This window comes from Rhinolophus hipposideros (assembly GCF_964194185.1).
Source record: "Rhinolophus hipposideros genome assembly, chromosome: 9".
In the NCBI taxonomy this organism is placed as follows: domain Eukaryota; kingdom Metazoa; phylum Chordata; class Mammalia; order Chiroptera; family Rhinolophidae; genus Rhinolophus; species Rhinolophus hipposideros.
Window position 1 is genome coordinate 56,089,196 of NC_138055.1, and position 285,500 is coordinate 56,374,695.

The window sequence follows — 285,500 nt, forward strand, 5'->3', positions numbered from 1 at the left end:
GCACAACATGAATATGCTTAACACTACTGAACTGTACACTCTGAAAAGGTTAAAATGATAAATTTTATGTTACATATTGTTGTTGTTTACCACAATTAAAAAACTAAACTACAAAAAGGAAGTAAATTTTTTTTATGTACAAGAGTTTTGTTTGTTTTTTAGAATGAAAAATAAAAAAATTTTCAGATTGAGTGGACTCAGAGTATACCAGAAAATAGATGAGGGCCAGCCCGGTGGCTCAGGCGGTTAGAGCTCCATGCTTTTAACTCCAAAGGTTGCCGGTTTGATTCCCACATGGGCCAGTGGGCTCTCAACCACAAAGTTTCCAGTTCAATTCCTCGAGTCCCTCAAGGGATGGTGGGCTGTGTCCCCTGCAACTATGATTGAACACAGCACCTTGAGCTGAGCTGACTCCCGGATGGCTCAGTTGGTTGGAGTGCATCCTCTCAAACATAAGGTTGCCGGTTCGACTCCCACAAGGGATGGTGGGCTGCACCCCCTGCAACTAGCAAGGGCAACTGGACCTGGAGCTGAGCTGCGCCCTCCACAACTAAGATTGAAAGGACAACTAGTTGACTTGGAAAAGTCCTGGAAGTACACACTGTTCCCCAATAAAGTCCTGTTCCCTTTCCCCAATAAAAAAATCTTAAAAAAAATAGATGAAAAACCACCCCCATATTTAATGTATTAGTCTGCCAGAGTTGTCGTAACAAAATACCACAGAATGGGTCATTTAAGCAACAGGAATTTTTCTCAGTCAGGAGACCAGAAGTCCAAAATCAAGATGTTGTTGGCACGTTTGGTTAGTTCTGAGACCTCTCTCCTCGCCTTGCAGACGGCTGCCTTCTCGCTATACCCTCACTTGGCCTTCCTCTGTGCACATGCACTCCTAGGGGCTCTTCCACTTCTTGTAGGACCAGTTCCATTAGGGTCCCACTTTTATGACCTTATTTAACCTTAATTACCTCCTTAAAGGCCCTCTCTCCAAATACAGTCACAGTGGGGGTTAGGGCTTCAACCTATGAATTTTGAGGGGTACACAATTCATTCCATAACACCTAGTGACATTATCATGTAATACCACGAATAAAACCGATGAATAATAATTTAAAATATGGAAAGAAAAAATTCAGTTCCTCGGTCACACCATCCACATTTCAAGCGCTCAGTAGACACATTGGGCGAATGTCCACAATATTGGACAGCATGGATATAGAACATTTCTATCATTTCCCATCAAGTAAAGTGATCTAGAAATTGTGGAAGAAGTTATAAAACCCCTAAGATAGTAATTGACTTCTTTTTAATATACCCCCAGGTCCCTCTTCCCTACCTTAATCAGAGGATCATCCTCATTCCAACCACCTGGAATTTCAACAAGGACTGGTAAGATTTTTGTCACCTCTGGTTTTCAATGTGTGGATTAGCACATCTATGAAAGACCTGCTGGACTGTGCAGTATTCTCACTTTAGAGCCACTGAATCTTTGTTTGAGAAATCTAAACTTATTGTAGTATCCAGAGCCTAATAGAATAAAGCAAGCCTATATGCGATTTAAGGAGTCACATGATTTTATTATGAAGGGGAAACATTTTTTTTGAGGTGAGAGGATTTTCTTCACCATCATGGATCAATGACACGCTGACATAATCATAGCTGAATATTCCATTTCATATTTGAGGATTAGGACAAGGGAGTTGGTGATAATTTTTATTTGTTCAGTTTTTAAATACTGTCTATCTTACGGATATTGGAGTAGATGTTTAGTTGGATTTTGAATGCCACAGGTTTGTCAAGAATTCGTGCATATTTGTGTATAACCCCTTTATATAAAGCACAAGCCTTCTGGGAACAGCATCTAAGTCATGGACCTTGAATAAAGCCCACAATGCCGAGGGAGCAGAGTTCATTTCTTCAGAAGTCTTGCCCTGAGAACATGGTTGTTTGTCACTCCTGGATGATTCACATCCATGGTGCCTCCCGAGCTGCCTGCCTGATCTCTGACAGGAGTATTTGCCTCTTTCTCATGGTCATACTGGATCAGCTGCTAACCCCCAGCCTTCACTACAGGTTCAAGCACAGTGCTCACGAGTAGCCCATGGGTCCCCCTGAGAACCTCAGCATGATCATCAGAATGCCTGCGTCCATGGCACCGATTCTGCCTCATTCCTTGGGTTTACTGGAGTAGTTCTGAGCAGCAGAGTACACAGCTATGCCTGAGTGGCAACAGATGGACCACATTGTACACGTGCTGCTCTTGCTTACACCAATAGTCTAGGGTAGAGAAGGCACGTCTTGCTCTCCCTTCATCAAGCTAAACCCTGCCTAATAGCTGCAGAACAGAGACCGGAATCTCCCGGGGGGAAGCCCCTCCCTGTGCTACTGTCTGGGTGTCTAAGAAAGTCGAAGAAAACCAGCATGGCTATTCACATCCCCCAACTTATAAAGATGAAGCTGCAGGGCCTAGGAAGCAGGCTGGTGGTCAACTTGCTCCAGGGAAATCCTCAGTGCTGAGTCTATCAGGATCCTTGGACCAAGTCCTCTACCAAGGCAAGGACTTTGGGAGCAGGGTCTGGCAGAACCAAGAGCCTGAAGAGGGTGGCTGGATCACCAGAGATGAGGCAAAAGGCACCAAGGTCTTTTTCTGGGCTCCACATGAAATGACAACCATCGGGTGAAAGGGGAGGCAGTAAAGGAGCGTGATGGCTCTCAGGTGATGCCTAGTTCAATCAGATGATACTAGAATGGAAGATAATACTCAAACTGTTTCCCTTGGGCTGTGGTCTGAAGGAACTTAGGGCTCAGTTACAGGACATCTCACCCATCAACTCCCAGCCTCTGTTCCTTTTAAGTTTGGGACCAGGGAATGGAGAATGGGACTCGATTGCTCTTCTTGGTTTCCCCATTCCAGGTCACCAGGGACTTCCTCTACTTCACTATCACGCAGTTATGAGGCCCTCAATTACCACATAATCCAGTCAGTACAAAGGGAGACTGCTCTGGAAGAAGCAGACCCATTGTCCAGTTCTGTCCCATGAGGAGGGGAGATGGTTGCTTTCCCTGATGATCAATAAGGAACCTCTGCAAATGTCTGGTCATTTGTACTGATTGCTCAAACCTTGTCCCCTTGTCACACACTCAGCCTCAAAAGACACTGGCATTTCCTGTATGTCCCTACCACATTCCATCTCTAGCTCACAAAAGCCACAGAGACCCAGAGTTAAGAGATCAGATAAATGTGACTCTGATATAAAAGCAACTTTTTTTTTGCTTAAAAATTAAAATCAGAAAGCTACAGCATTCAGTTGAGAATTAGAAAGTAAAGAGTAGATGAATGGGAAGATTAAAATACCCTTCATATCTGGTACATAATTAATCCACAATATTTGACAACGAAAATTGGGAGAATAGGGGCTAGACCTGCTAAGAGAGGGGACCAAGCTGACTCCGGTCACATGCCTTTTAGCACTGGGATTAGATGAATAGCATTCATCTGCCCTAAACTGTCCCCAACACTTTTAACTACCCATTGTGCCTAGCTCCACACATAGTCCGATCAGATATTTTAGAAAAGAAACATGGTACCTACAAAGTTCTTCCTTATTTTAAATGTCTGAAGTGTTTCTCTATCAAGCCCAGTACACTGTGTATCAGAATGGTTGTAGAATGCCTGACAAAGTATAACTGATCTTTCCAAGACATTTCAGGGTTTTTCATCAGCTGTTTGCCTATTGCTTCTAAATGCTTCCAAGACTCATCCATGCACTTCTGGGTGACATTGATGGCATCTGTTACCAGCTCAGTGGAGGGAAGCTTCTCAGTATATTCAACCGTCAGCTCTCCCATTTCGTAGAGCACCCACGTATGTTCATGCCTACATGCCTCAGGAAGAGTAACTGAGCACTGGACCCATCAAAGACCCCTGCAGGTCCCCCCAGGCCCCTCAGAATGACCTTAATATTGCCAATCCCTTCCTCCTCATTGTGCTTTTTACTCTCACGAATGAGCGTTTCAGTGGTGTCCTTTCCTCCCATTCTAACAAAGCTGACGCTGCAGGATGTGAGCCTCAGTTGGGCAGCAACCCTTCTCCAGGGCCACCTCCAGAGCTAAGTTGGATAGGTACTGAGGCCGAGGGGCTAAGGAGGGGGCTGTGTGCAAGAGATCCCAGGTCTTGGGATCTGGGAGAGGATTCTGGTTGAAGAGTGTGTTTGGAAGATGCCCAGTTTCTGTGCAAGATGGTTGGGAGGCCAGGGCTCCTTTCTGGGCATTTCCTGGAAAGGCAGCCACTGGGGACAGCAAGATACAGCAAAGGAGCAACACAGCCTGGATCATGCCACCATGTTTCAGCAGAAACAGTCCTGCTGTAAAAAAGCAGTGCTCAGGTTGGGAAGTGGGGACAGAAGAGACACCAGGAATGGTCAGAGCTAGGAAGTGTCTTAGCCCTTGGAACCTTCAATTACCCTGGACATGGCTTCATCCCCACCCTCACAGGCTCCGGGTGATCCTTACCTGCTCCAGAAAGAAACAAACCAGAGGAATGATTGTCCAAACACGGCCTTTACCTTGATGCTTCCCTCATCAGAATGACTGCTTTCTAGATCTCACCTTCTTTTACCCCAGCCAAAAATGCTGACCCTTCTGAAAACAGTGAGGACACAACATTGACAAATATTTATCTGTCTCTTCCAGGCTCAGGCTTTGTCCTCCTCACCTTTGGCCCATGCTGACAAGCAGGTCTTCCCCTTTGTAGCTACTGCTTTTCTTGTCCCTTATCTCTGTCACCCTAGGGATTTCTCTAGATCTAAACTTAGACCGGGAAAAATTCCTGTATCTTCTGGGGAAGCAGAAGTGAAAGGCAGAAACACCAATGATTTCTGGGTAGGAGACCAAGTTTTTTTTTCAATGAACTCATCAGCTAGAGGAATGGTGTCGCATCAAGCGCAACACAGGCAGTGAGGGTGCGAGAAGGGGCGGCTTGGGTTAAGTTTTAAAGAAAGAAACAGAGACTTAACGCAGTTAAATCTCAGAAGGCTAGGGACCTCTCATCATGAAAGACTGGAGCCCAGAATTAAGCCAACTGGTGTTTTTTATTGATAAGCATACAAGGGAGTGTTTCTGGCCTGGTCTGTGAGACTCATTTATCTCGTTATAGAAACAACTCAAACCAATTGGCCTCCAAACAGCCGAAGCAGAAAGTCCTTGAGGTGAGGTATGCCTTAAGGGACGTATATCACATGTCGAAATTGTTTTAGAGTTGAGCAGAGAAAGCTTTATCTTATCGCTCTAAAGACTTTTCTGCCAATTAGGTGAGAGGAGAAAGCCAGAGCCAGCAGCGGTTTTTCCCAGGCAGGGGGAAGGAGAGACAAGGCCCCTTCCCAGATCTTTCTAAGGCAGATCATGGGGTTCTCTGCGGGGTTCCACCTGGCTTGAGTTGTCCCCCCCCCATGGGGAATCTTACTCGTCATTGGCTGCAAACCCTCTTTTGGAGACTAAATAGAGAGAAATATACAGACCCAGAGATGCACCATCTCAGACTCCTCTTTCCTTAAGGAAAGACACGGGGGGTACAGTCTGCTAGGCTGTTGTGACAACAGAATGGGAAAATAGAACCCACTGGCAAGTCAGACCAAATCAGAGCAATTTTCCCGTTTTTACCTTAATTCTCGTGCAAGACTCTAATGAAACACATTTATTACCGTGATAGTACCTCTTTCTAAGCCCACATCAAAACCATAGGAATTGGGTTCCATTTCTCATCTAGGGGTCTAAATGAGAAACTGCAGTCTGGAAAATAGAGAACGATGGCATATGGTGCCTAAAACTGGTACAAAAGTCTATAAATCATTGTGCCATAAAGGTTCCTTTCTGGTGTTGTAAACTACTTCTGGCAGACAGCCAAGGGGCCCTTGGTTCCTCTCCCTATCTTATTCCTCTCAGTCCCAAGAGGGGCCCTGAACAAGAAATCAGGGGGGGAAAAAGTTTCTAGAACAAGAGACTAAATCCTTGGAGCTACACTCCAAAAACTAGGAGAACTGGACATAGACACATCCAGCACTGTTGCCTGAAATCCCTGGATCCTAAATCCGGGGAACCTCAAGACTATTGCTTCTGTACAGCCCAGGAAAGCTTTCAGATCCTTCGGATTCTCCCATTTCTGACTTGCGTTCACCACCCATAGCTGGGCTTATCTCCTCCACCTCCAGTTTGTTAGTTGGTGTCATCAACCTCAAGATGAAAATGCCTGTTTGTTGAAATTCCTTGAATTTCCAACTCTAGTTCCTTGGGAATCACAGGGCAGAATGTGCAAATATGGTAGAGGAGAAGGGAAGTGTTGGGGAAGTTTGTCTCCAAAAGTGAGGAATGACGGAGGGATGAAGAGAAGGCATGTCCCCCAAGCCAGACTTCTTACCTTTGCTTCGGCCCACATCTTCCGCCTGTTCCCATCAGTTGTCACTTCTTGGGTGCTGGGTTTTTGGGGGTTTTATTTTAATTAATCGAGTTTATTTTTTAGAGTAGTTTTAGGTTTATAGAAAAATTGACCAAAGTATAGATAGTTCCCAAATATTCCTTTTCCGCCAACCCTTCAGTTTTCCCTATTACTAACATCCTATCACGGTGGTACATTTGTTACAATTATTTTAAAATTTTATTATTTTTATTATTATGTATTATTATTTACCTAAGTCCATAGTTTATATTAGGGTTTAACTCTTTGAATCACATAGTTCTATGGGTTTTACAAAACGCACATGATGTACCCACCTTTACAGTACTGTACGGAATACTTTCACTGCCCTAAAATTTTGGGTGCTACTTTTAAGTGCTATTCCCCATCAGCTTGGTCTCCCACCGAAATAAGAGCCATAAAAGTAACTTCATTAGTACCCTAGGCCAACGTACCACATGGCAGTCTTCCTCCCTGTGCTGCTGCCATTCCTGACTCCTTGCAACTGATGGGTGGGATGTGGCTGTCCCAAATCCCACCCAGCCTACAGAGCTGAAGCTGCAGAGCCAGGTGTCAATTTGGTAGTCAGCTTCCTCCGGGGCTCCCCTCAATGTCATGCCTATTAGATCCTGGGTAGACAGGCCATGTGGATGAAGCCAGGCAGAAACTTCAGGAGCCAGGTTTGTAAGAACCAGGGGTCTGCAGAGGGTGGCTGGGACCCCAATGATGAGAGAAAGAACATCAGGGTTTTCACTGGGTTCCAACTGAAGTGGTAGCCATGGCGTGTAACATGTAGCAAGAAAGGATCAGAGCGCTGCTGGAGTGGAGTTAGAAAACAGACTGCTTCATTCATCCATCACCTCCAGGCTTTTGCAATTTTTAGGTTAGGATCCATGAAATGAGGGGGAGATGGAACCCAATTGATACTACTTGGCCTCTCCCATTCCCAACTTATCAGGAACTTCCTCTGCTCCACTTTCTACTTAAATATGAGAACCCCAGATTGCCACTTAGTGAGATGTGAGCCTTCCTAGTAGGTTGTTCCACTCCCAGTGCTGTCTCATGGGAGGGAAACAAAGGGAATGGCTTCTTGCCTCTATGATCAGTGAGGGACCCGATTGTGGCCAACATTTTCACATTTGTACTGTGTTCCGCTCAGATGTTCCTTCAAGAGAACGTATAATGAGGAGCCTATTCAGCTGACAGCCTTAGGCTTCTACTCCTTAGGATCTTCTGCCGAGTTCACACCAATGTCACTCTCTCCAGATTGCTCTGAGCCAATGACTGGTAGAAGGTACTAGGGCCAGCCCACGCCTGTCAGATGAGACTCCTCAATCAAGTAATCTTTGCTTGGGGCTAACTACCAGCCTGGCTAAGATTTTGAGAGCAGCACTGAAATTTTTCCCTTTCTTCTTTCATAGGTGTCTGTCATCCTGTATGTCTATACCCTCCAAATCCATGCCTGTTCTATCTTCCCTTTATCCTTGAAAGGCATTTCCTCCAATAAATATCTTACATTTCTAATTCCACCTAGGCGTCTTGTTCCTAGACGTGAACTGACACATGTACAGACTGATCAGAGTTGTCCAGTTATCAGACACAACAGCACAAGTTTTCTTTTGACAGTATCTACCTCTCCCTCCTACACTGTCGTTCTAGTTGCAAGATAGAGACCCAGGGAGACACAGAGCGAGGAGAAATCAGATGGCTGTGATACAAGTATATATGAATAGCTTTTTATTCCTCTTATTTAAATATTTGAAAAGTACTTGGTAAATAAATGGAAAAGGATAGCGATACTTCTTGTGCCTAATCACAGTAAATGGTCTATACTTAAAGAGAAAGTAGAAGAAATTGGGGCTGGAAGTTTCAAAGAGGGCTGGAAGGTCAGCCCTTTGGGGGCATTTTTTTTTTTTTTTTGAAAGGCAGCCACTGGGGACAGCAAGACACAGCAAAGGAGCAACACAGCCTGGATCATGGTGGTTCAGCAGGAACAGCCCTGCTGGAAAAAAGCAATGCTCAGGTTGGGAAGCGGGGGAAGAAGAGACACCAAGACTGGTCAGAGCTAGGAAGTGTCTTAGGCCTTGAAACCTTCAATTACCTTAGACAGGGCTTCACATGTTTAATTCAATACCAAGCACAAACCAAACACGCTCATTCTAGGTTATGGAAGGTAAAACAAGATATCAAAGTAACGCACCCTTTACCTGATCTGAATGGCTATTCTGAATCTCACCTTTACTGTACCTCAGCTGGAAACACAAGAGCCATAAAACTGATGGTGTCCAAGTACAGGGAAGTACATGACAATTGTAACATTTACCCATCTCCTTTTTGCCTAGCCTTTGTCCTCTCTGCCTCATGCTGACAAATTGGCTTTGTCTCCCTTTGCGGCTCCTGTTTCTTTCTGTTCTATACTGTTGCCACCCTAAAGATTTATCCTAGACAAAGGATCTTGAGGAGAGAATATTTTTCTGTGTCTTCTTTAGGGAAAGCAGGAGAAAAGGGAAGGCTGATGATCTCTTTTAACTCTAACAGTTAAAGTTCTTCTTCCAAGAACATAGCAGGTGGAGGGCTGGGATACTTAGATTGGCAAGTCAGATCAAATTGGCAACTTCTAATTTTACACGTTTAATCCAATACCAAACACGTATCATCTGTAGAGCACTGCACCCCAACCCCACCTCAAATGCAGGAATCGGGCTCAATCTGGTGTCTAGTGGGTGAACACAGGAAAGAAAATGAGGATGGGAGCATCTGGTGCAACTTTTAAAAATAGAGTCACATCACAAAGTTCCCCAACTGGTGCTGTGACCCACCTCCAGTAGAAAGCCAAAAGGAACAGACCAATAAGAGGGTTCTAAGGGGCCTTCTGTATTTCACTCACTCCTCTCATTTGCTAAGGGGCACTAGTAACCCAAATAAATGGTTCCTAGAAGAAGTGGAGTAAGTCTCCTGAGAGCTACTGAGGCATACTGATAAAATGGGAGAAGGCAGAAGTGACTGCAGAGGGGTCCAACTCTGTTGCCTGAATTTCCTGGACCCTAAATCCATGAAGAATCCTAGTACTCTACTGCTTTTGTCCAGTAAGAGGAGTTCCTGGGTCCTGTATGACTCTCCCAACTCACCACCTAAAAATAGGTCGTTCTCTACCACTAGGCTTCCGGCTCTTCAGTCATTCTCATCTTCATCCTCAATCTGAAACCGTTTCTTCTTTTGGATTCCTGGAGCTCCCAGCTCTGGTGCTGTGGGAATGACAGGGGTGAGGAGACAAAGACTGTCTATCTATGTTAAAGGGGAAGGAGGAGGTAGCATCTAGCCCCAGGATTGAAGAGAAGGGTGCCAGAGGTTAGAAGGTAGGTCAGATTCCCTACCTTTGCTCCTCCCCTCATCGTCCTCCTGTTCCTCATCACTGTCCAGCAGTTGTCGCTTCCTGGGTGCCACTTTCAGCTGCTCTTTCCCACCTTCCTCTGCAATGACCATGAGACACAAAATTAGGGAACTGGGCCCTCATATTCTCAAACTACTCCATCAGCCTCTAGATCGACACGGAGCACATGGCAGGTACTCAATAGCTAAGAGGCCCTTCCATTACCCTCTGGGGACACCAGGCCCGCTTTCTTCTCTCGGGCCAATGAGAGGGCCGCCAGGGCTTGCGCTCGGTGTTCTTTTTGGTGCTCCTCCTCGGGGCCTTCCTCTCCAGGGCCTTCAGGGTCTGGCTCTGGCTGAAGCTCTTCCTCATCTTCTGGTTGACGCAAAGAAGCTGCTAATCTCCGGAGCTGGATGGGACTCAGCTGGGCTGGAATTCGCCAGAAGGTTTCCTACAGGGGCAGAGAAGGTGAACATGAGAGCAATGGAAAAGGACCAGCCTCTAGGTCACCAAATTTTGTTATTATTCAGTGAATAAATATGCCCCTGCATTGGTGAGGATCCATATAGGGCTGTGACCTCTACTTACTACTTATTTATCCAATACATGCCCAATGCCCAGCATGCTGACTACTACATTCAGAGGTCCCCGGTGAATATAGTTGCTAACTGAATAAATGAATGAATCCTGGGCATCTAAAAAGGTAAATCAGATATAATCCCTGCTCCCAAGGAACTCACAATCTAATGGGAGGAAGAATCAATGTAGTCTAACACCATAGGATTGGGACGATGCCAAGGGAATGAACAAATTAAAGCTGCCAAAGTGATTATTTTTGCTTTCAGGCGTTGAAAGTGATAGGGACTGCTTCTCTGAGGAGGTGACAACTGAAACGACTCTTAAAGGCTGGCTGGAGGATATCAGGAAGACGGGTGATGTGTGTGTGTGTATGTGTGGTTGGAGCCTTCCAATAGAGGGACTGACATGATTGACCACTTAGAGGCATGAAAAAGCCTGATATGGGAGGATAGAAAGTCATCCAGGATGACGACGGTGTAAAGTAGGTGTGTGGGTGATGTGGCCGTGAGGCTGCAAAGACTGGCCAAGGTCAGGCACACCACGCAGAGGCTCTGGACTCTGTCCTACAAACAGTGGGCAACCATCAAGTGCTCTGGACAGGGCAGTGATATAATCAAAACTATATTTTAGAGGGGCAGCTGGACGGCCCAGTGGTTAGAGCACGAGCTCTGAACAATAGGGTTGCTGGTTCGATTCCCGTATGGGCCAGTGAGCTGCGCCCTCCACAACTACATTGAAGACAACGAGCTGCCGGTGGAGCAGCCACATGGCTCAGTTGGTTAGAGCACGAGCTCTGAACAACAAGGTTGCCAGTTCAATTCTCGCATGGGATGGTGGGCTGCACGCTCTGCAACTAAGATTGAAAACTGTGACTGAATTTGGAACTGAGCTGCGCCCTCTACAACTGGATTGAATGACGACGACTGATGGGTCCTGGAAAAACACACTGTTCCCCAATATTCCCCCCCAAAAAAAATTTTTAAAAAGATACAAAAAAATGCTATCTTTTAGAAAGATAACTCAGGGGACAGCATGGGTGGACTCAGCAGAAGGGGAGATTGCAGACAGGAAAAATAGCATGACAGCTGCTGCAGGAGTCTTGGTCGGCAATTACAGGAAATGAGGAGAGAAATGGCAATTGCAATGAAGAGGAGATATATTTTGAAATGGCACCAACATACAATTGGTGTATTTACCTGCTCTGAGGCAGGAGGCCGAACCCCGAGCTTGTGCAACAGCTGCTGAAATTGTTTACTTTCCATTGCTTCTTCATTCTCTTCTGTCAGTGGCACCAATGGAATTGCCTGGGAGCAGCCTAGAACAGGGTCAAAAGTCATACGGTGAAGATGTGAGGAAAGAGCTGGTTATCTATCCCATAACCAGATTTCCAACAGCTTCCAGTGCCCCAGTCTTCCAGAAACCGTCATTTACCCACTCACCATCCTCTTCCCGATCACCTGCTGCTCGAATCAGGCAGTTCTGGAGCCATAGAAGCTGAGCAGAAAAGCCTAAGGGAAGGAGGAAAATTTATAATTGGCCCGTACACCCAACTCCTCATCTACCTGAGACACCTCTCCAAGCCCAAGTCCTCACCTTCCTGATGCAGGCATTGCCCAAGCTTTTCAGTTGAAAGAATTGAGCTACCCTGGGGGGCTTGTTCTGCTTCTGAGCCCTCCTCTTTCTCTTCGTCCTTTTCACTCTCTTCCTCTGGCAGGTTCTCTTCTTCTTCCATGCCTTCCTGGCAAAAATCTTTCAGGGACTCCTTTTTATTAGGCTAAAATTCAGTGAGGTAGAAAATGAAAAAAGGAGACAAGATGAGGAACTTAGTGGCGCCCTCTGGTTCCTGACCACCCCACTGTGGGGACCTAGTCAGAACAGCCTGAGGCAGGAAGAATCTGGGTGGGCTACTTCTAAGGAGCACTTCAGGGAGAATGGGCCCATGCCAGCAGAACGAGAGCAAGACTTTTACCAAGCTCGAGGGTGCCAACTTCTTCCGACGTTTCTTGTATAGTTCCCGCCGCTCAGCCACCAGCCCCAGAGCCAGCAGTTTATCCACTATTCTGGCCCGTGAGCGTTTGGCTGTGATATTCTTCATGATATGACCCAGAACATCTATAAAGAGGGAAAGTATGAATACCCAGGAGCAGTAGGGGAAAGGGAAGTAAAGGAAATCAGAGCAGTAATGGAAATCTCTGGAAAGAGGCTAGCTTGAGTCACTCAAAACTGATACCACAAATATACTAAGTGGATGGAAGGGATGGGATATCCTTACCTGGGAACAGGAGGCAGGGGAAAGAAATGGATAGCCTGGCTCTCATCGCAGAGGTTCCCTGAACTTCTACCTCACTTACCATCTGAGTCCTGGAACTCCTCAAAAAGGCGCTGCAGCTCCAGCTCCTGATCTTCTGTCCATAGTACAATCTGGGTTCCTTTCCTGTTTAGGGCGGTATCAGTGCAAGAGTGGGCCGAGACAATGAACAGAGGACTCCCCATCTCAGTTCCCTCCAGAGCATGTGCCTCTCTCTACCTCTGGAAGTCCTTGACACTGTCAGCCAGTCCCAGCCGTACCAGATGGTGGATGACCTGCTTGCGTGTCCGAGGAACCGTATTCAGGTGTGCCAAGATGGTGTCCACCACATCCTGACCTGAGGTGGAAGAGGAGTGAGGCAGTAAAGAGGGGTCCTGGAGCTCAGGCTGCCCTCCTCATAAACTCTTCAGCTTTCAAGGCCTCATACCTTCCACATCCTTGTGGGCAAGGTACAGTTCCTGAAGCTGGGCCTCCTCCTCCGGGCTCCACATAGGGGGTTTGCGACTAGAAGATCTAAATGGGGAAGGGGAAGAAGAGCGTAGAGGTTGTTGACCCAAAGAGGAGACCAAAGGCCCTCTCTGGTCAGTTCTAAAAGGGATAAGAAAGATGACCCAGGAGCCTCACAGAAGCCAGCCAGCACAGGCCTAAGGTGTGCCAACTTCCCCTCACTCTCCTCCCTTTTAAGAACCCAAAAGTCAAACTTAGAGATTTTCCAGGTTGGATCTATGGAACCTGACACTGCAGGGACTGAGACCATTACGGGAAAAAGAGAGAAGTGTGAAAGGAGAAAAGCTGAGATACTAAGAGAAAGAGGCCAAATATTCTGATGGTCCTTATGGTTCTCCAGCACATTCCAGGACAGGGCACATATAGACTCTCCCTGAGGGGGGCCACCCTACTCCCAATTGACTCCCCATGAAGGCTGGAGAAGGAAACTAGAGCAGACCAGGAGACTTAGGAGACTTAGGCTCCATTCCCACTCCTCTCCTGGATGACCTTAGGTAAAGCATTTAGCCTTCGGGCTTATTTTCTCACCTATGAAAGGAAAAGAAAGGTTACACTAACTAACCTGCAAGCTCTTCCAGCGTTGACACTCTGACCATGTCACCCACCCCTACTGCCCATCTGTCCCCATCCCTGAGCTCACCCGCCATCCACAGAGCCATAGCCCTCAGTCATCTCTCGAACCACAGCTGTGTTCTTCCAGAACAGCAGCTCCACAAAGGCTTTTTGGTTGACTGCAGCCAATGCGAAGAACTTGCCCAGGATGTATTTGGCAAAAGTCACTAGCTCCTGTGGAGAGGGAGGCTGCTGTGAGGCCTCTGGCCTAAATGTCTCGCAAACCTGGTCCTCTAAGTACTTTGCCTACACTGGTTCCCAGATGCGCCCTGCTCACGCAGCCTCTCTCTTCTGTCCTCCCCCAGGCAGCTCCCTCAGCCTGCCTGCCTGCCTACTTCCTCACCGTTCTCTCATCTCTCAGCCCTTGACACCACTCAGTGCCCTTTATCCTCTATGCCTCCAGACCCCCACTTCTTAGTATCCCCTCACTTTGTAGGCCCCAGCGGCAGAGTCACTAAGCAGACGATTGAAGAGGCAGAAGAGTGAGAGCTGGAAAAGTAGGGCTTCCATTTTGAGGTCATGGGACAGCCGGTGCAGCATCTTGACAATGCAGTGGTTAGTATGGGCACTATTCTGCTGGTAGCTCCGCAGCAGCAGCACGTAGGCTCGAATGACGGCTGAGCTGGCAAAGCTGCACCAAGACAGGGAGGGAGAGGGTGTCAGCGTAAGACCCTGCACATCCTCACAGCTCCACGATCTCCACGGTGGGACAACGTCAGTCCTCCTGGCCTGTACCGTTTCAGGTAGTCCAGAAAGTTAAATTCTTTCTCTGACACCTGGACCACCTGCAATTCTTCCTCCTCCTCCTCCTCCTCGTCTTCCTCCTCTACTTCTGGCTCCTCTGTCCCTTGCTGCCCTACAGAAAGAGTGCGGATTACTGAGTCTCTGATGTTAGACAAGACTTAGGAGAGAGATGTGAAGGACGTGGAGACTCACGGGGAAGCGGGGCATGGAGAATTTGTTTCAGCAGCTGGATCTCTTCCACTGGGGAAATGTCTTGAGAGCCAAATACATCTCCTTCTGGCCACACCTCCCTGGAACACAAAGAGAAAAAAGGCTTTAACCATAAGGAATGTGAGTTATAATTTGAAGTGGGAGAAGGAATTTTAGACTTGTCAGTCGGAAAGAGAATGTAAACTGTTACCTCAAAGGTGAAGCAAAGGGAAATTTTCCCTCATAAGTCACACTGCAATGAACATCACATAAGAACAAAATGCAAACAATCTCAACATTTGACATGTGGTTGAACAAACGTGCAGATTCACAAAATGGTTTAACAATCACAGAAATATCTATGATGAGAAATGATGCCCCTGATGTATCGAGAAATGAAAAAATACTATAAATGAGTCTGTGCAATATTTCATGTTTGTAAAAGAAAGGTGTATATATGTCTATATATAACACAGAGAAAAAAAATCTAGATGATAACTCATTGAAATGTTAATGATTGCTATCTTTGGCTCATAGAATTATCTCCCCCCCCCCCACCGATTAACTGTGCTGTTTTTGTTTTGTCAAACAACAAACTCCCTGATAGACCATAACTCCCCAGGACGCAGGACTCGGTATAGAGTCTCAGCGCTTCTGATGGGACTTCTGTCTTTTGAAGACTGAGAACCCTGTACCACAGTAAAAGCCTTCCCTTGCCCGCCAAGCCCAGGAGCTGGATCCAGGATGACGGGTGGGCAGGGTGCTTACCGGGCAGACCTAAGGAGGGTCAGGGCCTGTGGGGCCTGGCCAGCCAGCAGACAGTCTTGGATCCGCACCATGGCTTCTGTCTGCTGCTCTTCCACTGGCACCTCTGAGGCCGCATCAAAGGGAACCATGGAGTCTAAAGTGAGCCCAGGATCCTAGAGAGGGATTAAGGCTGTGGGAGCAGAAGAAGGAAACCCAGACAGCCACCCCAGAGCACTACCCTCAAGAAAAACCGAGTTTCTGCAACTATGTACCTGGACACAGCACTGTAGCTGCCCGGCCAGGGCTGGCCACATAGCCTCCAGTTCCCCTGGACCATATGGGGTATTACCAGCAGCAGCGGGCTGATCTGGGGCCTTCTTTTTCTTCTTTCTCTTCTTTCGTTTGTTCTACGGAGAAAGAACTATGTTAGGATACAGGAGAGCTAAGGAGGCCTTTTCCCCATCAATGTCTTCTCAATTAATTAGATGTCTGAATTAGACATTCACAGAGTGACCACCACTCTGTTACTCAAAGGCAACGGGGAAGCAAATCCTTGCCCTTGAGGAGCTTAAAGTCTTGTGGGGGAGACAGGTAAGTAGACAGGTAAATTATATTTCAGTGTGGATAAGACCTAGAATGTGGCTGAGCATAAAATGCCATGGCAAGACACAGGACAGTACTTGACTCATTTCTTGGGGGTCAGAGATTACCCAAAAGCAGTGATATCTTAAGCAGAAATCTACAGAATGAACAGATTTGCTATAAGGATAAGAAATTCTACAAAAAAAGGCTTTGTAAAATGCAAAGCACTACGTAAATACAGCCTACAAATTTTTCTCCTGAAAAGCAGGAGAGTGAGAGTCAGTACCCCTGCCCTGCTCCCCCAAGTCATAGGCTTTGGGGGGCAAATAGGATGAACTATGAAGCCCTGAAGGTTCAGACTCTATTCAAGGAAATTATAATTAAGCACACCACAGGTTAGGGGTGTGAGCTTTGGACTCCAGCTGATCTGGATTTAAGTTCTGGATACCAGCCAATTCCTGGTAAACCTTGGACAAGTTGTTAACCACTCTATGTCCTAGTACTATTGTGAGGATTACAAGAAAACCCTAACATATCGCCTGACACATAGTCAACATGATACAATAGAGCCCTGAGTGTAAAAATACCTCTCAGGAAAGTCTCACTGATATTACTTGTCCCTTTTAAGATCAAATTTTAAGCTGTGACAAATAGAATCATAGGAAAATTTTTACAAAGCAGAGTCCCTGTGTCTCCAGGATACAAATTCCTTGAGTTTTTCTTCTCGTGTCAGACTTTTCACTTATTATTTCATTTCAGGCTCATGGAGAGATATTATAATCAACTTTAGGAATCTGGAGACCAACATGAACAGTTTGAGTTATTCTGACAGTAACTAATATAGGACGAAATCCCAGACCTTCTGACTTTCAGTTTAAGGCTCTTTCCATGTCACTACAGTGTTTCAGAAGCATAACCAGGAAACATCACAACACATTTACTGAATTCTAAAATTATGAGCCCTCATACTCTATGTGCTTAGCAGGTAGTAGGTATTCGTGTAATAACTGTTTCCTCAATGAATTAAGATATTTATGACCTATCAGGGATTAATCTAAGGAAAGAAGGAAACTATAGTAGACTCACATCGGCAACACCAACAAACTTCTTGTCCTCTTAGTTCCGAGTAGTTCTAACAGATCAGTTTAAGCTACAGAAAATGTGAGAAGGAGCGCTGGTGCTCCACCCTGCCCTCCCAGCTCTTTCCACATCCTGGGGCTGCCCAGTACCTGCACCACCAGGTTCCCACGGCTCCGACAGAACCGCTCCAACATCTTGAGGAAGAGGTGGGTGGTTTCCACCAAATCACGAAGGAAAGAGCGGGGCTGGAACCTTTCATCAAACTTTCGAAATAGTGCCAGGAATAGTTCTCGATACTCCATCACATAGAAAATGTTGTCTAGAAATGGGGAAGAGAAAGGATTGGAAGACCAGTCTGGAAAGTTTGGGAAAAGGAGTTGGGTGAAGCTGGGACTGGAAAACATGAGAAGTTGGTCAAGAGATGCGGAAGGCTGGGATCAGAGAGCAAGCCAAGGCCTCACTCTTAATGATGCGGCTACTCTCCCTCACAGCCTCGTCCGGGGACATGTCCATCTCATTCACTGTGGCCAGCAGCTCCTGATAGGCCTTCAGAGCCAGGTGCATCCTGCGAGATGAGGGAAAGAGGAGGCTAATTCGGATACAGCCTCATGGAAACAGTACCACCCCTCTGCGTCCCCTCTCACCCCAAAAAAGTAGTGCCATCAAAAACAGAATGACCCAGCTGTGCACCTGAAATTAATATAACATTGACTGTTAACTGTAATTGAAAAATTAAAAAGCGGGGAGGAGGTGAAGGGGAACGAGAGGTTCAAATTTCCAGGTATAAAACAAGTCTGGGGGATGTAATATACAGCATGGGGAATGTAGTCGATAATATTTTGATAGCGTGGTATGGTGTCAGATGGTTGCTAGACTTATCGTGGTGATCACTTCCTTAAGTGTATAAATGTTGAACAACTATGGTGGACACCTGACACTGATACAATGTTGTATGTTAGCCATATTTTTAAATAAAAATCTTAAAACAAAACAGAATGACCCAGCCAGTTCTCGCTCCCCAGCCTGAGCACCTTAACCCTGAAACCAAAAAGAAAGTGCCGTCCAGAATTCAGGCATTCAAATTCCTAGCCTGGCCAAGACGCCCACTGTGACTCTACTTCTCAGCCCACTTACCGGCGTGCCCAGGAGGCAGCTTCTTTGCGATCAGTCAGCATCATCTCGTAGTAGTTGGTGAGGTTCTGTTCAATGAAGTGGAAGGTACGGACACTGAGGGTCTCAGAGACCAGGCCTGGCCGGAAGGAGGCCGCTCGGTTGAAGGCCATGAAGAAAGCTAAGGCCCACATGTAGTAGGTCTCATCATGCTGTTGAGCTTTCTCCTGAAGCAGGTTATCCTAACATCCAGGGGAAAAAAAGACCATTCCGTGACCTCGGGCTTCTCATTTCCTCCTGCCCTACGATGACAGGGTGGACCCTGAACACTAGCGTAACAATGTTCGAGGATCCACAATTTCTAGACCTTTCTGGTTCTCCCCAGGTCTCTCCACATTTCTGTCCCCTTCCTCTGGGGTGATTCTCTCAAGACTTTTTTGGTCATGCCAACAACCCACGCCCCTCCTGACATGCTTACCATCTCTTAGGGGCACCCTACACCGTTCCCATCTGCTAGTCCACACTCCAGGCTCAGCCTCCCATAGGCTCCTCCCCAGGTCGCTTTTTTTACCCAGCACTGGCCCCATCACCTCTCTATTCCATCCTTAGGCTCTCACCTTCACCAAGCCCATAAGCTGGTTATAACAGTTCTCCAGGAACTCCGAGCAGAAATCTCTGAGGAAGAGTCTCACGTTGAGGGCAGAGCGGCGCTGAATGGACAGCTCCTGGGCAGCCTGGCGATGTTTAGGCACCCTTCGGGGCTGCTTTCCCAAATCTGAACTGTAGTTTTGGAGCTAGGGGTGTGGGCTGGGATTAGAATTACTCCTAACCACCACCCTCCCCTTGCAGCTCTTTCCACATCCCTGGTTCTGTAGTTTTCTCAAGACTCTTAGAAGTTCTCTCCCTCTGGTAATAAGCAAAGATAGAGATAAAGACAGCAATGCCAGAGGCTCTATTTCTCCTACTGTCCCTAACTCTGTAAGCCCCCAAAGAGAGAAGCTTTACCTCCAGAGACGCTTACCCTTCTTAGGCACCCCCAACTCCACAATGCAGTGTCCCCAGCCCAGATGGGAGCATACTCACATTGTGGAGACCTTTGTGAAAGATGAGGTCCCTCTCTCCAATGGATTTCAATCCCTGGACAATGTAGGAGCCGCCGAATCGAGAATGCCTGCAGGAAAAAAAAACCATCCAGGATTATTCTTCATTTCTCTAGAAGCTTTACCCCCATTGTCTTTCATCAGCACATCAGAGAGTTACAACAGGAAATGCTATCGGTCACCACTGTCTTAAAAGTTGGCCCAAACCCTCAGTATTCGATACTTAAGGAATGGGAATGTGGCTGGAGCAGCTCCCTGCAACGCACCTGTTGCCGCGCTGAAGGGCTCGAGTCTTCCTCTCCGCCATCTCTCGCTGGCGCAACACCTCCAGTTCTGCCACATCTGTGTTCCGCTCCTGAGCTACGCGTCCCTGTCCGACTCCTGCCAGCTGCTCAGGGTTCTAGATTTGGAACAAGGAGGGAATAGTCAGAGGGACGGGCATTCCTTATCCTGAGTTCACTCCCGCTGGGGACAGAAAGAGTGACTGAAATAGGATTGGTGATGGAACCCCATACTCAAGACATGGTTACTCTGTTACCCACCTTTCCCCCAGAGAATTCAGCCATTATTATAAGAGCAATTCTGGCTGCACAGCGGAAAAGTACATGGGTGAACAGACTGGAGCAAGAGGCCAAGGTCACACCTGGTCACGAAACATAAGGGAGATGATTTCTAGCACATGCAGGCTCCACTGCTGCTCAGCGGACGAGCTGGCCAGGAAGAGGAGCAAGTCGTCCAGGCCACTGAGGTGAATCGCCCAGAGAAGCTGGTCGTGGACACTGGCGTTGTCATCGATCCTCTGAGCAGTGAATGGTGAGGGGAGAAGGGAGGTGAGTCAGTTCCGCGGCCTGCCTGGAGGTTCTCCACCTCATTCCTTGACCAAGGTTTCCGCCCCCAGGATTGTCAGAGGATAGAAAAGCGAAAAGGGGCAGCGCAACCTAACCTAGCAGGAGAACTCAGACAGCCCAAGACCCTCTCACCTTCTCCTGATCAACGTTGGCTGGGACGTGCAGAATATTTCTGACCAGCAGCAAGATCCGCTCAATCAGCAAGTTGTCTTCCTCCTGCCTTTCCTCCCAGTCCTAGTCAGAAAAAAAAGAGTTAGAAGAGACTCCGTGTAGAAGGCAGGCGGCATCTACCCTGGCTGGAGGACCAAGGTACAGTGGAGAATCAGGATTAAAAAGAAAAAAAAGAAAGACTTTAAGCAGCCCTGAGGCAGCCAGACAATGGATTGGACTACAATCCCAAGGCCTGGGGCCATATGTCCACACTCCGCCTGGCCGACAATGCCCAGCCCGGGGCTCTGCCCAGATGAGCAGCAAGGTGCTAACTGTCCTTGCATCCTGGAAAGTGGAGAGCCCCTCACCAGCTGCAGCAGCTCATACAAGGTTTCACTGAGGACTCCAAAAGCCTTCTCACTGGCAAAGGCCTGCAAAACAGGGGAATGGACCTTAAGTAACACATTCGGATTCTTTCTCCTTCCTTATTGGCCCCAAATTCTGCCTCAGGGATTATGAAGAAAAACCTCACCTCTTTGTAGGACTGCAAGTAAGCAAGCACCTGCAGAAAATGGTGCCGGAAGCTAGGCTCCTTAGGCACACTGCCAAAACAGAGCAAGGCTGGTTGTGTCAAGTTCACCATCAGCCTGTGGAGACCACAAAGGAAGGAGAAGTTAAGTTTCCTCAGGACACACAAACACTGAAACCTATCAGCTCAAACCCCAAAGGCTGGCACCCGGTAGAAGTTAAAAGGCTGAGGAACCAACCTGATGACAGTGTCAAAGAGAGGCTTGTCCTGGCTGTGGTGGGTAAGGATGGGTAGAAGGTCACTCTGCAGGATCTGGGCTGCCCCCAGCTGCTGGCGTACATCTCGCGTCTCATCCTCGTGCCTCAAGTAGCGGATCAAATCCTTCACACTCTCTTCAGGGACAGAATAAATACTTACACAGAACCCTGGAAGAATGCCACCCAGACCCATATGCTTTTCATACCCATGGTTTGAGAAATGCAACTCAAGCACATTTTTTACGTCTTTCCTCAAAAAGGTACTCACCTAAACAATCTGGCTCCTTGTGGTAAGTGTCGCCTTCCAAGTACCCAAGGGAATTACATGTGGCTAGAACTTCACAATTCATCATGATCAAGTCCATACATCAGTGGACCAGGCAATGGAGAGGTAAGGCAGTTGGAGACATGACAAGCCCTGCAGAGACAGGGAAAAGTAACAAATGTAGGGGCCTCCACCTAAAGAGAGAGGAGGAAAGAACAGGGCCCTAATGCTCAGATTATTCTGAACAAGATCCTCAAAGGCTTCACTTGCGTCAGAACCGAAAGTGCTGTTTCCAATCCCTGGGAAAGCTTTAAGTGATGGCTTCTACCTGATCAAAACCAAAGAGGCTCCAAGCCTAAGAATGAAGCACCTGCCCCACGCTCTAACCTGGGTCTGACCCTGTAGAAATAGTCTGTTTCAGAAAGGCATCCACTCTGACACTTTTCCCCTCAGAGAGCTCTGCAGCCTTTTGGAGGAAGCGCGTTGTGAAGAAGCTTCCCTCTCCCTTACAATTGCCGGCCAGCGCCCCTCCACCTTCCACAGCCTGTGCACATGACTGCTGCAGCTCTGATAGACCTCAAGGATTAAGACAACTTTCACCATACAGTGATTCCACTTAGAATCTGATCTATCCTAGGCGCCCAGAGGCTCTGAGACACTGGGGAGGTAGAGAGAAGGCTCCTTCACTCTCCTCCAAGTCACTCTTACGTGTTGGCAATCTTCGTAGAAGCCAGCATCTAATAGAACGTGTAGGGAAAAACATAAATAGGAACTGCTTAAATTCCTTGTCACTCTTCCCAGAAGAACCATCTTCCTTTTCTGAAGTATGCTACCTTTTTAAGATCCCTAAACGCTCATCAGATAATCAAGAACAGAGCCAGAACCCTGGAGGTTTCAGAACCTGATACTATAATGCAGACACACACAAACACATTACATTCGCTACCCTGCTCCTTGGGAAATTGGGAATAGTAACCAATCTTATCTCCTTGTCACAGTCAGCCATACTGTTCTTAGCTGTGACAGCTTCTTCTAGAAAGACCTTTTGCGTACCTACCTCTAGCTCCTGACTCCAAGGAGGTACCCCCTACAGGAAATGGGAAGTGCCCAAAGGACTAAGGTTTAATGTCTGATGTTATCTCCTGGCTTTTATGTAACTAGTCTACTTCTCCAGGCTCTGCTATCCCTCTACCCCCACCCAGTGCTAACCTACTTTCTGACTGCTCAGCCCAGGAAGGGTGAGCCAGTAAAAAGCTCACTGAAAGACCACGACGATGGAAGGGAGACTTTCCTTCACTGCCCATTCTCATGGGACCAGCAGACCCTGAGATCTGGGTAATCTCTGACTCTCCTCAAAGATACATCCAGCTTTTGAAGACAGACCACTGGTGTATACACATATGCGTGCGCACACGCACACACACGCACGCACGCTCATACCCACCCAGACTGAAGGATTTCCTTGTCCGTACTCTCCAAGTGGCAGCCTAGGAAGCTGACAGAAACAGACAGCAGAGCTGCATATAAAGATACTGGGTCAGCACATCCTCCTCAAAATAAGACACAGAATCACACTCTGGCACTAAAAGGGGTGAAATGATAAAGTCTTCTAACAGCAGACAGTCCCGTCTGGAAGGCTCCCTGACATCCTCCCACATTCCCTCCATTGTAGACCAATTCTAAGTAAAGATTAAATCTATCTGTAAAATTGGCCCCCGCAGAGCACGCAACCTCTACCTACTGCACACCACTTTACCTGAAAGGCAAAAATAACACAAGTGGTAACGGCTACCTGTTACCAGGCGGGGAAGCACATAAGGAGCCATCCTTGCAGATGTGAGAAGGGAAGAGGTTCTGTAATAGACCCAGGTTCTAATCCCCTGCAGTTTGGACAAAACCAGAGCAACAGAAAAGTAGAGGAAGAAATGGTCAGATGACGTATTGTAAAGCTCCCAGGCCAGGGGTCACGAAACAAGCTGGCAGTCTTGGGCCTGTTCATTAGAACTGGAATAAAAGCACTTTCAACAGGCGTTTCAGCCCTCCCTGGTGGACTCACTATTAAAACATCAGCCAGGGACAGAAAACTTAAACAGTTCACTCTCTTTTCATGTAGTTAACTAGAAGCTACTCACCTAGTCTATCTGGCCTCACCTTTCTCTCCTAAACGACTTATAATCTGATATAAGTATCTGCATCACACATACCCATCCAACCTGCTACTTCTTAGATGCATGCCTTGCTTGCCTCCTCTGCCTCTCCCCTCCATCCCGCCCCCACCCTCCAGGAACATAAACGTTCATGTTCTAAGACACAGAGCCATCTCAAGTTCTCCAAACCTTTGCTCAGTTTATTCCCTCCTTCTATAAGGTCCGCCCTCCCTTAACTCCAAAAATTCTAAGCCTATCCGACCTTCAAGACCCAGCTTAAACGCCACTCCTCCGTGAAGCTTTCCCTGATGGCCTACACAGCAGGACAGGATCTGATGGCACAAAACACTCTATATGTACTTCCTACTCCAGCGCTGAACTACTGTTTTTACATTTTAATTACCCAGAATGCATCTTTTCTCCTCTATTAAATATTGTCTTAGGCATTTCTGAACGCACTAAATTTTTCACGAGACATTCAGTAAAAACTCTTAACTGCAACTTGGTGTAATAGAAGAACAGTACAATGGTCAGAAGGTGGGGTCCGAGTCCTGATTTCATGTGCGTACCTGTCTATTCTTCACCAAGTCAGTCTCGGCTTCCTCATTTGAAAAACAGGGGAAAGGATACTGCAGTAGCCAGGGCGGGAGGTGCCCACTCAGATTTCTCTTCAAGAAAGAGCTTGCCATTCAGCTGCAAAGAATGCGGCGAGCGGACAGCATCTCCGTGATTCACCTCAGCTAAGTCTTGCTAAGGACGAAGCGCAGGGGCAGGGTCTAGCCATTTCTGTCCAACAAGGACTCCTCTACCGGACAGTCCTTGCATCAGTTTCCCACTGGGTCGGCTGACACTGTCAGACCTGCCTTGTGGTCTGAGGCTCTCCCTGCCCCCAATTCTGTTCCCCCTAATCACAGGCACACTCAATAAACCTCTTGCACCCCCAACTCCACCTCAGTGTCTGTGCCCTGAGGACCTGAATGGACAGATACCTACTCTACCTCCCTTATATGGTTACGGTATTTTGAGAATTCAATTAAGTTACATAAAAGCACACTGTAAGTTGTGATGGATAATACCAAGTTAAATTAAAAATCAGTGGTTCCCATGCTTTGTAATTTCATGTTCAAGTATATATCCGCCCAAACTGGGGAAACCATCTTATCTTGACTGATAATAGGGATATTAAAAATACAAACACTTTTTAAAAACCCCACTAACATTTATTAACACCACTGTTTCATCAAAGAAACAGTTGAATATTTTTTAAAAAGTACATATAATCTCATCTATGTCTTTTCCTTTAAGGTGCATAAATAAGCCTTTATGAAAAAAACTCCCTACTTTTCTCATTTCACTTCAGAGTGAAAGAAATGCTATTATAGACTAGTATTGCTGCTCTGACTGGTCCTTAGGAACCACTGATGTGTATGTTTATATACTATTTATATACTAAAAGCCATAAACCAGCCCAACAAAAGGAAGGCTCCGTGAGGACAAGGTTTCATTGTATTTTTATTGCTGTATTCCTCCATGCCTAGAGTAGAGCTGGGCATACAGACAGCATGTAATACATATTTTCTGAATGAATGAATTTTGAATCAACGGATTATTCCAAGTTGATTCAGTGAACCCATTTTAGAGACTTTAATAAACCAAAAAAATAACCCCCAAAACATAGGAAATCATTTGTACAAAAACGAAAATAATACCTCTTCCTAGTGCTCTCTAGTTTATAAAATGCTTTCATAACATTATTGTACTTTGAACCTCACAACAGTTCTAAGTGATAGATGCAATTACCTCCATTTTACAGATGAAGAAACAGACTCAAAGAAAGAACAAACACCCCAATAAGATATTTCTAGATAACTTATCTCTAATGGTAACGACCTGGAGACAATCCAACTATTCCAAACCTGGGGAGCAGCTAGGAAAACTTTGGAATATTAATAAACAATATAACATAGAAATTATGCAAACTAAAATTCAAAAGTCTATACTCAAAAAGGGGCACATAAAATAGAATGTTTACGACAACAACCATGTAAAAATGTGAATGATCTGAAGATGAGAGATCTCGGAAATTACTAGTAAAGATACATGTTGTATTTAAAAATAAAGGCAGTCTGTCACCCCAATAAATAAATTTAAATAAAAAAAAAGAAAAATAAATAAAATAAAAATAAAGGCAGTCGCTGTTTTTTATTCTTTTGGCAAAATGGTCATTTTCAGTAAAAACAGCAAAGGTAGCCACTGCTGTACTCCAGGTTTTCCCTTCCATCCCCTTTCCTAGCCCCACAGGTCTCCTTTCCAGCTCTTCTTCAGAAATAATGAAGCAGGTGGACTGGCACCCTCAGTGTTGTTCACTGCTTCTATCTGGAGATGCAGAAACCTCTTCTCTCAAAGCCTACAGTCTACTTTGGTCTCCTTCCCTAGGCCTTCATCTTTGTTTTTTCATCTCCTACGGTAAATGAGTTTTGAAAAAGCCCAAACTCTAGTATTTCTGTGAACTGATGGGCCCTGGAGAAACACACTGTTCCTTAACATTCCCCAATAAAAAAAAAAAAGAAGAAAAGTTAAATACAGAGTTATCCTATGACCCACAATTCCACTCTTAGGTATATATCAGAGAGAACTGAAAAGTACATCCACACAAAAACTTGTACACGAATATTCAGAGTAGCACTATAATAGTAAAAATGCAGAAAAAACTCAAATGTCTATCACCTAATGAATAAACCAAAAGTGGTATATTTATACAATGGAATATTATTTGACAATAAAAATGGAGTAGTGATACATGCTACAACATGGATAACACTTGAAACGATTATGTTCACTGGAAGAAGATAGACACAGAAGATCACATATTTTATTACTCCATTTATATAACATGTCCAGGAGAGGCAAATGCATAGAGACAGAAAGTAGATTAATGGTTGCCAGAGGCTGGGGAAAGGAGAGGATGGGGAGTTCACTGCTAGTAGGTATGTATGGGGTTTCTTTTGGGAAAGATGAAAATATTCTAATATTAGATAGTGGGTAATGGTTGCAAAACTCTGTGAATTGTATACTTTAAAAGGTGAATTTTACGGTATGGGAATCACACCTCGATATAGCTGTTATGAAAAACAACCCACACAATTGCTATATATTCTATTTTCACTATTTAAACACCCAAAAAATTAAGGACAAAAATATTAGGATAAACTGATAAGTCTGATTTTAAGGAAAAAAACTAATTACATTGTATTTTCACATTTCACCAGAGACAGATGAGAACTTTGTCAAACATCTTAGACGCAGCAGATCTGGACCCTTAAAAAGGGATGTTATTTTTCCCACTCAGCGAAGTACCAAATAGTTCAGATGAAGCAATATTCATCTGAAATCAATACTCATAGGCCTCAAAATGCAAGAACCAAAGGAAAACAAAGGATAAAATATTAAATACACTTGCAATTCAAATAGAAAATTAACTCACTTCTTGAAAACAAAATGTAACCAAACAAAAGCTGCCCAAACCAATCCTGTTTGAAGAACCAGCTTTGAGAATCACTAGTATGAAATCACTAGTCTGAACAGAATGACATTTGGCATTTGAATTCCAGTTCTGTCCAGTACTAAGTTGGTGATTTTGAGCATGTGGCTTAATCTGAATCTCAGTTTCTTTTTTTCTTTCTTTCTTTTTTCTTTTTTTTAAAGATTTTATTGGGGAAAGGGAACAGGACTTTACTGGGGAACAGTGTGTACTTCCAGGACTTTTCCAAGTCAAGTTGTTGTCCTTCCAATCTTGGTTGTGGATGGCGCAGCTCAGCTCCAGGTCCAGATGCCGTTGATAGTTGCAGGGGGCGCAGCCCACCATCCCTTGTGGGAGTTGAACCGGCAACTTTGTGGTTGAGAGGACGTGCTCCAACCAACTGAGCCATCTGGCCACCCGGGAGCTGAGCAGCAGCTCATTGACTTCATTCTAGTTGCAGAGGGCGCAGTTCGCTGGCCCATGTGGAACCCGCAGCTCTCTAACCAACTGAGCAACCGCCGGCCCCTAAATCTCAGTTTCTTTATCAGTACATTGAGAAAATAAATGGGGAGGTTTAAATGAGATCATGGCAAGCAGTGCTTCTCAAAGTATGGTCTTGGGACCTCTGCTGGTCTGCAAGCATCCAAATAAGTACAGAAAAAAAGGATAAGCTTTTAGAATATCGCACAGCAATTTAATGGTTAGTGTTTGTGAATCTAATAACAAAGCCTATAATCTCTATGGTTTTCTCATACAGAAAACTAGTGAAGTTATTTTTCTAGTAATTTAATTTTTCTAGTAACGTGCAGGTGCAGTGGTGGTACTAAAACAAAATTTAGTCACAGAAATAAAACCCACATAATATAGAAGAAACAATGTAAAAAACAGTACCTGCTCTAAGTGATATGGAAAAAAAATTCTGAAAAACTAGGGCTCTTTTCAGGATATAGTGGCCAAGGAGGTTTTGTAGGAGGAAGTGTGATTAGAACTGGACCTTCTGAAGGCTACAGGATTCAGGCAGCTGCGGGGAGGGGCATTTAGCAGAGACCTGCCAGAGCAAAAGCAGAGAGCCACTACAAATAAATGAGTCTAACAGGAAAGCAACAGAAAGCAGAGTCTGAACTTTTATAGGAAAGGTTTTATAGGTTTTATAGGCGGCTTTATAGGAAAACCTTGTCTATGTCTATCAATTCAAGGGTTTAGAACATAAACCAGGGAGCCACTGGAGATTTCTCAGTTGAAGAACAAAAGGATCAAACTGGGGGCCCCACAAAGCAAGATCACATTTACTACTGTAGCACTACATATCAATATCTGTGTGGTCTCAATCTTTTCTCTTTTCACTGCACTCACCCTGCAAGATCCCAACTTCAGACCAATGCAACCATCTGCATTCTAGACTCTGGGACTTAAATCCTGACTCAGACGTGTGGGAGAGGCCCAAACAATCCTACATAGCGATACACAACTAATGTGTAGTTTTCATGCTGAGCAGGGCCCTCAGCCTGGCCCAGCAAATCTTTTTACTGTTCCTCCCTTCCCTCTTTTTCCCAAAGAACAGCTGTTTCTAACTTTTCACAGTTATCCTCAAGCCCCTTTACTCCACTACTTCCCACACCTCACCTGGATTCTCTGCCCGCTTCCTCTTAGAAACAACTGAAGTCATCAGACATGACCTCTCTCAACTCTCGCCACCCACGCCTAAAAACATACATATTTCAAATGCCCACCCTGACTTCTTTTTTTTTAACCTTTATTGGGGAATATTGGGGGACAGTGTGTTTCTCCAAGGCCCAAGAGCTCCAAGCCATTGTCTCTCGATCTAGTTGTGGACGGCACAGCTCAGCTCCAAGTCCAGTTGCCATTTTCAATCTTCAGTTGCAGGGGGCACAGCCCACCATCCCAATTGAACTGGCAACCTTGTTGAGAGCCTGGCCCATGTGGGAGCCCCACCCCGCCTTCTTTGCTTCTAATCTAAGTCTTCCATTTGTGACTGATTGATCACTTTCTGTGCGTTAGTAGGTTGTTCCTCATCTCTCATTTGCTTCCAGTCTTCTTTTATGCTGGCCCCATTCCCATATGAGTTGCTCAAAGCTCTTCCATCTTAGGGAAGAAAACCTAACATAGAACAAAACCCTTCCTTGATCCCATAGTGGCTGCTGCTTCTCTCCTCCTAAGTGCTGACGTCCCAGAGGCCTGCGCCTTTAGTTCTTCTCCTCTCACTCTACACAGCCTCCTTGGGCAACTCATCCACTCCCACATCTTCAACTACCATCTGGAGCCATTAGCCAGCAAATCTGTTCTCTTGTCCCTCTGATCTCGCATGGTGCCAATCTCGTGTTACACTAATGAATAGCACATGTCTCATAGAATACCTTTGTCTCATAGATATCTCACACTCAACATGTCCAAAACTGAACAACTTCCCTCCCAAGTTTGTCTCCATTTCTGTTTTGGACCTCTCAAGGACGGACACTATCTACTCAGTTACTCGCAGAAGAAACCAATGAGTCATCCTAGATAACCTGCGGTCACTGACCCAGGCTAATTCTACTTCCTCAAGCTCGCCTATCCAGCTCCTCCATTCCCATTGCTCCTGCCTTAGTTTTCAGGTCCTGAGTATCTCTTACTTAGATTATGGCAACTGCTCCCTAATCTCTTTCCCTGCCTCTAGCCTTGTTCTCTTAAATCTACCCACAATACGGTTACCAGATTTGGCGCTATAACCACCCTGCCTAAATCCCTTCAATGGATACATAAGAAACTTCATAATGATTGTCTCTAGAGAGAACTAGGGAGGGTCTAGTGTAGGAGAATATTTATCTTCCACTCTAGTACTATTTGAATTGTTTATCATTAGCATGCACTATTATACAAAACTGAAGTTTCAGTGGCCCCCAATGCCTACAATACAAAGTCCTTTATGATCTGCCTACTTTACGCTTCTATTTCAAGATAGCCTTCTGTCTGGAATGCCCTTCTTTCATCGATCTTGAGTCTATCCACTCATCTTTTCACTCTGCCCAAACGGCACTTCCTCCTGATGTCTCCATACACAAGTGATCACTTTCCCCGGTGTGTCTTTGTGCAGTAAACAGATTTCCATCATGGCATTTGCAGCTCATGTTGCACCTAACACTTAAACAGATTGTTTAACATGTCTGTCTCCCTCCATTAGCTTTAGACTCGGAGGGCAGGAACTGTTTCTTATTCACCTTTGGATTTTCAGTCTAGTTACTGAATCAAAATTTACAGGGTGTGGGTGATAAGAGTGTTTTGAAAATGCGCATCAGGTGATTCTAACTCAATCCCCAATTGAACGGCACTAAAATATGATATAAACTCCTCGAAATCAGGAATCCTTCAGTTCAGCAACGTGAGTTCCTTTAGGGCAGGAACTCTGTCCCATTTATTTCTGTCCACTTAGCGCTGAGCACAGTTCCCAGTACATGTTAGGAGCTCAGGAACCTTTTACGGCGTTGTACCAGTGCCACTGATAATGAAGGTACCGTGTTTTAAGAACACAAAGAAGTGACCACTTCGGCCTAGGAGGGCTGGAAATAAGTTTTCAGAGGGACAGCTGAGGTCAGTCTGAATGAGTTCATTTGGCAGAGAAGTGGCCGGAACTTCAAGTAGAAGAAATGGCAGGAGCCATAGGTACCCAGGCATGAAAGAGGGCATTGCAGATACACCCTTTCCATGGGTCTGGGAGTTAAGTGTATGAGATAGGAAAAACGTTAGCGAGCTTTAAACATGAGTCTTCCTTTAGAAAAGGAAGAGAGCCAGGGCCAGACTGTGAAAGGCCATCGATGCCCACCTACGGAGCTCAGCCTGATTGTGGATGGCCCAGAGGGAGGTTTAAATTTAATCTGAAATGATCAGATTGACTTTTCATGAAAGAAACTCGGGACAGCATGAAGAGCAAAGTAAAGAACTGAGAGACTGAAGGGGAGGAGCTGAATTAGTGGCTGATGGTCCAGCTGACAGACCCACGCAGAAGCTGTGTCTTCCTTAAGTCTTATACCCAAGGAAAAGGAATGAGAAATCCATCCCATAAAAACCCAAGACGTAAGCCGCACGACCCGTGAATCCCGACTCCCGCTGACCACCGAGCTGCACACCTGTTTTTTTCGGGTAAGAACTGGATGGGACGTTCCGCAGTGAAAACGCCTTGTTTTACCTCAGGGGTCCCCAGCCCCTTCCCATCACGGCCCCGCCCCCGCGCGATGACTAAGATGTGCAGAGCGACGCGGGGTGAATGCGGAGGCGTCCCGGGCGAGCGTGGGACGCCGTGGCCTCCAGCGCGGGCGCGGGGCAGGGAAGCGCGCGTGCGCTCCTAAAGCGGGCGCCCCGCCCCCCGCCTTTAAACGCGTGGCGGGAAACGGGACTCAGCACGTCCCAAGTGTGCCCCGCAGCTTCCCAGGGACGCAGTCCGCCAACACCCCTCTCATCCACGCACTCACTCACCCACGCCCAGCCGGTCCTCAGGATCCCCGGGAGCCAGCGGCCCTCGAGCTCGCGGCCGCAGCCCTTCCCGCCGCCCGGCTCGGAGCGAACAGTCGCCGCCCGCGTGCGCAGTGGGGCGGGGCGAGCCGGGCTGGTCCATCTGACCTCGTGCGGGCAGGGGGGTTTGGTGATAAAATAAGGAAAAGGGAAGCGGGTACAATTACTGTTTTATCTGAGTCGATCCCCTACATTGAGTCAAAAATCGTAACGCAATGAATTTTCTTCTGGCTTAAGGTAATAGGACTCAAAGTCCTATTAAAAGTGAATTTACAAACATTCTTTCCCTTCTCCTACTCAAGTGGATTATTTCCAAGTCTTAACAGGGTTGTTTAGAAAAGCTGGGCTTTATTTGGGAAGTGCAGAATTGAGCTACCGGGAGGAATGGTCTTTTGCGGGGCGGGTGTAAAGGTTTAAAGCTTGCAAAGTATGCAGGAGGCTCGTAAAAGAGAAGAGATCAACAATAAAATACTCATTTGTCATCTCAGCCTCTGCTGAGATGAGTATATTTTGCCAACAACAAAAGAAGATAGGGCTCAATCGAATAATTATCTCCTGAATTATTAAGCATTTGAATAGAAGGAATCGATTTCTGGGATGTGAGAAGAGTTACAAGAGATTTGCTGAAGATGAAAGGGCAGTTGAGAGAAAAGTGAAGACACAAGAAAAGGAAAATAAAGACTATAAAACTAGTGATAAAAGCAGAAAGATGCCATTTGAAGAGTGCTTTGATCTGCTCTAACTAAAAACAGTCAAAGCCTTTACCTCCTACAGCTCCCCAGACCCCTCCTCCTTTGCTCCAGGCATCAGATTTCCTGTTTTTGCCGTGGAGCTCCCCAGGGGCTTAAGTACCATTTGCCTAGAAACCCCCCTGGGGTTGTCAGGCAGAACAGTTAAGCTACTTAATTTTTCTAGATTCTAGGTTCACCCTCCCCTTGTTTAGGTTGGAAGCTCATTGTGGCCCAAGGCCTCCAAGGAGATTCATCAAGCCAGAATGAACACAAAACCCAGCCAGTAGATGTAGACTGGTTTATGTGGCTTTACATGGCTTTACGGAACCGTTCAAACCCCAGTGCTCACTTTTCTGAGAGCTACTTCCTCACCCAAGTCCCTGGGGCAAGCATCCTGAGATAAGTGAGCTACACTCTCCCATTCCCCAAACTTTTTGGTACAATTGCATCCTGAACTGGGGCTAATAACTCTGTTTCCTTTCTCCCTGCCCCCAACCCTTGGAATGCTTTGTCTCATCCAGTTGTCTCCATCTGCCTCCTGTGAAAACTCCCTGCTTCCCTGCCCACTCAGAAACCCAGAACCATACACTGGACTGGCATGAAGGTAAAGGCAGACACTTAAGGTCTTGGTACCCGGTGCTAACCACATTGGGTTAGGAGAGAAATGTATAGGATGATACCTCTTTTCTCTTCCCCACCTCTCCTGCCATGCTCCAAAACTCAGACACAGTCACATTTACTCACACTCATACTCACAATCATATACACATAGCAATGAAGAGAGGAGGGATAGGGAGGAAGGGAAATTTGCACCAACCAGCTCATGAATGCAACTTGAAAGATTTCACACGGCAAAAGGCAAAAGGCAAAAAAAACCCACAAAACAAACAAACAAACAAGCAAAAAAAACCGAACACAAAAAAACCCACACACATATAAATTAAAAAATAAAGAAATACATGCCCCTCCCCACAGTCTCTTTCTTCATCCAGTGACTGGCTTAGCGCCTCCACAAAACCCAGAAGCTTCCTACTCCCTCTATTCAACTGAAGCTTTTACAGGCCCTGGGTCTTCAGTTCAACAGGCTCTCCTGTGCCTTCTGGTTGTCCTTTGGAGTCACTGGGCCTGGTACCCTTGAGAATAGACAGTCTTTCAGAAACAGTCTTGAGTCGGGGGAAGAGGAGAAAGTCATAGAGGAGACTGCCCAGGCCTCCTCCAAGGATTGGGCCCACCCAATATACCTGTAGGAAGAGGAAAGGAATAATCAGGCTTGTAAAAGGGACCAAGAGCAAGACAGGTCTCTTCCATCAGTAGAAACAGACATCCTGCACTTGGCATATACAATTGGACACTATTTAAGCAGAAATCAATGTTTGTTTATTTTAAATCTCTAGCATGTTCCAGTGCCTGGACCTCAAAATTCATTATTTCTTTTCTGACTCATCAAATTATTCCTTTATCCCATGCCTTCTTAGGTATATTCTATTTGTTGTTATCAGTTTGCACTAGTTTATATATTGCTTTGAAAAAAATGTATTCGTTGTGATAAAGTACACATAACATAAAATTTACCATATTAACCATTTCTAAGTGTGCAGTTCAATAGTGTCAAATATACCAGTATTTGCATTGTTGTGCAACAAATTTCCAGGACTTTTTCGTCTTACAAAACTGAAATTCCATACCCATTAGACAACAACTCCCAATTTTCCTCTCTCCCAAGCCCCTGTCAACTACCATTTTGCTTTATTTCAATGAATTTGACTACTCTAGATACTGCATCTGAGTGGAATTATACAGTATTTGTCTTTTTGTGACTGGCTTATTTTATTAAGCATAATGTCCTCAAGGTTCATCCATGTTGCAGCACATCAGAATTTCCTTCTTTTTAAAGCTGAACATTATTTCATTGTATGTATATACTTAATTTTGTTTATTCATTCCTCTGTGAAGAACACTTGGGTTGCTTCCACCTTTTGGCTACTGTGAATAATGCGGCCATGAAAGTGTGTATACAGTTCTGAAAATGGTTTTGAATTATTTTTATGCTTGTCTGACATATGGCCAAACAACACAGCCGATTTATTATTGTTTTTTTTGTTTTTTAAGGAGGGTGCCACTCACAGTGGCCTATGTGGGGATTGAACCAGCAACCTTGATGTTATCAGTACCATGCTCCAACTAACTGAACTATCCAGCCACCCCAACACAGCCAGTTTTTATTGAGGACTTATTCCACACCCAATTCTGTGCTAAATATTTCACACATACAACTTTGACACTTCTCATAACACCTTATTTTATAGTAAGGAACCTGAGGCTCAGCATGATTGAGTTCTTTGCCATGGTCACACATGAGGCTAGTAAAGTGCTAGAATTGGGATAAGACCCAGGCCCTTTGTGCTCATACAAATCCTGACCTCTGAGAGTAGAAATTTTTGTCTTCCTGTTCACTTGTCTGTCCTTACAGTGCTAGTTTTGAAATCCAGTGGATATTTAGTAAAATTCCCTGACTAACAAGCAAAGGAACAATATAAGCTAGAGCTTCTCTTTATAGCAAAATAATTAATCCTGCTCACACAAGCACGCCAAACTCTGTGACAGCCCACTTAACTGAGTGCTGATAGAGCAGTCAACACACGCAGATGGAAAGCAGGAACCAAACCTGGAACCTGCATCCACACCCATCCAGGAGGGCTTCAGGATCTTGCCCCTCTCCCCTAACTTACCCAGTGGTTGGTGAAGTTTCTGGTGAGAATGGCAGGAGCAAAGGAGCGGGCAGGGTTCATGCCTGCACCAGTATAATACATCTGCAAAAGACACAGTTGTAACGGAGACACTCTACCCCAGCTTGTCTCCCCACAATCCACATGCCCCTTAAGGCTGGCACCTTGCCTCCAGCCAGCAGCAAGTAGGGAAGGACACCGTAGGGGGGGGGTCCCACAATGGAGGGAAGGCAGTGATGCCCCATTGGGGACAGACTACGGATCCACAGGCAAAACCCACATCTACCCATAATGCATGCATTTCCACCTTGGGTTCAAGAAGGACTAGATACAGCGGTCATAAAAGAGAGGAATAAGCAGGGTTGATTCCTCTGTGCTGACTGATACAGAGGGAGGTGGGTAATGTTCGCGTTTGACAGTCAGGTGGGCAAGAATAGCCCTTGAAAGTCAGAAAAGGTTTGGGGGCCCTGGAATCTTTAAATGAGAAGTTGCTCCTCTCCCCTGCTTACCCCAAAGAGGTGCCCCAGGGTGAGGGAGAAGCCAACGGCCAGGGCCACGGAGCCCAGGCGGCCATTCCGCCTCTCGTCGTATGTGGCAAAGATGCAGAGCACGAACTGGAGTGTCAGGAAGGTCTCCACTGTGGTGGCCTGGCTCACACTCACCCCAGGGTGCAACTGGGCAAAGGAAGAAGAAGGGAGGCAGCTCATTAGGAAACCTCAAGTCTCCCGAGGCAGGATCCCGCCTTTATAGCATCAATTCCCTAGAGAGGAAGAATAATACAACCCCCTTCACAGTAACTGTATTTGTTTCTTAATTTCTCCAAATAGTATTCCTTCATGTTGGAAATAATTGCACCCACTTATGTGGATGTGGAAACTGAGGCCCCGTAAGGTAAAATAAGTTTCCTAAAACCTGCAAGGAGTTGGAAGGAAAGCTGGGACTGGAACTCAGTTTTCCTGATTCTCAGTCTGGTGGTTTGGAGGCCTTCCCCATCCCTCCAAACAACCTGTTGCTCATCCTCACCCTGAAACACACACACACACACACACACACACACTCTGTCCCAGACCCCTGGGGTATTGATCCACCTGTACCAGGCAGGGAATCAGGGAACCAGGCCCCCTCAGCCCGACTCAGCCAACGATTACCGTGTTAAGTGCTAGGTTTCCTCGGACAGCAGGCGGGGTAACACTATACAGCATGGCAGCCCCAGCCACAGCTCCCAGGAGTTGGGCTGCCATATAGCAGAAGGCACGGAGCAGGGACATCTGGGAGCCCACCAGGAAGGCAAACGTGACTGCAGGGTTGACATGGGCTCCACTGATATGGCCCACAGCCTGCACTAGCGTAGCCAGGGCCAGGCCAAAGGCCAGAGCCACCTGCAGGACATGCAGGGATCCAGGGGTCCAATGCAGTGAGGCCCCCAGTCCAAAGAAGACATAGAAGAGGGTGGCAAAGAACTCCGCAAGTATGGCTCTCCAGAAGGAGGCTGACCGCAGTTCCCACATGGCAGGGGGGTGGGCACAATGCCTGGGTCCCTGAAACTGCCCTGGCCTGATCTGGGTAGACAGTCCCCTTTATAGAGGACACTTAATCTCTGGGAGGGGCAGGCTGAGGTGGCTGGCCCAGCCTCTTAACCCCTTCACGGCTGCAGAGGGCTGGGTCCTCTGCATCTGATAAAGCTGCAGGATTTCCCCTTTCCTCCTCAACTGGGAGATGAGTAGAGCCATGGGTGTAAAGGTGGGGGTAGTGTCAGGGCTGGAGAGACTCTGAAAGGAAGGGACCAGGAACAGGGGGAGTTGTCTGGAAAAATTGCCTTTCTTTTCACGTCAAACTTGAAGTTCATGGTCCTGATTGACATTTATATAAGAACATTCTACAACACTGCTTGGAAGGTCAATCAAGCTGAGTTTACTTCATGGAGTATGAGAGTGTGCTCCTGGGGGCCTCCAGGCTCCTCTGAGCCAGCCAGGGGTAAGGGTGGCGGTGGGGGTCAGGAGTGGGGTCCAGCAGGGATGTTGGATAACTGAAGAGAATTCTTTAGTTCTCTGGGATTAGAGGGCCTTCTCCCATTGGCTGGTTTGGGCTGGAATCTGTGGACCCTGCAGCTCTGGGACAAGAATAGTTGTGCTGTGTCTGGCTTTCTCTGACCTGGGTTCCCTACCCCCAACCCATGCCAGTGCCTCCCTTTCCAAACTCTTAGCCTTGCCTTTTAATCCACAGAGACAGATGGAGGAAAGAAGCTATCTTCTATGGACAGGCTGGGGTGGGGTTGGAGGGCTGGGGAGAGAAAAGGGGTCAGTAGTTAAATCTCTGGACCAGCTTGTACTTCATCTTCTCTGACTCACAAGGTCCTAGCAAGATGTACTGAAAGAAAGGAAACTAAGTTATGGCTATGAAGCAATGGGAGGGTCTAATCCCTCCTAATATGGCTGTGCTCAGGACACTGAAGTCCTAAACCTTGATCCCTAGGGAAAGGTCAGGGTCGGGGTATCTATGGAAGCAGGCTGGTCAAGGAGAGAGAAAAGGACAAGATGGGGAAGGAAAGCTTGGGAACAGAGGGTCAGCTGTGCTCAGGCTTGGCGAGAGACTTAGAACTTAGAGGTGGGGGCTGTGTGGTGATGGGCTGTGCGGCGATGGGCTGTGCAGCGATGGGCTGTGCGGCGATGGGCTGTGCGGTGATGGGACACACTAGTAGGCTGCACTATCGCCATATCAGGGCAAATTATAAAGGCCACAAGCTTTTCCTGTAAAGCACAGGATGAGAACAAAAATTTGAAGGATAGGCCTGCAATATTGGTGCTCAGCATCGGTTCCACCCTGTACACCTGTGGGGAGAGAGGAAGAACACAGATCAGAGCCTATGCTTCTCTCCTCTTCCAATATCCAGTTTGGGGATGGATAAGAAGTTACAGTGAAGGTGGAGGGCCCGTCTAACTCATCCACATGTAGGAAGAGTTGCTGAGAACAGGTCAGAGGGCACCCAAAGGGACTATCGCTCCCAATTGCATGGAAGTAGAACAGTCCATCAGAAGTCCTTGGAAACTCTTGCATTCTAGGAGCCCCACCAATCTCCTGACTTTAGGCACCGTAACCCTTGCTGCATCTCACCCAGTGATGCTTATAGGTCCCAGTCACCACTGCACCAGGGAGTGTGCAGGTTCATACTGCTTCCAGAAAAGGACCTCTGGACAAGAGAGAAGGTACATCATGGAGTTAAGAGCAGAGGCTTTGGTAATAGATACTTTGGTTCAGATGTGGATGAGGATACAAAGGGATAAAACTAGTTATGACTGACGACTGGTGGGAATATATATTGGGATAGTCACTTTGGAACACAGCATAGCACCATCTTATAAAGATAAACACATACTTTCTGACCAAGGAATTTCACTCCTCACTTATATACCCAAGAGAAAGGTCTCTATTCTTCCACTAGGAGACATGAACAGGGATGTTTAAAGCAACATTGTTCACAATAGCAAAAACTTGAAGCAACCCAAATGCCCACCGATGGGAAAATGGATGAATAAAAACAATGGTATGTTCACACAATAGAAAATTATTCAGCTGTCAAAATGAGTGCACCATCACAATGACATTTAATAATAGGGATGAATCTTAGCAATAAAATAGCAAGGGGGGAAAAATCCCGGAAGACTATACATGGCATGATAACCTTTTTATTAGGTTAAAAAAAATCTACAATGAAAATATGCTTTTCAAAATATTATAGATGAGATGAAATTACATAAAAAAGAAAACACAGAATGATGAACACAGGATTCAGGATGGTGTTTACCTTGGGTTAGGGGAGACAAGGGGGTGGAGTGGAATATTTATGTATGTTTGTTTAGACTTCTGTAAGTGATTGTTAAGGTTCTAGTTTTTCTCTTGGGTGGATGGTTAATCATTACTATCTAAAAAAAAGACCCAAGTAAGAGGATACACACACAGGCAAACAAGAAGGGAATGTCATGAACAAAGTATTATTCTGTGCATTCGAGAGCTATAAAGAACAGCAGCAACAGAAGTGCTGTCTTTACCACTTTCTAGGTGGGGAAGTTATCCTCACTAGATATAAACTCCAGGAAGGCAGGAATATGTCTGATTTGTTCACCACGGCAAACCCCATGCTTGACACTCAGTAGGCAGTAAATAAATATTTGTTGAATAAATTAATGTAAGCTGTCTAAGTCTGTTTCCTCAGGATCAAATAAGATAATGTAGGTAAAGGCCTTGTAGAGTACCTGGCACAGAATAAAACACTTAATAAACAGCCATTCGATGAGGGTTTTTTCAAGGAAGGGATTATCCCTAACCACCAACCCTACCGCCTCTTATAATAAGGGACAGAGGGCCAACAGCAGATAATTTGGTGCTCGTGTAGACACCAAATAAAAGGGTTAGATTTCCTTATTTGAAGCTACCAACCTCTTCCCTTTCTTACTCATTAACTTTGAAAAGACCCCTTGGAGAACTGAACCCCAGCCCACTTCCTTTCACACCAGCCTCTCTACTTAGGAGAATGCCAAACTTTCAAACTAGAAATGAGCTCTCTAGGGCAGGCCCGGTGGCTCAGGTGGTTGGAGCGCCCTGTTCCTAACACCAAGGTTGCCAGTTCGATTCCCACTGCCATGAGCCACCAACTAGACTGAGGTGGGGCTTGCCCCAGAGTTGGGAGGGCAGGCGGAAGAAGGGGGGGAAAAAGAGCTTTCAAAACCTCACTAGAGTTTTTGCATTTATTTATATGTAGTTAGCATACTTAATGTTTTCTATTAGCCTAGACTTTTTAAAGAAAACACTCACAAAACGCTGTGTTTCTCTTGAGGAGTAGAACCCAGCCTTCCCCAAGCTCCCTACTTGGTATACATGGGGTTCTTACCGATGCCAGTGTTCCAGAAGTCACTGAAAGACCCACCACCAGGCTGCCTGGCCTACCGGCCTCCCGTCGCTGCTGGTGAGCCACAGTAAACATGGTGAGTACAGTACCAGCTGGAGAGTGGAGAAAAACTCCATTCCTGGCTTAGGTGACTCCTTTTGCTCACCTAGAGGAGACCGGAGATGCTAGGAGAAGCGGTGGGAGAACATATACCTTCCTCTCCGGCTTCCAGGTCCCACAATCTATCCACCAAAGATGCTTTGAGGAAAGGGTCTGCACCAAGTCAGCCAATTTCCTGAGTGGTTAAGCCTAACTCATTGGTCTACTTGCAACACATTGAAAGTGGCTTAATGAGAGGATGTGTAGAGCAGAGGTGCCCGCTCTGTGGGTCCTTCCTTAAAGTCGTCTCAGCCATCCACCCTCATTACCTACCTAGTGTCACCTACTCAGGGAGGGGAGCTGCTGCTAACCTGATTGACCAGCTAGGCTGCAGCCGTCTGGGGCAGTGCCAGGAGGAAAAGGACTGAGGCCGGATGGCTGCTGTGCTCTGGGCCAAGACATAGGACACCCCCCCCCCCGGAAAGGTTCAAGCCATTGGGCACAGAACAGTGCTAGAGTCAGGGCTGGATTTGTCTGGGTCCCACTGACTTCATCCAAAACCTGTGCCAGCCTCACCACCACCAGCTCTCCAGATAAGAGGTGAAGGACTATGCTTGGCATGGAGCTACCACTGGGCATGAGGCCCCAAGGACTCTTCCTACAAAGATCAATGTACCCAGGCCTTCAGCCAGCACCTCTCTCCAAAACCACCATCTCTGCAGGTCCTAGGGGAAAGGGGAAGGGAAGGCAAAATCAGCTTGTCTGTCTGGGCTGGCAGTGTCTGCTCCACTCTTCTTCTCACCGGTCTCCTATCTCTCTCCTCCTTATCCCTTCTCTGTTCCCTTCCCTCGTGAGGAACTTTCCCAACCAGGCCTCTGCCTCTTCATTCTACAAGCCCCTGATACGAGAGGAAGGAAGGACTAAAGGACAGAATAAGGGAGTGGTCACAGAGTAAGCCCTCATTTGGCTGGACCGGGATTACACAGGGGAGAAGAGGAAAGGTCTTGGTTCAACAGAAGAAATTTAAGAGTCTATGGAAAAAGATGGTGGTTTCTCCTCTTTGCTGGAATCTCATCTCCCAGATCACCATTTTGTCAGCCTGGTCCAGAGCCTCTTGGGTGTCCTGCTCCAATCTAGAGATTGCTTTTCGAGGTCTAGGTGAGTGGAGTTGGGAGATGAGGTGCCTTCCCAGAAGAAAGAGGCAGCCAGACAGATGAGCACTCCACTCCTGTGAGCAGGGAACAAACACAATGTCTCCTTTCTTCTGCCAGTAGAGACGTACCTCATCTCCCAGCCTGCCACCTTTATACCCCGTCAGTGCCATCCCCAAGGGAGCACATGTGTACTCTCACCATTCCCACATCTACGCATCCACTCTCCCCCTCAGCCTTGGCCCTTCTCTCTCCTACCAAACTCTTATTTCCTCTTTAGCCTCTTACTTCCTCTTTAGCCTTACTTCCTTTTTAGCTCAGATTCACTGACTGAGGGGCAGGAGCTTCCCCTGGCTTTGGTCAATCCGAGGCACTCACAGTGAAGGTAGGGTTCATCCTTCCACTCCCTAATCATCTTTATGAACTTGGGTTTCAGGAGCCAGAGAGGTAAAGAGGAAAGCTCAAGGGAGGGTCTGAAAGACAAGAATTCCAGGGAAGGCAAGATAAGGACATCCTCATCCCTCATCAGAAACAGAGTAAACCAATGAGAAGGTACCAATGCTGAACTGGCAACTGGGCCATTAAAATCTACAAAGAAAAGTGCCTTTGAGGAATTGTCAGGGGATTCTTGGGGTCAGTATTCCTGGGATCAACCAGAACATACCCCAATTCATCTTGGTCTCCCCTCTGGTTAGCTTGTCCCCACTCCCTTTTTTTTTTTTTTTTTTTTTGGTATTACTCTACTCCATTCTTGTATTTGGGGTTCTTTTCAGGGTTTGCAAAAAAATGTTTCTCTCTAAATTCTCCACTTTTCTCTCTCTGGCCTTAAGCAAGTATATCAACATTTTAAAAGTTTTTCCAGTAGGAACTATGAAAATGGAGAAAATGGATTTGTAAAATAATAAACTTGGAGTAGTTACAAAGTTAATTTAAGCCTTATGGCTTATAGTAATAATCATCCTGGAGCCTCATCTATCTCTACCCTGACTGAGGTATCTCTTAATCACTAATGATCAGCCTTTCGTTTACATTCCTTGGGACAGGGATCCTAAGTTGACTGCCCCCTTCAATAAAGAAGGGCCCATTTCTTAGTCTCAGAGAGGTGCCGTAGGGAGCATGATCCGTTCTACTAGGGAGAAGTGAGTCTATAAAGCTCAGGGAATCTTCAGGCAGAGCGATTTGTCTTGCTTCATTTCTCCACAGTGGGTCCCCGGTGATTACTCTCACCACCTCTGAGGTTGTCCAGGGCTGACTCCCCACCTTTCTGAAGCAATTTCCTAGCTAGCCCTCATCATCAGGACTTAAAGAATAACCCAGGAGGTTTGAGTTCCATAAAAATATCTACCTTGCCGAGTTTACAGGATTGTATGAAGATCAAATAAGACATGCCCAAGCAATATATACATTTTAACTTAGCTGCCCTAAATCAAAATATAAATGAACTGATTCATGAATTAATCAGATAGAAACATAATTTATGATGATCAAGTATTGAACATCCTCTCAAGCAGTTACAATATGGTTGAGTAGAGGTATGATCCGGAGCGGCTGGGTGACCGTCTATCTCTGCTTCTACCACGTGAAATCTCTATCCCAGCCCCAGACTCAGAAAGCCAGGTCAGCATAGAACCCAGTTCCATTGTGTAGACAGTTTCAGTAGGACAAAGGCCCCAGCATAGCACAAGCCAGCCTGGCAACCCCTTTGGCTAGCTCCTGAGGGCCCCCCTTCTCTCTCTTTCTCTGGTTATGCTTTGCTGACTGCTGACTCCTGGCAAAGTCCAGAACAATCACCAAGCTCTGAGTGCATCATCCTTCTCGCATCCATAGCTAAAGGCTCCAATTAGCACTTGGATCAGGCCAGGGCCCCCACAATGTTAGACATGGGGGAATCCAAGGCACAGAGTAAAAACAGACTGGCCCATCCTGTTCTTGCCACCTTCTCCCCTTCCTTTCCTGTGGAGTCAGATACAACCCCAAGCCAGGCAGACCAATGCCCACTGTGGGTCAGGTCCTATCCTGAGCACTTTATATCTAAGGTACTGGTATTCCCTAGGATTGTAGTTCCAGTTTACTCCCACTAACTCTAGTTTACACTCTCTTCTTGAATGACTTCACCTATGTCCACCTCTCCCTTGAAATTTATATCCATGTATCTACATAACATTTTCACCTGGGTGTCCAATAGACACCTCAAATTCAACCTGCTCCAAACTGAACTATATAATTATCTTCCCCCATCCAAACTCGCTTTTCCTTCTGTATCCCCTAAGTCAGAAACCTATGAATCAGCTTTTCTTCCCCCATCCTCACTCCCATCTAACCAGTCACTAAAGCTCCACCAATTCTACCTGTTAGATAGCTGAGCCCAACACCATGTCTCATCTGAGAACTCTAGGGGCCTTGGATCCTGTTTGACCCTGTTTCTAGTCTCATCTCTTTCAGTTCATTCTCCATGCTGTTGCCAGCTTTATCTTCAAAAAAATACCATAATTTGTCATTTCCGTGTCACCCCTCCAACAGCTCCTGAATGCCTGATTTCTTATCATGGCATACACAACTCCTCATAATCCAGCCTCAACATTTCCATCGGCTCTCCTTATCTCCCCAGCATGAGACTCTGGCAATATTGTGCTTCTTGTGGTTCTTCAAGCACCCCACTCCGTTTCATAATCCAGTGCTTTAGCCTAAGCTGCCCCCTATACCTTGAATGTCTTTCCCCTTTTTGTCTGTCAAGTAAAATTCTCTATCACTTCCTATTATTACGCATGGAAATATTAAGAATTTAATTACTTGTTCATTAGCAATGAGTCAGATAAATCATCTGAATGATGAATTTATCAGATGGATGGATAGTCAGTCTGTAAAAGTGAAATAATGCAAGAGATGACAGGCAAGAAACCATTTGCTTCACAACCAGGAAGCAAATATCCTGGTTCCTGCTCACAAATATCCTGGTTCCTGCTCCAGGATGGAACCAAAGGAGAAATACTACAGAAACACAATCCTGGAACTTTCCTCTCATTACAAAATGCAAAGTACTGACGGGGCAGGACTTTTCTGAAGGAAATCTCTCCTTCATCCCTTTGCTCCTAAGGCTTAAAAGGAATAGAAATCTCTCTTCTCCCGTATTAAGCCCCATAAAAAGGCTGGGTCAGGCTGACCCCTGGTGGAAGGAATGAGCCACAGCACGCCAAGAATGTAGGCACAAAACTCTTTATACTCATTCATTTCTTCATTCAAAAACAATGAACAGGGTGGGTCTGGTGGCTCAGGCGGTTAGAGCTCCATGCTCCTAACTCGGAAGGCTGCTGGTTCGATTCCCACATGGGCCAGTGGGCTGTCAACCTGGTTCGATTCCCACATGGGCCAGTGGGCTCTCAACCACAAGGTTGCCGGTTCAACTCCCGCAAGGGATGGTGGGCTGCGCCCCCTGCAACTAGCAACAGCAACTGGACCTGGAGCTGAGCTGCGCCCTCCACAACTAAGACTGAAAGGACAAAAATTTGAAGCTGAATGGCACCCTCCGCAACTAAGATTGAAAGGACAACTTGACTTGGAAAACAGTCCTGGAAGAAGTACACACTGTTCCCCAATAAAAAGTCCTGTTCCCCTTAAAGTGAGGTGGAAACAAATTCCTTTAAAAAAAAAAAGATGCGGTATGATGTGGTAACTTGTCATAGAACATAAAAACAAACAAACAAAAATGAACATTTACTCTGTACTAATGGGAATACTGAGCTCCTGAGGTACAGAGAACTTAATCCCCATTCTTAAGAATTCACAATCTAATGGATGAGACAGGTAGTTACTGCCTCTTTAAATGTTCCCTTGGCAACACTAGGGAGGAAACCACATAGAAGGCCAATGCAGTACTCCACGGTAGAAATAATATGTTAGGGATTCACAATCAGATATGTGAGATGAGGGAGACAAAGAAATCAAGGATTTCCAGATTTCTGGCCTGGCCAACTGGCTGGTAATGGGTTGTAGTTCACCAAGTCAGGGAATCTAGGAAGAGGAAGTTTGTGTAGGAAGACAGTTAGCTTTAGACACATTAAGTTTGGGATGACTGGGGGACATCCAGGTAGAAATACCCAACAGGCTGTTGGACACACAGATCTGGAACTCAAGAAAGAAGGAAGTATGGGGTAGAGATTTTGAGATTCCTTCTTCAGTAGGTGATAGGAGACTCCAGCATAGACAAGATACTCGAGAATGTATGTATATTGAGGGAGAAGACTTTAGCTGAGATCTTGAGCAAGCTGGGGTTCCTTAACCACTTTTGCTTTTCAAGCCACAGCTATGGCTTCCGGGAATTCTCTTCCTAACTACTAAATCTCTCCTCATATATTACTAAATCAGAGGCGTCTCCTTTGCTTACTGAACATCCTGTAATCATTTCACTTAGTGCATCCTATTGCAGCTGCCAATATTTTCGTCTACGCGTATCTCCCCACTAGACTGTGGATCTTTGAGAGGGATTGTGTTTTGTGAGAAAAAGAAAGAAGGTAGGCAGCAGTCATAGGTCAAGCCTCACGACCATCCCTTAGAATTTGATGTAGGCACATTCAGAAATTTAAGTAGGGGTGTGGCTGGTTGTCTCAGTTGGGTAGAGCATGGTGCTAGTAGTGCCAGGGTTGCTGGTTCGATCCCCGCATGGGGCACTGGCACTGTGAGCTGTGCTCTCCTTAAAGAAAAAAAAAAAGAAAAAAGAAATTTAAGTAGCGGAGTGGCATGATCAGATTTGTGATTTAGAAATATCACTCTAACTGTAATGTGACATTAGATTAAAGCAGAGATAGAAGGCCGGGAGACCAGCTTAGAAACTGCCCCATTAAAAAGAGAAAGCCCCAGTTGAGGTCAAGGATGACAGTGGCCTGAACTAGCGCCATCCATCTCCACGGGAATGGTGGTTGGAACTCTGGGTTTGGGGGAGATTTTTTGGTTAATCTATTAGACTCTTAAGGACCTAAAATTGCCTTTTTTTGAGGGACAAGAGCATAGAGAAGTGATGTTGATGTTGGGCTGACCAGCAGAGCCTTAAGTACACAGATTGAAAAATTTAGAAAGCAGGGATATTGCCTGATGTAAAAATGTTAAATGTAGGCCCTCCATAATCAAATACCTCATACCTGTTCCACTCTGAACCAAAACAGGGGAAACCGAATATTGGGTTAAATCCTCCATTCCCAGCACTGAAAATACAAAACCAACATTTACAGTATTTATGTATTTAATATTTATTAAAACACTACCACTTACCCACTGATTGCTATTTGTCAAGCTGTATTCTAGGCTATTCTCTCATTTAATTTTTACTATGGTCTGACGGCTATGTATTTTTCTGTTTTACGAATGAAAACACTAAAGCTCAGAGAAGTTAAGTGATTTGTCCAAAGCCACACAGCGAGGCCGGGTTCGAATCCAATTACTTCTTAATTCTAAAATCACTTCTAACCATCTTGCTACCCACCTCTCTAAAGGTCCTATATAGTTAAAATGTGACGAGCATTCCTCCCCGCAGAAAAACTGAACAGCCTGGCCCGGCCGCGGGCACAACCAGAACAGAGCTCACTAAAATGGCGGCTCCCTGCTGGGCGCTGGCTCCCTTACGTCATCACACTGCGCGACCGCCTCTCGCGCCCCACGTGCGAGTAGAGCCGACTGGCGGATGGTGGCGTGTCAGGCCGGAGGACGTGCCCTGTTCTTCCGCGGCGCAAGATGGCGCTGCCTTTTGCACGTTCGCTTTGTCTTTGCCGCGGCGGGGCCACACGATTGGGGCTTGCTGCCGCGGAAGCCCGCAGAGGTAGGATTACTTCCTTCTACTCTTTTACCTCCAGAACGGTTTCCGTCTGTTATTCCCCTGCGGTCATTTCCCCTTCCCCATCTGCTTTGGTCTTGGGATTCCAGCCCGGGACGGTATCTGGTGTCTTTAAAATCCAGGGCTTCTCCATGCCCGGCTTTCCGGCTCCGTGGGCTGCCCATCGTGAAGCGCCCCCACTCCCTGGCCCGCTTGATGCTCTTCCTCCTCCCTGTTTCGTCGTGATCGCTCTGACCGCGCGCTTCACATCGGAACGTGTGTGTGTCACTAGTTCGAGGGTTCTAGCCCCTGTCCTCATCTCGTCTCTTTGCTCTGCCTGCAGGCGTCAGTTTCAGACTGGAAGAAAAAACCGCCCACAGCAGCCTGGCACTCTTCAAAGGTGACACAGGTGTCAAATATGGCATGGTGGGATTGGAGCCCACCATGCTGGCCCCGAACGTGGAGCGCTTCCGGGAGTGGGCCGTGGTGCTGGCCGACACAGTGGTCACCAGTGGCAGGCACTACTGGGAGGTGACAGTGAAGCGCTCCCAGCAGTTCCGGATAGGAGTGGCAGATGTGGACATCTCTCGGGATAGCTGCATCGGTGTTGACGATCGTTCCTGGGTGTTCGCCTACGCCCAGCGCAAGTGGCACACCATGTTGGCCAACGAGAAAGCCCCCATTGAGGGCATCGGGCATCCAGAGAAGGTGGGGCTGCTGCTGGAGTATGAGGCGCAGAGGTTGAGCCTGGTGGATGTGAGCCGGATCGCTGTGGTCCACACGCTACAGACAGATTTCCGGGGTCCAGTGGTGCCTGCCTTTGCCCTTTGGGATGGAGAACTGCTGACCCACTCAGGGCTTGAGGTGCCTGAGGGCCTCTAGTATGTCCATCACTGGAGTCCCTAATCACACTCTTGGCCAGCCTCCTGCTCAAAATGTCTGAAACCTTTTAACTTTGCCTCAATCTCTAGCTCCCACAATTCAGTGTCGGGTCCTCTGTGCAATATCTTAGTCATCTTCCTCTCCCCTACCCTGTGAAAGCTAGACATACAGCCTCCCTCTCCCTTCCCCCAAACTACTGCCAAATTTTCTAGGCTACCATGAATGTCCTTTCCCTGACTTGTTTACTTTAGTCCCTTTGCCTCCCTGTGCCCAGGCCTTTCTCAGACTATTCAGTCCCGGGGTCTCACCTTCCAGCTTTGTTTGAATTTATTCATCACTGTGATACCGTTCCCTCCCTTTGATCACTGTAACTTCTGTGTGTCTTTGGGGCTCTATCAATCTCTCCAGAGTAAATCTACCTCTGGCTGGAGGAGTGGTGCAGTCAATGACTTGGCCCTTTCTCTACAGCACATAGAATCTGGGCGCTGGCTCCCTTAGGAAGTGCTTTGCTGTGTCAGAGTGAGACCAGCGCCCTCCTTCCCCAGGACTCTGAGCTGTAGCTATCCTCATTCTGAGTCCGTCCACCGAAATGTGCACACCTCTGACATCTGGTCAACCCATTATAATCATTGGGCCAGTTATAACCGTGACCAAAGAGGAAGAGGCACTCGGAGGATATCAGGGGATTAGTGCCAGACACTTTATTCTTCAGAAGTTCCATCTTCATTTCTGCTACGTTTGGAACTTCCAGAGGGAGGAAGGAGACCTAAGCTCTCCCACAATACATTTTTGGGCCTGCTCAGACCTAAGCCCTTACCCCCACCCCCATCTTGGTAGCAGAATATACTTAACCTAAAGCAGTATTAGAGGCTGAGGAAAACCTGGTGGGGTGAGTATGTATGTGAAATATGTATTGTTTGGGCTGTCTGACCCTGTGGTTCCATCTTATTCTACCTTTATGAAGGTGATACAACTGAATGCTCCTAGGGGATAAAGAAAAGGACTGGGTTTAGCAAAAATAATCATTTGTGTAATTAAAGTTTATTTGAGCACAAAATACTTTCTCTGTCTATAAAATTTCTGTTTCCTGGCCAAGGGGGGCAGATCACTCCAGACAACTAAAGCCAGGTGCATAGCTCGTCCTCCTTCCTCTGTGGCTATATAATGTGCATGGTGGCTAGAGCCCCTTTATCAAAGTATCTCTCTCTCATGATGGTTCAGGGAGAGGAAGAGGGGACCTGGGTGAAGACCTGGGAAGGTTTTGAGTGGGCCAGGCAATTAGGCTATACCTTGAAGAAGCCCACGATCTCCATGGATAGCTCTACTGCAGGTATCCACTGAGGCACTTCTCTATACTCTTTGCCAAGGGATTGGGGTATTTTGAGTCTCACAGAAAGCAATGGCCTAAGTCTTGGTCCCCACTGAAGCAGTGCAGCTCTCTGTAGCATGTTTGGTGGTTATGGGTTAAATGTGCGGCCAGCTCTTGCTTTGTCTTGAGCAGGGACCGTGCGTGCTCCATGCTCACACCATGCTCTCTAAGTTCTCTTTGGACAGAGCCTCATCTGCTGCTTCAGCCTGAGTGTCAAATGGTGTATAGGAGACCTGGTAATCTTGAAGCAGTTTCACTACCTCCAGATGATTGAATTGCACAGCATCATCCAGGGGAATGTTGCCCCACCTGAGAGGAACAAAGAGCATGATCAGGCAAAGAAGATACGGAGAGTGCCCGGGTTCTATACATAACTGGTGGCTGAAGGGCAGTCATGGAAAAGCTGCTGCCCAGCTCCTAACCTCGCTTTTAGCTTAATCCTCACCTGTCCTTGACAAAAGGATTCACTTTGCAAGCCTCAAGCAGGAATTTAACAACTTCGGTGTGTCCTAGGAATATGGGCAGAAAGAAAAGGAGAAGTTATAGATCCTGAACCTTTTGGTATTAACATTGGTAGAGACCCTTGGCAGCTGGAGTTCTGAACAATGGAGGGGATAAAGCCTCTTCCCGTGTTGCTCCCTGTAACACCCAATACTAGTCAGCCTGCAAACTGAAGGGCATCTGGACAAACTAGTGGCCGTCCCTGTAACCTTGAGGGCATACCCAGTGGGCGGTACTCTTGGTAGAAAAGGGAGGGTCTTACAATCTGCTTCCCCTCTTATTTAAACTTCAGATACCTTCAGCTGCAGCAACATGCAGGGCGGTGCGGGAGTCATAGTCTTTCTGTTCCATGTCCATGGCTGACAAGGCAAACCTGAGGGTAGCGGAAAGCAGCTAGAGTAACCCAAATCAGCCTAGAATCACTCATGTCCTTTCTGAAGTGAGGTCAGACTGGAAGGTTCCAGAGCTTGTGCCAAGATCTGTAGACCTCGCACAATCTATGCTCTCTACCCAGATGAGACTATTACTCCTACATCAATGTGATGGTTCCAGAAACATCACTGCTTACCTGTGGTAGGTGTCCAGTACACATTTGCTGATGTTGGTAATCCGTTTGAGGTAGGGTCCTTACCTACCTCCTACGACTGCTATTAACACCCAGGTTAATCGTAACAGTAGCTACCATTAATTAAAATCTTATCACACGGCAGGCACTGGACTTAAAAAAAAATAAAATCTCATTGAAATGCAGTATGCACCCACTTTATCTGACTAAAGCTGAAGCACTTAACTATTTTGTTATGTTGACTCCTCATGGGATTTCTGACCAGGAGTATTTTATTGTGTTTATTTGGACAGCAGAAGTACCTTCGAAGAGCTGAGACATCTCCACTATAAGCAGCAAATAACAGGTTCACCACAGTCTTGTTCTGGAAAACAAATCATACCCACCTGAGATTAACTGTGACTTTGAACCCACCCATGCCCAGCTCTGCCCCATGACCCTCCTCCATGGATGCGTAGCCAAGGGTATTGCTGAAGTGTTATGGAATGTGCTATTCTAAATATTCTTACAAGCTACTTGAGGTTTTTCTTACCCTAACTTCTCCCCCTTCACGCCGTGGGTCTAACTTCCGAGCACAGTGTCTCAGGTTGTCATAGTTGTGGAAATTGAAGAGAGACACCAGCTTCTAGAATTGTAAGCCAAAGAAATTATTTACTTACTCCTTGCACTTAGTAGGAGCTAAAAATTGCTTTATTTACTCATTAAAAAATATTTAGTATTATATGCAAAGTAACTCACCTGGCAGAAGCTGATGCCCCTATAGCTGTTCCCGAGCTTGTCCAGTGGAGGTGACAGACACATCATTCCCATGACATTAGGTACCACCAGGAGGATGGCTCCTGACACAGCTGACTTAGCTGGCAGGCCCACCTTGGGGACAGAGTTGAAAATGAGGATGAGCTAGAGGTGTCCCAAGTCTGCGTTAACAAGTTAGGCTCCCTCAAGTGACCACATGGGCAAGGCCACAGCCATCCCAACCTTTTGGCTTGTTAGCTAGCTTCTTTTCTTCTGTCCTCCCCTACCCTCCTGAAACTCATGGCTCCAGTAAGGAAATATTTACTGAGTATTTCCTCTATCTGCCTGATACTAGGACAAAGCCTCTTATTTCACTTACATTCTGGTGGTAGGAGATAGACAATATGCAGGTAAACAAACAAAAATAATCATGGATTATGATAACAGAAGAAAAGAGGTAGAGTGCTATGATAGAGAATGAAGTGGGAGGGGGCCCACTTGAGATAGGGTAGTCAGAAAAGCCTCTCTTTGGAAGTGATATCTAAACTAAAACCTAGAGAAGAGGGTGCCAACCATGTGAAGGGCGGCAGAAAAGCAAGCGGTTCGGAGCTGCAACCTTGTGTGCTTGTGTTTGAGGGACCTGATATATTTGGCAAACTCCCCTAAGGATTCTCAGCCTAATAGCCTGGAAGTTAGTGAATTGCCTGGAAGTTAGTGAATGAGAGGCAGGAACAAGCTTCCACCTCTCCACCTTCAGAGACTGGCCTCTCTGCTTTGCTCTGGGCTTGTGGGAAGTGAATGGCGCTGCGGAACTCACATGGAAGGCAAACTGGCCTGAGAAGTCGTACATGCCGCAGGAATGCATGAGGCTGAGGGTGTTGCGTACTGCTTCAGCGCTCAGCACGCTCTCGCCTGTGATGGGGCAGATCCCACCATTGGCCAGGGTGGCTGCTATGACACTGCCTGATTCACAGGTCACCTCCACGGAGCACAGCTATGGAGACACGGCAGAGGTGAGAGGGAGGGGTAGACCTGAACACTGCTCTTGGGTGTGGAGCAATGTTGGTGTCCAGATCTTTCAACAAGTTCCCCCGGTGTTTCTGAAGGACACCAGAACCACGGGAAAGGAGAAACCCTCTGAGTCAGAGCAAGGAGTGCAGTCTGTCCTTGTTCCCTTGGCCCCAGCTCAACAGCAGTGTTTGCTTACCTGGAAGTAAAGATCAAGGGCAGCCATCATGTCCACCCCCTTAGGAAAGCACTACAAAGAACAACAGGGGAGAACATTTCTCTTCAGGCCATCAGCAGTCCCCCTTCACCCTACCAGGGGCTCAGCCAATGTCCCCAATTCCGACTGCCCTTCTCCCAGCCGCAGAATTCCCAGGGACTTTCTGTACCAGCCCCTCCCAGTTACCTTCTTTTCCTTTAGATAATAGCCGATGGCATAATTCCGATCCCCTGTTTCCTTCTCTGACTGGAATCTGAAGCAAATACTCAATTTAGTACTTGACGTTTGAGGGGTGGGTGTGAGAAGGGGAAAAAAATACCTTCCCTGAGAGACAGAACTAGATCACACATGTTAAACTAAATCAGCCCCTTTATAAATTCTCAGTAATACTGGAGGAAACTTCTGAACCTGAGCAAGCATTAGGAAGAGCTTTATTATAAAGCACGAAACAAAGCAACACCCCAAATCGTCTAGTCATCTAGTCTAGGAAAATGATTTTCGGCTTTGAGAGGCTTGGCAAGAAACCCTCACACCGCCTTGATCATTAAGTGCTAAATAGAAATGAAGTAAATTCTTTTACAAAGTAAATGTCACTGAAGGGGCTCAGAGGAAGCTGGGAGGCCAAAGTTCCCCTGGGATTTCTTCCTCCTAAAATTCTACCATCCCCCTCCTCCATCACACACACACACACACACACACACACACACACACCCCCCACAATACATTTGGCCAGTCCTGTGTCCAGGTCCTTACGTGGCATTGCTGAAACCCATGTATTCATTCCCAGCCATTTTGTTCAGATACTGCAACACCTAGAAGAGAAAAGGGGGCATGGAAGACACCATGTGAGTGAGGACCCCTGATAAACACATATGAGGTTGTTCAACTCTAATGAACTCCTCAGTTTTTATCCCAGCAGGGACTTCAAGAGGCTTTCCTGTCTGAGGCCAACATATTCCCATACCTCTGGAAATAAGGCTTCTAGTATGGGCTGGTGCAATATCAAAGTGGGGATAGAGCCAGGCATTGGGGTGGCAGCACAAGATAACTAACATGCCATGGAGAAAAGCAGCCAGCGGCTGATAGCAAGGAAACTTACAAAATCAAACTTCTCTGCTTTGTTACAGTCCATCTACAAAGAGAAAAAGAAAGAGACCAGTATTCTAAGCCGGGGAGGATGACAGGGATAGGTGGAGGATGACAGGGGAGGGTCAGAAGAACCTAGTAGTTAAGTATTAGACTGGTTCCTACTAGGAATATGTTACAACTGAGACTTTTTGTATCCCTGCATATCAAGTGACCTTAAAAACCAAACCATTTCGATTTTATCAAGTAATGAATACACATAACCTCACCCCATCTATGAGCATCACTCATGCCTGAGTTTCAGCCCCATTTCCATTCTTAATCCCAACCCTCATCCCCGACTCCCACTTTCATTTTCCTGATTCTAATCCTGTCCCCAACTCCCACCCCTATTCCTGATCCCCATTTCCATTCCTTATACTCCAGGTCGGAGCCTTAATCTATCCTTTTCCCGACTCCCATGGCTCTATCTCCAAGACTGGAGTGTGTGACAGGAACGGGATGAGGATGTGCGTTGCATATATTGTAATATTCAATTATATTGATAACTGAAATAAAGCTAAGAGTCAAGTCCAACAGGGCCTGTGAGCCTGTGTAGATGGGAATGGGATGAGGCAGGTTGTAGACAGAGCTATCCCAGAGCAAGGGGAGGGCCTGAACCTGGTCACCCCCCACCCCCATTACTTTTTTTTTTTAATTTTTTTTTATTTGGGGGAGGGGAACAGGACTTTATTGAGGAACGGTGTGTACTTCCAGGACTTTTTCCAAGTCAAGCTTTTGTCCTGTCAATCTTAGTTGTGGAGGGTGCACCTCAGCTCCAGGTCCAGTTGCCGTTGTTAGTTGCAGGGGGTGCAGCCAAACATCCCTTGCGGGAGTCGAACAGGCAACCTTGTGGTTGAGAGCCCATGCTCCAATCAAGTCATCTGGCACTGGCCCATGTGGGAATCGAACCGGCAGCCTTCAGCATTAGGAGCACGGAGCTCCAACCGCCTGAGCCACCAGCCCGCCTCCCATTACTTCTTGTATTTGTCAACTATAGTGTCAACACTACAGGAACTCTGACACCTAAGTCCCTGGGGGGAGGGCTCCTAACACCACCTTCCTCAGGAGGGGCTGTGATTGGCTTCAGAGTACTGCTGCCCACATTACTCTTAGGTTCTTGCTCAAGCCCTGGGAGACCTACAGCTGACAAGTCAGCCTGACACCCTTGCTCAAGGCCAACTCACAGTTCCAGGTGACGTGAATAGCTGCCCTGGCCTGGCCATTCACCCTTCCTTCCGTGTGTCCCTTACCCAGCAGTGGCCAATCAGCACCTAATAGCGCTGTCCTCCCCTTGTGTCTGGCATTTGGCCCTTGGTCCTAGGAAGGGGTCAGGACCTACTCACTTCTCTATGGACGAGGAAGCTCTGGGCTCCAGACTCATGGGTGGGGGCAAGGGCACAGTTCCTTTTACTGACATCCTTAGTATAATATGTGTCCTCACTGCCTCCTTGGGGACCCTCGAAGGAATTAAGTCCCCTCCAGTCTCCCTGGAGAACTGGTAAGATATGAGGGATATAGGAACAAGGAGGTTTAGAGAGGGCTAGGGTGACACTGACCTTGATCAGGCTGCTCACAACAATGGCACCAGCATTGACCATGGGGTTATGGGGGATTCCTGGGGAAATACAAACCCCCCAGAGTCTTATCAGCCACTGAGCAAAACCTCATTTACAGCCTGCCCACTCTGCAAGCTAGTCTAGAAAGATTTCTTTACTGGGAGGATGGAATGACAGAGCTCATCAGGAAGGGCAAAGAATAAACAAACAAAAATGGCTGGGGGGGGCAGTGCGTGGGGATAAGAAGGGAGCACCTACGAGTCTGGTCTGAGTCCTTAGTGCTCACCTTCCTCATTGAGGGAGAGCTTGTTGTAGCGCAGACCACTGGGCTCCTTGCCCACGAACTTGTGCACGTAGTCAGTACCCAGGGTGCTTACAGAGATGGCATAGGTGAGGGGCTTCACACAGGACTGCAGGCAGAAGGGGATCTTGGTGTGGCCCACGGAGTGCCTGGAGGCAGACAAGGTGCCATGAGAGGTTGTCCTACGTTCTGCACCTGCACCCTGCCGCCCCTTCTTCTTGCTCACCGCTGACCATCCACAGTGCACAGGGAGACGCCCCACAGGTCTGGATTTGACTTGGCCAGCTGAGGGATGTAGGCTGCCACCTGGTCATGAGTGGGTAGAGAAAACAGAGACAGAATGGAGATATGGATGTGGAGAAGGGGAACAGAGCTGAGGTTCCAGGTCAGGAGAATATTTTAGATAAAAGCTAAAAATTTGTTTTTCTGCAGGGCAGAAAACAGTTCCCTCCTGCCTGTTGTTCCCAGAGACACCCAGGCCTTAAATACTAGAAGGCCTTATCTTTCTGTAGCTCCGTTCCTATAGAGATAGCAATAAAGCCCACAGAAGGTAAAAAGAAAATTTGGGGGTCAGCTTCCCTTTTTGCTTCTTAGGCTCAATTACTCTACAGGTCTTTTTCAAAGTTCTATTGAGTCCTTATGACAAATGTCCCCATAAAAACCTTGGATTCCCTCACCTGCTCTAGAAATCACACGTATAGAAATACATAAAGCCCTTGTCCCCATTTTTAGAGGTTCTGCTTCTCATCTCTTGTCCATTGGATTCCCAGCCCCGGGAAATCTCCAAGAAGCAAGGTGTATCTGGCCCAGAACCCTTGCCCCTCCCTTGGCCCCCTGGCCCTCACTTTGCCTCCAGAGAGCTCTTTGGCATCTTCAAAGATGCGATCCACATGGTCCGTGAAGTCCTCAAAATCAGGAATGACAAACTTCTTTCGGAATGCCTGGGTCAGGAGCACAATGTTGCGGCTCACACACCTGGATCCCAGACATGATTGGGTTAGGGAGCTGGAGAGATGCAGCTGGGACTCACTCTAGAGCCATGGAATTGGGGAATAAAGAAGGTGTTAGCGGTCATCGAGTTTGGGACCAACAGCTGTCCTGCCAAACCTTTGGAACGTCACTTTATCTTTCTGGGTCTTAAGTTTCTTTGCCTCTAACATAAGGGGTTGTAATAATGTGGAATGATATCCCAAGAAAAAGAAACACCCGAATAATATGTATAGTAGGTCATTTATATATTAAAAATCCTAAATCATATATTTACCTAGATTCCTATATATGTAAATGCACAGGACATTGTCTAAAAGATGCCCAGTAATCTGTTAACTATGTTTACTTCTGGGAAAAGGGACTGGGATTGTGGAGAGAGGGAAAGCAGAACATGTATTTCTATATTGTTTGAAGTTTTATAATACGTATATGCGTATTCATGTGTTTCTTGTGTAATAAGTCATAACATTAAAAGAGGGGTTGAACTATCCAACCCCCAAGATCCCTCCCTGCTGTTATAGTTTATGTCCAAGAACAGTTTTGAGATCGGTGCCCTTGTTCCTGGGGCCCTCACTTTTGGAAGAGATCTCGGTCCAAGAGACCACCACTGCTGGACTCTCGCACCATGCGGCGCATCTGGCTCATGCAGTCCCGGAGCCGGGGATCTGATGTCTGCAGTCCAGTGGCCTTCAGTGCCTTCAGGGGAAAGAAGACGCTGGTAAGGTCAGCCGCAAGGACAGTAATCCAATCCTAATAACCTTTCCCAATGGTTAACAATGAGCTCAACCCCAACTATTACAATAGATGGAACAAATGGATTTGCAGACTGAAAAAGGAGGGGATAGAGCAGCTTTGAGGATAACACAGGGTTTCCTACCCTTTTTCATCAAGGCAGCTGGTTTCTGAACCGCTTGGTCAAAGTCTCAAATCAAGAAAATGGGTTGAGTCAGAATGTTTAATTTTCCCACCCCGGGGCAGGGATGGGATTGTCTCATCAGCCACGGAATCTACTATTTTTCATCCGCTTAAAGCAGTCCCTTAGCTGCCATGCACTTGTCCTACCCTTCTTTTCCCACTTTCCAGAGATCCTAAGGGATTAGCGTTTTGAGCAGGTAGAGAGGAACTTACAGTAGTGAACTTGTGGAGAGGTATTCGTTCCTGTCCCTCAGCAATAGTGTAGAAGAGCAGATCACCCAAGCGGGACAGCATGCCACTCTCTGACGAATCACTGTTTCAGGGCAGAGATGGGGGAGGACAGGAACTTGAGAACTGTTCCTTGCTCTTCCTTCTGGAACATGGGCTTATAAGTAGGTAGGTGTCCTCATTCTCGGCCTCCTCCCTGAACTGTCTGATCTATCCCTAAAATTCCAACTTTCACATCTGTCCTGAAAAGGCTTAAAATGTACTCTCTAGCTTTCTTTTGTTCCTGACCTTTATTTCTAGCTGCCTTCTAGACATTTCCAACTCTAGATGTCCCAAAGATACCACAAACTCAACATGTCCAAACCTGAGGTCATCTCACCTCCTCAGTGCCTCCTTTTGTGTTTCCCATCTGGGTTAATAGTTTTACCACTCATCGAGGTGTCAAGTTGGAAACATGGAACCATTTGGATAATTCCCACAGCTTACATCTATCATTAGTTGATAACCAACGCTGGATGAATCTGTCTCCATAATGTCTCTCAAATCCACTCTCTTTTCTTCTCCTCTACGCCAGCATGGTATAGAAAAAACCCACAGTTTGCCCATTAATAGCTGTGTGATCTTAATATGGATAATAATGTTATTTAATACTGCTGAACCTGCTTTCTCATCTGTAAAATAAGGGTAGTAATGTCTGCTTCACATAGGTGACGTGAGGCTTCATTAAAATAATATTCCATGAAAAACTGTCTTTCACAAAGTAAATCTCAGTAAATCATGGTTCCTTATCATCAGCTCCTTATTGTCTGTTGCCTAACTGTACCACTCTCTTGAGATGGGGTTCCAGCCCATCTTCCACAATGAGCCAGTTATCTTTCTAAAACTCAAATATCATTTCTCTACTCAAAAACCTTTGATAATTCCCTAAGTGCTTACAAAATAAGTTCTTATTTCTTAGTGTGGCATTCAAGGCTCTTTAGAACCTGCCAACACTCCACCATGTGCCTACACCACAGTTATGCCAGGTAATAGGTGGCTCCCAGAATGGGCCAGGCACGGTCCGGCTTCCTGGTGGTGCTTATGCTGCAACTTCTGCAAGGAATCACCTTTTTCTCCTTCACCTGTCACCGTCCTGCTCATCCTTCAAGGTCCAGATCAAACATTTCTAACTAACTCTGTAAAGTCTTCCTCAAACCTCCAGATTTTGCTTATGCTGCTGGTATGAAACAACACCATTTTACAGACAGAGGATCTCCTTTGCCCCAATGTTACGTCTTTCTGTTTTATGTATCTTTGTCTTCCTAGCATTGAGCAAAGTCCCTAGCACACAGTGGATCTTCAATAAAGAATTACAAAGTTACATTTCTAGGAAGTTCGCTGCTTCCCAAATTCTCCCTTGTGCTGGCTTACAGCACCTAAAATTCCAGTTAATTAAGACTTCTTGGTCTTCAAGAGTTCTCCTGTTAATATGTTATCAGATTTAGAGGAATTGTTTTATCAGATCATTCCAAATATGACAGCTATTTGAAATTAAGACCCTTGAAAACCCTCTGACCCAACAATTTGCCTTCCAGGTATTTATCCTATAGGTGTACTCACATACCTATGAAGTAACATATTCACTGCATTGTTAGTAAGACTGGAAACTACCTAAAGGTGCATCAACAGGGAATTGGTTAGGTAAATTATAGTATTAATATATTCATATAATGGAATTATTATGCAATGTAAAAATAAGAAATGAGCATTGATATTGAATGATCTTTAAAAATGTAATATTAACTAAAAGCAACAAGCTATAGAACACTGTTTATAATATGGTACTATTTATGTTATATATATTTGCTTTTTCAGACACAAAATATTTCTGGAAGACTGATTTATCTCCTAGGGAGATGAAACAGGTGCTGAGCAAAAGGACTGGGAGGCACTATTTCCCACTATATATCTTTTTGTGTATTTTGAATTTTGAACCATATGAATATGCATATATTATCTATTGAATATATTAGGTTGGTACAAAAGTAATTGCAGTTTAAAAGATTAAAAATAATTGCAAAAACCGCAACTGCTTTTGCACCAACCTAATATATAAATATGAATATATTATCTGTTGAAAGAATGCATTAAAAAATAAAATGCCACTCTGGGTGGTGAACACACAATGGGATTTATAGACGATGTAATACAGAATTGTACACCTGAAATCTATGTAAATTTACTAACAATTGTCACCCCAATAAAATTAATTATAAAAAAATAAAAAATAAAAAAATAAAATGCCTCTTAAGAAGTTTGGCACAGGTTAGGGGTGTGTGTGTGTGTGTGTGTGTGTGTGTGTGTGTGTGTGTGTGTGTTTTGGTCTAAGGAGGAATACCAGGGGAGGGGGCAGTCTTCCTGTTTCTGAGAAAATCCAATTGTCACAATGAGCTTCATGCCTATAGGGAAGTGAGGATCCATGCGATAACAGAAGGGAGGAAAAAGATATCTGAGGAATAACTCAAGAAGAAAATTATTTAGGAACACTTTGAGGGCAGATCTTTCTGCCCAGAAACTGAAGGAAGACAGGAAATAATACCATACCGCTAAAGGTATTGCAAGCCTTAAAAAATTTGCATACTGTTTGACCCAGATATGGATTGATCTACAAAATGTTGAGGGGAAAAAAGCAAAGCGCAGAACAATATGTATAATATGATACCATTTATATTAAAAAAGGGAAAATAATGTCAACACATATTTACTGATATAGGCAAAAAATATCTCTAGAAGGTTATATAAAACATGAGGTATGATGAAAAAAATACAGTGAATATTTAAATTTAAAAAATTATTACAGTAAAAGACATATTGCCATTAATCGTCCTCAAAATACCCGCCCCCCCCAGCTTCGAACACACTTATCCCATTGTTCTTGCCGCTGTCTGAAGCAGTTCTGGAAGTCCTCTTTCGTGAGCGTCTTTAGTGGCTGCCTCCATGTCCTAAATCGATTCAAAATGTTTTCCTTTCATGGTCATTTTGACTTTGGGGAAGAGCCAGAAATCACACAGAGCTAGATCCGTGAATGAGGTCACACCATGATGTTTTTATTTGACAGACATTGCCGTATATCAGAAGCGATGTGTGACATGGGAGTGTTTTCATGATGGAGGATGATTTATTGCACACTTTAAAACACACCTTTTCTCAACCGTAGCTCACACCCAACTGACTGCACTGAACAAGTTGAAACTTGTCACACACTGTTACTAAGGTTTGATGTGCCGCTTCCCGTATTGAAGATCCCTGCCTTTCTGTTGGATGGTACTCGGCAGCAGCATTCACTGTATTTTGTGATCACAGTGGGAAGGCTCTGTGTCATCGCTTCTGGTACAGCAATTTCTGTCAAATAAAAACATTACAGTGTATCTTCATCCACCTATTTACTGGATCTGGCACTGTGCGACTTCTGACTCTTCCCCAAAGTCGAAATGACCATGAAAGGAAAACATTTTGAATCGATTTAAAACATGGAGGCAACCACTAAAGACACTCATGAAAGAGGACTTCCAGAACTGCTTCAGACAGTGGCAAGAACGATGGGATAAGTGTGTTCAAAGCGAGGGGGAGTATTTTGAGGGGGACTAATGGCAATGTGTCTTTTACTGTAATAAACTTTTTAAAATTTAAACATTCACTGTATTGTCTGATCACGCCTCGTTTCGGTGACACATGTCTCTGAAGAGCAAAATTCCTAGTAATTTGCTCTAAGAAATAATTGAACAAGTGCACAAAATATGTAGTAACTAAATTGAAGATTGGTTAATTAAGTTATGATACCTCACACAATGTAATCTTAAAATGGCAAAACAGCAGCCATTAAAATGACAATATTATACATACACATTCAATATTCAAAGCTGTTGATAAATGGAAAAGATAGGTTACCAAAGAATATGAATGCTATGATCCTATTTTTGTTAAATTTTGTATACTGGGGTGCCAAAAAAAGTACACATCTATGCATTACTTTTCGAAGTTGAATTGAATTATGGTAGCACTGTGTAGTGTGACATTCGCTCAAAAGATGGCGTTAATCAAATGAGTGCTAGCGGCATTGATTGTATTACAATTTTACTACAGTTTTTTTCTTTCTTAAAATGTGTATACTTTTTTTGGCACCCTCTGTATACATATACAGAATACATATGGATATATGTCACAAAATTATATAACAAATATATGGATATATATCACAAAATTATATAACAAATTTTGTTAACCAGGTAACGAAATTAACTAGTTACCTCTAGTGCTGAGATCTTTATTTTCTTCTTGATACTCTATCTTATTTTTCTTTTGTAATCAGAAATATAATAAAGCTAAATGTTAAAAACAAACAATCACCTGAATAATAGGGCATTTTCTCTTTGCTGCTCTTCTCCCCCATAACCCCAAATACAAGAACCCCTCTCCTACATGGTGTCATGCTCCTAGAGCCCATCTCTTTCCAGTGCTCTCAACTCCTTCTGCCCAAGGGAGCATCAATCCAAGGCCATGAGCATGAAGTACCTGGGAGCACAGGCAGCCATAGACAGGAAGATCAAGCTTCCTAAAAACACTACCATCACCTGACTCCACTGGATAAAGAAAGGGGGCAGGAGACTAGGGACACTTCCCATTGCCCATCCCAATCACCCAAAATGTGAGTGTGAGGGAGGTTAAGCCTTTGTTCTATCCCACCACCATTTCTTCCGTGGGAATTATTTGGGGAAAATTGGGGGAGAGAGTAGAACAGGAGAGAGAGGGCTTATTCTTTACAGTTTAAATGTTTCATGTCTCATTGAGAAGAGGCTCATGGAAAAGTACAGCATAATAATTACACATAAATAAATAAATAATACCTTATTGATCTGTTACCTGTCAGGACAGGGGCTCCCGTGGTGGTGAGGTAGTGTTGTGTCTGTCTGGCTACTTTAATTATGGTGTGCATGTTTTTCTGAATGCCATCAGATGTCAGTGACAGGGGAGATGGTCCATTTCCTGTTCCTGCTATGATAGAGCGGGGCTACCTGGACAGTGTCTACGTTGGCTTTTGGGAAGGCAAAATTTCCTGCTCAGCTCTGTGTCGGAGAAAATAGGCTCAGCCACCAAGTGTTCCTGGGTGGCGGGGGAGAGAGGTGCAGCCTCTAGGGCGGAATAAGAGCCCCAGGGAAAAGAACCCTTTAAATCAGGAAGCCTGAGCAGCACAAATAAGGGATCTGATTGGCTCTGGTTTGGGAAATCTGTGTCTTATGATTTCCCCCATTATCAAGATTTTCCTCATTCAACAACCAATTGGAAAACCACCCTATTGACAGATTAGGGAGCCCTAATAACGCACACACTCAACACATACGCACACAACACACGCACGTATCTGCGCACCAATAACATCCGTGCATCACACGCCGAGGACACGCCGCAACACAGACACACCATACTGACAGACCCAAACACAGCAGGACTCGAGGTGGGAGGCTGCTGCATACCCACGCATCCCCTAAAATACACTCGAGGACTGGGAAGGAGAGGGAGGGTGAGGACAGGTGGTGCGCACAATCCCTGCACTCAGACACGTGCACCGAGAAACACTCCGCGCCCATATGCGTTCCCTGTTAGGTACGCACCTTGGACAGCCACCATCCGGAGGACCGACCTGCCCAAACGCCCTCCCAGGCGGACCGCACATTACCGCCCGAGCACGGCGGACCCAAATCCCCAAATCTAAAGGAAAAGGCATCGCAGGCTAGTGAGCGAGGAAGAGAAGAGAGATGAGATGCGCTCCAGAGGGAATGGGACTCGGGAGCCAGCGAGTGGGAATCTGTCCCCTGCCCCTGTCCCGCAAGCCTTACTGATCCTGCTGCTGCGGCTGGTGACTGTGCGGCGTCTGCCTGCCCTGCGCCGCGGCCTCATTGAGGTGGTGCCGGATGCCCCCGCCAAGGAGGGGGCTCCGGCTCAGGTGACCCCAGCCTCCCCTCCGGCAATGACCGCCGGCCCTGTTCAGCGCATTCTGCAGAGCCCTCATGGAGCGCATCCCCCCAGCACGTCGCCCGCTCCGCCAGAGCGCCCAGGGCGTCTGAACGGTCTTTGGAAAGAGGGGCGGAGGAATCGTCGCGGAGGCCAGGTGGGGGCGAGCTCTGTGATGGGGAGCGGAGCCTGAGAGGTGGAGAACAGGGGCCTGGTGGGCGGGGTTGGTGCAGGAGGAACACAAGTGGCCCGAGCATAAGGTTCGGGCCACTCACTATCAGGTGTACCCGAGAGCCCCTGGGCTAGGGACCGGTGAAGAGTGTACGGGTAAGGGAGGAAAACGGGCCGGAGAGCATCAAGTGCGTGGTGGGGAAAAGGGCGGTGCCTGGTGTTGGGATGGACAATGCCGAAGTCCAATCATTGAGGAAGGAAAAATTTGGGGGCAGAGAAAAGTTGAGGCTATCCAATAAGAGCAAGGCGGTGGGCCGTCCTCAAATGCCTGCGGATTCCTCCGCGCTGCGGGGCGGGGTGGGGGAGGGGCGGGGCGGGGAGGGGCGGGGCCCTGCAGCCGGCCGTCGCGCGGACGCTGAGGGCGGGAAAAGGGAGACTGGGTGGTTGCAACGCGGGGCGAGCTTTCCGAGAACACGACGGGTTTAAAACCATGGAATTCTCGGAAAGAATGGAGAGCGGTGCTTCTCTACGCTCGGATAAGAGTGAGACCTTTTCAAGAGGCCACTTAGTGACCTTCTACATTTGAAGGTCAAAACCGTCCCTCAGTGACCCACTGAGCAATGCAGCCTTTGGCCAAACGAACGCCTAGTCTGTGGCACGTGGTATTGGTGAACGAGGTGTCAAATGGCCAGAAAATTTGCCGACAAGAAACAGCCCCCCGGGGAATTTAGTGAGGTCACGAGGCTGTAAAAAGGTCAACCAGGTTGTTGCTGGGATGCCTGAGTTCTCCTTTATATCTCTACCAATTATTTGGTGGCTGTTTAGGAGTTGGGTGTTTTTTAACTTTGAGCCCTTAAACATTTTATAAACTGTTAAAATTTTAGCTATTTTAAATGCTTGCCTTGTGTTCCTTTTGGGCAGAAAAGAAGTGACGCACACAGAATTTTGAAAACTCAGCATATTCAGAAATTTTGTCATTTGCAACCAGGAGAACATTAACCTGTTCACATCGCCTAATATAGCATCTATATTTTGTACGAACTCATGTAAATAATAGTTATTATTTAGTGCTTACATTGTGCTTTATATAGTCTATCCTTTGTATATGTAGTCTATCCCCACTTTATGTAGTCTATCCCTCTTACCAGAGACCTTCAAAGTAGTTATTAGTCCTATTTTAAAGAGAAAAACTAAGACTCAAAAATTAGGACTTCTTTGAATAAGATAATCCAGCTAATAAGTAGTAGGGCCAGGAATCAGACCCAAGTTTCTGACTAGAAGGATGCAGATCTTCCCAAAATTAAGTGTTGAATTGAATTATCCCAAGAAATGACCGTATCTCTAAAGGAAGCATTTTATGTGGAAGCATTATGATACAGTACTGAGTTGTCCAGAGGCTGGCTTTTCATTTTTAGGTTAAAATGAGCATCAAGGGTAACCATGGGAAAATAATATCAAAATCATACTCTGGTGTGTTCTGTGGAAAGGCAATTCTCCTTTGCTTTGGTTAGGGTTGGACTGTTTATTTAGTTTGAAACTAGATGGAGTGAGCTTTCTTTCGTTTTTCTTTGTCTGTCCCTTCTCTAGTCATTCCGTAGCTGTCCTATCTGTTCTCCTATGGGTAGGACTCTCTAATTCAGGGACTCCAGCTTGTTCTGGACTGCCTCAGGCAGCCCAGAACTCATGGGTTTTCCCCATGAGTTCTTTAAGAAAGTTCTGAGTTTTAATACCTTGTATAAACCTAAGCCAGCATTAGTTTTTTCCAAGTGTAACAGGCTAATCTTATCCTTGTTTCGTAGCTTTCTGAACTGTCAAGAGAAAGATACCATATGTTAGGGGATTTCTAAACATTACTCAGTTATTTGCTTCCTTTTAATTCCTACTCCTGTTTTTTTGAATTAGCCTTAATTATAAGCAGTAATGAGTTCCTCACTCTCTTTCTCCCCAGTTCTCTTGGACAATAGGAATTGGTTGGCAGTGAAGAAAATCTACCTGTAAAAGGGGAGCTTGTTTGCCTAGAGAACTAGCCCCCAGCTGCACTTTGACCTTTGGACCCATGCTTCCTTTACTACAATATTGCTGCCTTTGCATGAGGATGGAGCATGAACCGGTTATTTGGGAGGCCCAGAGCATTGTATAAAGTATAAGATATTCAAGAAGAACAAATTTTTCATCCCACATGGTTAAAGCTTGGCAGTGTCAGGTCCTTTTTTTTTGCTTCTGATTTGAAAAAGACCCATCTAGTTAAATCTAGTACTAGCCAACTGTGACATGACCAGCTAGAAATGAGGCTTTTCATAAGTGAAAGAAAACTCTTTCATGTATCTAATAGGTTTTTAGGTCAGTCCTTGGTTGTGCCAGAATTTTGTGGTATAGCGGGGAGAATTGCTCTTAATTAGTTTTAATCTTTAAATCAGAAGAGCCAAATTCTCTGGGGTACAAAAATTGGAAACTTGATGTTTGTGTTTGGAGAATGTTTACTTGTTATGATTTAGAGACTCTCATTTTTTCAACTTTTTAGACTGTAGCTCGGATGTTAATTAGTTCAAGTGAAAGATTATTTCACATAAGTTATTTTTTTCATTAATCTTTGTTCTGCTAATGTTACTGTTGGTGCACCCTGCTTCCTGCCTTAGTTTCTCCATTTATAAAGATAATCTTATATTTTACTAGGTAAAATGTAAGTACTGGGAGCTCTGACATAATCATCTTCCACTCATTCAACTAATATTAATATTATTCATTGGCCTACAGTGTGCCAGGCCCAGTGCTAGGGAATCCAGAAATTAAAAACCAAAACAATGGTTTCTGACCATTGGAAGAAATGAGAAAGCCAGTGTTTAAAATTCCTGATGAGAAGCTAAACATTAATGAATGCCAACTATAATTTTATATATATAATGTGATGGCTCGGTGTGAGGTCGGAGGGATAGTGGATGGGGGGAGGGGGGTTCACAGTGTGAGGGATATAAATGATGAACGTCTAAGTATTACCTTGTCTTGTACACCTGAAACTAATGAATTAGAATAAAATAAAATAAAATTCCTGATGAAAAGTGCCAATCATATATATGGGGATGGAAGGAGAACTGATTCTGGGTGGTGAACACACAATGGGATTTATGGATGATGTGGTACAGAATTGTACACCTGAAATCTATGTAATTTTACTAACAAATGTCACTAACAAATAAATAAAAAAATAAAAATAAATAAAAAAATTTTTAAAAGTGCCAAGATGAAGAGATACACAGAAGGAAGTATAAAGTAGGGGCACCTAACTAAGCTCATGGTGAATGACAGCTGAGACAATGGCGGGATGCCACAAGGAATGTTGCGTGATGGGAGGAATGTTGGGTGATGGGAGCCAGTTCTTAAAGGACAAGAGATGTTCGAAGGGAGGTTAGTAGAAAGGTGTTCCAGACACAGGGCTGGTCAAGAACAAATAGCATAAAAGGAAGATTTGAGGGACTCGAGATCAGTTTGGTTGGAATGAAAATTTGGTTAGGTGTGAGAACGTGTGGGACCGGTGAAGCTGATGATATAGGTGGGGTCTGCATTATGAAGAGTTTTGAACACTGTGATGAGAATATTCAACTACATCCAGAGGCAGCTCCATAATCAACCTTCTTTCAAAACTCTACTTCACTCAAACTCACCATCCTACTGCTTCACAAAGAAACCCTCAATTTCCTGCCAGTACACTTAATAACTCATATCTATCCCTCCAGATACTATTGAAGAGGAATCCTTCCTCCATTCTCAGGTTAATCTCTCCACTTACTTTGCTCTGTTTTTCAACTTCTTTCTCTCTAATGACTATATCCTTCAGCATTTAAATATGCTTGTCTCTGCCATCTTAAGAAACAATCACTATATTTTGACTCTCTGTGTGTGTGTGTGTGTGTGTGTGTGTGTGTGATTATATTACAATAGATGTCAGTTAAGCAGCTTTATGCAATTCAGATTTTCCATCAATATTGGGGGGCGGGCGGTTAGCTCAGTTGGTTAGAGCGCAGTGCTGTAAACAGCAAGGTTGCCAGTTCGATCCCCACATGGGCCACTGTGAGCTATGCCCTCCACAACTAGATTGAAACAACTACTTGACTTGGAGCTGACAGGTCCTGTAAGAACACACTTTTAAAAAATTGGAAATATATGGTGATGGAAGGAGAACTGACTCTGGGTGGTGAACACACAATGGGATTTATAGATGATGATGTAATACAGAATTGTACACCTGAAATTATGTAATTTTACTAACAATTGTCACCCCAATAAATTTTAAAAAAGAGAAAAATAATTGGGATATAATTGATATATTTAGACTCTTCTCTGTATTCCTTTCACCACCAAGTTGTTTTCTGTTTTTGTTTTGTTTTGTTTTGTTTTGTTTTGTTTTGTTTTGTTTTTAAGGAGGGCACAGTTCACAGTCGTTCATGCAGGGATGGTACCGGCAACATTGCTGTTATCAACATCACACTCCAACCAACTGAGCAAACTGGCCACCTGCTCCCACCACCAATTTTTTTTGTAAGAGTTATTACATTTACCACTTCTTTATCCTCACGTATTCATTTCTCGATAATGGTGAAAATAAGCTGATTCTGCCATTGTGTTCCTTTGGGTGTAGGGATTTAAGGGATTCATTGGAGTTGAAAATTTAAGTGTATTACAAGGCCACCAAATAGAATAAGATATTTAAAAATTGCTAAGACATCATTAGTAAGCACATTTGAGCAGGACTTAGATTCTGGCTAGAGCACTATGGTGCTGGTACACATGCTTTAACTTGACGTTAGACCTTCATGGAGTAAATGAAATTTCATATAAGTTCAGATGTATCTGTGATGTGTTCCAGTGTGCTTTCCTAATTCCTTTTTGGTTTAGCAATTATAAAACCCAAATTTTAGGACTAAAAAAGTATAAACATGAGCATGTAAAAAAATCACAGTACGAGTATATCATCACACTGGTCAGATTTATGATGCTTAATACACATTTTCTCTATCTTGCCAAATAATGTCTGCTGTAATTTGGTTTCTCTAATCACTATAAGAATAGGTTATAGCAAGTTTGAATCATTATAATATGGTAAGAGAATGTAGCTTTTGCCAGAGTCCTTAAAAAAGATTTTTAAAACTCTTTGTAGACTAAAGCTAATTTGAAAGAATTTGAAACAGCAAAAAGAAAAACCTTCAGAGTGTGGTTGATAGCATTTTAACACTTGAGATTTTTTTTAACCTAAAGCATATGAAAGATGTTTTAAGAATCCTATATTACCATATTGTGAACAAAACTGTTCTCTAAAAGACTAGATAAAATTGTTTTTTTTTTAAAGATTTTATTGGGGAAGGGGAACAGGACTTTATTGGGGAACAGTGTGTACTTCCAGGCCTTTTTTCCAAGTCAAGTTGTTGTCCTTTCAATCTTAGTTGTGGAGGGTGCTGTTCAGCTTCAAGTTGTTGTCCTTTCAGTCTTAGTTGTGGAGGGCGCAGCTCAGCTCCAGGTCCAGTTGCCAGTTGCTAGTTGCAGGGGGCACAGCCCACCATCCCTTGTGGGAGTAGAGGAATCGAACCGACAACCTTGTGGTTGAGAGGACTTGCTCCAACCAACTGAGCTATCCGGGAGGCAGCTGAGCTCAAGGTGCCATGTTCAATCTTAGTTGCAGGGGGCAGAGCCCATCATCCCTTGTGGGACTCAAGGAATTGAACTGGCAACCTTCTGGTTGAGAGCCCACTGGCCCATGTGGGAATCGAACTAGCAGCCTTCGGAGTTAGGAGCATGGAGCTCTAACCGCCTGAACCACCCGGGCCAGCCCAATATTAACTTTTAATCACACTTATCTACTTAAACATTCCATAAGCTGAAATTTCTCAAAATTTTATGTAATTTGAAATTTTTTACATCATCCACTTTTGTCTGTCAATTTATTAAAAGCTGTTGTTACAGTTCTCTGATCTTTGGGAAATTTTTAGATAAACCAATTTTAGATTATCAGGTAATTTATATAATAACTACCACTTAGATAAGAGATTTTCAGAGCTAAGTATATTTACTCACATATTTGCATTTATTATTCCAGTCCAGTTTAATTCAATTAGACAAAAAATCACAGTAAAAGGTACAGGTGTCAAATAAATTTATTATGTATGAAAATGATTGCTAATATAATTGCTGTTTTGTGAGAATTATTAAATACAGAAATTAGAAAAAAGTAATGCATATTAAGTTTTCTGTGATAGTTACAATACTGGTACTTGATTTCAAATTTTTCTGAAGTATTATCTTAGTTTTGTTTTGCACAATTCTCATTCCTGTTTTTATAGCAATTTTATAGCAATCTTTTTATAGCAATTAAAATGATTTAAAAATTATTTCAGGAACTCTGTAGGATCACCATGTTTAACAGAATTTTTATTTTTCAGCATATAAGCTCGAGCAGGGGAAAAGCATAGGTCATACAACTTATCAATTAGCCAACTCATTACTAGAACCATTTTTTTTTTACAATTTTATTTATCCATCTGGTTCAAAATTCAAAAGGTACAAAAGGGCATGTAGTGAAATCACCCTGCTGTCTCTGTTTTCTAGCCACCTACCCACTTTTCCTCCCCAGAAGCAAACATTGTTAGTGGTTTTCTATATATCCTTCCAGATATATTTTATTTGTAACTAAGCAATTGTATTTTTTCTCTTTTACACAAATAGTAGCAGCCTATACACACTGTTTTGTATTTTAAAATTTTATTTATTTTTTTGCTATGTTTCTTGGAGAAACTCCCAAATCCCTACTTAATATGTTTCCTTTTATGGTTGTGTAGTATTCCATTGTCAAGATGTATCATTATTTCAAAACTATTCTATTGGTGAGTATTTGTATTGTTTTCCATCTTTTGTTGTTATTAGAGACACCATATTTCCTGGCTTGCTTAGGACAGTCAGCTATGCCAGTTGTCTCAGCTTAAATGTCAGTAATGCCCTCTTTCTCTTACAAAAGTATCCCAATTTGGATAATATGTTTTATCCTAGCTAATGCAATGCTGCTACAGTGAATATGATTATATATCTTGTCGTTTTGCAGGTTTACAAATACAACTGTAGCTAAAATTCCTAGAAGTAGAATTGCTGAGTCAATGGGTATATAGATTTGTAATTTTGATAGATGTTGCCAAATTGCCCTCCATATTGTTCATACCATATTACAGTCTAACCAGCAGTGTTGGAGAGTACTTGTTTTTCCACGCTCACCTCAATTGATTATTGCTTTTTTGTGTGTTTGCCATTCCAGTAGTTGTAAAATGGTATCTCAGTGTTATTTTATTTTGCTTTTTAAAAATTGTTTTATTTTACTTTTAAAAAATGAGGTTGAGCATCTTTTATCTTTTAATTTGTTTAAGAACTATTGTGTTTCTTACTTATGAATAGGCATACATTTTTCCATTTTTTTGTTGGTTATTAGAATTTTGATACTGATTTCTAGGAGCTTTTTATATATTTTAGAAATTAGCCTTTTGTGAAATGAGTTGCATGTATTTCCTTCCCCCTCCTGGTTTATGATGTGACTTTTGGTTTTCCTTTTGTGTCTTTTGCCATGTAGGAAGGTTTTATCATTATATAGTCAAACTTCTTTCTTTTCATTTTTTTTAATTGGGGAATATTGGGGAACAGTGTGTTTCTCCAGGGTGCATCAGCTCCAAGTCATTGTCCTTCAATTTAGTTGTGGAGGGCGCAACTCAGCTCTAAGTCCAGTCGCCGTTTTCAATCTTAGTTGCAGGGGGCACAGCCCACCATCCCATGCAGGAATTGAACCAGCAACCCTGTTGTTAAGAGCTCATGCTCTAACCAAATGAGCCATCCAGCCGGCCTGTAGTCAGATTTCTTAATTTGTATTTGTATTTAATGAATATTATCAAAATTCATTATTCAGCTGGACACACATTTAATCTTTGATTTCCTCATCCTTCACATGCTATAAATAGATCTCAAATCCATTCACTTCTCTCAACTCCCATTTTTACTATCATAGTTAATCTTCTTAATTTAGATCTCTCTCCTATCAGTTTCATTCACTTCCAATCTTTTCTTTACAATGTAGGCACAAGTGATCTTTCAGAAATGCAAATCTGTTTATGTTGTATTTTTATTTAACGTACTAATGATTTCCCAACTCTAACATAACTTAACATACAGTAAAAAATGAATGGGGGGAAAAATGAATGAGAGATGAGGACACTTAGTCAGCAAATGTAGGTTATTCTTAACAATGGAGAAAATTAAAAGAACAAAAAGAAGTATAGAAGAACCTAGAGTTCAGGGGAGGGGCTTTTGTTTATTTTGTATGTATGTGTGTGTTTTTGTTTTGTCTTTTTAAAATAATTATCAATATGCTGAGGAGAGAAGCCAGTAGAGATGGAAAGGTGGAAGGTAGCAGATGAATATTACATGAAGGTAGCAGATGAATATTACATGGGAGAAAGAGTGAGGTAGAAAACTTGAGAATGGTAAATATTTAGTATAGCTATTCTGGGCACTAAGAGAGGGCACGAAGTAGTGTGGGAAAAAACCTTGATGAGATTAGAAGTTTATAGTTTAACAGAAAAAAATACTGATAGTTCTTTGTGGGAGTGCTATGAAACTTTCAAAGACCAGATAATCCCAATCTTGTGTACTTTGTTCCAAGAAATAACTTCACAACTTGTTCTGTTAAGTTGGTATAAACTTGGGTGGCCCGATAGCTCAGTTAATTAGAGCACAGTGCTCTTAACAACAAGATTGCCGGTTCGATCCCCACATGGGCCAGTGTGAGCTGCACCCTCCACAACTAGACTGAAACAACTACTTGACTTGGAGCTGATGGGTCCTAGAAAAACACACTTAAACAAATAAAAGTTAAAAAAAAAAAGTTGGTATAAACTTTAAAACCAAATTAGACAAGGACAGTATAAGAAAAGCAAATTATAAAGACATAAATGTAGAAGTCATAATATATATATTTCATATTTTATGAAAGTGGTATTTATCCCAAGGATGCTAGAATGGATTAGCATTAGAAAATAAGCATAATTTGGGTCAGCCTGGTGGCTCAGGTGGTTAGAGCTAAAATTGAACACGGCACCTTGAGCTGAGCTGCCGCTGAGCTCCCGAATGGCTCAGTTGGTTGGAGCGCATCCTCTCAACCACAAGGTTGCCAGTTTGACTCCCACAAGGGATGGTGGGCTGCGCCCCCTGCAACTAGCAACGGTAACTGGACCTGGAGCTGAGCTGCGCCCTCCACAACTAAGACTGAAAGGACAACTTAAAGCTGAACGGCACCCTCCACAACTAAGATTGAAAGGACAACAACTTGACTAGAAAAAAGGGCCTGGAAGTACACACTGTTCCCCAATAAAGTCCTGTTCCCCTTTCCCAATAAAAAAAAAGAAAAGAAAATAAGCATAATTTACCACATCAACAGATTAAGAGGAAATCTATTTGATTCTCCTGGTCATTGCAGAAAAAAGTTTTGATAAATACTCATTTTCAAAGCTCTTAGCAAACTAGACAAGAAAAGGAACATCCTGATAAATCTGATCAATGGTTTATCAGGGAATAGGCCTGGTATCACAACTTCTGTTAAATATTTTATTGGAGGTTTTATTGTCTAATAAGACAAGAAAAAGAAATAAATGGTATAAGGATTACAAGAAGCAAAATTGTCATTATTCACAAATGATATTTATGAGGAAAATATAAATAAATCTACAAGTAAATTATTGGGGCAAATAAGAGAGTTCAACAAGATTGCTAGATAAAAGATCAGTGACCATAATTCAATAGTGTTCCTAAACTAAAGTAATAATTATGCCTAGTTTTTATAACATTAAAAACTGAGAAGTACATATGAATAAATATAATATAGGATAAATAAGAATTTTATGGAGAAATTATTAAATGGGAAGTTATACAATATATTGCCATCTCTAGGCTAGCTTCCATAATCGCTGCCTCCTGCTATTCATGCCCTTGTGTAATCCCTTCCTCTTCAGTATGAACTAGGCTTGTGATTTGCTTCTGACATATAGAATATGGCAAAGGTGACTCTCCCTTCTTGGCTTTCAAGAAATAAGCTGCCATACTGTGAGCTACCCTAAGTAGAGGGCCACATGGCAAGGAACTGAAGGCAGCCCCCAGCCAACACCCAGCAAGAAACTGAGGTCCTCAGTCCAACATCCTGCAAGGAACTGAACACTGCCCAAACTCATGTCACGGAAGTGGCTCCTTTCTATTTGGAGCCTCAGATGAGAACTCAGTCCTGGCCAATACTTTGAAGCCTGGCTAAGCCATGCCCAGACATTTGACCTATAGAAACTGTGAGATCATAAACATATGTTGTTTTATGCCACTAAGTTTGTAGTAATATTGTTATGAAGCAATAAATAACATACACCATGCTAAGTGGAGGGAAACACTCGGTTTCAAAAAGATGGAAGCTTTCCTCAAAGTGATTTACAAATTTAACACAATTTCATTCAAAATCTCAGCGTTTTGCATAGAATTTGCATGAATCCTAATTTTTTTGTGGAAGACAGAACAGCCAAGAGAAGCCAACAGAATTTTGGCTAAGGATGATGAAGGGGCTAGACTTCCCTACAGGATATCAAAACTTTGTATAAAGCTATATGGTAAAAATGTGATTAACTTTTTAAGAAACTGCCAAACTGTTTCCCGAGGTGGCTATACCATTTTACATTCCCTCCAGCAATGTTATGAGGGTCCTAGTTTCTCTACATCCTCATCAGCACTTATTATTACCAGTGTTTTTTATTATAGTCAGTCTAATGGGTGTATAGTAGTATCTCATTGTAACTTTAATTTGCATTTCTTTAATGCCTAATGATTCTGAGCACCTTTTCATGTGCTTATTAGTCATTTGGATGTCATTAGTGAAATATCTATTCAAATCTCTTGCCCAATTTTAAACTGGGATATTGTCTTATTATTGAGTTATAAGACTTCTTTATATATTCTAGAGCCAAGTCTTCTATCAGCTATGTGATTTGTAATATTCCAGCCATTGGCTTGGTTTTTCATTTTCTTAATGGTATCTTTTGAAAGTCAAAAGTTTTAAGTTTTAATGAAATCTAGTTTATTATATATTTATTTTATGGCTCTTGCATTTGGTGTGCCTAAGATCTCTGCTAGCTGATCATTAGGATTTCCTCCTGTTTTCTTCTAGAATACTATAGTTTTAGCTTTTACATTTCGTTCTCTGATCCATTTTGAAATAATTTTTGTGTATGGTATGAGGTAAAAATCTAAGTTCATTTATTTTTGCATGTGGATATCCTATCATCTTAGCACTGTTTGTGGATAAATCCTTTCCTCGTTGAATTGTGTTGCCACCTTTGTTGAAAACTGACCATTAATATGAGTTTCTTTCTGGTCTCTCAATTCTGTTCCATCGATTTACATTCCTAACTTTACACCAATACCACACTCTTTTGATTAACTTAGCTTTATAGTAAATTTTGAAACCAATTTGTGTAAATCTTTTAAATTTGTTCTTTTTCAAAATTGTTTTCATTTTCCTAGGTCCTTTGCATTTCTGTCAACTTGTCAGCTTCTACAAAGAAACCTGTTAGGATTTGGTAGGAATTATACTGAAACTATGTATTTTGGGAAAATTACCATATTAACAATTACTTCTTTAATTTCTCTAAGCAATGTTTTATGATTTTCAGTGTACAAATCTTAACATTTGTTTTGTTAAATTTATTCCTAAATATTTAATTCCTTTTGGTATTATTATATGGAATTGTTTTCTTAATTTCATTTCAGTTTGTCTATGGCTAGTGTGTGGAAATACAGTCGATTTTTGTATATTGATCTTGTATCCTTGTGACCTCACTGGACTCATTAATTCTAGTAGTTTTATTGTGGATTCTATAGGATTTTCTACATAGACAATAATATTGTTTGTGAATAAAGACAGTTTTACTTCTTTCTTTCTGATCTGGATGCCTTTAAGCTATTTGGTTTTGTTGTTGTTGATTTGTTTGCTTTTTCTTAGTGTGTCATCTAGAACTTCTAGCATGGTTGAATAGAAATGGTAAGAGCAGATACCCTTACTTAGTCCTGGTTTTAGGGGGAATGCATTCAGTCTTTCACCATTAAGTATGATGTTAGCTGTAGGGCTTTCCTATTCTTTATCAAATTGAGGAAATTCCCTTCCATTGTTAGTTAGTTGAAAGATTTTATCGTGAATAGGTATTAGATTCTGTCCAGTGCTTGTTTTCCATCTACTGAGATCATCATGTTGATTTTGTCCTTTATTAATATGCCATATTATATAATTTGACTTTTGGATGTTTAACCAGCCTTGCATTTGTGGAATAAATCATAGTTGGTCATGGTGTATAAAACTTTTTTTAAATATATATTTCTGAATTCAGTTTGCTAATATTTTCTTAAGGTTTTTAACACTATATTCACAAGGGATATTTGTATATAGTTGTTTTCTTTAAACGATACCCAATCAGTCTTTTTTTTTTAATTTATTTTAAGTTTATAAGTTTATTTTAAGTTTAAGTGTTTTTCCAGGATCCACCACTTCAAGTCAAGTAGTTGTTTCAATCAAGTTGTGGAGGGCGCAGCTCACAGTGGCCCATGTGGGGATCGAACCAGCAACCCCGGTGTTACAAGCATTGTGCTCTAACCAACTGAGCTAACCGGCCTCCCCCCAATCAGTTTTTTAACCTAATGGTTTGAGTGACCTTTGATAATCCTTGCCTAGGTCAACTGTTTCACTAGGGATTGCAAAGTGGTGCTTATTTCTTTATTATTTGAACTCTTTTATAAAGAAGGACTTTGCTTTATCAATTACTTGGTTATTCAGAGATACAGTTCATGTACAAAAGGTAGGCTGTGTATTTGATTTGTTTCTTTTTACTTGCTAATGTTAATAATAATAAATTGGGCTGGCCCGGTGGCTCAGGCGGTTAGAGCTCCATGCTCCTAACTCCGAAGGCTTCCGGTTCGATTCCCACATGGGCCAGTGGGCTCTCAACCACAAGTTTGCCGGTTCACTTCCTGGAGTCCCACAAGGGATGGTGGGCAGCGCCTCCCCCCCCCCACACACAACTAAGATTGAACACGGCACCTTGAGCTGCGCTGCCCCTGAGGTCCCGCATGGCTCAGTTGGTTGGAGCGCATCCTCTCAACAACAAGGTTGCCGGTTTCGACTCCCGCAAGGGATGGTGGGCTGCGCTCCCTGCAACTAGCAATGGCAACTGGACCTGGAGCTGAACTGCGCCCTCCACAACTAAGATTGAAAGGACAACAACTTGACTTGGAAAAAAGTCCTGGAAGTACACACTGTTCCCCAATAAAGTCCTGTTCCCCTTCCCCAATAAAAAAATTTAAAAAAAAGAATAATAAATTGGTTCCATAATTATTCTAAAGGTGATCAATCAGTTAGTTTTAAACATTTATTATGAATTTATGAACTTTAATAACTATTATGTGTTTATTCTTTGAATTTGTTATTATTTTTGATGCTCAAATTGTCCTGTCTTTGGACTTGAGTGGAAGTCCCCTCAAGTTGACTCTTGAATCTTTTTGATACAATCCCAGTAGTTTTGTGGGTTGTTTTTTTTTTTTTTTGATGGCTGACAGATTCTTTTATAAACAATCAAAAAACTTCATACTTGTTACAATAGGAAAATAAATGTTTCTTTAATGAGCAATTAAATGAAAACTATCTAGGACCCTATAGGACTTTTAATGTGTTTGGTGCGTATCTTGGAAGAGAGGACATTGGTTTGCTGGAATCATTAGGGTATGACTGAAAATGAGAAACAGTAATTTATAAAACATCTATTTAATAGTGTTCCCAAACAGTAGTTCCTCTGAAATTAAAACAGGAAATAAAATTTATATTTATACTGAGGTTTAGATGTGACTCACAACGCATATCAATCTTAATTTTATGATTTTGATATTATCTTTTTTAAGTACTCAATAAAAATTCAAATCTCATTTTAAGATCATGAATTTGAGGTGTGTGGTAAAACCTCGTAGTTTTTGATAGCTTCCTTGCTTACTGGTATGAATATGCCTTGTACATATTGTTTTTTCTTATTTTTGCCATTGTATCTTTGGAATGTATTCCTAGAAGTAGAACTATTAGGTTGAAGGGTAAAAGCGTATGTAATTTTGCTAGATAGAGTGAAAGGATTTCCACAAACAATATATAAAATATACAATATATAAAATATACCTTTTTAACACAGCCTCTCCAACAGAGAGACTGTGTCAAGCTTTTGGATTTTTGCCAGTCTAGTAGGTGAGAAAAGGTGTCTCTGTATAGATTTAGTTTAGCATATTTTTATGTTCAACAACACATTTTAATAAGTGGGTGATAGTGAGCCTACATTAACATGTAAAAAGAAAAATTTGCCATTAGCCATGTAAAATTGAATGAGTTGGCTCTGACCCTCAGGCTGCAGGCTGTTTGTAGTAAGGACCAAGAGGGATAACATCTCATATTTGTAAAATGTTTTATAATCCACAAAGTACCTTTAACAGTCATTATCTGATCTGACTGTCATGTGTAGAGATTCACAACAGGCTTCCCCAAAGTATGCCACGTTGGCATGTGAATTATTTTGAGTTGAAGGCAATCAAGACCCTGAAGGCTCATGAGAAACTTTTACCTCTCCTTTAAAGAATATAAATTAGAAGCCTTAACCATAATAAGAGTTATCACCAGAAATAACTTTTTATGACCTATTTATAGGGCAGGGCAGACTTCTAATTACTGAACATCTGCCCTTCTTATGGCTGTGCAATGACCCTCCCCGCCTCTGAAGACCCAAGGTGATCTTTAGCTAAGAATGTCAAATATACTTCATTTTCCCTCTCTGTCTTCTAGCCTCTCATATATGTGGGGTCTCTGACTCTCTCATGTATGTGGGGTTCCCATGCATATGTATATATTCAATTTGGTTATTTTCTCTAATTAATCTATTTTATGTCGATTTAATTATTAAGCCAGCCAATAAAAACCTAGGAGGACAGAGGAAGGTTTCTTCCTCTTCCACACATGAAGATCTCTAAGACATAGGACAAATACTGTTGCCCATTTTGTAGAAGGGGAAACTGATGTTTTAGAAGATTGAGATTTTGAAGTTTAACACAGCAAATAGTAGAGCTGCATTTAAATTTCAAACTTCTGATCTACCTATGTACAAATTCTATGCTTTGTTTTCCTATTTGCTAAAGGGTGCACAACCTATATTACCCAGGAGGTGGCAGTGCTCTCTTATTATTCATTGGGAATTCACTTTCCCATTGGAGACACTTTTTTAAAAGGAAGTGAAAATTGTGTTCTTTTAGCTAACGTTCTTGAACATAAATTATGTGTAGGTGTTAAAGATAAAAAGATTAAGAAAGTTGGTGTTTGCTTCCTAGGAACTCATAATCTGGGTGCAAGTGGTGGAACAGAGTTAAAAGCCTACAAAAATTTTGTACAGGAGGCTATGGGAATACGAATTTATAATGGACCTTTTAAGGTGGTGTCTTTTTAATGTGATAATAGCAACATAGTTTTATCTAGTACATAGATGAGAGACACAAGTAAATTCAAGCTCTCTGACTTCCTAATAATACAAAAATAAGCAATAAAAGAAAAATTGTAGGAAAAAGCTCATAGATGTCCTAATGTGCCATTCTATTACTGGCAACACTATTTTCAGTGTTTTTATGAATAACATCTTCCATTCTGGGTATGCACATAATCTAGTCCTTTCTTTCTACATTATGCTAATTTTCTGACCCAGTGATTCTATGTAATTTGATTCCTGTATTTCTTTAGTGTCTGGCATAGGACAAGTATACTTGAAGATTTTGTTAGGATATTCCGTGTAGTTTTTTTTTTAAGATTTTATTGGGGAAGAGGAACAGGACTACATTGGGGAACAATGTGTACTTCTAGGACTTTTTTTCCAAGTCAAGTTGTTGTCCTTTCAATCTTTGTTGTGGAGGGTGCCGTTCAGCTTCAAGTTGTCCTTTCAGTCTTAGTTGTGGAGGGCACAGCTCAGCTCCAGGTCCAATTGTCGTTTTCTAGTTGCAGGGGGCACAGCCCACCATCCCTTGGGGGAGTCGAACCGGCAACCTTGTGGTTGAGAGGACTTGCTCCAAGCAACTGAGCCATCCGGGAGCTCAGCGGCAGCTCAGCTCAAGGTGCCTGTTCAATCTTAGTTGCAGGGGGCGCTGCCCACCATCCCTTGTGGGACTTGAGGAATTGAACTAGCAACCTTGTGGTTGAGAGCCCACTGGCCCATGTGGGAATCCAACCGTCAGCCTTCGGAGTTAGGAGCATGGAGCTCTAACCGCCTGAGCCACCAGGCCGGCCCTTCCCTGTAGTTTTTGACCAAAGTATCTGTTGCTATAGGAGAGGAGAGCATATTATTAGCACTGATATTTAGGGTGTGAGATAAATAATTCCTCAGAGTTGTCTGTCTTTGCCCTATTTTCCAGTGAGTTAAGTCAAGGAGTTGAGAGGCCAAATTTACCCAATTTCTAGGTTTAGACCAATTTTGTCATTCCATCCTATATCAGAAGGGGGCAGGGCTAAGCTTTTGTTGTTTGATACACCTTAAATTTTCTTGCCTAGGGAAGCTGATGTGTTAAATAATACTCTTTTTCCCCCTCTTCTTCCTAAGGCACTACCTCATCACTTTACCATGAAATTAATTCAACTTTTTGGTCTATTTCCATTACTTAGTCTTCTGGGCACACAAATTAATCAATGGGAGGAAAGATAATCCACAGAGAATATTAGCAGCTGGAAAAAAATGTCCCTACTAGGCCCTAATGTACCTTGTTCAGGTCTCCGAACCACATTCAGAGCTTCACTCTAGCAAACTGGCCCTACCTCCCTGCTTTCAGACACAATATGTACCACATGACTCTGGCTCTAGTTGAATGTCAATCTAGGGTCTAGCGTGTCTGCAGGTAATACATTCTTTTGAGTTCTGCACCGTGATGTGGAGGGGCCAATAGTAGCATGCAGACATCTTTCAACGTACAGGTAAGGGTTGATCTAGTCAATAACAACACTTATTTAAAAGTGTTTTTCTGGAGAAATCACAAACCAGTTTATATTGAATTAGAGGTACAAATATCTTTTTCCAAGAAATCCAATAACTCTTATTTTACTTTTTCACGTCAAGGCAACTCTTGGGTGCTGGGCCCATGAGAACTAAGAATTTGAGAGGCATTGACTAAATCTAGAAAAATGTGGGCAACTATAATGGGCAAAGCAGATAGAGGCAGCAAAGTGAACACACTGGAAGAAAGAAGATTCTCCTTCCTCTCGTATATTTCCTGAATATAACCACAGAACTCCATTACCTTCTCTATCACTTCCACAAAATTCCATAACCTCCTATCAAAATATACGTACAAGAATAAAGGATGTAGTTTCGGGTTTGGCACTCTTTGACACAGTTAACTTTTGGCCTCAGTTCACAAATCTGGATTATTTTACTTCTATGGCTCCACAAAACCCTAGGTTTTTATATTAGTTCATGTAAAATAGAATTTATTTCATGAGATGCTTTATCTCCCTTTTATCTGATACAGTCTACTTTTAGAGTATAGGAATGGTGGTAAATCTTAGGATGCGTGAAAATCCTACATTTTTTTCCCCTACATCTATTTCTATTTCTTAAAGCAGTAGGACCCTAGAGAAATGGGTGCTGGGGTGTCTTATACCTAGTGTGCTTTGGTTCTGTATTATTTTGTTTGCCTTTTTTCTAGAGATAATAGATGGTCCACCAATTTCCAGGAGACTAAAAGTTATGAAAAGAATTTCCATATAATCAGATTGTTTGGAAGGTAAAAAAGAGAAGAAATTGGATTGGGTGATGTTGGAAACTTTTTATTCAGTATTTCCAGTTATAAAGTTTAGCCTGCCTAGTCCTAGTATAATCTTTTGAATGTAACTAAGATACTAGTTTTTGGAAATGTTCACCTCAGATCATGAAATGTGGGTTATAGAATACCCAGAGGGAGACAGCAGAGTAATTAACCATCACGGAGCTAACATCTACTGAGTGTTTACTAAGTGCCAGGCACCTTCCTAAGGGCTTTGTATACATCGCCTTATTCCATTTCACTACAATTTTAGGAAGTTGATGATACTATTTCTTTACTCTGTTTTACAGATGAGAAAAGGTTTGGATACGTGAGGTGATTCTCCCAGTGACATTCAGCTTGTGAGTGACAGGACTGAACAAGACTTAGATTTGATTCCAAAGGCTAATACAGTAGGTATTATCTCCATTTTGCCAATGAGTGAATCAGAGATGTTAAGTAACTTGGCCTATAGTCACATAAATTGTGACTCATGGTGACATTAGGATTTGCACTCATGTCTACTTCTCTCTACAACTCATGGCTTTAACTATTTTAAATTCTAAGATGTAAATGAGCATTAAGGAAGACAGTAGGAGAACACAACACATTGAGAATATTAGAATTTTTAAAAAATTAAATTAGCTTGACTACCATTATAAATCCCATTATAAATCAGGCCTTAAAGATTAAGGTTTTTGTACCACATCAACTAAAGGCCTAAATGGCCAGGATAACGTGGTATATAATGAACGAGAATGTCTGAGGGCAGAAGGAAGACTTTAAAAAAATATGGGGGACAGCTGGTTAGCTCAGCTGGTTAGAGTGTGGTGCTCTTAACAACAAGGTTGCCAGTTTGACTCCCACATGGGCCACTGTGAGCTGCGCCCTCCACAACTAGATTGAAACAACTACTTGACTTGGAGCTGATGGGTCCTGGAAAAATACACTTAAAATAAATAAAAGTTAAAAAAAATATATGGTATCACTGAGAGATGACTTTATTAATTTATTTACTGTTGGCTGCTGTGCTTCCAATCTCTGTTGCAATTCCCACATTGAGGCTGTTCCCACCCTTCCTGTGTCCCTTGAGCTGAGCAGGCACTTCCTGTCCTATTGGAAATGAAAGTTAGAGATTGGGGGTGTGGTATGTATGTATTTACTATGCAGAATGTTGGTACTGTCTGTCCTATTATCATAGCAAAAAAGGGAGAGAAAAACTAGACGACAGCCTGGGACTTAATTTAAGAGAGCATTGGGCTTAATGTTTGTTGTGGCAAAGCAGACAGGGTTAATTTATCTCTGAAGAGAATATCCATGATGGCAGCAAAGTGACCTTAAGAAGGTATTTGAAGGCTTTCATTCTACATCCTTTTTCCACTTGGATTGGTAGGAGTTACTGGGTATCATTCTTAAATTTTGGTTTCCTACAGGTTTATTTTCTTTCTCTTTTTTTTTTTGCCGGGTTTGTTTTCTTGTTAAAGCTACTTCTACAAGACATTCCTCCGATACTGTTAGAGGTGAGTGTTATAACTGTGTTAGGTTCTTGACTCTAAGTTTATGTTCTTTTTTCCTAAGAGCTTGGTAATTTTCTTCTTTGTGAAACATAGGCTTGTTAAAATAGTTATTTTATCACCCCAGTAAATCTAATTAATAAAAAAAATAGTTATTTTAGGGGCGGCTGATTGGCTCAGTTGGTTAAAGTATGGTGCTCTTAACAACAAGGTTGCTGGTTTGATCTCCATGTGGGCCACTGTGAGCTGTGCCCTCCACAACTAGATTGAAACAACTACTTGACTTGAAGCTGATGGGTCCTGGAAAAACACACTTAAATAAATAAAGGTTTAACAAAATATATTAAAATAGTTATTTTTTTCTAGAGCTCAGAGACAACCTGAAGCAAACATCTCAACTCTGAACTTCAGTTGGGCATAAATTCCAGGTTTGGTGAGTAACTCTAATTGTTTCGGATTCATGGGACTTGAAGATCAGGAAATAGTGGGATCAAGAGTCAAATAAGATAGCTTATAATTGAAGAAACCAGTAGGCAATTTTGACTAAAACAATTGGGGGTGGGGGAAAAGAAACTACTAGGCACCAAGTTTTATGACATAGTTCAGTTTGATAATTCCTTCCTAAGTATGAAGTCATACCTGGGGGACTCCGAATAGGAGTGAGAAACATCAGCCCATCCTTGTGACTCAAGAGGAATAGAACTGTCCAAGCTGAAACTAGTTATTTCCCATTCTGTTTTATCTCTGTTCTTTGGTGAGCTCGTCTGTGTTCTTTCTTCATGTATTAAGATCAGTGTAAATATGAAGTGGGGGAAAGTCCTGAGCTCACCTTACATATTCTCTCTCAATATGGTTTTCTTCACATGTTCTCCAAGGCAGTGTCCCAGTGGCCCCTGTAAAATCAAACTTGAAATCTTCTAGTTGACATATAAGGGAAATAAATCCTTATTGTCTTTTCACGAGGATCAGAACTTTTTCACAGAGGAAAGGTGATAGAATTGAAAAGGAGAGACATAAGAACTTTTCTTTTTGCTCTAACTACTAAGCCTGTAAAAACTTTTAAAAAATAACATCTTGGGCATTAGGACCCAGTGGAAGTGCCTCATTCAGACTCTGGGTTAACTTCTCTCAGTGACGTCAACAAGCAGCCCTAGCTCATTCTTTACCCCCCCATCTCTCTCCCTCTTGCTCCTTTTCTCCCCCTTTCTCCTCCCCCTCCCTTCTCCTTCCCTCTTCCTCCCTCCCTCTGCCTCCCTCTCTCTTTCTCCCTCTCTCTTTTCCTCTCCCTTTCTTCCTCCCCCTCTCTCTCCCTCTCTCTTCCCCCTCCCTGTCCCTCTCCCTCTTCTTTCTCTCAGCTCCCAATCATTAAAGAGAAAATGCTGCTATCAGTGGCTTCCAGACCTGGGATTTCGACTTTTGGCTATAACAAGAACAACAAGAAGGTAGGGAAAAGTGCTTTTTTGGAATTCAGCTACTTCCTTTTCTGGGGATCCGGAGTGCCCTTGGCTTTAACATTCTCTTAAGACAGGAAAGGGGTTCCTCTCTCATCTTAGCACCTCTCCAGCTCCTTTCCCTTTTCAACCACTTTCGGCATCTTTTCTCACCTGGTTCTGAAGTTCCAGGAATTTACAGTCTTTGTATGTGAGGCCTGAGAAAGCAGGGGAATTAAAAACAAATAAAGCTTGCAAGTTTGTGTCTTTGTGAAAAGAAGTTAGTTTGACCTCCTGCTGATATACCCTATCTCTACAGGGATGATTTGTCATCTCAGACTCTGGCCCCCAGTCCACCCCCTAATCTTTTTGATTAACTGTTTCCATTCTCCCTCACCCCATTTTCTTTCGTATCCCTCTCGTACCCGTTCCACCAGCATTATCAGGTAGCAGAAATACAGTCGGTGAAATCACAACAGTTTCATCCAGAACTGGGTGTACTCTTCTAGATTAGACAGAGACCCTACCACACCCAGCCTGAAGGGAAGGAGTTTTAAGTGAAGACACACCTTGGGATTAAGGCAGAAAGCTCTGTGATTCCTTAGGTTTTGCTGCTGAGCTGGTGCTTGGAAATCTGCAGATAATCAGGATCAGCAGGGATCTTTGGAGTCTTTAGGATTAACCTGAGGCTACCAGAGTTGTGCTATTGCTTGGGCACAGGAGCAGTTTGGGGGAGAGGTGGACAGTCATGCCCACATTTGCCAGGGAATATCCTTGGCAGTTTCTTGGAATTTCAGGGCACACAGTACTGATTAGGAGAAACTTCACACTGGAACAGAAATACCCTTTACCCTCTCTTGGTGTTGTAGCTGTTCTTTGAAGAAAAAGGCACCGTAGACATTCAGGGATTTTTTGATCATCTGAAGGAGTGAGTGTTGGAGGCTTGGAAGGATTCCTGTTGCTTTCTCATATACCTAAAGAGACTTACAGGTAGATTTAAACAAAGTATCTCATCAAGGCAGTAGGTAAACATTTAGACCCCAAAACACTTAGTGTTACTTTATCGGTGTTAGTTTATATGGTATTCATTCTGTTTATATCCTTAAGAAATATGGTCCATATGTATTTGTTGGTTATCCATGACATATAATATACACACACATATATGAATCATATGAATATGATTTTGACAGAGGGATATTTCATCTGTCTTTATTCTTTTCAAATCTTATATAGTACTGTATGAAAGTGTCCTTCCTAATTTTTTCCTTCCAAGTCTTTCAGGTTACTCAGACCCATTAAAATAAAGTGAAATTAATTACAGAAATTAGTTTTTTTCCTATTAGAGATTTCATGTATATAATGCTATCTAAAATCTCTTTCCTTAACTCTCTACCCCCTTTCGCACTTGTAGGATAAAAAACATTTAACTATCTTCTAAATCTAGGATAGTATAGGGGACAAGAGGTATGATTATGGATTTGGATTCAAATCTTATATCTCTTCCTGATACCTTGTAAGGTTTGAGAAAATTCAGGAAACATTGTGGGAGGGTTAGATACATGTTTACTAATGTATTTGTCAAGAATTCTTTGGGTTCTTATGGGTCAATGTTATGATGACATCACTTTGTGGCTATATATATATGACTCCTTGTGGGTATATATAGGTTTGTGCATATTGTGTGTATTTAAACTAAAGCATTACAAATGGCTGTTTGTTTATGTGTTGACATATGGAGCTTAATGTGTTCATTTCTCTTTGTGGGGAGAGTATTTTAGATCTATTTGCTTATGTAATTTGTGTGTTTTTACACTCAAAGTTAAGTTTAAAAAATAACTTTTGTTAGTTTTTAGTAGTAAATGTAAGACATGCCCATTAAAAAAATAAGCATAAGGAGGTATATAAAATTAAAAGTCAAGTCTTTCCTTACCCATATCTCATCCCTCAGGAAAATAACTTTTAGCAGTTTGGTGTATGTATCCTACCAGACTTTTTTCTATGACGAGGTGAAATTTTAATTTTGACATTGGCTTATTTGCCATTTCTATCAAGAACTTAAGTTTCTCAAATAGAACAAGCCTATGTAATAAAGTTCTTGAACCTGTCTAATACATTTTAAAAACTAAACTAAAATAAAGAACAGTCAAACTCTAAACTTCTGAAAAAGTACAAATTATGAATATCTGTTTTAAAGAAAAACACACACGCAGACCAATGGAATAGAATTGAGAGCCCAGAAATAAACCCATACATATATGGGCAACTAATTTATCATAAAGGAGCCAAGAATACACGATGGAGAAAAGAAAATCTCTTCAATGAATGGTGTTGGGAAAACTGGACAGCCACATGCAAAAAAATAAAACTAGATCACTGTCTTATACCACAAATTGACTCAAAATGGACCAAAGACTTGGATGTAAGACCAGAAACAGTAAAATACATGGAAGAAAACATAAGCACTAAACTTCTGGACATTGGTCACAGTGACGTTTTTTGTGAGTTTGACACCAAAAGCAATAAACAAATGGTACCACATTAAACTCAAAAGATTCTCCACAGTAAACTATCAACAAAACAAAAGGGCAACCAACCAAATGGGAGAAAGCATTTGCAAATGATACTTCCAATAAGAGGTTAATATCCAAAATATATAAAGAACTCATACAACTGAACAACAACACAACAAAACTATCTGATTAAAAAACAGGCAGAGGATCCAAATATATATTTTTCCAAGGAAGACATACAGATGGCCAACAGGCATATGAAAAGATGTTCAACACCACTAATTATTAGGGGAATGCAAATCAAAACCACAATGAGTATTATCTCACACCTGTTAGAGTGGCTATTATCAAAAAGAGAAAAAACAATTATGTGTTGGTGAGGATGTGGAGAAGAGAGAACCCTTGTACAGTGTTGCTCAGATTATAAATTGGTGCAGCCACCGTAGAAAACAGTATGGAGTTTTCTTAAAAATTAAGAATAGAACTAACAGGTTATCTAACAGTTCCTCTTCTGGGTATTTATCTGATCTGAAGAACATGAAAACACTAATTGGAAAAGATTTGTTTCCCCCTATGTTCACTGCAGCACTATTTACAATAGCCAAGATGTGGAAACAACCTAAGTGTCCACTGATGGATGAATGGATAAACGAGATGTGGTATATATACACAATGGGATACTATTCAGCCATAAAAAAGATGAAAGATTGTTATTTGAAACAACTTGGATGGCTCTTGAGAGTATTATGCTAAGTGGCATAAGTTAGACGAAAAAGGACAAAAACTGTATGAGTTCACTCATATGTGTAATATGCATCAAAAAATTAACAAATGAACAACAACAACAACAACAACACCAAAACCCAAAAATTCGAAGATACAGATCACAGAATGGTGGATACCAGAGGGGCAGGAGAGTATGGGGAGGGCAGACTGGGTAAAGGGGTCAAATATATGATAACAAAAAGAAACTAGACTTTTGGTGGTGAGCACACAATAGAATATACAGATATTGAATGATAATGTACACCTGAAATTTGTATGTTATTAATCAATGTTACCTCAATAAAGTTAAATTTTTTTAAAATCTGCTTTTGTTGTCCATCATTACGCTATATAGAAATCTAGAAATAATAGATCTGTAAAGATCTGCTACTTTAAGAATTTTTATGTCATAATTTACTGGAGTTATTAGTTCTAGTTTGCGGAATAAAAATAATTGCCAGTATGCTCAGTTTGAAAAGCTATTTGTACACCACTGTTGTTACTTCCTTATTTCAAAGTGTATTAATTTTATTTACTTGATTTTAAAAAGTAGGATTGTTTTATTTTGAAACATATTTGTATACTTCACTTATCAGGGAAGTTGCTTCCTGAGGAGCCCATGACAAGCATAGTTTTCATATTCTTTTTTGGCTGTGGTAAATACAGGAATCGATCAGCAAATGTATAATGCCTAATAAAGGCAGATTCTTTCTCAGGATGGAGGGTTGAATATCCAGTCCTTTTTTTGAAATTAAAATAGTCACAGAAGGGAAAATGTGGATTTCAAAGAGAAATTCTTCAAAGAGAATAATGTACATTTAAAAAATTTTTAGTAGCCTTCAATTATTCTTGATTCATTAAAGAAGACTGAAGTAAAAAGATCAGTGTTCTAAAGTCTCAACAGTTTCTTCAATGTTTCAGAGTTCCCTTAGTGGAGAGATTTGAATATAGGTGAGATTGAAAGAGGAAATGTTTGGAACTAAAGGAATTTCAGACTTGTAAAGGGCCTAACCACGCCTTCGCTGACATCATCTTCCTGGCATGTGTTATTATAATTTAACTCCTCAGAGTATCAACAACCATTTCCTTTGGAAAAAAAAATGGGACTGCAGTTTAACTTGGGATAATTTGCCTTCCCCGGCCTACTTTGCATAAATTTCTATTTTCTCTTAATCTTAACATATTGAAGACCAACGGAGGGTGGGAGACAATGATGAGAGTAAAACTGACTGGTACGCTTAGCCAGATCTTCAGCCTTTTAGAAGCTTGGGTTACCTGAAATTTTCAGAAGTATGTACTCAAGAGAGAAGAAAGTGGGAAGCAATACTATAATTGTTTATAGTTCAAACAGGGACAGAGAACTTTTTTGTATTTACTACATTTTCATTTAGTTTCCATCAAATTCAATTTAGTAAAACTGAGGACTAAGAACTTTAAGGTCTAACATCTCTTGACTGAGGGCAGCAGCTACTAGTTCTGTTATTAGTAATAAAGTTAACTCGGTTAAAGTTTAATGGTAACGTCTTTCCATTGATTCCTCCTTTTCCTTTTTAACCCTACTACACTAATTTACGCTCTCAATACAGATTATCTTTACTTTGATAATAAACATCCCACACAATCTCCTTGATTCTCCGCCTCAACCCCCTTGCCCTAGGTAATTTTATACTGTTGCCAGAACAACCTTCCAACTTTCCAATGCCGAGCATTTCTTGTATAAAAATCTTTAATGACTAAATATTACATGCTACACAAAGTTAAATCCCTAGACCAATACCCACTATTTACCCAGCCTTTCCTTGCCTTCCCTATGTTCCCCTGTTGACAGAAAAAAACTCAGTATCAACTAGGTGTTTCATCACCAAAAAGGACTTATTGGGTGGTGGGGTGGGGGAGAAAGCATTGCAACCCAGTACATGCAGACATGGCAAGCCACACGGCCCTGTGTGCCAAAATGGAGAGATACTTATAGAGAGGAAAAGGAAGTTAAGGAGAGGGGCAGTTACAACCATAGGGCTTCATTTTAAGCATAGAGTTCTTCCTGTAGGGTTCTTTCGATGACATAGAGTACAAGAACTCCTCCCATAAGCCCAACTCCTCCCACATACCCTCTAGACTGATCATGTTTGTTAAAGTCTGTCATAATTTTTATTACCCTCCATGATTCTATTACATTCACTCTGCTATAGCCAGTTGTGTTACCTGCAGTTCTCTAGAAATGCCGTATGATTGTTGGTTTATATTTCTCATTCCATGAGAAAATATGCTATAAAACAGAAAAATATAGAGAAAGAGGACAAGACAAAATATAGATTAGAATTAGAGGTCAGTTGGAATTAAAATGCACGTGTGCAAACCATAGTTTTATTTTGGAAGGTGAGGACTGAAGAATAGTCATTGCTTTTCATCACTGTAGATGTGGTTGGTGACTTGGTCAAGCAATTTCAGAGTGGGGAGCAAAAGCAAGGTTGGTGTGAGTTGGTGAGTGAAACAAGGTTAAGGAAGTATAGGTGGTGTGTATAGACTAATCTTTTAAGAACTTTGGTTAAGATGGAGAGCAGAACCCAATTGAAAAATGGGCTGGGCCGGCCTGGTGGCTCAGGTGGTTGGAGTGCTGTCTCCGGGTCAATTCCCACATGGGCCAGTGAGCTGTGCCCTCCCTTCTACAGCTAAGATTGTGAACAACAGCTCTCCCTGGAGGTGGGCTGCCATGAGCAGCCAGGGGTTGGCAGCCAGAGGTTGGTGTGATCTGCTGCTGGCTGCTGAGTGCTGCCATGGGCTACCGTGTGAACCAGAGTGGGTGAAGAGGTGGAAGAAAGGGGAAAGAAAAAATAAATTGAAACATGAGCTAAAGATCTGAATAGATATTTCTCCAAAGAAGATCTACAAATAGGCATGAAAAGATGCTCAGCATCATTATCCATTGAGAAAATGCAAATCAAAACCACAATGAGATACCACTTCACATCCACTAGGATAGCTGTAATCAAAAAGACAGGTAATTGGCCGGCCCCCGTGGCTCAGGTGGTTGGAGCTCCGGGCTCCTAACACCAAAGGCTGCCGGTTCTATTCTCACATGGGCCAGTGGGCTCTCAACCACAAGTTTGCCGGTTGACTTCCTCAACTCCCGTAAGGGATGGTGGGCTGCGCCCCCTGCAACTAATAACGGCAACTGGACCTGGAGCTGAGCTGCACCCTCCACAACTAAGATTGAAAGGACAACAACCTGACTTGGAAAAAGGGCCTGGAAGTACACACTGTTCCCCAATAAAGTCCTGTTCCCCTTCCCCAATAAAATCTTTAAAAGAAAAAAAAAAGATAGGTCATAATGTAGAATAATTAGACCCTTCATACAACTGGGGGGAATGTAAAATAATGCAGCTTCTTTGGAAAACAGTCTGGCAGTTCCTTAAAAGGTTAAACACATGCCTAGGTATAACCCAAGGAATTAAAACATATATCCACACTAAAACCTGTACACCGATATTCATAGCTGCATTGTGCATAATAGTCCTAAAGTGGAAACAACCCAAATATCCCTCAACTGATGAATGCGTAAATAAAATATTGTAGATACCTGTCGTGCGGGGTGTCCGGCGGGGTCTCTGCTCCCGCTCCCCACATAAGAACGCAGGACATGGTGAGGCCAAACAGGAACACCCATGGAGCCATAGATAGGGGAGTCAAACCAATATATTCTCACCGGCGGCCTCCGCCTCTCTACAATCCGCTCTTGCTAGCCCCCATTCTTTCTGCTAGCGTAGCCACAGCCGTTATATTAGTGGCCAATGGCTTACGGGTTACAGCTGACAGCCAACTAGCCACAGCTGCTGGCCATCTGATCACAGTTGATGACCATTTACTACCCGAGCCAGCACCTTTCTATGTGAGGCCGAGAGCCTGGAAACTGTTTTTTTGGGGGCTTTGTCCCCACAATACCCATACAATGGCATTTTATTCAGTAATGAAAAGGAATAGAGTACTGATACATTCTATAAAGCGGATGAACCTTGAAAACATTATGCTAGGAAAAGAAGTCACTCACAAAAGACCACATATATTATGCTCCCATTAATGTGAAATGTCCAGAATAGGCAAATCCTTAGAGCTAAAAAGCAGATTAGTGGTTGCCTATGGCTGGGGGAAGGGGGATGGTTGGGGGAAAATGGGCAGTGACTAGTAATGAGTATTGGGTTTCTTTTTGGGGTAATTAAAATGTTCTAAAATTGATTGTGGTTAATGGTTGCACAACTGTGTGATTTAAATAGCTTTGCATTTATACTTTAAAGGGGTTAATTACATGGTATGTAAATTATATCTCAATAAAATTGTTATTTAAAAAAGATGGGGAGCAGAGGAATGAGGCAAAGGCTGGAAGAGGATGGGGGTAGTGTTGACAGAATTTTCTTAAAAATAGGAGATATGGGAGCAAAAATATAAAAGGAAATCATGATGAGTTACTTAATACTTGTTTTCCAAATACATATGTTCATATTCCTCTTCCTCCTACTCTGATCCTTTTGTTGTTGTGCCTTATGTATTCAGCCTCTGATCCTTTTTTGTTGTTGTTTTTGCTTCCTTTTGGAATGGCCTTTCTGTTCATTTGTTCACTCATCCTACATTCATTAAACAGCTCCTGCATTCTAGGCCTTGGGGTTAAGGCATGATAGTGGCCCTTGAAGAGCTCAGTCAAAACTGTCTTGCAACTACCCTTTAAGTTCAGCTGGTATATTACCTCTTCTATAAAGCTTCTCCAAATACTTCTACCTCTCAGCCCCAAAGGGGACCTTTTTTCTGAGCCTACATAGTATTTTGTAGTTCATATGTGGTATACATAATTTTGCATTGTATGAGAATCATTGAGGCAACTGTCTTATTTCATTGCTGGAGTGTAAACTCTGTAAAGGTTATTCAATTTATTAGTCTCCAAAACACCTGATACAGCACCTTAAGCCTATCTAGCAGATACTTAAAAAATGTACCCTAATAAATGTAATTCAGGTAATTTTAGGCGTTAAATTAAGGTTAAACAAAAGAAGGCAGCATTGTGTTCTGTACAAATCATGAGATATGGAGTTAGAGAGATCTGAATTTAAATGTGCTTTTGTCACTTACTAGCTGCGTGACCTACTTCCAAGTTTCTTAGGCTCTCTGACCTTGAGTTCTTTATCTTAAAGTACTGATAGACTTTACTGGATTATTTTAAGGATCAGTAATATTTATATTTGTAATCACATGTCAGCATGTAAATAGACTTATTTCTTTTATCAAAAAAAATCGTTTTGATGATACTTCTTACAGCTGTGCCTCGTTTTTCTTCTTCTCTTCACAGTAATATATCTTGAAAGAGTTGTTTATTCAGGAGTGTAAATACTTGGTGTCTTCAGTTTATTTCCTTTCATTATTTTTTCTTTTATTATCTTTAATATATTATTTGATAATACAAAAGATTACGTTATACTTAAAAAGCATAACATTAAGAGGAAGACCTGTAAACCCATTTTCCAACTCAAGAACTAGAATCATTGTCTATAAATTGCGTGTCATTATGAGTTTCTCCCCATCCCATCTCCTACCTCCCCTCTAGAGGTAACACTCTCTTAAATTTTATATTTATCATTCGATTGCTTTTTAAAGAATATAGTTTAAAACCATGCTTAATTTGCTTGTATATATTGTTCTAATATTATAGAACTAATTATTATACTTAATATTATTAGATGAGAAATTTTACAGGAGAGAAAAAATGAGGTACAGAAAGTTTGATAATCACATTGTTAGTGAATGGCCCAGCTGAAGTTTGAACCCAAATAGTCTGGCTCCTCCTAATCTGTCCTTTAACCACTACCATATTGCCTTATACATAGTTGTCTGGGGTTTTTCCCCCACTCAATATTACATTTTCATGATTCATTCATGTTTTATACAGCTGTGGTTTATTCATTTTTCAATGCCATATAATATTTCATTTTGTGACTATACCATAATTTATTTATTTATCCATTCTCCTGCCAATGAGCTTTTGGATTGTTTCTAGGCTCATTAGTTTGTTTTTGCTCTTCCTAATATTGCTGCTCAGAACATTCTCACATGTATGGCAACTTTGTGTAAGAATTTTTCCTGGGTTTTTATCTAGGAGTGGGATTGCTGAGTCATAGGTCTGTGAATGTTAAATTGCTTTCTAAGTGTACCAAACTTGTTTGTCAACAATGTGTAATTTTTACTGTAGATTTACATCTTCCCTACTTGTCGATAATGTCAGATGTCTCTCATTCTTTCTTAAATCCAATCTAATTAGGCTTTTACTCCACCACTCCACCTGCTCTTATAAAGGTCTACAATAACTTTCATATTCTTTTTCTAAATTAAATTTTAGTTTTTATTGGGGAATATTGGGAACACTGTGTTTCTCCAGGGCCCATCAGCTTGAAGTAGTTGTCCTTCAATCTAGCTGCGCAGGGGGCAGCTCAGCTCCAAGTTCAGTTGCCATTTTCAATCTTTAGTTACAAGAGGCGCAGCCCACCATCCCATGGGGGAATTGAACCGGCATTGAGAACCGTTCAACTGAGCCATCCGGCCACCCCTCCGGAAGCTCAGAGGCAGCTATTGTCTTCAATCTAGTTATGGAGGGCGCAGCTCACTGGCCCAGGTAGGAATCGAACTGGCAACCACTGTTGTTCAGAGCTCGTGCTCTAACCAACTGAGACATTCGGCTACCCCAGAACTTTTTTATTTTGATATAGTTCAGTTTATCTATTTTTTCTTTTGTTGTCTATGCTTTTGGTGTCATATCTAAGAAGTTGTCAAATCCAATCTCATGAAACTTTTCCCCTGTGTTTTCTTCCAAGAGTTTTATAGTTTTAATTCTTATGTTTAGGTGTTTCATCCATTTTGAGTTAATTTTTGTATATAGTATAAGGTAAGGGTTCAGCTTCATTCTTTTGCGGGTGGATATCCAGTTTTCCTTATATCACTTGTTGAAAAAACTGTTCTTTCCCCCTTGAATGAGGAAATAAACAATTCATAAGTTTTAAATCGGACATCATTCTGAGTTGTGTGATGAAATCGCACACGCTCCAACTCTGTCCTGCCTGGTACGTGAATCATTGCCTTCGTCCAGCATCTCCACGCTGTTTACGCTACCTGGCCTTTAGTCACTCGGTAGGCCTCTCGGTTATCACATCGACTGTCTCCCTATCACAGTGCTTGTGTTCAAGTAACCCCCTATTTTACTCAATAATGGCCCCAAAGTACACAAGTACTGATGCTTGCTGGCAATTCAGATTAAGGCAAAGAGAAACCGTACAAAGCTTCTTTTAAGTGAAAAAGTGAAAGTTGCTCGATTTAGTAAGAAAAGAAAAAAAATCGGAGGTCGCTAAGATCTATAGTAAGAATGAATCTTCTATCTGTAAAACTGTGAAGAAGGCAAAAGAAGTTTGTGCCAGTCTTGTCGCACCTCAAACTGCAAAAGTGACAGCCACAGTGAGTGTTAAGTGCTTTGTTAAAATGAAAAAAAAAAAAAAAAAGATGGAAAATGCATTAAATTTGTGGGTGGAAGATCTGAACAGAAAACGTGTTCTGATTGATGGCAGCATGTTGTGCCAGAAAGCAGTGAGCCTATACAAAGATTTTAGCAAGGGATCTCCTGCAATGAGTGACACCAAGCCATTTACTGAAAGTAAGGAATGGTTATACAGATTCAGAAATAGGTTTGGACTGCAAAATATAAAAATTACTGGAGAAACAGAGAAAGACCACATTCACATAACTTTATTACAGTATATTGTTATGATTATTCTATTACTAGTTATTGTTATTAACCTCTTACTGTGCCTAATTTATAAATTAAACTTTATAATAGGAATGTATGTATAGGAAAAAACAGTATATATAGGGTTTGGTACTATCCACAGTATCAGGTATCCACTGGGGGTCTTGGAACGTATCTCCTGCAGATAGGGGAGAATTACTATATTTTCTATAGTAATTTTCTATTGTTTAATCTTTTAGTTTTACTTTCTGGGATATTTCTTTTATCTTGTTTTTCTTCTAGCCCTTCTATGGATATTTTTAATATCTGCTATTGTAATTTTAATTCCCAAGAACTTTTTTTTGTCTCTGTATATTCCTTTTTTATTGAATTTTGTTTTTGCTTCATAGATGAAATATTTTTGTTCAAATTTCTTGAGACTCTTAAGTCTTACTAAGTTTTCTTCTGTCTTGTCTCTTTTTCTTTTGAGTTTCTTTTTTGGTTTTCTGTTTGTTTTGATCATTGACTTCAGAGGTTTTCCTTAAATGTCTCGTGATTTTTGGCTGTTTGAGTGGAAGCCTTTAAAAACACAGATGGCAGCCCTGTTGGCATGGGAAAACCTTACTAAATGGTGGACTTCACTATAGGTGATCAGGCTGTTGTATAGGGAGAGAGCTGAATGTCATCGTTTATAAAGCTGTTCTGTTGGGCTGGTCAGTTGCCCCAGGGAAATCCTCCGATCTCTTTGGAGGGTGGGGATGGAGAAATGACTGTGGGTATTACTTCATCCTCATGTTTTCAGTTTAGTACTTGTCCCATTCAGCTGTGCTTAGTGGCTATGAATCCAGAGTCCCTCTGGTGCAATCTACCCAAAGAATAAACTAGTTTTCTTCTGGAGGCGGGGTGGAAGTAGGGCAGTGGTAGCCTGATTGTGTCGTTAACAACCCTGTCTTTTTAGGTACTTGGTGCCTCTAATTTCTGAGCCTTTCTGGGATTTTAGAGGAGAATCACCTTGCTCCTTGTTTTTTTCCTATTAGGTTTTAGCTTGCTTTTCTTTTCTAAGTTGTATATCATTTATCCATCTGATATCCACCTTCTAAAATGTTGGGATGTGTTATCTGTTTTCTTTGTCCTGGGAGGTTTATATCTTTTTTATACCTTTATAATAATTTCAGTGGGATTTGGGAGGCTTTAGAGATAATTACATATGAGGAGTGACAATTCAGTTTGCGAACGCATCCTAGAAAAAGAGCTATAAAAAAAAAAAGAAAGAAAAAGTGCTATATACCTCATTGCTGAATATCACTACGGTCCGGTCACCTTCGAAGTACTCCCCTTGGGAAGCTATGCACAGATGCTGGCACCTAGTCCACCCTTCAAAACAATTTTGGAACTCTTTCTGGAATGGCTATCAGAGCTGTAGTCATATTATACTTGATGTCCTGAATTTCATCAAAACGTCTTCCTTTCAATATTTCCTTTATCTTCCGGTAAAAAAGTCATTGGGGGCCAGATCAGGTGAGTAGGGAGGGTGTTCCAATACAGTTATTGGTTTACTGGCTAAAAACTCCCACACAGACAGTGCCGTGTGAGCTGGTGCATTGTCGTGATGCAAGAGCTCCTTCGGGACCATTTTAGCGTATACCTTTCTCCTGCCAAGATTTTCAGTTAAGATTTTCCCACTGTTTCTCTATCGATGTTTACTTGGTCTGCTATGCTTCTCACAGTCAGCCAATGATTTTGATGCACAATTTGATGAAGTTTTGCAATGTTTTCGTCAGTTCTGCTCGTTACTGGCTGCCCTGACCTCTCTTCATCAGTGACACATTCTCTCCCCTCAGAAAAACGTTTAATCCATTTGTACACTGCCATTTTCTTCATGGCATTATCGCCATAAACTTGGACTAACATGTCCCTGATTTCACTTCCACTCTTGCCAAGTTTAACAAGAAATTTAATGTTTGTTCGTTGCTCTAATTCAAGCTCAGACATTCTCACGATGACACACAAAAACACGCAACAACAATAACGAACGCCACTCGGCAAGATACCACCACATGTCGACATGAGCACAGCTCTGAGACACTGATATACCAAGGTTATGAAACCTTACTGAGCTGTTTGTACAGGGCTGCCCATGTAAGCGCACAGTGGCAAGTTCGTGAACTTAATTGTTGAATAGGAGTTGTCAGAGTGGGAACCCTTGTCTTGTTTGTGACCTTAGAAGAAAAGTTTTCAACCTTTCACCATTACGTATGATAGCGGTGGGCTTGTTATATATGGCTTTTATCATTTTGAGGGGTGTTCCTCCTATACCCTGTTTGTTGAGCATTTTTATCATGAAAGGATGTTGAATTTTGTCGGTTGCTCTTTCTGCATCTATTAAGATGATCATGTGATTTTTTTTGTCTTTGAGTCTATTAATGTGGTGTATCATATTTATTGATTTGTGTATGTTGAACCATCTTTGCATCCCAGGGATGAATTTGACTTGATCATGGTGTATGATCTTTTTAATGTGATGTTGAATTTATTTTGCTAGTGTTTTGTTGAGAATTTTTTCATCTATATTCATCACGGATTTTGGTCTGTTGTTTTTTGTAGTATCCTTATCTGGCTGTGGTATCAGGGCAATGCTGGCCTTATAAAGTGAATTTGGGAGTGTTACCTCCTCTTCAATTTTCTGCAAGAGTTTGAGAAGAATTTGTGTTAATTCTCTTTCAGATCCTTAGTAGAATTCACCCATGAAACTGTCTGGTCCCGGGCTTTTCTTTGTTGGGAAGTGTTTGATTGCTGATTCATTCTTCTTACTTGTTATTAGTCCGTTAAGATTTTCTATTTTTTTTTTCATGATTAAGACTGGATAGGTTGTATCTTGCTAAGAGTTTATGCTTTTATTTTAGATTTTCCAATTTGGTGACATATAATTATCCATAGCAATCTCTTGTGGTTATCTCTGTGGTATCAGTTGTAACGAATGTTTTATCTTTCACTTATAATTTTATTTGGGTCCTCTCTTTTTCTTGGTAAGTCTAGCTAAAGGTTTGTCCATGTTGTTTATCTTTTCAAAAAACCAACACTTAGGTTTTTTTAATCTTTTCTATTGTTTTTCTATCTCTATTTCATTTATTTCTGCTCTGATCTTTATCTCCTTTTTTTCCCTGCTATCTTTGGGCTTAATTTGTTCTTCCTTTTCTAGTTCTTTGAGGTTTATTCGAGATATTTCCCCTCAAGGTAGCCATTTATCACTACAGACTTCCCTCTTAGACCTGCTTTTGCTGCATCCCATAAGTTTTGGTATGTTGTGTTTCTACTTTTGTTTGTTTCAGGACTTTTTTTAAAATTTCATATTTGACCCATAGGTTGTTCAGGAGTGTGTTGTTTAATTTCCACATATCTGAATTTTCCAGTTTTCCTCCTGTTAACTGATTTCTAGTTTTATACCATTTTGGTCAGAAAAGATACTTGGTGTGATTTCAGTATTTTTAAATTTGCTGAGACTTGTTTTGTGACCCAACATAGGCTCTGTCCTGGAGAATGTACCATGTGCACTTAACAAGAATGTGTATTTTATTGCTTTTGGATGCAATATTCTGTTAGGTCCATTTGTTCTAAAGTATAATCAAGTCCAATGTTTACATATTGATTTTCTGGTCTGGGTGATCTATCCATTGTTAAAAGAAGGATATTGAAGTCACCTACTTTACTGTATTGTTGTCTATTTCTCCCTTCAGATCCGCTAGTATTTGCTTAATATATCCAGGAGCTCTGATAATAGGTGTATGTATATGTATAAATGTTATATCCTCTTGATGAATTGACCACTTTATCATTATGTAACAACTTTCTTTGTCTCTTGTTAAAATATTTTTACTTAATGTCTATTTTTTTCCTGATATAAGTATAGTTATCCTTGCTTTCTTTTGGTTTTCATTTATGTGGAATATCGTTTTTCAACCCTTCACTTTGTTCCTATATGTGTCCTTGTAGCTGAAATGCGTCTTTTGTAGGCAGTATATAGTTGGATCTTGTTTTTTATGCGTTCAGCTACTCTGTGCCTTTTTAATCTATTTACATTGAAAATAATTATTACTATGTAAGAACTTATTATTGCCATCTTGGTAATTGTTTTCTGGCTGTCTTGTAATCCCTTTCTTCCTCTCCGCTGTCTTCATTTATGAATTGATGATTTTCCATAGTGGTATACAGGCATACTTTGTATTATTGTGTTTTGCTTTATTGTACTTTGCAGATATTGCATTTTTTTTAACAAATTGAAGGTTTGTGGCAACCATCCATCAAGCAAGTCTATTGGTGCCATTTTTTCCAACAACATTTGCTCACTTCCTGTCTCTGTGTCACACTTTGGTACTTCTTGCAATATTTCAAACCTTTTCATTATTATTATATTTGTTATGGTGATCAGTGATTTTCGATGTTACTATCGTAATTGTTTTGGGGGTGCCACAAACTGTACCCATATAAGACAGCAAACTTAATCAATAAATGTTATATGTGTTCTGACTTCTCCACCCACCAGTCATTCCCCCATCTCTCTCCCTTTCCTCTGGCCTCCCTATTCCCTGAGACACAACAATATTGAAATTAGGCCAATTAATAACTCTACAGTGACCTCCAAGTTCAAGTGAAAGGAAGAGTCACATGTCTCTCTCTTTAAATCAGAAGGTAAAAATAATTAAGCTTAGTGAGGAAGGCATGTCAAAAGTTGAAATAGGCTGAAAGCTAGGCCTCTTGCACCAGTTAGCCGACTTTGAATGCAAATTAAAAGTACTACTTCAGTGAACACATGAATGATAAGAAACGAAACAGCCTGATTGCTGATATGGAGAAAGTTTTAGTGGTCTGGACAGAAGATTAAACCAACCACAACATTCTCTTAAGCCAAAGCCTAATCTAGAGCAGGCCCTAACTCTTCAATTCTGTGAAGGCTGAGAGAGATGAAAAGCTGTAGAATAAAAGTTTGAAGCTAGTAGAGGTTGGTCCATGAGGTTTAAAGAAAGAAGCTGTCTCCGTAACATAAAAGTACAAGGTGCAGCTGTAGGTGCTGATGTAGAAGCTGCAGTGAGTGATCCAGAGGATGTAGCTAAGATAATTAATTAATGAGGTGGATACACTAAACAACAGGTTTTCAATGGAGACAAAACAGCCTTATAGTGGAAGAAGACACCATCTGGGGCTTTTATAGCTAGAGAGAAATTAATGCCTGACTTTAAAGGACAGGCTGACTCTCTTGTTAGGGGTTAATGCAGCTGGTGACTTTAAGTTGAAACAAATGCTCATTTACCATTCCCAAAATTCTAGGGCCCTTAAGAAGATTTATGCTAAATCTACTCTGCCTGTGCTCTATAAATGGAACAACAAAGCCTGATGACAGAATATCTGTTTACAACATGGTTTACTGAATATTTTAAGCCCATTGTTGAGACCTACTGCACAGAAAAAAAGATTTCTTTCAAAATATTACTGCTTATTGACAATGCACCTGGTCACCCAAGAGCTCTGATGGAGATGTACGAGGAGATTAATGTTGGTTTCATGGCTACTAACACAACATCCTTCTGCAGCCCATGGGCCAAGGAGTAATTTTGACTTTCAAGTCTTACTATTTAATAGTAAGAAATACATTTTGTAAGTCTATCGTTGCCATAGTTAGTGATTCCTCTGATGGATCTGGGCAAAGTAAATTGAAAACCTGGAAAGGATTCACCATTCTGTATGCCATTAAGAACATTCGTAATTCATGGGAAGAGTCAAAATATCAACATTAATAGGAGTTTGGAAGAAGTTGAATCCAACCCTCACAGATGACTATGAGATGTTTAAGACTTCAGTGGAGGAAGTAACTGCAGATGTGGAAAAAGCAAGAGAACTAGAATTAGAAGTGGAGCCTGAAGATGTGACTGAATTGCTGCAATCTCATGATAAAACTTTAACGGATGTGAAGTTGGATAAGTTCTTACGAATAAGCAAAGAAAGTGGTTTCTTGATATGGAATCTACTCCTGGTGAAGATGCTGTGAAGATTGTTGAAATGACAAAGGCTTTAGAATATTACATAGGTTTAGTTGATTAAGCAGCAGCAGCAGGGTTTGAGAGGATTGACTCCATTTTGAAAGAAGTTCTATTGTGGATAAAATGCTGTCAAGCAGCATTACATGGTACAGAGAAATCATTCATGAAAGGAAGAGTCAATTGATGCAGCAAACTTCATGTTGTCTTATTTTAAGAAATTGCCATATCCATACCAACTTTCAGCAAGCACCGTCCTGATCAGTCAGCAGCCATCAACATCAAGGGAAGAGCCTCTCCCAGCCAAAATATTATGACACACACTGAAGGCTCACATGATGGTTAGCGTTTTTAGCAATAAAGTAATTAAGTAATTTTTTAATTAACTATGTACAGTAGCTTTTTTAGACATAATGCTATTATTACACACTTAATAGACTACAACATAGTGTGAACATAAGTTTTTATTTTTGTTTTTTGGGGTTTTTTAATTAAGATTTTATTGGGGAAGAGAACAGGACTTTATTGGGGAACAGTGTGTATTTCCAGACCTTTTTACCAAATCAAGTTGTTGTCCTTTCAGTCTTAGTTGTGGAGGGCGCAGCTCAGCTCCAGGTCCAGTTGCCGTTTTCTAGTTGCAGGGGGCACAGCCCACCATCCCTTGCGGGAGTCGAACGAACCAGCAACCTTGTGGTTGAGAGGACGTGCTCCAACCAACTGAGCCATCCGGGAGCTCAGCGGCAGCTTAGCTCAAGGTGCCTTGTTCAATCTTAGTTGCAGGGGGCGGAGCCCACCATCCCTTGAGGGACTCAAGGAGTTGAATCGGCAACCTTGTGGTTGAGAGCCCACTGGCCCATGTGGGAATCGAACCGGCAGCCTTCGGAGTTAGGAGCATGGAGCTCTAACCGCCTGAGCCATCTGGCTGGCCCCTGAAGTTTTATATGCATTTGGGAAAACAAAACGTTTGTGTGACCCACTTTATTGTGATATTAGCTATATGGTGGTGGTCTAGAACTGCACAGGGTGTCTCTGAGGTCAGCCTGTATTGATAAACGTGGGGAAATACCTGCTTCAACATATTTAACCCAAGTAAAGATTTTTATTTTGCAATTTGCTAAAGGTCAGAGACATGAAATATAAGAGGCACATTTCACATTAATTAAGATTCTTTGGAGGGACGATTTCCCCTTTGATAGTCATGGTTCTCTTTTTCTTCTGTTACTAATCCAATCCCTTACCACCATCACCACCAAAAAGAGAGAGAGAGGGGGAAAAAACCTGTAGATGAAAACTAGCATTTTAAAATAATTCCAAATAGATTTATACTATCAAATGTTTTAAGCCAAGGGAGAACTGGAATATTCCTGTGATATAGTAAAATGTACTCTATTATAGGTAATTATGCAAATTTAGAGTATGATGAACCAAATATAAACAAACACTAGAAGCTTGATTAGAGCATAAGGCTATAAAATATGCCATGAATGAATGGATCCATGTTCCAGCCAGCCTGGTGTTTTGTCTCTAACAGAAGTTCCTTAAAAATGTGTAGCAGGGTCTGGTTGCCTGTCCTCGTATCGGTTGTGAAAGATTAGAGATGTTTCACCCCCAATTCTGGGTTTCCTTGACCATAATGTGTCTATTGTTAATTTATTTAAACCTTTAAAACTTGTAAATAACTTATGACTAACCCCCTGTTAGTATTGCAAAAATTTTTATTTTTTACTACCTGACATGGTAATTAGTATTTCATTTTATTTGTCTAAGTTCACAATAATTTTCAGGCTCTTGCAAGTATTTGCAGCTCTCATATTCTACAGTTTGTTACATAATCTATGTTCAACTCACTTATACTTCATGAATTGCTAAATTTTTATTATTTCCTCTTCATAATTTTTGAATGGAACCTAGATTTTATTAGTCTTATCTCATTACACAGTTTACTTAAGAGGCATACGTTGTGTTCTCCAGCATCTGTATGAAAAAAACATTCCACTATAACAGAGTACCTTTTTTTGATACCTTAACAAGCTTATTCTGGCCTCTCATTATTCCTGAAGAATAGGTAGAACAGTTATGTGTTTACATATTCTATGGCAGAGAGGAATTCCTTTAGTGTTTTTTTTAAAACTGTCTATTGAGTTCATTGCTGTTAAAGTTTGGAATCATTCTTTCCAAGAGGTCAGGATCTTCCTTATTCTCCAACATCTAAATATATAATCATTTTGACCTTCTGTTCCTCATGTCTCCCTGCAGCCATATGTGTCATTGTCTCAGCAGATGGCACCACCTAGTCCAAATAACAGTACCCCTAACAGTAACAGTGGGAGCAATGGAAATGACCAGCTGAGCAAAACCAACCTGTACATCCGGGGATTGCAACCAGGCACTACTGACCAGGACCTTGTCAAGTTGTGTCAGTCGTAAGTTGGGGTATGTGTGGGTAGGCTTCCAGAGACAGTACAGATTTGGTGATACTGGCTTTTTGCCAGATACTCTTATCCTGAAATGCAATATTATTTTGCTTCTACCCCATAGACATAAGGTTTTTCAACAACTTCTCTTAAAGAAATTCTACCTGCTACTAATATATGAAAACTTGACGTGTTTCTTTGAGAAAAGCCAGGATAGGGCTGGCCTTTGAAGCTTAGTATATGACTTTGTTTCCAGCAGGTATCTAGAACTGATGGTCTAAGTGGAAAGATTCCTGACCTTACACCTTGAATAGAAATGTTCAGCATCTCCAAAGATACTGATTAGAAAGCAGTGAGAGCCGGTAGTGGGAATAGAAGAGAATGGAACTAGTCAATTGAATTGTATACTTAGGAGAGTTTCTGCTGCTAGAGATATTCCCCGTGAACTAGAGGGGTTCTCAAATTAGTGGACAGAGAGGAAGGTAAGAAAGAGGCTGTCACTCTGCCTCTACCCCCTAAAGATTTTTTGGGTTCTTCAGCCTAGATTTGCGTCATAAGATGGAGATAGCTATTGTGGAATTAGCCCACTAAGGAATGCTGGAAAAATTGCAAAAGTGCAGAAATGTTAGCACCATTCCATTTGGCAGAAAAATGTGTGTTTCAAACAATACAGTTGGGGGGAATGATTAGAGGAAGAAACCTGGGGGTGGAATGGGGACATTAATGGGGAGCAGGGAAATTTAATTTGGGTAAGTGAATGGTAGAAAGAGATAGAAATAGCAACCTTAGACTGTGTAAATTTACCGTGTTTTTAAGCTTTGTTTTGAAGTATAACAAGTGTACACAAAAGTGCAAAAATCGTAAGTGTATGTACAACAGTGAATATTCACAAGGTGAAATAGAACATTACCAGCTCTTCAGAAGGTTACCCCCTCTCAGGTACTATCTCCTCCCCACCCCCAAAGGCATCTACTTGAATATGAACAGTGTTGCTATGAATTCTGACTCATAGGATATACATTTGTTCAGCTTTCGTAGATGCTACTAAACAACTTCTGAAGTGGCTAAACTAATTCCAACTCCCACAACAGTATATGTAAGTTCCAGTATTCCAAATCCTGGAGAGGCAGAATATTTTGCCCCCAAAATGTAGTCGTATAAGGCATCAGATGTCCTCTATAAATCCCTTACTCTTCTGAAGTAGTAAGTAGTTTGTTTGGTCCACGCAAATCATACGGATTTTTGCTAGCACTAGGCCACACAAACTCAATCTCTAAAGGCTAGGTGTATGTACAAAAGTGGTTTCTTTACTTCAGCTTCCTTTATAGAAAGGCATTTAAATGGAACTTAGTCTAGGACTAGTAATGTTTTGGGGGAATGGGAATTGGCAGAAATGTTGCTTTATCAGGAAAAAGTATCATATCAGTCTAGTTCCTTGATTTCTTTCCTTTTTTTTAAGGTTTTTTTTTTTTTTTTTAAGATTTTATTGGGGAAGGGGAACAGGACTTTATTGGGGAACAGTGTGTACTTCCAGGACTTTTTTTTTTCTCCAAGTCAAGTTGTCCTTTCAGTCTTAGTTGTGGAGGGCACAGCTCAGCTCCAGGTCCAGTTGCCATTTTTTTTCTAGTTGCAGAGGGCACAGCCCACCATCCCTTGTGGGAGTCAGAACTGGCAACCTTGTGGTTGAGAGGACGCGCTCCAACCAACTGAGCCATCCGGGAGGCAGCTCAGCTCAAGGTGCCCTGTTCAATCTTAGTTGCAGGGGGCGCTGCCCACCATCCCTTGTGGACTCAAGGAGTTGAACTGGCACCCTTGTGGTTGAGAGCCCACTGGCCCATGTGGGAATCCAACCGGCAGCCTTCGGAGTTAGGAACATGGAGCCCTAACCGCCTGAGTCACTGGGCCGGCCGTAGTTCCTTGATTTCTGCACCTCGTGTTTCTTGTCCTAAATATGTGCTACAAAAACCCTCTCATTTCACAAGACAGAGAAAAAACTCAGTTCTACTTCATTATACTTGTAGACTTTCATTTTGCCCTTTCCAATGGTTGCCTTACCTTCTGCTGTGTCTGAAGGGATGAAAATAGTCAGGGTCAGCATGTAGGATGGAAGTAAGGAGCCCAATACGGGACTATGGAGAAGTAGGAATGAGGCAGGGAAAGAATACGTGCTACATGAGTTATGAGGAAAGGGAGGCTGAGAAGAACAGGTGGGTAGAACCATCTTGGGCTTCGAGCTGGGAGTTAAACATTTCTAGAAAGGGTGTTTCATATGCATACAAGGACTTCTTGCCTTTGTCCCAGTTTTCTCTGTTGGGGAAATAAAAGTTGCTGGATCCTAAGCCCTGATGGGCAGGAAGGAGAGGCATGGAGTCTGGGACTGGAACTCCTGGTTTCTTGGAGGGGCTCCTTCTTCCGAGGAGAAAGCAGCAGCAAACCCAGCTGTTGCCAGCTGCTGTGGAAATTCTGAGCTCAAAGTCTCAGGCTGCTCAGACCACAGCAGGCTCCACCCTGGGGCCTTCGGAGGGATAGCAGCATGTGTGTCCTCTGGCCTAGTCTCATGAATCCCTTCCTTTGCCTAAATTTGGGAAAGAATCCAAGTATGTAGCCCTGAAGGGCTAGGGTCACCACATTCAAGTACATCCCTCCACCCCCCATCCCATTTGAATGTGTTCTTTTCCCAGCCTCTAGGGCATTGCTTAGCTTATTCTCTCTAATTCATTGGGTCACAGAAGCCCCGCTATGTCAGTGAGAGGCCGCCAAGGAGTGAAACAAATACATCAATCACACTATGTTCTCTAGGGATGAGAGGAGAGGTAGAAAAAATTGCTTGTTTGGGGTATTGGTCTCAAATTCAGTCCCTGCCAACTGTTTTCAGTTAAATCTTATACTTCTGACTTTGTTAGTGATTTCTGTTTTGTCTCTTTAATATTTTCACCCTCCTTGAGTGGAATGTAGCGACTTCTTTCTAGTGCAGCACTTCTAATATAATCCCTGACCTGTGATATTCCACTGCTCAACTTTGGGGAACTCTGCTGCTAAAGTATAGTTTTCAAAAAAGTGGAAAAACACGACTCTCATACAAATATAGGTGAGCACATGCCAAAGATTTATTTTACTTATTAATGAAGGAATCAGGAGGATGGTAAAATGTGTTTGAAGAGCATTTGAAGGACTAAGTATTTACAGGTACTGAGAAAATGATGTTGTAATTAGATTGCTAGGTTACATACAAAACTGGTTTATATTCTATAGGAAATAAAAGTTATCTTTTCCATTGTATCGAAATTATATGCATTTCTACTGGTTAAAAATCTACAAGTTAATATGTATCTTCACAAAGTCTGGGCCCTGGTTGGTAGTAAAGAGTAAGTCAAACAAAGAAACATCCTGCTAGATAATGAAATATACCTTAAATGGGCCCATTTGACTATGTTCCAGAATGACATTGAAAGGATATACAGTCCTCATGTTGCCTTATCACCAAGTTTTAGATAATTCCCTTAACACTGCTGTTGTGCTGGTCTTGTGCCCACTCTCCTCCAAACACACTCAAATCTTGACCATGAAAAATAGAAGTCTTAGAATACAGTAAAGCAAGAGAGAAATTTGCAGTAGATTAAAATTGAGGTCCCTTGAATGTAATAACAATAATAGCAGCTCAGAATTTTCCAGTGTTTACCATGTGGTAGATATTAGTGCTTCATATTCATAAATTCATTTCATATTCCCAACAATCCTGTCTCTTACACATTTGATGAGACTGAGGCACAGAAAGGTTGTCCAAGATCCCACATAGCTACAAAGTGGCAGAACCAGGATTGGAACAAAAGCAGTTTGACTCAGGTTGACCTTCAATCAGGGGGGCAGCAGAGGGGTAGGGAATGAAGTGTCTGTAGGTTTGTCATTGGAGGAATGGTATTTGTCCTAAAGTAGATAAGTAATATCAAGGATTATTTTTAGTCCTCAAGGAATTCCAGCATGAGCTCTGCCCTTACACACTGTGCTAGGTGGACATCGCCAAGCTGTTTGCCCCAAAAGACAGTAGTCTCTTTCCAAGTGGTATCTGTTGTAGTTGGAGAAGAAGAGAGATATATGTTGGTATTGTAAGGGCTGCTACAGTTACCTTATTTCTTGTAGGTGCCTTTGGGGAATACGTTTCTATGATAAGTGTGATGTTTAAGTTCAATTCTTCTTTGTCTTTATTAAGGTTTGAGTAGGATCAGTTGTCCTAGTGGGAGTGGAGAAAGGACAGGGATTCATCCAGATGTCTCAGTCTCTGTCCTTTTCTAAATCCCTGCCCTAAGGTCATACCTTTGTTTCCTTCTCCCTTAGATATGGCAAGATTGTCTCCACTAAAGCCATCCTGGATAAGACTACAAACAAATGCAAAGGTGAGAATACCTGCTCTTGCTGATGGAGAGCAGCTGTGAGTGAGGCCATCCCTTGTCTCTGCCCTTTACTGCTGAAAGGCCAGAGAGGAGTCTGTAAGGTTTTCAGGCTGAAAAGCCTAGCAGATAGTTAGATTGTTTAGTGACCAGATAACTAGAGCTGAAAATGCTATTTTGGGGACCCAAAGCTAGAAGCCCGCACAGAGAGTCTTTGAGTCCTTTGGGCTTACTTTAGACCTCACGTTTCCCTGGATTGGATGGATATGGGTAGGTGAGGTTATCTCTCCTTAGGAAAGCATTGTAAATTCTTTTTGGTGGTAGTGGGGGGATGATTTGATAGTATTCTTTTGTGAGGATGAATATTTTGTTGGGGTTTTGAGCAGTTCTAGGAGGGGGTGGAAAGTAGAAGGAGGGGAAAGGTATGTAGGCTGGGGTGGGGAAGGGGCTTCTTCCAGCAGGTGTCTGGTTACCTGCAATGGAAAGGCTGTGCTCCCTACGTGCCTAACATTTCGGGGGCGTGGCTAGAAAAGAGGAAGGGGTTCTTCTAGAATTGGGGGGAGGCTGTGGTTTATGAGAAGAGCCAAGTTCCTGAAACCTCAGATTTCTTAAGGGGGAGGGAGAAAGGCAAGGACACCACAACCACCTCGTTACTCGTGGCATTCTTAGCTGTAAAGGAGACCAAATCTCACAGGGTTTGAGGGGCACATGGGTTACTACCTGAAACTTCTAACTTCTCTTTTCTCCCTACCACTTCTATCGCACGGGTTATAACTCCTCTTCTGTCTCCTGCAAAGCTGGGCCTCCTGCCTCCCTTACACTCCCACTGCCTAGTGATGCTGTTTCCCTGTTCCAGGCTACGGCTTTGTGGACTTTGATAGTCCTTCAGCTGCACAGAAAGCTGTAACAGCCCTGAAAGCCAGTGGTGTACAGGCACAGATGGCAAAGGTAAGGGTACTACCCCTTGTCTATTCCTCCGAGGGGTTGGTCCAGTTCAAGGCCCCCAGAGGGCCTAAGAACCATGAAGTTGATGGGCAAGGGCCATCTGCGGGGCTTGGTGACTATATCTGGTCAAAGACAGTCTGGGCCAGGACCGCAGTGGGCACCCCTTGGGGGCTAGAGGAAGATGGTGTTCAGAATCTGTGGCAAGTAGCTCTGTCAACTCTTTTCTTCTCATCAAGTATCATAAGCAGGCCAGAAGGTCAACGGACTTCTTCCCTTGCCCTGCCGTTTCCTCTTCCCCACCCTGGCCTCTTACTTCCATACCAGACAGCCGGTGGTAGTTTTGCAACATTCTCTGAAGAAGCCAGCTGCGCATCTCAGAAGTTCAGAAGGATGTTCTGCAGCTCCCACCACTGTCCCCTGGGGGTGGGGTGGTTGGGCTGGGGGAGAGGAAGAGGAAAGCCACAGCCAGGAAGGAGACTGTCTTTCCTTCTCAGTTCTGTCTCGAGCTTTCATTTTGATCTAGACAGCTAGGAAACTAGAGGCTTTTCTCTCCCTTCTGGGAATTGTCCCCTTACTTTTCTGAAGTCATTGTGAATACTCTGTGTAGAGCAATGAGGCACGTCTATCAGCCACCTTTTCTTTAACAGTTAAAGAAAATGGAAGCCCTGAAGGGAAAGGCAGAGAGCGATTAAGGTTGCTGGTGACCCACAGTCTAGAGCAGAGTGACTGCTTATAAAATTCTTACAACTACAGCTGTGGGAAGTTTTAGCCATTGTGTACATTCTGCCCACTGGAACGGCTCTCCCACCGCTTCTTTCTGAAGAAAAGCCCTCTGGCAGTAGAGTGGAGGAGTCTTCAGAGTTCCTACGAGACTAGAACTTTCAGGGCTCCATACTGACCCCGTGAGCTATACATGTGTCCCTGAGTGCAGCCCCCAGCACACTGCCTTCCCTTTCCCCTTCTCCCTCTTCCTGCTTTTCCTCCATCAGGGAGTGAACAGGCATTCCTACACAGAGGAGTCTGCTGTGGCCGGAAGAGGGGGGGAGGGAGGATTACTCAAAACAATCCAGCCAGGGAACCAGGCAGTCCAAGAGAATCCAGCCTCTGGGACAGGCTGTTGCAGGGAGGGGGCAGGGCTGCGCTGCCTAGTTCTTAAAGAGACAGGCAAAACTTTACCAATGGTATTGTGGGCTTGTACAGCACGAGTAATAGGAAATCTGCTTTTTTTTTTTTTTTTTTTTTTTTTTTGCCAGGATTCAATATACAACCCATGGTAGTGGGAGTAGGTGTTACAAATAGTTGTTAAGATTCTCTTTGTTTATGTGGCACCCTTCCTACTATATCTATTCTGAAATATCATTTTGTGGATGAGGGCTGAAGGTGGGAGATGGATAACAAATGTGAACTTTATTTTCTCACTTTTATTTCCATAGCAACAGGAGCAGGACCCCACAAATTTATACATATCAAACCTCCCACTATCAATGGATGAGCAAGAACTGGAGGGAATGTTGAAGCCCTTTGGCCAGGTTATCTCCACTCGAATCCTTCGAGACACCAGTGGGACCAGCAGAGGGGTTGGCTTTGCAAGGTGAGTGGTGCCAGGAATAGAAAATGAGGTTAATAAAGAATGTCACTTAGAAAGTCACCAAAAAAATCCATGCCACACCCCCCCCAAGGGACCAAACTATTAGCTGGAAGTACTTGATGGTAAATCAAAAGTTCACTTAATTATAGGTACCAATACTTAACATGTGCCCCCAAATCTTTATTCTTTCCCCACTACTTCCTGCTACTCTAGCCTTTCCTTTGATCCAGACCCAATCAAATAAATAATTCCATATCTTATAGTTTACTGAGTAGTTTCTGATCCTATTATTTGATTTAATCATTACAACAACCCTGTGCAATAAGTATTAATTCTTCATTTGATTGATAAGGAGACAAAATTTCCCAATATGAAGTGTTTTGCCCGAGGTGTCACAGAAGTGGGTGGTAGAGCAGAGCCCTAATCTAATCCTTCTGGCTTCAAGATCAGTTAGGACGAAGTGGAAGTTTTGGTCTACATTTTCAGATCTGTTGAGAAACTTAGATTCTAGCACCAACTTGGCCACTAACTGCCCACGTGGTATCGGACCTTTACGAGCCTGGGTTTACTCTGTGAAGTAGAGATTGATTTAGATGAGTGATTTCCTAGAGCTGCACAGCTCTCTGGGGTGCCCTCTTCCGAGCTTAGGTGTCACTGTAGAGCCGCAGCTGCCTCCAGCCCACTTAAGAAATGTTTCTGCTTTTATTTATCTTAAGATTTTGTTTGAAAGGGGATTCTGTTGCCTTTTTGTAAAGTTTGAAAACTACTAGACTAAATGATCTGAAGATCCCTTTTTGTTTTAAATATCTTGTCTGATCCAAGAACACTCTCTTGGAATGTTTTAGACCTTGGGAAGAGAAAAGGGCTTCTCTAGGCAACTCAATCTTGGTAGCACCACCTGCTGGCAATCCCACGGATAACTAAGGGGAGTTCCTAGGCTTGTGGTCATCGGACTTTTTTTTTCTCCCACACTCTCTTCAAGCAGAGGTTCCTAACCTTTTTCAGATCATGGCACCATAGTTGTCTTGTTAATTTTTTGCCCTAGACTAAACAAAATGCTTAACAGTTCAATTTATTAAGTAATTAAATGGTCTAAACAACTCAAAAAGTGTTCATATCTTTTTTTTTAAGTGTTCATATCTTAACAATTTTGTAGCTATTTGAAAAAATACATTGAAAGAGAAAATATGTTTATTTCATCCTTAAATAACTATACTTACTAATGGATGTGTACCTGTTTGACACTGTACATCTTCTCAAACCTTGGAATCAGATTGGACATTTACACCCTCATTTCCTGTTACACATTGATTTTCTTATGGTACTTGCTTTTGTCGTAAGGGTGATTGGCTGTTGAAATGGTGAACTATTTAGAGTTAGTTGTACACACAGCATGCAGCAGATGTTGCTGTATTTTCTTCAGAAAGTTAAAATGCCCCTTACTGTGCCTCTGTGAGTTCATGGAAGTGGCCCTGGGTGTCTTAGAACCCATTTTGGGAATGGTGACTTTGAAGACTTGAAAAACTATTAAAACCCTTGCATGTTTTCTACGTTAATAACTACAAATTTTCTTCATAAATTTAGATTCTTGCTATGTGTGATTTCCAACAAATTTTAAACATTGATGTTTTATTTATTTTTATTAGTTTCAGGTGCACAAAGCAATGTGATAGTTAGACATTTACACCTGTCACAAAGTGATACCTCCCAATCTGTTACCCCTCTGACATCGTGTATAGCTTAAACATATTTTAAATCAAGCTGTCATATCGTTTTTAAATGTATCCAAATGAAATCTAAATGTCACGGCAGTGTGGTAGAAGAGAGAAAAGGCGATCAAATATGTGGTGATGGAAGGAGAACTGACTCTGGGTGGTGAATACGCAATGCAATATATAGATGATTCATTATAGAAATGTACATTTGAAACCTATATAATTTTACTAACCAATGTCACCCCAATAAATTTAATTTTTTAAAAATCTGTAAAAAAAATCTAAATGTCATAGCAATTTGATACACAAAATCATCCATTTTTAAAATACGTAAGGTGCTTTTTTTAAAATTAGTTTCAGGTGCACAAGACAAAGTAATACGTAGACGTTTATCATTTATATCCCTCACACTGTATGAACCCCCTCCCCCCAAGGCATTTCTTTTCTTTTCTTTTTTTTTTTAAATATGGAACCCTTCACAAATTTGCGTGTCATCCTCGCTCAGGGGCCATGCTAATCTTCTCTGTATCGTTCCAATTTTAGTATATGCACTGCCGAAGCGAGCACGGCATTTCTTTTTTTAATAGTCATAACTCTTACATCTTTTTTATCGTGTTCCTTTTTTCCTTCCTGATCTTGTATTTCCATTCCATTTTCCTACAGAATTATATTCTAGTGTAAAATATTTTTATAGTTGAAAGTCTTTTTATGGATGATTCTGTCATACTTCTCTGCAATAAAAATGTATATGTAAATTAAATATTTTTCCAGTGGCCATGAAAATTCTCTTTATAATTATTAGTTCATAGTTGCCCCAAACAACATAAATATATTAAAATGTTGATACAAAATTATTTTATATAAAGTAAATTTTATTAAATGCTTCTGCTATGGCATGGAAAAGTTTATTTTATTTAGATTTTTCTAATTAGGTCATGTAGCCGTCAGTGAATATTGTGTATTGCTGTAACAAGACAGGGTTTAATATCAGTTCTGTTCCTGTTTTTGTTTTCATGTGGAGAAACCTTGTTCACATAAATAAGTAAATAGGAATGGAAAGAGTTTTGTTAAAATAGGAATTCTTTGAATTCTGTCTGAATCATATGCCAAGAACCAGGGTGATCTTTCTTCAAAACTGAGTGTTTTTATGTGTCAGTTGACAACTTGTGACTCCTCCAGCTTCTGTTGGGAGGAAGAATTGGGAGCATTTGTAACTCAGTCATCACTGCCTCGTGTTGAGTTTTGGGAAGAGTGTGAAGCAAATTGAGAGGAGGGGCTGTCAGAGGGGACTTAGCCTTGGATCACTAGTGGTCGTGAGCGATCCCTCAGGCCGATCATTTTTAGGAAAGAGTTTGTGAAGAAGTCGTGGTTCTGAAAGCAAGTCTCTTAAAACTCTGCATGCCTTCTGAAAGATTAGGGAATAGGAGTAAGCCAACTAAAGACTTCTGATCTAGGACACCTCACGTGTGGTTTTCTCTAAAAGGTTTCATTGGAGTCTTTTGTTTTGTTGGTGAACACGCCTTCACAGGAGTGGCTTATAATTTTAGTGGTTATTGGCATAGAAACTATACTGAGACTTGCTTTGAATAGGGAAAGAGGGGAAGATACGGTACCTTCTATGCTGTAGACCCTTACCATTTTTTAGAACACATTTCTATAGATTATTTCATTCGATTTATACAACCCTGGGTAGTAGGGTAGATGTATAATTTTTCTAAAGCAGAAATGAGGAATGGGGTCCAAAGGGTTTTTGTGCATGTCCTGACTTACAGAGCTTTTGGATGGTGAACAGGCTCTGGAGTCCAAATTTTATGATTCCTTATTCAACCCTCTTTCCCTCACAAGATACTTTAACTCAGTAGTTAGCAACATTGTTTTTTCTATCACTATGGACCATAAAAATGCTGTCTTATTATTGTTTCCACCTACAGACTCATGAAATCTTAATGATGTTATCAGTAGTTAATGAGACCTTGATTAATAATCCAAAAAACAAATATTGGCAAATTCTTAGCTTGTGTAGTTTTATCAAATTGAAGGAACAATGTCCATTAGGAATTTTGTAATAAAAGTAATGATAACAGCCACTATTAATTGTATTCTTATTTATGAACCAGACACAATACTAGGCCCATCTATCAGTATCTCCTTTGGAATACATATTCATAGCTTAAAGGCCTCCATTATTCCTTTCAGGACCCCTACCAGAGCAGTTGAGAAAACCTTCATTAGAAGCTGGGTTTGCCACTTCAGGATACTTTGAATTTGTGTGGAGGAAACACTGTTTCTATAGACACAACTTTTAGAGCATTTGTGGGGCTGGGAAATTAGAGCTGTCTTTTTGAATGTAGGGAGAGCACAGATCCTGGAGAAGCTAGAGCCTAACCCCTCTTGTGCTCCTTAGGATGGAGTCCACAGAGAAGTGTGAAGCCATCATCACCCACTTTAATGGAAAATATATTAAGACACCCCCTGGAGTACCAGGTGAGGCATCTGGGAATCAGGCTGAGAGGGCCACAGGTTGTTACTTCCAGTGAAGATTGTGGAGGAGTTTTGCATGAGTGTGAGTGGGCTAAGTGAGGTGGGACTCAGCTGCCTGTCTGCTTTCTCTCTTGGCAGCCCCATCTGATCCATTGCTTTGCAAATTTGCTGATGGTGGTCCAAAGAAACGACAGAACCAAGGAAAATTTGTGCAAAATGGACGGGCCTGGCCAAGAAATGGAGACATGGTAAGAGGACCTCTAAGGAAACAGGAGTACTGAGGATATTAAATGGAATGGAAATGACCATGGCCTGATTTCTGTGAGCTTAGGTGGCAAGCTTGAGAGCTATAGTTTATAACTGAGAGATGCTGGCTACTTAACATGCTCTTCAGCGTGGGTCTTGAATGGGGTTTTGCAGTGTGAAGAACCAGAAAAACTCTGGAACAGCTTGTCTAGACTTCACTTTAATCAGTTGAACCAAATACATCCTCAACCTTGACATTTCTGGGCTTGTTCCTCTTCTCACCCCATGGCTCACAATATGTACTCTGTGTTCTTTCTTCATAGGGTGGTATGGCCTTGACCTATGACCCAGCCACAGCTCTTCATAATGGGTAAGGGTGTTTATATAATCAGGTCACCTGAAAATGACAACAGCCTGTGTCCAGGCACTTGGATGTTTCTTCTTGATTTTTAAACAGCACTTAGCGGCAAGTGGCTCTGTCTACGTGACTCCTTACTGATGAGGTTCCTTCCTGCAGGTTTTACCCAGCTCCTTATAACATCACTCCCAACAGGATGCTCGCTCAGTCTGCTCTCTCCCCATATCTTCCGTCTCCTGTGTCTTCATATCAGGTATGTTCATGCCCGAAAAAGGGTGTCATTATGTTCTGGGTGAAGGAATATAAGGTTGGAAAGTACTTGGTTTTTTTTTTTTCCTTTATACATATTACACACAAATAATTTTAAGTAAAAGCATAACGTGATCACATTACATATGTATAGACTGTTGTAGTAACAACTTCTTATTCTTTGTCCATCACCTCCACAAGTAAATCCATGTTAATTGCATACTATTTTTCCACTTTTTTCTTCATGTGCATATATATCCATACGTATAGGGTTTTTGGAAGTCATTGTTAATTTTACAAAAATTTGACCATATTAAATATATTTTCATACTTTACTCTTCTCACTTAATAGTATTTTAAACCAGTGATTCTCAAAGTGCAGTCCTTGGGCCGGCAGCTATCAGCACTGGGAACTTTTAGAAACACAAATTCTTGGACTCCATCGCAGATCTGCGATTGAGAAACCTTGGTGATGGGTCCCAGCAATCTGAGTTTTAATGACCTTCCGGGGATTCTTATACAGCTAATGTTGAGATCCTCTGTTTAATTATTTCCTTATTTTAATAGTTACATTATATTTCATGCAGCAAACACACCAGAATTCTTCAGTTGTACCCCAATGAAGGGCATTCACTTGGATTTCAGTGTTTTTCTCGTACAAATAATGTTTCAGTAAACGCTCTGGTGATTCTTTCCTTATATGTGAGTGCTTTTATTTCTGGGGAGCTGGAGTCCGAGGAGTGGGCTGGCTATGTTGAATAATTTGTGGACTTTCAGGTTTTGTTTTTTCTAAAGTTTATTGGGGTGACAGTTGTTAGCACAGTTACATAGATTTCAGGTGTACAATTCTGTATTACATCATCTATAAATCCTATTATGTGTTCACCACCCAGAGTCAGTTCTCCTTCCATCACCATATATTTGAGACTTTCAGTTTTATAGATGTTACCAGATGGCTTTTCACAAAGGAGGTGTCCAGCCTGAGAACACCCATTTCCCTCTAGCCATAGGTGATGCTGCTCTTTTTACATTTTTCCTATTAAATAGTTGTAAAGTGCATTATGACTTTAATTTGCACTTCCCTGACTGCGGCGTAAGTTTAAGCATTTTTTAATGTTTGTATATTTTGATTTGGTATTCTCTGATTGCTCTTTGTATGCTTGGCCCACTTTTCTGTTTGGTTATTTGTTCTTTTCCCATCAACTTATAAAAAAATATTTGTATGTTAGAAGTGTTAATCCTCTGAATGTTATCTTTGATGCAAATATTTTTTTCCAAATTTAGTTTTTGTCCGTTGCCTTTGTGGCCCCCAGACTTTAGCTGTACATCAGAATCACTTGGAGAGCTTATTAAACCCAGGTTACTGGGCACCACACCAAGACCTTCTGATTCAGTAAGTCTAGGGTGGGAAGCAAGAATTTGTATTTTTCACAATTGCCCAGATGCTGCTGCTGCTACTGCTGCTGGTCATAGGACCATACTTTGGGAATTACCACTTTTTGTCATACACAAATTTAAAATTTGTATATAGTTAAATACATCTGCTTTTTCATGTATGGATTTTTAATTTCTTGCCTTAATTCAAGAGGTTTTCCCCTTATGTTGTACACGTGGTCTCCAAGACTTATTTCATTTTTTTACATGTAAATGTGTAATCATCAGGAATTTATTTTTGTATATGGTAGAAAATGGGTACTATTGTATTTTCTTTTTTTTCTTTTTTCTTTTATTGGGGAATATTGGGGAACAATGTGTTTTTCCACAACCCATCAGCTCAATGTCAGGTCGTCATTTTCAATCTAGTTGTGGTGGGTGCAGCTAAGCTCCAAGTGAAGTCGTTATTTTCAATCTCATTGTGGAGGGCGCAGCTCACTGGTCCCTGTGGGAATTGAACTGGCGACCTTGGTGTTACTATGAACACTGTGCTCTAACCACCATGAGCAATCCGGCCGCCCATGTATTTTCTTTCAAAATGTTAACCAGTTGCCCTAGCACTAAATTATTAAGTAATCCATTCTTTTCCCACTGAATTGAAATGCCACCTTTGTCACATAATAAATACTGGAAATTTTTTTTGGTATTCATTCTCTCCCTATGATCATTGTTTCTGTTCCTATTCCAATAATATATTGATTTGACTACAGTTGCTTTCATAATATGTTCTAATATTTGATAAGACAAAACCCTCCTCTCCACTCTTTTTCATCCTTTTTTTGCTATCTTTTGACAGATATTCTTCTCTATAAAGTTGATGGTGATTTTATATAATTTTAAAAAATCTGTGAGGATTTTAATTGGAATTACATTAAAGCTATATACTAGTTTAAGAGAATTGACATTTTTAAAAGTACCAACCTTTTCACCTAAGATATGGTATTTCTTTTTTATTTTTTCCCCGCCTCCCCGCCTGAACCGGTATTTCTTTTCATGTTTTTAAATCTGTTTTTATGTCCTTCAATAAGACTGTGTTCCCCCGAAAATAAGACCTAGCCAGACAATCAGCTCTAATGTGTCTTTTGGAACAAAAATTAATATAAGCCCTGGTCTTATTTTACTATAAGACCAGGTCTTTATAATATAATATAATTAATATAATATAATATAATATAATATAATATAATATAATATAATACAATATAATATAATATAACATAACATAATATTAGTAATATAAGTAATATAATATAATACTGGGTCTTATATTAATTTTTGCTCCAAAAGACGCATTAGAGCTGATTGTCTGGCTAGGTCTTATTTTCGGGGAAACACGAGATTTTAGTTTTGTTTATGTAGGTTCTTATGCTTTTCTTGTTAAATACCAGGGATGCCAAAAAAATGTATACACATGACTTGTATTCATCTTTTGTTATCGGTATATATTGAGTGTTACAATTTTAATACACTTTTTTCCTTTCTTAAAATGTGTATACATTTTTTGGCACCCTCTCTGTATTCCTAAGTGTTCTATAATTTTTATAAACATTTCTAGATACACTCATTGATACATTGAAAAAAAGCTACTGATTTATGTTTATCTATTTAGTGTGCAGCTGACTTACCAAATCCTCTTTTTACTTTTTTTTTTTTTACGTGAGTCTCTTAGGTTTTCTAGGTATACAATGATATTATCAGTGCAAATAATAGTTTCTCTTCCTTTCCAATTTTATGCCAATTGTATTCTTATTTAATTGTATTTATTTGGCCTTGCTATAAAATAGGTTACTATAATTGCGATCGTTTTAATATTTCTCTAGGTTAATGTGGCAAGTTTTTGGTGATAGCATTTAATATATGTACATAGTTTCTTTCTAGTTCCTATTTTACTTTGTGATTTTTAAAAAAATTAATGGCTGCTGAATTTTATCAAATGTCTTTTTTAGCATCTAGTGTTACACTATGGCTTTTTTCTTCAATTTTGACTCGTGTATAGAGTTTCTGATCTTGAACAATCTTTATATTTATGGAATAAACCCTACTTGTTTATTGTGATGCATTTCTATCTTCTCATTGCTAATTTTGTTCATTTTACAAATGAAAATGAGATACAATTCACATACCATGAAATTCACCTTCTTAAAGCGTACAAGTTAGTAGTTTTTAGTATATTTACAAAACTGTACAACTATCACTATTATCTAATTCCAGAACATTTTCATCATCTCAGAAAGAAACTCTACAGCCATTAGAAGTCATTCCCCATCCTTCCTTACCCCAAGCACTTGGCAACCACTAATACACTTTTTATGTCTATAGATTTGCCTATTCTAGACATTTCATATAAATTAAAGCGTACAATGTATGTCTTGTGTCTGGCTTCTTTCAGTTAACATGCTTTAAAGGTTTATCCATGTTATAACATGTATCAGTACTTCCTTTTTATGACTGAATCATATTCCATTGTGTGGATATACCACAAATTTTGTTATTCAGTTGATGGCCATTTGAGTTGTTTCCACCTTTGGCTATTATGAATAATCTTGCCATTTGTGTATAATTTTTGTGTGGACATATGTTTTCATTTCTCTTGGGTATATACCTTGGAATGGAATTGCTGGCTTACGCAGTAACTGTAATTTTTTGAGGAACAGCCAAACTGTTTTCCAAAACTGTTGAACCATTTTACATTCCCATTCGCAGTGTGTAACAATTGTTATTCTGTCCTTTTAATTATGGCCATCCTAGTGGGTATGAAGTGGTATCTCATTGTGTTTTTGATTTATATTTCCCTAGTGGCTATTGATTTTGAGCCTCTTTCATGTGCTTATTGGCCATTTGTATATCTTCTTACACAAATATCTATTTAAATCCTTTGCCCACTTTTAAATTGGGTTATTTCTTGAGGTGTAAGAGTTGCTAAAAAATACATATCTATAGATATATAGATGGTATAGATATACATAGATATAGATATAAATATCTATCTATCTATCTATCTATCTATCTATCTATGTATATATCTATATCTATATCTATTTTTTTTTTAAAGGAAGGCGCAGCTCACAGTGGCCCATGCAGGGATCGAACCGGCAACCTTGGTGTTATCAGCACCACGCTCTAACCAACTGAGCTAACCAGCCACCCTAATATTTTTTAAACAGTTTATTCTTCATGTTTCTATTTTCTGAGGGGGCACTCCAACTTTTGGAGGGTTTTGCTGAATATTGTCAGATCACTGGACGAAACAATAGTTTCTGGGCAATTAACATTTTTGTTTATTTTTGCTTGCATTAGAGAGTAACTCAGACATCTCCTCTACAAGTACCTAACCCATCTTGGATGCACCAGCAGTCATACCTCATGCAGCCTTCAGTGAGTGTTCAGATGTGGGCAAAAGTCAAAGAGGCAATTTGATGTAATGAAAAACTGGGATTTGATGACAGACAGGAGGTGTGGGTATGAGTTCTGGCTCAGGCCTTATGCAACCCAGGTGTATGACCTTAAATTCTGTGAGTTTGTTCTTCTTACACGGGGATCCCTCTAGACTCATGGGCAGAGTACCCATTCCTGTTGCATAACTGGGTTGCTGCCCACCTATCATTTCTCAGGATTTTAAAATGTCTGTCTTCAACGGTCCTGGTAGCCATGAATCACTGCTGCAGGCAGCCTCACAGGAGGCTGCCACCTAACCCTGTCCTTTGTTGCTGCCTCTAGGGTTCAGTTCTGACACCAGGCATGGATCACCCCATTTCTCTCCAGCCTGCCTCCATGATGGGACCTCTTACCCAGCAATTGGGCCACCTGTCCCTCAGCACCACGGGCACGGTAAAGCAGGATGTTTCTGATTATAACTCCTACTGAGCAAGAAATACCTATGCAATGCTCTTCAGGTTAAATACTTATGAATGGTAATGAAATCACTTCAGCGTCATTGAGGGCGTACTCAGAATGGGGCCTAAACTCAAAAGCTGATAATCCTTGAGCTGGGAATACAGCCAGTCTGCTCCCCAGCCACTCCTTTTAACTGATTCCTACTTGTGAAACTAAACAAATAATGTTTCTAGCTACATAACTAGTTTATCTAGGAGTTCATTCACATTTTTTAGAAATCTTTATCAAAACAGTAACAAGAAGAATGGATGAAGCTCATTAGCTGCCTTATAGGTCTGCTGCATTCTGATTTGCACAGGAGGGCTTAAAGGCAGTGCATCAAGGAAAAGCAGAAGACAGGAAAGAGGAGGAACGGAAGTCATGTAGGTAGAAGTCTCTGTAAGCCAGTGTACTTTAGAACTACCTGAAGGGCTTTTAAAAAGCACAATTAAGTTAGACTCTCTGGGGAGGGAGCACAGGCATCAGTAGTTTCTAAAGCTCCCCAGGTGCTTTAAATGTAGCCAAGAGTCACCGCTCTAAGCTTACTGATGTTTTTCATTCTAGTACATGCCATCAGCTGCAGCCATGCAAGGAGCTTACGTCTCCCAGTACCCCCCTGTGCCTTCTTCCAGTGTTTCAGTTGAGGTAAGAGTTTTATAGGTCTCTTTGGATTCAGGACAGGAAATGAACAGAGGCAGATTCCCCCCCCCCCCCCATCAAGACCTTCCTCTCACAAGGATGCTGATTCTGTGCTCGCGAATGGCTGGCAGGTGTGTGAAGAATGGAGGAAGGAAGGCAAGGCTTAGATCGTGTCCTTGAAGAAGGCCCTTCCTGACGTTTGGCCGGACAGTAGTTACTACCAGGCCGCTGACTTTCTTGGGCAGCTGTAAATGTTGGGGCGTACTCACACAGGTGTACGGCAGTGGGTAGGTGGGGGAGAGCACTCAGCCCCGGGGGATTCACGCAGCTGCTGTAGCGGGAGGAGAGGTGTACATGCACGGGGTGACGCCCCTCCCTTGGCTGTGGACAGGAGAGCAGCGGCCAGCAAAGTCAAGTGACGGTGGACGCTCCCTCAGACCATGGGCTCTATTCTTTCCAGTTCAACAAGTAACAGTGGTAAGAATCCCATGCTGAGGGGCTGGGTGTGCTGCGCAGCCTGACGTCAGACAGTCGCACGTTTACCATCCCCCTCCCTACCCTCTCTGGCTTATTCCTCCTGTAGGATTTCCTTCCCCATCTTTGTTGAATACCAATGAATTCTTGGAGAGGCTGACGCTCCCAGACTCCAGAGGGCTAATGAGGAACACACACCACTTGTGGGCCCTGATAAGAACTAACACTTGGCCATCGTTTTTCACAGGCCTGGGCCTGAAAAAGAAATCTCTGCACTCCTGCCCTCTTCTACTCCTCCATTCCTGATGGAGCCTGGGGGAACTGTCACTTCTTGTGTATGCTACATTCAAGGTGATAAAAAAACTTTTCTTTCTTTTGCAAAGAAAGTTTTATGTTTTAACGGCAATATATTCTTTCCCGACCCCAAAGACACATGGTGCCTGGAGCGTCCTCTCATCTTTATGGAAAACACTTTTTGATGTGTTGGACTTATTTGGGGAGGCTTTTAAAATTTTTTATTATTTCTTCTCTTAAAAAAAGAAAAAGAAAAAGAAAGATGTGCTAGAACATTGAAGGAGTCCTACTGTGGGCCCTTCTTACTGAATTTAATTACAGACGTTTTGGTATGTGTGTGAGAAAATGTGTAGACTTTAAAATTTTTGTTTTATAAAGCTCTTAGCTCACACATCCTGTCTCTTCTTCACACATTTTATGACTTCTTCCTCTCATCCAGATTGTTCTTTTACTCTTTTCCATTCAGCAGAGCTTGCCTATTTAGATCGTTTTACAGTTTTTAATTCTGTGAATTTTTCTTTTGAATGAAATTTCATGTGGAATTTTTGGGGGCTTGGCAAGGAACAAGGTAATACGCTAAGCAGGCCGAGGAACTGGCTTTTCTTCCCGCTGTCTTGCTACATCTTGGGAGAAAAACCTAGACTTTGCCTTCAGGAAGCAGAGATGTGACCTAGGCTCATGAAGGACGCCAGCCCACAGCCCTTGGAAGTCATTCTTGAGCCCAATTGGGATGAAGACTAGGTCTTCTCTGGCGAGTTCCAGAAGGGTGGACTCACTGACTTCTGAGTAATTCTCACTGCCGAAGCCAACACCCTCTGAGGAAGTGTCTTCTCCAGCTACAGCTTTTCAGTAATCCCTGCTTTCCTGCTTCCTGGAGGATCTTCTTTTCTGCTCTGGCCTCAGGACCCTTTTCCTCCCCATTGTACCCTCACTGTGCTCAGAGCCTTTGCAGTTGTGGCCTTGCTGAGTCCCCACTGTGGAAGATCAGTGGATTCACCTCTAGGCCAGTGGTTCCAAGGAGGTGGCTTTGTCCTCAGGAGGCCATTTGGCAATCTCTGGAGACATTTTTGATTGTCATATTTGAGGATGGAGGCTGTTGCTACTGGCATCTAGTGGCTAGAGACCAGGGAAGCTGCTAGACATCCTCCGGTGCACAGGAAGCCGCAGCACTGCCAACAAAGAACCACCTGGCTCGCCATGCCGGTACTGCCAAGGCTGAGGCTTGTCGGAGACAGTGGTGTCCCTGCCTCCCGGACCAGAGGATCTGGTAAATGCCCACTCCAACCCTGGACACACGCTGCCTTTGACACTCAGGGGATTAGTTGAAAGTGACAGAATTGGGGTCCTTTAAGTTTCCCAGGCTTTGACCTTTGACACTTCCATGTACCCTGCAAAGGCTTGTGCTGTTGTGTACACGCCACATGCACACAGATCACAGTGGGGCCCGTTCTGTGTGTGCTGTGCAGGGTGAGGAAGGACAAAGCTTTCTGGAACTGTCCAAAGCAATCTGTCCGTCTCGGTGTGTTTGGGCCCGTTAAGGAAACCAGACATCATGAAACATTTTTCTTCTCGTGGAAAGACAGGAAGCTAGGCTAGAAAAGGGCAATAAATCCCATCTCATTATTTACAATGTCAGGAATCCTTTAAAAAAGTCTATTAGTTGCTCTTTGACTCCATCTCCTTCTGCAAGACCTCACTCTAAGCACATGGAGACAGAGAAGAGAAAGCCTTTTCCCACCTTCTAGGAAGTCGTAAGATCCTGCACTTGTCTTCTCCCAGTCACTCCCTTACGATGAAAGGAGAATTCTGCTCCCTGTCACTTCAAGGTCAGGTGTCTTTCCACCAGACAATCAGGCTGAAGGCCAAATGACAGAGAATGGAGAAACAGGTGTTCATTAGGCTGGTTGTCAGGAGAAGATGATACTGGGAAAAGAACTGTAGTATCAGTTGTACATAGAGCCTGGGCGCAGCTTACCCCCCCCCCCCCCCCCCGCCTTCCCCTCCCAGAAATGAGTCCCAAAGCTTTCTACTCTTAGACTGTCCTTTTGTGCATCCTGGGGGTAAGTGGGGGCATTGGGTAGGATATAAAATATAAAGGACAAAATTTGCCACTTTTACTTTTCTCATGGGTGCTCCCAACCTCAGGAAGGGGTCAACTAATATAAAACAGCCCCAATAAGCTTCTAGAAGGGTTGGCTGGGCAGGTAGCAAACGAGCCTCCATTCCTTAGTCAAGGAAAGTATACTGCAGATTTCTTGCCAGTGGCCTTAAAGAAAAAGAGAAAACAAATCTAGAATCCTGTTCATTTGAGTCGCTTGGTGGCGCCTTACTGTGTGAGGGTTAGTGCAGTGGGGACCTTGCACACATGGAAACTGTTGTTGATGTCATTTCTGCCCTTCCCCTGCCTCCTAGAACTCCCGATTTCCTCTTCTCTGTATTTAAAAAAAATGCTTACATGTTTGTGTCTTTGTTTTAAATCCTGAAATTACTTGTGTGTTCCCTTCATGTGCGTCTACTCAATGAATTCTGTTAATGAATGTTTCTGGTTTGGGCAGCTTTGGTTGGGCGTGGGAAGTGATGGGGACCGAAGTTATTTTTGTAGTGGTAGTGGCACTGTGGAATTTCTTTTTGGTGTTTTTGGTTACACTCATGTTATTTTTTTCCCTAGGTCTTAGTTCATTCTAAATTAGTTCAAACATGGGTGAGTGATTGGATAAAGGAAAAGAGAAGGAATGAGGGATACTCTTTCTCTCATGAAATAGCCCAGTGGTGCCAGTGGTGGCTGGGAATTGTAGGGGAGCCTTCAAGATCACAGCCTAGGGCTGGGCTCTGTAAACAGTTATGTCTGGTGTTTTCTGAATTGTCTTTGCAGAGCCCAGATCATACTTTCTCTGCACTTCACATCTCATCCCTATTCATTACAGATGCTCATAACACTTTTTAAAAATTTTTATTGGGGAATATGGGGGAACAGTGTGTTTTTCCAGGACCCATCAGCTCCATGTCAAGTCGTTGTTTTCAATCCAGTTGTGGAGGGCGCAGCTCACTGGTCCCTGTGGGGATCGAACTGGTGACCTTGGTGTTATGAGCACTGCGATCTAACTACTGAGCCAACCAGCCGCCCGCTCATAACATTACTTTAGTACTTTGTGTTTTTGTTTTCAGTCAGGTAGAACATATCTGAGTCCCTTCCTCAAAGGATATAGTCCTTTACTGGGCTCAGCGCCTGCCTGTCCCATCTTACGCCAGTGTTAGGACTGTTCCTCTCGTGCTGAGATGATACAGACCCTACCTAGGCTGATTCGACTTCTTGGAGGGTGTGGGTAGAGATTATGGAATATGTGGGAATGGTGGTCGGGAGAGTTCTTTTTTAACCAAAGAATTTGAAGAGCTGTCCAGACTTGGCCTAGTGGCTCTAATAATCCTTGTAAGTAACAGACAGGGGTGGTAGGGAGACATTCACTGAGGGGGAAAACTAGACCTGCTGCTGCTGCTCCGACCATCCCGGGGTTTCATTCCTCTTCCTTTCCTGACTGATCTGTGAGCCCATTCACCCCGTGATGCCTGCAAAGCTCACTCGCGGCTGCTTCGGTGTCAGCCTTTGGGGCCCCACACGGAGGTTGGTGCTTTGCAGCAGGTGTTGGAATGTTACAGGGATCCTGGAGAATCATTGTTGCTCTGCTGCTCGTGCTCCACCTCCTGGGAGAGCGCAGCACTGCACTCAGGCAGGGCTACTTTGACCTTAACCAAGGGATAAAACTTACTGGATCAGGTCTAAACTTGTCCCCAGGCTCTGCTAGACTAACCTCAGAGGAGAGGGTGGGTGTTAGGAAAGCCAGCCCGTAAGGGCTAGGTCTTCAATCTCGTGCCTTGCCACAGTGATTCTGCCCGATTCCCTCTTAAACCCACTACTCCGTTTCTGTGCTGATGGGCATTTTAGGTCCTGCCACGCCTTAGCAGATCCCTGGTACTCAGCTCTCACACCTTCCTTTCCTAGGAGGAGGAAGTGGCCTATGAGCTCTATCACCCTTCTGATCTCTGCTGAAATTGGCTGCACTTCCCTAGGGGTGGTCCCCACAGGACTAGTGATGAGAAAGCCGTGTCCTCTCACCTGTTACCACGGCTTTCTCCCTGGCATGTCTGGTTTTGAATAAAGCTTCCTTCTTCAAGCATATCCCAGTCCTTCCTTGTCCGTGTTCCAGATCTACCTCACAACTGCCGTTTAACAAGGGCACAAGCACCTGGTTTACAGTTGTCCTTTAATCTGCCCTTCCCTTCCCGAGGATCAGGAAGCTGGGGGCCAAAAAGCGTTCAAGTACAAAAACTTGGTTATTTCTGTTCCTGGAATGCCTTCTTTGGGATTTTTAGCTCATAGATCACCCTAGAATAGTGATTCTTCAGTTAGGTCTTGCTATGGTAGGCCCAGGGGCCAGGCCGTGTACTGACAGCCTAGGACATTAATTCTTGGGAGCCCCCCTCAGGGACACCAACATTGGAGCAGAGCCCAGTACTTACGAGGATGAGTTGGCCAGCGGCTACCGTCTAGTTGAGAAGGTACACACCAAAGAGGGCGTTAGTGGGCTGGAAAAGCAGATGTTCCTTCTCCGTCTCATTCCAGTTAGTTTAGAGGGTTCATTAAAACAAAACGTCCAACCTGGAGGCTGGTTAAGATTTCCCAGCCCGAGTAAAGAAAGTCCTCACCCCATTACTGGTGTCCCTATCCCCCAACACATTACTTTTTCGGTGGTGAATGGTCTCATGCGCTTATCACCTTTGAGGAAAAAAGTTTAATTTATACTCCAACACATTTTGTACATTTTTTCTTTATCCAGAAGCTTCAAGTTTTATACTCTTCTCATGTCTATGCCAGTGCCATCTTTCTGGCTTCTTTCCTGACCTGTTGGTATTCTGTTTCTTCGCCACAATTTGGTAGAGCTTAATTTTGTCTTATTTCAACTTTTGTTTTGAAATAAAACACAAACCTTTACCTCCTGGTGTCTTATCCATGGGTGGAAGCTGGGAATTTGGTGAGGGGCCCATATTTGCCACTATGGGAAAACAGGTGGCAGCTTAGGAAGCCAAAGCCATGCCTCACAAGGCGGGAACTGGGCACAATGAATCCCACTTTGCTCCAGCACCTCATCCAGGGGCACCAAGACCAACTACACGAGCAGAAATTCTGCCCTGGATGCCTCTTGCACAAGAAACGCCAAGTTTGGAGCTTTAAGGATCAACCTTGGAAGATTAAGGGCATATTCGTCCGTCCTGCTACCTCCTACTCCAAACCACTGATACTCATCCTAAAACCCAGTCTGCCCCTCAGGCAAGTGTGAGAACCTATGAAGAAGGGAAGATAAATACACAGAGTCTATGAAATCTCTATCAAATGTGGTTTTTATTCAACTGACAAGCACTTTTCTACAGCTGCACTTGTGGAACATCACATGGCAAAAACAGGAGTTTTCTCTAGACTTTTTTTCCTTTTTTTAACCTTATTAAAAATGAGATTGGTCCTAAAAATATAGAAAGAAATAAATTTAAATTCACAAAAAACTGTACATTATCAAAAAGTCACTAAAACACCACATTTGGTTATATAAAAAGTCAAGTCCCTTTTGCTGTAAAAGGAACATGAAAACTTGTTGGTGTCGATGGTGTGGTGGTTTCTTCCTGTTACCAGACTGATGGGGGAGGGGAAACACAGGGGCAGGGGTGGTTGGTTTTTCATTTTTTAACCTGCCTTCCCTACCAAATACTCTTTTATTTGTCAAGAAGAGAAAATCCACCTAGCTCAAGGGGCAGTGAAGATGAGGAAAGAAAAGTGAGAAACGGCCCCTTTGATCATGCCTACCCCACCCCTGCCTTCGGCCCCCACTTCTTCCAACTGAGGCTAGGGCTCCACCCCACCTTAAGAGTGCCTGGTCCCTAGGGAAAGGGATGGAGCTGGAAGAGGAATACAAAGTAGGAATAATTGAGATTTCACTCCCCCGTACACCTCACCTCCAATAAAATTAATCTAGTACATTTTATACCAGGGGAAAACTGCCATGGGGAAAAGAATAGCCCCCAACTATAACAGTTCCAAATGTCTGACTAACACAAAGTTTGTTACAGCGCAGTTATTTAGATAAAATATAAATATTTATGCATAATATAAAGTCAATTCAAATATTCTTCAATCCACCTTATTTAAAAGCAAAAAAAAAAATCTCAAATAAAATTAAAAGTTTTGAGGTTTATCTGACAGAAAAGGCGACTTTAGAAATAGGCTATGGGGGAGAAGGGGCATAAAGAAATAAGAAAGGGGCTGCCCCCGGACCTACACTGCCCCCTTCAGTGGCTATTCAGTGCTGCCAAGAAGTTCAAGGAATGCTCTACCTCACCTGGCACGCCCCCCCCCACCAGCGGAACATATCTTGGGTGCGTCAGCTCTGCTTGGGCCAGCCAGCAGCCACCTCCCCAGTGCAAGTACCCGTAATCTCTGATGGGAGGGGCTCTGCTGAGCAGGAAAGCAGGGGGCCGGGGACCCATGGCTATAGCTGGGAGTTAGCAGCTTTCCTCTCACATGTTGGGGCTCAACTTGGGCATAGTCACATGGAGGGCAGTGGTGGACCCAGAACCCCTCCTCTCTACTCTCTGCTCCAGAGTCTCTGCTGCTGGGGAAGGGGTCCTGGGGTATGAAGTAGACAAGGGAAGGAAAGCACAACTAAACCCACAGAAGTTCATGGGATTAGGAAAAGATCCAGTTCTATCCCTCTCCCTGCAAAAGCTTAAGACTCAAAGCTACTGAAAGGAGAGGGAGTTCCTGCTGAAAGATTGCACAGTTTAAAAGAGGCTGGAACAGAAGTGACTGGGGGAGAGAGGAGAGACACAGCCTTGTACCCAGAAAAACTGTTCCTGTGGTTTCCCAAAGACAAAAAGGTGATGGTTTAAAACAATGGGAAAGCTGAGGAAAAAAAGATACTTGGGGAAACTGAATGGATGCCATCAAACAACACCGGGGCACAATCACAGTATCCTCTCTCACACACACACTCACACACACACACACCCCCTCTCTCTCTCTGTCTCTCTCTCTCTCAGGCCAGTCGATTGCTACCCGGCCTCCACCTTGGGGTTTGCCCAAACTCAGCAGTAGTTGTCCCTGAGGAGTTTCCAAGAGGAGGTTGGGGTTAAGAGGTGGGGGAAGGAGACCGGAAGGCCCAGGTCCAGGGGGCCTCCCTGCCCTCTCCCCAGCCACTGAGTTTCAGAGAAGGCTAGAAACTCAGCATGTGAGGACTTTCCAACATTACAGAGGGGACAGCTATTGGCAGAAGACGAAGACAGAAAAACAGGGACCTCTGAACTTTTTTTTCCTTTGAAGGGATAAAAGATTTGGGGGAAGAGAAAATAATGAAGGAACCCGTACACGATAGTTTTACATTATTGGATGACAGAAAATCTGAAAGCGGGGAGGAGGAAAGATGAAAAATTGAGAGAAAGAGAGAAGCAGGGGAGGGACTGAACATGGAAGCAGCATGTTCAGGGCCCGGTGTCCGGCTCGACACACTTGGGAGTTAAGTCCACTTTACTGGCCGTCACTGCGGGTCCACGCACAGTACAGAGTGTTTCTCGGTTTCACACATTCACTAGAACTATTGCTATTGTTAAATAGCCCCAGAATGCTGGGGCACGTACAGGGAAGAAGCTGGGGGAGGAAGTAGGGACTTCTTTCCTCCTGCTCATTTTCAATTAGGAAATAAAACAGAAAGGAAAATAAGTTTTTTCTTTCTTTTTTGGCTTTCAGTCCAGAAGGACCTCATCTCTGCTCCTCTTATCTGAGGAGCAAGAGGAGGAAAGGGAGGAAGGGGTGCAGGGATAAGAGGATGTAGGGTGCTGCCAAGGGCAGGGTCAAAAATCAGGGTTGTATCTCTGACTTGAGTCTGGACCCCGGGCAGCATCAGCAGGTGCGAATGGCAGGGTTTTGTTTGGGAGGCGGGCGGAGACACAGGTGACGCCACCTCCCTTGCCTCACAGATTGGCCTGTTTTCCCTGATAAAACTCCTCCCAGCGGCTCTCGAAGAAGCGGCGCATGATGTGCCCGGCCTTGCCCACTTCTGAGTCATCCTCGTTGAAGGTCTGGCAGTTGTCAAAGACCAGCAGCGCATCCGCCGCAAACTCCTCTGAGCTGCTGTACCTGGGCAGGGGCAAAGGCCGAGCGTGAGCGGGGCAGGAGTGGGAGGCGTCCCAGGAGCCGGGGAGCTGCTGTCCACTTACCCTCCTCGCAGCAGCCGCTCCCGCATGGTGGAAAAATCCATAGGGTTTTTGATGATGCGCCGGTAACCACTCACCAAACGTGGGTTCACAGGCTCCAGAAAAGGCCAGGCTGCATCATGGGATTCCATCTCCATCAAGATAATCCTACCATTAGAGGGACAGTAATGGCTGCATCTCACGAAACATACACTGATCCCTCCCAGCCTTCTGCTCTGATAAAGGTAGAGCCAGTTGTCCCCAGAATTCACTCAACTCACTCGCAAAATGTGAGGTCACTGTGGTGGTTCCGCATGGAGAATCGGCGCCGCTTTGAGGGGGACAGCCCTCCTTCCGAGTACCGTGGCACTGCTGGGCTTTCTCGGACCCTCGACAGTACCCGGCGTCGGCGGCCATCACCCTCTGGGAAGTTCAGTACATAACTACTTTTTCGCTTCTGGCCTCGTTTGGGGAAACCAGGCTTCTGAGTGAATTCTCCCTCTACCTGCTGAGAGGAAACAGGTGAGATCGGCAACACCTGGCGATGTCCTCTGCTTGCCCTCAGTTCACCGCAATCCCTAAATGTCTAAGTGTAATTGAGAAGGCTTCAAAGTACTTCCTCGCATAAGTCAGTATGTGAATTTATTCCCAAAACCCAGTGAGACAGATAAAGGGAAAGGATACCCACTCCCATTTTAGCGAGGAAAGCAAGTGAGGCTACAGAATGTAAGTGACTTGTCCAAAGGACAACTCAGCAACCCAGGTCCGCTAGCACCTAGTCCAGAGCGCTTTCCAAGGAGAGACTGAAGGCTTGGTAAGCAGTGGTATTTCTAGGATTGGTGGTAAATGGAATGAGAAAGAAAATCTCTGACCTCTGCTTAGAAGTGGGAATGAGAGAACAGAAGCCTTACCTGGGCCAAACAGACAGCACAGAACCAATCTCCTTCTGGAACAGCCTCCATCTTGGGCCGATGGCAGTATATGTGGCAGCCACGGTCACACCCATCACAAAGCAGAAGAAACTCATCGTTGTCACCCTTCCGGCAGACTAGACAGGTCTGGACCAAGGTCGTGGAGGCAGGGTAAGCCCTCAAGCCTGTCGCCAGTGAGCCCACCGCCCCGGCTGGCTGCTGGCTGCGCCGCCTCCCAGGCCGTCCCGTCTCTTCCTTACCACTTTGTTCACGGACTTCTCCCAGGCAATGGACCTCTCCAGCTGGCTCACACACAAGCACACCTGGGCTGCACTCCGGCACCGCTCAAGCGTCTGGCGCCAGACCCGAATACGAGGGGTGATCTCATAGGATCTGGAGGGAGAAAGTAGTGACCTTTGGATGAGGAGCAAGATCCACTGAACTTATCCCTTCTTTCCAAGACCGAGAATGAGGGCTCACTCACATCTCCGTGGCGGTGCACTGGGGGGCACTGTTGGGCATGCTGAGCAGCGCCTTCTCCAGCACCACCTCATGGGCTGGCCAGAGGGGCTCCTGGAGGTACCGCCGCTCCACATTCTGCTCCAGGGCGGCCAGTCGCATCACAGCCAGGTCCAGAGGGTTGGTCGTTATACGCTGCGGGGCCAGTCCTTCCCTGCCTCGACCTCTCCAGGTGATATCCTCCTGGGAATCGGGTAGATGCTCACAGTAGGCCAAGTCTTCACGAATCGAGTCTGGGCCAGGACATGTCCAGCCCTGCAGGTGAGAGAGGAATAAAACTCCTCATAGTAAAGGAAGAAAATTAAGCAACAGAAAAAAATATGACCCATTAAGGTCATGGGAAGTCATTTGTGAAGGAGGGATCTCAGATCCAAGGTTTCTCCTAACAGCGTAAAAGAGATTAACGCCCTCCTTTCACAACCCCCTACCGTGCCAGCCCCAGTGTACCCGGATCTGCAGATCAGACAGGATAACCCGCTGTTCCAGATCTTCTACCCACTGAAGCACAGCTAGGTCTGTCTCATATGTCTTCTCTTTGGGGGACCAGCTCATAATTCCTTCTTGCAAAGCAGGTAGCTGACTGGGCTCAAAGATGGGGTCTGAGAAGACAAAGCGGAAGCAAAGGCCCATCAAACCATCGTCCACAGTAGCAGCTCAGTATGTTCCCTGGGCTCCTCAGCTCAGGCCAAGTCAAAGCATCTATCTTACCAGTTGAGGGCCGTAGGCAGACTTCCTGTAAGAAGTCCCTGTGCTTATTTAGGTGTTTGTGAAGCGCCTTCTCGCGGATGCCTCGGGGGTGCAGCGCTTTGAGTGTGGCGTCCAATGTCTCAGGATCTCGGATCCACCACCAGCCCGAGCACATGTCTGTGAACAGAGTTTATGTGTGTGGGGTGGGGTAGGAACCAGCGATAAATCCCATGGCCCACATCGGGTGCCACTCCCAGCTGTCCTCTTACCCCAATTCCACCCCAAGGTCACTCACCAGCGGGGACAGGCTGGGCTGTCAGCTGGGTTAGGTAACGCTGCTCCATCTGTTTGAAGAACTTACTGGGGGGTCTCCCTCTTCGTTTTGGCTGTGCCAGCCCTGTGGGCGTCTGTGGTGTTTCCCCAGGGTCTCCTATTCGCCTCTTAGGGGCCATCCCAGGCAAGGGGGTAGAAGAGAGCTGCACTGGAGAACAGGGGTTGGCAGCATTGGGCCTATTCACCTGCACAGGAGATGAAACATAAGGGGTTGAGGGGGTTTATGTTTAGAGGACCCTAGTGGCTCCCATCCCTTCCCCCAATTTTAGCAACAGCCCACAGCCAGGCAATGGAGCCGTGACAAGATGAAGGCAAGTGTATACCACTAACTCTGGCTACTTACTGGCTTGGAGGAGACGAGCAGCTGAGGGGCGGGGGTGGGCTGGTCCTCAGAAACTGCAGGGGGTGGCGTAGGGGCAGCATTGCAGGGCATCTGGGCTGAGAAGTTAAACCAGGGGGCTTGAGAATTAGGGTTGGATTCTGCCTCTTCAGGCTCTGGCTCCTCCGGGGGCTGTGACGGGGTTGGGTCCAGTTTTCCAGGGCTGCTATCAGGTGTGAGGACCGAGCTGCTCAGCAGTGAGCCGTGGCTCTGAGTCTGGCTCAGCCAAGACAGGAAGGCTGACTGGCTGAGGTCATGCTGGCTCTGACCCAGAGACAAAAGGGAGCCTTCTGGCTCCAGGAACCCATTATGGGACTGCGGATGGGACTGAAGCTGGGGCTGGGGCTGAGCATTAGCCTGAAGCTGAGAATGGGGCCGAGTCTCGGGCTGAAGCTGGGTTTGGGGCTGGTCCGAAGCGTGGCCGCTGACAGGGGATTTAAGATGCTTAGGTAGCATAGATCCAGGCTTAGTTTTCCGAGGTCGGCCTCGGGCCCGGGCCGGAGTACTGGCAGAGGTGCTGGAGCCGACTAACTCCCTCTTCAGAGAAAAGGGGGCTGGGCTGAGTGCTGGATGGGCTGCCACTTTTGAGGAGTCAGTTTCCTGCTTTATCATATCCTCAGGAACTGTAAAGAGAAATAAAGAGCTTAAGACATATACTGATACGTAAGAAGAACGAAAGAGGGTGAATAAACACAGGATATACACTTTCTTTTTCTCTTGGACTCAGTCCCCCCTTTTGAGATTCCACTGGAACAGTTTATATGCCAATGAACAGTGTCTGGGAAAGAAACACTGTTCTCCCAAGTATTCAGCAGCAGCAGCAGAATTGTAAGCTAACATTTATTCAGAACCAAGTACATTTAAGCACTGTTCTGAGGATGTTCACTCATTTTAATCTTCCCAAAAGCCCTACGAAGTATATACATACTATTATTAGTTCCGTTTTACAAATGAAGAAACTGAAGTACACAGCTGATAAATGGCAGAGCAGGCAGGTAGACAGTCTTACTCCAGAGCCTGTACTCTTAACCACTATGCTATACTGATTCTCGTAAAATGAAAGAAGCCTAAGCTGACTAGGCAGAGGAAAACGAATTGTTTAACTTTTGTTAGACAGCTCTCAATTCAGGCTCCATGACACACCTACCTAGGCTCCCCTCTGTTCCTTCCACAAAGATACCAGCCAAATAGGGCAACACCCAGTAGCGGCGTCTGTACCGGTCCTGTCCCAAGGAGACTGCCCGAAGCATCTGGGATGAATGAAGCAGCTTTTTGCGAAAGAAGAGCTGACGCTGGGAAGGCAGTGGAAAAGGAAGATGAATAAAACACACATTTCCAGAGTGACAGTGGTGACTTCACCCAGTATATGGGAGAAAGGCAATGGCTCTCAGCTTCCCTATAAAATTGATACTATCTGGGCCCAACACATGATCAATTCTTGCCCAGCCCAGATCTCCAGCTCCTGGGATGTTAGAAGCACAATACCTTGCTGAGTTTTTCTATCTGGCGCTCTAGCTCTGGGATGCTAGATGCTGTGACATCAACCTGGAGAAGAAAAAAGTGGACACCGAGAGAAAATGAATTGTCAAATTCAAGAAAGAGAAATGCATTTGTCCCTTGAACAACAAGGGGTAAGAGGCGCCAACACCCTCCCTTCCCTCCCCTACCGCTGCGTAGTCAAAAATCCATGTATAACTTCTGACTCCCTCCAAACTATAGTTGTCCCTTGATATCTGCGGGGGATTAGTTCCAGGACCCCCTGTGGTATCAAAATCCGCGGATACTCAAGTCCCTCATGTAAAATGGTGGAGAACAATGCATACAATCAGCCCTCCACGTCTGCGGACTCCTAACCGCGGACTGAAAATATGTGTTTTTGATTCTCCACAGTTGTTTGAATCCGCAGATACGAAACTCATGGATATGAAGGGCCAACTGTAAACTTACTGAAAACTATCTGCATATATAAGCAGACTTGCACAGTTCAAACCTGGGTCATTCAAGAGTCAACTAGAATCCATTTTCCAACTCCCATTTTCCTTGGTCGGGGGCTAGTACCTCTCCGTCTCTTCGACCCCTGCGGCCATGGACAGCTGCTGCATTCTCCTCGTCTTCCTCCTCCTCCATGCCACTAGTCTCCTCCATGATCCGCGAGCTGCGCCTCCGCCCCAAGCTTTCCTCTGGCCCCTGCATCTCTACCTCAGGGCGCCCAGTCCGCTTGGCCAGAGCAGTCTTCAGTCTTGAAACAGAGATTAAGGGAACTGGTGAGGATAGCGAGACTGCTGCAAAAGGGAACACTTGGAATCTAAGCCATCCTGAGCCCTGGGGTAAGGTCCCAACCCCAGAGGAGGGACCAACAGCATCAAGTTCCAGGCAAGTCCTGGCGATGCTTCACCCTTTCCCCCTTCTCTCCTCTTTCTCGGTGCTACCCTCTGTCCTGTTCCTACCTCCGCAGCCGGCCTTCAACAATCCACTTGTTTTTCCTGTAGCTGGACATACTCTCCAGGGTCTTGTCAATCTCACTGCAGGGGAATAGGGAACGGGATTTTGAGATAGAAGTGGCAGCACACACAAAAAAGAAGGGAGGCTCAAGGGTAAAGGGGCTATACCTGAACAGGAAGTTTCAGCCTAGAGCCCAGATTGAATGAATGGCAGAGGAAGGCGTAGGTCCTCCCAGGGAAGGCACTAAGATTCCGTCCCCAAACCCTCCAGCATCTCCAGAGCATGGCAGGCAGTGGCCACACATCACCCAGGACGCTGGATGGCTGAATGCCTCCCCCTCCCATTCTGACCAAGGCACACAGGCGCCAGCCCCAGCCCGGCCCCTCACTTGATGATGAGGGTGGAGCCGTTGAGCTCGTGTACAAGGAAGGCCAGGACAGCAGCTTTCTGGTGGGGTGGCTGGGCCTGGAAAGGCTGGGTGCGCAGGCTGTCACACAGGACTGGCTCCACTCCATACGCCATGAGGAAGCAGCGCAGGACCTCAGACACATTGTCCCTTGTCAGTGGGATTTCCGACACCTTTTCTCCCAAGATCTTCAAGGACTGTTTGGAGAATATAACGGAAGTTAAGAGAGAAAGAGGAACAACTCAAGTTGTGTAAATCTGGAATGGGAAAATACAGGAGAACTATGGGGTTAAGAAAGGAAAAGAATAAAAAGTTGCTAAAGTGAAGACAAAAGAAAGGTGCAAGAGAAAAGGAGCAAAATAAAGGAAAATGAACAAAATATACAGAGAGAGGTCAGGAAAAAAAGAAACAGAAGGAAACAGAGGACAATAGAAAGCACACCTCCGTTCACTTGCCCTGACCACTTTAGGCAGGGGCCTTTTCATGTGTTTAACTTAAAAGGGAACACAAAACTGAGACAAAGCACTGGGCCCCAGGCCCTCCCGGCTTGCCTAGGAAAGGACCTCACCTGACAGTAGGAAGGCAAGCCAGGGTCACAGAGTGCCGCCTTCAGGAGCCGCACCAGCAGGTCCTGCACCTCGCCCAAACTGTCGCCTTGACACAGGAGTCCCTCCTGTAGGACCCCGAGGCTAGGTACATCTTTGGCAGGGTCAAAGCCTAGCACCTTGCCGAAGCTGTGCAGGAACTCCACAATGGTCAAGCAGTCTGAGAAGGCCCCACTAGGCAGGATCAGACCAGGGATGCGTGAGAAGTCAGGCAGAGGCTGTAGGGAGACAAGTGGTAGGAGGTTCTGTCAAACAGATCGGGTACCTGGGTGGTTCTTTTCACGGAAGTGTCTTCACAACTGGCCCCTCCAAGACCCAGGACCTGTTCTCCCCTCACTACCTGGTGGTCAGTCAGACACATGTCCTCTGTGGGCTTCTTCATCTCCTCCAAGATCATCTGCTGCCTCTGCCGTTCCTCCAAGCGCCTCTGTGTGGCCAGTGTTTTATCCGTTTTACAGGCTGGCTTGGCTTTGGCCACCTCCTCCTTTTCCTTCATTTTTACCTTCTCCTTTTTCTCCTTCTTGACTTTTTCCTTCAGTTTGTCCTGCTTCGTCTTTACCTTCTCTTTCTCTGCCTAACCATGCAAGGGAGAGAGGAACCAAGAATGACATAAAGATTCTAGTCACCACCCTTCCCTGAGACCCATCCTCTCTACCTCAGAGCCAGAAACATGACTAAAAAAATACCGACTCACACATCTTGCAAAGTCAGTTTGGTGACTTCAAAGTTATGCTTGTGTGTACATGTACCTACCTTGGATTTCTTCTTAGCTTCTTTCTGCTTTAAGCTTTTGGTCTCTTGTTTCCGCTTGTTTCTGGCCTGTAAATCATAAGGGAAGTAATTTCTCCTCAAACTCTGAAAGCATCTCTGCTTGGACTGGGGTTCAAAACAGATAAGGGTGCTGGGGAGGAGAGGTGAAAGATGGGACAAGTGTTTGGCAATGGATCAATTCTCTCACTCTGGAGAGGTCCACATCATTCATGGACAAGCCCAATTCTCTAAATCAAGCCCCCACAAATTCCAGGTAATGAAAGTACGCTGCTACATGGAGGGTGGCACAGATACAGGAAAAGGAAGGCAAGACAGAGCAGGTTGGAAGAGAAGTTAACCCCTGTGCAATCCCTGATGTTCCCTCACCTGCCCTTGGATAGTAGTCTGACACTCTCCACGCTGTACCTTCTGCTTCATCTTCTTCTTGATTTTACTCATCTTCGCTTTTTCCTCCTCATTCAGTGTTTCTGAGGGCAGAAAGAAAAAGGAAGAGTGAGGCATGCAGACCAATCTCTGGCATCCAGAGCAATACATGCCTGTCACAAAACGGGCTTCCCAAGCAACTCCCTGCAAAATCTAGAAATGTTTTTTTTCTTTTTTTTTTCCTTTTTAAGTAATACAAAATAAAATGTTGGGTGGAGGAGAGAAATGCAGGGGAGGCACCTGCTATGGGGGTAGCACAAAGAACTCAAATGGTATCTCCTGCCCAGAGGCACCAGTCCCTGGAACAGACTGGACTGCTTTAGAAGGGGTCCTAGAGGCCACGATGGTAGCTTCATAACCTATCTATCTCCCAGGCTACCAGACCAGGGCAGCAACCCACAGACTGATTCTTGAGCAGAGAAAGGAAACAGAAAACCAAACTGCCAGGGAAACAGGGTGGTCTCCAGAGTTGGAAGCACGGATTAACCAAGAATGTGCCAGAAAGAAAGGGCTCAGATAAGGGGATCTCAGGGCATCAGATCAACACTGACATAGGCGTTGTTTATGCTCAGTTCCTAAGTCTTGCTCCACAAAAAGATCTGAATTTCTTCCCCTCTGGAAGACTGAATATTGAAGTGTGATTCTGCAAACAACAGAGTTTCAGAATCGATGCTTTTGATCTGATAGTACCCATTCTATTCCGGCAAAGAAACACTACCACTACCACATCTGATAGCAGCCCTCTAAGTTAGACAGATGTTATCTGCAGATCAATCACTATAGGTTTCTATTAAAATATAAGTGACTTGCTCTAGGTAATGACCTAGGCAGCGGAGTTGGAACTGTGAGTAGGAGCCAGAAGATTCCAAACTTTTTCATATTTTTCATTAATATATCAGGGTACATGCGACATTTACTGAAAAGTTAGACATTTCCTACCTATTTATCCCACTAAAACAGTGCCAATTATCTTTTGGATTTAGATACGATTTCTGAACCTCCATGATGGTGGCAATGAGTAAAGTAAGCATGCACAACCAAAACCAGTAAGATTAAGGAGCTGAAAGACGGTAAGAAAGGACACGAGAGCCCTTTCCTAACTACCACATCTGGGGCCCACACAAGGTTCCACTAGTAAGAGCAACTCAAGGAAGAAACGGGTTGTTGAAGAAGAGCTGTGACCCTGATGCCGCTTTCCAGAGAGGGGAAGGTGATTCAGATTCATTCTGTCCAGACAATGTCAGTCATGCTCCTGGGAAACCCAGCCATCAGCAATTCATCAACATTTCAGATACCTCACAGAGCAAGCAGAATCACAAAGTAAGAAACACCACTGTACCTTGGGCCTCCAGTTTCTTTAGGAGGCGGTTATCTGTCTTACTCAACAGTTCAGTGATTTTGACCTTGGGTGGCCGACCTCGGCCCCGTTTCACCTTGGGCACTTCCTTGGTCTTGGCCTTCTCAGTGTTTCGAGGTCGGCCCCGTTTCCCAGTAATTGCCTGAATCCTGGATGGGATCTCCTCTGCAGACAGTTGTACCCACTGCAAGCCCTGAGGTAATGAGGAAGACTTTGTTACAATGGGAGGGGTCAAGGCAAGCCACCAGGCCCTCTGAACCATTCAATGCCCCAGAACCTCCAAACCCCACAAGTGGAAGCTACAGTTTTATCCACCAAACCTTTCTCAGGGAGAAAAGCATATTTAACGCTTGGGTTTGCACCTCTGGTGTGTCTCTCTCTTCAAAGAAATCTCCCACAGGCATACGGGGGCTGAAGCTGAAGTGCTCCCGGCGGACACTCTGCACCACATTGCGGCTCAGGTACTAAGAGGAGACAAACTGCATTAACAAAGGCACAGCCCTACCATGCCTTTTGGCCAGCGAGAGCACAAGAAAAGGACCTAAAGTACACAATGCCAGCTGTTGCCACTGAGCCCAAGAAAAAAGCCCAGGAAAGCTACATTACCTTGATCACTTCTGGGAACTGTTTCATCCTCTTCCCACAGGGGCCGTAATACCAGGTCTCCCCCTGCCACCGGTGGCTGCCCTTCTTGATGCGCACCTCTCTCCGCCACCTGCCAGAGAAGCACATGGGCCCTGCCGCCAGGTCACACCCCTACCCACTCTCAAGCCACCCAGGAGCCAAGCCCACTGAGCAGATGACCTGCCCCGTATCTGTCGCACGAGAATTGCATGTAGATGCAAACACAGCACGAGACACAAGCCTGGCGAGAAGTGTGGCCTGAGCTCCACAAACCCCTCGGGGCCTCAGGAGAAAGCCATGCACCAAACTGCACAAGCCCAGAAAGCCCTCCCCGCCTCCCTTTACAAAGTCAGTGATACCAACAGCCAGAAACCACCCCTTCTCCCCGTCACTGATGCCATTCAGGGAAATTATGGGGCTTTCAGCGAAGAGGATGAAGACCCGAGGGAATAAAGGCAGAAATGACAGAGGGTGAGGGGGCAAGAGGAAGAATAAACTGGCTGCTGACTCCACGAAACGACTCCCCGGGCCAGGGTTGATTAAGAACGCTGTGTTCTGAGGAACAGATTATTCTAAGACGAAGCCGTATCTTCCTCTGAAAACTTTAAGCAGAACTCAAGACTTGGGACCACAAGTAGCCTAGAGAGGCAGGGGTGGGGAAGATCAGGAACGCATTTCTTCTTTTTTTAGTTTTTAGGAAAGCAATTATTCTTCAAGGCCCTTGGTGTCAGCTGGTTTGTTCATGCTGGTCAGGTACAGTTCCTGCGCTTACCTCTCCAAAGAGCATTAAAAAAAAAAATCCCAATTCATCAGGACTAAGCCATTCCCCCTTCAATGCTATCCCTTCTCTAAGCATATAGGACAAATCAGCTAATTTGAGTATCTGAGCCCCAGGGTCACATACTGAGTTTGGAAAAGATAACAGCTGCAGTCCCCTGAGCAAAAAACTAAGTGGCCACAAGATGAGGACAGAATAGGTAAGGGAAGGCAGATACTGAGAGAAGGAAAGCCTAGGAAGCTCAGAAGAAACACTATCATTGCAGATAATAGTCCTTTAATCCATTCCTGTCTAGCCCATTCCTTGCCCTCTCAGGTGAGAGGAGCTCCCTTCCCTTCTTCCTAGAGTCATTCATTAAATTTGTCAAGGTCAGTGCATGTAGCAAACTAGAGCATTTACCCATGCTGGAGCGGAAGACGAACTTCTTCTGGGGTAGCAATTCGTCTCCTCAGAACATCACCTTGGGAGGAAAACGGGGGATACCCAAGTTAAGAGTTCAAGCAGAATGTTGAAACAGGGGAGCGTTAAATAAATACCACATGGGACAGAAAACTTCCTGGCCCTAGCCAGGGTAGAACAGAATCTGGACACTCACCACCACCACAAGTAGTGACTCCTTCTCCAGTGGTCTCTTCCAGGTCAGCAGTGCTTTCAGGGAAGCTACTGATATCCTTATTTACCGGGGAGGCTGGGAAGACAGCTGCAGGGGAAGCTGCAGGGGACGCTTTTGGGGAGGTCACTGGGGAGGCCATCAAGGAAACTTCTGAGGAGACTGGTGGGAGGGCTGCTGAAGAAGTTGGAGAGACTGTTGGGAAAGCTGGGGAGACGATTGGGGAGATTTCTGGGGAGGGTGCTGGAAAAACTACTGGGGAGGCTTCTGGAGAGACTTCTGCGGAAGCTGCTGGAGAAACAGCCAGGGAGATTTCCGGGGAGGCTGTTGGCGAGACTGCTGGCGAGGCTGCCGGCCGGTGCTGGATGGTGGACGACTGGTCAGGGGCTGGCTGCGTTAGAGGCGGTGGGAAGTCTGAAGCCTGAGTTTCCATTTCTTCCTGTTCTGCATCACTACCATTATTCAGGTCAAAGCCGTTATCTAGAATCCAAAGGGACAAGATAGGTAAAGGAAAAATGGTGTCATACAAAACAAGAGAATCACTCACAGTCAAACATGGACGAAGCTAAAGAGGGTTACTTCAAGGGCTTTCCCTAGGGTTGGTAAAAGAGAAGTGGCCTCTGGCTGTCCTCCCTCACCATTCACAAAGGTTAGAGGGCAAAGCTGCTGCTGCTGTCACTGTGTGAAGAAATACCTTTCACCTGGAGCCAATTAAGGCCTCTGGCCTCTTTTCCTGAAAGCCCACGTCTCCCAAGTCCTTCAGGGCACAGGGAAGTCAGGGTGCAGCAGTCTGCGCCTTTCTGAGTCCCACGACACTCTATCCCATAGCCCCTTCGGCTCCCAGCAAGGTGCTCCCAGATTTCCGACCCCTAAGGGCCTAACTAAGGAACATGTTCTCTCACCTTTTCCCAGGTCAAGGACTTCCTCACTTACCTTGCAGGACAGATTCCCCAAGGACAGGTGGAGAGGTGGGGCTGGCAAAAATAGAGGCTGAAGTCTGGCTGTCATCTGCCAGGAGACTGAAGGCCGTGGCGTTATTAAGGGAAGGGCAATCAAGGGCAGAGATCACAGGGCTGTCCTCGAGAGGTAGCTTGTCCTCTGCGCCCATCAGCTCCGCGTCGTCTATACCATACAGTCCTCCACTCACTGGCTCTTCATGCGGTGGAAGAAACAGAAAACAAGATTTAAGAAATACTGGTCTGAATACATCCAATTCTAGTTCCGACCGTGTGAAGGCTCTTTCTACTATTACGGAAATTTTACAGCCTTCTTCCTGAAAGAGTAAAGTCACCAAGCCATAGGGGTCGTAAAAGTTTGAAGTGGAAATGAAGGGAAAAGCACTGGCCCTGTAACAACCCACAGACCAATGCAAAATTTTAGCATCTATCATAAAATAGGCCTTTATTTCAGTGGGGTAAAAGGTAGCTGTTCACGAGCAAATGCCTTCTTTCTAGTTAGTGAGAACCCAAATAGCCCAACTGTGTGGTAATAAGTCCCTATCCAGTGAATTATTAAAGCCCAGGGCTCTTGGCCAAAAGGAACCTTGGGAGAGAACCTGGGAAATGAACCAATTGAGCTCAGAGTGCAGTTGGCCCCGTCAGGCCAGTGGCATAAGACTGTGGTCTCACAGGATTATCTGGAGGCCTCAATGTCCCAGATTCCTGAATCCTTTCCCTAGTTTACTCTCTCTTCTTGGTGGCAGGAGCTGGCTGTTCTCTGCATGGGCAAGTTGAAGGGAGCCAGCCTCCAAGCCTACCTGGTGCCAGGGTGTTGAAGGGCTCCAAAGAGACCTCACTGAGGATCGGAGTGTCTTCCAGTTGGTCAGGAAGATGTGAAGGGTCATCTAAGCAGCTCACTGCGGGGTCCGGGACCAAGACTGCGACTTCCTGGTGTAATGATTCCACAGAAGGGATGGCGCCATTGTAGCCACACATCTTCAGTTCTAGAAAATACCCGGAGCGGGCAAAAGTCGAAATCAGCGCCTTCACCTGGCTCATTAACTACCATAGGCAGGCTAGAGGTATGGTCACTCTTTCAACATTTACGGAAGCCAGTTCCATGTTTTGTACTGATCATATCAAGATACTCTGAGTGAACAGAGATATACTAGAAGTCCTACACCAGGTAAAAATAGAGGAAAGGAGCGTAGTGTCTAAGACAAGAATCTCATCGTGTTCTCACTAGTTCCCCATTTCAGTGGGAACAGGTGGTAAATAAAGAAAACATCCTGTGATTTTATAGGGTGGTCACCCCTGTACTTGGAATCAATAGCAAACTAAGCCATTTGTCTATTTTGAGGGAAAAGATCAGAGGGATGGTCATATGTACCAATGCGAACAACAACAACAGGAAACCGAGTAGACAAGCAATGTGTGCTCCGCCTGCTTCCTTCCCTCCTGCACGTGCCAGTCACTACCAGGGCTCAGTTCACTTTAGCAGCCAGCCTGGCCCTGCCATAGTCAAGTCAAATTGGCCCCTATGCCCCCTGCTAATGCCCCAACTACTTTCTATATTTTGGAAGAAGGCTTTCTTGATGCAGGGTGTCTATTGGGGCTGTTTCGGGCTCGCCCACCTGCCCTCTCCAGGCCAGCAGCTCTGCATGAGCTTGAAATAATTTGTACTCCCACTCGCGAGCTGGTGCTGCTGCCACAAAAACACCAGCCATTTGGCTCTGCTAATCACCAACATGCAAATCAGCCTCCACTGCAGAGAGCTGGAAAGACAAGTTTTCCTCACCTCAAAAAGCCACTGCCCCCACAGCCCCGTTTGCCTTCTCCCGACCCAGCTCCCAGGCCCCCAGTCATACCTGGCTGCTCCTCTTCGAGCTCCAGGCTGCCTACCAAGCCAGTGCCATTCTCTGCCACTACTGAAGTCAGCTCCTTTTCTGTCGCCTCATCAGGATGGATACCACTGCCTACCTCCTGGGAGGGTGCAAAGGTCTGGATGCTGGATCCCAACATGGGAGAAGTCTGTGGAGAGGTGAAAAAACTAGGGGGTCCATTGGGCATCACCTCAAAATTCTGGTCAGGAAAGGAATCATACAGTTCCTGTGAGTCGAAGTTAAGCCCCATGGGACTCTGGGTACCGTTGGCCCAAAACTCTTGGCTCCCAGCCCGAAGGTTAGTGTTGTGACTTGGGGACGAAGGTTGCCGTGTGCCCCCAAGGATGCCGTTGAGTGGGTATTGTCCTCCCGAGAACTGGGACAGAAGGGGTGGGTCCTTGAGGTTGCCGCCAGGATTGGCAGATGGGTACTGGGAGTAGTTCCAGAGACAGTCGTAGGCCACGTTGGGGTGATGGAGGTGTGAGGTGCTGGAGGAGTGGGGAACAGAGTTCAAAATCCCTGAAGTAGTAGTGTGAGATACAGTAGATAAGCCATTAACATTCACATCCCCATTCAAACCTGGCAGAGAGGGAAGGAAAAGGGTCAGTTACAGATATGCATGCAAGTAACTCTCCTGACTCTATCAAAGGAATAGCACTGACTAGAAAAAGGGAAGGTGAAGGGGAGGGGGATTCCCCCTCTGCTATATTTATAGCTTTCTGGTCTCCAGGGAACACCCAACCCAGATGCTCCTGGATGTAAGCTTAGCAACTGCTGCTGAAGGCTGCTGAGTAGGGGGCTGGGTGCTCTCCTGGTCTACCACAGGGGTGACCAGCAAGGCTGGCTGCTGCTGAGACTCAGGGCTTTTTATTTTGTGTTTAAATAAAGCTGTTTGCAGACTCCCTACAGTGACTTGCATTCTTCCCCATCCTTACTCCCTAGAGGAATTCTTCCCTTGGAGTGGCATGACTGAATTCACCAGGCCCCCCTTGCCCCAGGGCCTGTTTGGCCCCACAGTGGCACCAGAAGGGACAGCCTCCACCTCAGTGGCACATGCAGACTGAGCACTTTGTGCCGGGCTAAGAATAGAATTTGCAGTCACACAGCAGCAACATCGCAGCTCAGAAGGCTGGGCTCGGCCCCTCCCCATCAGCACTGGAGAGTAATATGCAGGGGAGGGGGAAATCGCTGCGTGACCAGTACTGCAGACTTCAGTTCTCAACACCAATGGCAACCTCTAGACTGGAGGACAAGATAAAAGGAACCAAGATCTAAGGAAGCTGGAGGGGAGGGGGTCTTCCAGTGAAATAAAGGAGCTTCTAATCTATCTGTATCCCTTGTGGAGGATAGGAAGTGGGAGATATAAGCCTGTGGCAGTAGTTTTCTGCTGCAAGGAAGGAGAGAAGCATCTGGGCTTCTCTCTGCTTCCAAGCATAAAGTACCTGAAACCCAGGCAAGATTAGAGAGGTACCTGGCAGAGCCACGGTACAAGGCAACTGATAAGCCAAATCTAGGAAAAGGCCTGATCCTGGCAGCAACACATCTGTCCAGAATTATAGACGTTTCTTTCTGGGGAACTGGGTAAGCATTAATCCTCCCTGTCCCTACTTCCGTCCTCCAGGACAGGAGGTGGCACCGGCACTTCAGGCGTCTGCCCTCTTTGTACTGCACAAACTAAAAGGCAAGCACATCCCAACCTTCACCCAACTCCTCCACCCTCAGTCCTAGGGGGGCCTTCTCTAACTTCTAAAAACAGCTTCTCAGAGGGCTGGCCCTTTATCTCTCTCCCTCATGGGTTCAACCTGGTTATCAGCCTCCGTAGCCACCTCCCCACTCTCTGGCAATAGCCAAGGGACAGAGCTGACAGAACAGGCTAAGATGAAAAGGCCAGTATGTTTTTCTAATACCTTCCAACCTTAAGTCAAGACTAAAAGTGTTGCTTCCATAAACCCCTAGCACTTGTTCTTAGAAGCTTGGTTTCTCTCCAGCAGCTCAAGTTCTAAGGATTCACTTCCTCCCTCCCCACCTGGCACAGAGCTGTGGTGAGGTAGCTAACCCAGAGGGGAGCCAAATCTTGTCCCCATCGAACTGCTCTAAAGGAATGATGCCCACTCCCTCCCCAGGCCACGTGGCCCTCACTCACTTTTCCCTTGCTGGGGGAAGTTCATGGGAGACCCGTTAGTGTAGAGGCCCTCCCCTGAGGAGGGAGAGGGTTTCAGTCCTGAGGCAGCAGGTGCAGGGGGAAGGCCAGTAAAGTTAAAATGGTCGTTTGCCTCCATTTCTGTAGGAGGGAAGAGAGAGGGGGGAAAAAAATACTGGCGGTTAAACAAGACTATGTCACCTCAAATTTTCTACAGGGAATGCCCCCTCCCCTCAATCTACTCACCCTTCTACCTAAGTACTAGGGTGGAAGTTGAAAAAAAGAGGAGGAAATATACTCCTAACCTGGGCAATGACCTATAGAAATAGTCTTTTAAAGTCAGCCTTGTAGAGAGTTAGTGAGAAAAACCAAGATACAAACCTGTAGGAGTCTTCCCCCGTATGAGTCCCACCCTCTTAACTTGCACCCGAAGTTACCCATCTATGTTACATTCTCCATTCTTTTATTTTTTTTTTCCCATCAAGGTAAGGCCAAAGTTGCACAGAATGTTCTCAAAGCCATCTTTATGAGGAAGCCACGGAAATGGGGCTATTGGCAAAAAAAGAACATCTGACATATACCCTGCTTTGTTTTATTATTATACCTGAGTTAAACAATTTCCACAGCATCCTATTCATAGCCCTAGACATCTGAAGAAAACATTGTTACATTAGTAAAGGGATTATAGTATGAGAATGCAAAGAAAATGTGAACAGTTTCTCCCAGCAATAAACCCAAGAATAAATTTATCGTTGATAGAGAAAGAGGGAAGAAAGATAGGAAGCATAAGTCAGAATTATTGGTAAAGTCTGGCATGACAAACAGATACTTATGACATACAACGGCGTGCTAATTTGATACGATCTGTTTTGATACAGAAAAAGCAACTCTTTGGGTTACTATGTTTTTAAAAGGGCAGAAGAATTCAGGTAGAAAGATTTCTTTATCAAGCTCCCAAGAGGAGGCAATAAGCTGACCTAGGTGATGTTTTAAATAACCTCTTTTTTAAAAGTACCAGAAGTAAAGCTTTTTAAAGAATGAATAAATTGGTTAAGAACATATACGACCAGTGCTCAAGGTTTGCAAGAGTCATGATCCTGAATATGCTAGATAATGCAAATTAGACACTATTAGGTATGTGAATTTAATATAATTTTGAGCATGAAATATGAACCCTGCATAGTATATAGCATGACAACTCTAGGATTTTCCAGGCTCAATACATAATTATCTCTACCTTCGTCAATTTTATCTGAAATTTTAAAAAATAAAAGCAATTTCTATTTTGTTGATTTAAGGGAAATAAATTTTTAGGATTGACTTATTTTTCCATCTTCATTCTAAAACAAGCAGCAAACCTAAACCTGCTGTACATCAATGAAGAAACTGGGTCTACATGGAAAGACCTCAGGGTTCCCGCCAGGATTTCCCTATAATTAAGGGCCACTCCTTAGAAGGGATCTGAAAAATAAGCATCATGGGATTAGTGATCCTTCTGAAATGAAAGACATCAAGGAGTAAAGTTCATTCCCTAATTCTCTAGGTTAGGTTCCTTCCAAAGTCTATATGACAGAGCAGAGGACACCGCATAATTAATTTCAGAAGTCCCAGAAATGCTCTGCCTGAAGAGCCAATCTCATCTGCCCCCCCCCCCAGTTTTATGCACAGCCGCACGCACACCCCCTCTCCTATGTGCACCGGTCTGTATCCTCTCGCTCAATGATAGATCACAGCTCATTTTTCCACTTTCTATTTGTCCACGAGGAAACCAGTGACCTTCTCCTCTCTGCTACCCTGGGAAAGCACAGCATTTCCTGTCTCATACATTTTATACTAATAAGGATAAATGGATGGCTCATAGAAATCAGATAAGGAAAAGGAATGGGAAGTTATCTAGTGCCTGAAGTCTGTTTCCCCACTAACCTCTTCTGAAGGGTCATCAGGCCCACAATCACTTCATTTAGAAGAGGCTTCCTGGAAACACAAAATGCTCTTTGTGCTGTGCAGTGAGATCAGCACAACAGTGGGCTCTAGGTTCAAATCCCAGCTCTACTATCACTAGCTGTGTGACCTTGGAAAAATCACTTAACGTTGCTGAGCCTGTTTTTCATTATTAGTAAGAATTTTAGTACCCACCTCCAGAGCTTGTAAGGATTAAATAAGAAAATTTATATAAAGAACCTAGCATAGTGTCTGATACCCAGCACTCGATACACGTTATTATTATCAGACAAAAAGAGTAAAGACTGTTTAGTTTTCAAAAAGATAATCAGGTCCAAAACGTCAAAATATAATTTAAAGTAATACCAGCATGGAAGACAACATATAACGAGGGATGATCTTCCCAGCCAGACTTCCTTTTAGGCAACTTGACTCTTGATTTCAGATGTCACTTAAATATGGGATCCCAGGATGGAGATGCAAAGAAAATGTGAACAGGTCCTCTCAGCAATAAACCCAAGGTTATTTCATTTTACCTTCCTATTCAAGATGCTTTGCACAACAATGAAGCCTGAAGGTAAATTATGCCCTCCCATCTAGAACTAGTAAGGACACCAGTAAAGCAAAGGAGTGTCTCCCTTTGAACTAATAGGATTTTGGCCAAATGAAAAAAGAAATCAGTCAGTGCCCAACCCCCAGAATAGCAGACAGTTCTCATGACCAGGAAGTACAATCAGGCCAGCACACAGCCCAGTCTCAGTAGTATGTAAATGGATCTCTTAAGAGCCTCTCTGCTCCATTTGTAAGAGTTAAGAGACAGTGCCCCTTAAGCTTGAAGCAGTAAAGCCACTGCCACATGGCCAAATGGGCTGCTTTTCTCTCAATTGAAAATGGAAGAATTACTACTCTGTGGACCTGTGACATGGTTTTAACAGAAAAAGGCTGACAAAGCACAAAGTGTTGAAATAAGTAGCATAGATTTTAAGACTTGCAGGTACCGTGACCAATCCTAACACTCAGACCTCTGAAGCTACCTACAGAAAGACAAGACACATTACCAACACTGAGCTAGACACTTCGGCAGTACCTAAAGCTCTTTGGTTCTCCCCATACAGTATACCAAAATCCCACAAATATGTTCCTAAATCTTTTTTTTTTTAGGGGGGGGGGGAGATTTCAAATGTTTATCTGTACTAAACAGCAAATGCAAATTTTGCTGTATAGTAAATAAATCATACCACTATGTCTTAGCTCTGTAATCGTGAATGTTATGAAGAATATTTCTCAACTCTATACATCTCTGGATTCACCCCACCATACTCTAATACAGTGGTTCCCAACCAGGGGTGACTTTGCCCCCTGAAGGGACATTTAGTAATGACAAAAGGTATATGCTACTGGCATCTAGTAAGTAGAAGGCTAGCAATGCTCCTAATGATCGTGCAATACACAAGACAGCCCGCCACAACAAAGAATCATCTAGCTCAAGATACCAAGAGTGCCAAGGCTGACAAATCATGCTCTAATACAAAGCCGCCCCATTCCCCATTCCTACCCCATTCCTAGGGAAGTTCCAAAAGTGTTCACTACTCCTAGCTCCTGATGCTGCAAGCAAGGATGCTTTGACTTTTATATCTAAAACCCCTTGCCCGGCCCCTGGCTAAGCTGGCTTCCCTTACCAACACAGAGTTCCAAGTGACAAGCCACAAAATTGACATGCCTTCTTCCCCAGTCAGCACAGGCCACTCTGACAGCCCTGGTGACAATCTTCCCTTCAAACTCTGACTCAGACTCCAGCACATACTGACTGAGGCTCGTTCTCTCAAAATCTCTTTTCCTTAACTCCGTTTCCTAGTCAGGAGAGAAAGGCAGGAGGAAGATGATGAAAGAAGGAAGATCATACCAAGGGGAGGCTACTCAAAGACAACTGCCATGTCCAGGTTGCTCAGGAGAACACAAAGAAGACTGTTCTGTCCTTATTGGTTCTAAACTATATTAAGTTCTACAGCATCAATCAGATATCATGTTCTACCACTGTATCTCCAGCACCTAATTTAGTGCTAAGTACATAAAAGAACGAAAGAAAATACATTATTTGTTGGACCCATAGATTGAACAAATGAGTGAGTGTATCTTTTCTATCACTACCAGCTTACTTATCCAACAAAGGTTGTGGTTTTTGCTCCTATTCTCAGAGAACCAAAAAATTCAGCTTTATTCTTTACAGAGATAACTTATAGAGGAAAGAGAGGCCCCAAATCTTGACTTATTTTAGACAGTTGTACCCTGCAGAAAATAAGGCAAGGAAACAGAGAAGTACCGAGAATATAAAAAGGCAATAAATTTAAGCTCTAAATTAGTAAAATGTTCTGCTTGATTTAAGACAGGGAATAGGTTTTAAAATATTTGTTGGCTGAATAAAGGAGCCATATAACAATCTAGGCCGGGTTTTCTGCCACAGCTTTGGTCACTTCATGGTCAGAGAACTGGAAATGCCTCTGAAATTGCAGGACACTAAAAACCACGCTCTAGAGGTTGTAACAAGGTTATCTCCCTCTTTCGGCTCTCTCTGATTATTTCTCAGAAATTCAGCTCTAACAGTTAAGGACTTCACCTTTCCTTTAAGATACATGCTCCTCTGGAAAAATCCTGAGCTGAGAAGGTAGGTTAAGGTTCCCTTTTGGTGAGGCAGGTTATAGAGTCCAATTCCAGGAGACCAAGAGCAGTGAGACCGCCTGTCCCTTAAGAACCCTCATGTTTTAGTTTTTTAATGAATTTTTAGTAAGATTACATTGTACTGATTATCTTATTCTTTATAACTAGTAGGATAAAACACCCAGTAACATAACACAATTCTACTCTCATTGCCAGTGACCCAACGACAAACTCCACAGCTCCTCAAAGCTTTTTGTTTTGCAAAATTTCATAAATTTCAAAATTATGCAGACAGACAAGCTGGTGACAAATGGTCTTTCTGACCCATCTGTAACAGTGCTGATAAAGTATTAATCTTGGGCTATGCGGTATCCGAGAGCATTCATATCCCAAGAAACAAATCAGGAAGATTATTTGCCCCAGGAAATACCCCTAGAGTTTTATACTTCACTCTATGTCCTAGTTTTGTACTTCGCGTAAAAACTTGGGCTCACTGAACACATCTCACACAAGGTCAAACATCACAGCAGTTACCGGACTAAATTCCACACTATTTTAACAGTAAAAGAATATAGCAGACGTCTTCAGAGGTGATCAGAAAGGTCAACAGCAGCAAGACACAGTCAGTCAGTAACCCTAACAAGCTTTGCTTCTCTCTTGGCAACACCTGATTCCAGAACCACAAGACTGCAAGATGAGCCTCTCAGGGCATTCTAGATTTCTTACTGGCTCTGAGGTCAGCCCACATAGTTCTCTCTATACCTCAAATATTTTCCTTTAGAGAGGAAAGAAAAGAAAAAAGAAAAAAAGGTCAATATTAAGAAATCCACTTCTCTGCTAGAAAAATGCATCCATTTTACAAAGCTATGAAAGGTTTGTTTCACTCAGCTTTCTGATCATGTATCACATGAAGTCAGTATCCAGTTTCTCAAAATCAACTTCTATTTCTTTTAAAGAGTCCAAAGAAAAGAGTGGTCTTTCTCTTTCCTTCACGTTTAAGCCCCAACAGGGAAAATCAATTTACTATTCTGTCAGGTCCCAATTTAGATAAACAAAGGCTGAAGAAAGGGGGACTTAAAATCAGTATCACATCAACCCTGTCAGAAAGCAACTCAAGGGAGTGGCCGGTTAGCTCAGTAGGTTAGAGCGTGGTGCTGATAACACCAAGGTTGCCGGTTCGGTCCCCACATGGGCCACTGTGAGCTGCGCCCTACCTAAAAGAAGGAAAAAAAAGAAAGCAACTCACACCACCCAGTCTAGCAGTGGGGCAAGGAAAAGGACAATGACATTGGACTTGTTTGTGCTGTTTCCAGGAATCAACCCCAACAGCCCCAGTGAAAAGAGCAATAATGCTATCTTAAAAATGCTGCTGCTGCTGTCACATAATTACATATGTCTATCTATTCACATCGGGCCTTCTACAATTCAGGTGGGAAGTTTGTGGCTGGAAAATACTGAAAAGCTTATTTACATGTCAGGTTTCAGCAGTTTTCAGGGTAGTCCAAATATCTTAATACCTCCTCTCTCAAAACATAAAATCCTGTGGCCAACTCTTCACCAAACCCCGTGTCTAACAAAGTGCCTGGGGACATAGTACATACAGTCCGTCACTGTAGGCTGTAATAGAAATCCTCCTGGAATTATTAGGTGGGGAAAAGAGAACATCTGGACACGGGACATTTGCACAGAACAGAGCCAAAGCTCACCACTCTCCAAGGAAGGTAATAAGCTGTCTTTTATGGGCTGAAGAGTAAATCACAAGATAGCTAACTCTCCTAATTAGTTGGTTCTGCAGAAGGTAAACTCTTCAGCACTTTGTAACTAACAGGCTTCCCACAGGGACTAGCCTTACGCTAGAGTCACCTGTGGGAAACACGCCCTCCCACGCGCCCTCTGCCAGTCAGTCCCTTCCCCAACACACAAACCCCATTCACCGGTAAATTTTCCCCATTCCCCCCGTCTTCTTCCACCTCTCACAACCTACCCTTCTTCACCTCACAAGTTCACTTGCTCAGGTGCTCTGCAGTACAGAAACTGTCACACTTAAGATTCAGCAGGATTTTTAAAAGCCACTCTCCTGCCGCGAAAGACCCCAAGCCCTCCTGGCAGTTTTCTCTCCCGTGGGAATCTGCATCCCTCACATTCAAAGTGTAGCCCTGCTGGTGGGTGCCTGGCTAAATGTGCTTCTCCGCGACCTCTAGCTCAAGGGAAAATAAAGATCAAGACGGAGACAGAGATGCTCTGGAGAAGGGAATCGGGATCAGTGCGTCAACTGCAGCGAGTGACTACTTCCAGTTGACAAATTTAAGTTTACAAAAAAAGAAAAAAGTTGAACGAAAAGACCCAGACCACATGGCTGGCAGGATCCGAGCTTGCCCAGAAGGCCTCAGAAAATGAAAGCAAATCTGATTAAAATGGACATTTCAAAACAACAAGAGACGCAGCAGCACACGCACAGCTGCCATTTCCCGGCCACTTCCTGCGGGAGGCTTGGGGGAGGGGCTATTTGTGCACAGACGGGGGTGGAAGCGATCCCCCCCGTCGCCCCCCGAAGGACACGAATCTCTCACTCCAGTAAATCCTACAAAGAATCGCTACGGGCATTGCCTTTCCCTGAAAACTGGTAACATCGGGAAAGAAAGGGATGATGCAGAAGGATCTTTTCCGCCGCGGAAGTGGGGATCCCCTGAGCGAGGGATCCCCTTGGAAAGGAATCCCTCATTATTCTTCCCTTCAGTCCCCACACCCGGCGAACCCCCGGCGCCTCCGCCTCAGCCCCATCAATCTCCGTCCTGCCGCGGGGCATCCTCCACGGACTCGAGGGCCCCGAGCCCCGCACACCACCGCTCAGGCAAGGCCCTCTCCGGCGGGTCACGGTCAGGAAAACGCACACACACAGGCACTCGCCCCCGACGGACACCCGGAGACCCCGCAAACCCCTTCCACCGTCCACTTGCCGCTGCCAACACGCCCCACGCCCCACAAACCGGTGCTCACCCGCCCAGGGAACCCCCTCACCCACCCTCCGCACTCGGGCAATCCCCACCCCCACCCGGGGACGGGGAGCCCCTCCCGGGGATTCCACCCCGAGTCCGCCACAGGAGTCATCGCCCACAGCCAGGCGGCTTCTGCGCCTCCTCGTCCTCGTCCTCGTCGTCGTCGCCGCCGTCGCCGCCGTCGCCGGGAGCCTCCACGGCTCCTCCCGCCCCCGCCGCCCCATCCCGGGTCTTGAGCGGACCCGCCAGCCCCCTTGTCCACCCAGCCTCTCGGGCAGGGAGACCCCCGCCCGGGGCTGGAGCCTAACTGGAAATCAGCTCCAGTCAGCTTCTCGCCCCAGGCGAGGCTCCAGGCGGCTCCGGAGCCTGTGTTCCCTGAGGGAAGCCACGGATGGAAACGGGGTTCCCTCCCCTCAGGCCCCCCGCCACAGACCCAACAGACCTGAGGCGGCGGCGTCCAGCCTGGCTCGGGGCTTGTCTCTCCCCGGGGGACAGACGGTTCACATGGCCGCGCTCCGGGCGCCAGGAGGGGAGGGGACCGCGGGGGAGGGGGTTTGGGGTCCGGGAGGGGGGAGGGGGGACGCGGCTCAACCGCGGGGCCCGAGCGGAGCCAACATGGCCGGCGGGGGAGGAGTGAGCCCAAGCCGAAGGGGGCGGGGAAGCTGCGGTCGACAGAGAGCCGCCCTCCGCGGCCTCCGCCACCGGGTCCTAGTGCCTGACAGTCTACCTTCCCCGACCCGGTTCTGGGTCCTAGCGCCGCGGTATCTCCCTAGTCTACCCGGCAGCTCCCTCTGCACTGCGTCTCAGGGCCAGTAGTCCCGCTGCACACTGAACAAACTGAAAGGCGTGCCATGGTCCCAAGGTTAACCAAAAGACCACAGTTCTAGGACCAAGGCATGTGCCACTTCCCTAATGGGGGGGAAGGGGGGGACGGTGAGAGATAATTTCGGGGGCAGTTATTTCCCAGGCTGAGTAGTGGAAAAGTGGAAGTGTAGAAGCGGAAAGGTTAGTCAGCAAAGTTCAGTCCTGGTAGAGGTGGAGAAAGGGAAGAGCTTGCTGCGTCCGCTGCCCACTTACCTCTGTCTCGTAGGGGCAGCCTGGTCCTGCCTGGATCACCACTTTCCTGGCGACATCTGCAGGGCCATGGGGGTCGGGAAGATTCCTGTGCATAGGAAAAGGAAGCTCGGCCATGGGACCAGACAGGGAAGACCTGAGTCTAGCCTACACCTGGTCAGAGAAGCACGGGATGAGCAGGAAACTAACCAGCAATTAAGATGCCCCAAATGTCCATCTATTCTACAGTTTCAGTCCTTTTTCTGATAGGGCTCGATAACTGTGTGAAACTTGATGAGAAAAGTCTAGCACAGGACAAGAATTTGGCTATTATCTAACATGTCTATTGCAGGGCCCCAGGATGAAGAACAGGTCATATATGCTGTTAGAATTTACAGAATTTCTAGTTCAACCTTCTCATTTGGCAGATAAAAATATTAAGGCCTAGGGAGGTTAATCAACTTGTTCAAGATCAAACAGTAGATGAAATGTGACTAGAAGCCAAGTTTTCTTTCCTTGCAACTCAACAGGCTTTGCAGGCTTCAAAGTAATTCCCATTCAATTCAATTAGATGCAGTGTTACAAACAATTGCCTAAACTGTGCAAAACTCAGACTGAATATTCTGGAAGAGGAATATGGGGAGGATGTTGAAACTCTGGCAGGTTGAGGGGTCAAGAAATACCTTTTCCTCTGGTGGTCTGGAGAGGAAGGAGATCTGAAAAGTGGGTGGGGACAGGGCATGGGCAAACACATCAGTCTAGATTGGATTTCCTTACTCCACAGAGTGGGCTCTTCCTGAGTTATAGAGACTCTACTCTCCACTACAAATGGCTCAGAGAGGCTAAGAAGGAAGTGAGTTTCAGCAAAGTCTCAAAAGTGTGTGGGCCAGAGAGAGAGAGGAGTCTAAGAGGACTTGGGAGGGTTTCTCTCTCTCTCCTGAGATAAGCAGACTACCAGGGGGAAGGGAGTAGACAGGTAGAAATCAAAACCCTTTTCTTCTCCCTAAGTAGCAGGTTTATAGGTCACGTTAAGAGAAAAAAATAAAAAGACCCTCCAACAGCCTCCGACCTCAAGTTCCTGCGTAAATAGGGGTCACACTTAGGGGAGAGGGGTCCTTCCTTCTGGAGAAAGCGGGGATCCAGTAAACTTACGCTAAGGAATGTCCGCCGCCACCACCCCGAATCCCCAAAATAAAAATAAAGGTAGGCGAAGATGAGAGCTCACGGCATGGTACTGGCTTGTTAAAGGGTCGAGGGAGAAAGCTGGTATCTTTTTTTTTTCCTCTCTTTTTCCAGGGCGGATGAGGGAGAATCTTCCTACCTCCCGCTCCCAATCATAGGGCAAGCCAGCCGGAGACTTGAGGCAGGGGAGGAGCCTGCGCCAGTCAGACGGGTGTAGCCACGCCCCTTCCTCCACCACTACACACCCACACACACCCACCCACTGGCTCCACTGCGCTCCGGAAGAGCCGGTTACTCCTGTGCGCCCCACTGACTGCCCCCACCTCTTCCGAGCCCCAGGCCTAGTCTCCAGGGCAACCCCTAGCACTACCCTAGCCAAGAGCGGTTGGGAAGAGGGGTGCTGGATAGGAGAGTGCCACCTGGAATTAGGAAAGAAAGTGGGGCAAGATCTATGTTTCCAATCTGATGCAGAAAGACTACAATCACCTTTTCCCCTGAATGAGACCACTCCTCATCCCATCTAATCAGAGATCTCTCTTGCTCTTTGAGAAAGGATGAGGGTGGGATGTCAATATGCCCAACAGCTGGGTGTTTACGTCTTGCCAGAAGCCACCTCAGGCAGCAGCTGTGCATCTCCCCCCATCCAGACGACAGAGGGCAGACTGACCCCATATGTCCCCAAACATTCCACAATCCCATCAGATGTAGCCAATCACACACCATATCTCCCTCTAGGAAGCAAATAGAAAGGGGAAGGGGTAAATGGTCATTTTTTCCCCCCAGCAATTTATGAGAAGGGTACCTAGGGAATACTCTGAACCTCTCTCAAGCCAGGCCAGTGGGCCGGTAATGAAGAGAAAAAGGAGGGAGGTATAAGCACCTGCTCCCCCGTTCTCACCCTCCCCGTGTTCCTCCTGCACCACCCTGACGCTGGGGTCAGCTGCCACAGTGCCTGGCTCTGCTCTGGAGGCAGATGGCTGGGGCTGGGAGAGGGAAAAGAGAAAGGCCCGGAGAAGAGGATTCATTTGCATCCCTCTACCTTCCTCCTCTGCCACCTCCAGATACTCCTGGAATTTAAACCCAAACATCACTGCTGAGCACCCTCTCCCTGCCCCCAGCTCCCTCCCAGCCCAAGGAACATTACTCAGAAGAGTATGAAGCAAATCCACACACCTTGTCTCCTCATTTCTGGAGGTGGAGGTGAGAGTACAAGAGAAGGGTCAGAGCTGAAGGTGCAGGTGGATTTGGAGGGAGGAGGAATTCCCCAATGGAGGTAGGATAATTATTAAAGATCTCCCTTGCCCTCACTGTCTGAATGATTCACAATGTTAATAGGGTCTAGTAGGGAGATGGCCCTTAACCCTGTAACCATTTTAACATGCCCCCTACCAATCAATCCAGTTTAGTGCAATCTCCTCCCCATCTATATTTCAGGATGGCTAGATCCTCCTATTAACACATCAAAAGGACCATAACCCCTCCTCTTCTCTCCAAATTGATTTGTGCCCCTCAGATTCTGCACAGCCCTGTTTCAAACTTAGCAGTGAGTTTCTCCATGGTGGTCTCAGGAAGGATGGAGAAAGCCCTAATTTCCTTATGGGTGGGGATTGCCTTTGCATCTAAATAGAGAAGACTGGGCTTCCCTCACCTTGCCCACCACCCCAACACCCTTAGAGACTTAGCCCCAGCCCCTCACTCATCCACTATCATCCCAACTGCCCCTTAAGCCCAGAGATTCTGGGTGCGCCCCACCCCAATTCCCTGACTCAGGGGTAGGAGCGTTCCTAGGCTGGACTGACCCACTTCAGGCCCAAGAAGAGGGCCTTTTCCACCTAGGCTGGTTGGCAGGTGCTGAAGTTGGACCCCCCAAACTCGAGGAGAGGTGGTGTGGTGTGATGGCTGCAGAAGAGCTTTAAATATGACTTAGTTGAACTTGAAGGACTAAGTGGAGCGTGGCCAGAAAGTGACTATAGTCTATGCTAAGCCCCCCCACCCGCCCCGCAACCTCCCTTATTATGGGGAAGTCGAGGAGTTGGGGTGGCGGTTATTCCCCTTCCCATTGGAGGTTAGGATGGCGTGGGAAAGCGCTGGTTCTAGAGGGGAGGAGGCGAAACCCAGACCGCGGGAGATTTTTCTGGCAAGGAAGGAGCTGGGGGAAGGGGGATCCTGGGTCTAGAATTGGAGGGGTACCCGGGAAAGGATGGCCCAAAGGCGTGAGAAGCCTCGGGATTCCGGTCGCAGAGGACAGGGGAGAAATGGGCGAGTAGATAGTGCGGGGGAGAGAGAGAAGGGCAGCTCCCGCAGGGGGAGGGTCAGATCCTGGGTCTCGGGGAGCCGGGATCCCGAGGCAGGGGGACGCGGGGGCGGCCCGCCCGGGGACTCCGGGACCGGACGTGGGTTCCGGGCCTCACCTGGAGCGAGGCCGGGCGGTGGCGGCGGCGGCGGCGGCGGCGCAGGTGGCCGAGCCGGGCGGCGGCGACGCCTCCTCCCCCAGCCCTGGGCCCGCGGCAGTGGAGCGGGTTGGGGGGGGGAGAGGATAGCACTTAAAGGGGCAGGAGCGACGCGGGTAAAGACGAGCGCTTGGGTAGGGCTGTCGCGAAGAATCCGCTGGGGGAGGGGAAAGCGGGTGGCGTCTCCTAGGGGCCAGAACCAGGAAGGATCCCAGATGGAGGAAGAGAACAGATCCCAGGAAGAGACAGAAACTTCTGCGGTGAAGTGGGGGATGGTGGTGGGTCCCAACATGAGAACTTGGGAAGGCTCCGCCTGCGCTCCAGGGGCACCGGCAAAGATCTTTTCACAAAGCGGGTCCGGGAAGGCAGTGAGATCACAAGACTCCAAGGGGGACTGGGAGATGCCGGAGAAGGAATTCAAGGCCGAGCCTGTTTGGGGTAACGCACAGAGGCCCTACTAGGTGAACAGGTTCCCTGAGTTTCAGCTCCTAAGGCCCCATCCGTGCGGCTGTGGAAAGGCCCGACAGTCTCCTTGCCTCGACACTGCGCAAGTTTAAAAGCCTGTGGAATCAGGAAGCCACGAGGGCAAAGACCTAGGCCTTTCAACCTCAATCCTGCCTCTCGGTGTTCTCAGTGACTGGAACAAGGGGGGCCTCCAATAGCAGCCCTAGTGAGGCTGATGTGGGACCGTGAGAAGCAGCTTTATTCAGGTTCAGTTTTTCCCCCCAACCACCACCACCCTTGCAGCAACCTCTGGGGCAACAGGAAGCAGCTGCTCAGTGCAGCCCCCACCTGGTTGTGGGTCAGGGTGGGGGAGGAGAGAAGACAGGGACTTAAAAGGCGTGGGAGAAAATAGGAGGAAAGGCACCGTAAAAACCCTTCAACGCCGACCGAAAGTGGGCTTTACTTTTAGGGGGAAGGCCAACAATGAGTACTGTAAAATGTTACTTGAGTCTCAGCAGCTTAAATGAGCGAGGTGGGGGTGGTGTGAGTTGGGGAAGAGCCGCGACCTTAGGTGCTGACTCTCAGGCTCTTCCTTGGAGCTAGATCTTGCCAATGCTCATGATCCTTAGGTCGGGAGCCTCACCGGCTGAGCCCTGTACCCCTATAATCTCTTTTCCCCTCCTTCACCCCCCAAAAGAGCAAAGGTTAGGCCCCACCCCTGCTGAGTCAGCCAGGGAGGGAGGCAGGCATCCCTCAGGCCCTCCCGGGGGCTGGTCCTCAAACTTACCCATGTCAGGTTGGCAGAGCTCCAGGGCTGGGACCACCCAGCTACTCACTGTCCTTGGTTCCCCCTTCACGTGAAGGCTGGCGTTAGATCCTCCCAAATTGTGAGCTGGGAACTAGCACGAATCAAAAAGCCAATGTATGCTTCCTGCGAACCACAGCCTGAACTGCTGTAGGGTGATGTCCCTGTGTGACAGACTGGGGTGGAGAGGGAGGAGGGAAGGGCGGGGCTTTCTCTGGGTGGAGAGGGAGGAGGCGAGGACAGGGCAGAACCAGGAGAAATATGGAGGAAGGTTAGATCTGTATTGACACTCCGGTGGCGTGGTAGAAGAGAGTGGTAAAAGGGGAAGGAAATAAATAGTTACAGCTAGTAAGAGGGAGAAGATTCTCGATAAATGCTGAGAGACGTAAATGTCTGAGAGGCGGGGTTGGAGGAATACAATCGACCTTTAGGATCACAGTTCCCAGGTCTGCATCTGGGTAACATGGGAAAACAAAAGCAGAAAGGGCTGGTCCATACCCTTGGGGCTTCTGAACCTGCTTCTTACTCACTCCAGAGTCAGGACCTAGAGGAAGTGCCCCCACCTCCAAAACTCAACATTCCCCCAAATCCAGGTTTTTCTGGGAGCAAACCGGGCACAGGCGGCTCAGGGGCTCCACCTTCCGTCCGGATCCCGACATAGGAGAGACTGGTGCCAAGGACGTCATAGGCAGATGGGAGGAAACTTAGAGGCCCCTACTCCACCCTTGGCGCCTCTCCCAAGGCCCCTCCCCAACCTTCAGCCCCCAGGGGCCTCTGAATTGGGTTGTTTGTCCCCACCCTGCTTCTGCCCAACTTGAATGCCTCAGGGGTGGAGCTTATAGATGCAGACTCCTCTGGACAAAAGCCCCAGCTGGTTTGTAAACAGTCATTAGCTAAGAACAACATCCCAGCAAATGGCCTTCTTGGATTTTAAAATGGTGAGATCAGTTCTTGCAGTCTCCAGTTCTACCACCAGAGGGAAGTGGGAGATAGGTCTGGACCTAGAAAACTTCAGACACCAAATCTGACCTTGCACTGTAATAGGCACTTGTTTTAAACCGAAACGGGTGTACTTTTTGAGTACTTTCTAACTCTGCACCTTTTAGTGGGCTAAAACGACGGGGAAATGATCTAATTCTATTATTATAGTTCAGACACCCAAGCCCAGCAACCCTGAAAATTGCTATTCCCGTTTACAGTCTTTCCTCAACTTTGGTAAGCGACCTTAGCAGAGTTCAGGATAGGCCTCATGGCATTTTATACCCTTCATTGCCTCAATCACAAACATACAAGTCTAGGCTTGCCCAAAATATAAATCAGGAGACAGAATACTTTCTGAAAAAAATGTAGAGTAAGACAGAGGGCACCCTTTTGACTCAACTTTTGCAGAGATTAGTAGTAATCCTTCACAACACCCATCACCACTTCCTAAAAATTCATTTCACTGATTACCCCCTGCCTTGTCTTAGAACCACCCCTTTCTAAACCCAATCCATTTCCCCCAATATGCTCTTCTAATAAGATCCACAGTTGTCCATCAATGCAAAATAATGGCCTTTCTTTTTTGATGACCTATTTCAAACATGTGGCCTACCCTGTGCTGTTTCTTGTGGCCACTCTAAAATTACTGGTAAAAACTTTAGTGTTGGCTGTGTTGTTAGGACCAAGAAAAATAGACAGATTCTGAGGGATGTACATTTTATTGGAAACCTTAAATACGCTTCACACAGAACAGAATGTCTTCAATCAAGGCTCTCATATGCCCTACAGAGAAAACAGATTTTTGGATTAGGGACAAGGAGAGGGACTGCTTGGAGGGATGAGTGCTGGGATCCCTCATGAATGCTCTTCAGCCAGTTTATCAGCTTTTGCCACAGCTTCTTCAATGGGTCCCACCATATAGAAGGCCTGTTCTGGGAGATGGTCATATTCACCTATATGGGGAAAAAAAAAACCCAACTGGTTGAGAAGTGGAGGGCTATCAACTTTCTACAGGGTGTACATACCTAACCACTTGAGGCTACCAGTCAGAATGTGATGAATTCACATCATCTAAGAAGTCTTTTCTTAATAAATTTCCCTCACAAATCCAGTTTACAAGACACGATACAGTATGGGTTAAGAACAAATGGCCCAGAGCCACATAAACCTGGGTCCAAATTCTTGCTCTCTACTTTACTTTGGCTGATACTGGGAATGGTTATTTTAAACTTTTCTGTGCTTCAAGTCCCCTAATTTGTGAAACAAGATAATACCTTCCTTTTAAGGATCTTGTAATTCACTTAGAAGCGTAGCTAGCACTGAAAGCAGTTAAGCATTGGCTGACAAGAATCAAGTAATACGTATGTCACTCTCAGAATAGAGTATTTCCAAAGCAAAGTGACGGGGAAATATCTTATTTTTTATTTAAAATTATGTTATTAGGCACAATTATATATCGCTTGAGGGCTGCTAGAATGGGAACATAGCACAGCAAGCATTCAAGAGATTTCAGCTTCTCTGCCATTTTATGTTCAGCATTATACTCAAAATCTCACCTGCCAAAATCTGCTGGAATCCTTTGATAGTCTCCTTTAGGGGTACCAGCTTTCCCATATGACCTGTGAAGACCTCAGCAACCTGGAATGGCTGAGACAAGAAACGCTGTATTTTCCGTGCACGGGACACAGTCAACTTGTCTTCCTCAGAAAGTTCATCCATACCCAGGATGGCAATGATGTCCTGGAGAGATTTGTAGTCCTATGAGAAAAAATAAGAGAGCCCCAAGTAAATATTCATATTCCTTTAATTTGGACACAAAACTAAGGGTTAATTATCACCTTACATTCACACCGAGCTTTGTAGAAAGCCTTTTAGCACTTTATCTCACTTTATAAGTGAAACAAGTTAGTGGGGGGAAGGTTACATATTTGGGTGATCACGAGGCCCTCAGTTAAGATCAGTTTCTTCTCCCTACGAGTCTGGTGCTGTTAAATAAAACTGGATTCCAAAGACTATGTACCTGGAAACGCAAGAGACCTCATTCACATCTGCTGGTCTCATCTTTCCTTGCTCCAAAGCAAACCACACAAGCGATCAGAAAAGATCTGGTCCTAATGTAATCCCCAAATTCCCTCTGTAGGATTTTACAGACACTAATCTCACCTGCCAATAATACATACCTGTAGGATCTTTTGTACCCCACGGGCAACATCATAATGCTCAGCACCAACAATGTTGGGATCCATGATGCGAGAGGTGGAGTCTAGAGGATCCACAGCTGGATAGATGCCCAATTCAGCAATAGCACGGGACAACACAGTGGTAGCATCCAAATGGGCAAAGGTAGTGGCAGGGGCAGGGTCAGTCAAGTCATCAGCAGGCACGTAGATAGCCTAAGACGAGTCAAGAATCCATGGGGAGCAACAGGAAGCCAAGTAATGCTATTTAAGCCACCCCCTTTTCTGACCTCTCCTCGTTATTTCACTGTATCTTAGCATTCAAAGTCCACCTCAAGAACCTTCTAACCAGCCCTAATAGCTGCGGAGTGAGTTTATAGATTATTTGGTCCCTCCAAGCTGTGGTGAAAGAATTTTCATTGTCATTCCTTTTGTTCTTCATTCTACATTTTAACTCTGTTGTAGTGATACCCACTTTTAGTGTTAAAAACAAAAAGCCTCGTATCACACTACAGTGGTTCACTAGGGTAATGAATCATGCAAGTTGCTACAAAATTTAGACACCTTTTTAGATAATTTTACTATATATACCATCTATAAATGTTCAAAAATTTGCAGGTTAGTGCAATACATATTTAATGCTCGATTTCCATGTAGCTCCTGATGTCCCGCAGGCTGGAAACTAGTAGTTTGTGATCTAAATTAGACCTTCAGCCATTTAGTTGTTCTTACCTGTACAGAGGTGATAGATCCCTTCTTGGTGGTGGTGATTCTTTCCTGCATGGTACCCATGTCAGTGGCCAGGGTAGGCTGATAGCCCACAGCAGAGGGGATTCTGCCCAATAAAGCAGACACCTAAATAGAAAAAAGAAAAAAATTATATGCAAAAGGTCTTTGGTGTTTAGCCTCATCTGGTCAAATGAACCAGGTCCTCTCAAGCTTTCTCTTACCTCTGAGCCAGCCTGAGTGAACCGAAAGATGTTATCGATAAACAGCAGTACATCCTGACCTTCTTGGTCTCTGAAGTATTCAGCCACAGTCAGTCCAGTCAGAGCTACTCGGGCACGAGCACCAGGTGGTTCGTTCATTTGACCGTACACCAGTGCGACCTGCAGTAATCATGCACAATGGGAAAACCTGGCAGAGGAGAATGGCAGCCACACCCCCAAGGTCCCCCAATTAGCAAAACTGAAAACACCCTCCTTAGATGTGAACATTTTTGTTTGCGAATTTCATTTCCCTGTTAGAGATGCAGTTCAAAACAACACAAGAGATAATTTCTTGTATTACTGAGGTAAAATTCTGTAAATTACTAAGGTAGTGGGAAGGAAATAAACTCTAAATGAAAGGTACAAAATAGGGTTATCTGAGACATATGAACCACCTCCAACTCTCCCCAAAATTAGCTTTCAAATGATGGGACTGTCTACCATGTCTGGAAATGTAATCTAATGTCAAAGGAAAGAAACTGTGCATTAGTGTATTAGAAATTGGGGGGGAAAGACTGACAGGAGTTTCTTTTGTATGTCCTGGGACACTAAAACAAAAAAACAAACGATGGCTTCAGCTAGCAATGCAGTCAACTGCAACAATTTCCTGGCATACCTACTATGCGGAGAACCATCAGTTCAGTGCTCACCTTGGAGGTAGCATCTTTTAAGTTGATAACACCAGACTCAATCATTTCATGATATAAGTCATTGCCCTCCCGGGTTCTCTCACCGACACCAGCAAACACAGAGTAACCACCATGGGCCTTGGCGACATTGTTGATTAACTCCATAATCAGTACAGTCTTCCCCACTCCAGCACCTCCAAAGAGCCCTGGGAGAGGTTGGGAAAAAAAATAGTTAAGAGTTCTGTGTTCCCAAATAAGCAAACTTAAAAAAAAGTTTCTTTGCATCTTTTCCCTTTTCAGGAATGGCATCTGGCTTCAGCAAACTCAGAAGAACGAAAGTCAGAAGCTACTCATCAGTGAGGAATAGAGCTCAGTTCCCACTCATAACATGGTAGGATTTTTAGTTCCCACAGTAGGTTTGAAAAATATGTACCCACTACTAACATACCAATTTTGCCACCCTTGGCATAAGGAGCCAGAAGATCCACAACCTTGATACCAGTAACCAGAATTTCTTGCTCAACACTCATCTCCACGAATTCAGGAGCCTCAGCATGAATAGGAGCAAATCTGCAAAGGCAGAAGATCAGTGTCTACTCATCTTGTTAAAAAGGTTCCTTTCAATTCTCAAGTCTAACCTAACCCTTTACTCATAGTCTCATCTCCTCTTATATAACATTCTAAACAAGTTGTCCTCTGGCATCTAGCCAAACATTCTGCAACAAAGGGGATTTCATTATTTTGGGAAGCAATAATCCCATTCCCTGACACTTTTAACTGGCACAAACATTTTGCTTTTACTGACTCAGTAACGTCTTCACATAGCAATAAGAAACACAAGATCTGCAAGTTCTGGAAACCCCACAGTTCATTATTATGGAATTAAAACTCAAATAATAATGAACTTGGGTTCTAAGTAACAGATCTTTCGCAATCAGAATTTTTGCATCTTTAATTTTTTCTCAGAAGAAACTGCATTGTGTGGTTTTAATAATTGAATGTATCAGCATTTTGAGTATTCTCTTCCAGACAATTCTGCTGTACTAAAAGGTGTCGCCTTAACGTATAACACTGCAAGAAAAAGTTCCTTTTGTGTCTAGATGCAGCAAGAGGGACACTTACTGTTTGGTTTTAATGGGGCCTCTCTCATCAATAGGTTCTCCAATGACATTCATAATTCTGCCCAAGGTCTCAGGACCAACAGGAATTTTGATTGGTGCACCAGAATCCAAGACTTTCTGGCCTCTAACCAAGCCTTCTGTACCATCCATGGCAATGGTCCTTACTGTGCTTTCACCTGTCACATAAAGGCACTTCAGTGACACATAAAGCCAAGCTGACTTCATGACATTTACCGAAGTGTAGGTGGCATGAAACACTTAAGTCAACCAAGATTCCTTCTCAGTACCTAAATGCGGCTTCAGCAAACTCAGAAGAACGAAAGTCATTTTGATAAAATCATCACAGAAGGAAGACAGCCTGGTTGGGGGATATTTAGGCTACACAAACTCTTTACTATTCGTAACAAATTCTACTTACCCAAATGCTGGGCCACCTCCAACACCAGCCTGGTCTCCCTGCCTTGCACTTCCAGGGCATTTAGGATGGGTGGCAGTCCTTCATCGAACTGGACGTCCACCACTGCACCGATGACTGCCACGATGCGCCCAGTGGCGGTGCCCGCCTTTGGCGAAGGAGATGTTTGGGCGGCATACTCTCTGGCTAACAGACAAAAGCGATAAAGAAGCTGGGGTCATGAGTTAAAGGTCATCGGAAACTCCGACTTAACCCGTAAGGACTGGTGAATTCAGCCCAGGCCCAGCCTCCTTCCGCTCGTAGGGAAGGCGTGTCCAGAGACAGGGCCGCGCAGGAACTGAGAAAGCGCCTGCACAATCTTCCCATGCTCGTGCACGAAATCGCAATATTCGAGAGCACGGTGACCCCCCCCCCGTTTCGATGGGAAGGTCACTGCACCTGCCCGCACTTTTCTGTCACACTGCACCCCCCTTTTCCAAAATGAGACGGAATGAGACTGAGGAAAGCTTCCGTGGGTGAACCATTCTCGTTCTGCAGCCGTTAGAGGGCAGGGCGCTGGCCCTGGCGTCCTACTAGCACCAGAGATACCTTAGGCCGGAGGGACAATCGGCCCCCACCTCAAGGTCATGGAGCGGCAGAAACGAACCCGGCTCCTAGAAAAAAAGCACTTACCAGGCTGGAGCGCTGCCGGGGCAGCCCGCAGTAAAAGCTGAGCTTGGGGTATCGGCGTTGAAGAGTTGAGTCCGCGCAAGGCCCCGGAGGCCGAGGCTGCGGCCACACGACCCACAATACCCAACATGGCGGAGCCCGGGTGCAGACTGAACGCAGCAGCCCCGGCGGCCGCCAACTCCCCGGCCGATGGGGCGAGACCTACTCTGCAGTAGGTACGTCCATTGGATGAGTTTTCTGCTCATCATTCTTAGCGCTGCTCCTATGGGTTAATAATCTCCCATGTTCTCAACCATTGGTCAAAATGGTGCTAATCCAAATTCCTTTTTCTTATTGGACATTATTAAGCTAGGTGCAACCCTCAGAGCCTCGAAACATAATTGGACAACAGGGATGTCAGTTGGAGACAGTACTTGGCGGAACTACGTTTAGGAAAAGGGTCTGAGTTCCGGTTGGGAAACACGTGGGCTGTCTGGCTGTCCTTGGGCTCTCTCCTCAGATAGGACCTCGAACTTGGTGACAGTCTCAGGGGCGGGCTTTAGGAAGTGGTAACGTCGTGAAGCACCACTGACGGTGACCTTGGCGAAGTCCGAAGCCTTCAATAGAGTAAACACGATTTTTCTTTTGCAGTCGTGAGATTGAAAGCTTACAGACAGCTCTGCAGGTCAGGAATCCAGACCGAATCATTATCACTTAAAGCTGTACAATGAAAGAAACTAATGTCACCAGTCATTTAACAGATGTGTACTAGGCATTAAGTCAAAGATAAATAAGATTTAGGACCTCCTTTTTAAGAAAAACAGATGAGGAAACAATGCAATAAAGTGTAGTGGGTCCTGGTTAGTATAAAGTAGATGAAGAAAGGAGGAGATAAATTTGAATCACCTAGAGATGTAGGGAAATTGCCTCAAAGTGGAGAAGGCTGATAGACCTGTTCTGAAACGGGAGCAGAAATTCCTAGGGTAAATAGGAAGGATATTCCGAGCACACACTTGCATGAAATAGCATTTACCTTTTGTGGAAATGCAGGTGAGGACGGAAAAAAGGAGAGGGTAAAAAAGATGAGAACAGAGACACAACAGCCAGGTCTCAGGGCTTTGGATGGGAGTGGAGGCTGGGCAGAGGTAGGTGTGTGAAAGTGTTCGGAGCATGGAAAAATCATAGAATAAACGGCGTCTTTTTCTGTAGTGTTGACTTTATTCAAAGCTATTTGTGGGCAGGATGGGGGAGACCCTTAATTGTTAGAACAAACATCTATTTGGAGTAGTTCATCATGGAGCTACCTCCCCAGACTTTCTCCCACCAGCCCACGTTAGTTCTCATTTTTCTGCATGATCATGAAAGATTCCCGTTTGGGGGAGTGTAGAGCTAGCCAAGGATTTAAAAGAAAAAACAGGGAGAGAAGAGAATGTTAAATGTGAAGTGCCTATGTTCTTGCCTAGTAAGAGGAAAAGAACCCAAGAAAACAGCAACATGGAGCAAAGAAAAATGAACCAGCAAAGAAAGCAGCAGAGGAATAAGAAGAGGACCGAAGAACTTGGTGTTAAGAATCAAGAAAAAAAAAGAAAGAAAAAGAATCAAGGAAAGAATGTTAAGGAGAAAGTGATCAATAGTATCAATCACATAAACATGTAAAATAAGAACTGAAAAGAGTCAGTTGTTTGGCAACGAGGAATTCATTCCATGGTGAAGCAGGTCAAAGGTTAATTTTAACAGGCTGCATTGGTTAACATCAGATATACTTTTTAAATTTAATTTGCAATCTGTGCTTTTTCCATTATGCTGAGTTATGCAGCATGCCAGGTAATAGGGACCTAGATATTTCACTTGCTTCCCTCAACTATTAGAGATGAAGCTTCCGTAGATAGGCTAGGAGCCAGACTGGGTTAAAATATTGTTTTTTGCCACTTACTAGATGTCATTGGGCAAATTACTTAAAATCTCTAAACATCTTTCCTCCTCTATAAATAATAAAATGGGGATAATCTCATAAGGTTGTTTTGAGAATTAAGATTAATATATGAAAGAAGCATTTAGAACAAGGCCTAGCACATAGCAGTTATTTGTTAACTAGTATTTTTACTATTGATTTAGTGGTAAGATCCTTTGGTTTTGTATCACTAGTTTTGATCTTGGCCAAAATTTTATTAACCATCAAACATGCTTAAACTGACACTTCACTTAATCCTGGTGTCAAAGTAAAGATTTTCACATAAATTTCCAGGTTTCACTGAAGCACATCACTTTTTGAAATTACACATTTCTTTGTCCTCTTAGATTATCAAGTAATTTTAACTATTTCTTGGGGATTTGGATTATTAAATCTTTGTATCAAACTGCAAAGCTAAATGCTTTCAATGTTAATTAGGTGGATCTGTAGAGCTATTATTCTCTGTCATGTTCAAGTTTATGAATTTACTATTTTTCTAACTCATTTGCTGTCAATGTTCTCCCTCGGCAATCTCCTGTCCTCTTCTGAAATCAGATAACCCAAATTTGTAAGTAACAAAATAAAAGTAAATAAACTTGGTTAGCTCGAGTTGAAATAGGCCTTAACAGTCTTTCTGAATAACGTCTAGAGTTCCTACATGTTTTGGTCCTACTTCGTATTTCCTGATTCCCAGATACCCAGGTAATATTCCATGTAAAATACAAGTTACTTTTCATAGGACAATAGGAACCACAAAGACTAACCTGGTTTCTTACTTGAAGTTAATTCTAAATCACTGACCCTATAATTTATGACTGAAAACCGTATCAATTTTAATCTTAAGATGAAAATTGCATTTTCTACCAACTCCTTAATTACTGCCATCCACAGTGGTCGTGGTTCCACATTCTTCCAGTACTGTGGTCATGTCTTTGTCTCTACATTTTCTGACAATTGTCTTGGGTAATTTCAAATTCCATGAAAATAATCCATTCAATACTCTAACTACAGAGTTCTTTAATCTTTTCAATTCCAGTCACTTTCATATTCATATTTCACTTAAGCATCCTACTCCCCAGTCATTCCCAACTTTTATCACCCTGAAAATTTCCACCTCAGAAATCCAATATTATCAGACCACATTTTCTTTACACAATATTCTAGGTATAAAGGATTAGAATAAGTCCTTTCACCACTACCCCCAAAATCTCACCTCCCTTCCAGAAACAACCACTAAAAAAACCATTTTGCACATATCCCATTCACTTTCTATCCACTCCATGTATATATTACATTCCTGTTAATGAGATCTTGCTCCCAGGCATCTGTCACCAGTTTGGGCTCAAACTCATTAAAAATTACTTTAAAAAAGGAAAAGAAAAACCTCAGTGGAAGCACCTTACAAAAAACTTACAAATCTTGTTTTGGATAACTGTACCATCAGCACATTTACTAAAGTTTACTGATCATGATTACACATTATGCCATAGAATGTGTAATAACTTATTTAATGGTTATTTAGACAGTGTCAAATGGTTTTTACACGCAATACTGAATGAAAAAAGATCTTGTACACGTAATTGTGTACACCATCTAGTACTTCTTTTCTATTCCTAGAAATAAAATGTTGGCTTAAAATTGTTCATGTAAATGGGATTCTGCCAAATGGCCTTCTAAAACCATCTTGTTAATTTACCAGGTCCCCAGAATCCTTGCCAAAACCTTTTTTAAAAATGTGGACATTAAATCAATGAAATCACTTCATTGAATGAATTTGCATTTCCCTAATTTCTAAGATGGAATACTTTCATGTTTATTGGTCATTTGTATTTCTTCAGTGAATTCCTGTCCTTACATTTTGCTCCTTTTTTCCCCCTATTGGCTTATCAGTGATTAAGTGCTCTTCAAATGCTTTTAAAACATGTTATTTTCTTCTCACTTTTATCTTTTAAACCTAATGGTATCTTTTGACCTATGTAATTTTTAATGTCAGATTTGTTAACTTCTCCTTTGTAGCTTCTAGATTTTGTATCATGCTTGGATTTCCCATCATTAGGTAAGAATTTGATTAATGAACTGCCCCTGCCCCCCAACCAATGAGTGAGCCAGGAACCACCTGCATCAGAATCATTCAATCTGCTTATCCACTTATCCACTATGGTAATCAATAGCCGGGTGAAGTCGTTTCAATTTAGTAAAACTAAAATTCAGTTTCTCAGTTGCTCTACCCACATTTCAGATCCTCAACAGCTTTTTTTTTTTTTTTTAAGAGTTTATTGGGGAAGAACAGGACTTTATTGGTGGACAGTGTCTACTTCCAGGACTTTTTTTCCAAGTCAAGTTGTTGTCCTTTCAATCTTAGTTGTGGAGGGCGCAGTTCAGCTCCACGTCCAGTTGCTAGTTGCAGGGGGCACAGCCCACCATCCCTTGTGGGAGTCGAACCAGCAACCTTGTGGTTGAGAGGACACGCTCCAACCAACCAAGCCATCAGGGAGCTCAGCGGCAGCTCAGCTCAAGGTGCCATGTTCAATTGTTTTAGTTGCAGGGGACACTGCCCACCATCCCTTGCGGGACTCGAGGAATTGAACTGGCAACCTTGTGGTTGAGAGCCCACTGGCCCATGTGAAAATCGAACCGGCAGCCTTCGGAATTAGGAGCATGGAGCTCTAACCACCTGAGCCACCGGGCTGGCCCCCTCAACAGCTTTTATGTGGCCAGTAGCTACTTTATCAGACAATGGATAGATTTCCTCTATCACAAAGGACAGAACTGGTATCTGAAGATGGACTGATTCAGAATCTGTATTTTAGATCTAAAACAGTGGTTGTCAAACTTTGGCATGCATCAAATTCCCAGAGGGCTTAAAACAGATGAGTGGACTCCACCCTCAAGTTTCTGATTGAGTAGAGCTGTTTGGAGGCCCGGAATTTATATTTCTAGGAAGTTCATAGGTGGAATTGATGCTGCTAGTCTGGGGACCACACTTCAGAAATCATTAATCTCAAATATCAATTAAATCACAAATTCCTGAGCTCCAAATGCATCTACTGAAAAGCCTCTCTCAGGGTTGGGACCTATGAATCCACATTATCACAGAGCCCCATGATTTTGATAGTTTGAGAACCACTGGATTCAAGATGAGCCACAGGAAAGGAGCCAAGAAGCTAATTAGTTCTGAGAATGGTTGAGAGAAAGGTATACTTCCCATGGAAACTGTTACAGTGGAAGTAGCTTTCCAGGTCTCCCTCAAACTGTTTCCCCGAAAATAAGACCTAGCCAGACCATCAGCTCTAATGCATCTTTTGGAGCAAAAATTAATCCAAAAGACGCATTAGAGCTGATGGTCCCGCTAGGTCTTACTTTCGGGAAAACATGGTACAAAAAGTATTTTCAGCGACTATAAAACTGGGGCAATCCCAACTTGGAGAAGGATGTTGGATCTCCTTGTCACTCAGCCCTTCGATCCTCCCTTAAAGCCCCTCAATAAAATGGTTTGATCCCCGACCCCAAAACAGTTTTTCAAGAGAATAAAACTAAAAACAGAACGGTTTTTGAGTTATTCGTTTCTGCATGAAGCTAAAAACTATACTACTTAAATCAGTCATAACTGATACCATTGGCATGCTTCAAAGAAAGCAGACCAAGTTTAAAATAATTTTTTAAAAGTAAAGAAGTTCAAACATACCTCCCAACGTGGAAAAAAAAATCTAGAGCTTTGAGGAAATTGCATTCCCTTAACAGGACCAGAACCCAAGTTACTTCTGTATCATAACAGAGCTGAATATCAAATGTTATGCCCAGGGCCCCTGAAAAATGAGGAAGATTTTCTAGTTGTAGCAATTTCAAAGATGTGGTTTTGAATATCATTCTTAACAGTCATATAACTAACGGGAAAGAAAAAAGGTTTTCCCTTCTAAATCCCCACTATACCCTACGCACATCTATTACTGTACTTCCCACTACCAAATTCTGTCCAATATTTGTTCCCCCATCTAGCCTGTGAGCTCCTTTAGCACAGCAATTACCTGAAGGATTAATCTTTGTATTCCCAGGCATTACCACTGCCTATAACACAGGTCCTTAATGTCTAACATGAGAAAGTGCTGAAATATGAAGCAGTTCGCTATGACAAATACACTTCAGAAGCTGAAGGGAATAAAAAAACTGCCAAAATGCAGAAGCTCAAAGATTTAGAGGAGGACAACACATTTAGTTTTATTTCAGTCAAATCACAACACTTTCTTTTCCAACTGCTGCAAAGTGCATCTACAATTTTCTATTACAGATCCACTTTTAAAAGGTTTCCTGTGACATTACAGCAAGCCTATTTTTTTCAGAGAAATAGTCCAAATTCTTCCTCAAGTAAAAATAACTCCATTCCAGTAAATGGTAATACATGAAATTACAGTAAACCAGACACTTAAAAGGACAACCAAGAAGTCTTCCAACAGTTTATTAGAAAGAATGTAGACATTAAAAAAAAAATTCCCACTGTCATGAACATAAATTGAGGTTTTCAGCCTGGTACAAGCTGAATCAAAAAAATAAAAAATCCAATAGTGTATTAACATTTTTATCACTCATTTGCCATACTGACAGTGCAAATACAAATTTGGTCTAAATGTACAGACTCTCAAGCAACAATGTACAGCCTTTCCTTGTCCTCCATGCTAAGAGATGTAAAAGGTTAAGGGTCAAACAATACCAAATGTACAGGCTTCAAAAACCATCTAAGTTAGGGCATTCACTAGTTTTAGCTAAGATACATCTGGAACACCGACAAGTGATCACTTATGTACAATAATGTGAAGTAAATTTTTTGAAAAATAAAACTTTAGTGGAACAATCTTGAAGAATATACCAGAGGAACGGATTACCAGTTTAAGGTAGCAACCAATTTGTTTTGGCCAGTTTGAGTCCATGTTCTAAAACCTAAAACTTAAATTATCTTTCTGTAAGCCAAGAGCTTTCTATTATGTCAGTATCTATGTTATGAAATAAAGGAGACTCAGGTGAAACGTTTTTATTTATCACAATTGCTGTATCAATTGCCTATGACCTCAACAGTGTCATGGAAGTCTGGGAAATGTTCATGCATAAGGTGACTTAAAATTGCTTAAAATTGCTTCCTTAACTGACTTAAAATTGCCCCATACAATGGTACATATCAACCCTTAGTGAAGCCTTTAATAAAACAAACAGGTTGAAAAATGGGTTAAAGGCGGCAAATACAGCATCTGCCTTTAGAGCTATCAATTCAGGAATTCTCTCAATTCTGAAATCTTGCAGAGAAGTTATTTTTCTTTCTCAAAATCTGGTGACGACAACATTCCTTACTCCAGGTCTGGCATTTCTGAAAGGATTTTTAAAAGATTAGTATGAAGTACAAGGAAATAATCTATCAACTTCAAAGTCTTACAGAAAAAGCAGCCTGCAACAGAGCCAGTTTCCTAGAGAATTGGTTGTCTCTTTATGAATCTGAATCTTGAATCATTCAAATTTCTGCTTTGGGTGTTTATTAGAGGCCATAAAGAAATAATCATTTTTCTTCTAAGAATTGTAAAGAAGTTAACTTCTGTTTTGAGAATTGGTCTTTGATGTTAAGTATCACTATGTAATACATATTTTTTACAAACACACTTACTTTCATCATCACTGTCTTGTGAATCCTGCAGAAGGGGAAATAAAAAAACAGTTACCAAGTTGATTAAGTATTCCTCTGCTAATTGAACATTCTGCCTTAAAAAGCTGATGCACTGTACTTTTCGCTAAAGTAGCAAAGACACACGGTTATATCAAGCTTATCATCAATTGACTTTACAATAAGTTTACTTAGGACGAACATATGTACTGCTGAGGAAGGTGTGCCTTTGGCAGGAACTGTGCCACCCTTCAAATTCCCCCCTATCAACCAGACTGACTCATAGTATGAAATGACTTCTCTTCTCTCGACATTCAATAAAAGAGAAAAAATGACTCAACTAGACCCTGGGCTGATAGAAGACAATGAACTCTAATCATAGCTGTTGAATTGTCTAAGTATTTTCGAAATCGTATTGAACAACTTTCTGAAAGATGCTTAACAGGATGCCAGAGGAGGGCATGTTGAGAAGATAGGTCCAGCATATCCTTTATAGATTCACAGAATCCATCTGTTTACTATTATCTCTGACCAATCCTGCTATGGAACCTATTTAACTTTCTTTGTCAAAATAATTCCTAAACTAACTCTTAAAATTGAATGAGGCACATGACATCTCTATGTAATGATTCTTTTGAGATCTGATCTCTTTAAAAATAGTCCACAGGATCTGATTTTGAATTTCAAGAAAGCATCCATACTCTATCACGCTTGACATAGGTCTAAATGTTTTTGAAATTATGTTTTTGCCTTCAACTTTTAATAAATTTCTTATGTTTTAAAAAAAAAAAAAAAATAGTCCACAGGATACCAGTTCCCTAGTAGGTATCCATCCCTCAAAAATGAGCACATTTAGACAATTATTCTCCCCTTCTTTTTTTAGGAAAAAAAAGTTATCAAGAAGTGGCAAAAAAAGCAAATATTGAATCTACGTCAAACCTGTCAAATACATTGTTTCTTATTATTTAAGTAAACAGAAAAGAATTGATAGACTTACATCATCTGCTCCATCTACTTCTGGTAAATCTACATCCTCATCACCACCCATGTTGTTCATCATCTATTTGAAGTGTAAAAATTAGTTTTAAAAATGACGTTAAATTAAGCCCTAATTATTTAGGTTGCACGCTCCAGAATAAACTTTAAATTTGCCATAGATTTCCACCAATAAAAAAAGCAAACAGTAAGTAGCTTCCTTTCTGGAAAAGGTAAATCATAGATTAGAAAATCCTGAAAACTTGTAGGGAAGATCAAATTAAGTTATTGAAAAAAAAAAAGTGAAGTTATTGAAATTCATCCAGCAATGTATGTATGATGTAGAAATTAAACACCCAAATCCCAAATAGCAGTTACCACTGACTAAAAAAAAGAATGGGGTTCATTTGTAGTTGTAAAGTTCTGTATTCTGAGCTAACTGGCATGTGTAGTATAGTAGCCTCATTATAGTTTTAATTATTGTGAAGAACAGATAAAGTCCTTCGGAATAGTTTGTATAAAAGACCTGAACACGGGCGGACGAGTGGCTCAGTTGGTTAGAGTGCGAGCTCTGGGCAAAAGGGCTGCTGGTTCGATTCCCACATGGGCCAGCTGCGCCCTCTGCAACTAAAATGAAGTCAATAAGCTCAGCTCCCAAGTGGCCAGATAGCTCAGGTGGTTGGAGCGCGGGCTCTCAACCACACGGTTGTCGGTTGGACTCCTTGACTTCCACAAGGGATGGTGGGCTCCTCCCCCTGCAACTAATAATGGCAACTGGACCTCGACCTGAGCTGAACAATTAAGATTGAAATAACAACAGACAACAACTTGACTAAGAAAAGTCCCGAAAGTACACACTGTTCCCCAATAAAGTCCTGGTCCCCTTCCCCAATAAAATCTTTAAAAAAAAAAAGACCTGAACACATTGAATCAAAGACTAAACAGTGGTTAACTAAGTTAAAAACATAAGCAAAATTCTTGAAAGAAAGGTACACACTGTGGAAAATAACCATGTATATATAAATACCCTTGTATATTTACAATAAACTGGGACTAACAGAACACACTAACAGAAGTACCAATTTTCTACATTTACTTGTTTCTAATCATAAAGCAAGTAGTGTATTATTTAAGGAGGTATGAATAGCCAAAGATGAAACTATTATCAGATGGGGAAGGTTACAACTTTTCTGTGATGTTTAAATTTTTAAAACTTTATAGTATTTACACCATGCATAACTTGCATAACTTTGCAAAACCATGCATAACTTTGTAAACAAAAATCAAAGACTTCAAAAATATATGCTTACCTGGACTTTAGACACCTAGTCAAGTCTCTTGGTATAAAAATTCTGAGCAATCTAGTCTTGAATGACATGAATAGTAAAATTTCCCTACATCTGAATGCCATGTCAAACACCTTGGTCAGGCTTCTTTGAGGAGCAAAATGCTCAAAATATGTCAAGCACAATTTAAGTGCTGAGGATACAGCACTTAATAGAAATAGAACTGAAGGACCGGCCTATTGGCTCAGGTGGTTGGAATGCCTTGCTCCTAACTCAGAGGTCGCCCGTTCGATTCCCATGTGGGCCAGTGAGCTGCGCCCTCTACAGCTAAGATTGTGAACAACGCGGCTCTCCCTGGAGCTGGGCTGCCATGAGTTGGCATGGGCTGCTGTGTGCTGCCGTGGGCTGCTTGCTGTGTGGGCTGCTTGCTGTGTGCCGCCATGAGTGGCCAGAATGGGCTAGTGAGAGCGGCCGGCCAACAACTGGCAACCGACTGCCTCAGTGGGGGGGAGAGGGGGGGCAAGGCTCATAATACCAGCATGGGCCAGGGAGCTGTGTCCTACACAACTAGACTAGAAACAATGGCTTGAACTGGAGGGGGGGGCAGGTGGAAGAAGGGGGGGAAATAGAACTGAATATATTCAAAAGCTATAAGCTATGTAGGAGGTGAAACAAAAGGACAAAGTAACAAAGATAGCAATTAATGTTATATTGGATAGAGAAAGGCAGTGAAAAAGAACACTGTTAAGAAGTTGCGAAAACACATAATGGTGACACTGATTGATACAGGTAAGAAATAGCACAGTTGAGGAGAATCACATGAATCCTTCCTTCCTGCTTTTGAAATTAAGGTGCCAGAGTCATGTGAGGAGAGATGTTAAATACGCAGTTGATACACGAAGCTGGAAACACAGTCCTTTTAACTCTTGTTTTCAAAAAAGAAATATAAACAGTCTAGTCAATTAATTTTTCAAATGCAATGAGAAATGTATTTCATGGGCATATCTTCAACTTACAACCTAATGTCCTCTTCTCTGATTAGTTTTACTACAGTACTTTTGACAAGGTCTGTTCTACCTAAAGTGACATCTATGATTTGTTTGGCCATGGCAATATGTATTTGGGAAACATCTTGGAAAAACAGACTTACTTAAACCCGTTCCTTGACTTGGCAAAATAAAATATCCCTATATAACACTCATTGCGCACATCTGATCATGATTCTTTTAAGAGTTTATTATATTCACATTATACAGCTCCAAAATGCAAGCCAATTACTGTATTTCGTGCTCCTAAAAAATCTGTTCCAATGCTGGAATAAAAACTAGCTGTGTTACACTGATTGACTAAATGGTTTATTTTTTGTCCTTATACATAAACTTCAAAGCTTAACATGAATTTTTAAAAAACTGTAAAAAAAAATGCTAAAGTTCAGGATTAAATGACTATTTTTAAGATCTTTTTAGTATATGTGCTGCCGAAGCGAGCACTATTGTTAAGATCTTATTTGAGGGCGGCCGGTTGGCTCAGTTGGTTAGTGTGCAGTGCTTGTAACACCAAGGTCACGGGTTCGATTCCCACATGGGCCAGTGAGCTGTGCCCTCCACAACTAGACTGAAAACAATGACTTGACTTGGAGCTAATGGGTCCTAGAAAAACACAGTTCCCCAACAACAAAAAACAAAACAAAACAAAACAAAAAACACACAAACAAAACAAAAACCTCCAAAACAAACAAACGAAACAAAAAACCCAAAAAACAGAGACCTTATTTGGTTTTTACTGCAAAATGCCCTTCAAAGTAAAGCAATGCGTATCTTAAATACCACTGTATGCTTTAACAGCAAATTAAACTGATTACATAGAAACAACTGGGAGGGCGGCAGAAGAGTGCATTTTAAAGAACTTACCTCAGAGAAACGATCAAAATTGGACATGTCCTCATCTGAATCATCTTCCCAGTCTTTCCAATTATTGAAGTCCACACTAAGCCAATTAAGCTATAGAGCAATATAAACACCATCCTATGATTAGGTTAACTTGCACTCAATAGCATGTACTTTTAGACGGGCTTTTTCTTTTTTAAAACTGTGTTCTCATACCCACTAGGAATTAGCACACAAAAAAGAATAGACTAAAAAAATCAGAGTTTAGTCAAACGCAGTAATGAAGCTTCTTTCACAGTTATTAAACAAACCTACTTTTTAAAAGCAACAACAAAAATTCACTGGTAGGAACTATGCTAAGAGACCTGATTAACTTCCTTTGTTCAGTAGCATCAAAACATGCTCCTGGGTGGTATGTGAATAATTTATAAAGGCTCACAAATGCAAAAGATTCTACACATCAACTAGTGGCTGATCTTGTTCTGACCACACTTGGCTTTAAGTTAAAACTAAAAATTAATAAATCTCAAAGTAGAGAAAAACATGGTCTATGAAACAAAAACATTATGTTCCTCATACCAAACAAATGTATTTTTTTGTTACTTAAAATAAAAATAAACTTTCGAAGAATGAAAAAGAAACCTACCTTTGCCCTTTCTTTTGTTAACCTTGGCCATGACTGGCCAGATTCTCCTTTTCGTAAACAACATAAAATTGATCTATCCGTTCTTTTATGCTTGGAATCCTAAAAGCAAAAAAAAAACAGCACTATCACACCAGTTATCTCTTCAGTATCACTGTAAGATATAAAGTAGCTTGCCATTCCTCATGTCTCCTTCCTAACTTCTTTCCCTCAGCTCTGAAAGAAACATCCCCTATCTACTGAGAATTTCATAAGCTATCCAACTGCAAAAAAAGACCCTTTTTTCTACCCTGGACAAGGTGAATAGAATAAAACTTTTTAAAAAATTAAGTAAACATGATACAATCATAGAACAGTTTAAAGATTCTATACTTAGATAAGACAAGCCTCAAGAGTATCACCCTGAGTCCAAACAGTGACGGTAAAATCAGTATACAGAAGGGGGAAAATATTCCAAAATACAAATATACCTAGTTAGCGCTGTCAACTATTAAGAAAAATAGAATTAGTGCTCACTGCTAAAAAGAGTACTTGAAGTATGTCTCTTTCCTCACGATTTAAAAGCAGGATTAAAGCATCAAGACTACTTACATTTGGATCAATACAGTGAAAAAGATCAATTTCATTTAAATGTTTAAAATTATCACTTCCTCCAAGACAACTGTATAAAAAAATAAAGAAAAAAAAATGAGTCTCTTCGAGAGGTATAGTATAGTAACTCAATGAAAACACAAAACAAGCCAAAGTTACTCAGTTGTCTGAAAAAGCTTTTTACCCAATGATGTAAAATGGAAATTTACCTGAATGTAAGTTTAGATTTTTCAAAATTTACATTAACATCTTTACTGTCTTCAACACAAAATTCAATGAAGACATAGTCCCTTCGATCGTACCACTTTGCAGAAGCAGGCTGCCTACAAAGAGATAAAATTAGACAAAGTTAAGCTGGAATTCATTAAATATTTACACAATCTCCAAAGTTTAGCATAAGTAACATATTTTGCTATTCCATTAGAGCGTTGATTATTTTGTGACAGTTTACTACAATTTCTAACAGAAACTACATTTTTAACCTAACAGCTACATTCCAAATTAAAATACAATGATAATGATTTTGCACTAAAAAGGATTTAAAAATAAAACAATGTTCAGTAGAGTTAACCAATTATGTAGTCGTGTCAAAATTTATGTACCACTCCCATAAAGTTCTGCTCCTAAAATTCAACTTCACGGAATTAAAAAATGAGACAGAACTAATCCACCATCAAGTGTAAATACAGAATTCAACATTTCTACTTAAAGTGCTAGGAACCATGGGGAGAATTTAAAAGTATGAGAAATGACAGTATTTGTCCTCAAAAAAATTCTCACCTGCAGTTTATTTCTGACTATGTAAAGCAACCTTTGTTCTTTTTCTGAGCAAAGAATCTTTCTAACCACTTTTATGATTCTAAATGACATTGGGTAATAGCCTCATTGTTTATTTACACGTCTCCAATATATGCTATACTAGAAGCAACCTACTTGCTTTTTCCTTATTATTCATCTGTTTCTATCCCTTGCAATGCAGTATTATCCATCTTCATAGTGTCAGCTGCCTAGAGCGCTCTACCCATCTGTTAGAATATGGCTAAAAAACTGTTAGAAGCAAATACAGTCAAATGTGGTTGATTAACAGCTGAAAGATTATATGCAGGAAATACTTAAAAATTTTTCTTCCTAATCTTTAGCCAAGTTACTTAAATATCTGCATATGCATAATTCCTAGAGGAATTCACACGCACATAAATTAGCTGCATTTGTCTCTGAAGAATGAATCAGAAAGACAATAAGGGAAAGGAAGAACCCCGTCATTCTCAAATGTTTCAATTATTTTTTTTAAATTAAGCATGTGATGGTTTGACAATCTTAATTAGTTATTGGCTATATAGGAATTCTTTGTATTTTTGCAATGCTTCTGTAAACTCAAGATTTCAAAATAAAAGTTTGAAAATATTAATTATATGTTCAAACACTACTCATAAATTAACTCAACTGAAAGAATTGTTTTGTTTCCAAGCTCTGAAATTCCCAACCCAGAAGTAGCAGTTTATAAAGTCCCTTCTATAAATAAAAGTTGCAACCAACTATTCATTTTTACACAACTGTTATTCTTGACCACTGTACTCTGGAACATTGATATTGTATCTGAAGTAGGTTAAAAATTATAGATGGCAGTATCCAACGTCTAAATACCAGCATATCTGCAAGCGTAACGATATTTCTTTAGGCATCCATTGGCAGATTCAAACCAAAAAACCAGGAGATTTTTTAAATGCCTCTGAAAAAGACATTTAAACCAAACTTCTGTGGACTAAGGAATCACAATTTCTATTAGCATGTTATATAGCTAACAAATAATTTAGGAGTTTTATGAATAGGTCATAATCCCAATAGGCCACACATTATTTCTACTAATTTTCTTGCCCTAACAGTATTTTCAATATGTGCTAACATGTTTTGTCTTTAATAGAAAATACGTGCTAACTTAGTAATTAAAACTTTAAATGACTAGGTTCGCAGATTTTCAAACTGAAGTGACCGCATAGCCCTATTTTTAAAAAGGACCAATAATAACAATCTATGGCAACTAACACTCCAATGCCAAAATACTATTTCGAACTAAGAAACCAAGATTCCTACAGAGAAATGGTTGACCTTAGACCTGAGGAGGGAAACACAGATACCCTGTGCAAATGGGATTAGTAAGGACAATGAGGTCAAAACAGGAGGCAACGATCTGGGTCTCTCACCTTGGCCAATGACAATTTGAGCATCAGAAAGACTGATCTGCAAATTGATTCAAATACACTAAATATAAAAACTGAGTTTATAGTGATTAAAAAAATATATAAGGGGCGGTCAGTTTGCTCAGTGGTTAGAGCGCAGTGCTCATAACACCAAGGTCGCTGGTTTGATTCCCACATGGACCTTTGGGAAACAATGGCTTGAGCTTGGAGCTGAGCCACCTGTAGGCGGCCGGTTGGCTCAGTGATTAGAGCGCAGTGCTCATTAACACCAAAGTCGCCAGTTCGATTCCCACATGGGCCCAGTGAGCTGCGCCCTCCACAACTAGATTGAAAACAAGGACTTGACATGGAGCTGATGGGTCCTAGAAAAACACGGTTCCCCAATATTCCCCAATAAAAATTTAGAAAAGAAAAAAATATATGTATACAAGACAAACTACCTACAATTCTTGATCACTGAAAGATGCTATAGCCCCAATTCTTCACAAATTGGTAACTAAAGAGGCAGGCATTTTTCCTTCCTTCCCTCTATGAACCTTCATTTATGGTAACTGAATAGGACCAGGTTCATGAAGGGAACTTCTGTACAGAATTCCAGCTTTGGTGTGAGTAAAACATGAATGGAAAAAGTCACTAGTCTGCAGCCCTTAAACTGATGTGGCAGTGATCATCAATGGATGAAATAATTAACAATGACAAGATGAACAGTTGATAAAAAGAACTTACGATCTTAACATCACTTAAAAATGAGACAGCCAAACATATCTCCTAATCTGATGCAACATGATACATTCCACAGTAAACTTAATTCCAATCTACAGGAAATATGAGAAGGGACAAGTTAAATAACACAAGAAAACAACAAATCCAGAGTACTGTTTCTTAGATCAATGGTGTAAAGAAGAGGGAAGAACCACTCTAGATTAAGAGATCTATGAGTTATCAAACAAGTGCAATTTGTGGACTTGGTCTGCCATCTTGATGCAAATAAACTAAACATAAAAAAAAGATTACTGAAACAGTGGAGATCTGGATATGGACAGAATATTAGATGATATGGAAATTACTGTTAGCTGTTATGTGTGAAAGGCACTGTTTTTATTTTTAAAATGTCCATTTGAGATGAAAACTGAGGTATATGGGGTTTGCTTTAAAATACTTCAGGAAAGGAAAAAAGGGATAAAGGATAAAGCAATGTGGCACAGGACTGCTAAGAGTTGAATCTGGATGATGGGTAGATGGAGATCTATTATGTTCGTAATACTTTTTAAAAAATGGTATTAAATGATTTTGGCATGAAATGCTTTCTTCCTTTGGAGCAATCCAGTCTAATTATGAAATTGCATTATTTAAAAATTTAAAAAGCAAGAAAATCAATCTTTTCCATTCAATTAAAACACAAAAGAAAATGAAGACTGCAATAGTAATTACAGCTCACAAAATCTGGCGGTAATTGTCCAATCATTTATTCTACAATTTTGAAAATTGTTGCTTTGGTCAACAGCACTTCCTAGTAGCCATAGGTATCCAGATTGTAAATGTTCCCTATTTTTAAAGAATTATATCTGGGATTAACTTCAAAATAAAATCCTCTGGGGAAAAGGGGAGGGAGTAGATAAAAAAATAATAATGACCCTGTGCTGATACTGGTTGAAGCTGAATAATGGGTACACGAGGATTCATTGTAGTAGTCTATTTTTTTGTGTTTGAAAAAAATACATCATAAATCTAAAATAATTAACCGGTTTAATGAGAAGATTCTTCTCCCAATCCATTTTACAAATGGCTTATTTCAATAAACTCTGGTAAATGCTTTCGTAGCTACATTTAACAATATAATCTGAAGATACTTAACAGAGTACTGTTTACCTTGAAAACAGTTACATATTAAGAACCTAGTAATGGTGGAGCACATTTATGATGACATGGTTATTACAATGGCTATATCAAAAACCAAGTATATAAGCTCTCAGTTTCTGTCCATATTAAGGACAATGAAACCAGGGGATAATCTTTTTTCTTTCAAATTCATATTAAATATTTCAAATTCATATTAAATATTTCCTTAAATTAACATTAAGTAACCCAGGGTTAAATCATTATTATGGGCTGAATTGTGTCCCTCACCAAATTCATGTTAAAGTCATAAACTCATAGCACTTCAGAATGTGACTGTATTTGGAGACTCTGCCTTTAAAAAGGTAATTAAGATAAAATGAGGTCTTAGGGTAGGCCATAATCCAATATGACTGGTGTCCTTACAAGAGAGCAAGACACAATTACAGAGGAAAGACCCTGTAAAGACACAGGAGAAGACTGCCATCTACAAACTAAGGAAAGCCAAGGAGTGAGGCCTCAGAAGGAAACCAACCCTGCTGATACCTTAATCTCTGATTAACACCCTCCAGAATTGTGAAGAAATAAACTTTTGTTTAAATCACCCAGTCTCTGGTACTTTGTAAGGCCGCCTGGGCAAACTAATACAATGACTTCCCAAATTAAATGATCTAAACCTAGTTTGGCACAGGAGTCAAAAATGGTTTTTCTATTTTTTAAAGAGTAAAAACAAGAATGGGACAGAGATATTTGTGGCCCACACCACCTAATATTTACTAGGCAATCCTGATCTACACCATCGAAAATATGAGGGGCCCTACACAACCTAAACCAATAACAAACATATATTCACTAACTTGAAAGGGAAATCAAGAATCTATGAAATCCCTTTTTGTCTTCAATGAAGATCACAATACTCCTTTTTCTCCTATTAACTCAAAGAGGGACTGATTTTACTTTAGCTCCTAAACTAATTACGTTGGATTTATCTCTCACTGTATATTAACACTGGCAAAATTCTTAACTACTGTGCCAGCCTGTTAATTCATTTTAGTAGTAACATACCTATCGATGCAAAAACTCTTTTCACCTCAGCATATATTACGTAAATAATGTACTACTTAAAATACCAAAATTTTTTAAAAATAATAAAACCCGTAGTGGGACATTCCAAGCTCTTCTGACAAGAACTTCAAAGCTCCACATTAGTGCTATGTCAATTTGAGCAATTAAATTTTGCACAACCTAAAAAGTCTCCTCTATAGTTCTGACTAAAATTTCTTAGTTTGTCTTAAAAGGACAGAATGGAAACCGTGTGTTCCCAAACAGCATTTTTAATATGCTAGTATCTGGTGGGCTTTAATTCTAATTTGTAGAAAATCACAGGCACCACTCACTTTAAAAAATGGATGCACCAGTGCAGTGGTCTCAATGCGTCACCCCAAAATTTGTATATAGAAATCCTAATGCTCAATGTTATGGTATTAGAAGGCAGGATCTTTGCCAGGTGCTTAGGTTATGAGTGGAGCCCTTATGAATAAGATTAGGGCCTTATAAAAGAGATTCCAGAGAGAACCTTAGCCCCTTTTCACTGCTGTAAGGACACAGCAAAAAGCTATGAATCAGGAAGAGGGCCCCTTCATCAGAAGGTGACCATGCGGTGCCTAGATCTTGCACCTCCAGCCTCCAGAACAGTGACCAGTAAATAATTTCTGTTGTTTATAAATCACCCAGTCTGTGGTAGTTTGTTACAGCAACCCAAAAAACTAAGACAACCAGCAAAGCTAAATGGAAAAAATTTCTAAGGAAAATTTCCCAGTTGCTGCAATTCTTTTGACAGTTTACTATGTGCAAGGCATACTGAATTATAAAAGACAAAACACTTCCAGCCTTTCATGAACTGGTAGAACAGGTACATTACACATAACTTGAGGTACGTTCATAAAGCATAAGTTTGAAAAACCAAGTTAGGGATAGATCACAGATGTTCCTGAAGACAATGTAAAGAAGGTTATTCTGTCACTGGGTAGTTAAAAAAGCAGTATTAATTACAGTACCGTGTTTCTCCAAAAATAAGACCTAGCCAGATCATCAGCTCTAATGTGTCTTTTGGAGCAAAAATTAATATAAAACCCGGTCTTATTTTACTGTAAGACCGGGTCTTATATAAGAAAACACAGTATCATCCCTTTAGAACTTTTGAAATCTCGGAGGAGGGGGGGGGGCGGGAGAATTCCATATATAATAGAATTCTACAGCATATGACTTGACTTTATAAAAAACACTATGGTCAAAGCACCAACATCTTTATTTTCTTTTTTTCTCAGAAATCCCAAAGTTCAAAAGTTTTTAAGCAGGTACTCCCGACCATCACATAGCAAACACGAAATATCTTAAAGTTCATACACGAGAATTTAGTGAAACAAAAAATTACTAGTATTCAAGTGAGAGGCCTACAAACCTTAGCTAATATACAATTCCAAAGGTGGCTTCCTGGTTTAGATCAACATCATGGGAGATACATACATACATACATACATATATAGAGATAGAAAAATAGATAGATCTATCTATGTATCTCATTTCATAGGATTCCACATTATTGGTATATTTCCCCCAGAAATCTTTAGTGTCTGTCATGGTTTCAATCAGATTGGTTCCTTTATTATAAAGTTTCTATCATATGAAATGTGACAAACTATTGTTAATATTCGAATTCTTACTCTAAACCATTGGAGAAAAAAAGGATACTATCATTTGGTCACAAAATATTAGGCTCTTCAACACATACAATGTACTGGAGAAAATAGCAATAATGACCATTTAATAAAAATGTTCTACTTCTGTAAAAGTATGTAAGGGACTGCAAAATGTGATACAAGGATGTGATAATTAACAATCTTTATGATAAAACAAGCAAATATTTTAAAATCTATTAAGTTTTATCTTCAATCAACAGCCTCATATAGAAATTAATCAAACAAAAAAGTAGGAAAGGGGATTAATTTTGACTGAAAAGTCAACTTCTTTAGATTTAAAAAAAAAAAATTGGTGGTGGTGGGTAGAATTAAAGGGGAACCTATGGCAATCATCCACAGGTAAGAGAAAGTTCTGACTGAAACAACCAATAAACTAAATATTCCCACAATAAACATTCCGAAAATAAAGGGTTCACAAACAAATCAAATGTACTTTGAAGGTATATCCTGATAATGGTGGTTCTTTTCCAGATTTCCCAAAATATCAAATCCTCAATAGAATATAAATTAGATATTTGATTTATAGATGGCACTCACCAAATTTTATCTTTCAATTACTGCCCACAAAGCTGTATGAGACATAATTAACTGTGACTGAAGATGTCATATAGCAGAATACAGGACCAGAAGACCCCAGTTAGTCCCCTCACGTGGTCAAGCACCTCATGTGTGCTTTATAGCTGAAATTCATTTCGTTTTAATGTTATTCAATAAACCAATGTTTATTGTGTTTACTGAACATGGTGCTAGGAATTGTTCTGGAGCTACAGCAGTCAACAAAATAGACAAAAATCCCTGCCCTTAGGAAGCTCACATTGTTAGATGAAATTTAGGCCCAAAATCTAAGAAACGAGGGTAATGGAATCAGGTCCATTACTAGTTATGGTTTATCTTTCTTAATGTATAAATAGGTGGGACATCATAAGATAACATTCTTTGGTTGTTAGTACTTTGAAAGGTAACATCTACATAGTGTATTTAAACTTGTAAGATATTGAAGAACATTAAGGTATTCTGTAATAGTATACAACCTCAGATACTTTATTCAGAAGTAATTAATGAGTGTCCTCTTATGCGTTTCTTCGTAATGGAGCATTATTTGTCTAAATTAAAAGATCACTTTGAATTCTAAAATAAAGTAGAAATCAGAAGACTAGTCTATTACTATAGCTTAATAAGGGAGTAAATATCTTCTAGGTTTAGAAAGAAGCTAAATGTATTTCTAGTAAGTGAAAAGCTTCTTTAAGACTAGATTCTCTAATAGTTTATACATCCCAGAGCATCTTTAAATATCAAGAAGGGTTATAGAAAAATAAAACTCATTAAAACCAAGAAAAAAAAGTTAGCAGTAAAAAGGATGTTATAGGCCGGCCCGGTGGCTCAGGCAGTTAGAGCTCCATGCTCCTAACTCCGAAGGCTGCTGGTTCGATTCCCACATGGGCCAGTGGGCTCTCAACCACAAGGGTGCCAGTTCAATTCCTCGAGTCCCACAAGGGATGGTGGGCTCCGCTCCCTGCAACTAAGATTGAACAGGGCACCTTGAGCTGAGCTGCTGCTGAGCTCCCAGATGGCTCAGTTGGTTGGAGTGTGTCCTCTCAACCACAAGGTTGCCGGTTCGACTCCCACAAGGGATGGTGGGCTGCGCCCCCTGTAACTAGCAATGGCAACTGGACCAGGAGCTGAGCTGCACCCTCCACAACTAACATTAGAAGGACAACAACTTGACTTGGAAAAAAGTCCTGGAAGTACACACTGTTTCCCCAATAAAAGTCCTGCTCCCCTTCCCCAATAAAATCTTAAAAAAAAAAAAGAAAAAAAAAAGATGTTATAAAGTTCAGAATTACTGATTTTTAAAGCTAAATTTGTCAACTGGGTTATCATTTGCAAAAGAGAATTAAGAAACTGGTATATCTATTTCTATTTGTACTAAGTGAGGAATGATCTGGAAACATGAAAATTTTGCTATAGAAAGGGAAAAAGTGGTTCTAGATTCATAGGCTGAGCCGTTTTTCCTTAAGTATTATCAAAAGCCCTGCCTACAAATGTCTAAAACCAAACTCTCTCATACACATATTCTTTGCTTGGAGGAACCCCAAGACATGCTTCTCTTATTTTCAGATCTTCTGTATTATGTAAAACTTTCTGGAAAGGTGACCTAAATACTCATGCTAGCCCTGTGGTTCCCAAATGATGTGCCAAGGTGCATGAGGGCACTACATAGGAACCTACAGGGCAGCCACAGAATAATTTGTTTGTTTGTTTCTTCCCTTTTTTGTGTTAGTTTTTTCTTTTTTGAGAATAGTTTCAACTTGAGAGGATTCAGTGATACTCAACTTCAATCAAGATACCAAGTGGTTCAGTTTCAACTGTACATTGCTCTACATCCCTCGCCATTAGATTGTATCTTTGCAAAGTGTATCTTTGCAAAGCTGAATTTTTGGTGGATGCTATAACTAAACCAAAAAAATGGGAAACAGGAAATGAGATGCAACTATCAAGGTATAAGTTATGTAGTGCCCCAAAAGCATACTGTGACTATACAAGAAACTACATTTTTCTTTCAATTTATGTGTATTCATTTTTCAGAGTTACTAGGCTGTTAAGACGAACTCAAGTTGTTTGGACCCAATTACCTAATAAACAGAAATGCTAGGTTACTCCTTCTGGCCAAGCAGCACCATAAAAAACAAACAGACACACACACCAAAAAACTACAGTGTTTCCCCGCGTTAGAGCTGATTGTCCGGCTAGGTCTTATTTTCAGGGAAACATGGTACAAAGATACCAAGGTGCGAACAAAGAATATTTGTGAATCTGTGAGCTAGTGCCTTTATTTGGTAATTCCAACTCTAAAATAGTAAGAGTGAAAGTTGTTCTTAAAGATAACCCCCCCCAAAACTTAGTGCTTTTCTTCTCTGAGCTTCCCAGGTTCCCACTTCTGTGCACACATCCTTTTAATATCCCCAAAGCAGGTAAAATAATTTTTCTTCATATAAATTTAGACTCAAACAAGATCAATCTCTCACTGCCTCCATTACAAATTTCAGAGCCTTAGGGCTCTATTACAGTACGTCAAGAAGTGGCACTTGGTGGGGGGGGGGACAACACATGTTAGCTGAGTTGGTTAGAGCCCGGTGCTAGTAACACCAAGGTTGATGGTTCGATCCTCGGATGGGCCACTGTGAGCTGCGCCCTCCTTAAAAAAATAATAAAATAAAATTGCATAAAAAAAGGGCACAGGTTTTAACAGAAGCAGTGATTTAGATTATATAATAAAACTGAACTACAGAGATATGGTTATTTGCCTGGAGATAAAAGGACCACCTGAAAAACTACTCTCCCTTTTTTCGTAAATTAGGAAAAAAATTAGCCTTCTGTCAGAAATGCTTGGTTCTAATCCTTGGTTCCAATTCTATTTGGGGACAGCTCCTTATATTAATTAGCAGTGCATGAACTGCTATTTGAAGAACCAGATCCCAGAATAATATTTTTAAAAATTTAAACACTTGTGACTTAGATTCTTTCAGTACACAAGGGTAATTAAACATGCTGAGTTGAAAAGGGCCCTGATATAAACATGTATTAGCAATAAAGTATGGCTACACGTGAAGAAGATCAACTATTGCACAGAAAATCCATAACAGCACATTTTATTTGGCTTTGGAATACAACACGGGGAGAATGTATTGCTCAAGATGAGGTTGAAAGTTATTGCCATTTTCCTGAAAAACCAAAAGTTCAAAGATGTCCTGAGAAAGTGTGGAAGTCAGTCTATCATTGTCAATCTATACAGTAAAGAAAAAGTTTACTATAACAAAGTTTGTATTTTTGTAGCAAAATATACTAGATACAACTCTCAACTTAGGAACTCAGGTAAAATATGATCTTAAGCATTTAAGAGCTAGGTTGATTCTTAACAGTTGATACTATAAAGGTATTTTTTTCCTGAAAAGTGACAATTACTAACCACCTAAGACCTCAAAATTATATAGCTTCTAGAAGATTTTAAAACCGAGAAAATACAATTAAACAGGAGAATCTTAATTAACAATACCAGTACACACTGGTCTGCACTCAAGTGATTTGTCCATTCCAGTTTCTACTGCATTCTAGTTAAAGTCTAACTAAGCACAGAAAGAAAAAAAGTAAATCCAGTTGCCAAGTTACAGTGGTTAGGAAATCAACATTTAACAAAGGCCATCATCAGTTACTCTTCCTTAACTACAGAAATTAACTATCTAGCACATGTTCACTATTACAAATTGTTTTGGAGGCTAAAGATTTTATTTTGGGGTCTCAATCTTACAAAGCGGAGTGATGGGAAAGGAAGAAAGATTTTAACCAATCTTAAATAGTCACAGTATGTTTCTGGACAATTTATTAAGTACCAGACACCAGAAAGAATGACTTCAAATAGCTCAAAATTAATAAAATATTTTTCTTTGTATCTATTGTTTATGGGTCCAATTTAGAATTAGAACCAACAAGAGCTAATTTAAAAAAAAAAAACAAGTAACGCTGTCGTCCAGCGCCCCACCCCCCAGGGGCTTTGGCTGGGCTCATCCTAAATGGGCAAATGGAGGTCCTAAAATCCCAGCCCTCTCCAAGGTAGGTGAGAGATTGATGGCTTTTATGTAAACTACTAGACAAAACTTTAAAAATTTGATTAGAAGAAACTTACCTACGAAATCACTACTAAAGAGAATTCAATAAGAAAATACAGACTCTAACATCCTTAATATATCCAGCATAAATGTCTCTCTCTACAGCTAAAAAAATTTTTATAGAAGACATCAACAAAATGATTATCAGACCATTATCAGACAGATTCTTCCTAGGACTGGATGACCCATTAAACGTTTTTTGCAACTAAGCAACTGACTCATAATATTCACCTTGTAAATTCATTCAAGTCATTATTAGTTCAGTAAGATCCCCTAAAGAATGTGCAAAGTGACATATACTGAATATTTTAAAGAGGATGAAATTATCTGGCCTCTTCAAAACACTCATTTTGAAGTATAACTCTTACCAACTACACAGGCTTTTTGGTATTGGTTGTTACACTTTTAATCCACTTACATAACGTGTCTTACCTACTTTATTTTATATGATCTCCAAAAAACTTCTATTTCAAACCATACTAAATATGGTATTTCTTTGTGAAAAGATATATTTGGCTACATTAGTCTATTAAAAGTTGGTAATGCTCGGAGTATTCATTTTGTACTCATATTATTTTAAGATTGACAATCCTGCTACATTATTTAGAAGATATTTCAAAGGGAAAAACAAAAGCTATTTTACATAGATTAAAATCTACTAGATACCACTTTTAGAGGGGGAAATCCTTCCAAAATTCTAATATATCCCCTTTACTGTAATACATGCGTTCTTCTAGAGGCTTGTTCCCCGACAGCAACTCAGAGTGTATCCTTTCCATTTAAAATTCTAGCCCAATATACTCACCGTCAGTCATTATTTTAAGTAAAACTCAAAGTGCATTTACTTTTTATAGGAATAAAAACTGTTCCCCTTCTACTGCTCTCCGTTAAAAAGGAGAGCAGTTAAAAAAAAAAAACAAAAAAAAAACAAACCTATAAAACCTGCAGTTCTCACATCTGAAAAGGTAAAAACTTTTCTTGAGAAGAATGTGAAAGCCCGGAAGCGGCAGTGCCAAGAATTCTTCCTCGGTTAAAAATCACCCAGGTTTTCCTATACCATAAAAAATAATCTGGAGTTACCCCCACGTAAACACATTTAAGCTCTTTAAAACAAGGCAGGTATATACTTATTTCATCCTTAAATTAAGACAGGATCATGAAACCTCGCACAAAGTTTCACACAGAACACAGAAAAATGTCCACAACTATCCTTCGACTCGACACGTGCAGAACTACCTGTTCTGTGGTTACTCCTCGCTGCCAGGGACACGACTGAGTTTTGGCAACCTTGACTCTCTCCGAGAGACCGGAGTTAGGAGGCGGCCTGGAAAGCCCCCCCCCCACTCGCGAAATCACGGCACCCGTGAGAAATAAGTTGTGGTGACGATCTGGCCTCCCTCCGGTCGCCTAGCAGTCCCGTGTCGCTCCCGGTGGCGGGCCGCGTGGTGCTCTACGAGGAGCACCCCCGGCCTCCGGGAGCACCCACCACAGGTGCACTTGGCCCAGGACCGGCGTCTGAGAGCGGCAGAACCAGAACGCCCAAGAAACCAAGTAGCAATCCAAGACGGTCCACGCCTCCAGGGCGCCGCATGGCAAAAAGCTCACAGGAGATTAGGGCCTAACGCTAAGTTCCGGAGAGTTAGGAGTGACCCGAACAGCCCAGGGCGAAAGAGTGGGATTTCCGGCATGGGGAAGCTGAAGGACGGTTTAGAGGTGGGGGAAGCGGACATCTGGAGGAAAAATGTCCTCCACCCGCCAACGGTAACCGGAAAAAGGATACTGGACCTCCCACCCCTAGGCAAGAACGACTGCCACCACGGAGGGGAGAAAGCTGAGGGGCCGAAAGCGGGGGAGAAGGGGCGCTTTCCGGCAACCCCCAGCGTGGCCTCGGCCTCCCTCTGGGGCGACCATCCCTTGGCGGGTGTCGCACTCACATCGTGAACGGGGCAGGGGGACGGGTAAACGGGTGGGCGGGCCTCTCCGGTGGCAGCTGCTGGGCAATGAACTCCTCTCCGGTGGCGACTCCGGCGTTTTCTCCCCGGTGCGGCCTCTTCTCGCTTCTCTCAGACGACGGCGGCGGGTTCGACCTGGGTCCCCAGAATGCACCGCGCGGACAGAGCGGCTCCTCCGGTCGGGAGAAGAGGAAAGTGTAGGAAAAGGGACGCGAGGACGGAGAATGAACGTGCGTGCGTGCGAGCGAGGGCTGGTGAGGCCGGGCGGCGGCTGGTGACGCAGCAAAATGCCCGGGCCTTGCCGCCGCGCCTGCGCACTCTTTGTTTTCAGGCTCCGGCCCAGCTTTCTAGAGCTATCTACGGAAAGGGCGGGGCCTCCCAGCTCGTTCGCGATCCTTCCCGGCGCAGGCCCCGCCCTTCGCCCCCGCCCTCCGGCCTGACTGGTTCCCGCCTCTCCTCCCGCGCTCCCTTCTCGCGTTAGAAAACCGTTGGCCACCTAACTGCCTCGCCACGCGCGTTGGGCGATCTACCCGGGAGCCGAAAGCGTTGACAGGGGGAGGAAGGTTGAGGTGGAGGGACGCACGGAGGCGGGAGGCTTGGAAAGTGAAATGGGGGATTGATTGGTTACTGTGGAGGGAATCCATCAGCTCACTAAGGATACGTCCACCGCATAAAGATTTGAAAAGAGCGCCTTTCCCTGGTGATATTTGCCAAAAAGGGCTAACTTCAGAATGGAGGGCCTCGGTCCACTTCGCCATTTTTCTGAAGATTGGAGACCCTGTCCAGGGGCAACAGAAATTTGAGGTCTTTGAGGAGGAACGTTTGCCATTGCGGGCGGGCATTTGCCCCTGCTGTGAGAGATCAGTACTGTAGCTGAGACAGGAAGATTATTTAAGTGGAGAGCCAAGGTTTGTGGGACTGGACTAGAACAGTCGTGTCTCCAGGCACATCAGTTGGGGAAGAGTGTTCCCCATCTGTTTTCAACCGATCTCTCGAACTGCGGCTTTGTGCAGGGCAATGGAAAATAATAACCCAGAATCAAAACAGTACATGCCTGCTCCAGAAGGCCCCGCTTAACAATGGAGTAAGGGAGAAATACAATGCACGGCTAGGTAGAATACAAAGGAGGTTTATGGGGAGTGCTATAAGACGTTTTGGAGAGAGTGGGGGGTTTCACATTAAACATTAAGCACTTAGTGTCCTGGGTGGCGGGTTAGAGCACAGTGCTCTTAACAAGGATGCGCCTTGGATCCCTGCTTGGGCCACCCGCGAGCTGCGTGCCCTCCACAGCTATATTGAAATAACTACCTAATTTGGAGGTAATGGATCCTGGAAAAACACCCTTAAAGTAAATTTTTTTTAAAAAAAGGAGTTAGTGTCTATGCTGTGCAAGGCAGGTACTGGGAACAACTGGACCCTGTGCCCAAATCCTGTTAAAATGGAAAGTTAAATCCCAGCTCTCAAATAGTGCTTCTAAGGAGCCTACTGCCTGTTAGGGGAAATAAAATACACAAATCAGGATAATGGAAGTACAAAAAGTAATGGGATAATGAAAGGAGGAGATGTCGATATTGACTGGAACAATTAGGACAGGCCTCCTTAAGAAAAATTATCCAAAATATGGAAATAGGCAAGGAGTAGAGGGATGACCTTTCAGTTCGTACAGGGATATGGTTTAACCTGCTTGCCCAATGATTAGTCTCTAGGAGGGAGATACCTGTGTTTGACTTTGCTGTTCAATACATGATTGGAGCTCAAATATTGTGAAGTTACTTGTTAAGTTGTAGACTTCTGACTGACAGAAAAGCTAACCCCAAAGTTACAGTTTTGTTGCTCTGTAAGACAATCAGTTTTGTTTAACTTGTACCTTATTCTATTTTTATGCCTAGAAATACCTACTTCCTTAAATGCTCCTGGAACCAGCTTTACCATCTTACTGGTTCTGTCAATAAGTTAAATGTCTGGCTCACATTAATTTTATATTTGTGGGAGAATCATATTTAAAATTTTTTTTTATAAACTATTTTTTTAAAGATTTTATTGGGGCAAGGGAACAGGACTTTATTGGGGAACAGTGTGTACTTCCAGGACTTTTTTTTAAGTCAAGTTGTTGTCCCTTCAATCTTAGTTGTGGAGGGTGCCATTCAGCTTCAAGTTTTTGCCTTTTCAATCTTAGTTGTGGAGGGCGCAGCTCAGCTCCAAGTCCAGTTGCTGTTGCTAGTTGTAGGGGCGCAGCCCACCATCCCTTGTGGGAGTCGAATCAGCAACCTTGTGGTTGAGAGACGTACTCCAACCAACTGAGCCATCCGGGAGCTCAGTGGCAGCTCAGCTCAAGGTGCCGTGTTCAATCTTAGTTGCAGGGAGCGCTGCCCACCATCCCTTGTGGGACTCGAGGAATCGAACTGGCAACCTTGTGACTGAGAGCCCACTGGCCCATGTGGGAATCGAACCGGCAGCCTTCGGAGTTAGGAGCATGGAGCTCTAACCGCCTGAGCCACCGGGCAGGTCCTAAAATTTTTTGAAAATTCTACTTTGACACCTCATAGAGGTGACAGCAGGAATGAGTGGGAGTAGTACATTCCAGGCAGGTGTCTTGATACGTGTAGAGATAGAAACAAGTATTGGAGGTGCCAAAAGAATGTATACAAATGGACACTTTGGTCAATATTGCTCAAGCAGTAGTTCACTGTAATCAGAAGTGTCTGGACGCTGATGGTAACCGTTTTGAACACTTCTTGTAATTGCAGAAGTCAAACACGTGTTCATCTTTTGTTATTGGTATATATTGAGTATTGCAATCGTAATAATAGTTTTCCTTTCTTAAAATGTGTATACGGTTTTTTTGGCACCCTCTGTATATCTAGGTCAGGGGTTGGCAAACTTTCTGTAAAGGGTCAGGTCAGGCCACAAGTTCTCTCTTGCGACCTTGGAATTCTGTTGTTGTAGCATAAAATCAACCATAGGAAATATGTAAACAAAGGAAAGTCGCTGTGTTAAAAAATAAAAAAATACTGAAATTTAAATTTCTTATGTTCACAGGTCACAAGATATTTTTTACTTTTAAAAATGTAAAAATCATTCTTACCATGAAGACATACAAAACTTGGCAGCCTGCTGGATTTGGTCTGTAGGCTATAGTTTGTCAACACCTGGCCTACACAGTCCAGGGTACAGGGGGATAATTCAAAATAAAGTTTTGAAGGTAGGTCACAACCAAATAATGCTGGCACTGAATATCATGCTAATTGTTTTCAACTTATTGCTCTGACAGTGGGAAGCTATTGAAATTTTTTTGAACATGAGTAGCACTTGTGTACAAGAAAGATTTATTTGGTAACAACGTATAAGATGAACTGAAAGTGGAGGAACTAAATTGAAATACAATTTAGAAAACTGCAACCCTAAATAACTGGTATTTTTCCCTTATCAAAAGAAGTGCTATGGGAAAAACTGCCTTTCAGACAAGAAGTTTTTGAAAATTCAGACCTGTTGCTTCCAAATTCATATTATATACCCCTGTTGGGCATATTTCAAGTGGGTTCGTGTTAGTGTAACTCTGAAAATGGCTTCTCACCCAGAAGTTGCACAAATACTGTAGTTATCAGGTTTATCCATGGCTTTGCATGTTATCACATGCAAAGGGGTGGAGACCCAAGTTGTACCAGGTTCTTTTTTGTGTTTTTTCAAATTCACTAACAAGTTCTGTTTCTAGTAGGGCCCCAAATCTAGATTCAAGCATGTATGAGATCTGACACTTAAGTTCGCAAACTCATCCTAGAAAAAGTGCTGCGTACCTCGTTGCTGAATATCACTACAGTCACCTTCGAAGTATTCCCCTTGGGAATCTATATACCAATGCCAGCGCCTAGTCCACCCTTCAAAGCAATTTTGGAACTCTCCGGAATGGCCATCAGAATTGTCATATTACCCTATATCCTGAATATCGTCAAAATGTCTTCCTTTCAATATTTGCTTTATCTTGAGGTAAAGTCACTGGGGGCCAGATCAGGTGAGTAGGGAGGGTGTTCCAATACAGTTATTTGTTTACTGGCTAAAAAATCCTTCACACACAGTGCCATGTGAGCTGGTGCATTGTCATAATGCAAGAGCCATGAATTGTTGGCAAAAAGTTCAGGTTGTTTTCATCTAACTTTTTCACGCAGTTTTTTTAGCACTTCCAAATAGTAAACTTGGTTAACTGTTTGTCCAGTTGGTACAAATTCATAATGAATAATCCCTCTGATATCAAAAAAGGTTAGCAACATCGTTTTGATTCTTCATTTGGACTGACAGAACTTTTTTGGTGGTGGAGAATGGTCTGACTTCCATTGTGCACGTTGACACTTTGTTTCAGGGTCATATTGGTACACCCAAGTTCACTTGGTCAACCCAAGTTATCATTGGTACACCAGTGATAACACAGCCCAAAACATCGTCTTGCCTCTCCAAAAGGTCTTGGCAAACTTCAACTCTCCTTTGTTTTTGTTCATCGGTGAGCTCCCTTGGGACCATTTTATCACAAACCTTTCTCATGGCCAAGATTTTCAGTTAACATTTTCCTATTTCTTTTTAAACTTTTATTTATTTAAGTGTGTTTTTCCCAGGACCCATCAGCTCCAAGCTAAGTAGTTGTTTCAGTCTAGTTGTGGAGGGCGCAGCTCACAGTGGCCCATGTGGGGATCGAAAGAGCAACCTTGTTAAGAGCACCGGGCTCTAACCAACTGAGCTAACCGGCCGCCAATCCTAACTATTTCTCTATCGATGTTTACTTGGTCTGCTATGTTTCTCACAGTCAGCCAATGATTTTGATGCACAATTTGATGAATTTTTGCAATGTTTTCGTTAGTTCTGCTAGTTATTGCCTGCTCTGACCGCTCTTCATCAATGAGGCGTTCTCTCCCCTCAGAAAAACGTTTAATCCATTTGTATACCTCTGTTTTCTTCACGGAATTATCCCCATAAACTTGGACTGACGTCCCTGATTTCACTTACACTCTTGCCAGGTTTAACAAGGAATTTGATGTTTGTTCTTGGCCGGCCCAGTGGCTCAGGCGTTTGGATCTCCATGCTCCTAATGCCAAAGGCTGCTGGTTCGATTCCCACATGGGCCAGTGGACTCTCAACCACAAGGTTGCCAGTTCAATTCCTCAACTCCTATAAGGGATGGTGGGCTCCACTCCCTGCAACTAAGATTGAATGCGGCACCTTGAGCTGAGCTGCTGCTGAGCTCCCAGATGGCTTAGTTGGTTGGAGCATGTCCTCTCAACCACAAGGTTGCTGGTTCAACTGGGGGCGCCCCCTGCAACTAACAGTGGCAACTGTACCTGGAGCTGAGCTGCTCCACAACTAAGACTGAAAGAACAACAACTTGACTTATAAAAAGTCCTGGAAGTACACACTGTTCCCCAATAAAGTCCTGTAAAAAAAAAAAAATGTTTGTTGGTTGCTCTAATTCAAGCTCAGACATTCTTGTGACGGCACACAAAAACACAGAACAATAATGAACGCCCGTCAGCAAGACACCACCACACATTGACACGAACACAGCTGTGAGACACTGATATCCAAAGGTTATGAAACCTTCCCGAGCTGTTTGTACAGCGCTGCCCATGTAAGCGCACAGTGGCAAGTTCACAAACTTGTCATACCTCGTATAGCTATAGTGTCAGGGCTTTGGGGAGAGAACTCTGCAATCCAAATTGGCAGAAATTAGAAAATACTTGACAAGTATTAGATACCATTTCACAAATTTAATCCTAACAGTCTCCTAAGAGAAAAGAAATTCCCAGGACAATTTGTTGTTAAATTCAGAAACTACTTATCAATTATCATTGTAGCATGCTCCTTCTCTCTGATATTTTTCTAAGGACTGAATTTAAATGTGTACACAGTCACTAATAGCAAGAAAGATCTTTATAAATTGACATGAGCAATTTTTTAAAAAGTTTATAACAGATGAGAACAGTCCAGTTTTATGAGGGAGTTTTCTACTGTGTTTCCCCAAAAATAAGACCTAGCCGGACAATCAGCTCTAATAGGTCTTTTGGAGCAAAAATTAATGTAAGTAAAATAAGACCCAGTCTTATATTAATTTTTGCTCCAAATTTAATGCAGTAGAGCTGATTGTCCGGCTAGGTCTTACTTTCAGGAAACATGGTAATAACATAATTTAGAAGTTGTTAACTTTATATTGGTAAGGCAAACAAAAGGAGCAAAGTAGTAATATAGGTATAGAGAATAAGAAATTGCTCATAAAGTTTAAGGGAGACACCATGACCTAGCTAAATATAAACATCACGTACAGCAACTTACATTTCTTTATGTTCTCTGATGTCATCGTTATCTTCCCACAATTTGGAAGCGTACCCTATCAGTCTGGTTTAACAGTAATGGAAAGGGTTAAAAATGACTGTCTTGTGGTGAGCTTTTTCATATTATGAGTTTTGCTACCAGTATCTAACTGTGAGCGGACAAAAGCATGAATAGCTAGGTGAAGGAAAAGGCATTAAAAAGCTAATTTACATTTTCAAATGAAATATATTGAAATCTAAAAGTGGTATTCTACCCCAAACGTCATCACCTTACAGTGTGTATATACATACATACACACATACATAGAGTTTATATTATAGAAAATAAGAATATAAAAAGTGATATATGCTTATTTCTATGTAAATTAGCAATAGTCTAGGATCAGAAGAAATCAGGTAGTAAAGGTTTTTAATTTTATGGTCTTCATGGAAGAGAATGTATTACAGTTCCAGGGTAACTCTGCCATAAATAAATACTTCATTGTGCTCTTTCCATTGTATATTGTAAGAAGTGACAAGAAGATGACATGCATTCGGACATTAGATTTTGGAAGAATATTATGTAACACCATTTTGTTCAGCACCTTGCAGGATAACTGAGGGATAATGGAGGGGCAGCCTGATGGCTCAGTTGGTTAGAGCATGAGTACTTAACACGGTTGCTGGTTCAATTCCCACATGGAATTCCCACATGGGCTGTGCCCCCTGCAACTAGATTGAGAACGGTGACTGGACTTGGAGCTGAGCTGCACCCTCCACAACTAGACTGAAGGACAATGATTTGACTTGGAGTTGATGGGCCCTGGAGAAACACACTGTCACCCAATATACCCCAATAAAATTTAAAAAATAAAAAGAAAGAAAGGGATAATGGAGAAATAGGATTAGTTTCAAAGATAAGGGGCTTTCTTTTTCTCTAATTGTTTAAGTTGTTCACCCCCTATTTTTTTAATGCTCCCTTTTCTAGAAAACAAAGGTGGTGTAATGCCATTTGAGGGGGAATAAGAGAAAACCAAGTGCTAAGAGATTCATTGAAAAAATATATATTTGGGAGCCATCCATTTTCTTTCAGAGTGCTCTTCCTTGGTGCATCAAGCTTTCACTTTAATGAAACATTCTCTCTGGAAAAAATAAATTGAAATTTAGAGCCTACTATGTGCCTGATTCTGCAGAGCAATGTTGTTCCTGGCCTCCAGGAGTTGTCTGATAAAAAAACGTAAAGAAGTAAATAGATTATTGTGCATCTAGGTTAACACACCTTTGAAATACCAGAAGTAATTCCCCTCAAAGGGGGTATTAATCCTCAAGAGAGCACATAATCTTATTAACTATCCTGTAATCCAATGCCTCTGTGCCTTGCTTTCTCCCATCTCCATGTAATCTTCCTTACATTCCCTCAACTTCAAATGCATAAATGAAGCTGCAAAACTGTTATACTCCAGAGCATTTGAGATTTTTGCTCCCCAGCATTGTCATCAGTTTGGCTCAAATAAACATTTCAAAAGTAAACAGATAAATTATAATGTGTTGTAATGAGTACTATAACTTAGACTTGTATATTAGAGCTATAAACAGAGTACTGTGGGAACAGCAACCTGAAGAACTAGGTAGGGGAGTCTGGGAAAGCATCAAAGTGGGATAATGATTAAGAGCTGAGTTTCAAAGGCTGAATAAATTTTTCCCAGGCCAATGGTGAGAGGCAGAATAGGGTGTTCCAGGCAGAAAATATAGCATATATGAAGCAGAGGCAATGGAATTTTCAGGGATCTGTGCAAAGTTCAGTGTGACTGGAACTTAGCAGAGACGTGAGAGAGAAGGCTAGAGAGGTGGGTTCAGGCCAGATTGCAAAGGGCCCTATATGCCTGCTTAAGGAGATTGAACTTAATTCTATTGGCAACAAAGAGAAGTTTTTAATGGGACTGATGCTGCAGTGTGTGTGGACAAGTTTCTTGAGTGTCATATTTGGAACTAGTGTCACATTTGTCTTTTGTTTCCAGTGCCAAACACATAGTAGATGCTCAGAATGTAATTTGCCACCTGGAGTGGAGAAGGACTGCAGACAAACCAGCTATGGCATTTTAGGCAAGAGAGTAGACGCAGAACTAAAGCAGTAGCTGTGGGAGTGAAGAGAAAAGGTCACCCAGAATTTTGATAAATTTCTGACCTTGAAGACCAGTGAGAAAAAGGGGAAGAGATGAGGTTTCTAGTTTGGGAGATTGGGTGAAATGTGACACCCTTAGCTGAGACTGAAAGGGACAGATGGAGGAGTAAAAAGATAGTATTGTATATATTTAGTAGTTGAGGGAAGGGTTTTATTTTTGTGGCTTGTTTAGGAATGAGGGGAGGTGGTTTGTTTTTGTTTTTTATGTTTAAAGGGTGAGAGAAGAAGAGGCCTGTGGAAAGGGAGGGATTGAAGAAGACAGGATAACGGACTGAACAAGGTCTGGCATGAGACAGGAAAGGATAAAACACAGAGGACAGAAAGAGAAGGCTTAGGAAGAGGGAAAGGGATGAAAGTAAGTCTAAGGGCTTTTAAACTAGTATATCTCTTATGTAGTAAGAACCATTTTGGTAGTCTAATCCTGGAATGTTACAGTTTTGGATTTGTGCAATGGACTGAATGTTTCTGTTTCCCCAAATTTCAGATGTGGAGATCCTAACCCCCAATGTGATGGTATTAGGAGGTGGGGGCTTTAAGAGGTAATTAGATCATGAAGGTGGAGACTTCATAAATGGGATTAGTGCCCTTATAGAAGGGACTCCAGAGAGCTCTCCCTCTCACCATGTAAAGACACAACTGAAAAGTCAGCAGTCTGCCACCTGGATGAGGGCTTTCAGCAGAACCCAACCATGCTGGTACCTGATCTCAGACTTAAAATGCCAAGGCGTTGAAGGAATATTGAAATCACCAACAATTCTGGAAGTTGAAAGAGTTATAGAGAGCCAAGACTTAAAAGTTTAAAGAAATTAAAGTAACCTAGGGGAAGAGGAAATAAGGAACACATGAAGGGCTAGTGTGGCAGTGTAATCTGATAAAACATAATTTAAAAAGGACACTCTTCCTCTAAGTCCAATGGTACCAAAGGGTGTTGGAATGATAACTACATTTAAGAGGGATGCAGGAAAAACATTGCCATCAGAGGAGAGCCAGGTTGCAGTTATGAGACAGGTTAGTTAACATGTTGTTAGGTAGACAGGAAGATCCCTGGTGGAATAAACAAAAGACAGCCATATCCTGAAACTCCAGGTTCTGAAATGGCTCATTCACTCCAGGAAAAAATGTAATGGCTCCTTGAAGTTAATAAGTTATCTCATAAATCCCTTTTGGCTGGACGAACGGAACAGATCTAATAGATAGAAATGGGTTCGTTAATCCCTTTAGGATGGACAAACAAAACAAACCTGATAGACGAATTCCATTAGGTGTCAGCTCCCTTCTCCAAACAGACAAGGAAAGATATAAAAATAAGAGCTTTTTTGGGGGACCCTCTCTGCACTGCGACTCTTTGCTTTTTTTTTTTTTTTTTTAAAGATTTTATTGGGGAAGGGGAACAGGACTTTATTGGGGAACAAGTGTGTACTTCCAGGACTTTTCTCCAAGTCACGTTGTTGTCCTTTCAGTCTTAGTTGTGGAGGGCGCAGCTCAGCTTCAGGTCCAGTTGCCATTGCTAGTTTCAGGGAGCGCAGCCCACTATCCCTTGTGGGAGTCGAAACCGGCAACCTTGTAGTTGAGAGGATGCACTCCAACCAACTGAACCATCAGGAAGCTCAGTGGCAGCTCAGCTCAAGGTGCCTGTTCAATCTTAGTTGCAGGGGGCGGAGCCCACCATCCCTTGTGGGACTCGAATTGAACTGGCAACCTTGTGGTTGAGAACCCACGACTTGAATTGAGCTGGCAACCTTGTGGTTGAGAGCCCACTGGCCCATGTGGGAATCGAACCGACAGCCTTCGGAGTTAGGAGTATGGAGCTCTAACCGCTTGAGCCACCGGGCCGGCCCGACTCTTTGCTTTTAATAAACTATTCTCTTTTACAATGCCTTGCCTCTCTTTGGTCCATGCTTCCATTCTTTGGTTTCATGAGACAGGATCCCATCACTCGGAAATTTCCTACATCAGTTAGAACAAGAAGGTGAAAGGAATGTTCAAAGAAATTGAGGATATAACAGATTTTGCAGATATTTGATCTTGAGTTCAGTTGTGAAAGAATTTCAAAAGGTGGGACGGGGCGTAAAATGGAGTTAGAAGCCCTGATGTACAAACTGTAGGAATATTAGAGTCCAGGATATAAGGCATGTCTGGAGAATCTTGGATTCCCATGATAACTGACATTACCAGGATAAAGGGCATGATGATCTCAAAAGGGATGGTGGTAGAAGAGCCTGTGAATGTTGAGAAGAGTGGGGAATATTGCCAGAACATGCAGAGTTCTGGGGTTCCCACTTGACCTCTGCTAATAGACAACAGTAGGGAGACATACAGAGGGGCTGTTCCTACTTTGAGGATACTGACTCAAATTATAAGTTTTTAAATTTAATTTTTTAATTTATTTTTTTAAATTTTTAAAATTAATTTTTAAGTTTTTTTAAAAATTTAATTTTTAAATTTTTTTTAAATTTTTAATTTTTTAAATTTTTTTTAAAATTTAATTTTTAAATTTTTAAATTTAATTTTAAATTTAATTTAATTTAAATTCTTTTTTTAATTATAAGAATATATATTAAAGTGTACAAATTTGAGTCTCTCTTGACTTCTCAGGAACCTCCAGACTTACAAGGGGGCATTCTTAATTCCTAGCCAATGGGCAACTCCCTTGACCCCTGCAGATGCCAACAGAGGTCTTCACAGAAGTGGTTTTATTCCTAGTAGCTTTATCTTGATTCTTGATTAATAAGTAATTTAATGAATGAATGCATCAAGTTCCAGATCCATGAGGGAAATAATTTTTTACTTCAGAGTACCTCAGATCAGTTGAGTTCTGTGTTTGCAGGTTTGTTAGGTACTGCAACATGGAAATAAAACTAACATCTAACTCCCTCATAATATCTAGCATATTTCTATATAGGTAACTTTAAGGGCTTTGAAATCCTCAGGAAAATGCCAAAGAAGCCCTTATGTTTCTAGGTTTTCTGTTCAACATGTATGGCTTATTGCATGATGCTCATGAATAGAAAACTGATTAAGTACTAACATATTTATAGTTTTCATCAATATGAGGAAAGAGCAGGGATAAATGTCATAATTGGTCAATTATTTCTATATATTTTCTGTCAAACTTCATGCCAGCTATAGTCCCATTTAAGCTTCATCTGTTTAATTCTTCATATTAGAAAGTGATCCTGATTAAAAAAAAAAAGTGATCCTGAAATAATATTTAACTCAATCTATGCGTATTTTAGCTTTTAAACTCCGTATCTTAAAGTGAGCGTGCTAATATTGCATTGAACTTTCGTTTTCTAGGACAACCCAAAGATTACAAAATGTGAGGCTGCAGAAAGAACTATCTAAATGCAAGAATAGTGTAAGGCTACCTTCATCCTCACTGAAATTGAGGACATTACTAAGTGCCATGTAAAAATTGTGAAGTATACACACACACAAACACACACACGCACGCACGCACACAGTTTGAAAATGGCATGAAGAGTCTAAGATATCATCAGGAACCCAGGCTTTTAAATTTTCCACTCCTCCATTCCCAGAACCCTGTTTTTATGGCCTAAGATAGTTGTTGGAGTTCAGGCCATTACATTCATGTTCCAAGCAGCAGGCTGGAGGATTGGAGAGAAAGAGAAAAAGAAGGCATGCCAGCAATCTCTTAAATCAGTCTGCCAAAATCTGCCATACAACCTTTTTACTTGCATCTCATTGGCAGGAACTTATGTGGCTACATATACCTGCAAGAGAGACTGGGAAAAGGGAAGTATTTAATCCAGGTGATTATGTACCAAACTAAAATTCAGATTGTATAATTTAGAAAGATGAAGAGATGTTGGGATAGGTAGCTAACAGTCTCTACTTCAGACATATTCACACACGATTTTTAAAAAGTGGGGAAAAGTGCAGGTCTCAGAAACAAGATACTCGTTACAAGGGGTGGTTGGAAAAGGGAAGGAGAATGGGAATGGGTAATATGGATAAGGATAGGGTTAACACTTCTTTGAGAATACCTTTTAGTATAGAACTACAGTAATGCTTCACATGTCCTTCCCAGTCCTCCCAAAACAAATTATTCAAATTAGTGAGAGTGGGGAGGGAACTCAAAGTGGAATAAAAACAGTAACACATGAACTTAACTATATTATAAATAAAAAACAATCACACTCGAAGAGTGATGAAAATAACTACCCTAAATAACTTTAGAAAATAGTATATTTTAGAAAATGGTATCTAGCTTAAAGACAAAAATAGGACAGCCGGATGGCTCGGTTGGTTAGAGCATGAGCTCTTAACAACAAAGTTGCTGGTTTGGTTCCCTCATGGAATGGTGGGCTGCGCCCCCTGCAACTAGCTTGAAAACAGTGACTGGACTTGGAGCTGAGCTGTGCCCTCCACAGCTAGACTGAAGGACAATGACTTGACTTGGAGTTGATGGGCCCTGGAAAAAACACACTGTTATCCAATTAAAAAAAAAAAAGACAAAAATGACTACATAAATGCTGTAATATAGTTAGTAAACATGTTTTCCATAGAAATGTGGGTTAGTAATTCTCTCTCTCTCTCTCTCTCTCTCTCTCTCTATATATATATATATATATATATATACATATATATATATATATATGAATTGAATAAGTAAAAATATTGTTTAAAATGAAACTTGTGAAGTCTTTGGCTTTCATCTCTAAGGAAAGTGTTCTTCTTCAAGGCCAGGATGACCCTTCTGCCTGTGTTCTTAACCTCACTGTCTTCTGCCTTTTAGAGGACTATGCATTTTCAGCTTGTGCCTTTAATTTTCCATCTGCCTACAAATACAATACGTATGCTTATCTTCCATCTTAAAAAGCAGGGCAAAACCACAACAAATCCTTTCATGCTGTGGTCTGCTAAACTTTTTCCATATTTCTAATCATAGTCCACACTTATTGTTCTTACTAAAGACACTTTTTCAATATCCATTCACTGGTTCCCACCCTCCCCAAGCTACGAAAATATACTGAAGGTCACTCAGTTGCCACATTCAAAGGCCTTAAAAATTTTAAGTCCCCATTCTTGACCTCTTTAAAGCATTTGACATGGTTGACCAACCCTTCCTTTTTCTTGAAATGCCTCTCTTCTAGTTCTTATCAATCTCTATGACTGGCTGGCCTTTCTCTATCCTTCACTGACTCTCTGCTATTCTCTAAATATAGGTAATCTCTCAAATTCTATTTTTGGAGCTCCCTTCACCACCACAGTGGCTGCTATACTTTTCTGATCACAGGACCTTGTTGATGTGTGTATGTGTGCGCGCGTGTGTGTGCGTGTGTGTGGTCAATTCTCATTATTTACAGTAGTTATGGTCTATACAGTCACCATGAGCACTAAATTAGCAAATACTGAACCGTTGCTCCTAGGTGATATATAGGGTTAGATTTCCTAAAAGCCTCTGGTCACGTTTTTGTCACTGATTGGTACATAACCTTGTTTTATCTGTGTTTCTGTTTAAAAATACTTTATTTAATATGTATTGTTGGTTCATTAACATTGAACTCACCACCAGCAGCACTGTAGCATGCCTGTACAAAGCTTATCTAACACACGTATTTTCTCTATCAGGCACATGACAGCATTCTTGCACTTAGGAAAACTAGACAGCACTTCAGCACTACACATGGGGGGCATTTTAAACAGTGCAATCAGTGACAAAACCTGCAAAATTCAAAAAACATGTCACTAAATATACCACAAAAACGCTTGTTTACAGTATGAGAGCAGAAACAACCTCACCTGGGAACAGGCAACTCAGGGTTTTTACTGCCCTGCCCTTGTCTGTGGATGACCATGAATTCACAAATATGGAATCCATGAATGATGAGGATTGACTGTATATACATACATTTTTATAAATTAAAAACTTGTGCTACCAGTTGTTAATATACTTGTCTTATGTATCTGTTTCCCTTCAAAACAAAGAAACAAACACAAAACACTTTGAACTGCTTGTACAAAACTGACTTTTCTATCTCCATCCTAGCAGCACACTGTTGAGGTTTTGGGGGTTCTCACGATGCCTGTTGTATGTAATCCAAAGGTTGCTGAAAAGGTGCAACAGCAGGGACCTACCAGTCAAATGCATAACATCCTTGGAAGAATGACTCTTGATTTCATTTTCTACCTTAGTGAACTGCGTTCACGATATAGAAAACTTCAACGACCTTACCTTAGTTTCTTAAATCCTAGAGGAATTCCTATGTAGTCAGGTCCCTATTCCTTATTCTTTGGACCCCACCCAGAGTTCTCCGTAGTAGCCCAGAAGCGGACAAGAAACTTGGAGGTCCACCAGTGTTCTCCCTTCTCTAGTCGATTTATATCTATCCTTAGATTTTGTTAAAGGTGAAATTATAATCCTCTGCTTGCCTAGGCAAGAGACTATGGGTGGAGGGGGAAGGAAGGTGGGCAGTACTGTTTTACTTCCCATTGTAAATTACATCCTATCAATAGTTTTCTGCATTTCTATGGTAACTTTAATACAAACCATATTGTAATTCCTGGGTGGTTACCATGGCCCTTCCCTAAGTTGGAGGTTGAGAGAATTACTTTTTATTATATTCCTTGCTTTCAAGGAGGAAGGGAAGGCTAGCGGAAGTTAGTTTTGGGGTGACTGGGGGCAGATCTTGTGTAAATTCCAGCTACTTCATCCCTAGGTTCTTACTTTAGGGTTTTCGCAAGTTCCCCTATTCTTCTGCAAATATTTGTGACAGCAACAGTTACCATGTGTTTTCTGTATTTAGTGTTGTTCACAGGTCCTGGAATGAGAAGGAGTGAAGGGAAAAAAAAATTTCTTTTTAAAGGTAGGAAGGGTAAAAAACGGTTGCTCAGTCTTAACATCTGGCTAGTGTATCTCCTGGGTAGAGAAACAGGAGTTGTGCCCAACTAAAGTAATCCCCATTATAACGGATCTGTTCATTTCCCATCACTATGGTTTCTCCCTGTGATTTTGGTGGAGGCTTTCCTGAACTATTTCAGCAATAAGAGAAATTACCAGAAATGTTCAGTGGGGAAGTCAAGAGTCCTTATTATTGGGTCCCAAGTGACTCTTAAAGGCTTGTTTCATTGTTGAAGACACAAGCAAATGTAAATTGCTAACCACAGCCCTTTAGTTTTAATTTTAAATAACAAAAGAGGATTTATTTATTTATTTGCTCCTTAACACAACTCTCCATCATACAGTTGGCCAAGAGCAGTTAGCAACTTTCATCCTTAATTTGTGTCCTCTGGGAGCTGATGCTTTCCCAGTCAAGATCAGTAACTGGATCTAGGCAATTATTGCCTCTTTAACCCAGAGTTGTACCCAAATGGAAAGACAGAGAAGATCTGACTTGATGATTTCTATGAACCGAATCAATAAATTGATGGGACTGCAGAGTCAGCTCTTGGGACAGAGGTCAGGAATCTTTGTGCTTAATTCAGAAATCAAAAACCTATTGATTACAATCCTTATGCTTGATCAGATACTGGTTTAAAAAAAAACAACAACTATAAATGACATTGGAGAATTCTGAACATAGATTTAGTATTCAATAATTAGTGAATTATTGTTAATTTTGTCAGGTTTAATTATGGTATTTTGGTTTTGCAAAACAATACTTTTTTAAAATTTAAGCATCGCATATTTCTATTACTGAATTGAGATTGTTTTTATTACGTGAATGTGATTAGAGAAGTCTGTGATCTTCTTTAAGGTAAGTGAGACTTACCCCCAAATTTTTTTCCTTCAATTTAGTTTTCAATTATAGTTGAATACAATATTATACATTAACTTCAGGTATACAACTTAGTGTACAACATAGTGATTAGACCTTACGAAGTGATCGATGATAAGGCTAGTACCCATATGACACCATACATAGTAATTATTACAATATTGACTGTGTTCCCTATTATTGACTATGTTTCCTATGCTGTACTTTACATCCCCATGACTATTTTTTTTTAAAAATTTTATTGGGGAATATTGGGGAATAATGTTTCTCCAGGGCCCATCAGCTCGAAGCAGTTGTCCTTCAATCTAGCTGTGGAGTGGGCAGCTCAGCTCCAAGTCCAGTTGCCATTTTCAATCTTTAGTTGCAGGGGGCGCAGCCCACAATCCCATGTGGGAATTGAACCAGCAACCTTGTTGTTGAGAGCTCCGGCTCTAACCAACTGAGCCATCCGGCTGCCCTCTGGAAGTTCAACAGCAGCTTCCTATCTTCAATCTAGTTGAAGAAAACTGAACCATCCGGCTGCCCTGAAACATTTTACTTTTAAAATGGTTTCTTCTAATATTTTAGGGCCTCTTTTCCCTGTTGGGCTTGGGGAAAATGAGATATCATTTTAGTAATATGTTATGGGTAAAATATAATGAGAAAAGTGAATCTCAATATATTCCAAAAATATAGAAAAACAAAAATAAAAATGTTTTTCCTCAGATAAGTTTTAAACTATATTTAACTTCCATTTCATGGACAATTGGGAATTGGCTGCAGTTCCAAATGTAGCTCTTAAGAAGCTTGGTATTTTCGTATATTCTCCTTCCAGTAAGTGTAGGTTTCTAAGTCTCAGGGGAGGGAAGCTACCTCTTTGCACCTTAAAGCCAACTTTAAGGAGAAAGATGTTTATGTGTGAGAACTGTTCTCCTGTTTGGCTCAAAATGAGACACATTCATGGAGTATTGGACAAAGTGAGACACATTCATGTTTTCTTATATATGTAGTCAGGAAAAAATTAAAGATCTTTGTACCTGGATGTCTTTTCCTTATGCTAATTTAGTGAAAAATCTGTAGTTGGATAAAACAAACCCAAAATCAGCCACGTATTTTACTTTACTGCTTCAAGCTTTTTTGTAGCCATCTCAAGGACAGTCTTCTCTCTCTCTTTTTTTTTTTGATATAGAAAATGCTTATTTTGACATGTTTTATTCAAATACCAGTCTGATCACACATGGTCCAAGAACATTCGAATAATAAACCCAAAAGAAACAGATGTGAACGATTGGTCTTCAAACATTATAGCCAATGATGCCACGCTTGTCTGTGATCTCGCCGACATAAAACCACATCCACACCTCAGTGGTCACTAAACCATTCAGCAGAGCTTCCTTAACTGTGAGCTGTTTGAAGCTACCAGTTTGAGCACTATTGCCTATTTTTTTCAAGCTCTGAATAGCTGTGGGGATCTCAGCAGGGGTTGGAGGAACCAGCTCAACCTTGGCATAGTGCCAAAATGTGGCCAATCGAGGCTTCGAGTAAGTCACAGCAGCGTTTAGCAGTGCCGGGGTCTTCTCTGCGAGATTACGGACAAACTTGGCCATGGTTCTAGGATGGAAAGTCCGTGGCCTCTAACGGCCGGCTGAATGTCCGTCTTCTCTTTACCTAAAGACATCTCCCAAGGATGTGGTCATTCTACCTAAATGCCTTTGGCCCATCATTTTTCAATTAGCCTTTGTTGCATAAAAAACCACCACAAAACCTAGTGGCTTAAAACAACAATTTTTAAAAATTCCTTACTATTCTGTGGGTTGCCTGGCTACAGCTCTGTGGTTTTTCTCCTCCGTGTGCTATCAGTTGAGGTCACTCATAGGACATTCATCTGGAGGCTCCGCTGAGTATAAGTGATCCAAGACGGCCTCATACATTGGTCAGCTGGTGTCTACTGTTGGCTGGAGCTTTTCTCTCCAGATAATCTCTCTCGGAGGATAGCTGGACTTTTCTGCAAGGCTCCAAGAGAATGACACATGGAAGCTGCCAAGTCTCTTGAGTCCTAAGCCCCAAACTGTCACAGTTTTATTTCACCCACATTCTTATGGTTAAAGCAAATAGCAAGACCAGTCCAGATTCAAGAGGTGGAGAAATAGATGACATCTCTTGATGAGAAGAGCAGCATGCATATATAGGAATGGCAGGAAGTATTGGTAGCTATCTTTGCAGACAATCCACCATACGTGGGGAAAGAGAATACTAGAAAAAGGAGAAACATGAAATGAGACAGGGAAAAAAACAATATAGGTAAGCTTATACAATGCTTTTGTGAGTTAATTCTTGAAATTCAGGACAACTAGCCGAAAGCTTATGTACATTTGTTTTAAGAAAGGAAGGTGACATCATGCATTTTGTCTGTCCACCTTGTTCTTAAGTCCAGAATTTGTATAGTCATATATTATATAATACATACTTCATAGTTATTATATTTTATATATTTATATTGTTTTATGTTATGTATATTATTTGTTTTATATAACATAATTAATATTTATTATATATTTATATATTAACTGTTGTGTTTAGAATATAGGTTCTCAAGAACAACTGCTTGAATTCAAATCCTTTACCACAAATTGGGCCATTACCTAATTTCTCTAAGTCTTAGTTTCCTCATTTTAAAATGAGCTTAAAAGCAATACTTATTTTATTGGGTTATTGTGGGGATTAAATAAGATAATGTACTCAGCATACTGTCTGGAAGATAATGAACACTGAATAAATGTTCGTTATTCTAATTAAATCTATTAAGTCAGTCCTCATTTGATAGAGACTATTCTTCGGTAAGGATTACAGGCAGTCTAAGGTAATTATTTTGGCCTTCTGGGTTAAGAACTCCATAACTTTGTTTTTTCCCCCTGTGTTCGCAGACAGACAAAGAGAATATCAAAACTGTAATGTTTACAATAGGCGAACATTAGAGGTCATTTAACCTTCCATGTAATGGACAAATCCTCAAAGGATCTCAACAAAACCTAACCTCTATTTGAGGTATTATTATCTAATAATATTATCTAATATCTAATAATAATGCTTAACATTTGTAGACTATTTTGAAGTTTATAATAGCTTTTCATATCCATTATTTAATTCTCACCATTCCATGAAGTATTATCCTCATTTTACACTTAAGGAAACTGAGACTCAAAGGTATTGAATTACATTCACATCCAATATTACATAGCTATTAAGTGGCAGAATTGGTATTTGAATCCGGTGTTATAATATCTATAATTTAAAGTATTTTAGTACAAAGAGTAAAATATTATGGATATGTCAAAATTACACTCTAGGTGCAACTATCCTTCTAATTGGGAATTTACACTGCAAAGGGATTACCAGAAGCATTTCAGCTGTCTTAACTCTGATCAACATTACATATTTTGCTTATTAAACTAATGAATGTCAAAAATTAATTTATAATGGAGATATTAATGGATTGTTAATTGTTGATGGTTGTTAAAAATGGGCTCTTGTTGAAAATACTGGTATCGTGGATTGGTTAAAATAATTAAAATGTTCCCAATGCTTACATGAATTGGTAATGGTACACGAAATGATAAAACATGAAAGAAAGCATTTCAGTTAAAATTTAGCAAAATCTATAGCCTATGTTCTTAGGGATAGAACCTGACACTCAGCATCTAAAAGGTTCAATGTCTTGCCATTGCAGGGGAGGATTTGTGGTTGACTGATGCCAACTCTAAGGATAATGAAATCCTGATTTTGTAGTATTATTGCATCTTTCTTGATTGAAGCTTCATGCCAAATGTGGTGGAATGATGGAACATAGTGCTTGGAGTTTTAAAATTGTTTTATTTGGCTTGCGTGGAAATATTTAATATTAAATGTTATTTTTTAAAAACGAATTTATAGGGGAATATTGGGGAACAGTGTGTTTCTCCAGGGCCGGTCAACTCCAAGTCTTTGTCCTTCAATCTAGCTGTGGAGGGCGCAGCTCAGCTCCAAGTCCAGTGGCGGTTTTCAATCTTTAGTTGCAGGGGGCGCAGCCCACCATCCCATGAGGGAATTGAACCGGCAACCTTGTTGAGAGCCGGTGCTCTAACCAACTGAGCCATCCGGCTGCCCTAAATGTCATCTTCACAATATTTTTTTTCCAATTACACTTGACATTCGATATTATTTTATGTTAGTTTCATGTATACAGCATAGTGGTTAGACATTTATATAATTTTTGCAGTGAACCCCTGATTAGTCTAGTACCCACCTGGCGCTATACTCGGTGTTGTAACATTATTGGCTATATTCTCTATGCTGTACTTTACATCCCCAGTGACTATACCAATTTGTACTTCTTTTTTTTTTATAAGATTTTTATTGGGGAAGGAGTACAGGACTTCATTGGGTAACAGCGTGTACTTCCAGGACTTTTTCCAAGTCAAGTTGTTGTCCCTTCAATCCTAGTTGTGGAGGGTGCAGCCCAGCTCCAGGTCCAGTTGCTGTTGTTAGTTGCCATTGTTCGTTGCAGGGGGCACAGCCCACCATCTCTTGTGGGAACCGAACTGGCAACCTTGTGGTTGAGAGCCCACTGGCCCATGTGGGAATCGAACCAGCAGCCCTCGGCATTAGGAGCACCGAGCTCCAACCGCCTGAGCCACCGGGAGGGCCCCCAATTTGTACTTCTTGATGCCTTCACCTTTTTCACCCAGGTCCCCCCAGCCCCTCCTCCCCCTAAATGTCACCTTCTGACTTATAAACTTATGCTCTTTTTATTACATCACTAGCTGTTTCAGCTTCTTTAATATAAACTATAGTTTTCTTTTTCTTTGTATAAAAAACTATCTACAAATCTCACTTATACAGATGCAACACACCTTGCTGGCAAGGCAGTTCGGAGGTGAAGGGGGAGTCTGTTTAGCACGCAGTACTGGCGCTGGGGAGGCAGGCTCGGGGGAATCTGCGGGCCAACGCAATTCAGGCCGCACCCTCAGGACAGCCTGGGACTTCTCTCGGGTCTTCCCAGCCGCCACCATGGACAGTGTCTATGAGCTCCCAAACCTGACTCTGGAGGAGCAGATGAGCTGGAGGATGTCCTGACCCGCAGCGGGAGGTGCTAGTGGAGATCCAGTACCTGCGGGAGGAGCTCAGTGAAGCCATGAGCGAGGTGGAGGGTCTAGAGACTGATGAGAGCAGTAGGACCTTGCAACGAACCGGAAATGGCAATGGTTAGGAAGAACTTCAAACATGGACCCCAGGAAGGAGTCTAGTTCTTGGTGGAGAATGAACTTCTCCAGTACACAACCGAGGAGATCGCCCGTTTCCTGTACAAGGGCAAAGGCCTGAAAGAGACAGCCATGGGGAAGAGGGAAGAGCTGAGCCTGGCAGTGCTCCAGGCCTTTGCAGATCTGCAAAAGTTCTCCGACCTCAATCTGGTGCAGGCCCTCAGGCAATTTCTATGGAGCTTCCCGCCTCCCTGCTAAGGCTCAGAAGGTTGACCAGATGATGGAAGCCTTCTCCCTGAGATGCTACAGCCTGTGCAGTCCTGTAGTTTTCCAGTCCACCGACACATGCTACGTACTGTCAAGGCGATCATGCTGAACACCAGCCTTTGCGATCCCAACTTTTGGGACAAGCCAGACCTGGAGCGCTTTGTGGCCTTGAACCCAAGTATCAACGAGGGCGAGACCTGCTGAGGATCTGCCCAGACACATGAGCCCCCCCAGGATTCCTGAGGATGATGGGAATGACCTGGCCCACACCTTATTCAACCCGGACCAGTAAGGCTGGCTCCTCACAGATAACTGCCTCTGTTTTGAGTACACAACATGCAAGGAGCAGAGAGGAATCATCATCTCCCAGAAGAATCTGAGCACCCAAGAAGTGGACAACTCCTGGAAACCAAACTGCTTTGAGCTTTACATACCTAATGACAAGGGGCAGCTCATCAAAGTCTGCGAAATAGGCATATGGCAGTTGGTTGAGGGGAACCCATAGTGTGCTGGATCTCTACCCCCACACAGGACGAGAAGGACAAGTAGATCAAGTTCATCCAGGCAGCTGTGAACATGGGCCCCTTCTATGGGATGCTGCGGCAAGGAAGAAGCAGGTTTCTGTCAAGAAGAAGCAGGAGCAGCCCTGCTCCCTTGCTCCCAATTATTTATTAAGGAGCTGCCTCACCCTGGTGGCTGGACCCCTGGGCTCAGCGGCTGCAGATACTGGTTTTCCCTTTGCAAAATTCACAACCTCTAGCACCTCTCTCGTTATTTGTAATTAACGACACACTGTTGATAATTATTAATTATTTAACCACTAAAAAAAAGTAGGGAATTTTCTACTTTGTGGGGCAGTTATTCTAAACAAAATATTAGCAAAGAGTAATACTCTACAACTAAGTAAAGATTATTTTTTGAATGCAGGGATGGTTTAATATTAAGAAAATGATTATAGTTTATTATAATCATATTAAGATTATGATATTAATAAATGCTGAAAATTTTTTGATAAGTCATCATTTATGAATAACAATATAAATAATAAATAATAAAACAGGTCTAAGTAAATAAGAATTCAAAGAAACAACTTAAATATAATAAAGGCTATACATCCAAACAAATAGTAAATATGATCCTAAATGGTAAAACACTATAGCATTTCAGTCAAAATCAGAAACTTATAGGGATGCCCCATTACCACTTATTTTGCATTTAAATTTTTCATTTTTATCAAAATTATACATGCACATGGTTTAAAGAATCATTTAATTCTATAATACATGTTTTGAAAAAATATCCCCAGGTCCTTAGTCCCTATCTCCCCTTTCTCAGAGACAACCTCTTAAGTAGGAAAACATATAGAAATCAATACGATTTTTTTACTGTAGCAATAGATACCTAAAAAACCAAATAAAAATATTCCATTCCCAGTGGTGCCAAATGTATAAAATACTTAAAAGCTAACCAGAAAGGTTACAGAAACCAAATAAATATGTTTATTGCTCATGATGGCAAAAACCTTGAAACAATGTGAATGTCATCAATAGTAATTGTTGAATAGCTATGCCATGTTCCCACTATCATTATGTACCTAACAAAAACAGTTATACCAGTTGTTTTGAATAGATTTCTATGATGTAGGGTTGAATAAGAAAACATGCAGAAAAATGTTTAAGACTCTATTTTTATAAAGCAGTTATTCTAGAAATCTCTGTGTGCACTGAAATAACAGTAACAAGAGACTTTTGTAGAATATTTTTGCATGTACGTAAAGTTATATATATATATGTAAAATCCTTCCAGCAAAGCAATTAGTTCTCTCTATTAAATCTCTTTCCTGGCTTAATCCTGGCTTCCACAAAACTCAACAAATTTTTGTTCACTCCAATATTATAATGAGAAGTTATCATTCACAGATGAGACATTATATAGATATTACTGTCATCAGTGAGTGGCCAGTTTTAACATTACCAAGATTAAAAAAAAAAAAAAGGCTTGGCTAAGTTTATTGCTTTCTGTGACTAACTGCCCAGTGGAAAATTTACCATCATAAGGGAACACTTTTTTTTTTAAAGAAAGGTAATAGGTTCCATTTTAATTCATTCTAGTTCTAATATGGAACAATGCTAAGTATATATGTTCATTCTTCTATATAATAATTTTGAGAAATTCACCAAGGTGGCAGCTTTGTATCCCTAGAATGAGACAATCAACCATGAAGAGAAGCTGTAGCAAAATTAAGTGGCCTTGGAAGTATTATTTGAAAATGTATTTTTCTTCCTTAGAAGTTACTGCCAGAACTCCATTATTCCTAACTTGATTTTAATCTGTCCTCTCTATAAAGTGCAAAGAATGAAATAATACAAATAAAATACAAAATGAAATAACAATACAAAATGAAACAATACAAATCCAAAGCAGCATAAGACACACAGATTTTCAGCAAATTAAATTTTTGCTCTAAGTAAATCGTCAATTGACAATAATTGTCAGTCAGGAAGTAAGGAAATACAGTAACTAGGTTCATGATCTAATATGCACAGCTTTAGGCATCGCTCCTATTTACTCTGTTAACCTTCTCAATGCTTGGAATTATGAAAATTATCAGAATTAACTTCTACTTATATTTGATTGGGCCTAGTCCTACCTGCTCCAAATTTGAGGATTGCCTTACTTGATTTCACTGTCATCTTCAAAACTGTTTTTTTTTAGACTTAAAAACAAAGTATAAGAGGTTTTTCTCAACTATGCCCACACTCTGTGAGTGGGAACCCTAATCCTAAGGTATCAGGGACAAATGTCTATAAAAGGAAATAATTAAAGACTATAACCTATGTGGCTGGGGCCTCTTCCCAGTCCTACTTGAATAGAAGTAGGACACTGCTCTCTACCCAAGATGGAGTAACAGGGATTTGAGATAATCTAACTGAAAAAAAAATCAAACAAACAAAAAAACTGGACAAAATACATGAAACAACAGTTTTCAAGATATTGGAGTTCAGGTAACAAAGGATAGTGATTCCTTAAAGATGAGAAACGAATGAAGTGAACCCTATGCTTGTCCCAGTTTACTGCCTGGAGAGAATTTCTAGGTTATGGCACAAGGAAGAACGTCGGAGGAAACTGGTGGTCACCCTGACTTAAGGAGATGGAGGCTAAGGTGGGTGGAGAGTACAGGGCTAACTATCAGAAAGGAGAGAGCTATACACAGAGACTTCTAGAGATCTTTAGAGGTTTCCCCTTTGAGTCTTCTGCTGAGTACTGTTTAGTACATGTATGTGATGAAACCACTTACTGGGGAAAGAATCATTTGAAATGATTGAGAGCAATATCTGAATCTCACATAAGACCAGGAATAGTGCCTGTTCCCACTAGCCAGAGTAAAAAAACATCATAATTCACTAGGCAGAGTATTTAGGAGTTTGCTTGAATAGTGGGAAAAAATTAGCCCTAGTTTAGTTGAACTCTGCTCTGGCCCCAACTAACAGAGTTTAAAAGCAAGACCCAAAAGTATCAAACTATGTCAAAGTAATTTAACTACACCACCGAACAAACCTCAAGAATATTTATAGGAATACAAAAATATCCAAAACCCAACAAAGTGAAATTCACATGTTGGGGCACTCAATCTAAAATTAACATACATACAAAAAAGTAGGAAAATCGAATCCATTATGAGAAGAAAATCCAATCAACTGAAACTAATTCAGAAAGTATACAGATGTTAAAATTAGTAGACAAGGATATTAAAACAGCTATTTTAACTTTATTTCATGTGTTTGAGAAGCTAGAGAAAATTCTGAAAAGATGGTGGAGTAGGAAATACCACAGATGTCTATCCACCTAGTAAAAAAAGGATTGGCACAATCTGTCTGATGTAACCATTTTGGAACTCTGGAGTCTACTGAAGACTTGCAACTTCCAAGGGAAGGCTTGGAGAGTAAACTGTAATTTTGGTCAATTTTATTTCTTAACACAGTAGTAACAGCTACCCATCCTCCACTCTTAGCCCCATGGCAGGCAGCTGTGTACAAGTTCTGGGAGCAGCTTGCAGGCAGCTTGTGGGATCCAGGATGGGCAAACAGGACCCTCTCCTCCAAATGTTGGTGATCTGTGTTCTGATCTCTGATTTCTGCTTCTGATCACAGAGGTGCTGACAAAGACACGGTGAGTCATTGTTGCACCTCCCCCTATTGTTGCAAGTCCCTTCCACTCTGGCTGAAGTGACTTCTAGAGGATTTAAATGACGGTAGCTCCTTTTTTTCCTCCCCTTTATTTTTCTCTTCTCCCCTTTGGAAACCAGACAAGAAAGACAACAAGCACATTCTAAAGCAACTGCATATATGGGGAAAACTAGAACGTGACTGCATATGCCCAGAAAAAGGTACAGGCTTAGAAAAGACAAGAGACAATCTTAAGTTTACACTTACGCTGATCCTTGGCATAGCGATAGATTGCAACAATAAAAATACTAGAACAATAGCAAATCTGGAGAAAGAGAGAATCTAATTTCCAGAGTTACCACATTATTAGATTCAAATGTCCAGTTTTCAACAACAAAAAATCACAAGATATACAAAGAAACAGAAAAGTTTGGCCCATTCAAAGGAAAAAAATCAACAGAAACTATTACTGAAAAAGATCTGATGGCGGGTATACTAGAAAAATACTTAAAAATAACAGTTTTAAAGATGTCAAAGAACTAAAGGAAGATGTGGAGAAAATCAAGAAAACTATGGTTGAACAAGATGAAAATATCAATAAAGAGATAGAAACCTAAAAAGAAACCAAAAAGAAATTCTGGAGCTGAAAATTACAAAACTTGAAATGAAAAAAAATTTGCTAGAGGGATTCACAGACAATTTAAGCAGGCAGAAGAAAGAAACAATGAACTTGAAGATCAGATAATGGAAATTATTGAGTCTGAGGAACAAAAAGTAAAAAATATAGAAGGAAAGTGAACAGAGCCTAAAGGATGTGTGGAACCAGCATCCAGCAAATGAATACATGCATTGTGAAAGTTTCAGAAGAGATGGAGAAAGGGGCTGAGATATTTGAAGATATAATGGATGAAAACTTCCCAAATTTGATGAAAGGCATAAATACAAACATCTAAGAAAAGATGAATTCAAAGAGATCCACACAGAGACACATTACATTCAAACTGTCAAAAAGCCATAAACAGAGTTTTAAAAGCAGAAAGAGAGAAGCAAGCTGTCACATACAAGGGATCATCAATAAGATTATCAGCAAATATCTCATCAGAAATTTCGCAGGCCAGAAGGCAGTGGGTTGATATATTCAAAACGCTAAAAGAAAATAAACTGTCAGCTAACTTCCTGCAGCAGCCCGTGAGTTTATAACCACTGCCGCCCTCCCCCCTCAGCTCCAGAGGCACAGCAGCAGTGGCAGCCGAGTCCGGACACCTTGCCTCATGTATCTGTGGCCTGGACCTCACCCCTTGCCTCCCCTTCCCAAGTGCCAGCTGGGCGGGAGGCTAAGTCAGATTTTATCAAGTGGGCAACCTGCTGCAACTGGTTCTGCCTGGACAGCCTGAGGAGGCCCCACTCCTGGGATCCAGGACTCAGGCCTATTCCTACCGTGGCTACAGCTCCTTCCTTTCCTCAGCAGGCTCGGATCCAAGCTGCAAGGTCTGTGGGGCCAACTTTGTAAACATGGCAAGAGAGCAGACCTTATTGGACTGTAAGAAAATTCTGCATGACCTGTTTGGGCCCTGCCTCCGCCTTCTCTGCCAAAGATTCCAAGCAACAGCCTTTCAGTGGGAGGAGCTCATAAAGATGAAGGTGAAGGACCTGAGGGACTATTTCAACCTCTATGGCATCGCTACCAAAACGTGCCTGGAGAAAGAGGACCTGGGGTTCTTGGTGCTTGGTCAGCAGCCTGTAATCTCCCAGGAGGGTAGGACTCAGGCCCTCACCTTGTTCCAAGACTTGCTTGAGCAGCAGGCCTTGCTGACCCAGACTCATGCCAGCACAGTACCTCCTACCTCACCCAGACTCCTTTCTTCACCCTCACAAGCCACCTTTGTTTCCCCAGCCCAGGCTCAGGAAATTCAGTCAGGCTACTGGCCATGCGTCTCAGGACCAAGAACCCATCTACTTGGAGAGCACAGCCAGAGCACCTGCTGAGGATGAGACCCAGTCCATCAATTCAGAGGATAGCTGGAGGGCCTCTGTCTGACTTGACTAACCTGGAGGACATTAAAGGTCTGACTATGTGGCGGTTGAAAGAGATCCTGGGGGCCGGCCCGGTGGCTCAGGCGGTTAGAGCTCCAGCCTCCTAACTCTGAAGGCTGCCGGTTCGATTCCCACATGGGCCAGTGGGCTCTCAACCACAAAGGGTGCCAGTTCAATTCCTCGAGTCCCGCAAGGGATGGTGGGCAGTGCCCCCTGCAACTAAGATTGAACTCGGCACCTTGAGCTGAGCTGCCGCTGAGCTCCTGGATGGCTCAGTTGGTTGGAGCGCATCCTCTCAACCACAAGGTTGCTGGTTCAACTCCCGCAAGGGATGGTGGGCTGCGCACCCTGTAACTAGCAACGGCAACTGGACCTAGAGCTGAGCTGCGCCTGCCACAACTAAGACTGAAAGGACAAAAATCTGAAGCTGAACGGCACCCTCCACAACTAAGATAGAAAAGACAACAACTTGACTTGGAAAAAAGGCCTGGAAGTACACACTGTTCCCCAATAAAGTCCTGTTCCCCTTCCCCAATAAAATCTTTAAAGAAAAAGAAAGAAAGAAAGAAAGAGATCCTGGCTCACAACTTCGTCAACTACAAGGGCTGCTGTGAGAAGTGGGGGCTGACGGAGAGGGCGACGTGGCTGTGCAAGGACCAAAAAGGACTCCAGCACCTGGCGTGTGGTGCTGAAGACCAAAACGGGGGAGCGTGGAGGAGAATTCGTGTTAAGATCTGCATGGGCTCACCCACTGTGTTCTGCTGGAATATGGCCACACGGTAACCTGTACCAAGTGCGGCAAATGCATGTGTTCCATCTGCGGCATTATGTGGTCTGAGCCAGGCTTGTCTTCTGATTCTGAGGGCTTGATACCAGCTTCTTCAGTGCCTTATAGGGACATAGCATGAGGTGTTTGGGCTCAGGCTTGGCCAGCTTGCAGAGGGGCAGGCTAATACAAAAATTTGCAGTTCCCAAGACCAGGGCCAGCAAAGATGCTATGTCACCTCTGGGCATGCCTGTCTTGCCACAGAGAAGCACTTCTTGGCTGGCAGAGCCCAAGGTAGTGAGAACTGCTGCAGATTGCATGGGCAACTCCCTGGTTTAATGATCTTGGGTGATGATGATGGTAACTGAGAGGACTTTACAGAACTTGGTCCATATCTTTCTTCCTCCTGTATCCTACCCACTTCCCTCAGCTGCTTCCCTGTGTTTTACCAATCAGAAGTCTTGGTAGAAATGGTTCTCTTCCTCCTCAGCACATTTGGATGTATTTTTGGTCTCTCTGGCTTTTTGTGCTTTAACCTACCTTTGCTAATGTTTCTTGCTGCATTGCCAAAAATCCACTTGTTTCTTCAGACTGAAAAGATGTTAGCTTACCAGACCAATAGTGATCCTGCTATTGAAAAAGTTCAAAGTCATTAAGATTTGCTTCCTTAAGTGCTGGGATATCAGTCCCCCGACCTGACGTTGGGACCCAACAAAGCATCTGGTTCCCAACTGCTGGAAAATTCCAGTCTGTGTGAGAGATGGCACATGGATAATTTCTGCTGCTGCTCTGAGACCTGATTTTGCACTATCCTTAATTTTAGTTTCTGAGGAAACAAAGTATTGGGTGGACGCAATGGCTTTCTGCTTAACTTTGACTTTTCCAACAGATAGGAGTTTTAAACCACTTTTTCCTGAGAATGAAGTCTTTCCCATGAAAATTTTAAACATAGTCTCACTGAACGCATAGACTTGGGCAAAGAGACTTGTTCTTCCCTAGCCAGACTTCTCATGAAGCTCCTGGAGACCAAACGTGTAAGACAGAGGACCTAACAGGTATCAGAAAGTACTGTGTGAAGCTGGTTTCAGCTCTTGAGCAGACAGCTGGAAGTCTTAATTCCCCAAGTTGGTGGGGACTCTCTACTCCCTTTTCCGTCTACTGATTTGGGGGCGGGTGAGGAAGAAGCATTCTCTAGGCCTTTTAGGAAGGACCATGCAATGAGTAGGTCAGATTCTTGAGCCCTCTTCAGGTCCTTACATCACTGAAGAGCCAAAGGGCTAAAGAAAATTTTGCTGGAGTGGCTTAGCCAAGCACAAACATACATGCTGTCAGAGGAGCTGTGTGTGTTGTCATTATCGATGGATGAACTACATAAACCATAAACACTTGAGGACTTTAGCAGATCCTCCTCCCTCCTCCCACGCAGTCAAGATCTGATTAGAAGAACCACTCATGCTTCTGGAAAGCTGTGGGAAACCTCTAAGGAAACCTATTTATCAGTACAGACATACTTATGCTTTCCCTCCATCAACTAATCCCCTTTGGGGAAATGAAATAATTTCATCAAGTACTTGTCAGCTAACCACTGGGCCATTTACACTGACATTATATCAAGTCCTGGATGATTTGATTCTGGACAACAGCATTTGTAGGAACTGGGGGAATTGAGATTTCCCTGTGAAGACATCTTTCTGCTGGACAGTAAGTACTACAGTTTACAATCCTACAAGTTTAACAAAGGATTCAGCTACTCCTCGATTGCAACTCAGTTAAACTCTAGCAATAACTTCAGGGCAGAGGATGACTCTTACCCAACTTAAAACTTGCTTTCTCTGCTGAGGCTTTACCTACCTCTTCCTACCTTCCAATTTCCGTCCTAGACATGAGTTAAAAATACCCTAATGGTTGGTTAGTAACCTAAGAATTAGAACTGATGCCATTTATTCATTTTGGAGAAAGAACTGGCCTTTAATTAAGTCTTCTAACCTTTTGGTAAAGGTTTTAAGGTGTCATGCAATGCTGATTTATTTTTGTATTTTCTTTGTTATTACTCCAAATAAAGGTTGGGAATTCCAAGATCCCATTTCAGTTACTATCTAGCCTAAGTAGAAAACTTGATTTTTTTATCCTTGAATACTCCTTCTGCCCCTCACAGACCCTTGGTCTTAATTATCATGGAATCATCTAATTCTTAAACTTATTCTGTGGCTTTTTTTTTTTATTGTTCAGCAGTTTCAGTTGAGACATTTTAAAAGACTTGTAGAGCTAACTGGTTCATAATACATTGGAATACTTGGATTCAAACTAGTAAAAATAGTGCTCAATATGTTGTATAAATTTGTTGAAATCTTTTGGATGTGAAATGTTACGTCAAGTGGCTTATATTAAGATTCTCTGAGACTTACTCGGGTGTTAAAACAAACAGAAATGTTATTTTTTTGTCACAAAGCTCTGCTTTGTACTTTTGTAATAAAGTTTCAATAAGGTGCCAAAAAAATAAATAAAATAAACTGTCAACCAAGAATCCTATATCCAACAAACTGTCTTTCAAAAGTGAGACTACACCCATTAGAAGGCAACTATCAAAACCCCCCAGAAAATAGCAAGTGTTAGTGAGAATGTGGAGAAATTGAAACCTTTGTGCACTGCTGGTGGCATGTAAAATGATATAGCTGCTGTGGAAAACTGTATGGTGATAAGTCAAAAAAATTAAAAATAGAATAATTTTTATGATCCAGCAAGTCCACTTTTGGTATATACCCAAAGGAATTGAAAGCAGAATCTCAGAAAGATTTCGTATACCATATTCATCATAGCAACATTGCAATACTTGCAAATACTTACAATAGGTAAAACGTGGGAACCACCCAAGTGTCCATTGACAGCTGAATGGATAAGCAAAATGTGGTATATAATGGAGTATTATTCAGCCTTAAAACATGGATGAAATCTTGAGGACGTGTGCTAAGTGAAATAAGGCAGTCAAAAAGGACAAGTACTATATGACACCACTTATATGAGGTACTTAGTAGAATCAAAATCAGAGACAGAAAAGCAGAATGGTAGTTGCCAGGGGCTGAGGGAGGGGGTGAATGTTTCTTTCTTTAATGGGTAGAGTTTCAGTTTTGCAACATGGAAAGAGTTCTAGAGATAGATGATGATAATAGTTACACATTATGAATGCTATTATTTAATATAATTGAACTGTACACTTAAAAATGGTTAGGGTAGCATAAATTTGATGCTACATTTTACCATAAGAAAAAAATTGGGGGCGGCTGGTTGGTTCAGTGGTTAGAACACAGTACTCATAACACCAGGGTAGCATGTTCGACTCCCACATGGGCTAGTAAGAAACAACAGCTTGAGCTTGGAGCTGAGCCACAGATGGGAGGCCGGTTGGATCAGTGGTTAGAGTGCACTGCTCATAACACCAAGGTCACCGGTTCGATTCCCACATGGGTCAGTGATCTGCGCCCTCCACAATTAGATTGAAAACAACGACTTGACATGGAGCTGATAGGTCCTGAAAAGATACATTGTTCCCCAGTATTCCCCAATAAATTTTTTTTTAAAAATTGGAAGAAAAGATAATTGGCTGTTTAAGCAAAACAATAACCATAAACTACAGAATTAAATCATACATAGAAGTTAAATGCATGACAAAGACCAAGAAGGAAGTAATGGAAAACATATTGTTGCAAAATTCTTAATGCTATAATGGTTTCTGAGCTTTAATACTAAATGTACAAGCAACCAAAGGAAAAAAGCAGATAAATTAGATCAGTAAAATTTAAAAATCTTGTGCTTCAGAGGATACTATCCAGAAAGTGAAAAGACAACTCACAGAATGGGAGAAAATACTTGCAAACCATATATCTGATAGGGGTCTAGCATCCAGAATATATAAAAAACTGTTACAAGTCAACATTAAAAACACCAATAACCTAATTTACAAATGGGCTTTGAAGATATATTGATCTTCAAATATCTTCAAATCCTGTTTTTCAAATCCTGAAAAACAGGATTTGAAGATATATTTATCCAAAGATATAAAAATGGCCAATAAGCACATGACAAGATGCTCAACATCAGGCATTAGGGAAATGCAAATCAAAACTGCAATCAGATACCAATTCACACCCATTAGGATGGCTAAAATAAAGACAGTAACAAATTTTGGTGAGGATGTGAAGAAATTGGAACTCTTACACATTGCTGGTGGGCTGTAAAATAGTAGAGCCACTTTGGAAAATAGTTCCTTGAAATGTTGAACATAAGAGTTACCATATGACCCAGCAATTCCACTCCTAGGTATATGCAGTACTGAAGAGAAATGAAAACTTATGTCTACACAAAAATCTGTACATGAATGCCATAGCACCATTATTCATGACAGACAAAAAAGTGGAAACAACCACTAGAAAGTAGATTAGTAGATGCTTAGGGTTGGAGTGGGGAAGCATGGGTGGAAATGGGGAGTACAATGGGTACTGGGTCTCTTTTTGGGCTGATAAAAAACATTCTAAAATTGATTGTGGTGATGGTTGCACAATTCTTACTAAAAACCATTGAATTGTATATATAAGGGTAAATTGTATGGTATGTGAATTACATCTCAATAAAACTGTTAAAAAAAGCAAGTGGGTTGGTTACATAAATGTATACATGTAATAAAATTGCATACAATACCACACACACACACACATCTCATAAATGAGTGCATGTAAAAACGGGTGAACTCTGAATAATGTCTACTGATTATACTAATGTGAACTTCCTTTTTATACACTAAAGAAAGATGCAATCATTGGGAGAACTACATATATTGTACTTGTGACCTCTGTACGATTTTTGCAACTTTCTGAATCTATCTATAATTAGTCAAAAAAACTAAATGGATGCGGAAAAGGTATACAATACTAAAAGTTTAAGTGGTTATATTAGTAATTAGCATAAGTAGATTTCACAGCAAAAATTATTGCCAGGAATAAAGAGTCACTTAATAGTGATAAAGGGATCAATTCAGCAAGACATAATAATCCTAAATGTTTATACTCCTCATAGAGCTTCAAAATACATGAATCAAAAAACTGAGTTATAATGAAATAGAAAATTCCACAATTAAAATAGATTTTCAACATTCCTCTCAATAACTGATAGAATAAGTAGACAAAAAATTAGTACAAATAAAGACTTGAACTTTACCAATTTAACCTAATTCACATTTATAGAACACTCCACATAACTACACACACTCTTTTCAAGTGCACAGAACTTCTACCAAGATATACCATATCTTGAGCCATAATACAAGTCAATAAATTTACAAAGATTCCAGTTATACAAACTATGCTCTAGGGCCACAATGGAATTAAATTAGAAACCAACAGCAGAAAGGTATCTAGAAATCTCCAAATATTTTCAACTAAACAAAACAGTTCTAAATAACCCATGAGTCAATGAAGAAATCAGAAGGGAAATTTAAAAACGTTTGAACTGAATGAAAATATCCAAATTTGTAGGATTCAGTAAGGTAGTACTTGCTGGGAAATTAGTACTAAACTTATTTACTCAGCATTTAAAAGGAATAAACTATTGACTCACACAACAACATGAATGAATCTGTTATTCTGAGTGAAAGAAGCTAGATAGAAGTGTGTGTTTTATGATTCCAATTAGATTTTTAAAAATTCTAGAAAATGCACTTATCTCTAGTGGCAAAATCAGTGATTGCCAGGTACCAAAGTGTGGGGTGGGGAGAGGGATTACAAAGGTGCATCAAGAAACTCTAGGGTGATTTTTTATTTTGGTGATGATTAATGGGTACATGTCAAAATTTATTAAATTGTACACTTTAAATACACACTGTTTATTGTAAATTATACCACAATAAACTGTTTAAAAATTAAAAGTCCAGAAGTTGCAGAGATCTTGAATCTTTGATTAAATACTAAACTGTACACGTGGGGATTAAGTTTCCACTTAGTTTTAGCTTTCTGACTAAGCCTCCAGTGTTGACACAAAGCAAAGATTTTATCTGTTCTTTAAAATATTTGAGATCTTTTAATGGGTCAAGTAACAGGAAAGTAAAGACCAATGAACTCCATTTCCACAAGGAGCTCTCATTCAGAAACACCAAACCCAATCTTCAGGAGCCAGGCATGTATGTCTAGAGAGACCAAGCAAGAAAATAGACACTAAAGCACACCAGAAAGGACAAGTGTGACAGCAATAAAATCCAAATACTATACACATTTCCGTACTATTTAAACAATTCTGAGGGCTGAATCTGGCTCATCATTTTATCACTCCTATTGTAGATACAGGCATAAAGTGTGGCAGGTACAAGTTATGCTGGTATATTGGTAAAGAATATAGGCAAAGGATTGCAAAATAAAACAGTTGCTTTCATCAAGTAGTATTTGGGAAGGCTAGAGAATAAGATGTTAAGTGAGAAGTCAATACTTGTCCTTTGTAACATACATTGAAAATTTCAACCATTTAAATATTTGTCTAGTGTTGTCACCAGACTGTATAATAGTGGTGGAGTCTATTCCAATGCCATGGAAAACTGGCTAAATAAATGCTTCTTAAATGAATGGTTCAGATATGTAGAGCCATACATAGAGGCCAACCTATGGAATTTAGATCGCTGTAATTGCCTTTCCCATTATACTGTAATTTCCATTAGGGCAGATACCGTGTCTTATTCTCTATTGAAACCTCAGTGCTTAGCAAATAGGAACTGAGGAATTTATCAAAAGAAGGAATACTAATTCCCACTTGTTTTCATCCTCTATTCTGAGAATATGTTAAGGCTGAGTGGGCTTACTAGTTTCTTCAACCTGAGTTTAATATTAGAATTTTAATTAACTCTTATTTTGAAAATAGGGTTCATTTAATTTGAGAACCAGGAAGGAGAAATTCCTCTTCAGGTTTGTTCAAACTATCCACTCCCTAATTTGAGAACCAAAAGTTTAATCATTCTGTGACAGAGGAAATCAGTCATACATTTCAAGTGTGATGGAAAAAAATGGTTGAGGGAAAGGAATTAATGAACAGTAGAAAAGAAGGGGTTGCAAGAGCAAGGTCCTTGAGGTGGGAAGAAACAGCATTACAGTACTGGTGGCATTAATAGCTTTGAACAAGATACTTCTCTAAACAAGTTAACTGTAGAGTGAAGGGTGAGGAAATTACGAGTTACTATCCCTAAATTTCTTCCTGAAATGAGAATTACTGGCTGACTAGGATTTGGCAGCCAAGGAGCCCATTGTCTCATTCGTTCATCAAATGATCTAATATGCTCGACCCCAGTGAAATGCAAGGTCACCCTCAGTCAAATGTTGATTTGTGCTCCTTTCATGATAGCCTACCACTTCCTACCAACACAGCCTACTAACAAAGAAACGGTCTTGCTCTTTAGTGGCTGTCTTTAGGGAAGTCATTTAAACCTCAGCTTACACTCAACATCTACTAAACTAATGCCTACTCTCATCAGGATCGAAAAGACTAAATCAGTAATAAAAATGTCTATCAACTATAGTTCCAAAAGTCTTCTACAATGTTATTTTCATTCTAACATTCTTTCTAGATATAATGTCACATTCATTTTAGAATTCTTGCCTCTATAGTTACTTGTAGCCTTCCTATTTCCAAATTTTAGTCCTCTGCTTCCCCCTAGACCATTTTCTAACAACCCAAACTCAGAAACTTTACCCTTAGGACTTCTGCAGACCTATATATACTTATCATAATCTGGCTAATCATATGCACCGGTTTGCCTGGTACAATTCTGGTTTTCACTCATTGTCCTAGCATAATTATGGCCACCCTAATTATAATTTACTTCGTGGATTAAAATGTCTGTATAGTGAATGTCTATGAGCAGAGTGTTTGCATTGTATACAATAGTCAAAATTCTCTCCTTCATGAAGTACCTTTTAATTTTATATAAAATGAAGTCTTTTCATCCACATTCATTATGCACCCTCTCCAGCCCTGTACCAAGCTCTTACATGTCAAGGTGTAACCAATGTGAACTGCCTCTCACAGAGGGAAGATGAGGCCCAATGTATGTTCAGAAAGATGGTAGGTCAGAGACGGTGCTTGGTTATTAAATAATCAACATTTGCTCACAGTTAATATTTGGGTAAGAAACTGAAAACGAGAAACTTTACAATTAAGTTATAGTCTCTGAAGACAACCAACGTCTTAACAGACAGCCTAGTACAATACCTTCTTACAAGTGAAAAGGCTGAGGTTTTAAGGGGGTGTCTGGCACTAAAGATTCTGAAGCTGAGGTCTTAAGAGTAATAAACGTGTTCTCATTTCTGGAGTATTAATGTATTTTTTTGGAAAGAGATCAAGCATCCACTGAGTTCATCCCACAAGAAGCCATAACTTTATTAATGATAGAAACAGTACAAATTTCAAATCAAGCTGCAGTTACTCTTTTGAAACACCAAAAAAAGGTCCTTGTCTTTTATAGATGGTTACATCGTTAATTCCTGTAAGAGAAAAAAGATCATCAGAGGTATAGGCAAACAGAGAGAATTCAGGTCACTAACACCTGAGGCAACTCAGGATAGCCTTTGGAATGAGGTGTCCTAATCGGCTGATACTAAGCATAGAAAATAAAGTCGCCCATAATTGATCAGGGCAGAGGAAGTCAGGAATAAAGGCTTGAACACTTACCATAATAGCATTTACAATATCATTACTGTTGTTCTTTAGGGCTCTGACTGCCTTTGCTCTCGACACATTTGCTTGTGACATGACCAATTCGATGTCCTTAACTTCCACACCTGTTTCATCAACCTGAGAGGGAAAAAACATGTAATAAAGTAAAGGCAAGAACAACTTCAGTATACTTCTTTGGAGTCAGGAGACTCTTGAATCTAGTTTTAATTTAACTCAAAAACTATTATACTTCATTCAATGGGATTCAAGAGCCTAAAACAATATAGAATTCACCCATCAATACAAACATAATACTATCTGGAGAGGAATAAAAGTATAAAATATTTCCTTGTATACCTCTTCCTCTTCGCTCTCCTCTTGTACAGTTGGAGTCTGCGTGTTTTCTTGAATGTTTGAGACAGCTTCACCTTGAACTTTGAATTTCTCAGCAGCTGCTAGCTGTGCTTGCTGAGATAAATCCTCGATCTAAAGAGCAGAAAACAGAGATTCACGTGAGATCAGTGTGCAGCAAATGAAAGAAACATTTACATATTTTCCAAAGTCCCACTTCAGGTTAATTTACTAAATAGCTTTAAATTGCTTGCCCTCATTCAGATTATCTATCACTGTATAAGTAGCTTAGGTTTTAAAGCAGTAATTCTCAACTAGAGGGTGATTTTTGCTTCCCGGGTGGATAATCTGTTAAACACCTGGAAATTTTTTGGGGTTATCACAACTGGCTATGATGCTGCTAAACAAACATTTATAATGCATAGGGCAGCTCTTCCACAATAAATAATTATCTACCCCAAATGTCAATGGTGCTGAGGTTGAGAAACTCTGGTCTAGAGCAGCTCCCAAGAAAACTATCCTTACCTTTGCTTCCCCGAAAACTATGTAGGTATCTGAAGCTGGGCTCTTGTAGACATCTGGTTTTGTGATGACAAAGAGGATATTCTTAGATTTCCGGATAGTGACCCTAGTAACCCCTGTAACCTGTCGAAGACCCAGTTTGGACATAGCCTAAGGAACAGAAAAGAACATCAGATTTTCAACTTCTTTAGAAGCAGCTTTAGGAAGTACCATAATACCACATCCAAACAAAGCCTTTTCCTGGGCTAAGAAAAGTTTATTTAAGAATACAGAATTGGTTTATAGGATTCTTTTATTTCCTGCCATAGTAACTTCTGTTAAATAAACATACTACCACTACTAAGAATTCTACTTCAGTTCCCTCTGTTCTTAAAGTTGCTTCATCAGAAACTTTAATTCTTGCTTGTAAGTTAAAATCTTACCTTCCGTGCCTTCTTTTCACTCCGGCTCTGTTTTGCTTTACTGACGGGTTCCTCATCGATTTCAGCTGCTGCTGCCAACTAAGAAGATAAAACAGCTGTGAGTAAGCTGGAATGTAAGACTTGGCTAACACAACCCCCCTGCTGTTTTCCCCTTTATGAAGGTTTATAGCTCCAGATACATAGCTACATGAAGTCATCTTCTCTGATCAACTCTGGTTCTCCAATGCTTCCTTAACTCAAGTACTTATACCAGTAAGAAATACTCACCTGGGCTTGTTGTGTGGTAGCCTGTGTGGAATCTTGTTCCTCAAGCTCTGGTACTGATTCATCACTGTCAGATTCTGTTCCAGAACCTAGATGACAAGTAACTTTTACTATTTTATAGTAGAGATTATTAAGGAGGAGGCACTTCACTATGGCCTGCCTGAACTAGAGGTCACTGGCTTATGTTAAAGCTTGCAAAGTTAAATGCAAATCAGTTGACTTGTGTGAAGTCAGCTCGACAACTCCCCACTTAGTCACAAACTAGTGTGTACACATCCATTCAAGACCCAGCCCCAGAAATGAGAGGTAATTACCAGATACAGCTAAATAGTTCATACACTATAATGGCTTCCTGTCCCTCAAGGTCTTTACTTCTTGGTATAGGCAAACACCAATGACCTATGTAATCCCAAATCCTACCCAAAAGCCCAACCATCCCAGAAAAGTTCTGGCAGACAAGGGGTCTGCAGATACAGTGAAGGGAAAAAACAGTATGATCACATAGTGGAGGCAGACCAGGGAGGGCCCTTTCCCCTCATCCTTTAAACTGGCTTGGGGGAGGCCAGAAGCAGCTGTGTACACACATTCAGCCTTATTTTCAAACCACTCACCCTAGCAATTTGATCTTATCAATATAGCTTGAAGATTCTCAATGATGCCGACCCGTAGTTCCAACAGTCACCTCTACTAGTTATTGTCCCGTGACCTCTCCCGTATCTTTCAAACATAATCCACATATTTTAAGTTTTCCTCAATTGAAAGGCCAAGCATCAATACAGACTACTGAGGGAAAAAAGCATACACCAGCACCATTCTCAGGCTAGGAAAAATAGATCTTTTAAGGAAAAGAAACCCCTGGGCACTGGTCATTACTAAATCTAAGAAGTAAAAAGAAATTCACATAGTTCCAACATTCAATAGTTTCCCAATATTTTAGCAAATCCCAGGCCCAGGGACAAGGTTAGTGACGTGGTAGACATTAGAGCAAACTAAAGGTCTAGCAGGTCTTGGTTTTCAATGTCAAATCAGTTAGGTAAAAGGTCAACCCCGGTCAGTCAGGACCCCATTACACAAGATGACACATAATGGACTAGCTGAAGTGATGAAAACCAAGACTGTTTCACATTCCTGGTGCTTTTGCATTTAAAATTATGGTTCTATGTTCTATGTCCAAACAAACAGATATTCTGGAGAAAGCGGCGCATCCTAGAGTTAGTATTGGTGGGTAGCCCCCAGGAGGGGTGTGGGCGACACACCATGCACACGGCAAACCAAGGCAAATACCCTTGTTGTTCTTCAGAACAGGCTGCTTGGGGGTTGGGGCAGGGATCCCAGCAGGTTTGGGGGTGGGCATGTTGACGAGGACCGACTGGAAAGGCACTCCCCCCGAGATTGGTTCCGGGGGAATCAGAGGCGGCAGCTCATCCTCATCAGCAGGGGCTGAGGGCTTACAGGGTGATTCCAGCACCAGCCCAGGTGAGGACGGCAGAGGTTGCTGTTTAGGAAGCAGAAGGGGCACTGGGGAGGGAGCAGGAGGCAAAGAGACTGATGGGGTGGGTGCTGCAGAGAGAGATGCTGATCCAGGTTTAGGAAGGACCTTCTCAGAGGCAGCTTTTGTTAGAGGGGTAAATGTCTCAGACTCAGGAGGAGGAGCCACAGGACCCTTTGGAGAATGAAAAGAATCTTTGCCTTTTAGGGGAGAAATAGGATGGGATTTTGGAGTCTTTGGAGAAGTGCCTTTCTGAGCAGGAACTGTCAGTGGAGGGCCTGGAGCCACTGAAGAAAGTGGTCCTTTAGTACCATTCTTAGCTGAGGGATCTGGGCACACAAGAGGTGAACTCTTCTGGGCTGGTGGACCTTTCTGAGTGGGAGCTGTGATGACTGGTGCACTTTCTGAAGCTGGGGCAACAAGCACTGCTTTGAGAGCTGTGGGGCCTTTCTTCACTGAGAGCCCTTTAGATGCCTGAGGAGCATTGGACCCCAAGGAACAAGTTACTGAAACGGGAGAAGTAGGGGAGTCTTTGGGGGATGGGCTTGCTGGTTCCTCTTTGGGCAGAGGAGGAATTACAGGTGAGGGATTAGGGGCCCCCTTGGGGGCTGAGGCTCTTTTGGGGGCTGGAGACTCTTTGGGGACTGGAGAAACCACAGCTGAAGGAGTAGGGGCCCCTTTGGAGGTCGCAGTTCCTGGGGCTCTCTTGGGGGCTGGAGTTGCTGGGGCCTCTTTGGGAGATGTGGTAACTGGGGCTCCTTTCGGGGAGGAAGGAGTCGCAGTCAAGGGAGCAGGGGCCTCTTTGGGAGATGTGGTAGCTGGGACTCTTTTGGGGGCTGGGGTAACTGGGGCTCCTTTTGAGGAGGAAGGAGTCGCAGCTGAGGGTGTGGGGGCCTCTTTGGGAGATGCAGTAGCTGGGGCTCTTTTGGGGGCTGGGGTAACTGTGCCTCCTTTTGAGGGAGTCGCATCTGAGGGTGTGGGGGCCTCTTTGGGAGATGCAGTAGCTGGGGCTCTTTTGGGGGCTGGGGTAACTGTGGCTCCTTTTGGAGAGGAAGGAGTCGCAGTTAAAGGAGCAGGGGCTTCTTTGGGAGATGTGGTAGCTGGGGCTCTTTTGGGGGTTGGGGTTGCTGGAGACTCTTTGGGGGCTAGGGTAACTGGGGCTCCTTTTGGGGAGGAAGGAGTCACAGTTAAGGGAGCAGAGGCCTCTTTGGGAGATGTGGTAACTGGGGCTCCTTTTGGAGAGGAAGGAGTCGCAGTTAAGGGAGCAGGGGCTTCTTTGGGAGATGCGGTAGCTGGGGCTCTTTTGGGGGCTGGGGTTGCTGGAGACTCTTTGGGGGCTGGGGTAACTGGGGCTCCTTTCGGGGAGGAAGGAGCCGCAGCTGAGGGAGTGGGGGCCTCTTTGGGAGATGTGGTAGCTGGGGCTCTTTTGGGGGCTGGGGTTGCTGGGGATTCTTTGGGGGAGGGAGGAGCTATAGTTGAGGGAGTGTGGGCCTCTTTGGGGGCTGGGGTTGCTGGAGGCTCTTTAGGGGGTGGGGTAGCTAGGGCTCCCTTGGGAGCTGGAGTTGCAGCTGAGGCAGTGGGGGCCTTTTTGGGAGAGGTGGTAGCTGGGGCTCTTTTGGGGGTTGGAGTTGTTGGGGATTCTTTGGGAGAGGGAGGAGCTATAGCTGAGGAAGTGCAGGGCGCTTTGGGTGCTGGGGCTCCTTTGAGGGAGGAAGGAGGTGAAGCTGAAGGAGTGGAAGCCTCTTTGGGAGATGTGACAGCTGGGGCTCTTTTGGGGGTTGGAGTTGCTGTAGACTCTTTGGGGGCTGGGGTAGCTGGGGCTCCTTTGGGGAAGGAAGGAGTCGCAACTAAGGGAGCTAGGGCCTCTTTGGGAGATGTGGTAGCTGGGGCTTTTTTGGGGGCTGGGGTAACTGTGGCTCCTTTTGGAGAGGAAGGAGTCGCAGTTAAGGGAGCAGGGGCTTCTTTGGGAGATGTGGTAGCTGGGGCTCTTTTGGGGGTTGGGGTTGCTGGAGACTCTTTGGGGGCTGGAGTAACTGGGGCTCCTTTCGGGGAGGAAGGAGTCACAGTTAAGGGAGCAGAGGCCTCTTTGGGAGATGTGGTAGCTGGGGCTCTTTTGGGGGTTGGGGTTGCTGGAGACTCTTTGGGGGCTGGGGTAACTGGGGCTCCTTTTGGAGAGGAAGGAGTCGCAGTTAAGGGAGCAGGGGCTTCTTTGGGAGATGTAGTAGCTGGGGCTCTTTTGGGGGTTGGGGTTGCTGGAGACTCTTTGGGGGCTGGGGTAACTGGGGCTCCTTTCGGGGAGGAAGGAGTCACAGTTAAGGGAGCAGAGGCCTCTTTGGGAGATGTGGTAGCTGGAGCTCTTTTGGCAGCTGGAGTTGTTGGGGATTCTTTGGGGGAGGGAGGAGCTATAGCTGAGGGAGTATAGGACTCTTTAGCGGCTGGGGTAGTTGGGGCTCCTTTGGGGGAGGAAGGAGCTGCAGCTGAGGGAACGGGGGCTGCTTTTGGAGACGGAGTTGCTGAGGTTCCTATGGTGGGTGGGGTAGCTGGGGACTCTTTTGGGCATGAAGTTGCTGAGGCTCCTTTGTGGGAAGGAGCTACAGTTGGGGGAGTGGGGGCATCTTTAAGGAACAGAGTTGCTGGGGGCCCTTTTGGGGTGGGAGTCACAGCTGGAGGCTTGGGAGTCTCTTTAGGGGATGAGGTTGTTGGTCCCCCTTTTGAGGAGGAAGGAGCCACAGCCAAGGGAGTAGAGGTCCCTTTGGGAGGTGGGGTAGATGAGGACTTTTTGGGGGATGGGGTTGCTGGGGCTCCTTTTGGGGGAGGAGTCATAGCTAAAGAAGTGGGGGTCTCTTTAGGGGATGCAGTTGCTGGTCCCCCTTTGGGGGAGGCAGGGGCCACAACTGGGGGAATAGGAACCTCTCTGGGGGCTGGAGTGGGGGAATGCTTCTTGACCAGTGAGCCTTTAGGAGCTTGAAAAGAAAGACTGGCCTCTGGAAGAACGGAAGCTTCAATTAGAGAAACAGGGGACGAGAGATTTCCAGCAGGAGTATCAAGGATATCAGGTACACTTTTAGAAACAGAAGGAGCAAGAGTTAAGGTAGAAGTAGCTGAACTCTTCTTGGTTGGAGATCTTTTAGTCTGAGGAGACACACTAATCCCTAAAGGAGACGGGGAGTCAGCTAGGTAAGTTCCTTTGGAAGATGCAGTAAGAGAAGCACCAAAGTCCTCAGGTTGGCACCCTTCAGGAGAGGAAGCCATAGGTGCCAATTGTGAGGTATGAGAAAGAGCATCAATGTTCTTTACACCCCAGGGATTACCACCAGCTGGGGGAAGAGAGGGAAAAGGCTCAGACTTGGAAATATCAGAAGCCAATGCCAAGGTAGCTGGAGAAATAGAAACATTCTGTGGCGATAAAGTCACAGCTGGAGCCCCAGGGCAACTTTCAGGGGTAGGAGGAACCAAAGGTAAAGTAGGAAGAGTGGAAGTACCCTTCTTGGCTGGGTGGCTTTTAGGAGGTAAAGAGACAGCTCCTTCTAGAAAAGGGCAGGCTGTAGTTGTAAGAGTGGAGGTGCCTTTGGCAATTGTAGGAGCCATCCCAGAAGTGGCAGCACTTTCCAAAGGAAATGTAGCTATAGTTGTTGTGAGAGAACTTTTGAGAAGAAGACTCGTGGAGTCTGGGCTTGCATAAGGATCTGTCTCGGTTATAGAGGTTGGGGAATTAACACCCAGAGGAGAGGTAGTACTGGCTGGCTTAACTACAGGCAGAGGCTCTACAAGACTTTTCTTTGCTAAGATGACTTCAGGAGAAAGAGTTATCTCCAAAGATGATGTACTTTGGGGACAGGGGAGATTTTTAGGGGCTACCAGGGACAATGGTAGTAGAGTGGGGTCTTCCTTGGTAGGGAGTCCTGCCTGGGCTGGTGAAATAGGGGCTCCTACAAGAGAGGCAGGTACAGTCTGGAGATCTTTTTGTGTTGGCAACTTTACCAATACTGAAGCAGGGACACTTTTGGGGTCCTTGGGGACTGGCAGAGGAGAGACCGGTATCCCCAGAGTGGTTGTTATTTGAGGAGCAGGAAGCTCTTTGGAAGCCACAGGTGCCACAGCCAAGGCAGTATGGGAAACTGATTCCTTATTAATTATGGGACCTGATGAAATTGGAGGAGAGACACAAGTAGTGACCTCAAAGGTAGACGGTGCTACAGAAAATGTAGAGGGATTAATCACAAGTGAGGTGACTCCAACAGAAGAAACAGGAGCTTCTTTTAATCCTGGACTCCCTGGAGAAGCAGGAGGAATCTGGGTCACCAAAGGCTGTTTTTGAGTGGCTTTAGGAGAGCCTTTGAGAATGAGAGAGGCTGTAGGAGATAAGGGAGAAGAGATCGCTGCATCTGAGGAGGCAGCAGGGCTGTAGGAGGCGATGCTAGTGATGGTAGAAGGGCCTTTGTCAGCAGACAGAGCCAGGGGGGAAGGTGGAACCCCCACTGGAAAAGCAGCCACGGCAGCAGGAACTACCTCATTTCTGGAAGGAAGGGGAGGAATTACAGATCGCTGAGAAGGGTAAGAAGCCCCTATGGAAGAATGCTCTATAGAAACGGTTTCCGCTACAGGATCTGACAGGACAGTAGAGCCTGTCTGACCCGTAGGTTGGACAGTAGAACCAAGACAGCTCTGATGTAAAGGTGAAGGATGAGAGCTCAGAGAAGTGAGGAAAACTGGAGGCACATTGGGAGCCACAGGAACAGACTGGGTTGAAGGAGGTAAGGCAGTAGGTGGACTAAGGGGTCCCTTTAGGCTGAGGCTTACAGGGTTTTGTGGAGAAATAAGAGCTGAGGAAACAGGGCTGCCTTTGACCTGAGGGGAAGTGACTGCCAGGGGAGTGGCGGGTGAGGTCTGAGCACAGGAAGCTACTCCAGATTGAACGGAGGCCAAGGGAGTTCCGAGATGGGAAGGAATAGCACTGACTGTACCGGGAGGGATGGGGGTACCTTTCAGAGTAGGGACTACCTGAGAGGGAGCGTGAATAGGAGAGGTCTTTGGCTCTGAGGAAGCAACGGGGGCTGACAGAGATGTCACCGACCCTGACTCAGCCCCAGGAGCTGAAGGTGAACTAAGAGGGTTAGGTGGATAAGCAGAGCTTTTCTGAACTGAGTGGGGAGCCAAGGCCACCAGAGCCAAGGGAGCTGAAGAGGAATGGGCACCTTTCAGAGTTGGAGTTATCATGGGAGAGGCCAGAGCTAAGGCAGCTGGGGAGATGGGAGGCCCTATTAGGTTTGGCAGGAAAGTTGGGGTATCAGAGGCGGCTCCCAAAGGCAGGGCTGTCTCAGAGAATGACAGGGGAGGAGCTTCAAAGGAGGTTGAGGCAATAGTAGAGGGAGAAAGGAATGGGGAAGGCTGGATAGGGGTTGCCAGAGGGCACTGTTGGGGGGCCAGGGAGCAAGGAGGGGTAAGGGTAGGTTCAGGCTGCCCTAAGGCAGCAGTGACACGCAAGGCTGAAGACACAGGAAGCAGAGCTGGAGGAGAAAAGCAAAAAAAGGGGATAAACAAAGAAAGGGAAGGAAAAAAATAAAGGTGAGTTATGCAGCCCAACTTGGTACAACATGCTTCATAAGAAACACTGGAATTTTTAATCTGAGGATGAAAGTCACCACACAGGATTAGACAAAGGTGACAGGCAACAGCAACCTTCCTGGAACATACTACAGCAATCAAGTTAAGAATACATCCCTCCCATTCCTTCCTCAAACGAACCCTAAGTCTTTCTCACAGGCCATACAATAACCACTAGAAGAATAGCTATCTCACCCTGTCCACTCAAGGATCATGAACTATCTAAAACAGATACTGAAAACTGGAACAAGGAAGGTAGTGAGTGGTGATAATGACGGGGAATTAGAGCTGAATGAGAAAAAACGGGTCTTTATATGCTCAGGCTTCCACTAGGTCAGGAAAAATCTGACTCTTAGAATAAAGTTTTAGGAAGGGGGTCTGGCACAAGTCAATTCTTCCTAAAGTGGACACTCCAGAATTTAATACTAAAGTATTACATTAGGCCACAGCCTCCCTGTGCTTTGGTTTACTTACTCCAAACAAAAATCCAACCACAAATGAGCTATACTCCATGATCCCTACAGACCTGCCCAGGTAATGTTAGCTCTTCAGACATCAGTCTAAGATGAATTAGACTGCCAGGAAGAGCTTAGTCACAAGGGTAATGAGTGAGTGTATTATGAAACTGTAACCTAACTTGTTAAACCTTTGGTCTATTTTGGAAGTAGGGAATTGAGTGGAGCGAATACATTGGATTCCCACCACTTAATCTGGACAAGCATGTCATTCTGCCAAAACAGACCAATATTTGGCACTAGAGTAAAGCTAAGCAAGATTTTCCGAATGACAGAAAAATCCATGCTTCCTATTCCGGAGATAATAGCATTAGAGCAACAAATGCTCAACACCTAGAATGGTGTATTAAAAAAAAAAAAAAGCCCATAGTATCCAAATTCACAATTTACTCAACCATAATTCGGAAGTTCTTAGAGTAAAAACACAGGCGGCTCAACCAGTTTTACCTGGCGAGTCGGTAGGTTTTATGACTGCAGTGCAAATGCAAACTCAGAGTGTTTTTCTCTGACTGGACCTCAAGATGGGATAAGACCCAGATTACTTGGTTTAAACACCATAACCAATTCCCGAGTTAGTTTCCTCATGCATTCTAATAATTAATTATACTTACAGGGAAAAATCTGAGTGTTTATCACTGGCACTCCCATTAATACCAATATTAGTATTATACCTATGGCGCAAGCTCAAATTATTCAGAAATAAGTTCAATAGCACTGTCAAAGGATTGCTTCAAAAGCAAATGGAATTAGTTTTGACGCTTGAAACCAGATTATTCTATAAATTCATCTGAATTTCAGTCTCCACATTTGTAAAACCAAATTGTTCAATGAAACTCTATGATTTTGTCTAACACTGAAATTACAGGACTTTTTAGAGACAAGTCCTTTATTTTTCCCCTTAAGTCCCCGTAGTTCAAGGATTTCATATAGCTCATTCTCCAGCTCAGGGGCCCCCTCCTTTTTCTTTTCTAGCAGCTGTATTAATCCCTTCAGCTGCTAAAATCAGACAGGCGGGGAGGGAGAATCATAATACTTTCAACTATAAACAACTCTATTTTAATTCCAGGAGACAAAAATTGCCCTTAAGTGACAGGTGCAATTAAAAAAAAAAAGAATTTACCGTAAGGAAAAAGCGAGGATGGAGGTGACAGCCTTAAGATTCCCCTCATTTAGTTCTGCACAAATGACTCCGCAAGATCATCATTACATTTTTTCATGAACCCCCTTTCAAACTGTAGAGATGTATTTTAACCAGAATTCAAAACTTGCCTTTACACTATGTTCTACATCCATAATTTCAAAGCTGAAGAGCAGTCAAAGGAAGGCTTTATTTCAATCGTGGGTTCCAGACCAGCCGTTGATGCAGGCAGTATTCCAGCACACTAGGAACATCTCAGCACCAATCCATAAAACAAAGTTAACTGAGCTAGGAGGGCCCTTGGGCCCAGTAGGACACATTTACCACCAGCACACATCTCATCCAGACATGTGATGATGGCACAATGCCAAGCTCTGCCATCTAAAACCTTGATGCAACTTGCTGGCTGGAACTTCACAAAAGCTCAGGTCTCCTTGGCCTGCCTGTGTCATCCAGTTCTAATTGGTAAGAATCACTGAGCCCCTGCACTGCTCAGTTTTCCTGCGTATATGAGGTGAGGGTTCCACAGCATTGTTCCCTTTGAAGCAGCTGCCATACCTACAAAGCGGGCCAGGGAGCTTTTAATGTTCCCGAAACTTAAATATACTGTTTTTATTCCACTCCCTAATGAAGTCCTTCTAGGACAGCAGTTAACATTATGGATTCTCCTCCCTGGCAGAGCTACAGCTCATCCTCTTTAGTTAAGAGTTAACTTTGAAAGAAGTGCATTCTCCTTGTCACTTTACCCACCAAATGGTCGTAGGGGCCATCTTAATTAAGGGCACGGGGGCTGGGGAACCTACCTGTCTCAGCCTGCGGCTGTGGCAACTCCTGCTCTGTAGCAGGAACGGTTTCTGTGGCTTCACCGGGCATTTCTGAAGGGAATAAAAAAGAAAGTCTCAACTGAGTGGGATCCGTTCTCCTGGCCAACCCAGAGTCAAATATTCTTAAAAACTCTGCGGAGGACTTGAAAGGAAAAATCATGAGGGTGTTTGGGGACACCCGCCCCAGAGCGGCTGGGAATGGGTTGAGAAATACGACATGACCCTCAGAAATCCGGTCAAGCGAATCACCTACTTTCACCACGCAACTCTCCACTCTGCAGAGTGGCCTTCCCAGTGCCAAGGGGTTCATTTCATTCCACACTCCAAATCCCACAAGGGCAGCAATCAGCACTGCGTTCTCACCCCAAGGGAGGCCCTCGTCTGGCTCCTGACCACGGGAGGCTTTAAAACGCCGCCTTGACCCACCTCCCCATGTACGTTCACGCCGCCTGGGCTGGGACCTCCAGGACTCCCGTTTGCCTACTTCCGGAAATCCGAAGGGGAAAGAGGGTGTCCTAAATCCCAACACTCGCTGTCACAATAAGAACGATGGGGGGGGTGTGTGTGTATGTGGGGGGGGGGGCAGTTTCCAAGGCTGTGACCCTGTAACCTATGGATTCTCGTGAAGCCGTTCCCGACAGCAGATGCATTTCGCTTTCGCCCTCAACACCGCAACCGCCCCATCACCCCAGCCCTGAACTCCGGACCCGAATCGGGGCCCTTCTGCCCTGCTTTTGCCAGGACACCAATCACAGACCCCATTTTGTCCGGAGGCTCCAAAGCCACATTTCCCAATGTCGACTAGGAACCCGGCGGCCCCATAAAGCCTCCAACTCTCCTTAGCTCTCAATCCCCTAGGCAGCTTAGCCTGCAAGAAAGGCGGATGACTGAGGATAGAGCAGCGGCGAAGACAGAACTTACTGTGCGGGAAACGCGAAACCAAAATGGCGGCAGAGAGAGAACGAGCGAGAGCGTGACCCACGCCTGTTGCAGAAGGAAGCCTGGTGGAGGGGGGCGGGACTAGAATCTGCTTCCGGGTCAGGAGCTGCCGGGGCGGTCACTTCCTTTAACTAGTGACCCCTCCGTCCATCTGTTCCTGGAGGGTGGTGATTAGGTCTAAATAAGGGTAAGAATTCCGAACAGGACGCGCTGCCCTGGCAAGAACTCTCAGTTTGGAGCCACGCGGTCCTTAGATAGCCGACCCCTTCCCGTCCCCCAAGTCGAAGAATTTTTGATATCCGAAGGGTAACTGCAGTGAGAGAAGCAACCGACCTCTGCGCTCTGGTCAGCAAAATAGTCACAGCGGTATTCTGGCGACTTCTAGTTTTCCCTTCGCAAACAATGCAGGAAAATAGGAGGCTTTACATAATATCGAATGCCACAGAGATTGTATTCACACCAGTGGAAGGTAGCAATGACCTAGGTTAACCCGTATTTTATTTTTGGAATACACAATTTGGACCTATGTTGAAATTATAGCGGTACAGACTCCGTTTTTCAGAAGAAAACAGACGCACATCCATTTCTTTTTGCTTGCTATTTTGGGCACTTCTTAGATATCCTGAAACATCCACTCTAGGCGTTCAGCATTCCACGTTAAGAACCCGTACACTAGTATTCTCGAGAAGTAGAATAATCTGTCTTGTTCATGAAAAAGCTGTGGGTCCTGACTTCCATACTGTCTTAGCCCTACCAAAGGGAACAACAAATATTACCTAAACTAGCTAATACTACTTGAGCTATGGCTTTAAGACAATTGTGGCTGCCTTTTAAGGGAAGCAGTGAACACTTAAAATGCTCTGAAAGCTACTTTAAAATATCCAAGATCTTTACCATAACGAAGTAAGGATTAGGATTCAATGATAGTTTACCAGGAATGAGAATGAGAAATTCTGAAATTTTCAGACAGGAGAGGTAATCTTGTGGTGATTAAGAACATGGCTCTGAAGCCAGACTCCTTTGTCTGAATCTCAGCTTGGTCACCTAATAGTGATCTTAAGCAATTTAATTAGCCAATTTGTGCCTCAGTTTCCTTATAAAATGGCGATAATGGTAGCTACTTAATAGGATTGTTCAGAAGATTAAATTAGGTGAAATATGTACATCACTTAAAAAGTGTTTATGGTCACTGTTAAAATTGTAGAGAGCTGCCTAAGTAAATAAGCGATCTGGAAGATAATCAGTGCAGTCCACTTACCTTCAGAAGGGCCAGCAATTGCCAACTGTCTCCTTAGACAAATAAAACTACGTTTTGACCTCTCTTGCTCAGCAAGTCCACTGATTTTTCCATCTAGTAATGACTAGCTGTGGGGATAGAGCCAGGAGTGCAGTTTCCAGGTGCTCGGCCTCACATGGAAAGGTGCTCACTCAGGTAGTAAATGGCCATCAGCTGTAACCAGTGAGCCATTGGTCACTAATATAACTGCTGTGGTGGCTACGCTAGCAGAAAATGGGGACTAGCAAGAAGATGGTGGCTCAGCTAGCAAGCGCAGATTGCAACTAGCGAGGGGGGTTGGTCAGTTGACAGAAAAGCGGATAGCAGGTCACACGTCATGTGAATCCAGCCTCCAGTGAGACTATAGTGGTATGACTCCCATACCTATGGCTCTGTGGGTGTTCCTTTTTGGCCTCACTGTATCCTGTGTTCTTATACGGGGAGCGGGACCAGAGACTCTGCATGACAACCCCGCACAACACTAAGGATATTTTCTTTGGGTTTCTTTATAAATTGGGCAAGTTTGGAGGTGGAAACCAGTTCTGTGCCGTTTCTACAGTTCTCATGGATGGGTTGGCAAATCAGAGAATAGGGAGGTCAATAGTCTTTGAGCATGTTTCTGCTATCTTCAGGAAACAAACATTTATTTACTCTTTTACATGAGCACAGTATGTTTTATAATTAATTTTATGGGCTAGAATACGAGCTTTTTTTTTTTTTCTTGACCAATGTAAAGTTATTTAAGCCACCTCCTACCATAAGCAGAGGAATGGAAGATTAGTATACCAGCTTTTATCCAAGGGTTTTAATATTAAAGTACTAAAATACTTTAATGCTAGACATATTGGAAGCTTTACACATCTAGTTGAAAGTGTGTTACCAGTCTTTTCACTCTCATCCTGAGTTCTTAAGATGGACTAATGAGTCTTTATTAAGTTTGTATTCAGGAATTACAATTGACCCAGTTTTCAAATCTGATGACTGAACAATATGTAATAAATAGAAGTTCTCAATGAGGAATTTTGCACAATAGTCTTTAATATTTTTTTCTTAAAAATTAGAAGAGAGAAATGAAGGCATTTCAGTGTGTTGACTGCATTATAAAATGTTTTATACAAATCAAAAGACAAAAGAAAAAACTATAGAGAAAACAGTGTTAAAAGGAAATGCATAGGAAGGAAAATTTTCATAACTCATAGAAAGTACCCATCTGATAACTTGCTCCCAAGAAGATAGAATGCAAACCAGAATGACTGTTTTGTTTAGATCAGTTGTAAAACCAGGCAAAAGAAATCTGACATATCAGAATCTATCATATAAAATAAAATATGGAAGAAATGGAAAGTTTAAAATTAAATTTAAGTATCTGGATATATAGAAAGTTCAAGTGTTTTGACAAAACAAGTATAACAGGGTTTATGTTGGTGAAGTCAATTATTTTTTTCTAAGCTGTTTCTTTATGGTGTAGACTAATGTAATTGTTCCAATTCTCTGAGGGAAGAAGTTAGGAGCTACACTTGCAGTTGTAAACCATACTCTACTAATAACTCATATAATCTAGTAACTCATATCTTGAAGTTTTGGTAGATTTAGATGAGTTTTAAAAGATGGACAGTGAGGAGTGGCCTGACCTATAAAAATATCAGTAAGCAAAATTAGGAAGTGACTTGAACACACACTCCAGGTATAATTAACTTAAGTGTCTAATACTTAAGGACAAAGCCCTCATTTACCTAGAGTATTCACTCCAGAAATATGGGGGCTGTATCCAGTGAGCTGAGATTAAAGTCTTGGACCTATTACTGCTCAGTTACCTCTATACATGGCAACTGGTAGAAGTATTTGTATCAGAAATCTTAGAATTATCTTTGTATAATATTAAATTCTACAAATTTATCTGCAATCCTTTTATTCCTCTCACTATTGCTTCTTCCAGAAATCTGAACATCCTCCCTTGGTGATCTTAGGAATCTTTTCAATACAATTATTTCTCAAGAAAAGGAAATTTTGCTTTGAGCATTAAAATGCATACATGGTTTGCCACATTTATTAAATGACTTGATTCTTGGTTGAAGGTAGAAGTTATCCATATTGGTTGGAAGAGAGTTATCTTCAGAAGTCTTTTTGTAAATCTAAAATAGAATAGATCTGTATCAAAGGATAGTAAAGAAAAATAAAAGCCCATTTATTTTCACATTCTGATGTGCTTAATGCTTCCATTCAATTCACATCATGCATAAAAATTTGCTTTCACATTTGCTGAAGACCACATTATAGGCTGAGCTAGTACAGAAGAAGAATGCAAAGGACTTTATATGGCCAGTTGGAATGGCAGTTTCAACCAGGCTTTCCAAGCTCAGTCATCATTGTTCATTCCATAGGCACTTACTTGAGTGTCTTCTATAAGTAGAACGTTATCTTAGGCACTTCTCTTTTTTCTTTTTAGCTTTCTTTTATTGGGGAAGGGGAACAGGACTTTATTGGGGAACAGTGTGTACTTCCAGGCCTTTGTTCCAAGTCAAGTTGTCCTTTCAGTCTTAGTTGTGGAGGGCACAGCTCAGCTCCAGGTCCAGTTGCCCTTTCTAGTTGTAGGGGGCGCAGCCCACCATGCCTTGCGGAAGTCGAACCGGCAACCTTCTGGTTGAGAGCGCACTGGCCCATGTGGGAATCTAACCGGCAGCCTTCAGAATTAGGAGCATGGAGCTCTAACTGCCTGAACCACCGGGCCGGCCCCAGGCACTACTCTTTAACCATCACACATTTTATTCACAAACGAAGTAGAAAAGGAGTTTGTGTGTCCCTAATGTTGCTACAGTTTTCTATGGTATCCATCAATCTCCTGAATAATATTCACCGCTGATTTTTTTTCCTTTTGCCTTACACATACATTCAGGTCTCTCCTATTCAAAGAACTTTTCCTTTGACACTGCTATCCTCTTAGCACCTCCCTCTAGTTCCTATACCAACATTTTATCATTTCCCTAGTGCATTTGACACTTGAAAATTTCCTTTCTCATGGCTTCTGTGGCACTTTTACATCCATCTTTCATCTCTCCACTTCTAAATCATTACCAAGTTTCAAGGATGGCTCCAGTATTTGCACCTTTTGGAGATCTCAATGCTACTGTCCTACTGGTAATAGCCCAATTGAAGTTTCCTTCTATCTCCTAGTCTCTTCAGATATACTGTTGCTAAATTTATCTTTCTAGACAAAACTACACTCCCTTCCTTCAGCCTGCTTCTTCAGATTTCTATTCCATCACTTCCTGACACGTCTTTTTCCAGGTTAGCTATACTACTTGATGGCCTCTAGAGTGACCCAATGCTTTTCTGCCTGTATGCCTTTGTTCCTGCTATTCCTTCAAGAATAAAAAATCTGTCTCCTTTTTCCACTCCTGTACCTTTATCTCAACAAATCTCTGCTTGTGGAAATACTATTCATACTTCAAGGCCTGGTATATTGGTATAGGGGATTAGAATTCATATAACAGCTCAATGAAAAGAGTTCCGATATCACCCTTTGAAATCTTCTCGGGTTATTTCAATGAGATAAAATCTCTTTATTAGCATTTTGGACTTCTTTGTTTTTGTACCAGGTAGTACTTCCTAAGGGCAAGGAGGCATGGAGTGGAATTCATCTTTGTGTAATTTATCTTTGTTTCCCTCATAGTACCTGGCACTTGGAAGGTGTTTAATATGTATTGAACTGAATTAAGGGACCTCAATTTTCAAAAACACTAAGGACAGTAAGATAAATCAATAACTTTTTGGGGGTGGGCAAAGACTAGACCTCTAAAATTGCTCACTTACTGGATGCTTTAAACTACCCATACTAAGATCTAAATAGCTAGAAGGGAAAGGTATAAAGTCTTACCACTCTTCTTGAGAAGTTCTCCTTTTCGGGATTTATCCAGGTTTTCAAGAAACTGCTCAAAAACTTTTACATAAGGAGCTAGACTGGTCTTCTTATAATCTAAATTATAAAGACCATGCATTATAATTTAGCATTTTGGCAGCAAGAACAACATGAAAGTATTAACTTTAAGTTTCTTGTAAGAATTCTCTAGACCAATGCTGTCCAGTAGAAATATAAGAAATGTGTAATTTTAAACACTCTAGTAGCCACATTAAAAAGGTGAAATTAATTTTAATATTTTATTTATCCCAGTATATCTACAATATTATTTTAAAATATAATAAAATTGAAATATTTCACATTCTCTTTCATACTAAGTCTTTGAAATCTAGTATTTTGTACTTTAAAATACATCTCAGTTTGGATATTATAGTATCAGAAATACTTGATCTATATTTAGATTTAAATTATATACAGTTGAAAAAGTAGGCTCATATACCCAAATATACATAAAAGTTTTTCAGTAATATAATCAAGCATCAATTTTAAAATTTAAATTAATTCAAGTTAAATTAAAAAATTAGTTCCTTAGTTAATAATAGCTGCATTTCAAATGCTAATAGCCACATATGGCTATTGTGTTAGACACAAAGACACAGTATTAAATTTTAAAACACTGTTAAAGTAACATATGTACTTTGTTAAAAAGAGTAAAATAGTACTAGCAGGTTTTATAATGGAAAAAGTATCAGTTCCCTGCCCTAATTCTGACCTCTCCATCCTACTGAATAGCAACCATTTTTTTTTTCTAACCTCCATTTCTAATGAACACTTCCATTGTTATTTAGAAATCCAAGGCTATTCTTCCTTGATCTCTGTAGCTTTTGTGGGGAGAGTGGAAGTAGGATGGGGTCTGAAATCTCTTAAGATCTTTTTTTTAATTCTCACTGTTCTGAAATTTCAAACTCTGCTTTGGCATAGGTCTGTTTTCCTATAATGCTGAGCCCTTACAATAAAGGACTCATTTTGGGGATGTTTTCCTATGTAATTTTGACAATTATTTCTTTCCTGTTTTATTTGTTCTTTTTCTGAATCTCCCATTGTCAGATAATAGGTTTCCTGAAGTAGTCCTCTAGTTTTATCTTTTTCCTCCTTAAAACAACAATAACCACAACCACAACAAACTTATCCTTTTTTGTGCTAATTTCTGGGAAATCTCAACTTTTTTTCCTCAACCCTTCCATTGAACTTTTTATTCTAATGATCACGTTTTTTACTTCTAAGACCTCTTTCTTGTTTTATGAGTGTTTCTTTTCATAGTATTCTGATCTTACTTCGTGGATGCACTATCTTCTCTTGTTCTCTGAGGATATTAGTTTTTTTAAATTTTTATTGGGGAATATTGGGTAACTGTGTTTTTCCAGGACCCATCAGCTCCAAGTCAAGTAGTTGTCCTTCAATCTAGTGGAGGGTACAGCTCAGTTCCAAGTCCAGTAGCCATTTTCAATCTAGTTACAGGGGGCGCAGCCCACCATTCCATGTGGGAAATGAACTGGCAACCTTGTTAAGAGCTCCTGCTCTAACCAACGGAGCCATCCAGCCACCCCAAGCTTTTTTTTTAAAGGTTCCCTTTGTTCATTTCATCGTCTGTTTTCCCTGAGTTCCTTTTTCCAGTTTATTTTTTCATGTTGGAGACATTTTTCAAATATTTTAAACAGAATACTTGTAATCACTCTTTAAACATTAAATAGTGGAATGTACTATGTTTAGGTAGTATGTTAGAGGTGGAATAGATGAAGTGATATTTGAGCTTGTTTTTTTTTAAAATAAATTTTTATTGAGGAATATTGGGGCCAGGACCCGTCAGTCCACGTCAAGTCATTGTTTTCAATCTAGTTGTGGAGGGCACAGCTCACTGGCCCATGTGGGAATCGAACCGGCAACCTTGTTGTTGAGAGCTCATGGTCTAACCAACTGAGCCATCTGGCTGCCCCTGAGCTTGTGTTTTGAAAGAAGGGTAGCAACATTCGACCAGAAAAGGTCAATCAGAGATCACAGCTCTATACTGTCCATTACAGTAGTCACTAGGCATATGTGGCTATTAAAATTAAATGAAATTAAAAATCCAGTTTCTCACATTCCAAGTATTCAAAAGCCTCAAGTGGCTAGTGACTACCATATTGGCAATGCATACCATTCCATCATCACAGAAAGTGCTATTGGACTCAATTACTACAGTGTCTCTAGAGTGTTGGTATAAGGTTTGAATTCCATTACGGTAGCAGGAAGATTTATAAATTCCCTAGCTTCTTCAAATTCTTGACTATACAATTCAATCACAGTTTACATATATTTACCATGACACTCATCTGGATACATCAAAGAATAAAAGTATTGCATACACAGTTGTTAAATAAATAGCTATTGAATCTAAGACTGAGATTCAAACAACTATCAATACTAATTGACAACTTAATCTTACAGCATAGATCCTGGCATTTAGATATTGCTTAGTAAATATTTGACGTCTCAATTTGGATTAAAAGGCACCATTTGGGCAATTGCTGAAGAAAGAAAAGAAATACCGCTGTAATATTTGTTACTGTTCTGGTTTCAGGATAAACATGGATCCATTCTCGGCTTAATACAAGAATTAATTACTGGAGCAATGGTAGGATGTCTATACAAAAAGCTTATGTTAAAGTGAGACTTTAATATATTAACCTACCTCTGGTTCTATGTTTGATATCGGATTCAGCTTTATTCTCTTCTTTTTCCTTTTCATTAGTGGAAATGGCATCTAATTCATGGCAGATGGAGCTACACATAATAGAATAAGATAATTTTAAAGTTGGTTCTTAGTCAGCATTACCCAGTGTATCATAGCACATGAATCCCACAAGATTTTATGTGAAAAAATAATGTGGTCAACTACATTTGGGATATTCTAAAAACCATAATCTCTTCCTGGAGTTTTTCATGCATATTAGCATATTAAAGATTGGGAAATCTTGCATAAAGAACTTTTAATCTGTTTAAGTCAGCATTTCCCAAACTTATTTGAACTTCAAAATCTTTTTCTTGCCTAATAGCAGCTGAAAAACTTGTGCTCTGTGGACTCACTAGAAATGTTGCTCTACTAGGGCATCATCATACGGCCTCTCTGGAAGAGATCTAATCCAATCGACTTCAGATTCAGAATAATCAAACAAAAACAGTGATTAATGATTTGAAATATACCTTATGGTTGGAACAGTAAATGGATCAAACTGATCAACTTTCTGTAAATCAATAGGCACAGAAATTCGACCTGGAAGAACCAAAAGTTAATAATTGTGAAATACAAATTGTTATAGGCTGCCACCTACAACCTATTTTTGGCTAAATGTTAGTCTAAGGTTTAGAAAAAGGGTTAGACTTCTCTGGTAAGAACAATATTTAGAAATATAAATTAAAAGTACTTTCACACATTGTGCCTTTTATTTCTTAAAACAAAACAAAACAAAACAAAAAACACCAAAAAATAGGTATGAAAGACTGTTGAGCTATTACTTAGTTGCTCTTATTTCTTTCCTTTCCTTTCTCCATCAAATCTTATCTAAGAGAAATGTAAAAGAGGAAAGCTATAACAATTGAAAAAGCACTGAGGGAGGCAGTATAGTAGAAAAAGTACAAAACTTTGAGTTTTAAAAACTGAACTGTTCCTAGTTCTGATACAATTTGTTTTAAAACTGTGGACAAGTCACTTTAATCTCTTGGGCCATTGTTTCCTCATCCGTAAAACAGGAGCTATTGTCCTGTAATTTCTAAGTTCTTTTCCAACTTTAATTCTAACACTGAACCTCAGAAACCCAACTGAAAATTATTTACATACTAGAAAGTAGAAACTCATCTGGTAGCTACTAATCAACAATCTAACAATACGCTTAGGTATTAGCTGACAGAACAATTCTTCAACCTTCAATATCAGACATCATATATATTCACACCCAGTGACATACTTGTCAAAACAAAAAATAACTTTCATTTTTCTTTTAGTTTTCCTTACTTTCTTTACATAGTACCTGTTTTAGGATGAACACTAAAAGGGCTCTTCAGCAAATGATTGATTCCTTTGCTAACATTGATATCCAGTCGTGGAAAACAGTACTGGAGCATGATCTCATAGTCAAGCCAGGGTCCACATTTGTCATTTTTGATGTTATTCTAAAAGCAGATGCAAGTCTAACATGAGGATCAGTATGAACCTTTGAGGATTTTGTTTTTTTAACTTTTATTTCCATCAGCTCCAAGTCACCTAGTTGTTTCAATCTAGTTGTGCAGGGCGCAGCCCACACACATGGCCCATGTGGGGATAGAACCGGCAACTTTGCTGTTAAGAGCACTGTGCTCCAACTGAGCTAACTGGCCACCCCGAGGATTTCTTTTAAAAGTGTTAAAAAGTGATCTTCAACCATCTTAAAAATCAAAACAATCAGCATTTAATTAAGATTACATTATTATATTTGTGATACAGATTTCAATGGAATATACCGGACATCTGGCTATTTTCTTCACTTCCTCCCAACGCTGAAGTGAATTGTGATGCTTTTGGAAGTCTTGCTGAAGCTTATCATGAATTGGTGATGGGTCATTAAGGAACATATTCATTTAGGACACATCAATGAACAACTTATTTTCTCATGTATTCCCAGAAGGATATCTAATTATTGTTTTCTTAAATGCAAATATTAAATACATATCCTTAAAAACTGCCCCTGTAAAAATACAGTAGTGATATGACAAAGAATGCGAAAATAACAATATAGTTTAATATAAAATCTTTCCCTGGTCTGTACATATTTTGACTAAATGATTCAGCATTCTTTAAATAGCCATTAATTCTAGGAGGATCAACTTCCATAATGAGAATATTTATAAAATGGCTTGTCTTATTATATACAAGGATAGAGATACAAAAATGCAGAACTACAGGAGATATTTTATATAAAAAAGATTAAACTTATAAGAATAAGTATGAGACTATGCAGGCAGAACACATAATATAGATCAATACAAGTAGCTCATATAGAAATGGTCTTGGGAAAGGATATTTTCAGGAACAAGGGCTAAAATCTTATCGCAGCTTTCTTTATTTCCAAGAATATCTTGATCAATCAAGGCATATTCCTTGAAGTATTTATTTATTATGTTTATAGATTTTCTGTAGGAATAACAAATACAAAGTCCCAATACTATTAGCAACACATACCCCACATAGCTTTTGTTGTCATTTGGGAGGCTAGTGCTTATTTTCACTGAATTTCTAGAACTTTAGGATACTACCCCTTCACAGGATTATGAGAATTAAATGAGACACACTAAGGGAAAAGAAACTAGCATAGTACCTGACTTACAATAGATATTCAAGAAATGTTTACTTCTTAAACTCCACAACTTAGAAGGTTAATAACAACATAAATATGTAACAAGGGTAGATACGTAACATCATAAATATGTAACAAGGTTTACCTCTTTTTTGAAACCAATTCAGGACAACAAAATAATACATCAGTAGTAGAATGTGGGATACAATCTACAGTTTCTACTCTGAATTGCTTGTTTTAATATCTCAACAATTATATAGTGCTTAGCAATTTGCAAATAGACTTCACATCTACAGTTTCATTTAATCTGTCACAACTGAGATAGATGGAGTAGATGTTGTTCTTCCCATTATACAGATAAGGAAATGGAGGCTCTAATATTTTATCAAGGGCATAGAAAGTGGCAGAATAGGGACTTTACTACTAATGCAATACTCTCTCCACTATCCTAGAGAAGTAGTGAATTCAATGGAAAAAGTATGGGTTCTGGTATCAGGCAGACCTGATACCAAATTCAGGACATGAATCCTGAATTTAATGATTACTTGTGTGATGCCAAACAAATTATACAACCTCTCCAAATCTCACTTTGCTCATCTGCAAGTGGAGAGATCATCATGTACCTCATGAGGTTGTTGGGAAGACGAATGAGAACATTTGGAAAGCACCTATCATGAACACTACAGCTTAAAACAGATAAATTAACTCTAGCAATTATTATTGTAAAATGCTACCTTCGTAGACAAAATTGATAATTCTACAAGCACATGCAGGTAAATCGGACACAACTTAAACTGCATGGAGTCTTTACCAACAGACCTGACAAAAGGGTGAATTTTTTCATTTAGGTGAACTTTCTTTTTAACGTCTTGACCACCCTGAAAAATAAAACATCCAAAATAAGACCTTCATTTATATATTATATAACATAGATTAAAAAATTTCTGTGTTCTAAAGATACTGATTCAATTCTGTCAAAGTATATAAGCTTGTATGCTATTTTATAGTCCCCAATACCTGTAAATTTCTGGGTTAACTTGACTTGATATAATTGAACTAGAAAAGTAAACTAACCCTCTTTTTGCCACAAAGGAGAATACTTACAACAAAATAGGAAATATCTTTAAAAAAAAGTAGCGACTATGATTTTAATGGATCTACTGGTAAAATCACCTACACTGGAATGTGGATGCTATAAAATACAATTTAATTTTGTTACTAAACATACCAGGTTTGGTAACATCTAGCAAAAAAGAAATGTAAATTATCATTAAGAAGATCTTACCTTTACAAGACTCAAATACTCAACTATCCCTGAACGTACAGCAGAGGACAATTTTCTGACTGATTCATCACAGACCCAACAATGAACACCTCTTCTTCCAGAATATACCCAGAGGCGATGCTTAAATCCAAAGTCCTCTGAGGGGAGAAATAATAGGTTTTAAAACAGGAGTCTATAAACTCCCGGTTGCTCACTTCCTTAGCTTCATTTTTTACCTCTTCTTCCCATGTACTCAACTATACTAAATTATTTGTACTTCCTTGTGGCCCCCTATACCCCCAAATTCTTGCCGTTATGATTTTACCTATCCTGGTCTCTCTGTCAAGAATTTCTTACTGCCCCAGCACTTCCATTTTTCTTTCTGACCAATTGTCATTTATCCTTAAAGACCCAGCCTAGGGATATTAAAGGAGTTAATAATTTAAAGTGCCCTAAACAGTACCTGGCATATAAGCCTCCTCTATAAGAGTTAACCATTATTATCATCCTATCATCACCTCTTCTAGGAGGCCTTTTCTGATCCAATCTCTTCCCATTCTTGTATGCACTCCTGCTGTTCTATGTCCCCACAGCATCCTGTACGTATTAACACAAGTGTAATCCTCAATTTTCTTATTTGTCTCCTTCTTAGACTGCATAACCTACTTGAGGTAAGAATTGTTCTCTTTCATATTTCCCTCATCTAGAACAGTACCTAGCACACAGAGTTACTCAATAGATGAATGAATTCGGAAAAAACTCACTGGTTTGATCATAGCTTTATGAGTTTCAACTAGACCTTTATTCTAATCTTTTATTTTTCCATCATAGGTTTTTAAGAAAACATGTTAGAAATTTATGGGATTTGATTATAAAAAGGTATAAATAGACTAATATTCTGAGGAACACAGATTCTTGCATTTGACCTCACTTAGACACTGCCAGTACTTGCCCTTCAATGCTCGGTCAATGATGTGTATGGCCATGGTCATGAGGGTCCAGCACTTAGAACATATGTCTGCAGAACTAGAGCAGAATCATCATTACTCACTGTCAATGATATCACCCACCCTCCCAGCGAGGCATGCGGTGCTTACCTACAACATCTCCTCACATCATCATAATCTGTCATGTCAATGTCAAACACCAGTTCTTTTTCCTGAGCCTGGAAAGCTCCCAGCTTCACTGTATTATGTTGATTGGGCTACAAGTATAAAATATCAATCAGTTGCTATAAGAGCTGCCATGCTGCCAAATATGCTTATTTTCTATCCACACAGAAAAAGTGGCCAAAGAGAAGTGAAGAAACCATGTAATGCCAAGTTGTCAGTTAAAATTCATTAATTCGTATACATCCAGAATTTATGATAGTGTAACTTGCATCTACTTAAAACAGGGTTTGGTAAATACATATTACCATAAATATTTGTTTTTTCCAGTTCTACTGAGGTATATTATAATTGACATATAACATTGTATAATAAATATTTGTTGATCAATAGAAATTATAAAGCTTTTTTAGGTTTCTGATAAGGAAAAGTACATACAATTAATTAATGCCCTATTGTAAGGTGTTCTTAAGGACCTTTATTTGTTGCTGGACATGTAAGTAACAAAAAGATCAAAAAGAGCCTTTGGCTCAACCTGTAAGGCTCCTTTGAGACTATGGATTACCAGGTAGTAAAGGCAGACTGAAAACAGATACTTATTTTACTCCATTCATACCTGCACAAAAATGACTTTTATAAATCATGTAGACCCATGAAAGCTCTCAGTAAGGAAAGGTAAACAACCCAACTTATACCTCGGAATCCCCAAAAGGCTCAGAGAAGGTGACAATGGGTATCTCTGAAGCGAGTGAGTGAATGAGTGAATGTACATGTGGTGGTGAAGCTGAGATTAAAAATAGAAGGACTGGTTAAAAATCTATTTGTGAAGCAGTTATTTTCCCAGATTCCTACACTTCCTCTGCAGAGCTGGGCAACTATGTTTCCGTTTGCGGGGCAGAGACCAGAATTATTATCTGGAGATAATAAAACAGAGGGTATCTGGACGGGGGGTGGTTGGGGGTGTATGACAACAGGCACAGTTGAAGAAGGTTGTCTTGAATTGATATTTAGGGGATTAATCAGACAATTACATGTGGAATGTTGAGACACAATTCTCTCCCCCCACTTCTATACCCTTCCACGGCCACTCCAGGCAGGAGACTGGGAGATTCCTCTCTGAAGAATCTGACCAGGAATGTCAAGCACTGTTATAGACTCTAGGGATAGATCAGTGATCAAAACAAAGATCTCTACGCTAATAGCGTTTTCATTCCAGCAAAGATATAGAGAAACTGACATTAGACCTTCCCTCCAATAAAATGGACCAGCCACATCACCCTGTAGTGAAGAAATCTCAGCCATTTGTACAGAGCTTCCAAGCAGCTTTTAGTACTCTGTTCTTAAATAAAAGCAAAAAGCAAGAAACTAACAGACATGAGGAAATCTAATAAAAGAGGCAGGGTGGGGGGGAAGAGGAAAAAAAAAAGAAGCAACTTAGAGAAAACAGACTGTGCAACAGAAGAAAACTTGAAAAACTATCATTGATCTCTTCAGAGAGCTGAGACATATCAATGGAAAAAGTACAGGATGCTCCAAAAAAAGTTCCTGTAAATTAAAATATAATAGCAGAAATGAAAATTTCTGAGGAACTTCTCCAGACTGTAGAGCAAAATGACAAAGAAATAGAAAACAAGAAGGAAAAAAATAGAATTAGAGGACTAGTCTAAGACATGTAACATCTGATTTTAGGATATCTAGAGAGACTATAGAATATAGATAGGAAAAATATTTTGGAAAAAAAAACAACAATGAAAATTTCCCAGAATTGAAGGACATTAGTTCATGATCATAAGGGCTCATTATCTAACGTAATAGATGAAAAAAGATGCACAAGGCCCATCATGAAATTTTAGAACACTAAGGATAGAGGGGATAAAAAATCCTAAGAGCTTCCAGGTCCACCACAATGGAACAAGACTCAGAATGGCATTAGTCTTAACAACACTGGAAACAAGATAATGTAGCAATCTCCAAAATTCTCAAGGAAAATGATTTATAAACCATTAGTTAAGCGTAAAGGTAGAATGAAGACATTTTCCAGATGCAGAAAGTATGAGATATTTTGTCTTCCATATGCCCTTTCTCAGGAAGCTCCCGGAAAATGTGTTCTACCAAAACAAAGGAGTAAACCAAAAAAAGAGAACATAGGATCTGGACAACTGGGGATCCAACATAGAGAGGTGAAAAGAAACCAAAATGATTATAAGATCATACTGTACTTACCCATCAGACTTAAAAAGCAATCAGTCCAGTTGGGTAATCGGAAGACTGGAGAAATTCCTTCAGAATTAGATTTACAAACTACTTGATGGGTGTCTAAATTAGGAAGAGTTAGACAACTGTCAAAGAATTTGGGGTTGAATTTGTGATCTAACCATAATTTTTAATCGAACAAACAGGAGCATGGGAATGGGAAGTTTGTATGTGTGGTGAGGGTAGGGATAAGATTAAAAAAAAAGCTAAAGCCACATCTGCTAGAATGGAAAGTCAGTAGACAATGCTTGAAATGGAAAAACAGAAGACATATACGCATGTTATTTAAAGACAAGGAGACAAATACCTTAAGAATCAGCTAAAAGAAAGTGATTGCCTCTGGGGAACAGAAACGAGGAAAAGTAAGAGAACTTTTATTTTTTTAAGTAAAAAGCCTAATGAATACACATACTTGATTTTGCAAACTATGTGCATATGTAACTCATAAAAATCACAAACAAAATACAAAAAGAGAAAGGTCTATAGACACCTCTGTCTTGGCCCAGTAAAAAAGTGAGGTATTTCCCAGTGTTGGGGAGGAATAGAGTGACACCCTGGCCTTTCTAGAGACTTCAGTTTTAATCTCCACCTCTAAAGACGAGTAAACTGCTCCAAAGCATTTTTCCTGCCTGCTTTTTCTTATCTCTTTTTCCCCTTCCTTGGGGATTTAGTCAGAAAACCTCGTTCAGGTCCTAGGTCTATCATTTAGAAATTGTGTGACCTAAGGCAAATTAAGCTCTCCAACCTTGTTTTCTCTTTGTAAAATAATGAGAATTTATATGACAAACAAGTTATACAACACATGAAAAAGCTCCACCCAAAAGCTATTATCTCATGTACATTTTTAAGGAGAGGAAGAAGGGCAATTTTGGAACGTTCATTCATTCAACAAATATTTATGGTGTATTCTCTCTGCCAAGCACTATTCTAGGCACTAAGACTATATCAGCGGCTGGGGGTAGGAGTGGCAGGTTGCAGTAGGCCTCTCTGAGTAAGGACTGTAAGGAGGTGAGGGAATGAACCAAGATATCTAGGGAAATGGGTTCTAGGAAGTGAAACTGCTTGAACAAGGGCCAGTGTGGCAGGAGCGGAGTGAGTGAGGGGCTTTTACTTTGCGTGAAATGGGAGCCACTGGAGGAGAATGGTTTTGAGCACAGGAATCACAGAATCGGACTTGTTTTAAAAGGATCTTTCTGACTGCTGTTTTGAGAAATAGGCTCTAGAGCAGGGGTGTCCAAACTTTTTTCAACGTTTTTCACCAAGGGCCATATGCGGTAAAATACACAAACAGCCGGGCCACTCACTGGAGGTGAAGTACGTATTGCCTCACCTGGTTTATTTAAGTAAACTAAATATATTTTTGGAATTTGCTGCGGCCAATTAACAATAGATCATGGGCCGCAGTTGGCCCACGGGTCGCAGTTTGGACACCCCTGCTCTAGAGTCTATAGAAGCAAATTGTTAGGAAGTTTTTCCAGTAATTCAGATGAGAGGTGATGATGATGGTAGTAGCACTGGTAGCAGTGATTGGATTTTAGATATTATTAGATTTCCTAATAGAACAGATCAGAGTATGAAAGGAATAAATAACTCCAATGCTGGGAGAATGTAATTTTCTTTTAATTGCCTGCCCTTAAACCAGGATGACTTCCTCATTTAGTCTTTTATCCAGATACTCATTTTTTTTTTTTTTTTTTTTGTCTTAGTGAGAATACAACCAATTCACTGATTTGGTGAGAATACAACCAATTCAATGATTTCTAGTTGGTAATGTAGAGTGTCCAAGAATAAAAAAAATATTACAATTTACTTGCAAAAACAGTTAAATAAACTATGGCTCTTCAACTAGAATAAACTCTAAAAATTTTGTCTCAAAACTCTAGGGGTAAAAAACAAAACAAAACAAAAAAAACCGCTAGGGGTTCTTGGTGTAACAAAACAAAACAAAATACATAACAAAACGATTTCTTACTCTGTGAGAATATACAGCGCCTATATCAATCTTATATGGATTCATTTTCTGCATCTCCTTTTCCAGATCATTCTGGTTGTTGAAGGATTGGTAGCGAATGTAAATATCATCTTTCAACGTGAATGAAAATTCACGGTGTTGAAAGTAATTCTTTATCACTGCAAAATAAACGTACATTTTAAAGTTAATTTGGTACTTCATTCAGCTCAGGGCATTATAACATTAACCAATGAGAAGATATTTTTAATGAGCCCTCTGTGCCCAACACTGTGCTACATGTAAAAAAAATGTAGTCCCTCATTTGAAGGGCTTTACTACAGGGCATCTCAGAGGGAAAGGTAAAAAATGAGAAAAAAGATACAGAAATAAATATGTAAGGCCACCTCTCTCCTCGGTGAGCAGTAATAAATTCAGCAGCGAAGGGTTAAGTACCTCTTTCCCTCCCGGAGACACCCTCGGTCCCTGATGCAGATCACGCCTCTGCAGCTTCATCCTACGACCAGTCAGGTAAACCAGACACCAAACGTGTCCGACCACGTAGTGGTGGGAGCAACGGCTCTGTCTTTCAATGTGTCGCCTGGTCATTATATCCTCTCTTGGCCCATTTATACCTCAGAGGTGGGGGGGGGGGGCTAGAGATAATAAGTGAAGGAGCCCGGCCCAAAGGCTGGCGCGCAGAAGGCACTTAATATTGTCATGCCAAAGTACCCTCTTCATATTCCCCTCCCGACCTACTACTCATTCCGCTCCCCGCCTCCATCACCTCCGCCATAGTTGAGCCAGCGATAGTACTGGGAGTAGGGAAAAAGCCTCCGGTAATAAAGCTTAAGCAGCTCCGGCAGCTCCGCGGGATCAAACGCCTCCATGGAGCACAGCGCTCAGCCCCGGCAGGATTACCGCAAGAATTGGCGGGAACCGCACAGCCGGAGCTTTCGACACTGCGCAGGCGCATCGTGGCCGTGACCCATCGTCTGCAGGGGTCACTGGGAATTGTAGTTCTCACTTGGAGATTTAAAAGCTTGGTGCGGGAGGCTCTCCCGGGGTCTCTGCTCACCATCTCCGACTGAGGGTCCGCTGCTTAGGTGGGCCAAAGGAGGCTGCGCCGATTCCAGGAAGATCTGTGGATAGATGAGCTCTTGAGCATATGAAGATGAAGTAAAAAAGATGTTCGCTAATTTTGAATGTTTTAGAAATAACACATTGAAACAGTGTAAACCGATATCCTTTTGAGTGTTTGGAATTTATTTCTTCACGGTATTACTAGGTCCATTACTATGCAGAAATATTTCTCATCAGATGAGAAAAGCAAAGGCTATTTATTCAGCGTTTGCTGTATAGCAAGGGAGTCAGCCACCGTCACTTGCGTTTTGGCAGAAGACTCAAAGGCAGGCACAGGAGTGGGAAAGCTTTATGGCAAAGCTTTACGGCAAAAAAAGGGAAAGGTTTCAGGTGTGACCTAGTGCAAGGCTGTTTGCTTGGGGAAGCTGTAGGTGGGCTAACTAGGAGCAGGGAGTCCATGTGATTCGGTTAGGGGTGCGTATTTGACCTTCTCCGATTGGCCCTAAGTTGGAAGTGGGGACAAAAATTAGAGAAGCTGCTAGTTATTAATCAAGTGCTAGCCATTTGGGACCAGTTGTTACAGGGGTTATTGTTTGGCTTTCTGGACTATCACTAGAGACAGCAGTCTGATTTATAGCAAGGTGGCTTCCTGGGCTGTTTATTATAGATAAAGCAGTTGGTTTTCTGGGTAGGCTTTTGCAGGTTGTGGGTCAGTGTTCTGTTTTTATATATGGTCTCTCCATTGTTTGTATATTCAGTCTCTCAAATAGAACACCCAGGAATACTCAAATTTGAATTAGAGGTAGCTTGCAGAATCATGGGAGCGTTGCAAGTATGAAAGAAGCCTGTTTGCTATTGATGTACAGATCTGTCAGTCAGTCTTACCTGGTAAAGATACACCTCATTGCAAATATGGAGTGGGATGGACAGTCTGAGAGTAATCCCATTCGTATTGTGTCACTTGAAACCATCATTTTCATGAATTTTGTTTTTACAATAATAGTAGGAAAGCAAAGAGAGAATAGTCTGTAGTAAGTTATTATTAGCCTATTCTTGAAAATGATTATAGTCCCTCAGCTCCTGTGGGCAACGTGGTAAAAGATGGACTCTGGGCAGATCACACTTATTTTGAATATTCCCAGAAATCTGGCTTCCTGCACAAATCTTAGTTGATTTCATAATCCCTATGCATCCTGTTTTAGGTAAGGTGAATTTCATTGCTGGGAAGGTCTTCACTATAATAAAACTAACAAGAGGGCCCTGTAGAGGGCTCTTTTTCAGAACCATATCCCCTTGGACTTTTTTTTTTTTTTTTTTTTTTTTTTTTTTTGAGAGCCCACTGGCCCATGTGGGAGTCAAACCGGCAGCCTTCGGAGTTAGGAGCAGGGAGCTCTAACCGCCTGTGCCACCCGGCCGGCCCCTCCCCTTGGACTTTTTAATGGAGGTTTCTCAACTTCCTCATTTCTGCCTTTAAGAACTGACTTATTTGTGCTATTTGGGAGTCCCCTATTTAAGTTTCAGGAACACTAAGGAGAATAACACCTTAAAGAGCTAAAACATAAGGGGAGAAAGCAATGGAAGTTATATTAATTGAATTACTACTGTATGCTCGATTTATTTAACATTAGTTTTCTAATCAGGAAGAAAGGAATAATAAAGGCTAATGTTTATTATTCTGTCGAGTACTGTTTTAAGAATTTATTCCTCATAAGAACCCTGTGTGGTAGGTACAAATATTACTCCTATTTTACAGATGGGGAAATATGCAGAGAACTGAAGTAATCTGTCCAAGGTCACACAGCTACCATGTTTCCCTGAAAATAAGACTGAGTCTTATATTAATTTTTGCTCCAAAAGATGCATATGGACTTATGTTCAGGGGATGTCATCCTGAAAAATCATGCCAGGGCTTATTTTCCGGTTAGGGCTTATTTTTCGAGGAAACATGGTAGTAGGTAGGAAAGTCAGACAGCCTGGCTCCAGAGTTTAACCCCCAAGCTACATACTGTATGTCTACAAGGGGTTGTTGTGAGGGTTAAATGAGATAAAATAAGAGGTGCCTAGCAGAATTCTTGGCCCAGAACCACTCAATGTGAGAAAGCTATTCTGTAAAAGTGCTCTGCCATAGAGGCTTTTATCTCAAGTGCCACTAAGAGGCAGTATTGCCATTCAGTTGGTTTCCCCTTGTGCTTCATCCACTTAGTAGGTGCAAAACCCCTTTGTCCTTCAAGTCTTACACTTTTTACCATCCTCTTTCCATTTACTACTTATGTCTACTAGCATCCTCTTTAAGTAATCTATCAGCCCTAGGTCTCTCTCCCTAAGTTCTTTGTAAACTTAGACACTTACCCAATGGACTTCCCTTCCAGTGCAACTCCTATTGTTATTATGGATGTTTTTAGCATGTGAAAAGATTATCTATTCTGTAAAGATATGGTTCATTCAGTCATCTTTTAACTCATTCACTTATTCCACAATTAATGAACATTTATGTTGGGCACTTAGCTGGGCTCTGGGGAGAAAAAAATGAATGACATGATTTCTGCTTCTGAGAAAGTTATAGTCTAGTAGGGGCAATAGACACAAATCACAAAGTGTAATGAAGTGTTACAGATGCATTTATAACGCAAGTGTTTTTGGGCACCAGCGTTTTCCTGAAGACGTGAATAAGATTGGCACAGGGACCACAGTCACAAAAGTGTAAGTAAGTAGCATGGCACTTTCAGGAAACTGCAAGCCATGGCCAGAGCATTGCATGCCAAGCTAAGGAGTGTGGAAATAAAAATTATTCATCTTCCATTTTTATTCTGCTTGGGTTAAATTAAAATAAAATATTGATCATGTTAATATTTCATGAGAAGCCTTAGGAGTAAATAATCTTGTTGAAACGAGTACACTGGAAATTTGCAGTACTCTTGTGCTAGTTATTTTCCTTCTCAATAAGAAAAGAGAAGATTAGAGAATGTGTTCTGTTGACACAAGAACATAATAAACAAAGGGAGACTGTCTAGGTGGGGCCAATGTCATATTTAAGTTTAATTATGATAGGTTCTGTCTCTTGTTATCATAAACTACTAAAAAGTAATAAAGAGTACCTTTATATTTGTTTAATGACAAAGTTTTAGTTTAATCTCATAGGAATGTTTCTTTTAACTACAAAGCAAATGATGACCAACAAAGCTGATAACACCTATGTTATAGTACATTGCAATTGTTCTTTAATCTATATAATGAATTCAATATATGAAATTGAATTTTTTCACCTAAGCTATCAATTAACACACCAGATTTTTGATTAGTAACTTGCTAATATACATATTGTATATGTTCTCTTGAGAGTCTCTTGGTAGTCATTAAACTACATACTCTTTGGGTCTAGCTTTCTCCTGGCAGACTGCTTAAAATAAAGGATGGCAAGTTCATATCAAAACACAACACCAAACCTTGTTCTTCCACAGGAATTTGGATTTATCTGAAGACAGTGGGGAGTCTCGCAAGACTTTTAACCAGGGGAGAAACATAATCAAAGTCGTGTTTTATAAATATCTCTGGAGCCCTGTGGAGGGCAAATGGAAGGGGGGAGAGCAACCAGAGGTAGAGAAATCCCAGGAAATTTTTGCTGGGATCCAGGTGACAAGTATTGGTGGCCTGAACTAAGGCAGTAAAGTGGAGATGGAGGGATTGGGTGGAAGTAACTGACTTGAGATAAAATTAATATCAATTAGATGTAGGGAATGAGAAAGTGGTCTAGGATGATTTTCCAGGTTTTAGGCTTGGGCAACTGGATGGAAGGGGGTTGTCTAGTACCTAGTGGGCACTCATTAAATTTGTTGAGTATTTGTTGAATACATGTAGGGATAGGAAATAACATGAAAATGAAGAGGATCAGATTACAGTGACTCATCATTACTTCAGTTTGAAAAGTTGAGTTTGAGTTACTGCTGTAATACCCTCTAATGTTTCTTCCATAGCCCATTCATCCAAATGACCAAATACATATTTCTTACAAATCACAATATTGCATACTGATAATATGCTACAATATGGATGAACCTTGAAAATATACTAAGTGAAAGAAGCCAGTTAGTCACATGTGAAATGTCCAGAACAGGCAATCTGTAGCCATAGAAAGTAGATTAGTGGTTGCTAGGGGGTAGGGGGAGGGAAGAATGGTGACTGCTAAGGACTACGGGGTTTCTTTTTGGGGGTGCTGAAAGTGTTCTGAAACTAGATACTCTGTGAATATACTAAAACCCACTGAATTGTACACTTTGAAAGGGTGAGTTGTGTGAAAATTAATAAACACAAACCTCAGGAAGCTAGAAGAGAGAACTCACACACGTCACCCAACACACACTACTGATCCCAACAGGAAGAGACTTACCTTGCATCTTCAACAGGAAGCGATACTACATTACTACCTCAGAAGAAGGAAGATTTCTCCTTGTCCAGTAACAACTCAACCAATAGGAGACTGCCATAATTCAGTCAGTGAAAAGTCACTATACTTGGAACTTTCAGTTTCCTGCACTGGACTGTTTACAACAGCCCTTCCATAAAAGAGCAGTCCTCTTGTTTGTTTCCCTGGACTTGCACTTGTTTTGCCATTAGACTTCATGTCCTGAATTGCAATTCTTCATTGTTCCCAAATAAGCCTATGCTGCTAGAGAAATATCTGGCAATCTGTTTGTTTAAGGTCAATTTGTATAGTATGGTATGTGAATTATGTCTCAGTAAAGCTGTTGTTTACTAAGCTGGCTGCAGGACCCAAGACATGAAGCAAGTGCAGCTCTTTTGGAAAGGTGTGTGACAGCAAGAGCCCTAGTTTATAGCAGCTGATCTGTGGTTGGCAGGCTAAAATTAGCCTGCCTTCTCCCTTTCCTGATGCCAGCAGGGGCTTTGCATACTAGTATTCCAACTTAAATCAGAGGGTGGGGCCTGAAGGGCACTGGAAACTCTCTGGCTCTGGTTGACGAAGGCAGCTCTTTTCTTTCTGCTTTTTATTTTGGCTATAACATCTGATTCTCCAGCTGAGCAAGGAAGACACTGGTGAGAAATAGAGAGCAAAAGAGAGCAACAGAAAGTGGAGCAGCCTGGACTCTTCCCACAAAAGGAAGGTATTTTGAAAGTAGTGCAGAAGGTGGGAGCATGGGGGGCCAGCATGGGGCATGGGGTTACATGGGGTTACATTTCTAATCTTTATTCATGAAGTCCTCTCAAGTCTCCAGACTGGACTCTTTCTGAGCAAATGATGTGTGTGTGTGTGTGTGTGTGTGTGTGTGTGTGTGTGTGTGGTGTTGGACAGGAGACAAATTCTGTCTGTTTGGAGAGGTCATGATTATAGTTTTTTCTTTTTTTAAAAAACTTTTGTTTATTTTAAGTGTGTTTTTCCAGGACCTATCAGCCCAAGTCAAGTAGTTGTTTCAATCTAATTGTGGAGGGCGCAGCTCACAGTGGACCATGTGGGGATCGAACCAGCAACCTTGTTAAGAGCATCACTCTCTAACCAACTGAGCTAACAGGCTGCCCCCTAGTTTTTTATTTTCTTAAAAGATCTTTCAACTTTGATTCCTGAAAGAAATTCATCACCATTGTTTTCTCTGATTTTTTGACTTTCACTCCTTTGGAATTTGGGAAAGTATTGTTTAGAAGTTGGGATTGATTTTATATTTACAAAAAGAACGCCCTGGGTATGCTTTGTAAATTGGGATTCTTGGAAGTGGGGAAAATCAGCTCTTACTTAGTTAGTGCTGATAGCTGTGGCATAAGTTTGTGAAACTTTGGGTAAGGAAAAGTGGCCTTTTTTAATTAAGCCACGGAAATTGTGTTGCTGAAGCTCTATAGTTTAGTTTGGGTCCTGCCTTAACCTCACCCCCATCTCCCACTGTGAGCAAGCTCTTTGCAATGGAAGTGGTGTACTTTTTACTTTTCTTCTTTCCTTCCTTTCTTCCTTTCTTTCTTTCTTCCTTCTTTCTTTCCTTCCTTCTTTCTTTCCTTCTTTCCTTCCTTCTTTCCTTTCTTACTTTCTGTTTTTTTCCCCATGTGGCCGCCATAAACAATGGTTTAATAGTTTCATCATTCCTTCCCATTTGTTATTTCTAATCTTGTAGTGAACAGAGAGGAAGTACAATCCAAAGGAAGCTAAACAAGAAATATTTGAAATCCCAAACAAGAATTCTTCAGGTAACATTTTTCCTTTCTCTTTGTGGAATCCTATATACTGATGTGAAATGAAGTGTGATATTAAAACAAATGGCAGTACAAGGCATCAGATGCCAGAGTATTTGCTAATTTTTTTCCCTCTTGACAGAGGATTGAGTCAGCTTTTGGAGTGAGGCTGAGAGAGAGAATCTGTTAAATTTTATTCTTGGACAAATGTAGCATCTTCAAAAAGAGTCTGAGGTAATCTACAGTAAAAGACCCATATACAATAAAGTTATTAAAATGCAAATAGAAGTACAAAAAGAAATAGAAAATAAAAGTGATGAGAGAGGAGAGAGAAGAATAAAAAATGCTGTTTATAAGTGCTAATAGAATTATTTTTATATCTTTCTTTCCTTCCCCCCCACCCCCCAGTACTTACATTGCACCATCCACAAAAATAAATAACAATCCCTGGGAGAAGAGATCACTCCTAAGTGGGGAGAGCAGGAAGGGAATCTCAGGGTGGGGGATGGTCAGTGCCCTTTATACTTCATGCTGATAATCCCAGCACCAGTGGGCCATGACTATACTGTTGGTAAAGAAAAGGCTCAAGGGAAACACCGAGTCATGTTTGGACCTGAGCATCTCTAGCCCAAGGAAGTGGCTGAGGGAAGACACCTGCTAAGTTGCGCCCAGCCCTCAGTATTGTTCATTTCTTGGGGGCTTCTTCCAGGCTTTGTAAACCTTCCCTTCTCCCAACATCCTTCAGGTTGTTCTAGTTGTTCTGCCTGGGGACTGATGATATGGGTGCATCCCCTCTTCCCCCCATTCTCACCTACACTTATCTTTTTGATAACAGCCATTCTAACAGATGTGATCGCTGATATTTTATTGTGGTTTTGATTTGCATTTCCCTGATGATCAGTGATATTGAGCATCTCTTTAAGTACTTGGTCACTTGTTTGTCTTCTTTGGGAAAAAAAAATCTATATTCAGTTCTTCTGCCATTTTTTTAAAAAGTGTTTGCCATTGGGTTTTTGTTTGGCTGGCTGTGTGTACTTTATCCTCTGATCATAAATTTCTAATTGGGCAGGTCAAGGTGGGTAGTCATGCCCCAGGCATACAACGTTTTAGTAAGAGGTTGATTTTTGCCTTAAGCAAGCCCTGTCCATTGTTTTTGTGCATCTAGGTTAAAACACCTTTGAAATAATCACTTACCTCAAGAGAGCACATAATTTTGTTTACTATCTTGTAATCCAATCCCCACCTTGTTTTCTCCCACCCTCGTACTCTTCCTTACATTTATTCCTTAATTCAGTTTTGGCTCAAATAAACTTGTATAAAAATTCTATAGCGGTTTAGATGTTTTTTATGTTGACATATGCATGTTAATAAACTTCTACTTCATTAAAGAAAAAAACCACAGGCCCAAAATGGCATCACTTGTGCTAAAAGCCCATGATACCAAACTTAGATCTGATACCTGATCTAACTGCAGTGTCATCCTCTCTCAGAAACATTATTTTAATCAACCAGTAAGGAATTTTCTGATCGAGCACCATAAAGTAAGCTGTCACATAGGCCCTCTTCATCTGCCATAGAAAGAAGTTGCAATCTACATACTAAAAAACCTTCTCCTTTTCTCTTTCCCCAAAGAGAAGATGTCCTGCGGCAGCCCATTTTTAAAATTGTATTGTTTTGTTTGTTTGTTTCTATTGAGTTGTATGAGTTCTTTATTTTGGATATTAACTCCTTATCAAATATGTGGTTTGCAGGTATTTTCTCCCATTCTATAGATGCTTTTTCATTTTGTTGATTGTATCTTTTGACGTGCAGAATCTTTTTCGTTCTTTTAAGCCCCACTTATTTTTGCTTTTATTACTTGAGCTTTTGGTGTCATATCCAAAAATTTGTTGCCAAGACCAATGCCAAAGAATTTTTCCCTGTTTTCTTCTAGGAATTTTGTGGTTTCAGGTTTTACATTGAAGTCTTTAGTCCATTTTGAGTTAATTTTTGTGGATGGTGAAAATAGGATCCAATTACCTTGTTTTATATGTAAATATCCCAACACCATTTACCGAAGAGACTATCTTTTCCCCATTGACTATCTTATATCCTTTCTCAATTATTAATTGAACATATGTGTGTGGGTTTATTTCTGGGCTGTTGATTCTGTTCCATTGGTCTCTATGTCTGTTTTTATGCCAATATTATACCACTTTGATTACTATACCTTTGTAGTATAGTTTCACATCAGGACGTGTGATGCCTCTAGCTTTGTTCTTTGTTCTCAGAATTGCCTCCAGCTTTGTTCTTTTTACTCAGGATCTTTTGTGGTTCCATAAGAATTTTAGATTGTTTTTTCCATTTCTGTGAAAAATGTCATGGGAATTTTGATAAGGATTGCATTGACTCTATAGATGGGTTTGTATAGTATGGACATTTTAATAATATTAGTTTTTCTGATCCATGAACACAGAATATCTTAAGGTTTGTTTGTATTTTCTACAATTTCTTTCATCAAAATATTGTAGTTTGCAGTGTACAGATCTTTCACCTCCTTGGTTAAGTTTGTTCCCATGAATTTTATTGTTTTTGATGCTATTGTAAATGGGATTGTTTTCTTTATTTTTTAGATAGTTTGTTGTTATTGTATAGAAATGCAACTGATTTTTGTATGTTGATTTTTGTATCCTGCAGCTTCACTGAATTCATTTATTAGTTCTAACAGTTTTTGATGGAGTCTTTAGGATTTTCTATACATAAGATCATATCATCTGCAAACAGAGACAGTTTTACTTCTACATTTCCAATTTGGATGCCTTTTATTTCTTTTTCTTGCCTGACTGCTTTGGTTAGGACTTCCAGTACTATGTTGAATAGGAGTGGTGAGAGTGGGCACCCTTGTTTTATTTTTAATCTTAGAGGAAAAGCTTTCAATCTTTTACCATTGAGTATGATGTTAGCTGTGGGCTTGTCATACATGGTTTTTATTGTGTTGAAGAATATTTCTTCTATACTCAATTTGTTGAGAGCTTTCATCATGAAAGGATGTTGAATTTTGTCAAATGCTTTTTTCTGCATCCAGTGAGATGATCATATGGTTTATATCTTTAATCAGATTAATGTGCTGTATCACATTTATTGACTTGTGCATGTTGAACCATCCTTGCATCTCAGGGCTTTGAAATTGGGACTCATCCTAGGACTCTCCCATCCAATCACTAGATCCAAGGGCATCTGCCTCTTATATATTCCAAATTCTTCCCTTCCTCCTCAGACCCACTGTGTGATCTACTCTTTCACCTCCTGCATGTCTTTGCTTAGATGTTGTTTTCTCAATGAGGCCTACTCTGACCACGATATTTAATGTTGCAAACGGTCCCACCCTTGAGCCCTCTTGATCCCCTTATTCTGCTCTTTTGCTTTTTTCCAAGGTGCATATCCTCTTCTCACATATTTATTATGTCTTATTTATTTTACTTACTTAAAAGCTTTATTAAGATAGAATTGACATATATAACTCACTCATTTAAAGTATACAATTCGGTAACTCTTAGTATATTCACAGAGTTCTGTGACCATCACCACAATCAATTTTAGAACATTTTTATTACCCCAAAAAGAGTTCCCTTACCCTTTAGCCATCACTCTCCCCTTCCTAATATTCCTTCACTGCCCCAATCCCGCCCTAGGCAACCACTCACCTACTTTCTGTCTCTATAGATTGCCTCTTCTGGACATTTCATATAAATTGAATCATACAATATGTGGTCTTTTGCAATGTTTTTCACCAAACATAATGTTTTCAAAGTTCTGAAGCAACTGCAACATTTTTGTATTCTCACCAGCAGTGTGTGAGGGGTCAGCACCTAACAAAGTGCCTGGTACATAGTGGGTGCTCAATAAATGTTGATTGAATATATGAATGACAAAACACAGGATACAATCTATTCTTTAGTATGCTATCTAAAGGTTTTCTTGATCAGGCTCCTACCTGTGTTTCCAGCATTGCCTCTTGCTACCCAATGGCCTATAACTTTACTAACCTCTGTGCCTTCTCACATCCTGTTCCTGCTACCTAAGGTATGCTTTCCTTCCTTCTACTCAGTGTGCTGAACTTCTGCTCACCTCTAATGCTACCTCTTCCATGACACCTTAGGCAAAAATAGGTACTTTCTCGTTGTCCTTTCTACATTTGCTTAATAATTTATTTCTATTTTTATATCCCCCAGTAGTTATGTGAGTTCCTTAAGGAAAGGCACTAGATTCTGCTCATCTTTGTATCCTTAGCACTTACCCAGGGTTTGGTACAGAGTTGGTGTTTAACAAAGGTTTGTTTCAGTGAACAAACAGAGGAAATAGCAAGAACAAAACCCCAGAGGCAGGAATACAGTGGCAGGTTTGAGAAGCAGTGAGTTATCCAACTTGATTGCAAGCAGACATTGGTGAGTTGGACTATAGGTGCAGGGTCTGGAATCATCTGGTGAAGCGTTTAGACTTCATTTGGTGGCCACTGGGGACTGCTGAAGGGGAATGATGTGACTGAGGCAGGGCTTGAGAAACATTAATCCAGCGGTGTTGGATGAACTGAGAAGAGTGAAGGTAAAAACCAAGTGGAATGTAAGGAAGAGCAGAGATGTGAGAGACAATATTAAAGAATCTGTAGGGTTTGGAAAATGATTGAATTTGAAGTGTGAGGAAAGTGGAGGAGCCAAAGATGCGTCAAAGGCTTTGTATCCAGGTACCAGGCAGATGGTCAGATTGAAGGAGCTCAAACCTGGCTTACACTTGCTTTTATGTGTCGTTGTGAAGTTAGACACTTTTTAAATATAGAGAAGGAGTCTGTAAAAACACTTATTATGTACTATATTGTAGTTGCTACTTTCCAGAAAGAGAAAAGGGAATAAAACAGTAACTGTAGTCAACCAATTGGGTGCAATGATACTGTTTTCTGAGTATGTGTTGTAAACAAACAGGCTCTTCCAGAAGTGGCCATTGTGTATTCAATTCAATTATATACTGGACCAAAGTCATGAATGAGGTGCTGCGTCAGTTACAAAGGTGAATTAGTCATAGAACTGCCTCAGGGTACCAGTCTAGTTGAAAAGAGGAGTTACATGGAAGAGGGAGGAATAGATTGTTATGGGAGAGCAGACCTGCTGGTTGATGATTCAGAGAAGGCTTTATAGGGAGGAAGTGTCATTGGCTGAGCCTTCCACGACAGGTAATATTTGACATGCAAAGATGAGCAATAAGGGCATTTAAGGCATAGGGAATGGTGAGAGCACAGACCTGGAGCACGGAAAAAGCAGAACATAAATAAAAGGAGAGCAGCAAGCCTTTTGGTTTCAATAGAACATAGGCTGTGTGAGTAGGAGGAGGGAAAGTTAAGGTTGAAGCCCAATCATGGAGGGCCATATATACCCAATGAATGTTTTAGAGTTAGGTTTTATTTAGTAGGTTAGATGCTTTTCAGGTAGTGACATCAACAGAGCTGTGCTTTAAGAAAATTAACCAGACTTTGTGGAGGGGAAGGGACTGACTGACACTGTGGGGTAGTGAGAAGCCTTCTACGATAGGTCAGGTCAGAGGTACTGAGTGCTGAAGGCTTGAACAATGGATGTAACCATAGGAATGAAGAGTAAGGGACAGGTGCTCTAGAGACTATAGAGCTAGGCTCTACGGCCTTGGTTTTTTGAGGGAATACATGGGGCAAAGAAAAAATGTCAGAGCCTTAAGAGTAAAAAGTAATGCGTTATTGACAAGGCAAGCAATAACAAGTGTTGGAGAGGCTGTGGAGAAAAAGGAACCCTCATACACTGTTGGTGGGAATGCAAATTGTTACAACCACTATGGAAAACAGTATGGCAGTTCTTCAAAAAATTAGGAATAGAATTACCATGTGACCCAGCAATTCCTCTTCTGGGTATATACCCCCGAAATTTGAAAACATTCATTTGCAAAGATATATGTACCCATATGTTCATTGTAGCACTATTCACAGTAGCCAAGACATGCAAACAACCCAAGTGTCCTTCGATGGATGTTTGGATAAAGAAGATGTGATAAATATATACAATGGAATGCTACTCAGCCATAAGAAAAGATGAAATACTGCCATTTCCGACAACATGGATGGATCTTGAGAGTATCATGCTAAGTGAAATAAGTCAGAAAGAAAAGGACAAATATCGTATGATTTCACTCACATGTGGAATATAAAACAGAAAGCAACGAATGAACGAATAAATCAAACAAACAAACAAAAAACTCATTGACACAGACAACAGTACGGTGGTGGGGGGAGGTTGAAGAGGGTAAAGGGTGTCAAATCTATGGTGACAGAAGGAGACTAAATTTTGGGTGATGTGCAACAATGTAATATACAGATGCGGTATTATAATACTGTATATTTGAAACTTATATAATCTTCTTAACCAGTGTCACCCCCAATAAATTGAACTTTAAAAAAGCAAAAAAAAAAAAAAAAAAACAAACCAAACTACCGTGTTTCCCCGAACATAAGACCGGTCTTATATTAATTTTTGCTCCAAAAGACGCATTAGGGCTTATGTTCAGGGGATGTCATCCTGAAAAATCATGGTAGGGCTTATTTTCTGGTTAGGTCTTATTTTCGGGGAAACACTGTAATACAGACAGGAATTGGGAATACTGGAAGAGAAGCAGTTTTAGGAAAAAAGATGATGGGTTCTAGCTTGGATGTATTGAATATCTGGTTAAACATCTGGCTGGAGAATACCTAAGAAGATTAGAAATACAGGAGAGAACCTCAGAAGATGGTCATATCAGGGGATATAGATTTGAGCAGCTGTGTGGAGGTGCAGGTTGAAGCCTTAAAGGGGGAAGAGATTGCCAAGGAGAGAGTGAGAAGTAGACAGGAAGAATTCTGGGACAATACATTGGGGAATCTTTGCATTTAGGGTATAGGAGAGGGAGGAAGAGTGGAGGAGAGAAAGGAAAGGGGTGCTGTGACAGAAGCAGAAGCAGGAGAGTAGAGTGTCTCAGAAGTCAAGGGAGGAACATGTTCTCAAAATTGAGTAGTCAGAAATATCAGAAGGTGGCTTCTGACTGTGAGAGGCAGGAGCTGAGGTTCGATGAGTAGGCCAGGGTCAGACCATGAAAGTGCTTTCAGGGGAGAGGAAGTGTTGTATAGTAGTTAGATACAGGCTTCTTCAGGGAGCCACCCTGGATTTGATCTCATCCATACTACTCATTATCTGTTTGACCTTGGATAATTCACTTAATTTTTGCATTAATCTGTGCCTCAGTTTCCTCGTTTGAAAAATGGGCATAATAATTGCACATAACTCATGAAGTTGTGTGTGGGGATCAGGTGTGTGTGTGTGTGTGTGTGTGTGTGTGTGTATGAGAGAGAGAGAGAGAGAGAGAGAGAGAGAGAGAGAGAGATGCTTTGAACAGTGCCTGGCACAAGCTAAGTTCTATATTACAGTTCACTATTACTATGTAGCAAGCTGGGGAGTTTTGACTTTATCCTGTGGGTGACAGGGAGCCATGGACAGGTTCCATCCAACAAAGACATGGCATAATCTGAAAGCAATTTCCTCCTTTACCCAAGACCAGGTTGGAGTCTGATAATTAGATAAAATCACAAGAAAAAAGGAAGTGCTAAATATTGCAGTTAGGTCTGAAAAGGAGAGATAAGAAGCCTTGGAAATTAATTGGCTCCTAGGTCCTTGGTGAGCTCTGAGAGAGCTTCCAGAAAGTCTGGGAATGGAAGGTAGAGTATGAGGGGTTGGAGAACATGTGCGTGGCTAGATAATAAGGGCCCTATGTTTATGCTCTTTGAGTAGTTTGGCCGTACAGGGTAAGAGGATTGTCATTTAATGGGTGGCTGGGTAGCATGGTCATAGGGAGAAGGAAAGACAAGCAACAGCATAGAGGACAATATAGAGACATGTAGAGCAGAGCTTCCCTTAGTGAACCTGGAATCCCCTGAAATGATTGGCAAATGTTGGGTATGAATTAGAGTATCCAGGCATTGGTTTGGAAGTGAGGAGGATGGAGGTTGAGCTGACCTGGATTTTGGGAGGGAGGCAAGATGTGAACTCATCTGTGGAAGGAGAGCCAGATGAACACGAAGTTGGGAAATTGAGAATGTTGGAAAATACTTGGAACAGGTGTTGTTGGGAAAACGTTAACAGTGTAAGTCCAGCTGCGACAGGGTATTATCAATTTGTTGTGGAAATAACTAGTTTTCTCGCCTTTCTCTAGCACCACTTGGCAGCTGGCAACTAGAGAATACGTAAAGGTTTTGAGGTTCCAATAAAGCACCCCCCAAGTGGCCGAGTGTAGGACCCAGGCTGAATAAGGAGGTAAATGAAGCCATGAGAGGACTGTAATAATAGAGAGAGGCTGAGGACAGGGAAGGCAGTAAAAGGAAAGATGTGGAGAAGTGAGGGAAGGAAGGGAATGGCCCTAAAGATACGAGGGGGCTGTGGTCAGAGAGGGCAGTTTTAGCTTTCAAGATCTTTCTGGGAGGGCAGCTTCAATTAATGATGAAGACCAAGATGGGGGTCAGGCGTGAAGTAAACAGCAGAAGATCTTCACTTACTCATTGTGATTCTGAAGGTGTGTTCTAGGTTCAGTTTCAAACTCCTTAAAATAAATTAACCAGGCAGCACCATATGGACGATAAGGAAAGAGACTGACAATGTAGTGTAAGAAAGCTAAATTCTCATTTGCTCTAAAAGGAAGTCAGTTGAGAATATCTATTTGTAGAATTGATCAATCAAGAAATAGTATAAGTATTAAATATCTTGCATCAAAGTCAGAAACATAAGTGATTGCACAGCTTTTGCAGATGAATGGTTGCAAAAATAAGCAGGTCACTTTGGGTCTGATGTTTGAAAAATAGTCAAGGCATCTTCAGGTATTGAATTCGTGTTTATGTTTGGCCAATGTTTTGGGATTCTGCCTGGCCTAGCACATCTCTTCTGTAAGTATAGTCTTCTTGCTGCTACCGTGTTTCCCCGAAAATAAGACCTCGCTGAACAATCAGCTTGTCATGCAGGGTGTCAGGCAGGGTCTCTGGTCCTGCTCCCCACATAAGAACGCAGGATATGGCTAGGCCAAAAAGGAACACCCACGGAGCCACAAGGAGGGGAGTCATACCACTATATTCTCACTGGCGGCATCCACCTCTTGCAATCCGCGCTTGCTAGCTCAGCCACCATCCTCTTGCTAGCCCCCATTTGCTGCTAGCGTAGCCACAACAGTTATATTAGTGGCCAATGGCTCACTGGTTACAGCTGACGGCCAACTAGCCACAGCTGATGGCCATCCAATCACAGATGATGGCCATTTACTACCTGAGCCAGCACCTTTCCACATGAGGCCGAGAGCCTGGAAACTGCACTCCTGGCTCTGTCCACACAGAGCTCTAACGCATCTTTTGGAGCAAAAATTAATATAAGACCTGCTCTTATTTTACAGTAATATAATACCTGGTCTTACCTAACATAATATAATATAAGACCCAGTCTTATTTTACAATAATTTTTGCTCCAAAAGACTTATTAGAGCTTATTGTTCAGCTAGGTCTTATTTTTGGGGAAACATGGTGGGCAGGTATGCGATGGTTGAATAGTAAAACCCAGGAAGGCTTTGGGGTCTACGCTTCTCCCTAATGGATTTTCATCTTTGACTGGCATCAGGAAATTATCCTTTTAGTCAATAAACAGTCAGGGTGAAGCCTTGTCTGTTACTACAGTGCACCAGAAAATGCCATTTGGGGAGAACAGAGGCAGCTGGCTAGAGAACACAGTGCTCTCAGATTGGAGAGGCAGAAAGCTTGGGGGTGGAGGGCAGAATGGGGAGGTGGATAGAGAGGAAAAGGAGAGACAGAAGAGAGGCGGAGAGAGCAATCAATGTCCCAATCCACTATTTTTTCCTCTTCGTTGGCTTCTCCAGTTTCACCCCCCTCCATGCTTAGTCTGAACCCAATTACAACGTTGCCGGGAGAGAGTTCTCCCTCACCAACAAGCAATTCTCCATGATACCAGCTGGGTGTGCTACACATTTCTGACACTGTCTACCAGGAGGTAGCAGCAGATTTGCAGGCGAAAGGTTCACTCCTACAAGACTTCCTGTTCCTCTTCCACTTCAGACACCAGTTGCAAACTCAGGTGCTTCTGACTGACCATAATTTGGAGGTTCCAACCACCTCCTCCTTGGATTTGACTAATTTGCTAGAGTGGCTCACAGAAATATTTTACTTACTAGATTCCTGGTTTATTATAAAAGGATATAACTCAGGAACAGCCAAATTGAAGAGATGCATAGGATAAGTTATGGGGAAAGAGTGTTGAGCTTCCATGCCCTCTCTGAGCGTGCTACCCTCCCAGAATCTCCAAGTGTTCACTAACCTGGAAGCTCTTTGAACGCTGTTTTTTTGGGTTTTTAAGGAGGCTTCATTACATAGGCATGATTGATTTAAATCATTGGACATTGGTGATTGAACTCAATCTTCAACTCCTCTCCCCTCACTGGAAGTCTGGGGGTGAGACGGAAAGTTCCAACCAGTTTTGCCAGTATGGGACTCTACTGGGCAGTCTTTGCTCCAGGACTCCACATGTCCAGGCTGAGACTTTCTCAGGGTTGTACTTCACTTTAACAGTCTTCCTCTCAAATCCTCCTTTCCTCTCTCTCTTCTTCCAGAGTGTCACACCTGCATTACCACCTCTTCCTGCACTCTCCCTTTTATTCTATAGGTGTTTCCTCCCATGAGTCTCTTGCATGTCTAATTCTGTCTTGGCATCTAAACTAACACACAGGGATGTGACAGGACCTTAAAGGCTGTTGTGAGAGTTCAATATGTATGTGAAATGCTTACAACAGGGCCTGATACACAGCAAGTGCTCTGTAAGTGTTAGCTGTTATTATTATTTTGTTATCCTTCAGATCTCAACTTATATCTTACTCTTTCCAGGAAACTTCTCAGATCTCCCTAGACTGGCTTAGAAACCTCTCCTGAGTGCTTCATCAGCATCCGGCCTGTACTTCTGTTATATTGCATTGTTTTCCTGTCAGTTTTCACGTTTAGACTGAGGATTCAATGAACAATGGAACGTTGTTTTGTTCACTGTTGTGTATCAGTGTCTAATGTTGTGTCTGACTCATGGTAGATGTTGAATTGATGTTTGTTAAATGAAAAGGACGGTTTAGTGGAGTCTTAACATATGAGTGCTATTTGCCAAATGAATGAGGGATAGGAAAGAAGGAATTGTAGAGAATTGTGTACCGAGGCATGAAAAGCCTGTATTTTGTGGGGTGCTGAAAGTTGCTTTTTATGACTGAAGAGTAAAGTGCAAGGAGGTATGGTGAAAGAGAAAGCTAAGGAGGGAGGCAAGGGCCAGAGCACTGGGAAAGCTTTAATGGCAAGCTCTTGCAGGCCTCTGTGATGTCCCAGCGGGCCCATGCCCATCTTTGACCTCCCCTATGTCTTTTTGAATCATATGTTAGTTCGGGCAACACCAAAAAATGGTGGATGTTTCTCTAGAACTACATATGGAAATGTAGGCATCTCTGAACATTCATTTCTTTTGAAGAGGAAGGGGGTCCCCTCACCATGTGGCTGTACTGGCTGCCTTTATGGGCCTGTACTACCTTCTGCGCTGGTACCGGGAGAGGCCGGTGGTGAGCAACCTCTGAGACAAGTATGTCTTCATCACGGGCTGAGACTCAGGCTTCGGGAACCTGCTGGCCAGGCAGCTGGACCTGCGAGGCTTGAGACCTAATATAAGACCTGGTCTTATTTTACAGTAATATAAGACCAGGTCTTATGTAACATAATGTAATATAAGACTGGGTCTTATATTAATTTTTGCCCCAAAAGACGCATTAGAGCTGATTGTCCAGCTAGGTCTTATTTTTGGGGAAACACGGTAGTTCCAAGTATGGAGTAGAATCCTTTTCAGATGTTCTGAGGTAATGCTCTTAAGTTAGAATAAAAACAACTATTGAGCACTTAAACATGTCTTAGGCCTTGTTTTAATTACTTTCACCTACATTATCTTATTTTATCACTCCAAAAATCTTGATATTTAAGTATCTTTCTCAAAATTCACCTGCCACAACCAGGACTTGGCAGAACTGGTTTTGACCCCAGGTCTTTGTCTCCTGCCACCACATCACACTTTAATTCTCAAGATTTATTCTTCATAAAATTTCATTTCTGAAGAGAGGATAACTTCTTTTTTTCTTAAAGTGAATCTGTCCTTGTCTCTGCACGGTGACTCTCTTTCTCTCCCAGTCACCTGGTACAAAATATTTCTGCACACACTAGTCGGGGCTGACCTTAGGGAAGTTTCCCTTGGAAATAAGCTGTGACTATTATAGGCACCATGTATTAGTTTCCTATGGCTGCTGTAGTAAATTATCACAAGTAATTTACAGTGTCTATTGTCTTAAAATAACACATGTTTATTCTCTCACAGTTCTGGAGGCCAGAAATCTGAAATCAGTATCACTGGGCCAAAATCAAGTTACTGACAGGGGCATGTTCCTTCTGAAGGCCCTAGCGGAGAATCGGTTACTTGCCTCTTCCATCTTCTGGTGGCTGCCAGCATTCCTTGGCTTGTGGCCACATCACTCCCATCTCTGCCTCCATGGTTACTTTGCCTTCTCTTCCTCTGTTAATCTTAATCCGCCTCTGCCTCACTTATAAGGATAGTTGTGATTGCATTTAGGGCACACTCATAATCTAGCATAATCTTGCCATGTCAAGATCTTACTTAATTATACTTTCAAAGTCTTTGCTAGATAGGGTAACATTTACAGGTTCCGGGGATTAGGACCTGATGTCTTTGGGGGCCATTAGTTAGCCTACCACATGCCATGACTGGTATACCTCTATTATAGTGCACATATTATATTACCTGCCTAGGAAGGGAAATAGGGAAATAACTGAGGAAATTACATGAGTTGTTACCATGGGCAGGCACCTCTCCTGACTTCCTGTCTACCCAACATCCTGTCTACCTCCACGGGGCTGCTGCCTGCTGATCTACCACCACTCGCGACTGGTCTCTTGGACTCCTTGACTCATTCCCAGACCAAAAGCAAAGATATGTCCTTTCAACGTTCAAATCACTATTTAGTCTCTTTAGAATATTTCAGTTTCCCTTAATTATGCTAAGGATAAACAGGGAAAGGAAGTGGGGTCCCACATTGAGTTGTAATTCTAAAGGGGAATGGAGATGTTGCGGGGTGGGAATAATAGTGAGCGAGCTGCAAGGGGAAGTGCAGTGTAGAGGGCACAGGCACACCTGGCGTGCATAGACCCTCTTCTAGAGCATACACAGGCACTTGGAGGATCTTTTTCTGAAGCCTTTAACTTGGCAGGTTTTAGGTTGGGGTTTGATAAAGGGAGGGTTTTCCTTTAGAACAGTGGTTCTTAACCTTTAGTGTGCCTCAGAGCCACTTGGAGGGTTTGTTCAAACAGATTGTTGGGGGTCACCCCTGAGTTTCTAAGCCTGCACTGGGGCCCAATAATTTGCATTTCTAACAAGTTCCCAGATGCTGATGATGCTATTGATTTGGGGCCCACATTTTGAAAACCATTCACTCCTTTAGAGGATCATGATGCTTTGTGTTTTACCTTCTTGTGGACCATTGTTTCTAACATTTCTCCTTGGCATGAGCTGGGGCTTCATCTTCTCCAGCAAGTCTGCTTGAACCTATAGATTAGGGAGCACCCCTCATCACTGTCCTAGAGCACCTAGAGTATACAGTGAGCGCAATATATGGTGCACAATGCCATCTTACTTCACTCGATGAAGGCAACACTTAGCCCAGTGCCTGGTATATACTCAGCCCCTAATAATTATTTTTGGAACTGTTTATTAGACTAACCTGAATATTTTGGAATGACCAATGACTGGTAATTTAATTCCCACATCATATTCCATTAATGGTCTCTTGTAGTCTTTGTCACACTGTAATTTTTCACAGGCTTATGTTTTTGCACTGCCTGTTATTCCACTGTTCCGCTTTCTTTGCTCAGAAATTTCCTCTGTATCCTTCAAGGCTCAACTGAAACATTTTCTTCTCTCCGAAGCCTTCCCTGACAACCTCAGAAAATCTGTCTACATCTTTCCCTCTACTAATGTAGCCCCTTAAATACCTCTCCTTTATAATTCTTTTGAGTTGTATTGCAATTATTTGCTTACTTATTGGACTCACCCACTGTGAGCTTTTTGAGGCGAGGAACTGAGTCTTAATTTTCTGATATTGTACATGTAAAACACTGAGCACACGAGCTGCCATAAAAATGCTAATTTTCTTCATTATTGTTTGTATTCTTCATGCCTCCAGCATCCAGCACATGGCAGGTACTTAAAACTCTATTAAAAGAGTGGATGTAGAATTGAATGGTTATTGTAGTTTTTATAATCATATCCCAATTGTTGGACCTAGGGATGTTTAAAATTTTAATTTTTTTCCTATTTCATTATTTTAAAAAATATTTAGTAAACGTGTTTTTGTAACCTGTTTTGTTTTGTTTGTTCTCTCAGAGCATTGAAATTGTGGTATCTTTCAATCAAAGGAGTTAACTTGAGGGTTTTTTTTTCTCAGGCATGACCTTCGACATTTTGGGGTGAAGATCAGCATAGTTGAACCTGGCTACTTCAGAACTGGAATAACAGACTTGCAGGTGTCCTTAGCAAAAGTGAAGCCAGTCTGTGAAGAAGTCCCTACGCATATTAAGGAGACCTATGGAGAGAAGTGTTTTGATAGCTGTGAGCTTTTCTTTTTCTAGGATAATGGACAACTTTGCATGAGAAAGGGAAAAAAGGACTGGTGGAGAAGAATTGGCGGATCCTTTGAGAACAGAGCTCCTTAAACAAAGCCTTCCGGTGCAGAAGGGGTTTGGGAAAGTACCAGTGCGTTCAGGGCTGGCTTGTGATGGCTGTTGTGGCTAAGGAAGAGGCCATATAGACAGCCTAGGGCCAGGGCCTGCCCTGCCCTATCACTTATGGGCCTAGCCACCTGAGAATTAAGGTAGAGGCATGGAGCCTCTGGGTCTTTGAGACAGGGTATGCCGGGTGCCCCTATGAAGTTTGGCAGGGTTGGTGTGGGAGATATGCTTAGCTAAACTGCAGCCTTCGATATTGTCTACCCTTTGGTAACAATGGGCCTAGCCACAGACACCATGTCTTCTTGTGAGAGGAGGGAGGGTGTCGGTGGGAAGAGGTAAGTGGGTGAAGCCGAGGCTTGTAGGGCCCTATCGGCTATTCCCAGAGACTGAACCTCATGTGCAGGCCATGGGAGCCTTGTGGGCATGAGATGGTTCATTTCATGTAAGAATGTCATTCTGATGACTTAGCAGAGGAGGCAGTTTGGGGGTGGAGGCAAGGCAGTCCTTTTGGTAGAAGCAGGCCCTGCTTGCTGGTGTGGGGCTCTACCTTCCCAGGGATAGGGGTGCTTTTTCTTCACATAAAGAAGTCAGCAGCTTGCCAAGGCCTAGGAGAGCCTCTTTTCCATTTCACAAAAAGGTTGTGTGGTAGATAGAAGCATTCCTTTTTGGGATGATATCTTTGGGTGATATTGTAGTACAGAGGAAAGGAGAAGGGGAGTGTGTAGACAGAAGACTCCTGACCTGCAGCGCTATCTTCTGGGCCTGTGAGGGTCAGGCAGGTTAGGGTCATTATCAACAGAGGAGAGAGAGAAACTGCATCAAGGAAAGGCTGACACGAAATAGTACCTGAGCCTCTCAGAACACATAGGCCGCTGAGGAACTACAGTTCCCAACGTGCCAGGGGCCAGCCATTGTTCTAAGTTTTTCCCCACCTAAAGTTTTAAACTGTCTATTAGGGAATTCCCCCACCCCCCCTTGCGGGTACATGTAGTTTGATAATAAAAATCAATAGGAAAGTAGAATTTCCTAAATGACTATATATAAAAAAAGGGATATATGTATTTCATGATATAAAAGGAATGAAAATTGTCCATATATCTATCTATGAATTAGAACAATCTAGATCAGTGCTGTTTAATAGAAATATAATGAGAGCCACATATGTAATCTTAAATTTTCTAGTGCCACTTTTAAAAAAAGGAAAAGAAACAGGTGAAATTAACTTTAATAATATATTTTATTTAATCCAATATATCCAAAATACTAGCCTTTCAATATTTATTATCAATATAAAAGTTATTAATAAGGTATTTTATATTCTTTTTCCTATTAGTCTTTGAAAATTGGTGTGTATTTTATACTTACAGCACAGCTCAACTTGGACGTTAAATTTTCCCAGGAAATACTTCATCTATTTAAATTAATAAAATTTATAGTTGCCAGCAGCATTATTCATAATAGCCCCAAAGTGGAAACAACTCAAATGTCCATAAACTGATGAATAAATACAATGTGGAATAGCCATACAGTGGAATATTATTTAGCAATAAAAAGGAAGTACTGATGATACACGCTACACATGAATGAACCTTGAAAACATTTTGCTCAGTGAAATAAGTCAGTCACAAAATTCCACAATGTATGATTTTTTTTATATGAAATGTCCAGAAAAGGCAATCCATAGAAACAGAAAGTAGATTACTGGTTGCCTAGGGCTGGGTTAGTTGGTAGGAAAAGGGATGACTGCTAATGGGCCTGGGGTTTCTTTTTGGGATGATGATGTTCTAAACTTAGATTGTGGTGATGGTTACATAACTGAAAATACTAAAAGTCATTGTTTTGTATTATTTAATTGGCTAAATTATAGATACCGTGTTTCCCCAAAAATAAGACCTAGCTGGACAATCAGCTCTAATGCGTCTTTTGGAGCAAAAGTTAATATATGCCCTAGTCTTATATTATATTATATTGTTTTATATTGTTATGTTATATTATATTATATAAGACCCGGTCTTATAGTAAAATAAGACCGGGTCTTATATTAATTTTTGCTCCAAAAGACACATTAGAGCTGATTGTCCGGCTAGGTCTTATTTTCGGGGAAACACGGTACATGAATTATATCTCAATAAAGATGTTAAAAAATTTCCAATATATCATTGGTGATGTTAAGTTTGAACCTTTGGTTAAAGTAGAGTCTGCCAAGTATTTTTCACCGTAAGGTTAGCTTTTTTCCTTTATAATTAATAAATAATTTGTGAGGATATTTTGAGATTATATGAATGTTCTGTTTGTTATCAAACTTTTACCTATTAATTTTATGTTCCTGATCAAACTTTTATCTCCTAAATGATTAATGATTCTTTTTAAAATCAGTTATTACTATGATGGTTTCAAATGGTGATTTTTAACTCCATTGTTCCACCTGCATTTACAAATTGAAATTCTATCTCCTTTATTTTTTATTTATTATAAGAATGGACTTATGGATTCTTGTTTTATTTAATTAATTATAAACCATTTTTATCCATACATGTTTCATATTTTTCGAATTCCTATATCCATTCCACTATAAAAATCAAATCTACCAGTTGGAGTTCAGTATTTGCTTGTGGTTTTTTTAATTTTTAAACTGAAAAAATATAGTCAAATACTTCTTGCAAATATTAGTTCTTTGTTTTTTCAATTCAGTGTGTTATTATTATTCATTTGAAATAATTGCAATAAAGTTTGGTTCATTTTTTTCATTTGTTAGTGTTTAATTTGGTTTTCCTTCTCCCTGCATGCTTGTTGATTCAATGTTATTTTTCAAATACATAAAACATTAACACGGTTCTAAAGTCAAACCTGGATTATTTTGAAGCAAATCTCGTATATCATATAGGAACTGTAAAAAAATATTACCATTTACAATAGCAAGAACACAATTATAAGGTACTTAGGAATAAATCTAACTAAAGATGCACAATACCCTCATATGGTAAATTATAAAATTTTATTGCGAGGCATTAAAGAGGGCCTAAGTAAATGTTAAAAGTACAATATTCATTAACAGAGGATCAAAATGAGGAAAAGATATTTCAATTTTCCCCAAAATAACTTATAAATTCAGTGTTATTCTGATCCAAACAAAATTCCAATAGCATTTTAGTCAAATTGAGAAGCTGGTTTTCAAATTTAATTGGAAGAACAAAAGGGCATGCTGAGTCGAGAATTTTGAAGAACAAGGTGAGGGAAACCTGCATCCCCAAGCATTAAGACTCCTCCACACACAAAAATGAGTTCCAGAGGAACAAATATTTAAATGTGAAAAGCAAAACTTTATCAAAATAAAACATTGAGAACATATTTATGTCTTTAGGATAGGGAAGACTCTTTAAACAAGATACACAAAAACGCAATCATAAAAGAAGAGTATTAAGTCTAACTACAATAAAAATTAAGAACT

The 285,500-nt window shown here is 42.2% G+C and overlaps 11 protein-coding genes, 1 long non-coding RNA gene and 2 pseudogenes across 51 annotated transcripts; 5 read left to right on the top strand and 9 right to left on the bottom strand.

Annotated features, from left to right (window-relative positions):
- Positions 1-8,160: 8,160 nt before the first annotated feature.
- On the bottom strand, positions 8,161-31,663 carry TIMELESS (timeless circadian regulator). 4 transcript variants are annotated; one of them, XM_081060850.1, is made up of 30 exons: positions 31,557-31,663; positions 21,426-21,575; positions 21,139-21,292; positions 20,904-21,018; positions 20,740-20,802; positions 20,354-20,455; positions 20,017-20,172; positions 19,640-19,773; positions 19,357-19,444; positions 18,891-19,067; positions 18,298-18,515; positions 17,625-17,728; positions 17,313-17,482; positions 15,774-15,908; positions 15,523-15,674; positions 14,758-14,855; positions 14,557-14,677; positions 14,251-14,452; positions 13,850-13,995; positions 13,130-13,215; positions 12,922-13,039; positions 12,746-12,828; positions 12,364-12,506; positions 11,988-12,168; positions 11,834-11,902; positions 11,591-11,709; positions 10,041-10,266; positions 9,820-9,915; positions 9,574-9,690; positions 8,161-8,444 (listed from the first exon to the last, which is right to left on the bottom strand). In XM_081060850.1, the coding sequence occupies exons 2-29, from the start codon at positions 21,520-21,522 to the stop codon at positions 9,617-9,619; spliced, it is 3,627 nt and encodes a 1,208-aa protein (XP_080916976.1). In that variant the 5' UTR covers positions 21,523-21,575; positions 31,557-31,663; the 3' UTR covers positions 8,161-8,444; positions 9,574-9,616. The 4 variants fall into 4 exon arrangements, with proteins under 4 accessions (XP_080916976.1, XP_080916977.1, XP_080916979.1 ...); XM_081060851.1 differs by lacking the exon at positions 31,557-31,663 and adding an exon at positions 31,211-31,405; XM_081060852.1 differs by having other exon boundaries at positions 8,169-8,447; positions 31,557-31,642.
- Positions 31,664-33,378: 1,715 nt separating this feature from the next.
- Positions 33,379-36,557, bottom strand: MIP (major intrinsic protein of lens fiber; the record flags this gene model as incomplete). The annotated part of the gene is made up of 4 exons (XM_081059399.1): positions 33,379-33,564; positions 35,053-35,133; positions 35,559-35,723; positions 36,198-36,557. 4 exons carry the CDS (start codon positions 36,555-36,557, stop codon positions 33,379-33,381), a joined length of 792 nt encoding a protein of 263 aa, XP_080915525.1.
- Positions 36,558-46,763: 10,206 nt separating this feature from the next.
- On the top strand, positions 46,764-49,011 carry SPRYD4 (SPRY domain containing 4). Of its 2 annotated transcripts, XR_013993993.1 has the most exons (3): positions 46,764-46,987; positions 47,325-48,210; positions 48,393-48,916. XR_013993993.1 is itself a non-coding variant. In XM_081059400.1 (2 exons), the coding sequence occupies exons 1-2, from the start codon at positions 46,903-46,905 to the stop codon at positions 47,861-47,863; spliced, it is 624 nt and encodes a 207-aa protein (XP_080915526.1). In that variant the 5' UTR covers positions 46,764-46,902; the 3' UTR covers positions 47,864-49,011. The 2 variants fall into 2 exon arrangements, 1 of the variants encoding a protein (XP_080915526.1); XM_081059400.1 differs by having other exon boundaries at positions 47,325-49,011.
- GLS2 (glutaminase 2) lies at positions 48,885-63,515 on the bottom strand. 6 transcript variants are annotated; one of them, XM_081059362.1, is made up of 19 exons: positions 63,250-63,475; positions 63,025-63,121; positions 57,362-57,461; positions 56,808-56,929; positions 56,089-56,218; positions 55,470-55,549; positions 55,229-55,392; positions 54,943-55,001; positions 53,358-53,390; positions 53,012-53,070; positions 52,445-52,511; positions 52,241-52,291; positions 51,851-52,027; positions 51,037-51,168; positions 50,831-50,923; positions 50,601-50,662; positions 50,030-50,106; positions 49,678-49,741; positions 48,885-49,541 (listed from the first exon to the last, which is right to left on the bottom strand). In XM_081059362.1, exons 1-19 carry the CDS (start codon positions 63,308-63,310, stop codon positions 49,385-49,387), a joined length of 1,785 nt encoding a protein of 594 aa, XP_080915488.1. In that variant the 5' UTR covers positions 63,311-63,475; the 3' UTR covers positions 48,885-49,384. The 6 variants fall into 6 exon arrangements, with proteins under 6 accessions (XP_080915488.1, XP_080915487.1, XP_080915489.1 ...); XM_081059361.1 differs by lacking the exon at positions 63,025-63,121 and having other exon boundaries at positions 63,250-63,515; XM_081059363.1 differs by having other exon boundaries at positions 63,025-63,284.
- Positions 63,458-141,009, top strand: RBMS2 (RNA binding motif single stranded interacting protein 2). Of its 17 annotated transcripts, none has more exons than XM_081059382.1 (17): positions 82,555-82,781; positions 82,921-82,956; positions 83,317-83,383; positions 84,306-84,392; positions 103,694-103,860; positions 108,184-108,242; positions 109,093-109,184; positions 110,615-110,772; positions 114,889-114,968; positions 115,104-115,213; positions 115,535-115,581; positions 115,729-115,822; positions 120,550-120,627; positions 120,970-121,080; positions 121,690-121,770; positions 122,156-122,241; positions 139,224-141,009. In XM_081059382.1, the coding sequence occupies exons 4-16, from the start codon at positions 84,327-84,329 to the stop codon at positions 122,234-122,236; spliced, it is 1,224 nt and encodes a 407-aa protein (XP_080915508.1). In that variant the 5' UTR covers positions 82,555-82,781; positions 82,921-82,956; positions 83,317-83,383; positions 84,306-84,326; the 3' UTR covers positions 122,237-122,241; positions 139,224-141,009. The 17 variants fall into 17 exon arrangements, with proteins under 17 accessions (XP_080915507.1, XP_080915508.1, XP_080915505.1 ...); XM_081059379.1 differs by lacking the exon at positions 139,224-141,009 and adding an exon at positions 122,486-122,924 and having other exon boundaries at positions 82,870-82,956; XM_081059367.1 differs by lacking the exon at positions 139,224-141,009 and adding an exon at positions 122,486-122,924.
- BAZ2A (bromodomain adjacent to zinc finger domain 2A) lies at positions 127,909-160,284 on the bottom strand. 8 transcript variants are annotated; one of them, XM_081059354.1, is made up of 30 exons: positions 160,079-160,284; positions 155,240-155,324; positions 146,574-146,711; positions 144,416-145,009; positions 143,366-143,551; positions 142,543-142,761; positions 141,595-142,089; positions 141,399-141,459; positions 140,204-140,312; positions 139,960-140,061; positions 139,580-139,790; positions 138,184-138,284; positions 137,800-137,865; positions 137,387-137,620; positions 137,010-137,264; positions 136,424-136,638; positions 136,041-136,115; positions 135,652-135,832; positions 135,079-135,138; positions 134,741-134,885; positions 133,558-134,216; positions 133,177-133,399; positions 132,903-133,058; positions 132,642-132,793; positions 132,160-132,449; positions 131,936-132,068; positions 131,676-131,822; positions 131,046-131,272; positions 130,789-130,932; positions 127,909-130,708 (listed from the first exon to the last, which is right to left on the bottom strand). In XM_081059354.1, exons 3-30 carry the CDS (start codon positions 146,707-146,709, stop codon positions 130,543-130,545), a joined length of 5,742 nt encoding a protein of 1,913 aa, XP_080915480.1. In that variant the 5' UTR covers positions 146,710-146,711; positions 155,240-155,324; positions 160,079-160,284; the 3' UTR covers positions 127,909-130,542. The 8 variants fall into 8 exon arrangements, with proteins under 8 accessions (XP_080915480.1, XP_080915485.1, XP_080915484.1 ...); XM_081059359.1 differs by having other exon boundaries at positions 144,182-145,009; positions 160,079-160,248; XM_081059358.1 differs by lacking the exon at positions 160,079-160,284 and adding an exon at positions 158,809-158,854.
- Positions 160,285-161,777: 1,493 nt separating this feature from the next.
- ATP5F1B (ATP synthase F1 subunit beta) lies at positions 161,778-167,317 on the bottom strand. The gene is made up of 10 exons (XM_081059842.1): positions 167,081-167,317; positions 166,412-166,594; positions 165,995-166,169; positions 165,321-165,442; positions 164,894-165,078; positions 164,205-164,363; positions 163,987-164,109; positions 163,258-163,470; positions 162,634-162,835; positions 161,778-162,030 (listed from the first exon to the last, which is right to left on the bottom strand). The coding sequence occupies exons 1-10, from the start codon at positions 167,205-167,207 to the stop codon at positions 161,933-161,935; spliced, it is 1,587 nt and encodes a 528-aa protein (XP_080915968.1). The 5' UTR covers positions 167,208-167,317; the 3' UTR covers positions 161,778-161,932.
- Positions 167,318-173,444: 6,127 nt separating this feature from the next.
- PTGES3 (prostaglandin E synthase 3) lies at positions 173,445-193,808 on the bottom strand. Its single transcript, XM_081059482.1, has 8 exons — positions 193,421-193,808; positions 180,239-180,352; positions 180,030-180,099; positions 179,442-179,540; positions 178,820-178,909; positions 175,646-175,708; positions 174,652-174,676; positions 173,445-174,360 (listed from the first exon to the last, which is right to left on the bottom strand). Coding segments are annotated over exons 1-8 (483 nt in total). The 5' UTR covers positions 193,423-193,808; the 3' UTR covers positions 173,445-174,340.
- Positions 193,809-210,926: 17,118 nt separating this feature from the next.
- Positions 210,927-211,238, bottom strand: LOC308502404 (ATP synthase subunit g, mitochondrial-like; the record flags this gene model as incomplete). The annotated part of the gene is made up of 1 exon (XM_081060231.1): positions 210,927-211,238. The coding sequence occupies one exon, from the start codon at positions 211,236-211,238 to the stop codon at positions 210,927-210,929; it is 312 nt and encodes a 103-aa protein (XP_080916357.1).
- Positions 211,239-214,509: 3,271 nt separating this feature from the next.
- LOC308501903 (cytohesin-2-like) lies at positions 214,510-215,920 on the top strand (annotated as a pseudogene). The gene is made up of 2 exons: positions 214,510-214,659; positions 214,751-215,920. The product of its transcript is annotated as a cytohesin-2-like (transcript).
- Positions 215,921-219,784: 3,864 nt separating this feature from the next.
- LOC308501904 (E3 ubiquitin-protein ligase rififylin-like) lies at positions 219,785-222,243 on the top strand (annotated as a pseudogene). The gene is made up of 3 exons: positions 219,785-219,791; positions 220,525-221,375; positions 221,899-222,243. The product of its transcript is annotated as an E3 ubiquitin-protein ligase rififylin-like (transcript).
- An 8,239-nt stretch (positions 222,244-230,482) lies between these two features.
- NACA (nascent polypeptide associated complex subunit alpha) lies at positions 230,483-242,920 on the bottom strand. 3 transcript variants are annotated; one of them, XM_081061515.1, is made up of 9 exons: positions 242,670-242,841; positions 241,892-241,963; positions 233,627-239,338; positions 232,346-232,431; positions 232,079-232,156; positions 231,660-231,806; positions 231,141-231,269; positions 230,799-230,921; positions 230,483-230,611 (listed from the first exon to the last, which is right to left on the bottom strand). In XM_081061515.1, the coding sequence occupies exons 1-9, from the start codon at positions 242,698-242,700 to the stop codon at positions 230,597-230,599; spliced, it is 6,393 nt and encodes a 2,130-aa protein (XP_080917641.1). In that variant the 5' UTR covers positions 242,701-242,841; the 3' UTR covers positions 230,483-230,596. The 3 variants fall into 3 exon arrangements, with proteins under 3 accessions (XP_080917641.1, XP_080917640.1, XP_080917639.1); XM_081061514.1 differs by lacking the exon at positions 233,627-239,338 and having other exon boundaries at positions 242,834-242,920; XM_081061513.1 differs by lacking the exon at positions 233,627-239,338.
- A 1,816-nt stretch (positions 242,921-244,736) lies between these two features.
- On the bottom strand, positions 244,737-265,817 carry PRIM1 (DNA primase subunit 1; the record flags this gene model as incomplete). 4 transcript variants are annotated; one of them, XM_081061519.1, is made up of 14 exons in its annotated part: positions 265,391-265,817; positions 261,002-261,065; positions 259,948-260,105; positions 255,711-255,817; positions 255,566-255,639; positions 254,635-254,771; positions 254,169-254,227; positions 253,077-253,186; positions 252,517-252,605; positions 252,048-252,189; positions 251,224-251,293; positions 250,712-250,803; positions 248,002-248,100; positions 244,737-246,259 (listed from the first exon to the last, which is right to left on the bottom strand). In XM_081061519.1, exons 3-14 carry the CDS (start codon positions 259,999-260,001, stop codon positions 246,240-246,242), a joined length of 1,053 nt encoding a protein of 350 aa, XP_080917645.1. In that variant the 5' UTR covers positions 260,002-260,105; positions 261,002-261,065; positions 265,391-265,817. The 4 variants fall into 4 exon arrangements, with proteins under 4 accessions (XP_080917645.1, XP_080917643.1, XP_080917644.1 ...); XM_081061517.1 differs by having other exon boundaries at positions 260,711-261,065; positions 265,391-265,807; XM_081061518.1 differs by having other exon boundaries at positions 260,380-261,065; positions 265,391-265,563.
- LOC308502912 lies at positions 265,792-283,244 on the top strand. Its single transcript, XR_013994107.1, has 3 exons — positions 265,792-266,123; positions 267,117-267,189; positions 281,770-283,244. It is a non-coding gene; the product is annotated as an uncharacterized lncRNA (long non-coding RNA).
- Positions 283,245-285,500: the final 2,256 nt, after the last annotated feature.

What these genes read in the sequence shown, in the direction of transcription:
- TIMELESS (XM_081060850.1), bottom strand. Translation starts at nt 21,522, where the DNA reads ATGGACTTGATCATGATGAATTGTGAAGTTCTAGCCACATGTAATTCC. An exon ending in CCCTTATGTTTCGTGACCAG is followed by an intron (nt 19,774 to 20,016) that starts GTGTGACCTTGG and finishes TTCCAAATCTAG; the next exon opens with AACCCTGAGCAGCTGGCAGG. An exon ending in TGCCCACAAGGATGTGGAAG is followed by an intron (nt 13,040 to 13,129) that starts GTATGAGGCCTT and finishes CTTCCACCTCAG; the next exon opens with GTCAGGATGTGGTGGACACC.
- SPRYD4 (XM_081059400.1), top strand. Translation starts at nt 46,903, where the DNA reads ATGGCGCTGCCTTTTGCACGTTCGCTTTGTCTTTGCCGCGGCGGGGCC. An exon ending in TGCCGCGGAAGCCCGCAGAG is followed by an intron (nt 46,988 to 47,324) that starts GTAGGATTACTT and finishes CTCTGCCTGCAG; the next exon opens with GCGTCAGTTTCAGACTGGAA.
- GLS2 (XM_081059361.1), bottom strand. Translation starts at nt 63,431, where the DNA reads ATGCGCTCCATGAGGGCTCTGCAGAATGCGCTGAACAGGGCCGGCGGT. An exon ending in AAGAGCTCTCTGGAGGCAAA is followed by an intron (nt 55,550 to 56,088) that starts GTGAGGGCCAGG and finishes ACTCATGACCAG; the next exon opens with GTGGCAGCCTACATCCCTCA. An exon ending in TTGTGAGCAGCCTGATCAAG is followed by an intron (nt 53,391 to 54,942) that starts GTCAGTGTCACC and finishes TTCTCTTTGTAG; the next exon opens with ATGGACTGTAACAAAGCAGA.
- RBMS2 (XM_081059381.1), top strand. Translation starts at nt 84,327, where the DNA reads ATGCTGCTATCAGTGGCTTCCAGACCTGGGATTTCGACTTTTGGCTAT. An exon ending in CTTGTCAAGTTGTGTCAGTC is followed by an intron (nt 103,861 to 108,183) that starts GTAAGTTGGGGT and finishes CTTCTCCCTTAG; the next exon opens with ATATGGCAAGATTGTCTCCA. An exon ending in CATACCTCATGCAGCCTTCA is followed by an intron (nt 120,628 to 120,969) that starts GTGAGTGTTCAG and finishes TGCTGCCTCTAG; the next exon opens with GGTTCAGTTCTGACACCAGG.
- BAZ2A (XM_081059352.1), bottom strand. An exon ending in AGTTCCCAGAAGTGATCAAG is followed by an intron (nt 140,062 to 140,203) that starts GTAATGTAGCTT and finishes GTCTCCTCTTAG; the next exon opens with TACCTGAGCCGCAATGTGGT. An exon ending in TGTGTCTGACTGACCACCAG is followed by an intron (nt 137,265 to 137,386) that starts GTAGTGAGGGGA and finishes GTCTCCCTACAG; the next exon opens with CCTCTGCCTGACTTCTCACG.
- ATP5F1B (XM_081059842.1), bottom strand. Translation starts at nt 167,207, where the DNA reads ATGTTGGGTATTGTGGGTCGTGTGGCCGCAGCCTCGGCCTCCGGGGCC. An exon ending in GGCCCCATTAAAACCAAACA is followed by an intron (nt 165,443 to 165,994) that starts GTAAGTGTCCCT and finishes CTGCCTTTGCAG; the next exon opens with ATTTGCTCCTATTCATGCTG. An exon ending in GGGTACAAAAGATCCTACAG is followed by an intron (nt 162,836 to 163,257) that starts GTATGTATTATT and finishes TTTTTCTCATAG; the next exon opens with GACTACAAATCTCTCCAGGA.
- PTGES3 (XM_081059482.1), bottom strand. An exon ending in ATTTTGATCGTTTCTCTGAG is followed by an intron (nt 175,709 to 178,819) that starts GTAAGTTCTTTA and finishes CACTTCAAATAG; the next exon opens with ATGATGAACAACATGGGTGG. An exon ending in AAGTAGATGGAGCAGATGAT is followed by an intron (nt 174,677 to 175,645) that starts GTAAGTCTATCA and finishes CCCCTTCTGCAG; the next exon opens with GATTCACAAGACAGTGATGA.
- NACA (XM_081061515.1), bottom strand. Translation starts at nt 242,700, where the DNA reads ATGTGGCTTTGGAGCCTCCGGACAAAATGGG. An exon ending in ACAGCCGCAGGCTGAGACAG is followed by an intron (nt 239,339 to 241,891) that starts GTAGGTTCCCCA and finishes TTTCTCCTCCAG; the next exon opens with CTCTGCTTCCTGTGTCTTCA. An exon ending in GTGAAAAGAAGGCACGGAAG is followed by an intron (nt 231,807 to 232,078) that starts GTAAGATTTTAA and finishes TCTGTTCCTTAG; the next exon opens with GCTATGTCCAAACTGGGTCT.